The 288358-nt window shown below is 36.3% G+C and overlaps 2 long non-coding RNA genes and 1 pseudogene across 3 annotated transcripts; 1 reads left to right on the forward strand and 2 right to left on the reverse strand.

Annotated features, from left to right (window-relative positions):
* Positions 1-36070: 36070 nt before the first annotated feature.
* LOC103106666 (uncharacterized) lies at positions 36071-162176 on the reverse strand. 2 transcript variants are annotated; one of them, XR_467494.3, is made up of 5 exons: positions 161566-162176; positions 160303-160455; positions 44918-45025; positions 39948-40028; positions 36071-37217 (listed from the first exon to the last, which is right to left on the reverse strand). It is a non-coding gene; the product is annotated as an uncharacterized LOC103106666 (long non-coding RNA). The 2 variants fall into 2 exon arrangements; XR_467493.3 differs by lacking the exons at positions 160303-160455; positions 161566-162176 and adding an exon at positions 46462-46815.
* A 58590-nt stretch (positions 162177-220766) lies between these two features.
* On the forward strand, positions 220767-223075 carry LOC130458956 (EF-hand domain-containing protein D1-like; annotated as a pseudogene).
* A 37103-nt stretch (positions 223076-260178) lies between these two features.
* On the reverse strand, positions 260179-283287 carry LOC103106878 (uncharacterized). Its single transcript, XR_001629934.2, has 4 exons — positions 283227-283287; positions 282087-282178; positions 267871-267952; positions 260179-260262 (listed from the first exon to the last, which is right to left on the reverse strand). It is a non-coding gene; the product is annotated as an uncharacterized LOC103106878 (long non-coding RNA).
* Positions 283288-288358: the final 5071 nt, after the last annotated feature.

Genomic DNA, 288358 nt, shown 5'->3' on the forward strand with positions numbered 1-288358 from the left:
ACTTTGCAATTTAAAATAATAATAATTTTTCAGAAGGAACTGGACAGAAAAGAGAAAGGATTCTGAAATGGGAGAGGTGGGTAGAATTTCAATGACAAATGATGCCTTCGTAAAAACTTCTCTGCCTAGCTTTCAAAACTCACTAAAATCTGGCTATAATCTTCATATCTAAGCCTTATCTTGAACTATCTCAATCTCAATGTAAAAACTTTACTAAGCTAAAATTATGCTAAGCATTTAAAAATAATATATGGGAATGCTCTATAAACATATGTACATTGGGTACATGTATTTATATACACATATATATATATGTGCATACACATACATCCACATATAAATATGTATATACTTTCCCTACTCTATGCTTTTATTCATGTGACATTACACATACACACACTCACTTTAACCCCACATTCCCTGCTTCCAAAGTACATGTAATTTCTTTTCCAGTCTCTTCTTCACTCTTTTCTGTCTATCTAAACACAATAAATTTTTCCAGGCTCAGCATAAAGCCTTTGTAAAGTCTTCCCTAACTGACCTAGTCCACACTGACATTCCTTTTTTTCTGTATTTCTGTGGCATTACTTTTCCATCTACTCATTTGGCAATGATTACCCTTTCCCTTATATTGTTGCCTTTTTCTTTCCCAAGCCTCCCTATTATCCTCCTCCCCTGTCATAGTACAATGTCTTAAAACATCTGATGATCAAATGAAAGTCAATGGTTATGAATAAATATGACCTTTCCAACACTTGATGTATGAAATATTGTGGTACTGTTAGTACCTGATCAAACTACAAATTCATATAGCCACTTTATACTGTTCCCAAACCACAACATATTCTTTGGTAATATCTCCATCTCCTTGTCATATCCTGTAAAATGAAAAAAGTTGGACCAGATTATTTCTGACATTATATGTTTTATCATTCTATGACTTTATGATTTTTATATAATGACTGGATCATTAAACAATATTAACTTTTCAACCTACAGATGATTATAAGACTATTCATGAGAAAAAGAACATAGCATTTGAAGATTCTCACCTTAATAGCATGATCCTACTCTGAAGAGATAAAAAAAAATACCCATAAACTACGATGTTCTCTAGTTTCATGTACTACAAAAAGGAAGTTCTTAAATATATTAGAAGATATTTTTCACATTATAGCAATGTTTGCTTTAAGAGTAATAAAAGTTTTCATTAAGGTGGACATCTGCTAGATATTGTTTTTGTTTGTTTGTTTTTACAGAACTTTACTCATAAGATTTAAAGGTTTTTTTTTCCCTCCAATAGACAAGAATGATATAGCTGTAATTCAATACTTATGCATGCATGTGTGTAGTTATGGTTGGCTCGGTGGGTTGTTCTATTATAATCACTGGGCTAACAAAAGGCTTCTATATTTTTATTACTGAATTATACTCATTTTGATTACTAAATAACTTTTTATTAAATTTTATCACCCAAATAATCCTTTTATGATGACATACTCCTAGCATAAATTTCATTTATAATTTACTCTATCTTACTTATTTTTGTGTAAGTTCATCATTATACTGAAGTTTTTAATGAAATTAAAAATAGAAGTATGTCTTACAGATGAATGTAAGCTCCTTGAGAGCAGGTACTATTTTGTTTTTTCTTTTATCTCCAGTGCCCAACATGGTTCTTTGGCATTATAATAAACAATAGATTATTAATATTTGTTGAATTGAATGAGTATATTAATGAATACATAGTCATCAATTTCAATATTTTACTGTATCCATAATATTATGAATGTAGGCACTCCCTCCTTTGGCATCAAATGCAATCAATCTAGGCCTTCTTACCCTGTATGCCTCTTGCCTTTGTTCTTCACCAGATTCTTGAAAGAAGACTCTTGGAATGTTGGAGTCCTTCCTCTCCATCTTTTTTATTTCATGGCACTGGTAGAACAATATGGCAAAATGTATCTTTAAGTCCATGTATCTTTAATTCCTAATTCTTATCTAAAAATCCATCAGCTTCCTTTACCAGTTATATATTTCCTCAATCAAAGCCTTTATACCACTTCCTAAGCTTAAGTCATCACTGAAAATAGGCTATACCCAACCTATGCTCACCAAGAATATCATCATTTCCTTCTGGATAAACTATAAAGGTTTGAAAAGAAATTCTGCATATTTGTAAATGATGAGAGTATCAGAAAAAGTGCAGAGGTACAGAGAAGTAGTTTAGAATAATTACAGTTTTAAGAAAGAGAAAAAGAATAGATTTGAATATGCAAATAGATATGGATATGCACATTTAAATAAATATGGAATTCTTTATAGGCTATGTCACAACAAGTCCATTGCTATCAAGTAAAAAAAAAAAGTTAATTCAGTGAAGACCAAAGAAATGTCAAGTAAATTGCTTAGTCTAGACAAAAAGAGTAAATTTAGTCAATTGGATTGATACAGTGATTATTTCCTGATATAGTACATGTATATTCATATGTATATATTTATAAACATACACGTATGTGTTTCAATGGCTTTGCAACCAATAATATACTATATTTACTGCTGATTTACAGACCAGACAATTTAAATGACTAGTCTTTATTTGCATTAAATTAAATGATTGCTTAATTTAATTGAGGAAATGGACACATTGTTTTCATAAACCATAAATAGCTTAAAAATAATAACCATACCCTCCTTTTAAAAATATTTTTGTTTTCTCTCTAAAAGAGTTCATATATAGTTAAGAATTTAAAAAAAAACACATTTTTTTCTGACTATAGCCTGAAATGATCAAAATCCTAGCTAGTATGGTAATGAGGAGGTCTGATAGAAGTGATCTCTCAGCCTAAGGTATGCTATGGTCTGGTGGCGCTATCATTATGTATGTAATTATATCAAATCATCATTAATCACCAATTATAATAGATGAGAAGGTAGAAGTTAATGATCCGAGTCATAAGAAGAACAGAAAAGATTTATGTGACATTTAGCTGCTGATAGAATTGGTCCATACTTTAGAAATTCCAGTGAATTTCAAGTCTAGGTTTCAAAAACTGGAACATCTTAATATATTTATTTTATATGTATGATATAGAACTATATGTATACATATAAATATGTTTAAATACAAATGCATGTATGCATGCATACTGTAACCATGAAAATGTGGTTTCTAAGACTGTGAATTGCCAAAACTGTAAAAGTTTCGGCCAAACTGTAAAGATAATTTTTAGTGTCTTGATTTAAAATCTAAAATTAAGTGGTCACCATGGGAAAATTCCCAAATATGAAAATACCCAAGTCAGCTGGGTTTTATGGAGATTTTAATTAATACAAATGAAGGAATTAAGGGAAGGAGAGAGAGAAAGAGAAAGATAAAATAGTAGAAAGGGCCTAGGCCAAATGGCCTATGCCTGAGCCTAAGGGAGAGTGAGTCAGTCTTTATCACTCACCACAAGATTATCTCAAGAAAGCTCTAGTCCTCCACTGAACTCCTGAATTACTGAACTGAGTTCAGAGCTCCAATTCAGCTTCCAAACTGAACTAACTCCAAACTGAAATGAATTCTCCTTTTAAAGAAAATTTTCTCTTATGTCACCTCCCCTAAATTTTCACATCTACCAATCACAGTAGACCCTTTTTCCCAGAACTGCCCATTCCTAGTTCTTATCTTCTTTTGTACTCACCTTCTCTGGTTAGATAAAAACTTCACACCTCTTTTGTTAAGCTTGCCTTTTGTAAGTTGCTTGACCTTTTAGTGATTAATTTAACCTTTATAGGTACTTAACACCCTTTTGTATTAGATCTAAAAATAGACGTAGCTTAAGGTTTTAGCTTTACTATAAGGTATGAGTTGGGGACTTTCATTGTTCAATCAGGAGTTTGCAACTTTATCTTCCCCTAAGACACTGTCTGAGCAGGGTGGAGTAATTTTAAAAGTTCTCAATACATTCCTGATTAAGTATCTCCATTTTTACAATAGGGGAATAGCTTTAAAAAAAGATTTAGATCTTTTAAGGTACAATCTGAGCAGTTTTTAAGATTCACAATACTTACATGTAAGGACTTATATCATAGGGGAGGAGGGAAAGTAAGAAAAAAATTAAAATAAAATAGTAAGATTCATTCATCAAGCTTACTATGAGCCAGGTGCTGTGCTAAGTGCTAGAAGTACCAAAAGAAGCAGAAAGATAATCCTTGTTTTCAAAGAGATTACATTCTAGAGAAAGAAGGTGACATATCAAAGGGAGCTGAAAGGTGGAGGGAGCAGTAAGACAGTATGGGAATAAGGGTACATAGTAGAGAAAGACCTATGGGGGATGAGTCAGCAGGGAAGTTTGGAGAGTGACAAAGACCTCTTTGGTCCTGGTCTCTTCCTTAAATCAGAAGTTCTAGGATGAATCAGCCAATCAAAAGATGAGGTCTCAGGAGCACAGAGTACTTCCATTGTGTGGCTTAGTCTAAGAGTGGAGTAAGATTCCAGAGAGAAGTTTCTCTGGCATAGAAGGAAAAGTCCAATGAAAATGAGTCAGCAGTGCAGCTGGGAGAGGAATTGATGCATACAAATCAACATTAAATTATGCTACTGATGAGATGGAATTCATGTTGAGAGTGCAAAAACAATTTCATCATCAGAATAACAGAACAGAATAAGAAAATGAAAAGACAACATTGTCAAAATGGACCACCGAATTGTTCTGATGAGGAACCATCTAGTTATGATTACTAATTAATTATGTGCAACTAAGAAGAGTCTTTAATATATGTCTTTTATATAGGTAGACCTTTTATATAGGTTATTTGCATGAATTTCATTTTATATATTAGACTGCTCAGCAGAACTTCTATAAAGTGAATCATACTTTAATTTTACCAGGGGAATTTCTATTTAAAAGAATCTTAAGGGGAATATGGATTTCAATGCAGATTTCAAAAGAAAAAAGGATATACACAAATTATTCTAATACAAAATTTTAAAATGCAAAGGAAAAGTAAAATGTACTCTCTAGTTTCTGATGCAGATAGGTTCATTCTTGATGAGGGATGCTTAAGAAGGTTTCATAGAAGAAGTACTAGTAGAGTCTTGAAAAATGGGTTGGAGTTCAACAAGTAAAACTTGTTTTAGTCCTCAGAAAGAGTGTGTCATGAGCTTTCCATGAAAACTCAATTCTCATCCAAAGAATACTTTTCCCTAAATTTCTTAAAAATAAATTTTTACATCTCACTACAATTTTTTCCTTTTAACTATTTATTTGTTGTATTTAAATACCCAGTTAACTACCTTCTTTCCCCATAAGAGAAGATAACATTTGACAAGAAGATATATGTTTGTTTGGTTCTACTTTATCCATAATTTCATGTAGGTCTTTTCACACTTTTCCAAAATTAACCTCTTGTCATTTCTTATGGAGCAGTAGTATTCCATTACAATCATATATCACAACTTGTTTAGTCATTCCCCAACTGATAGACAACCCTTCAATGCCCAGTACTTTGCAACAACAAAGAGAGTCCATATAGGTGTTCCTAAGGGAATCTTTTCAAGAAAAAAAAATCTAGATTAACATTGGGGAGCAGGGAGAAGACATTAGAATATTATTCACCATGTTGTTTAAAACAAAGATAGAATTATATTTCTTACATAGAAATATATTTCTTATAAGAAATTCAAATCCCTACCAAAAAAAATTTGATTTAATTAAACATTTATTAAATGCTTAAATTTTAGATAAGACAGACTCCCTAACCTTGTAGAGGTTACCTTGTAGATTGTCTACTATTGAGATTTAACATAAACAGAAATACCTGAGACATAAAATAATACTTGTTAAACACATTAGAATGCTCTCCAGACCAGTCATTATATGGTTGAATACACTTCTTCCAACACCATCAACTGTGTTGTGTTTCTTCTATTTCCCATTTGGTAAAGACCCCATTCCCTATCCTCTAAGCCAACAAATAAAACTGCTTGTATTGCTCTAATGAATTTATCATTTTTAGTTATAAATAAATTTTATTGATATATTTTCGGAATACTAGTTTCCCAAATCCCCTTCCTCCCAGATGATACTATGCAATAGTATTTTTAAGATCCAAAAAATAAAGAGGAAAAATTCAACATAACTGATCAATACATTGAAAAAGAAAAATATGTGCTATGTACAACACTTGTGGACCTCCCATCTCTGGGAGATGACCCCTTTCTGCAAAGGTCCATCCTGGAATGGGATGGGATGAGAGTATCTTTTCCTATCTGTTCTTTTATGTCAGGCTTATTCTTTATTATTTTGAAATTTTCACTTATGATTTGCATGTAGATATTTGTTCTTTCTGTTTATATGCAGCAGTCATGTATTTTTGTGGCTTTTATTTTGGTTCTCTTTGTCAATGCAGGATCCTGTAACAGCCTCCAATTCATTTGCTTGCCTCCAGTATCTCTCCTCCCCAGTCTATTTTCCACATATCAACCAAAATAATTTTCCTCATATAACATATGTGTGGTTGCACCACACCAACATTAAAGTTGACTGGAGAAAGAAGGGCATGGCTAGAATTCTTCTGTGATATGGCTCAACTCATCTCCAAGGCTTTTTCAGAGAGTAGAAGGGCCAATATTTGCTGAGAACTATAAGGCTATAGCATTGCCATGGCTTGGTAACATTTATCTTCAGGCAGAATATAGGACTAAAATTATATGTCTCTACTACACCTCAAATATTTGTAATCTAGGAGTACAATTATAAATCCACCATAAGTCACTTTCCTTGATCATTCTGAGGGAAGATAGGATTTAGTTTACATTCATCAGTTTTGCTAACTCCTACCAAATGCTGGTTACTCAAAATATCATTTTGAATAGGTAGTAATCCTCTTTATCAAAGCAAGCAATAAACAGAAATAAGGAAACAATACAGATTAGAAAAACCAAAGAACACACAAGGGTAATTGTACTCTTCCCTTGGGAGCTACATAATTTCTCAATTCAAACCAAGAGAAATGATTAACTTACTGAAGTCTACTCCCAGAAGTCTGTAGTCATGCAACTACTGGATATCAAGGGGCATGTTGGAGTCTGGCTCTCTACATACTGAAGTTGTGTGGACTCCTAGTAACCATTTAAAAGTCCAAATTTCCCTTTCAAGTCTCCCTTTTTTGAAGTCCTCCAATTATCCAAAGTAAATCCCTTCTTGTTTGGTCAGGTATACAATTTAAGAACTAAACATTTTTAGCCAATCAGGAGTTATAACTCTTAAGGTGTTTATACAGGGTACCATCCAATAAGAAATAGAAGTTATTATATTATTTCCCTGATCAAAAACTTTCAGTGCCTACCTACTAATCAAGAATAAAATATAGAGACTCCTCAGCCTGACATTTAAGATTTTTTAAAATCTGACTCCCATCTACCATTTTAGTTCTACTTCGAGCTATTTCCCTTTGGTAAACTCTGAGTTCTAACTAAAAGCTATACTTAGAGTTCTACAAGCTCTCTGAATTTGGTATGTCATCTCTTCCTCTGTGCATTCCTATAAACTGTCCACCATGCCTGGAGTTTACATTTTGTCAACTAAGCCACTTTGAAGCCCTCTCTACCACAATAGCATGAGGGAAGGAACTGTTAGGGAAGCAATAGGTAAAGCAAAGCAGAAAGCAAATGACTGTTCCTCAGTTGTAAAATGGTCAAAAGATATAAGCAAGCAGTTCTCATGTAAAAAAATTGGAACTATTTTTAGTCACGAAAAAATTCTCCAACTCACTATTAATTAGAGAAATTCAAATTAAAACAACTCTGAGGCACCACATCACATTTATCAGGTTGGCTAAATTTTTTTTAAAAAGGAAAATGATAAATGTTGGAGGGGATGTTGGGAAAATGGGATATGAATACCCTGTTGATGGACCTGTGAATTGATACAATCATTCTGGATAGCAATTTGGAATCACGCCCAAAGAACTATCAAATTATATATGCTCTTTGACCCAGCAATACCACTACTAGGCCAGTATCCCAAAGAGAATAAGAATAGGGGTAAAGGGCCTACTTGTATAAAAACATTTATAGTGTCCCTTTTTCTGTTGGCAAAGATTGGAAACTAAAGAGATGTCCATCAAGTAGGGGATAGCTAAACAAGTTGTGGTATAAAATTGTAATGGAATACTATTGTGTCATAAGAAATTATGATGCTTTTAGAAACAAAATCCTGGAAAGCCTTATATTTTTAATATAAAGTGAAGTGAGAAGAACCAGGAGAATATTATACACAGCAACAGCAATCCAGTACAATGATCAACTGTGAATGGCAACTATTATCAGCAATACAAGAATGCAGGACAGCTCCAATGGACTCATGATGAAAAAAACTATCCACTGCCATTGAAGGAATTAATGGAATCCCAGTGCAGATTGAAATATACCATTTTTCACTTTATTTCCTTCATGAGTTTTTTTCCTTATATAAGTAACATGTGTCTTCTTTCACAACATGGCAAACATGGAAAAATGAAATTAAATGTTAGCACATGTATTACCTGCTGTCTCAGGGAGAGAAGAAGAAAGGAAGGGAGAGAAAGAACGTGTTTTGCAAAATGTCAGAAAATTATTATTAAAAGTTGGATCTAAATGTAATCTGGAAAAGAATAATATAAAAAATGATTAAAAAAACTAAAGCAAATAATTGGCTCCTCTTCTCTTTTTTTTTAGAAGTGATTAGGTGAAGCAGCAGATTGAGAAATAGACTTAGATTCAGGAAGATCTGACTTCAAAACTAGCCTCAGATATTTATTAGCCATATGACTCTTGGCAAGGCATTTAACCTCTGTTCACTTCACTTTTCTCAACTGTAAAAATGGGATAATAACAGTACCTCACATGGTTGTTGTGAAGATCAAAAGTGATATTTGAAAAAATACTTAGCAGAGTGCTGGCACATAGTAAATACTATATATAAGTGTTTATTACCATCTTTTTCTCTTTCTCCAATTACCTTAATCATGAGAGGGTATGGTGATGAACAGAAATAATTCATATAAGGTACAATGGGGCTAGACTAACACTATCTTTATTTTCTGTCTTGCTTTGTAGAAAAGTATACATTTAAAGACAGAGAAAAGTTTTAGTCACATTGGAAACTTTGAGAAGCTAGCAGAAAAAAAGTCATCTTGTAGGTGTATTTATATTTTTCTACTCTAATTTATTTATAAAGCCATATTGTTATCATTCATTGGTAGCATGTGAAATTTTTTAAATTAGTGTGAAAATTAATTTCTCAAAAAGCTGAAAAAATGTTTTTAACTCCTAATTTTTTGTTCTTATTCCTGTATTCAAAGCAAATATATTGAGCTCTTCTCTATGGAAAATGCTGAAATTGGTTCACAACATATTAATAAGGGTTATAATATGATTTGGGTCTCATTCCTTGTACACCAATTTCCTTCTTTCTCCTCTGTGCTATTGCATTTGTGGCTCTCACACTTGAAATCCATCCTGTCCTCATGTACACATCTTAAAATCCTTCCCTTCACCTCTTAAAAGCTCCTTTCACAATTTATCTTTGGTGCTACCTTCCATATAAGGACTTTCATAGGATCATAGTTTTAGAGCTGGAAGAGACCTTGGAAATTACATAATTCAATTATTTACGAGATGAAGAATTGAAGTGCAGAGAGCTAAGTAATTTGTCTAGTCACACAGGTAATAAGAGTAGCATGTAGAACTTGAACTCAGATCTCCTTCACCTGGAGTCCTACATTACCTACTACACCGTACAGACCAAATTTTTCCATTTCTCTCCCTCTTTGAAATCACTTTGTATAACTTTGTATTTAGGTACCTGTATTTAAGTCACATTGCCAGTAAACTAGAAGCTCTTGATAAAAGAAACTGTTTCCTGTTTTATCTTTGTTATCTCCTTTGCCCAGCACAGTGTCTTTCAATATACATGCTTGTTGAACTGAATTAAAAAACAAAAGAAGGGAACAAAGGGGGCAGAAATGCAATTAGGGGAGGGAAAAATATTTTGAAGGAACTTAATGCTGGTTTTTAATAATGTGTATGTTAAATAAAACAACAGGAAGAGAAATTACAATTGTGACTTTTTAATAGTAAGCACATATTCCTAATTACATGTATGCATATGCATACATGTGTTTATATTATATATATCATATTATATAGCTAGATGGTTTAATGATAAAGTGTCAAGAAGATCTGAATCCTACATCAGACACCTTACTAGCCATGTGACCCAACGTAAGTCATTTCATCTCTCTCAGCCTCAGTTTCCTCATCTGAAAAAACAGGGAGAATGATAACCCCTACCTGCCAGAGTTGTGAGGATAAAATTAGATAACTAAAGTGCTTTGCAAACCTTAAAGTGATATGTAATTGCTAGCTATTGTTGTCTAGCCTTATCCCAGTTAGAGAAATGTATATTGCAAAGACTCTACTAAATGTATCCAAAATTATTCTTCCTTTCTATCCCACTTAAGAATCCTTAATAAAGCAAGATAGTGACAACCCAAATCAGAGCTTTTGAAAAATCCATTTAAAATCTTCAGATTCTTTTTGACTAACGTCAGTCACATTATTGTGATCATCTTTATCTTCTTTCTCTTCTTTTTTCCTTTGACTACTTTTTCTGCCCTTTTTTCTTCTTAAATTTCTTAGGAACAAAATCTGAATGGCAGAACAAAGTCAAGAGCACACCTGCTGAGGAACTTATATATGCAAAAGAAATGAGGCTAATCAGAAATGTTCCCAGACATATTATATACACTTGTGGTAAACTTGAGATTTGTCCTTTTACCTTAGCTGAGTGATCCTCCCTTCTGGTCTGTTAGTGTCCAGGGAAATTTGCATAATTGGATAATTTGCAGAACTATCCAAATTCTAAAATAAATGACAGCAGAGGAAAAGGGAAAATGTTGAAAAAATGAATAGATTTGAATGGGAATGAATATTGAGTGGATAAGGCAGTCTATAAAATATTCTGTTTTAAAGTAAGGGCTATTTATAGTATAAGAAAGCATTGCTTTGTGCTTAAGATATTGTCTTGGACAGAGCTGTAGTGCTTCTTCCTTATCCCACCATCATCATGGGTAACCATTACAAAGTAGTGATGGTGTTAATCTACATGTCCCCCACCAGCACTCAGGTAGAGGGGAATAGAAGAAAAATGAAGTTGTTCTTGGCTTAACCTATATTTAATTTTACTCCCAATTGCATTTTCTGAGCAAATACAAAGTGCTCAGAATCACAACATGTTAAAGATAAAGAAAAATAGAGAGATCTTAAGAGTCAGAAAGTGGGGAGGAGTTTTAGGTCATTCCCCTCACATTTTACAGATAAGGAGACTGAGACTAGAGAAGTGAATAACTTGCCCAGAGTCATATAGCTAGTGTGTGAAGGGGAGTTTAGCCAGGTTCTTCCCTTCACATTAGTAATATCTGTTGCCACTGTTGTTTCTCCTTCTGCTTGGATGGTTCCTTAAAATCTCCATTTCTGGGTAAGCAGTTTTGGCTCAGTAGTTAAGAGCACTGGACCTGAAATCAGAAAGTCCTGTCAAATCCAGCCTAATATACATTTCACTTGTGTGACCTTAGGCAAGTCATTTATCCTCTGTATGCCTAGAAGGCAGGTGGATGGCTTAGGGTGGATGGAGTGCTAAGCCTGGAATCAGGAGGACCTGAATTCAGATCTAGTCTTCAGATACTTCCTAGCTGTATGATCCTGAGCAAGTCACTTAGCCTCTGATTTCCTGACAAAAGAATCCCCTGGATCTCCTGGAGAAGTAAATAGCAAACTGCTCTAATATCCTTGTCAGGAAAACCCCATAAATATCAATAGTCCATGGAGTCACTAAGAGCTGGACACAATTGAATGACTGAACACCACCCTGGCAAACCCTGACATCATTCCTCTCCAGGTGGGTTTCCTGACCCTCTTAAACAAACTTTCTCTACAATCCTCCATAACTTAATCTCTTCCCTCTCTTCCCTTCTTTTCGGTTCCTTTTCTGTGTTGTCTTTCCCCATTAAAGTGTAAGCTTCTTGAGAGCAAGGACAGTCTTTCTCTCTAGTTGTATTCTGTATGTGTATTCTTGATGCTTAGCATAGTATCTGGCGGAAAGTAAGTATTTAATAAATGCTTATTGATAGAATTCTCCCAGATTCCAAGTTCAGCTCTCTGTCCACTAGACCAACTTTCACTTCCCAGATGAGAAAACTAAGGCCAAGGATGGTTGTAGCCAGCTCACTTCAATTCAACAGATGTTTAAAGTTCTGCTATGCTCAAGGCACTGTGCTAGTTGTTGGAAATTTTACAAAATGTTCTTCTCACAATCCCAGCTGTGCGTTTCTTAGAGTAGCAGGCACTGTACTGATTTGATATGTTTAACTTGGAAGATTCTGGAAGACTGTTGTAAAAGAGGGATGCTAGATTTCTGAGGGCAATGTTGTATTTGTGCCTTTGATGATTTGTTGAAGTTCTTTCTCCTCTCTTGCCCTTTATCCTCTCTTCCCTCCTCCTCTTCTCATGTTCCCTCCCAGGGCTTCAGAAACCATACTGGAGTTCTAATAGCAAGTGATCTAGACTGCAGCTGAAGGGGTTTTTTACATTTATTTTTCTGTTGATTGAAGTATAAAGCCATTTAGCCTGGGGGTTGTGGGGGGAGTGATATCAGAAGCTTCACTTTAGTGCCCCTCTGAGATGGTCTACTTTTCCCATATCTATGTTCCATTGATCTGTCCCACTGACTCTTCTGTAGCTCCTAATTCTGAGGGTTTATTTTAACCAAGTTTCCTTTTAAAGAAAGTATGCATGGAATAGTGGCTAAGAGGTCACCTTGGAACCAGAAGGATGTGCGTTCAAGTCTTACTTCTGCTATATAATGGCTCTGTGCTCCTGGGAATGTTCCTTAAGTTCTCAGTACTCTTGGTAAATGAAGACTGTGAATTGCACACAATGCTTCAGCTTGCATCAATAAACATAATTTTCCCTTCTGAGAGCTCTCTAACCCATTGAAACCATGGGTCCAGTCCCTATGCTTATAAATTTTGTTCCTTTAATTCTTATGCAATAAAATGATTTAAGCCCTTTCTCAGCATCATAGAGATACATATTCAGAAGATTAGTCCAATGGCAAAGAACCAGTCTCCAAATAATTTTTTAGATTGAATAGATTTCTCTCCCAATTCAAAAACAAGTTAAAATACTCAAGGTGTCAAGGATTATCCTTTTTTTGATATAGTTGAGATAGCTGAAGAAAAAATCGTAAAACTGAAGAAAGTAGCAGGAAAATTGGAGGAATGAAAAAAGAAAGGGTGTTGACAGGGATAGGAAAAGATGAGCCAAAGAGACAATTAAATCACACATACAGTAATGATGTAAAGGTGCAATCTATTTATTCAAAGAGATCAAGTCTTCTCCCCCCTCAGTGGAGGTTGAACCCCTTGACAAAGATGTCATGGCAACAAGGTTTAGTAGAGGAAAGGGTAGGTTTCCTTTGAGAGGATTTTGATGCAAAGAACAAAGACTGCAAGGGGAATAAGTATACCCTCCTGGTTATCATTATCTTATAACAAAATTCCATTTGCCCTTTGCTAGCTATGTTATATATACCACATAACATATATAAAACATGTTATATGTTGTATGTACTGTTGCTTACTTTAACAACAGTAAATACTGTTGTTAGAGAGCATTTGGATTAGGACCTGAGGTATCAATAAATTTACAGTAAGATAAGATCTATTAAGTAAAATATCCCATGAGCAAAGGAACAGTGTTTATTTACAAGAATAAATATTTAGAGAATATTTTTTAAAAGAGATTAAAAACATCAGCAAAATTGGGAATTTACTAAGAAAATCAAAATGTGAAGGAATCCACTCAATTTAGTCCAGATCAAATTTAGTTTCCTGATAGGAAATGATTTGGAGTTAAGAGATCAATAGCTGTGGAAATCAACCTTGAAGTCTACTACAGATAGAGTATGTCTAAGCAACTTGTACTCATTTTTTAATCTGTACTCTACGACTCATTTAACTTAGTTTACATCAACTCAGGGCTAGATAGCAAAATCATCTATAGAATATAAAGTATGCTCACCTAGCAATATAGCCCTGGAGAAACGTAATGGTTTTAATGAGTAGAAAATCAATTAGGAGTTTTGACACATGGTGATATGCTTAAGCAATTAGATCTATCCCTAGCTAGGAGGTTTTGTTTCTCATGACAATGATATTGACTCTGCTACTTTAGTCCCTCTACTTGGGTTTGTAGCAATACCACTCAGAGCAGCCGCCTGGCTTTTGTTCCACACTCCAGAAAGGAAGTGCTTGGACCATTATAAGAATCTGTGTTCTGACTCAGTAGTATTTATGCTTGTGCGATTTGTCAGTCTTATAGCTACTTCTTCCTGTTTAAATAGAAGAGTGCGTAGGCTTAGGAAGCTCTTTTTTAAATAATTCAATTTATTATTTATTTCTTACATTTTTCTTTTTAAATTTTGAGTTTCAAATTCTCTCTCTTCTTCCTCCTCTCTCCACTATCCTCTGAGAAGGCAAGCAATATGATATCAATTATACACTTTAAGTCATGCAAACATATTTCCATATTGGCCATATTTTTTAAAAGCCAGAAAAATATAGAAAGTATGAAAATCTTAATTCAACTTGCCCTCAGAGTTCATAAATTTTCTCTCTGGAAGTAGACAGCATTTTATCAACATAAGACCTTTATTTTAGGGGTGGTATTTTTTAAGAGTATGAAAGCAGTTCTTATTTACACATGGGAGTGAAGGGAAGCAATAATATAGATGATTCAAAACTCTTAAATTCCAAAAGTATCCTATGTTAATTTTTGACACAGATGTCTCCCTTATGCCTTATTTAGGTTGTGTATTTAAACTGTTATCTTATTTTGGTTATTTTATTTAAGTTTACAATTTTGCTTCACTTTGTCTAGGTTCATGTCAGTTGTGGTGATGGTTGGGAGTCTAAAGAAGAGTTGGGTGGTCGGAGAAACTAATCGTGGGGTGGTAAAAAGAGCTAACTGCTGATTTGAAAATTATTCATGACTAACCCATTTAATGGATAATCCTCAGATTCTAACTAGTCACAGCTATTGTTAGAAGACTATGAATGGGCTGCCCTGTTATTTCCCCAAGATCTCCAGTACCTCACAGATTTTAATATTTCTAAAAAAAAAAAAGATGGTGGAAAGTATGTGGGGGGAGGGACTCCTTAAGCACTAGAATATATAGTAGGGATTATATGAATTGGCTAAATGATTCCCTCATATTATTAGAACCAGAAATACCTCCTAGATTATATTTCTAATACAATACTCTATTACCTACTCACTTGAGTATCTCTGTGTGTGTGTCCTTTCTTATTCTCAAGTAAGAATAAAATAAGAATAGGTTATAAAGCATCTAGGGCAGCTATCTGGTACAGTGAAGTGTTGGGCTTCAGGTCAGGAAAACTCCCAAGTTTCTGAGTTCTTGGGCTCAAATCTGGCCTCAGACACTTCCTAGCTATTAACTCTGGGCGAGTCACTTATCTCTATTGGCCTTAATTTCCTCATCTATTAAATAAGCTTGAGAAGGAAATGGCAAACCACTCTAGTCTCTTTGCCAAGAAAATTCCAAATGGGGTTATGACTAAAACGGCATGACTGAAAATGATTGAACAGCATGAAGCATTTAGAAATTATAAGTATTTTTTCTTAGAATACCAATATCAGTCAGTGCCATGATTTTAAGAAACAGAGAAAAAAATTCACAAATAAATCTGGCTAAAGGTGGTCAGACAGTTTAAAAAAGTGATAGAAAGATACAAGGGTCTTCTGTTACACCTCCCTGATACCTGCTCTCTTTGACTGGTTTGAGGAAATGAAGTATTTTTAAGTAAATACTTCCAGAAGTCAAACTGTCTAGACAATAGTTTGATCCTGATGTGGGATCTGTGGCTATTGGGAGGCTTACTATTATATAATGTTATAGATAAAGGAGAATGGACTACAATCAAAGACAACAGTCTGGATAGAAGAATTCTCACACTTCTATGAGTATATCAATTGCATTCAAGATAGTTAAAGGGCACATTCTACTTGGTGTGATCTCTTCAGTCCTGATGACTTAACCCTGTGCATCCACTTGTCATCAATGGCACTTCCCTTCCCTTACTCATCTTCTAGGGCAAGAGAAAGGACTGAACAGAAACTTTGCATCAGTATTCCTGGAAGAGGTAGTAAATTATTATCCCTGTCTTCCAGAGAAGGAAACAGACTCAGAGAAATGTTCTGTGACCCAATGAAGTCAGTGCATCTAGCAAGTGACAGATTTTCATCTCTAAACAAAAAGAAAGGAGACAGTATAGTATAGTTGAGCTGAAAAGACTTGAGTTCAAATCTAACCTCAGTACAATTCTGGGCAAGTCAATTAACCTCTTGCTGCCTCAATTTTCTCATTTGGAAAATGAGCGTTGTAGGACTTGGTGGCATCTAAAATCCCTTTCAACTCTAAATCCAAGATCCTTTGATCCAAGTCCTTTATCTAGTGCCCTTTGCTTATCAGTTGTCTCAGTTAAATTACCTTCATCCTCAAGGCAGTTTTGGAGTAAGTGTAATATCATTTCACATACTGATCGTGAAAAATACAAAACCTTTCAGTATCATAAACAGGATTAAAATAATACCACAGAGCTACTTTTCCTGTGGAGTTCTTTAAAAAAAATTTTTTTAACAAGCCAAAAAAAAAAGGCACCAATCTCTCCCTAAATCATAATAAAACAATGGCAATTATGAGTGGAAGAGGGGCTTTGGAATAAAGACAAACCAATAAAAAATAGTTCAGAAAATAATTTTCTTTGCTTTTTGTCCCTTTTAGTCATGGTATGAAGTAGAAAAATTGAGACTTAACAATATCCAATACCTGGCTTTAAAAAAAAAAACCCTTTATTTTTATTGCTAACATGTAAATCAAAGCCCAGTCTTTAAAAAAAATTCCTTTTTTAGTTGAGGTCTGCATAATGTCTGCTAAAGCACCCAACTGACATTTATAGTTCTGGAAACAATGCAGAGAGCAGAAAATGAGAGACATAGAAATCAAAATAATTTCATATTAGCCCTGGAGAGTTAATTTGGTATCCTTTCATGAAAGTAGCCCAAGAATATATGGTAAACACTCTAAAAGCAAAGAGGTAAAGTAAAATAAAATTCAAACTCTAGTTGGCAAAAATACAATGAAAAATTCCATTAGGTAGAATATTTTGTGGAAAATAACTATCTTCAAAGTATATGAATTCTGCTGCTCAAATGGAAGTTCCTTCCCTCTTTGGAACCTCTCTCTATGTTTTATGTTGCCCTTCAAGAAATTCTCAGCTCGTTCAAAGCCAGGATGATAAGATATAAAATCTTGACTTTTACTTCTTAGTTATGTGCAAACATTGGGGGTTGATGAATTTAGTCAGGAGATCTGGGCTTGAGTTCCAGCTCTTTAGTTTGATAACACTGGGACGTGGAGTGTAATTTGTTTAATTTCTCAGAACCTTAGTTTCAGTGACAAATTTGGGGTCATTAAAACCACTGAGTGATTTCAGAAAGAACATCTGCTTTTCTGGCTGCTTTTCTTCAGTCAATTCTAATATCAGCATCTGTCAAGTCAAAGTATGTCAGCAAACATTTATTAAGCACACCTACTATGTGCTAAGGATAAATCAGAAATAACATCAAGCGAAGACACCAGCATTAAGGGAGATTGGGAAAGGCTCTTTGCAGAAGGTGGTGTTTTTTTCTAGAACTTGAAGAAAGACAGGAATGTCAAGAGATGGAGATAAGGAGAGAGACAGTTTCAGGCAAAAGGGACCGTCAATGAAAATGCATGTAGTTCAGAGAAATCCATTTGTCTCAGCAAAAGTAGTAATAAACCAGATTATGGATGGTCCCTCCTACCTGCAACAACAGACACTCTTTATATACTTTTTTGTCCCAGTGCATCTAGTTAGGCATCACCTTTAGGTGGTGACAGAACTCACTTAGGACACTGCAATGTTCTAGGGCTTGCTACAATCAATAAAATACCATCTACAAATAGAAGTATATGGAGACCTTCACCATTTATAGGGGATCTCTAGATTGAATTTTGCACTGGATATTCTCCATGGCAGTACCAAAAATCTTTGGCTGGGTGTATTTTTAAAAATTTCTCACCAGATACTAATGCTAAAAGGATTTAAAAAAATAAGTTATTGTTACTAAATCTTTCAAGGAACTTGGCATGTAAGTCCATGAAATTATTTTTAATCATGCATGTGAGACATCTTGTAAAGGAAAGGCCTTAAAAAGGCAGTTTACTCTCTCAAATCAAATACTTGATTATCAACAAATAATAAACAGTGAGATCTTGAATTCTCTATACCTTGGAGTGCTAATGTAAAACATAATTTGCCATGGCCCTCTTTTAACCTTTATCATATGTATACATTTTTATATGCTCATATATTATTTTCATAAAATTGTGTAAAAGTGGGGAATTAGGTATTTGTATTGATATGATTGATAAAATCTCAATGTTCTTTCTGGTAACAAGATTTGAGATTTTTTTCCAAGAACTTGCTTTCCTTCAATCTACCAGATATCTTGATAATCAGTCCCTCAATGCCCTCAGAACTTTGTCTTGCCTATAACAATGACTTTGATCTAGTCCAAATGTTCTTCCCAACTTTATTTTCTTCAGTACAAATTTTACTTCTTCATACTGAAATTCAGGGAGTATGACATCGGAATCCAAATGAAGAGCTCCCATTGTCACCATTCTTATAGAACTTTTCTATTTTTCTCCCATTTTCATTGTACACCCAGCTTCATATTAAATGTTCTGGGTATAATCAGACTTCATTACATTTGCCAAATGTTCTCCTGCCCTGGTTCTAGCTTTCTTATAGGGTGGTTCTAATCATAATTTTCAAGCATCCTTCTCTGTTGGATTTTACCAACAAATTTACATTCTAACCCAGTGTTTCCCTTGGCTGTCATCTCACTCCTCCTGGCAAGAAAGTCAAATGTTTGCTGACTGAGGCATTTTCTAAGCTTGATTTGATCTCTTCCTTGTGGCATTTGATTGACATTGGTCTAAATTCCTTAAGAAAAATTGATCATTTGTGTCAATAGAGTTGTTTTTATTGTTTCCCATTTGGTGCCATCTTTAGCTTCAGTAGGTCGGATTTGTATTATTGGAGTTGAGTTCCATATTTTCTTCTCTTTATTCTCCCTTCTCATTTGGTAATTGATTTCAATTGTGATCTTTGCTCTGACAACCCAGCAATTTCACTGTACTCAGATAGCTAGTTCAGAAATAACACAACAACTGTAATTAGTCATTAACTGTCTCTCGAAATACAATCAGCTTCATTTTTGCGTGAAAGTTTTGGGTGTTCACAATGAACTATTCACTATTCACTATTTTGCTTAAAGGAGATGATGATATATAGGTATCTTCTGTGAATTTCACAGCCAGTGACTGGCCTCTCTTCTTTCTTGGTCCTGTACCATGTTTTCTTATATAATTTGGACTAGGTTTCTCTATGTTGAAATATTTGGGCATACTGAGGTGTGTGGATGTTGTTATCCACCAAAGTATAGCCCAGTCCCCTTTAGTGAAGTAAGGCAGATTTTGCTTTACCACACTAGGGCCAGGGCGCAAACCTGTCTTCCAAAACTTTCTTGGTGTAACAATAACAGATTTATTAGTTAAACAAAAGGGTAAGGAGGGAGGATTTAGGAAGAGGGTGCCCTAATCTCTAAAGTCTCTTACTTCCTTCTTCCCCCCAAGTCTATGGAGAGATGGAGTCTTTATGATGTTGATGCTCCCTGACACTCCCTGCTTCTGGCTAAATATTCCCAACGTTCTCTCTATAATACCTGACTCTAAAATCCTCCCTGGTAGGTTTATATGGATGTTATTATATTTTCCAAGATGGATAAGGGTGCTGAGTTCCCCCCAGCTAGACTGGCCCTGAGGTGAACACCTCAGCCCTCACACCATGGACTCTGGATAATACTTCTTCTTAGTCAGGGTTGATAGTATAAAGATCTTCTTTATGTGTGTTTCTTCTGTGAGAAAAGGTACTCTCAAAGAAATTCAAAAGGTTTCCCTTTTCTCACCAATAGGCTTGGTTAGACAGGCTCAGCAGTGAGAATCGGCTTCTTTCTCTCAGGCTTTAGGACAAGAAGTCCCTGAAGTAATCATTGCACCTTCAATAACTCTTCTTCCTCTCTCACCACATTCCAGAATCCTTGCTCTAGAGTTCCTAGCCTGTGCCCATGCTAGGCTCTGCAAAACCATCTACGACTTTATTTAAACTAACTCTTATTTTCATATTCCCATCTCCATAATGTTCCAACACTTTTCCATTGAAATCACAAAGTATTGAATCATTTGTTGATTTAATTTAGAGGTGCTTTTTTCATTCTTTTAAAATTGTTTCTATCTCCTCTTCCTTTACAATCTATTTAGGAGCATTGATGGCTACTAAATATCTGTTGAATTTGAAACGAATTGTGATATTCTTGCAAATAGTCATCATAAGCATAGCAATACAAGATGAGGATATCCCATAAAACAATGTTTCTTGTTGCCTTTGGAGAAACATTAAACTCAATTCCCCTAACCCTTTATTTGGTTCCAGGTGGAAAACCTGTGGATCTTCCATCCATTAACTGCAACTTTGTTTTCTTCTTGGTTTATTTATCATAAGAATGAAAAGATTCATCCATTCCCAATTGTCCCATAGTATGTCCACTTGCTGGTCACTGAATAATCAGCTTATTTAATGTTTGGAGATGGCCTAAGATTGTGTTTCTTGGCATATTCTGTGCCCTGTTCCCCACTGATTTGTCACCATCATTAAAGAACTATAGAGGACCACATAGGAATGAAGACCATTTATAGTATTCTTTGTTTTATGGGTCACAAGGATCAAAGGATTAGTCTCCAAGGTGCCAGACTACTGGTAATGAGATTCTTCACATTTAGTTATACAGGTCTGTGGAAAGCAGTCATAATCTATTGCTAAACCTGTGTAAAAGGCATTTCTAGCAGGGAAGAACAATCTTCTTGAGCTTTCATTTTACTTGATACAGCCCTTGAAAATCCAGGGTGACTTCCATGACAGAATAAGGCACAGAATTGGACTTGGTTGAGGATAATAATAGTTATTATTATTAATAAGAAAAAATGACAACAACAATTTTAGGAAAATAATAGTAATGGTGATGGTGATGATGCATTTTACCCCTAAAAACTCCATAATACTTAAAGGGTAATTTTTTCTAGATTTTATCATTGATTTGTATGAAAATATTTCCAGGTCACTCCAGTTATTTTAATCCATGAAATTTAAATCACATCTTCCACTCCTAGTAGGCAGGTAGAGAATTATTGAAAGGTATATTTGTTCTTGATGACTTCTTTCCCCAATGAATATTTGAAAATAATGCATTTTTTCTAACAATTCTCCAATGATTTCTGCCTCAGTTAGTTCTAAATTCTTAACAGGATGCATCTCCCAATAATTTAATCCAGCAGGAGTTCTTGCATGTATAGTGTTGATAGTGTTGTGAAAGCATATATCAGTAGCATTGAAATATGCCATCTAAGGAATTAAAGGAAGAAACCGTGCAGTCCCCTATTCTGGTGTATGATTTCTCCACATTTATTTATGCTAATTGCTTGATCACCTATTGTCCCACCATTCTAATTTTATTCATAGGTTTTTGGACTTCCTTTGGGAAATCTAAGACTGCCCCCTCCTCATAGAAAATTCAGACTATCAATTCATTTAATTATTTTTAGTACTGACTTCAGTGAATAAATTATTTTTTCCACTTCTCTACTTCTCATCCTGAATTTGTGGTCTATGAGCATTTGTCTATTTCTGTACTGCTAAACCACTCTGCTGAAAGTAGCATTCCTTGTTTTAATTTTGGGCAAAGCAGATTAATAGTCTATCAGATTTCTTTAAGACATTTTAGTTTCCATTTTTCTCCTCTCCCTTCCAAAATAGATGAGATCTCTACTCTTCTCCCTGTGACCTATAATCCTGCAGCTAGATGTTATAATAGAATGCCTAATTTGGAATCAGGAAGACCTGAGTTCAAATCTGATCTCAAGCACTTACTAGCTTTGTGACACTAGACAAGTCATTTCATCTCTTTCAGTCTTGTTTTAAATGTATGCAAAGTGGGGCTAATCAGCATCCAGTTCTCGGTTTGAATAAATTAGACACTATTTGTAAAATGTTTTGTAAAACTTACGCTACTCTATAAATGCTAGATGTTATTACAACTCCCAACTCAATAAGAAATAGTACATAAAAATGAGAAATAGATTAAATTTATTTTATTCAAACCTTTAACCCTTTTGTTAATATATTATTATCCTACCTGGAACCTTCTGCTTTAGTTTATTCATCCAGTCATGCTATGTGTAGACTGAATCACATCTACCAGACCTTTCTCTCCACTGCTACATTTTTCTTCTCCCATATTTTGAACAGAATTAACCAGTGTTATGCCCTAGTCCTTCAGTGTATTCATAGGTGGCTAAATTTAATTAACTAAATTAATTCACTATAAGATGTTAATGTCAGAGAATGACTTCATACCTTGACTTTTTCAAATGTACATCAGAATTTCAATAGGAGTTCCAATGTCATCATGCATAAGTAATGATAGAATTTGAATCCTAAGAAAGAATTTTGCAAAGTGGCATTCTAACTCTTTACTATAACCTTCTTTCAAGGTGGTTGCTTCCTGTACCATTGCTGAAGCTAGTTAATATCATCCCTTTAACAAGTGGCCCCTAAAAAAGTAATATATAGCCAGATGCTGTATTTGCTGGGTCACAGTTATAATCTGTACTTCCTAGAACATGTAATATAGAGCCCTTACGGGAAGTTACTCCCCCCTACACTGGTGTTTTGATTGAGAGGGAGAGAAGGGGTTGAGAGACTGAGAGGGGAAAAAGGTTGATCTTCCCCTCTCTTCCCTTTGGTGAAGACAACCTCAGTTTGTTTCCCTGAGGGACATAGAATGTCTCCTCAGAGATTTGGTTTGGGAGGCAGAGGTTAAGGACTGGAGGAAAGAGTTTAGAGAAATGACCCACTGTCCCCCTTCTTAGTCTTAGCTGTTGTTGAGAGGCAAGATAGACTTTCCTGCCTCTGGATCCTCCCAATACCCCAACTCCCACTTTCCCTTTGAGATCTGGTTCACTCCCCAACCCCAGTCTTGAGCTTATCCTCCTCTTTGGGGAGAGATATGATTCTCCCTAAATCTTCAGTCCCCTTCTTTAATGTCAGAAAGTAGGCAGATCTGATCTTTATAATAACTCTTTAATGAAGAATCACTAAGGGAAGGAAAAGTAGGAAGGTTAGATAAGGAAAGTGGGTGGCAGGAGTCTCTGAAGACTGGCAGACTGACCCCCCCAAATCTTGTGGGGTCCAGGCTGTAAGCCTTGATCCCTTTTCTGGTCAGCTACTGGTTGTCCCTATTCTTGAGCTAATCAGGTTGTTGCTAAAGTTCAGGACAATTGGAGAGAGAGAGGTGGAAAATATCCTTGGAGAGAATTTCCTCAGTAGATGGCTTTTTTTCAAGGTCCAATCTACTATATTGAGCTGAGTTAAACAGAAAACTTCCAGGGATCCCTAGGAAAGTTGTTGGTGTCCAAAGGGGAACTTCCACCCTTTGAGACCTTCTTGTCAGGCTCTCAGCTGAAGGAATTCGGTTGAAGTGGCAGTTTCTGAGTTCCTCTCAGTCACTGTTCTTTCCCTGGAATTCTGGGTCACTTCCTTTCTGCCCTTCCCCCACATGGGCTGCTTCTTGCTTCACTGGATCTAATTCCTCTCTTTTGCCATTTCTTCTTTTTGAATATTCCTCTCTCTTACAAACATTACATTGAGAAACATTTAGGGATTCTGAAAAAATTATGATAGGGCTAAGTCATTGGGTGTCTGAACCCAATTTGGTACCATTATGGTGACTCTCTATCAGACTACCTAAGAAGAAGAATACTATCCCAGACTGGTTATGAAGCAGGTCAAAACGTCCATGCTAATCAGTATTGGAATTAGGCCCATAAGTGGGTCTTGCACTTCCAACCTAGGAAAGAAAGAGAAAGAGAGAGAAAGAGAGAGAGAGAGAGAGAGAGAGAGAGAGAGAGAGAGAGAGAGAGAGAGAGAGATACAGATAGATAGAGAGATAAACAGAGATAGAGAAATAGAGAAAGAGAAATAGATATATAGGTAGATAGAGATGAACAGAGAGAGAGAGAGAGAGAGAGAGAGAGAGAGAGAGAGAGAGAGAGAGATGAAATTTTTCTTTCACCTATTTATTCCCTAAACAGTATTACCGTAGGGTAAGAAGTATGATAGGAGACATGATAGAAGTAAGAAAGAGAGATCCGAACTCTAGTTATTAAGATAAATTCATTACCAGTTTCCGGATGGTCTTTGTCTATACCTGATACTGATAAAAGGATATTGACAACCTCTCTAAGATAATTGAATAATGACAAATGTTTTGGGATCTGCAATTTGAATGAGTCACCTCATTCTGATATCAATGATTCATGGCCTTTATATATTTTTTCCAAAATTCTTAGAGGCTTTACAGTTTTATCTCCTTTATTCTTGACACATACTTCTTAGTAGGGGATATATTTATAATTTAGGTTAAGAATACATCACATTCATTCTGAAGTTTTATGGTGTAATATAACTGTAATATGAGGGCATGGAGTCTTCCCTCCCTGCTGGGTCAGGACCAGAGTGAGGTAAAGACGGAGTAGAGTCAAGTAGAGAGAGAGAGAGAGAGAGGATGGAGTCTTCCTTCTCATCTCTCCCTGATAAACCTTTCTCTGGTTGCCTTTCCAGACCTTAACTTCTGTTCCCTCAGAGACCTTGACTAAACAAGCTTGATACAGTTAGCTTCTCTCTCCCTGGGGAGAGAGTTATTAAACTGATTTATTCTAAGGGAAAAAGGTAAGGGATATGGCAGGTAGGTTTAGGAACGAGTCAGAAGGGAAGGGGGTGCAAAGGGTCCCTAAAATAACTGAAACTACTTCTCCCAAAAGTCTGGCAACTCAAGCTTTCACAGGAGGAGATGCGTGCTGGTTCAGGGATCCACCCAGTCCTGGTAGCTTCTCAGAGAGGAGAAGAATCTTTCCAACTGTCCAGACCAACTCACTTCATAACTCCTTCCCCAGAATTCTCTCTCCTTGCTGCCCTTCCCATATTCTTGCAGAATTCTCCAGCTTGCTGGATCTGCTTCTCTCTGTTCTGCTGGCAGATTAAGTCCAGTTCCTCTCTTACAATGGTTAGACCCAATGCATAATTATTAATAGTTTGATGTCAGCACAGAAGAAAACTTCCAAGAATCTATTCTAGTCCCTGGTTGTACATAAGAATAGGTGTCATGCTTACCAAATTAGCAAAAGGCATAAAACTAGGAAGTTTCTCAAATACTTTGAATGACAATCAGGATCCAAAAGGATCTCAAGTTATTGCTTCTTAAGTACATCTTGAAATGTTACAAACATTGAACCAAATCTTAATGATAAAGCTAAAGTCTTGCATTTATACCAAAAAAGAATCAATTTCAACATCCTTCCTTTCTTTGCAGAGATGGAGTGCTACAAATAATGCCAGACATTTTCAATGTCGGTTTCATTTATTATTTTCTTTTTTAGTCTTTGTTATGTTGTTATTCAGTTATGGCCCAACTCTTTGTGACCCTTTTTGGGGATCCTCTTGAAAAACTACCAGAGTAGTTTTGCTATTTCTCCAGTTCTTTTTACAGATGAGGAACTGAGGCAAATAGGATTAAATGATTTGCCCAGGATCACATGGCTAGTAATTATCTGAGGGCAGTTTGGGACTCATGAAGATCTCCTGACTTCGGGCCTGGCACTGAACTACCTTCTTGCCCCATCTTTTGTTTTAAGGTAGTGCTAATCTTTGTAGAGAAGGCAAGTAAGGTATACTGTGAATCAGTGACATAAAAACTAGATTAAATATTTTTAAATAATCTTGAAAGTATGAGGTGTGTGAGGCATTTCTAGACAATAGTTCTGAAAAACATCAGTGAGTGGTTGGAATAAGGATATTTTGGAATATTTGGAATGGAACTTTTTGAGATAGACCCTGACCAGAGGATGGTAACCAGAAAGTCAAGGACCTACAGATCATACCTCTTTGATAATCACTTAAAGGAATTAGGGATATTTAGCTCAAAGAAGACAAAACTTAAGGGGATATGATAGTTATTTCAAATAATTGAAGGATGGATCTGTGGAGGTGGGATTTGGTCTTGATCTCCCTGGTCCTATAGAGAAGAGGTAAGAGTATTGAGCAGGGGAAGGTTGGAAAGTATAGATTGATGTGAAGAAAATCTTTTTCTAACAATGGGAACTATTCAAAAGTAGAATGGGCTACCTCAAAAGGCAGTGGTTTGCTCCTCACTAAAATATTTATACAGGGTGTGAGTTGGACTGGATGGGCTCATGTGTCCTTCCAACTCAGAGATTCTCTGATTCTGTGAATTCCTATGGAGCTTCATCTTCCTCTGTTAGGTGGAGGCAATAATTCATGCTCAACCTACTCAACTAAAAGTGTTAAGATGGTACAATAAAAGGATGGAAATGAAAGTATTTTGAAGGTTTACAAGCCTCACATAATAAAATACATTAAACCATTTTGACCTGGGTTAATTTGCTCTTGCTAATGTTTTGTGTGTTTGTTTTAAAGTCATTTTCATACTTTTTTGGTCTCTCTAGCTAGTTTTTAAGCTTCTTAAGGGAAGAGCAGGTCTCAGGTTGTCTAGTCCTTTTGTGGCCCACCATAGTAGGTTCTTCTATGTAACCAGACTAGACATGCATAAAACGTATCTCCTGCCAATGCTGGAGTATATTAAATTCATCTCAGGGGAGGAGAAGGGCACCAAAACCTGTGGGAATATTATGATAATACTGGGCAACTTCCTAATTTTGACTAATTGACCTTGCCTCCGATGACTAGAAAAGATCTTAAGGCATTCTGGGGAGCCTCCTGCACACAACTGAATGATGCTGCCCTTACATGGGAGCTCATTATCCTCTGGAGATAAATTTGACTATAGAATTCTGGAGCCAGGTCTTTTTCTGCCTTCTCTCTTTTCCCTTCCCCTTTCAGCCCCCAGCCCATGATTTTTAAGTTCCAAGAAGAGAATGAAATTTAGTATTTTTGAAGCCATATGTTTCCATGGTTTCACTTTGGGGATGACACTGGAGACCAATGTTAAAGATTTATCTCCAAACCCTATCTTCAGGGCAATATAAGAACTTTATTTGATATCAACGACAGATGTCATTACTAAGGGAAATTTGCAGTTATTTCATCTGCAGAGCTTATTTATGTTCTTAGCAAAGTACATTGAGTTAATTTCAGAGATTTGTTTATTAATGGAGTCAGTTATGACATTTTAAATCTGGTCTTTAGCAAATGATTGCTTCCTAAAAATACAAAGGATTTAACAGAAGTGGGTAGTATGTGTAAATGCACATTCCTGAGGCAACTTAGACATTTTTTATAATATTCTGTAAATATTCCTTATTGAATTATCACAAACTGTGAATAAATACCAAGCTATTGCTATAGTCCCAAAGGTCATGCATTCTTTCATATATATATATATTTCATATATATGTATGTATATATTTTATATATATATATGTATATATATATATATATCTCCATCACCATACCTAGAAACTACTGAGTGTCTAAGTAGTTAGCCTAATAGACTTGAATTAAAGAATTCCTGAGTTCAAATACTGTCTCAGACACTTATTAGCCATTTGACAGTGGACAAGTCACTTAACCTTCTTCAGCCTCAGTTTCTTCACCTATAAGCATCAGGAAATCAGGCAAATTGGTCACTTTAAGAAGGTGATAAATAGGTTCATTTCAGAGGAGAGGAGAGAGCAACAAGATACATAGTTACACCCTTAAGTAAAGATAAAATTGCAAACTGTGTTTGTTAATGGTAATCAAGTCTTAAAGAGGATTCGACTTTTAGCTTTTACTGTAACTATAAATGATCTGGAAATATTATTTAGTCTTTCCTAATTGTCCTCCTATGCTTATGAATATCAAAGAGATCATCTTATCAAACAGAAAAATTTGGTTTTCATAAAAATTGTTCCCCAAAAAGAAAGAACAAATGAAAGTCAAAGCAAGGAAGGCAACCCCTGTCATCTGCCTCTCTTTCCTCTTTCCATTAGTAAAATGCTTTCCAAGCATCCCTGCTATTCAAGAAAGATGAGTTTCTATTTTTTCACAGTAACAAAAGGTAAGAGAATCTTTTCCCTTATTTTCCCTGGAGGCCAAAATTTATAGTTGTATCATTGCTTCCAACAGGCAGAATTCTCTGGAATGCTGGAAAGATAGCCTGGATTCAAATTTTACCTCTGAGACTAACTAGTTATATGACCATGGGCAAATCACTTAAATCTCTGGGCTTCTAGCAACTCTAAGATTTATCTACAGTTATGATCTTGATTGAGTTTCCATATCAACTGTAATTACAAGTCCTTACCATGTTGATATCATGATTTCCAGCACAATGAATTCATTATGCAAATAGAAATCATACCTGAGTCTCAATTAATAAAGAGATTTTCCAGATGAGTAAACACCCTATTAATACATGGGATACCTACTCTGCAACTTATGGTCTTAAAGAGTACATTTACATACATAGTACATACATAGTACATTATAAGGTTAAGTGACTTGGCTAGAGTCACATAGATGATATGTATAGAGGTGGTCCTTCAGTGCAGGTCCTCCTAACTTGGAGACCCATTCTCTGCTACTCTTAGAAGCCTCTCAAGATTCCACGATAATAAAGGAAAACTGGGGAAAGACACAAAGGCTTCTAAATTCCACTCTAGACCATAATAGTTCTAAACCAAGGGTTCTTAAACTTTTTATGATCACAGACCCTTCTGACAACCTGGTAAAGCCAAGGGCACTGCAGAATAGTGTTTTTTAAATCTGTAAAATAAAATACATAGGATTATATTAGATTGAAATACAGTTATAAAAAAATTTAAGTTCACAGGCTCCCAGTTAAGAACTTCAGTTTGAAACAAAGGGCTGAGTGACTATAATTGCTATAAGACTTCACTAATTTAAAATGATAGCCAAGTAGACATAGTTTCATTCCTCATTGCGCCCTGTGAAAAAATCTCGCATCCATGCTTGCTTCCTTTACATTCTCCCACAGAGAATAGGAGTTTTAGAGATGTTTTGCCATAGACTAAACAATGCCCACATCAGGAGACTATTTCAGGTCTTATTCATGTGACCAGAAGAGTATAAAAGAACGGTTTGGGGTGGGGATGCAAATATACATTTATAACTTTTAAACGTTTATTTGGAGCATTACCTGTAGATAGCTACAGGTATGAAAGGAAGTCAGTGGAGAGTTAACTTTAGTTTTATAATAGAAAACCTTTCAAATGAATCCTGTACTTGAACTCAATTCTGTGAGCATCATTATAATTGAAAAAGTCACCTCCTTCCCCTCCAGAGTTACCATCTGAGCGCTTCTCTCCAAACGCCTTGAGCAGCATCTTCAGGCAGTGACAAGGCTATTGGCTTCCCTGGAGCAGACTTCTACCACTGCACGGCCTTTGATCTAACACCAGGAGCCCTATCCAGTGTGAGGCTGCTCTGCTAATCTCTTTCCTCCAACCCCTTCCCTCTCCCCAGCGGCAGGCAGCTCAGAATTGCTTAGAAGCAGCTCCTTTAACTGCCACAGCAACCAGGGAAGATTGTTCTTAATTGCATGGCATTTATTGTTTAGCCTTCCTCCTGGAGGCTCATAATTCTGTGTATTATAAAGCAAAACAGGACAATTCTCAATTCTCTCTCTCTCTGTCTCTCTGTCTCTCTCTGTCTCTCTCTCTCCCTCTCTCCCAACTTCTTCTTTATTCTTTCTCTTTCTCTCTCTTCTTTCTAACTCTCTCTGTCTCTCTCTGTTTCTGTCTCCCTCTCTGTCTCTGTCTCCCCTTCCCTCCTTCAGTCACCTTCTCGCCTCTCTTCTTGCCCCTCTTCCCAGCTGACTGTCTTTCTCTCCCTCCTCTCTGTGTCTGTCTCTGTTTATCTGCCTTCGTCTGTCTGTCTATCTCTCCTTATCCATTTCTGTCTGCCAATCTTTCTCTCCCCGTCTCTGTCTGTCTCTCTTTCTCTCTCTCTCCCCCTCCCCCTCCTCTCTAGAAGAAATCGCCAGGGTGGGGAGGGAGAAAGTTGGCAGAGTGTTTGAAAGAACACTACATGAATAAAACCTGGTTTTGTTCTTGATGACTTTTAAAAATAACATCTAAGAGTAAAACGAATCTCAGCTCTGATTTTTAAAATACATGTTTGGGGGAAACAAAAAGAAAAAATTACTTACCAATTAATTAGCTGCCTGGTGTGATTAAGATGAGTGGGGGAACATTACATGGAGATCTGAAGTAAAAGTCCTTGGAGAAGTCGCTGTGTGCTGTGTAATTAGAGTTAATTAACACGTTTGCTAATTGACTATTATTTAGCACCCCAGCTGCTAAGGAAAAATCCATGGGCCCATTAAATATTAATTAGCACAAGTCTATTGTCTGATGGTGCCAGTGTCTGTATTGATCAGCTTTTGACAAGTCCAGCTTTGTTATCCAGGATAGGGAGTTACAACGCTCCAGTGGGGCTCCCTCGTTAGGAATAACAGGAGGAGAACCTCCTAATAAGCACACCAAGTGTTTGGCTTCCATCAAGTAGTTGCCTTCTGATTATATTAACAACAATATTAGCCACGACGGGGGCATATTAGGATTTTGCAAAGCTGCATACTGCAGGAAGGGATGTGGCTGGTGTTACAGAGAACTTGTAGAGTTTTCTGGGTACTTGGGGAAACCTTTCAATATAAATAACCTGGAAGCCTGTCCTGGATAGGGTGAGAATGGTTGCCTGGGTGTTGAGAGGCTCTTCTTAAGGGCAGTCTCCCTTTAACTGAAGGCATATGTGTGTGCCACAGTCATATTGGTACTTAGAGGACACTCCTGATGGTTACTCAGCATACAGGTGTGCGTAAGGACAGGATGTATACCTAGCACGCAAGGGAGCCATTCTGGGATATGGAGCCCAGGATTCAGTCCTTGCCATCATCCTGCAGCTCAGTTCCTAAGAGCCATGGTTAGACAAGTCTTCTGTGAAAAAGAGTCATCACATCCCCACCTCCTGCCCACCAGGCTGCTCTGGCTCCTGCGGTTGTTGTTGGAAGCTGTGTTTCAGGGCATTTTTAAGTGTGGGTTGGAACGCTGTTCCTTTTAAACCACTTTGGCTTGCCACAAAGAAACCAACTGGGTGTTCCTCTCTCATCCATTCTTCAAACATAGTCAACACAGAAGAGTTGTGTGAGGATAAGACATCCAATGATCCACAATAGTTATGACATTTTAACTCACTGGAAAATCTGGCTAAGAATCACAGACAAAGACAGACAGACAGAGGCAGAGTGGTATCAATGAAACTGGACCGAGAATGAAGAAATAAAACTCAGTGTTTATGGGAGTAGTGTTCAACAAATTCATGACTTAAACACTAGAGAATGAAATCATTATTCAATTTTAAAATTCGGGGGGGGGGGGAGGAAATCAGTCAGTATCATTGGGGAAGATTAGTTAAATCCATATTTTACTTGGTACACTATAATAAAGTCAGCCTGAAGCAATTTACTAAATGATTTTAAGAGACACAAAATTGGAAGGAAAAGGAGTAATATATTTTTCTCATTTGTGGAGAGAAGAAAGTTATCAAATTTTATTTTAAAAATTAGAAAATATTGGAGGCTAAATGACTGATTAGAGAAAGATAAAAGTCTTCTGCACCATAGAAAGCAATTTTTAAAATTTTAAATGGGGGGGGGACCTTGTCTGGGAAAGATTACACCAGAAAAAGATCTGGCATGCAGAATCTCTAAGACCCAGCCTATATTTTTAAAATTTAGATGAATTCCCCAGTGGAAAATGCAGGATTGGAGTTGAGGAGAGGTATTTAGATTAGATATATAGATCTGGTAGTCATTTGTATGAAGAGGATAATTAAAGCATATGGAAATGAATAGAATTTCCTGGGAAGCTCACATGGAAACATTTTCAAATTTCTTAGCAATCAGAGAAATGTAAATCAAAATATTCTTTGAATACAACTATCAAATTAACAAAAATGGCATAAACAGTGAAAAAACTTAAATTTGGTGGGACTTAGGAGAAATGAGCACTCTCTTACATTGTTACCAGGACTCTAAGTAAGTACAAATGTTTTGAAGAGCAAAGGTAGGTTTTTCTGACATGTCCCTAATACAATTAACCTCTTTTTGTGTCTCTAGTCAGTCTGGGATACACCACCTCCTGGTTCCTCTCTAAGCTTCTAGATGCCTCAAGGTCTACACCATTATACTGGTCCCAAGTGGGGTTCTAGGACTTAATATTTTTCTGACTGGGAGCACAATTTTTGCTAATTATACCTGCCATGCAGACTTCCAGATGCTTCCTAGTACATAGAGACATGGTAGTTCAGATACCTGAGAACTAGATTAAAACCTTAAGGGTCAGCCTTGAATTTTCTAATTGTTTGATTTTATCACTAGACTTCACTACTCTTTCTGAATTCATTTCCCAATAGTCTAGCAATTTTTAACCATTCTTACTCTTCCCATTCAATGATATTGACATCCACCCAATTGCTACGAATTAGCCTTGCTTCCTCAAACCTGTCAGTCTGTTCCCTCACTATCATCCATCTCAGCTCCAATGTCTCACTTCCAGCAAGCCCAGGCTTTCCCGTGTCTTCTTTTTTATTGCTTTTTATTTTTATTTTTCCAGATTACATGTAGATAAAATTTTAATAATCATTTTCTGACACTTTGCAATACATGGTCTCTCCCTGTCTCCATTATCGCAGGTAATATGAGATAGGTCATACATGTGCTATCATACAATACATATTTACATGTTCAGCATGTTGTGAAAGAAGGCATATGTCACTTATGCTACAGTAAAATTCATGGAGGAAATAAAGTGAATAAAGGTATACTCCAGTCTGTATTCAGACTCCATCAGTTCCTTCAATGGCAATGTATATCCTTTTTCATCATGAGTCCCTTGGCCCTGTGTCTTCTTGATCTTCTGCTTTTTAGTAAACATACTTTTTTAAATTTTATCTTAGATCACTTCCTTATACTTTCTGTGCTTTGGAACTCACTGAGACCCCTGATGACCCTGACTGCCATTTCCAAATACAGGGTAAATGTACTCTTTGTGGTGGCAAAAAATTGAAAAATGAGAGGATGCCCTTCAATTGTGGAATGCCTGAACAAATTGTGGTATCTGTTGGTGATGGAATACTATTGTGCTAAAAGCAATAATGAATTCCATGTGAATTGGAACGACCTCCAGAAATTGATGCAGAGTGAAAGGAGCAGAAACAGGAGAATATTGTACACAGAGACAGATACACTGTTGCACAATCGAATGGAATGGACTTCTCTACTAGCAGCAATGCAATGATCCAGGACAATTCTGAGGGACTTATGAGAAAGAAAGTTATCCACACCCAGAGAAAGAACTGTGGGAGTAGAAACGCAGAAGAAAAACATTTCCTTGATCACATGGTTCAATGGGGACATTATTGGGGATGTCAACTCTAAATGATCACTGTATTGCAAATATTAATACTATGGAAATAGTTCTCGACCAATGATACATTTAAAACCCAGTGGAATTTCTGGTTTGGCTACAGGAGGGGGGAGGGAAGAGTGGATGGAAAGAATATGAATCATGTAACCATGGGAAAATGTTCAAAATTTAATTAATTAATTAATTGCCAATTAAAAAAAACAAATACAGCCTAAACTTTTACTCACATCCCACAATTTGTTGATCATTGTGTCAGAATACTCCTTGGTATCCACTGCCATGACGAGACTCTAACACCATCACTGAGCAATCTCTCAAAAGTTGAAGTTTACGCAATCCAAATTTACTACACAACCCAGATTCTAGCAGCTATTTATTCCCTAACAGCCTCCAAGACATTCTCCCTATTTTCTCAGTAAGTTCATTATCTTGTCCAGTCTTTCTTTTTCAGTCTAACTCCTTTGCTCATGTTAGGGCACTTCAACCCTGAGGTTCATGTTCTCTCAAATTCCCTTATTTTCCAGTTATTTAATCTCTTATTCAACTGTCATGACCTAGTTCTTCACTCCATCTCACCTACACACAAGGATGATCATCCTTTGATCATACTGTCATCTATAGAAATCAGTCACCTACAGATGTTCCACTTCCACATTCAAGAGAACTCTGAAATTCCTTTATCCCATCACAAACTTATATTTTTCCTATCTTTCCCTATGCCTTACTCTTTCTAGATTGACTATTGACCCCTGCCACCAAACTCTAATCACTTTGTTCTTCAGTTAAAGCAACTAGGGGTTTTCAGCCTGTATGTTGATATTCTCACAAATATCCCAATTTCCCAGGTATTTAATCTAGCATTTAGCTCTAGAAAAGCTAGTCATCACTCCATCTCACCTCTTCACAGAGGTGCTCATCCTTTGACTATTCTGTCACCTACAAGTACTCCACTTCCATGTTTAACAACTCTAAAATTCCTTTATCTCACCATGATCTTATTTTTCTATCTTTCCTTTCCCGTACTTTCCCTAGATAGACCACTGGATCTTTTCATGACCTTGAATCTCTCTGTCCCTCAGTAGGCACCCAGGCCATCATTCTGGCATTGGCTATACTTTTCTATTTTCCTAATCCCAATCCTTTGTGAATTAGTTCAATTCTATATACTATATTATATCCCAACTTCCCTTATTTATTTTCCTATCACTGATCACATCTTGCCAATCCCAGCCCTGACTTTTCCCACCATTTGCTCTCTTTACTTACAAGATGTTAAATAAAATGAGGAGAAACCTTGAAAACGTGTCTCCTTCTACTACAAATGTATATTGTCTAATCAATTAGGTGCTCTGCATCAATGTAATCCTACTTCTCTGACCTAATTTAGGTCCTATTTTATCTACCATATCTCCTTGCAGTTTTTCAAACCTAACATTCATCTACTATATTCAGATGTTAAATAATGAAAGGTAGCCTTTTTTATCCAATTAAATGAAGCATCTTAAGACATATACCTGGCAATAAGTCAGTATTATGCTCCCATTGGTATTTTACTATTTTATACTGGGTTCACTTCTCTAGCAGTATGAATCACTCTTTATTCTAGTCCTTACCTATTCAGGCATTCTCCTTCCCTTTTTATTCTTTCATTTGTATGCCTCCATGCAAAGCCCTGATATCAAATCTATCGTTTAATGGAGTTAATATATATGTATATATGTACATATATATACATTCATCTACAAGGAAATAGCACATCTCATGTACTTCTAAATCCAACATCTAAAACATAAGACCTTATTTTAGCTGGAATCTTTCTCCTGTCTTCAGTCTCACAGTCAAAGCACCCAGAAAGTTATCCAAAAAGCTCATGTCAGTTTGATTTGATAGAACTCAATCCTTTGCAATAGCCATTTGTTCAAGGTCCCCAGAATTCCTGGTTGGGAAAGGAATCCTTGCCTGGAGCAGTGTTCAAAACACAACATAATAATATTTCTTGGCTCTGGACACAGACTTCTGATCTTGTATCTTCTTTTAGAAACATATCAATCTGGAAAGCAAAGCAGCCTAGTGGCAGAAATCGCACAAGGAAACAAAGATTAAGAAGGCTATCAGTCTGGCTCATATCTAATAGAAGGCACAGGATAATAAACACTTTCTGATGCCTTTATTGTTTCCCTATCCATTAACATTCATATGTGTGTGTGTGATTCTCTCTCTCTCTCTCTCTCTCTCTCTCTATATATATATATATATATATATATATATATATATATATATATATATATATATATATGTATATATTGCTCTTACAACAAATAGGCAGTTGCTTGATATTCCTGCAGGAAAACAATTAGAGTTCCCATTTTGTTCACTGAGTAATTATAATAAAAGGAAAATTGTAACCTCATGTAAGAATTCTGTGTAATCCAGTAGAGTTGCCAGGATGGGACAAGATGGTAGTGGGGTTGGGAAAGTATCTCTTAGAATAATACATCCTTGCAGATATATGTATATAAATATATGCCTAAATTTTTACTTTGCTTGATTGATTTCCTCCCATTTGGCCACTGTGGTTCCATGTATACAGTCTTCTTTCTCCTAGGCTATAATTTCTCACAGTGCTCTGTGTTATTTATTCACAAGACAGCATCAGAAAGGCATCTGTATCATTCTACCCATGAAGTTTTCTTTATCCTCTTCATGTTTGAATATATGCAGGGAGCAAGTCATCATTATTCTTGCAATAACCTTTTCATCAAACAGATAATCAGATAAATATTTCAGTGAAGCGGAATGAGAAAAGAAGTGTTTAGTTACTTTCAGCCCGAAGGCTGTAGCAAGGAAAACAGGAAGACAAAATCAATTCCAATGAGTGCTGGGCTGAGGACCTCCCCAAACCCAAATGATTGGGCAGCTGAACTGTAGGGAGTCGTTCTCTGCACCTTATTACAGGAATGGCCATTAATGTTTAATACCTGCTGGAGGAGAGAGTAGCTTTTGTGTTTGGAGGGAGCAGGACTGGGGGAGGGAGAGAAAGAAGGAGCTGTATTGTCTTCTTTTTACGGGAGCTTCAGGGCACAAGTGACATTTTTATTCCATTTTCTGCTGCTCTACAGCTGCTTCCTTAAAGGCAAAGAGAGCAGGCTGATTTTTCCATCTGCTTTATACCTCTGATCTTCTGCCTTGCCAAATTAATTTTCAAACAAATAAAAATATTTTGATTGTAAATCCTTGTTTATAATATTCCTCTGGGGAGGGTGTAATCGGCCTTATAATGTCAGGCAAGCAATCAGTTTAGCCACAGTTGGAGAGCTGCAATCTGGACTGGCATAATTTCTTCTCTAGTTCCTTTTCTTTGTTGTTGGGGTTTTTCTTCCCTTTTTTTCCTGGCTCTTTTTATTCCTTTCTTTCAATTCCTCCTCTCCACAAAAATGTTACCTAGTGGGTAGAAAGTAGGGGGTAGTAATCATTTTATTCTTGCTCTTTGGAAAGGCCATTGTATTTTTCTTCCTCACATCAGAAAAAGACTATAAATGTATATACTTGTAGTAAAGTACTACCTGTGCAAACTCAGTTTCTACTTTAATAAATGTCGATTTGTATTTTATACACATATTTATAATGCATAATATATCTTTTTTTGGTAACCTACATGTGCCTATATTCCAAACCTTTTTTTGAAGGTTGGTAAATGACCAGTCTCATTCATGATCATTCCAAATGAATTAATCAATCAATAAACATTTGCTAAGCACCTCTAAATGCCAGGTACTGTGCTAAGCAAATACCAGGGTTTACAAAAAAGAGGAACAAGATAGAAACCAGAAGTAACATCCTAAACCCATAAAAATGAAAACATCATTTAATCTCTAATTTGAGTTGAACAAAAATAAATCAATAGACCTTTAAAAATGTACTGGACATATATGTTCTATGTGAATTTTTCTTTGGTAATTTGGAATTTCAAGTTCAATCTCAATTTGTCGGTCAATCAACATTTATTAAGGACTGACTGTGTATCAAGTACAATGCTGTGCACACAAGAAATAAAAACAAAAATGAAATTTTCCCTGTCATCATGAAACTTATATTCTCCTCCTTCTATAGGGACTTACTTATTCTACTTAGCTCAAGTCAGAATTATTAGTTGAAATGATTGTGAATGGTTCCAAATGATTCTCTAAATTTGGAAAGGGTCTACTTTGCTATTTGCATGAGCTACTTTTTCTCTTTTTCCACATGGGACCTCTCTGTAGATAACAGAGATAGAGACTAAATCTAAATCTTGGTTCCCTTGGTATAGGAAATTTTCAGATAAGGAAACTCATCCACAACTGAAGGTCTGAACCTTCCCTGAAATGTTAATATTAGAAAGTTATTTAGCTAGTTATCTAAGTCAGCTAGTTATGTCTTTCTTTCTATCTATCTTTCTATGATCTATTTATCTATCAATCAACCTATCTATCTATCTTTGTCTTCTTATCTATCAATCTGTCTTTCTATCATCTATTTATCTATCAATCAATCTATTTCTGTCTGTCTATTGTGGAAATATGTATATAGTTAATTCCATAAGGTCTTAGGCAAATAGAAAGATCAATAGATATTTCTATTTGACTGACATCATGACATAGAACAATGTGTATTGTTGTATTAAATGTAAATAATTTCTGTAAATAATGTATTAGTTTTAGTTAACGTAGAGTAAGTAGTATTACCACTAAGATTCAAATTTCTTGTAATAGTTTTGTTCAACATTTATTGTACTGAATTTATTGTAAAACCCCAAAACTACCCCTGCCCAAACTTTCCTGCTAAGAATCCTTAGAGTAGATTTAGTAAATTGGTAACTATAATATAAATAAGTGACCTTGGGAAGGTCACAACAAAAAAAGGAGATGATTGTGGAAAGGAAATAAGACTGACAGTTTGTGGGGGAAGGGGCAACTGGGAGTGGCAGTTGGGTTTTGTGACTAGAACTTCCTTCCTGCTAGGAGTGGCAGTTGGGTCTTGTGACTAGCACTTCCTTCCTAGGGTTGGGGGAGAGAGGAGCTTTTTCAGCCCAGTCTGGAGTGGTGTGCCTCTTCTTGGTTCAGCCTGAAGATTCAGGCCCAATTGCTTCTGAATGTTAGAACTGTTCTGGTTTGCTTTCTGTCTACTGCTAAGATTCTGAATTAGACAAAATGAGGACTGATATAGAGTAGACGGGAGTGGGAGAAACCCTCTGCTGGCCTCAACTCTGAAGCTAAGGGGAAAACTCCAATCCCAACTGGTTATTAAACTTTATATTATTTGAATTCGCAGTCAGATAAGTGGACTATCTTTTCTTGTCATAGAGGGAGCTGAACTTCAGTTCATTCCTTCCAGGACAAACAGTCCTTATCGGACCCCTGCTGCTTCCTCTCAGCAGGGAGCATCTCTCTCCTTTGCCTCTCCAAGCAATATTCCCTCTCTCCCCTCTCTCCTCCATACCCTGCTATAAACCTCCCATTATCCTCCTGGTTTTTCCAATTCCCCATTTCCTTTCCCAATAAATATTACACTATCTATCTATCTATCTATCTATCTACCTACCTACCTACCTATTTATTGTTGTTGTTCAGTCATTAAGTAGCTTTAAATTCTTTGGGGGCCTATAGACTTTGTCCATAGGATTTTTGAAGCAAACTTACTGGAGTGGTTTGCCATTTTCTTCCCTAGTGTCTCCTTTTTTTACAAATAAAGAATGAGACAAATGGGGGTTTAGGTGATTTCTCAGAGTCACATAGCGTATAAGGGACTGAGGTCAAATTGGAACATAGATCTTCCTGACTTCAAGTCCTATACTCTATCCAGTGTGCTACCTAGATCCCCTTGTCTACTATACTAATAGGTTAAAAGACTTGCCTGGAGTCACATGATCATGATTAGAAGATAGGTCTTCCTTTCTTTGAGGCCTGTGTAGTCTATAAACTATACTACATTTCCTCCCAATATTTTAACATTGTCAATATTTAACTAATGAAGCTAAAATAAAATTTACAACTGGTTATGGCTCTGACTATTGAAAATAGGACAATAATATACTCAATTTGGCTTAAAGAATCTTTCAAATTCTGCCCACTTTAGATTAGGTCATCTTCATGTATAAATCCCAACAATAATAAAATACAGGCATTTCTTACCTACCTACAGGTTGTGGACTTTTTAAATGTCTCCTAAGTTAATTGTTTGCATTCCAGGCCACCTTCAAAAGTCAAAAATGAGATTCTAAAAAATCAAAAAGGAAAATCACTCAGGAGAGTAATGGAGAGATGCATGGTAGGTTTGAACAGGAAGCAACATATACCAATTTAGAACTTAAAGAAGAACTAGAATAAAAGATGACTCCAAAGAAATGTATGACTGAAAATGAAGATCAGATTGGTGAGATAGAAAGTGTGAGAGATGATCAATAGATAGTCATGTGGCCCAATGATACACTCAAAATTTCAGTAGGAAGAAAGGAAAGTCCCAATATTTGGGCTGATCTGTTATGGTGATAATATAGGTGAACATGGATAAGAGTTAAACAGGTTAAACAAGCAAGGATAAAATTCAATGCGTATCTTTGTAGCAAAAATATACAACAGTGAATTCTTATATCGAATTGACAATTTAAATTTAAAAATTAACATTTATATAGCATATCACACATGTTACAGATAAATGTATAGAGATAAGGTATCCCCATATTAAACAGAGCATTTGGGAGATCTGCCACACCTCATCTTGTATATCATTTCCTCAGCCTTTTATTTAACTTGTGTTCTTATTTGTTTTCGTTCTTCCAAGATCAGAATGATCTAGAGGTATGTTTGGATAATTTAGGTCTCATTAAGAAACATATCTCTTTAGTATTAATTAATTTGTTCCCCCACCCTCGTTTATTGAATGTTAATTATTAAACTAGATAAAACTCATTTCCCATTAGTAATTACTCCATTTTTCTCGATAATTAATTAAATGTCAAAATTACAATATAGAAAATTTATTAACAATGAAATGCATCATAAGGCAAAAGGATATATAATTGCAATATTATTACAAGTATCCTTTCCACATCACAGAGATTAGGGGCACAGTGCCCCTACAATCTGGAAAATACACATAAAATTGCCATAAACACACTTTGCATCCCCAAACCAGTGCATAGATTCACAGTTCTTTTACCACAAATTTAATTTTAAGGAAAAAATTGTGTAGCTTTTAATTGTGTTTTAAAAATTAAAACACTATGTAGGTGATATACATAATAATACATTCATTTTATGCATTTGTGAGTTACTAAACTTTTTAGATATCTCCATATTTCTGACCTTTGTATATTGTCTGCTGGCTTTTGAATACTTTTCACAAATTATAACTTTTTACTTAACTTTCAACAAAAGAAATTATGTATATTTATTATTGAAAAAGATAAAATATGTCAATTTTATATAGTACTATATGTATATTTTATGCATCTTCGAGTTCTTAAACTTTTTCTGTGTCATCTGCTGACCTTTGTGTATTGTCTATGGTTTCACAAAATTCCAAAAAATTCCTATTTAATTTCTTATGTTGACCCATGATATATCAAAACCAAGTTAAGAAAAGTCACATTATAGAAAGGATATCTACATTTATTAAACTTAGTTATGTGAATTTCATAGTCAGAGTCACCCTAAACCTTCAACATAATGGTAAATGACTCTTCTCCCTCACTTGTGTTCTCAATTTTATATCATTCAGTTCATTCTAGATACTGACTAAAGTTTCTTAAGAACCATATTAAAGGCAGATCCAAGATGGCAAGTGGAAGCAAGAGCCCTCAGATCTCTCTGAAAATCTTCTCCTATCATCCTTAAAATAAAGCTTCAAAACTAACACTAGAGTGGAAGAACTAACAAAGGAATAGCATTAACAATTTTCCTGCACAAGACAACTCAGAAAGTAGGAAGAGGTCTCTTTAACTGAGATGAGAGGGGGACACAGCCCTTTGCAAGGCTGTATCAGGTCAGTCTAATAATGACACCTCACCATCCCCCAATGCTACCGGTTCTGAATCTGACTTAGAACATCAGTGAAACTACAAGACCCTGCTTAAGACAATAGCATATCACCCCCACATCCACCCATCAAAGTTCCAGTCCCCAGCACAACCCCTCAGCGCACTCATGAATGCAAGCCTGAAAGTTATCCTAAAGATTCTTCTCCTTTAAGACCTAATTCATTATATGTTGCTTCCTGCTCATACTCCCATAAACCTTTCCATTATCCTATAAGTGATTCTTCTTTTTAATTCTTCAGACTGGTAGTGCAAGCCCACAGTAAGACCTTTAGCTCTGACAGTCTGCCTGGCCTTGAAAACTAATAGCAGATCTTTAGGGAGACTGAATCAACAGTGGGTACCAGATTCCAGAGCTCTCAATCCACAGATCATTGTACCACCTTGGAAGAACTGAAACATGCAGATATCCAGAATTAAATCTGAGGATAGCAGCAAGAAAATACTGAAGTTCAAGAGATGCCTCCTCTAACCTGAGTACAGAGGTATACTTAAAGATAAAAGTAAAAGTCAAGAAAAAGACTGGGAAAGTAAGAACCCCCAAAAAAACAAACCCCTACATGTAACCATGTAAAATGGTTATGTAAACAAGGTAGAACAAGGCAAAAACTAAGAAGGGGACAATGAGATCAAAGCAACTACTTGCAAAACTTCAAAGAGAATTGGGAATTGGTCTCAGGTTCTAGAAGAATTTCAAAAAGAATTTCAAAAATCAAATAAAAAAGTTAAAGGAAAAATGGGAACTGGGATGGAATAAGAGAAGAAAATAACACCTTAAAAATTGACCAAATACTAAAGGTGGCACAAAAATCCAATGAAGAAAATAATTCCTCAAAAACTAGAATTGGCAGATGGAAAAGGAAGTTGAAAAGCTCACTGAAAAAAAATTCCTTAAAAATTATAATTGGTCAAGTGGCAGTTAATGATTTCATGAAACATCAAAACACAATAAAGCAAATTCAAAATAATGAAAAACTAGAAGAAAATATGAAATATTTCATTGGAAATTATAAAATATGAAACATATCTCAAAAACAACTCACCTGAAAAATGGATCCAAATGAGATAATTTGTTATTAGATTATCTGAAAGATGTGATTTTAAAAAGAGTCTCGATACCAAGCAAAACTACCCTGATACTCTCAAAACAGAGAGTAAAATGGAAATTGAAAGAATCCACCAATCACCTCCTCAAAGAGGTCCCCAAAGGAAAATTCCCAGGAATATTATAGTTAATTTCCAGAACTCTCGGATCTAGGAGAAAATACTGGAAGCATCCAGAAAGAAACAATGCAAATATCATGGAGCTATAGTAAGGGTTGCACAGGACATAGCTGCTTCAAATTTAAATGATCAGAGTGCTTGAAAAATGATATTCCAAAAGGCAAAAGAGGTAGGTTTACAACCAAGAATCACCTACACAACAAAACTGAGTATATCCTAACAAGGGGGGGAGGGGGTGGAATAGTCATTTAATGAAATAGAGGATTTCTGAGCCTTCCTGGTAAAAAGACTAGACCTGAAAAGAAAATTTGGTGTTTAAACACAGGTCTCAAGAGAAGCATAAGAAGGCAAACAGGAAACAGAAAACTTAAAGAGATACAATGAAGTCAAACTATTTGCATTGCTATATGGGAAGCTGATCATTGTAACTCTAAAGAATTTTATCATTACTAGAACAGTTAAAAGGAGTATATATAGACAAAGGGTATGTAAATAAGTCAATCATATTGACCTGATATCCAAAAAATAAAAATCAAGGAGGTAAAAAAGAGGATTGTTCTGAGAGAAGAGGAAAGAGAAAAGTAAAGTAAGGTAAATTAACTCATCTGAATAGGCACAAAACTGCTAAACAAGTGGAGGGAAGGATAAGAGTGATAGGCAATTTGGAACTATGCCCAAAGAACTATAAAATTGAACAGATCCCTTGATCCACTAATTGCCCTACTATGTCTATACACCAAAGAGATAAAAAGGGTTATCTATTGGTACAAAAAAGTTTATGGCAGCTCTTTTTGTGATGACAAAGAATTGGGAATTGAAGGAATACCCATCAGTTAGGGAATGGTTGAATAAATTGTGGTATATGACTGTGATGGAATACTACTGCGCTATAAGAAATTATGAGCAGGATGATCTCAGCAAAACCTGGAAAGACCTACATGAACTGATGCAGAGTAAAGTGAACAGAATCAGACAAATGTTCACAGTAACAGCAATATCATATGATAATGAACTGTGAAAGACAGCTATTCTCAACAATACAATGATACAAGACAAATCTGAAAGACTTATAACAAAGAATGCTATTCAATTACAGAAAAAGAACTGATGGAGTCTGAATGCAGATCAAAGCATACTATTTTTCACTTTATTTATGTTTTTATTTTTGGATTTTTATGTGAGAATTCTCTTACAATGTGACTAATAAGGAAATATATCTTTCTTTTTTTTAAACCCTTACCTTCTGTCTTAGAATCAATACTGTGTATTGGTTCCAAGGCAAAAGAGTGGTAAGGGCTAGGCAAAGGGGGTTAAGTGACTTGCCCAGGGTCACACAGCTGGGAAGTGTCTGAGGCCAGATTTGAACCCAGGACCTCCCATCTCTAGGCCTGGCTCTCAATCCACTGACCTACCCAGCTGCCCCCAAGAAATATGTTTTTCAGGATGATACAGGTATAATCCAAATCAAATTGTTTACCATCTCAGGGAGTAAGGAGGGAAGGAAGGGAGAGAGACAATTTAGATTTATAATTTAGGGAAAAGTATGTAAAATGTTGTTATTACATGCAATTGGGGAAATAAAATATTAAACTTTTAAAAATAAATAAAAATTCATGCTCAATTTTAAAAAAGAATCATCTTCCTATTGGTCCTCAAGTTGAGGATTAAATTCAATCTCTTAGGAAATAAGAAGAAAAGTCTCTTTTTGGTCCTCCAGTAATCATAGGTAAAATATTTCCAAAATGAACTATACTTGCCCATTTTTCATGAACTTCATATAATTTCCTTTATAAGTTTAATTTATAACATACCACATAAAATATTTACAAGAAAATATTTTACATACCTTCTCCCTCTCATTCTTCTCTCTTCCAGATTGCTGATAGATCCTCATAGATAAATTATTTTTTCATTTGTTTGTTTTGTTTCTTTTTTAAGTTCCTTCTCCCTGACTCTGTAGGGAGAAAAACATTCATAAATGTTTCTTAAATATCACTTTAAAACAGCCAGAGGAAACTATTTTTCCCAGCATTCCATTAAATTTTTATACTCTTAAAGAGGCACTAATAGTTTCTATAACATCTGAAAAAAAGGTTTTTTGAAATAGAGGTTATACATGTATAAGCTTATTGAATCTTCACATCAATCCTGTAGCATTAATATTTTCATTATGTAACTGAAAAACCTGAAGTTGGAAACAGTTGAGTGTCTCACCTATGATCATATAACTTAAAAGCATCAGAAGTGGGATTCAAATCTAGGTCTTCCTAACTGTAGTGTCATAATTTTAAATATTACTCCACACTACCTTTTGAATAATTTTTAGGTTAATAGCACTGCACACATAGCACTATGTAGAAGCTAGACACCTTGTGTATTGCATTTTATAGGGCAATTTATTCAGAGTTCCAATCTAATCTCTAGAAACAAATCTGCCATTGCTCTAATAGCAGGTATGGAGACTTTCCTGACTCTTGAGGTTAATTAGAGAGGTGGTGGTGTTTGTGACAGCCTATCTGTGTATTGAGGAGGAAGGGAGGATTCTGGCATCAGCACTTCTCCCAATAGCAGCAAATGATTCTCCAACCTGGACAGGAGGTCTGACAAGGGTGAAGGTAAGTCTACAAAAAAGGGCATAGTTATTCTTGTGCCCAAGTTACTTGGTCAATCTTTACATCTCCACAAAGAAAGTAATATTATATATCGGTCATTTGGGCAATATTCTGCATTAAGAAACAACACCTCTCTCTCTCTCTCTCTCTTCTCTCTCTCTCTCTCTCTCTCTCTCTCTCTCTCTCTCTCTCTCTCTCTCTCTCTCTCTCTCTCTCTCTCACACACACACACACACACACACATCCAGTGACACTTGGGTATTAGAAGTACTAAGGATTTTCAGGGTTCTCTCTCTCCATTTTCTACCAACACCCTGCTCAGCTAGAATTACTAGTTATGTCCCTGACCAGTATTGCAGAAAACTCAAGAAGACACCAGGAAGTAAAAAAGCAGATGCAATAGAAACCCAGACATGACTTGTCTTAAACAGAGAGTTGGCATGTGCCAACCGCCATCCCTTGTGTCTCTGAAAAGAGAAAATTTTGCTAGTTTGGGGACTGACTATTACCCCATTCTTATATAACATTGAATTTTATAGGGAATGCTCAGAGATCACTAAAATGAACTAAAAACTAAGATATTATCCATATATATATTTAATTTCTCGTGGTTATTGTGCTGGCATGCTTTTCTCTTAATTGTCTTAAAACAGGTACATATTGTCCCTCTCACTAATGTCCCTTGTGTCCTCTCAGTGACAGACTCAGCTTCACAGCCTCACAGCCCTAACACCTGCTGAAGATTTATGAATGGTGAAGATGCCCAGAGAGAGATTACCATTTTGTAATCCTTCATAGTGAGATCTCTGGTCCTGCATGAGTGCTACCTACATAAAGCCGGCTCCTCATTCCATGCTGAAATCTAATGCCCCGGTTCAAACAAAGAGGAGTTCTATTTAAGCCCAGGTAGTTCAAACGAAAGGCAACCTAATTATAACGTCCATCTTTGTAATGAACCCCCTGTCACCCCGAAAGGGTCTTAGCGCACAAGAACAGTGATAAACAGAGCTCCGTAGCACCGGTAGCTGTGGCAACCGCACTAGCAGCCCACCAAGCAAGCGTTCCTAGCTCCGCTTTTGTTCTGCTCTCCACCCCCAGCCCACTGTAGCTCCTCTTAATGTTAAAGACGCTCAGTAGCTCACATTTGGTGACTTCACTCCAACCGCGATAATTAGCCATTACAATCGTGAAGCAAGAGGAACCTTGCTCCTGGTCTGAAAGGAAACTAAAACAGTGAAATTGAAGAGGATTTGTGTTTCAGTGCAATTTTCATCATCATTACTAGCAGCAATTACTTGTCAAACAGCCTCGGTTCATAGTCCTCTTCTAAAAAATTGGGAAAATATTCCCACCCCCTAAAACTTGCTGATTAAAGTCGACAGTTCTATGGTTTTTAAAAAATATAATAGTCTGGGAGAAAGTGACAGCACCAGAAAGGGGAGCTTGGCCCAGAGCTTATTCTCTTCTTAGGCTCCCCAGTAGCATCCTTCAGCAGTGTGAATGAAGATCTCCACCCTTCAATGTCTGTAGCTCAGGAAAAGACTCATCTTTCCCTTGTACCTTGCTCCTCCACATTGCCCCTGGTGCAGAAATTTCAAGTTATGCTTCTGTGTAAGAGGTTTAACAATGAAACTGTGGCAACACCCTCATGGAGCTGCTTTTGTCAAAATTAACAACACAAAATCTAATTTAAAATGCATATGTTCTGCTGTATATTTTGAATGTTTCCTTTTGTGTCTTAAAATTCTCCATTTCTCTAGGGTTCAGGGACAAGTAGGATGGGTCAGAGGTGAAGGATACGAGGGATGAAATGACACAAAAGAAATAATAATTACCATCCTTGCCTTTGAGAAATATGGCCAATAAGCATTTGTTGAGTATTTCCTATTTTCTGAAGTTTGTATTAGGCACTGTGGGGGATACAAAAGAAGACACAATCCCTTCCTTCTAGTACTGTCTAGTTGAAGGACAAGATGTATGAAGAATTTAGAAGATACAGAAGAAACATTCAAAATACACAGCAAATATGTATACACACATACATCTTGTTCTTCATATATATATTTATTTGTGTTTGTGAAACGGTGAGAGAATGATGTAAAGTAATATATGAATATGTACTCTTGTCAGACAGGCAATGCTACAACGATGTATAAAAAATAAATACTATAGAATTGATTAATCATGGTTATTTTCATAAACCAAGACAACTAAGATAGGCTTTGGAAAAAACCATAGGCATGGGTTAACTGTAAAGAAGAAAAGAAGTGATTTAGGTAGGAACTAGTATTTGAATGAGTCTATGGAATGAAAAAAGATCATGTTGGTCAGGCAGGGTAGTGAGCCAAAGATAGGCTTAACTAGAGCAGTGGGTTTATGTTAAGAAGCAATGTGTGATGTGCTTGCTTCAGCAGCACATATACTAAAATTGGAGTGATACAGAGAAGAAGCAGAAATGTATAATAAAATTACATAGGTAAAATTGATTAAATGAATGACAGGTTGAAGTGTTGGAATTTGGCCTAATAGAAAATAGGAACTATTTTAATTCCTTTAGAAGTGATATGACAAAAAGCAGTGTTTTTTGGTTGGTCAGTCATTTTAGTTGTGTCTGACTCTTCTTGGCCCCATTTGGAGTTTTCTTGACAAAACTACTGGAGTAGTTTGTCATTTCCTTCTCTAGCTCATTTTACAGTTGAAGAAATTGAAGCAAAATAGGATTAAGTGACTTGCCCAAGATTACACAGCTCTATTATAGGCTTAATTTAAACTCATGAAAATGAGTTTTCCTGATTCAAAACCCAGTGCTCTATCTACTGAGCCACCTAGCTGCCCAGCAGAAGCAGTGCTTTGGAAGAATAAGATTACAAGTCATATTTACAAATATATTATAAATAATAAAGAGTGGATCAGAGTGAGGAAAGAATAGTCTGAAGACAGGGAAACACGCAATCATAGGATTATACATCTGGAGCTGGAAGGAACCTAATGGAACATAACCCTAAACAGAAGCCCATGGAAGTTAAGTAACTTGCCCAAAGTCACCCAGGTAGTAAGTGTCACAGGTGGGGTTTAAACTCAGATCATCACTGATTAGAGAAGATACAACCCAAAACAACTTTTAGATATCCCCTCACATCCATCAGTCTGGCTAAAATGACAAAAAGGCAAGATTACCTGGAGAGGGGATATGGGAAGACACTAATGCACTACTGGTGGATCTGTGAATTGATCCAACCGTTTTGGAGAGCAATTCGGAATTATAGCTAGAGATTTACAAAACTGTGTATACCCTTGGACCTAGCAATATTGCTGATTCTGTTTCCCAAAGAGATCAAAGAAAGATGAAAGGAACTCACATATTCCAAAATGTTTATAGCAGCTCTATTTCTTGTGGCAAAGAACTGAGCATTAAGGGGAAATCAGTTGGGGAATGGCTGAACAAGTTGTGGTATATGATTGTGATGGAATACTACTGCACCATAAGAAACTATGAGCAGACTGATTTTTTTTTAAAAGTTGGAGAACTATATGAGATAAAGAACACTGAAATGAGTAGAACCAGGAAACCATTATATGCAGTCACAGAAGTAAATGCTGGAAGAATAAATGGTTAATGTTACCTCCAGAAAGTGAACAGAAAGGCAAAACATGAAATACTTATGTACACATTGGTTTCCCTAAGGATATCTTTTGTGATATGGGAGAGTGGGGAAAGGCTAGGACACTTGTGGATGGGATTTTTTTTATGTAGATAGGAAGAAAAGTAAGCTAAACATATGGAAGATTTGTGATTTTATTTGTGCACTACATTCTTTTCTTGAAATATGGAAATGTTTTTTTTGTTTGGTTTTGTAAAATTTGGATTAAAAATTTAGAAATTTAATTAAATTTTAAAAAGCTCAGATCATTGAGAACTTAAATGTGAGGATTAAAGATCTGAGTTTAAATCAATACCTTTTCACTATATCATGGTGCTTCCACTTATAGCAATTGAGATATAAGGTAATGAAGCTTTGAGGAAAATCTGAAAGATACTATAAAGGAAAAACTAACAGGGTTTAGTGACGATGGTAATTGGAAATGTAATCAAAAGAGAGAATATGGGGAAACCCACATTAAAAAAGCAATTACTATACTGTAAAGTATAGAAACAAATGCAAAACCAATGGCAATTTTCCAACAGTATAAAGATTTGGAGGGAATTATGTGACTGTTGAGCCTGTCTTATTCTTATACAATAAAATTGACATCCTTTAAGGTGCCCATTTTAAACAGTGAATATTTTTAGATGAAAAAATACAGATGTATGACACCAACTGTACAAGTGATGACTAGTATCTCAAAGACTTTAGCAAACTATCATGTGTAAAAGAATTTGGATCAAGTATAAAGGAATATTAGGGCATATAGAGGACACAGTGGATAGAGTGCTGGATCTGAAATCAGCAAAACTCATGTTCCTGAGTCCAAATCTGACATTAGACACTTACTACCTGTGACCACAGACAAGTCACCTTAGTTTCCTCATCTATAAAATGAACTGAAGAAGGAAATTGCAAATGATTCCAGTATCTTTGCCAAGAAAACTCCAAATGGCTTCATAAAGACTCTGACATCACTAAAACTACTGAAGACAAAGGAATATTGAATACGATATTCAACCTATATCTAGTAGATTAGAACTCGTGCCTAGGAGAAATCAAATGCAGTTAACACTTTAAAAGTTCATAATTATACATAACAGTACAACAAAATATAAGAGAATAAAATAATATCTAGATAGTATTAATTAAAAAGCCAATAATTACTTCTCTGTTAAAGAGAGAAAAATAATCTTACCATGCTGTCATAAAGAAAATTAAGAATTTGTACTTATTTTTGCATATGTTTATTCCTTGTCCTGATTTAATCATCCCACATAATATGTTCCATATGTGTATATGTGTGTTTATCCCTGATCTACCAAATAGCATTCCACACCATTAATTTTCTTATAGGCTGGCACTAACACAGACTCATTTTCAGCCCAATAACCCAGACTCATTGACTGCATCCCACCCTACCAAACATTTCAGTCAAAACATTATTATGTGAACTCCTTGTGGTACAGAAGCTAGTACACTGTTGATACTTACATCTTTTGCCAGTTCTGACCATTATGCATGTTCAGTATTGCTTCTGAAAACAGTCATGTCAATGACTGGCTATTTAATTCTTGTGATTTAAATTTCAAACTGTGGAGTGTGACTTTTCTAGTCCAAGAACAGTTAGGTTCACCCAAACTTTGATGGTCGTTAACTTCTTTTACTAATCTGGTGATAGCACCAGGTGATAGCTACAGTAGTATAAAATGTGAGGGAATATTTTACTCACATCCTACATTGACCTGCAGCACTCATCTCCAGAGCTAAATCTTCTTGTCCCTTTCCAAGGCATGTAGTCTTACATGGTTTGGTAAATAAAACACAAATTCAAACCTATTAATAGAAATTCCAACTCAAAAAATTACATAAAATTTGAGGCCAAAACCATAGAGGAAACTGAATGCATTTTACATTGGTCTGGTTTGTTGACTAATATATTTGCCTGTAAAACTGATCATGTGTCTGCTCTCTTGGTCATTCAGAACCCATGGTAATCACTGGGACGTTATTGAATCATTGGGTTAAAATCTTATTGATTTTTATTTTGAAGGAAGGAAGGAAGGAAGGAAGGAAGGAAGGAAGGAAGGAAGGAAGGAAGGAAGGAAGGAAGGAAGGAAGGAAGGAAGGAAGGAAGGAAGGAAGGAAGGAAGGAAGGAAGGAAGGAAGGAAGGAAGGAAGGAAGGAAGGAAGGAAGGAAGGAAGGAAGGAAGGAAGGAAGGAAGGAAGGAAGGAAGGAAGGAAGGAAGGAAGGAAGGAAGGAAGGAAGGGAGGGAGGGAGGGAGGGAGGGAGGGAGGGAGGGAGGGAGGGAGGGAGGAAGAAGGCAAAGGAGAGAGGAGGAGAAATTTTAAGGGTAAACAAGTTTCTATTGGGTTTTGTGATGTTTATAATTGCATCAGAACATCAAGATTATGGAATGGTGATGACTTTGCAATGTTTTAGACTCAAAAGGTCAGCATGCCTTCAATGGTGTCCACATTTTCCTCTATTTTATTGAGGTTGCATCCTAGTATATTCCAAAAGATTGACAGCATATTTCTTGTGCTGGGTAGAAATTTCCCTCATTACCCAATCCTAAAAAGACACTCCTCTTTATCTTGAAACACTATTTAATACTGGACTCTTCCTCCATCTCTTGGAGGAATCCATTCAACCCCGTCACACATATACACATACACACTTTTTAAATTCTATCAATGGAAATATACATTTTCACTACAGAGCTGTATACTTGTTTGCTTTTAGGTTGACTTGGGATTTGGGCATAAAAATAATTATGGATAAAATCAGTCAGGCAAAAAATCAAGCAGTATCATATTGTAAGAAAAAATGGGAAAGAATGACAAAAAGAATAAAGTAGCCCTCAGCAGCATACAAACAGGAACAGGGAAATAGAAAAAAAAAACTAGAGAAACAGTAGTATACAGTAATGTGTGGGTATTTTTTTAAGTCTACTATATGATGATCAATGCAAGGATCCAAGACAACTCCAATATATCCATGAGGAAAAAGGCTACCCCATGCCACATAGAAGAATCTGATGGAGTCTGAATGCAGATTGAAGCACACCATTTCAAACTTTATTTCCGTCGCAATTTTTTTCTTTTCTTGTATAAGTGTTATATCTCCTTTCCTAATATGATGCACATGGAAGTATGAATTGCATGATAGTACATGTATAACCTACATCATAGTACCTGTATCTTGGGGAGGGGAGAAGAGGAAGGGAGAGAATATGGATCTTAAAATGTCTAAAAACAAGTATTAAAAGTTATCTAAATGTGATTGGGAAAACGTGATTTTAAAGTCTACTAAAATAAATATTAATACAAAAAGTTAAATATGACCTCATTGCTATCACTGAGACATCACATTATGCAATTCAAAATTAGAATATGGTGACCAAAAGAGTATGTTCTGTTTTTTTTTTATTAAAAGGGAACAGCAGTATACACTTGTATAATTGTATTTTATATTACATAAATGTAGTATATATTACATTGTAGTATACAACTCTGCATTGTATGAGTTCATTCTTAAAGGCACTCTTAATAGGAAAATTCTCTGCATCAATGGAAATCAGCACTTCCTTTCTAATCTATACAGCCTAGAACAGTGAAAGGTTAAGTGACTTTTCCAGGGTTACTTGATCGATATGTAACAGAGTTAAGATTTTAATTCGGGTCTTCCTCACTTTGAGGTCTGTTCATTATGTGCTGTGTTATACCATATATATGTGTATAGATGATATGCTCATATAAGGAAATCTATAATAAGGTATGATTGAGAAAATTTGACTACAAAGCTATGGAAGCAAAGCCAAAAGCAGTATTATGATAGAAACCATTGCATCTATTATAAAAAGAGACCATAAAATAAATGAATAAAAATAATTTTAAGCTCTTACTATGTGCTTAAGTGTTAAGAAAGGCAATCTTGCCTCCAAGAAGCTTCCATTCTAGTACAATAAAATAATACAGGCAAGGAATGGGTGGCTAGGGAGGAGCATTTTGGTCTTGGAAGTCAGAAGGATAGTGATAATTGGCATATGATTACTGACATAACCTTCCTAAGAATGGTAATATTGAATTGATTATTATTCTCAGACTGTTGGAAAGAAGGGGGAAGATAAAAAAGAAGGGCAGGCATATGATGGCATGGGAGAAAAATGACCAGGAAATAGTATGGGTCTAGATCAAGATAAAAAAAGGTACTCACCAATCTGAAGCCCAAGTTGCCAGGGAATAGATGGTGAATTTAGGAAACAGATCACAAATTTGGCATGGAAGTATTACATAATAAGGATAGAAGACTCAGAACATCCTAGTGTCCACCTGAGTTACACTAAAATCAGAGTATCTATTATTATAAATTATTGATTTTCCTTAATTATAGTTTAATTTTGCAAAATATGGAGGAAGCAGTGAGGAAAATTGTTATCCTGGATGTGAGGCTAACCAATAATGGCGAACTGGTTGTTAAGGTAGAATTGAAGAAAACTTTCAAATAAAGAAAAGTACATACAGCAGATTATGGCAACAAGATTAAAAATAATAGCTAACATTTGCATCATACTTTACACATACTATCTCATTTGAATCTCAACAATTTTGTGGGTAGATGCTATTATTATCCCTATTTTGCTGTTGAGGAAACTGAAGCTAAGAGAAGGTTAATGACTTGCCCAGTGCCACACAGCTAACAAATATCAGAGGCAGGGTTTGAACTGAGGTCTTCCTGATTCCAAGTCCATTGCTTTTGCCATTGTACTATCTGACTTCAGTGTTTTATACCCAAATGGAATAAACTCAAAATGAGAAGAGAGAGAATAGAGCAATGTCATAAATTAATAATATGCTGATTCATTCTTCTAGACAATAATAGGCATGAGAGAAGGAGCTACTTGCATTGGAGGCAGGGTCCAGGGAACCAGTACTGGTCTTCTAGAGAGATCCAAGTTGCCATGAGCAACAACAGAAAGAAAGAATATGAGATGATAAAATCTAAGAAGAAAGGGGCAGTTTGTTAATAATAAAAATAGAGTTGCAGAAAGCAACAAGGAAGGAAAGGGACAAAAGTGGGTTAGATGAATTCATGAAGAGGTACAAGGGAAATAGAGTTTTCATCAAAGGGTAAAGAAACTCTGAATCTCTGGAATTAGGGAAGCAGGAAATGGAGTAGTAAAGCAGTAAACAATGGAGAAAGAATCAGATGCTCAGACCCCTCATCATCTAAAACCCTATAATAATCATGCATGAAGTTAGTACTAGTGCAGTACAGTCAGCATCAATGGCTTATGACTTCCAGCATCACAGTGTTGAGGATGGAGGCTATAAGGAGTCATGGATGTTCTAACTGATGTGCTAATAGGCACATCAAAAATCATAGAGTATATACACAGGCTATATATTCAATCCCATTCTCTGGAGAATCTGAATTTCCATTCACACAAACCTTTTAATGGTTTCAGGGACATTCTAAAACAAGCAAAAATCAGCAAATGTTTCTTAAACATATGCTTAATCGATATGGTGCTAGGTCATGGAGATACCAAGGATGAAAAACAGTCTCTGTTCTTAAGGAGCTCACAATCTAATGAGAGGCAGCATGCCAATTACTATGTACAAACAAGATAATGCATAATAAGTTGAAAATAATAAAGGGATGATCCTTGAATTAAGGGGGATCAGGAAAGGCTTCTAATAGAAGGTAGGATTTTAGTAGGAACTTGATAGAATCCAAGAAAGTTAGGAGGCAGAGAGGAGAAAGAGAATTCCAGGTATGAGGAACAGATGGTAAAAATATATTAAGTCATGAAATAGAATATTTTGCTCAAGTAACATAAAGGTAGTCATTGTCACTGAATTACAGAATGTGTGTAGGAGTGAGTGAACTCTAATAATACTGTAAAAAGCAAGAGAGGGCTGGAATATGAAGATCTTTGAATCCCAACAGAAGATTTTATATTTGATCTTGAAGATGATAGAGAGCCACTGGATTTTATGAAAGTGTTCTAACATGGTTGGTCCTATATGTTAGGAAAATCACTTTGACAACCAAGTGAAGGACAAGCTCAGTTGGGGAGACACTTGTGACCCAAGACTAATCTATTATAATATTACATTATTATAATAATCCAGGTGATAGGGGATCACGGCTTGTACCAGGGTGGTGGTAATGTCAGAGGAGAGGAGAGCATGTATTGGAGGTGTTATAAAAGTAAAAGTGACAGGACTTGGGCAACAGATATAGGAATAAGAGAAATCAAGAATGACACGTGGGTGTCTGTGAGGTCCTCAAAAGAAAAAAAAGTTCAGTATAGGGGCAAAGGTTGATGGAAAAGATAACAACTTCAATTTTGAACATTTTGGCTTAAAGATGTCCCTAGGACATTTAGGTCAAGATGTCCAAAAGGCAGTTGGAGATGTGAGCCTGTATGTTAAAAAAAGATTACAGCTAGATAATCTAATCTGAGAATCATTTGCATAGAGAAATTAATTTAATCCAAAGAAACTGATGGTATCACTTAAGGAAATAGAATAGAAAAAGAAGAAAAGAAGGCATAGGGAAAGAGATCTGGAGGACACCTACTAATAACAGCAATAACCTGGACAAAGAAACAGCAAAGGATAGTGAGAAAGAATGGTTAAACAAGTAGGAGAAGTGGGATGGAGGTGTCATGGATACCTAGAGAGATCAAATTAAATATTTTTGAAGATGAGGGAAACATGCACATATTTTTAGGCAATTGGGAAGCAAACGGTATACAGGAAGAAACAGCAGGTAAATAAGAGATTGGGAATAATAAAGGGTTTTGCTTTATCAAGGAGAAGGAGCCTCTCTACATGTGACATAGGTTTGAAGGAGGGGAGAATGGCAAAAGGCATCTGGATGGTAATGATGAGGCAAAAAGAGAGTTTCTAACAAATGACCTCAATGTTTTAAATTAAATTTTGCGCAAAGTTCTTTTCTTTTTTAATCATTACCTTGTATCTTAGAATCAATACTACATTGGTTCCAAGGCAGTAGAGAGATAGGAGCTTAAACAAATGGGGTTAAGTGACTTCCCCAGGGTTACACAGCTGGGAAGTATCCAAGGTCAGATTTGAACCCAAGGTCTTCTGTGTCCAAGCCTGGCTCTCTATCCACCAAGCAACCAAGCTGCCCTAAGGCAAAATTCTTAGCTGAGAACACTAAGGGAAGGGTAGCCATAAGAGTCTTGAGGAAAAAGAAAAGTAAAAATCAGCAAAATGATAAGAAAGTGAGGTACATATCAAATAATGATACTTATGAAAGACATTCACAGCTTTTCATCATTTAGAAAAGAGAGTGGTGGTCATTAAATGCTACCATAGAATCACTTCAGGTCCAAATGCCCTCATTTCCTTCTTTAACAAGATTGTTACTTTGATAGATAGAGAGATAATGCCAACATAAGTATTTTAGCAACGTATCTGACAAAATGTCTCACAATGTAAATAATCTGGTGGAATGTGAACTACTTTATATGGATGCAGATTTGAAATTGATTGCATGACTTTATTTTAAAAAAGTAAATAATAGGCTATTGCTTTTAAAAGAGGCATAGAGTACACTTGGGATATATCATTGACGCCCATTTCAAGTCTACATTTTCATCAGTGGCTTGATAACCACATTAGTACACACTACAAAGCCAGGAAAGATAGCCAACAAGCATGTCAAAGTCCAAAAAGATCTTCATTGACTAGAATGATGATGGGCCAAATTTAAGTTAAAATTTCTTTAAGCATCAGATAGCTTGGAGATGAGGAAGTTTATGGTAGAAAACAGAAATGGTGAAAAAAGGCTGGAGGGTTTTCAAGTCTAGAAATTCAACATGAGTTAATAGTGTGACATAGCAGGTTTAAAAGGTGAATTGCCAATTAATTTATGGAATTAGTCATTGATTTATTGTGACCTAAACAAAGGCAAAATCTCCCGGGAGAGGAAAGGAGGTTTAGCTGTCCACCCTTGCTTTCAACCCATGAATTCATTATGCCATGCTCATCCAGGGGTCAGTGTGGTTATGAGTAACACATGGTCTTAGTCCTGGTGCTCCCAGAGGAAGAAACTAGGGGTTCCTTTGGGGTGAGATGCTAATGTCCAGGGGATTTTTTTTGTATACTCATCAGGAAAGACCATAAAGGCATGTAGTAGGGAGTAAAACTTGGGAGGGGGACAATAGGATGAGCAGTACAGAGGCAGATAGCCTGGACACAAGAAATGGGGAAGTAGAGAGAAAAGGCAGTAGTGGGGAAAAGAATGGGGAGAGAGAGGGACACAGAGTGTCATCTAACTGCAGATCAGATTTGAAAGCACCTATGCAGTATGGACTCATAGAAGGTAGAGAAGTGTTTAGGGGCAAGAGTTGGAGGTATAATTTTTATAAGATTTTGGTGAAGGGGAATGGATTAACTCCTGTTCATGTCACCATAGGTATAGTTCATTAACATATCCACATGATCTCAAAATTATCAGCAACAATTTAGAGTTAGTTCATTTGTATAATGTTTTACTAGTCTTCTTCTGGTCTTACTTGTGTATCTTTGTAAGCTTATCTGGTTTACACAATATGGGTAATTAGTAGGACGGAGGGTTCATTACATTAAAGCCTATGTCACTTTCCCTAATTTCCCTAATCTTGGTTAATTTATGAGATAATTGTCAGTGGCTCCTGGGCTCTACTAATTTATGAGACCATTTGCAAGGACCCAATATGCTCACTTCATTTATAGGACAGTCTATAAGTGACTTCTAGGTTCCCCTATGCAGTCTTACTTTTTACTATTGTTATTTTACACTAACTATTTATAAATATACTAAATTAGTTAATGGAGAAGATGGTCAAGGGTGCTAGTGAAAGATAAAATTTAAAAAGAAAGGAACTACAATCAGATTATATTTTAATAGAATCAACATATCTATAGCAAGGCAATTTGATAGGGTTATTACCTATACCCCTCCATCATAAAACATCATCAGGAAAATTAAGTTTAGTCTTGGATGCCACATTTTAGAAAACAGAATAATAAACTGGAGGATGTCCACAGCAGACCAATAAAATATTTGGAGAATTGAATATCATGACATGTGAAAAAAAGATTTAAAAGAATAGGCTATGTTTAGATGAGCAAAGCAGAAAGATATCAAAGGATATGAATGACTAGATTTTTTGAAAAGCTGTCATAAGAAGCCAATCAATCAAGTTGGAGCACTTAATATGTGCTTGGCTCTGTCTTGGATACTAAGGAAACAAAGATTCAAAAGAGAACATACCTGGACTCAAGAAGATTGCCTTTTAGAGGTAAAAAATATATCTGAAATAAAAATACATGAATACAAAATTTTGAGGGGAAATTCCAATTCATTGTAACACCATTTGAGGGTTCTCTTGGCAAAGATACTGGATTGGTTTGCCATTTCCTTTTCAAACTCATTTACAGATGAGGAAACAGACAAAACAGGGTTAAATGACTTTTCCAAGATCACAAAGCCAATAATTGTCTGAGACTTGATTTGAACTCAGATCTTTCTGACTCCAGACCTGGCGCTCTATCTACTGAGCTAACTCACTGCTCTATGGAGTATATAAAAGACATTTAATATATCATCTAAACTCAGCTAAACATAACCAATTCCCTTTAGCTCATTCTCATATGTCAGCATATCCAGGCTTTCTATTATGACAGAAAAGGCAAGTTGAAGAATGGTCTTGAAGAGTTTTCAAATCCAAAAGAGGCATTTGCATTTGATTCTATAGATAATAGCCCCTGGCATTTATAAAGTAGTGGGATGGCAGGCATGGTGAAATCTGCACTTTAGGAAAGCAACTTTGGCATCTCTGTCATGAGAAATTTGAGGCATGTTAAACTAATTAAGAAACAATTGCAATAAGATATGAGAGGTGATCAAAGCCTGAAATGGCTTGGTAGAAGCGGGACTACACATTATAATTCTTCAACATGACTCTAAAGAACAGAACTAAAGACAATAGGTAGAAGTTTTACAAAAGTCATATTTTAATTAACATATAAGTAAAAGTTTCCTGATTTTTAAAATTATTTTTTGGTTTATCTTATTAGTTCAAGGAACTCCAAGGGCAAAAATTTCCTCCATTGGTGTAGACTGGGGATTTGTCTTAGAAAATTGTCTGAGGGAAATGGGAAGCTAAATCATATGCTTCTGGTAACAGCTAATGTGGCAGACCCAGGGACTTGAAGTCAGGTCTTCCTATCTCTAAAGCTAACATTTTATCCACAAACCATGACGTCTTCAATTCCAGTTTCCTAACACTCGAGTTGACCAGAAACGGAAAAAGATTCTAAAGGAGTGAGTAATTTACCCAAGACTGAAAGTCTTTAATTTAGTATTAAATAATATGTATTATGAAGCATTTATTCTGTGTTGCAGTGTATAGGGTATTCAGGGAAGACTAGTACCTCTTTTGGGAGGGCTTGTCAAGCCATTTCAGGGATGCTCTCCACCTTTGGTGTCCATCTGACATCTAGCTCTACGAAGCTGTACCACGCATAGTGGTAACTCTCTGGTAAATCATCTTGGCAGGCTATCTAAACTAGGTGGAGAGTGACCAACAGGTGAGTTAAAGGGGTATCTACCTACACATGTGAAAACTTCCCCTAGTGAAAGGAATGGAGAAGAACAATTTGTTCCAACAGTTATGGAGGCAACAGGAGCAGGAGCTATGGAGTGTTTAAAGCTTGGTCAGACATTGAAGATTCTGAACCATCTCTAGTCATCTTGACTTTTGTCTTGCCACTGGACTTGGATTTCTCTGGAAGAGACGATGAGACAGATGACTTTGTAAAACTCTGCCTCACTTAAATCCATATCATTTGAGAGTCAAAAACCATCATTTTGGTACTCTTTGAATACAAAAAATAAAACCAACCAATTTTGCACTGGGTACTGTGCTAGCTACTAGAGATACAAAGAAAAACATGACAATAATTCTCTTTTCTCAGAGAGCTTACATTGAATCAAATAGACATGACTGACTGACCACTTGATAAGAAAATCAGAGAGGAACCCAATATGACTGACTTCCAAGATTCCATCTAATTCTACGGCAGTAACTCCTTGATTCTGTCAATTTAATGGCACTGAATAGAAGAGAAATATAATTATATATATAATTATATATAAATTTTTCTTTTCTTTTTTTAAATTCTGCTCAAAGATCCCAATTTCCAGATCAATTCAATAAATAAAGTTCAAATTCAGTAGGATTTGCTATGAATAAGATACAGGGTAGGTAATGTGCCTGTGAATAATTGAAAGGTGACTTTCATGTGGTAATGCATGTCCAGATGTACAACTTCTCATTTACAGTGACAGCTATACACTGGAGTTGTACTTTGCCATTATCAGATAAAGCACACAGATATCTTTGAGAAAAACAATTCTGTTTTCCTAGGTTTTGATATGGAAATATTTTAATTTGCTTTTTAGCAGCTCTTCATTTCTTGACAATGGAACAGTTAGAAACCTGACTGATTAGATATCCAGGCATTAAGCATTTATAGAAAACCTATGGGGTATCTGGCACTATGTAAAATGTTAGTGAGATAAAGAATTTTTAAGTGACTGCATTGTCCCTTACTTAAAATATTTTATAATATAATGGGCGGCTTATAAATGTAAACAGATAAGTATAATGAAAGATAGAAAATGATGGAGGCAAAGAAAAATAAGTCCGACAAAATATTTTGGAAATCTTTGAGGAAGAGTGTGCTCTTCAATCTAAGGAGATTAACAATGACTTCACAGAGAATCTGGTACCTGAGCTGAACAAGGATTGACGACACTGATTCTGAAAGAAAGAGATGAGGGAGGACATACATCACCGTTAATGTTGACAGTTATTATTGCTATCTTATTGTCCCCCTAGATTATTAATGAGGCACCTATAATGCAGCCATTTGGGAGACAGAGAAATGGTAAACTTCTACTAGAATAAATGGCCTTCCAGACTGAGTAGATAAAGCATAGAAAAGGCTGTTTGTTCAGAGATGGAACAAGACCTTTCTGTGTCATAGGTGGATTTTAACAAGTAGAGCTCAAATTAGAATGCATTTGGAAGGTGGCCATAAAATGTAAATCATGACCTCTAGAGAACTGCAAAGCAGGTCCCTAGAGTGGTTGACCTTAATCTAGAGTGTATATTTTCTGGGAATTTCCTGGTTTGAAAGTCAGCACCAAGGTAACCTTGGACAGACATCAGAGTATTTCTTTGATGGAGAATTGAAGTCCTGTAGTCATTTAAGCTGAGCAAGAGCTATGGACAGTTTCTTCTTCTCCTCTCCCAAGCTGGCTGAGTAGAACACATTTCTATGATCTCTCTACTTCTTATTTTATGGTGGACAGTTCTGAAAAAAGTGAGTATAGCTGTTAGAAGCTAGTAGAAATAGTTCTAAGCCTATCTTTTGCCAAGAGGTTCAGTCCTTAAAAATTTGATTAGTGACAATAGAATACTAATGAATTAAAGTCCAGTGAAATCAATGAGAAGATGTGTGTGTGTGTGTGTGTGTGTGTGTGTGATTAGGGTAAAACATAAAAAAATAGTTTACCTCATTTCCTACTTTGGATAAGCTTCAGGTATTAAGAATTGAAAATTAAAATTCTTTCCAAGTAACCCATCAGCATTTTCATTATTATAGATTTCGAATTAGAATGAACATCAGAAACCACCTACTTTAAACAGTCAGGTCTAGGAAATATATTAGAGAGGCTAAATAAAACATACAATTTTGGAAATGGTCAATAATTGGTTTTATTTTGTTCGACTGTGGTCATTTATTGCAAGAAAAGGTTTCAGAAATGAAAGGAGGGAGAATTGGAATGGGGACTAGTCATCAGAGTACAAATTAAAAAAAGAAAGAAGAGCACCCTAATTAGGCATTTTTAGGAAATGCATAGAATAGAAAACAGGGAACTTCAAGGGAGACACAGACAAGTAGTGCAGCTTTGGAAACAACACATGGAATTTAGTATACATGTTGAAAAATAAGCTATATATTTTGAAAAATAGGCAACAGAGATTCATGGTTTTATGTACAATTCTCTTTTTTAATTCTTTGTGCATGAAAATGTCTGTGGTCCCTAGTATTTATCAAGTTTAAAAAATTGACAAGAAAGTCTATTAGGTATCAACTAGCTTAATTTTCATATTTTACAGAGGAAGAAACCAAGACTCAAAAAGAAAAATTAATTTGTCCGGAATTAAATTGATACTAAGCAGTAGAGTGAACCCTCAAAATTCAGGTCTTCTTATTCTCAGTTCATGGTTCCTTCTCTTTTGTAATCTATAAACAAACTTTGTTTCTCTAGGAAATGTATGCATATTTTATTTGGCTTTTCAATCAGATTAATAGCACTCTGTTGACCAATCATCAGAAATCCCAGGAGATACTACAAGACTGACTGGTAAAGAGAATATTGGGTAACCCTTCTGAACTCCAGCAACAGCCTCGCTAAAAGAAGTCCCATAAGAGACTCGAAGTAAATCTTTCCCAGATCTTGTATGATCTCAGGTTTTTAGAGTTTTTCAATAACTTGATGACTGATTGTGTAATGGGCCTCATCTCCCAGTCCAGCTAAATGAGGTGGTTCAAATGTGTATCTTAATTTCCTGGTATTCTATAAAAAATGAGAAAGGATGCATAGAGCAAAAGAGAGGATATAAAAGATATATTGGGGAATTATATTTCCTCTCCTAAAAGATATGGATCAAATGACTAAAGCATTCTAGTCTTTAGTAAGTATAACTTCTAAAAAATAGAAGGAAGGAACACAGAGGTCAAAATCGACTTTTGAAAAAATGAGTTGAGGCATTTCACTTACCTGCTTCTACATACAGATTAACTGTCTTCATGTATTTGAATGAGGGATGTGATTTCTTTTGAAGAACTGGAAGCAAGGAGGTAAGTTGCAAAGAGACAAATTTAAGCTTACTAAAGAAAAATGTCTTTACAATTAGAACTATCCCAAAGTAGAACTGGCTTCCTTGGGGAAAAGTGTGTTCTCAGTCACTAGAGAGCTCTGCCTGAATCACCATTTATCAGGCACATTATAGAAATATTTTCTTTCAAGTTTGAGTTGGACTAGATGACACTATAACTCTTTCCAACTATGAAGTTCTAAGATATAAAATGCAAAATTTCATAAGAAGCAAGTCTAAGAAAATAGCTAAACAGAAAAAACAAAAAACTTAAGTTGAAGGGTGAGGAGGGATAAAAATAACTGAAAATTATAAAGCAACTAAATATTTTATTTTTACATAGTTCATAATAATTTTGATGTATTAGATAATAATAATGGCTAGCATTCATACAGAATTCTAAGGTTTCCAAAGTGCTTTACAAATATCTCATTTTCTCCTCACAACAACCTTGGGAGATAGATGCTATTACTACCCCCATTTTATAGATAAAGAAATTGAGGTTAACTGCCCAAGGTCAAACAGTTATAAAGACTATGAGGTCAAATTTGGACTCAGATCTTCCTGGACTCAGATCCACCATGCCCCCTAGCTGCATCTACATGGAATTCTTTTTCCAATTCAATTCTGTATATATGTACTTCCCATGCATTGTGCTGGACAGTAGATATGAAAAGATGAAAGATATAATCCCTTATCTTAAGAAGCTTATACTCTAGACAGAAGAGGATAGCTATACAAATAAATTTAATAAAGTTAGAATAGGATCAGTCCATAGGAAGGAAGAGTCCACTAGAGAGAGAAAGGAGATTAGAAAAGGCAGAGGTCACTTAAAACTGGAAGGATTAAGGTAGGTTTCATCAAAGAAGTCTTGAAGGAAAACGGATTTTAACAACCAGAGATAAGAAAGGAGACTGTCCTAGCTATGGTTGACAGCTGGTCCAAATGCAGTAATGCAGAAAAGGGATCAGGACAAAATCAGGGAACTAATAGTCCAGTTTGTCTAAAAGTAGACTTAATGAAGAAAGGATTGTTTCATTTTTAGTAATATCGCCCTATCATGTAACAACCTAAAGTATCTAAAACCTAGTAAACACTTAAATACATGTTAACTAATTAACTGAAAAATTTTGGCAGATTTTTGAACAAGGAGAAATACTTAAGATTTGTCCATTATGAAGATAAACTGAACAGCTTTGTGAAGAATGAATTGGAATAGAGTCTAGAAACAAGGAGACTAGTTATGAAGATATGACTATGCTCTAAAGAAAAAGAAATAAGAAGCTGAATTGAAATGGTAGTAATAAGAATGGAAAGCAAGGGATAGATATGGGAGTCATGCAGAAATATATACTCATAGCCAAATTATTATCTAGTACTCTGTTGACTCAGGATCTTTATTAATTCTATGCTAGCTACACATCAGGTGTCTAAGAACCTGTCTATATAAACAATTTGATTTAAAATATAAAATTCATGGCCCTTATGAAGCATATTGACTTATTAATTAATATTTGGAATAATAGGTAGAGAAGAGGTACTTATTTATTGATTATCTAATTAATGCACATGGTGATTCTTCATCATATTAAGGCACTATCTCTCACTGGTAAGTTGTGAGAACCAGTTATTCATCTTCTTTGTTGTCAAATGCACCATTCCTTGCTAATTTCATATATCACATCTTGGGACAAGGGAGCAACACCATTATTACTCAAAATAATTTCCAAAAAGAAGATCCATTGAGTTCTTCAGAGATGAAATGACTGTCTAAATTTGGATTATTATTAAAATCATGTTAAATTCTATAAAATTTGAGTAATCATTGATGGTTCAGTATATTCCGCCACCCATCCTCCTATTCACAACACTAATTCTCAGACATTCTAGTAATGATGGTGCCAATATTTGTCAAATAACATATTTCATACATTCTTATCCATTTCCAAATAGAAATAGAATTAAAATTTAAAGTTCAATTCATAGTAGAATAGATTAGGTACATATAGTAAATGATCATTGTAAGCTAGTATAATAAATGCAAAGTTTCAAACTTTCAGGACAAGAACTCACTATTTGATCAATATTTCCAGAAAAACTGGAAAACAGTTTGGCAGGAAATAAGTATAGATGAGTATCTCACATATACCAAGGTAAGGTCAAAATGGGGACATGATTTACCCTGTAAGGGTTAAAATAGGGGTTTTGACAAAATAAGAGAGCAGCTTTTAATAATTTAATTTTTATTAGAATATAGTAGAGTTGTAAATTAATATTATCCCTTTAAGCCAGAGAAGAAGAAGAAGAAAAAGAAGAAGAAGAAGAAGAAAGAAGAAGGAGAAGGAGAAGGAGAAGGAGAAGGAGAAGGAGAAGGAGAAGGAGAAGGAGAAGGAGAAGGAGAAGGAGAAGGAGAAGGAGAAGGAGAAGGAGAAGGAGAAGGAGAAGGAGAAGGAGAAGGAGAAGGAGAAGGAGAAGGAGAAGGAGAAGGAGAAGGAGAAGGAGAAGGAGAAGGAGAAGAAGAAAGAAGAAGAAGAAGAAGAAGAAGAAGAAGAAGAAGAAGAAGAAGAAGAAGAAGAAGAAGAAGAAGAAGAAGAAGAAGAAGAAGAAGAAGAAGAAGAAGAAGAAGAAGAAGAAGAAGAAGAAGAAGAAGAAGAAGAAGAAGAAATTTCACAAGTAAAAATTCATTATGGTTTTTATTGTTAACATATTCAAAAGCATGTTGTTTCACTCAAACTTACTTGGCCTTGGTAAAGTGAGTTGATTTGATTTTACTGACATCAATTGCTAAGACTCGCCACCCCCAGTTCATTACTAGAAAGGCAGAAGGACTCGTGCAGAGTGTCTTTCCTCCCCCTCTCCATGATACCTGAAGACATTTTTTCACATCCCCTACCCCATCTGCCTAGCAGCACAATGGGAGAGGGGGGAAGAGGAGGGGAACTCAAAGGCAGCAGAGCTGGAGAGGAGCAGAGTTCTTGGGTCACTCCCCTCCCCCTCTCTACACTCCCTGAGAACATTCATCACTTTACCCACCCCTCCACCCAGCTGCCCAATGGGAATGCTTCTCTCTCTTGTGTGGGGGGATGGGCAGCGCATGCCCAGCACCCTAAGGGATGGAGGAGCATGGTACACTAGTTTCTGGGGGGCAAATGGTCATGGCACTAGGTCTTGGGAGTTGTGTGGGGGCAGAATCTACCACTCCATCTCTAAAAGATTCAGGATCACTGAGCTAGACAATTGGGGTTAAGTGACAACCAGAATCACATAGCTAGGAAGTATCTGAGACCAAATTAGAACCCAGGACCTCCTGACTCCAGATCTGACTGTCTATCTGTTGATCTACCTAGCTGCCCCAAGAAATTACATTTTAAATATAAGCTATCCCTTTTTTACCCATTCAAAAGGAATAGAAGTCTAGACAATCTTAACAAAGGCAGCACAATGAAGTGGGATTAAATGAGAAGTTGGAAGCTAAAAAAAGCTGGAAGAAAAGTTCAAACTTTGACTCTACTACTTATTACTTTGTGAGTTTCTATATTTTCTCTCTAGGCATGTTTGTATAATCAGAAGTCAGTATTCTGCCTTGCACATTTTAGGTCTATATATACTTGGGAGCCAAGGTTTAAGGTAGATTGTTTCTGATATATATTATATCATTATAGATCTTCTATCTATTTCAACATGGCTAAGATGGAAATAGGTTTTGTTGGACTGTACATATATGATCTATATCTATATATCCATAGACAGACAGATAGATAGACAAACTGATAAACAGACAGACCAACAGATAGATAGATAGATAGATAGATAGATAGATAGATAGATAGATAGATAGATAGATAGATAGATAGATGGATGGATGGATGGATGCCAGATATATAAGTAGATTATTGGGGAATAAACCAGTCACATGTGTTCCAAAAAAAATTTTCCCATACTGCTATTATTATTCATTGAGAACTGCCAAGAAAATGATCTTAATGGGCAGATTTTCTTCTTCTTCTTCAATTATTCTTATTGGTATATTTCTCTTTGGGGTTACTTATGATCAAATCATTTTACCATGTCTTCCAACTGGATTTCTCAAATATCTGGTGACTATGAAACAGGTGACACATTAATTTTGCCTATTTTTCTGTTCAAACAGCTCCCATATTTCTTTATGTATAGACATCGGCAAGTATTAACTCATAAATCAGAGATATGAATCAAATATGATCTTCTACCCAAATAGCAACAGAAAACACATCAGAGTGTGATTCATCACTTTTTCCCAATAGCAGTAGCAACATTTTCACAAAGTGTTTATACTGCAGGTTTCTCTCCATTGGGCCTCAACCCTTTGCCCATTTAATGTTTAACTTCATGGAATCTGACCTTTTTAATACAGACTCAGGAGGATCCTCTGAATAATCTCTTCCCTTGCTTTTGGTAAAATCTTTTTTGAAGGACTGTTGTTCAATCATTTCAGGCACATTTATCTCTTCATGATCCCATTTGGGGTTTTCTTGGTAAAGATAGAGGAATGACTTGCCATTTCCTTCTCTGGCTTATTTAAAAAATAATGAAAATGAAGCAAGCAGAGTTAAATGACTTGACCAAGGTCACTCAGCTATAAAGTGTCTGAAGCCAAATTTGAACTCAGGAACATTAGTCTTCCTGACTTCAGGCCTGCAACTCTGTCCACTATCTATGATATGCTAAACACCAAAAGGGACAAACAACTACTACTTTTCTTAGTTACTGGCACAACATCGCAAAGGCATGCATAGAAACAAGTTATTTAAGTGGCAATGCACTCAGTCTTTTCTGAATCCTGACACAACATTTCTGCAGGAAAGGGATGTCAAATAAAAATCCAGCAGTAATAATGATGGCATGGAATGATGATAATTAATCTTTCCTTCCTCAAACCTATAAGTTCCATGTTGGCTCTTTCACATACCCTTTTCTGTGTCTATATCATATAGCCAACTTATTATAAGTTCTCTGAGGGGAGCTATTCTACTTATTGATAGTTTCTCTTATAGTGTGTATTCCAATACTTAATAATATTAATAATATAAATAATAATAATATAGCATTATCTATTACATATAATGTGTAATATAAATAATAAAACAATAAATGTCTGAATTACTTTCAACTAGATTGAACTGAATTAATGGTCTTTATAGAATGGAACCCAGAGAATAAGATGAGAAAAGTTGTCACCAAGATCAAATATCATTTTCCCTGGTCTTGAATGCTATTCAATGATAATCGTGTTATTAAAGTAGATGCTTTACCTATGTCCTACTAAGTCACCTAATTGCCCCCAAGAAATTACATTTTTGGCATAGGCTATCACTTTTTAACCACTTATACAGAATAGAAGCAGTCTAGACAACTCTTAATGAAGGAAGCAAAGTGAAGTGGAATGAGCCCTGGAAGAAAAGTCAGAGGAAATGAGTTCAAATTTTGACTCTGCCACTTATGCCACAATCTCTTTTCCTTTTTATAGGAACTTTTGTTTGTTAATCATCTACACTCAGTGGCATCAAACACAAATAGAACCAAGCAAGAGTTAGGGAAAAAATTTTGATATGTAAAATAAATAATTTTGATTACACTAAATTAAAAAGCTTTCATACAAACACAACCAATGCAACCAAAATTAGAAGAGAAGCAACAAATGGGGGGGGGGGAGAGTTTATAACAAAAACCTCTCACAAAGGTCTAATTACTCAAATATATAAGGAGCTAAATCAATTGTATAAGAAATCAAGCCATTCCCCAATTAATAAATGGGCAAGGGACATAAATAGGCAATTTTCAGATAAAGAAATCAAAACTGTCAATAAGCAGATGAAAAAAACATTCTAAATCTATTATAATCAGAGAAATGCAAATCAAAACAACTCTGAGGTACCTCTTCACACCTATCAGATTGGCTAACATAACAGCAAAGGAAGATAATAAATGTGTGGCAAAGTTGGGACATTAATGCATTGCTGCAGGAGTTGTGAATTGATCCAAACATTCTGGAGGGCAATTTGGAACTATGCCCAAAGGGCGATAAAAGACTGTCTGCCCTTTGATCCAGCCATAGCACTGCTGGGCTTGTACCCCAAAGAGATAATAAGGAAAAAGACTTGTACAAGAATATTCATAGCTGTGCTCTGTGTGGTGGCCAAAAATTGGAAAATGAGGGGATGCCCATCAATTGGGGAATGGCTGAGCAAACTGTGGTATATGTTGGTGATGGAATACTATTGTGCTAAAAGGAATAATGAACTGGAGGAATTCCATGGAGACTGGAACAACCTCCAGGAAGTGATGCAGAGTGAGAGGAGCAGAACCAGGAGAACTGTGTACACAGAGACTGATACACTGTTGCACAATCGAACATAATGGACTCCTCTACTAGCAGCAATGCAATGATCCAGGACAATTCTGAGGTACTTAGGAGAAAGAATAGCCACATCCAGAGGAAAAACTGTGGGAGCAGAAACACAGAAGGAAAAAAAACCTGCTTGATCACATGGTTTGATGGGGATATAATTGGGGATGTAGACTCTAAACGATCACCCTAGTGCAAATATCAATAATATGGAAATAGATCTTGAACACGGGAGGGTAGTTGGAAGAGGGGAAAGAAAGAACATGAATCATGTAACCATGAGAAAATTTTCTTAATCAATTAAATGACATTTTAAAAAATAGTTATAATAATTATGGAAAATAATTATGAACAATTATATTTTAAATTATGGAATAAAAACATAAAAAGAAACATAAAATAGGCCACATGTTGATTTTAAAAAGACATATTATCTTGATGTTGAATTGAATTTTCACTTATTTTGCTAAACATTTTTCAATTACTTCTCATGTGTTTCAGGCTACACTAGGGAGTTTTTTGCAGACCATGTGTTGCTGTATATGGTGAGTTTGACATCTTTTGTGGAGCTTTAAGGCTCCTAATATAGACTTCTTGGCTGTCATATTTAACTTTTTTAATCCAACCAAAATTGTCTCTATACATTTTATATCCTGACACAAATGGAGCAAAATACTTGCTCACATCCTGTAGACTCTGGATATGGATCCAGGAAAAAATACTCCAAGGCCAAAACTACCAAGTGCTTTTTAAACTGTAATATGTCATATAAACATGAGAAATGATAATGTAATTTTCTGTCTTCTGTGTAGGCATGTGTAGGCATCAAGAGACATTAGAATGAATGACCAGAAAAGGCTATTGAATACATCTTGGCAGGTGTATACTGGAGACAGCTTGAACTAACTCAAGAGTCAACTGACTAATCAAATAAAGTTAAATTTTCACCCTAGAAAACAGCAAATGCCATAAATCAGGGTTTGGTTTGTTGTTTTGTTGATTTCTAAATTTTAAAAATTGCTGGAAAATGCCAAAAAGTATGAATTGTATACATTTTTTAATAAGCAGTTCTTAGCACACTGCCACAACTGACTGTATTTTGATATAAGTCTAGAGAGGAAATTGACTAGATCTGTGGGGTCAAACTCAAATAGAAATGGGGGACATGGCACCATAAATAGAATCCTGACTGGCCATTTATTGACTTAGGAAACCACATATTAAGATTTTCTATGTTTTGTTATATTTTTATTTATTTAAAAATATTTTCTAGTTAGATGTGGCAATTAAAAACTTCAAGAAACTGGTTTCTGCATAAGAACATCAATTCATTGATTAGGCCAGCATTAGCTAATAAATTGATGGTCTCTCTCAATATTCACTTAATAATCAAAGACAGGAAAGTTCCCTCACATAGATTTACAAAGAAAATATGGGAGCCTATTATTCAGTCCTCCCTAAATATCTCTGATTGACAAATAGTTAATGATGGTCTGTCCAGACTCTTAGTTCTGACCTCACCCCAAAAGGGGATGGTTTGTAATCATATAGTAAGCAGGAAAAACCTTATCCATTCATCAGATTTTATAGGGGGAAACATTCTTTGGAGTTTCTAAGAACAAAGGAATGAGTACAGAGGTCAAAGAACTATCTGGAGTCTCTAATTTAGAACTCAAGGCATAGAAATAATTCAGTATATATTTTTAATTTGATGTATATTAAAATAAAGTCTTTTAACATTTTTATTTAGACTGGCTTAAACTTGGGAGTATTTGGAAATGGAGTCCTCCTGCCACTTGACTGACACCTCAGGACTAGGTGCTTCACAACATCTTTTTGTTTTTCTAAGACCCTTTTCTAGCTGTGATTGTACCATTATGGGAAAGATACAAGGAGGGGAACAACAGAACATAGAAGAGGGCTGGGAAGTATTAGATGACTGAGAATTTTTGATATCTGATATTTCTTAAGCTGTGGGTGTGTTTATATACACCATGGTATAAAAATATTATATATAGATATACATATATATATACTTATGTGTAAATATATCACATAGTATGGTTGTTAATTTGGCAACTTCTGAACAAGATAAGAAAATAATTTTTTAAAAGGCAGGAAGTTGTTTCCAGGAATCAAAAATTAATCAATCAATAAATAAATATGCATTGAATGATCGTTGTATTGTTAGCATTATTCTTGAGGACATGGAGGATTTTAAAACTTAATTATTTGTGTATGGTTCATCTCCCTTCCTTAAAGACAAGGATCATGTTTAATATTACTTCCTTGTTTCCATGGAACCTAGAATAATACGTTATACTTAGGAGATATTCAAAAGATATTTGTTGATTGATAAAACATCCCAAAGTATTAAATAAGGAGTCCATTAAAAATTAACTACCTAAAACATTTTTGTTTGTTTCCAGAGTTATAAAGATATAAGGAAGTGATGACACCTTCAAAGCATTCCTATAGTGGAATGGAAAATTGAATCTGTGGGGTCATCAAAACTAGAAATGAAGACATGACCATACTCAAATATGGTCCTTGACAAATGTTAAAGCTGTTTAGCCCTGTTTGCGCAGAGATGGAAGGCTTGCTATAAACAAGATGAGCCCAAGCAAAGATAGTTTGAAAATCCCAGGGAAAGTGGTACAGAGACAGTCAGGTGCCAGTAGTAGAAGCCAAAGGTAAGTAAAGGGTGCTACAGTCCTGAATTGACTCTAGGATCAACTATAATAGTAACCAGTTGGAGTCATGTCTACTTTGACAATCCATTTAAGTCATGGATTAAAGTCAAGCACCTAAATTTGCTTGCATCATAGCATTGCATGGACTTTGTAAATTTATCCACTTTCCTCTTCCTCCTTTACCCCAGGGATTATCACTTTGTGATGAATTGATGCCGCTTACTCTTTTGGAGTTTCCTGTTCTTTTAAAGATTTGTTTGTTTATTATCTGTAATTTTAATATAGAATTCATCTAAAATTAACTGATTTTATTTATTTCTGAATTGGGTGTTGTAATAAATGAAAATAAGAATTATAAATATAAAATTAATAAAATATTATGGTCACGGTATAAAATCAGCTTTCAAGTCAGGAGTATAGTAGTAGCTCTTAACAATGTAATTTTAATAAAATGGGAGATATGTGAAAAATGGAAATGAAGGAAGGGGACAGAAAAACCTCACCTAACTAGAAAAATACCTAAGCTGAAATGAGAGAGAAGAGACACAGAGACAGAGAGAGAACTTTTATCCTCTGTGCCCTTATGTACACATGCAAATATTGGGGGCAAGGTAGGACAAACTTGGGCAGTGGTTTCTATCATCACAGTCTTTACTATACAGGAATGAGCAAGCGGGGAGGAAATAGTGGGTAGTGGAGACGTTTATCATAGGTACTGAAAGCAGAGATAAAAATCTCTTTTCAGTGTCTAGGTAAAGAAAAATCAATTATTCTCAAAACTAGTGCTACCAAGTTTACTGCATATGGGGAATATTTGGTATAATTAGCTTCCTGAAATATCAAGGAGGACAAAATTGAGTCTCTGAAACTAAGTTTTTAGTCTGGATTTTAAAAAGTAAAACGAAAATGATGGCAAACCCAGAACATTTTAGAACATTACTATCCCAAAGAAAATATATATTCCTTTCTTTATTGTGGCAAAAACCTGAGTTGACATCCCCAAAAGGGTTTCTCATGATAACAAATCACTATATTCCAAACTCTCAAAGTCAAAGCAGTATGTTACATACTTTTTTTTTTAAAAAAAAATCATAGGTCTTCACATTTGTTTTACCCTCATTCCTCTGCTTAAGCACTGACAAAGAAAAATAGGTCTTCCGATTTGGTTTCATAAGCTCCCTATGGTTTAAATCTCTAACTTAAGATTCCTACAAAGATTATTAAAAACAAGAGATAGCAAAAGAAGATGTAATTATCTCCTTACAGACTTAAATTCAGCTAGAACTGAAAGTAAAGAATAGAAATGAGACTTTTTTAAAGAATGGAAATGAGACTTTTATAACAAACATCACCATCTTCATCATCATTATTGCTAATATTTACATAGTAAATTATGATTTATAAAGTACTCCATATATATTATCTCATTTGACATTTAGAACAACCATTGAAGATAGATGGTATTATTATCCTCATTTTAAAGATGAAGAAACTGAGGCAGGAAAAATTTAATTAACTAAGCAAAAGTCAAACAGCTGAAAAATGTCTGAGGCAGAATTTGAACTTGGGACTTTCTGCCTCTTAAGTATAATTCCTTGTTCACAATTCCAAAATAACTAAGTATTCCAAAATATCAGCAGAGAAATTATTAGAATTTTTTTCACTTCACTTAAAAAAAAAAAACAATTGAGAGTAGAGGTGACCAAAAGTGATTCAAAATCCACATCCTGTAAGTGGAAACAGTTCACATCATATAGAGAAGCAAAGTGAGGGTGAAGATAAAAGCAATGGAGAGAAAACCATTCCTCCCTCTCATTCTTTATCCCATACTAACCTATGATCCTATTCCAATTCCCTCTTCCAGGGCACATATTCTCCTCTACCAACTGACCCCTACATTGATCCATTGGGATTATGAGGTATGAGGACCTGGGATGGTAATCACCAAAGGCAAAAACCATTTCTAACAATGTATACCAATTCTACTAATACTAGAGGCAAATCCTCAGCTACTCTCACCTAGTTATGGTTCTGTAGTATTATTTGGGAGCAAGGTGTGCCAGGGCTTGGAGTAGGAAGAGAGCTATATGTGATTTTTAAAAGAAATGAGGGGTAAAGCTTATCCTTGATATCTATGGAGGAATTTACCAGTTTTGTGAAGGAATTTACCAATATTTATGAAGGATTTATGATGGAATATACCAATAAGATTTTGTCTTAAAAGATCTTTATACACTAAAGTAACATCTGATGTTAAATTTATGATCATAGGAAAATGAATTATTTATGTCAAAGCTGTAACCTGCAGTTACAAGAAGCTCAAAGTGTTCCATATTCTTCAAGTGTTACCAAGGGCACCCCCTTCCTATCTGCTGGAAACATGACTGGCATCATAAATATGCCCCTAATTCTGTGAAGGAAAAAATGGAACTGTTTACCAGTACAAGAGGCATATATTATCAATTGCCAGTTATTGATAAGCAGCCATTTCCATGCCACATAGCTCTTCAAAATTATAAAACTATCAAGCCATATATCTAAAAGAACCAACAAGCTTTAGATTCTGAGAATCAAGATGCTGACTTCCTTTAAGACTTTGAAACCATTGCAGAATTGCTCTACAACTCAGTTTCCTCAGATGTGAAATGGAGGAAATGACAATCCTCCACAATTTAATCTGTAAAATAGGTGTGAGAATTATGTTTGTCCAGCTCTTTGAACTGGACTTAAGAAGAGGATAGATGGGAAAGACTCTTCCTTCTCCTCCATTCCTAACCCCATTCCCCAGAATACAATGAATCTGAAACGAATAGACAGATGTGCTACAGAATGGAAGAAGTTGAAAAACTGTAGATCTCAGGTCCACAGTAAGTCAGCAAGTCAGTATGGAGTATGGGATTCCCAATTCATAATTCATTAGAGAAGAAGAAAAGACACTGAAAGTAGAAAAATTACTTTAAAAAAACAAACAAAATAACTGGGATGGTAGAGGGAATGTTAATCCCAGGTGCCTAGGTATGTACCAGGCTTATTTTTTCTAATATAGATCAAATCTTTGGTGCAGGCAAAAATCTTGAATAGGACCTACAAAAAGAGTGCCTGTAGTGTTAGCTGCCTTCTTCTGCTCTTTTGACTGGAGTGGGGAGAAACATCCTGCCTTGTAAAAGAGACTGTTGAAGAGAATGATCAGCCTAATATTCATTTTTTTAAATACAAAATTTTAGTGCCTCAAAAAATGAATTTTCATATACATAAAATTGAACATGCAAATTTTCCCATTAATAACCTCCAGTAAATAAGATTGAAAGGATGCATTAGCCAAAGAATTGGACATAACTGGCAAAGAAAACATTATAAATTTAGAAAGATTATGTCAGTTATCTCAATTTTGGGTGTCACATGAACAAAAGGAAAGATGTCTACCCTATCTATAATTCAGGAAAAACAAATAAGAATCTGAGAATAGAATAAAATAGCTCTCAAAGGGGAAAAGGAAATAATAGCTTTTATCTAGTCAGCTAGTCAGCCTTGAATGGTCAGTGAAGTGAACTTTCCCTTCATCTCACCTTTTTTCTCCACTTCTGCTAATTTTGTGCCTGGATCTATTAAAGGTTTTTCCCTAAAGGCTAGACTAACAAATAAAAGCTGTAGTTCCTTCTCCTGATTGGACCAGTGAACTAAACCGTGCAAGGTGGTTTTCCCAGGATGAGCACTATTGATCTGTTTGATCTACGTCTATGAAAAGAAATGCAGCTGAATGCCCAATGAGAAGACTTGGCTTCTCCAAGCATTTCCATGTCCATAAGGTCCTTCCAGCATCACTTGATATCTGTCCAATGCCTGAAACTGACCTTAGAAGTCCTAAATCAGGGGTCCCCAAACTTTTTACACAGGGAGCCAGTTCACTGTCCCTTAAACCATTGGAGGGCCGGACTATAAAAAAACTATGAACAAATCCCTATGCTCACTGCACATATCTTATTTTAAAGTTTAAAAAAATGGGAACAAATATAATATTTAAAATAAAGAACAAGTAAATTTAAATCAACAAACTGAGCAGTATTTCAATGGCAACTATGGGCCTGCTTTTGGCTAATGAGATGGTCAGTGTCCAGTTCCATATTTGTCACTGCTAGCCATAACAAGTGATGCAACTGTGCCTCAGTTAGTCTAGATCTGGTTGGAGATTTCAGATGTTTCATTCTGGAAAAAATCTGTTCACAGACATAAGTGCTGCCAAAGATGGTTGCCATTTTGAGGGCATGGTTCCTGAGATTAGGGTATGTCTCATGCATCCTGTGCTCCTCTCACTGACCACTAATGAAAGAGGTGCCCCTTCCAGAAGTGTGGTGGGGGCTCGATAAATAACCTCAGGGGGCCACACATGGCCCAGGGGCCATAGTTTGGGGACCCTGCCCTAAGGGGATGCTGAAGCATAACCGGGACTTACAAATAGGGTTTTCCTTTGGGGATAATAGAAAGTTGACCAGAAAGAATATACACAAATTGGAAGCCCAGAAACAGTGGAAGGGGAGACAAATCCCCAGGGGAGTAATCATCACCATTCTTTCACACCTCTCCCAACATGTATCACATTCTTCTGATCTCTGGAAAGACTGACTCTGGCACCAGCTTTTGACTTTTATTTTGATAAATGTTTTAGGTCCTCTATGATATGCCAGAGAAACCTGATTCCTTAGCATATCAAATACCAAATGTCTACCTTCAGAAGGAATGTTTAGGTCAGAGTATCCAGATGAAAAGTTTGAGGTAGAATATTCAGTGCTTCTGTTAATTCAATATATGTCCTTTCCTTAATTTACCCCTCTCTCATACAAAGCATAAAAGGGGGGGGGGGGAAGCCTCAGGACTAAAAATCACAAACTTATAGTCATGTATAAAAGTAAATTATTATTACTTGGAAAGCACATATAGGAAGGAATTACCTTAAGGTCAAATGCTAAAGGCATTCTTGAATGAATTATGAGCATTTTAATGAAATCATTCTGCACAGCAGTGTGATTTAGAAATTTGGACAGCATTTTTAAGCTCATTGCAATTAATTATTTCTAGCTATTTTAAGTGAAGGGGGGGCATTGTGTTTAAGGCATTATGAAAGGCAGATGTCTAGAAAGAATTCTGTTATCTCCAAGAATCTGCTGAAAAACGGAATTTTTCAGATAAAATTTTGGTAACTATGAAAAGTTTTTGCATTATCCTGTAAAATAGGCCACTCACAAAGTATTATGACTTTATAATTTCAAAAATTATAAAAGTTATCTTTTAAAACTCTAAAAAGTCATTTGCTTTCAGGATTCGGACAGCTCAGAACTTTGACCTTGAATAGAGATCAATGGCACACCAATATAAAATACCATCATAGTGAGATCTCATCTTTCCTATAGAATATGGTGCTGATGTTGACATTTTCTATGCATTTTATTTATTATTGAAAGTCAGTTTTCCTACTTTGGAAGAGAACAGTTTGTATGTCATTACATCCTATGGCTTTGCCATTCTTATAACTTTGAATGGGATGCTCACTTGCTAGAAAGATGAAACAATCCAGGTTTATGAAGTCTGGTAAATTCTCTACATTTCAAGTTATAATGTTCCAGAAAGGTTCTTGTAGTGTAGTAGTCAAGCTGGGCAGTGCTGGGGGTGAATCCATTCTTATATCCTATGGTGCCATGGAACTATGTAAGCCAGACTCACATCTGGCTTCTTATAGCTCTCATTTGTTGGCTAGCTCAGTTGGTTAAAGCATGGTGCTAATAAGACCAAGGTCATGGGTTCAGTCCCTGGGTGGGCCAGTTGGCTTAAATTTGTTCCATGGCTAGAGGCTAAACCTTTAACCCTAGCCAGCTGTCTTACACATGTGTGCTATTGGTCATAACAGGGGCCTGAAGAGAGAGTATGACTATCACAACACAGAGAAATTGCAATCCTTGGAGAAACAATCCAGGTTTAATAGATAATTAGGCAGAGAATTTTTCAAAATAGTGTTCAAAAGAAAAAAGGCAAACTATTAAGAGCCATGTGAAAAATACACCAAATAAGTAATAATAACTTAAATGAAAACAAATTTAAGAATCTCTCAAATTTCACTTCACACCCTTAAGTTGTGAAATATGATGAAGGATTAAAATTTAAAACTTAGGAAGAACTTTAGGAAAACAAGTTCACTAATCAGCTGTTGATAGAGTCATAAAATGGTCCAATCATTCTGGAAAACAGTAAGGAATTATTTAAGAAAAGTAACTAAGTTGTTTATACCCATTGAGATCTCTACTAAACATTTACCCCCTCCAAGAGGTTAGAAACAAAGAAAAAGGTTCTATACTTACCAAAATATTAATAGCAGTATTTTTGTGGTAGCAAGAAACCAGTAACAATGCATGCTATTATTTGGAGAACAAATTGCAGAAATCAAATAGAACTGAGAAATAAAAAATTCAAAGTTCATGGAAACTTGGAGAATTTTGTGTTGAACTAATACAAAATGAACAGAATCTATAGATGAATATGAGCAACCATTATAATATAAAAAGAAACAACACTAAAATCCATGAGAATTCAGAACTATGAAAAGACTAATCAACTTTAGAAGACTAATGATAAGAAAATACTTTACACCCTTCATAGAGAGGGGGTAAACTATAAATGTACAATGAGACCTCTTCTACAAGGAATAATCAAGGTGTCATTTTGGCTTAATCTGCTTCTTCATTACTAGAGAATAAAGATGGTATTGGAAGTTGACAATGATATAAAAAGTAGCAAAAAAAAGTTTAAAAAGAAACAATTTAAAGTTTATGCCTTAATGACAATAAACTATGATCATCATTTTCTTCTGCAATTGTATATTATACTTTCATATATTTTTAAACCTTTACTTTCTGTTTTAATATCAATTCTAAGAAAGAAGAGTGGCATAGGCTAGGCAATTGGGATTATGTGACTTGCCCAGAGTCACACAGCTAGAAAATATCTAAGACCAGACTGAAGCCCAAGTCCTCTTGACTCTATTCTATCCATTGACATTCTATCCAATGTGCAACTTACCTGCCCTTACATGTTATTTTAACATGTTTTTTTCATTTCTAACTCATTTCTTGCCAATAGCAGTCTTAGAGAATTCCTAATTAAATCCATAATAAAATTTGTTAATAGCTCATCATAGTAAAATGGCTCCCAAAAAGCTATAGAAAAGAAATATAAGCTTTGCTCATGACAAAAAGTCACTTTTTAAAATAAATCTTCTCTTGTCATACACTGACTAAGGGGCTAGCTACATTTTAAAAGAAATGTCTATTCAGGCAATTCTACACTTCAACACACCTTGTCATATTTTTACCTGGGTTCTCAGGAACATACCAGTTATTTTTCAAGTAATAACAAGGGGCTCACTCATTAACTGAGAACATTTGAGTCACCGATCTGAAGGAACTTCTCCATCAAGCTGCTCCTAGAGCAGATCAGTTCCTGGAGACAGACAGTTGAACCTACTATTTTCAATAAGGGCTTATTCAATTTGAGTCAAGAGCTGAGTGAGAAATTGAACCTGGCCTGGGTCCACAGGAAGACGGCTGCTTCTGCTGAAAAAATGCAAGGTCTCTAAAATGACTTCAATTCACCAAGCCAAGTGCCAAGTTTTCATTTAAATATGATTTGTTTCTTTTACTTTAACCTCTAGAGAATGAATGGCTCCATAATCCATCAACTTATGCTACACATGGAAAGAAAGGAAAGTATTCCCCCTAGAAACTAAACAATGTCACCCTTTAATTTGACCGAGATGACAGGCAGGGACTGAGGGCATCCTCCCTACTCTGAAGTGGATTTGGGCTTGTTTCACTGCTTTTAGAAGGTCTGGTGTTAACACAGGAACAACATTTTTAATCAAGTTAACAAACAAGAGTGTTTCTGCCATAGACGCATATGGAGAATAAGTGTCTTTTCTTCTTGTTACTTGTCTCTAATATATATATACATGCATACGCTCAGAAACAGGACTAACACTAAGGAAATTTAGAGTATGCAAAATGTATTTTTACCATAGATAGGTCTCTCTATATTTTTGCTCTTTTTACCTCCTTTACTTCCCTCCATTTTCCCTTCCCCTAATGAACCCAATGACTTGCTGTGGGCTTTACTCAATCTTTGGCCAGAGTAATCCAAGAAAAGAATCTGATATCAAATTGTTTATACCACAGAGTGGCATTAATGTAGGACTTTAATAAAGAATGCTTATTATCAAAAGGAGGGGGAATATTGACTCTTTTTGTGTTTTTTCTAATTAGGAGACTTTATTCACTATTAAAGGAATTTCAATCACCATGAAGTTATATGAGAGAGAACAACAGGGCTTACTCTGAAATCACATCAAGTAGCTTCCTCCAATGAGGTATGATAGCTGTCTTTGAATGTTTGAAGGAAGAAATATGGGACTCTCTGTTATTGATATGGCATGTGACCTTGGCAAGTTGCTTAACCTCTTGGGTCTCAGTTTCCTGGTGTAAAGAAATTCTGATAATTTGGAATTACCTCTCTCAGAAAGTCTTAGAGTTTAGTCAGTAGTATTTACCATATTTAGCTTGAAAAGATAAGGACTCTGTTCATAAGCTTAGTGGATAAAACCTAGTCTAAAGGAGAAGATAGAGAGGGGAAAGTATATTTAGGAGATAGATCTAGTTCACACCAGAGTTATTAACATGAGGCATTTGGAGTATAATATTTAGTTCAAGATGCCACAGTTTAAAAAGGACATTGATGAACTCTAGAGTAGGCAGAGAAGGGCAAGCAAAAGAATGAAGGGCTTTAGTTTTATTGGTTGAAAGAACTAGACATATTTTTAGCCTGAAAAAGAGGAGACTGGGTGGGGACATGATTACTTAAAGAAAGTATTAGAAAAGTTGTCATGGAGAAAAGAATTATATTCTCCATTTTGTCCCAGAGGACAGAACCAGAAACACTGGGGAGAAGTTGCAAAGAAGCAAATTTCAGCTTGATGCAAAACTTCTGAATAATTAAAACTATTCCATTAGTGGAATGGACAGACACAGGGGTATAGCGTTCACTCTTGTAACAGGTTTAGAAATCTTAAGGCTGAGACTGGATGAAAACTTGTTCGATAGATCATAAGTTTTGGACTAGATGGCCCCTTAGGTCCTTTTTGGTTGCTAACATTCTAGTACTTCTGAGTAATGTCTCTCAGTTGCATCGTAGGTCGTGAAGAAATGTTAATGGTAGGAGGTACTTCCTCTAGATTTATCTGGTATGAGTGGTGTCAGTATTCTGGATAGAAGGTACAATTGTAGTAGTACTAAAAAGACAAGCAGATTGGAGTCTGGGTTCCTGGGAAGAAGCCATGGGAAGTAGCACTAGGGAACAGATTTTGAAATGTTAGGGAAATAAAAGAGTTAAAGGGGAGATGATAAAACCAACAAATTGTTTCTAAAAGTATTGAAGATGGAGGAAATGGATAGTTTGGAAGTGAAGCTCCCTTCAGAGACTCCTAGAACCCTTTTATATGCCGTTTTAAAATAGGAGAATTGAAGGGAGATCTCTAGAGGACTGGCCTAGAGTTAACATTTTTATTAATGACTTGGATAAAAGTAAAACTGGCATACTTATTAGATTTTTGTACAACACCAAAGTAGGTGGTTATTGCTATCATGATGGATATGAAAATTAAGATTTAAAAAAATATCAGTGATTTAGAGAAAAAGCAGAAAACTAAACAGATGAATTCTAATACAGCTAAGTCAAAAGACCTGTACTCAAATGAAAATATCAACTATACAAGAACAGGATTTAGAATGGAGTGGTTTGGCTAGGGAAAAAATAAAACTAATGCAATCTAAGGCTACTTTAGTTAAAATAGTTAAAATAGGACAGAGGTTAGACTGGGCCTAGTATATAGTATTTCATTCTGGGTACCTCATTTTTAAAACATATTGAGAAAATTTAACATATCTGTAGGTAAGTGATCAGAATGGTGAAAAATACCTAAAAGCATATCATAAGAGAAATAATTCTAGGAACAAGGAAGCATCCAGAAAATGGCAAACAGAATAGTAAAGTTCCTTTAATCCATACTAAAATAAGGATTTGATTGGTTGAAGTAACTGGAGATGTTTAAATGGGGATATGGTAGCTTTATTTAAGTGTTAGACATCTGTCTTACTGGAAAGGGATTAGATTATCCTCAAAAAGGGAAAACTTGTGCCACAAGAGTAGCCTTCTCATTTGAAGGACTATCTTATGAAAGAAAGGTTATACATTGTATATCCCCAAAGTAAGATCAATGACTTGAACTTAGTGGGAAGACAGTTCAGTAAAGAAAAGAATTTCAGAATAATCAGAACTGATTAAAAGAAACAAAATGAACTGCTTTGGGATATAATAAAGCTCCTAGTCCTGGGCAGAAGTGCTAGATGATCTAACAATAATATTGTAGGGAAATGTCTGTATTTATTGTGTAGGCATTGTCTACATGTAGACCTGAGATGATGACCTCTAAGATCACTTTCAACTTGAGTCTATATCAGTGAAATGCCTTATATACTATAACTAAGGTATCTAAGAAAGTGGAAGAGTAAATGTTACTTCTGTCTCATATTTAATATTTTCTATTACAACTCTTACCATATTACTCCATTATCAGAAAAACTTAAGTGGTTTCCTATTCTCTGGTAAGTAAATATGCAAACATCTCTGTTTTTCTCATAATTTATTTTCAGTTACCCTTCCAAGCTTATTTAAAATCATTGCCCCTCATGCACTATTTCCTAGATAATTTATTTAAATTGTTCTTCTTCATATATGATGGTCCACTGCCTACTTCCCTGTATGTGCTCAGATTGATCCCCAAGCCAGGGATGCTTTTCAAGCACATATGCATATTGGAATACTACCTCATATCAAGGCTCAGTCTAGGGGCTAATTTCTATACACACCCTTTCCTAATCCCCAGGTTAGGGGTATCCTCCCTATTCCCCTTCAATTATTTCATGTTTACTGTATACATATTTTGTATACATGCTATCTGTACAGTACAGTAGAGTCTTCATATTTTCAATACCTTATACATAATATTTTTTTTAAGTTTGCTGATTGAATGAACATGTGATTTCCAGACTAATGGAGTCTAAAATATGTTTCAAAATTCCTAATTTGGTTTTTATTCAGACATACCATATAGAAGTTTTTATGGATAAAAAGAAAGACTTTTCTTAAGCAAAGAAATATTTTCAATTAAAATAAATATTTTCAAGTTTTCTCTTGAAAATCTTTGCAAGGCAACCTAACATATGGCTGAAGAATTTCGTCTTAGTTTAAAAAAGGTTATTTTGGGGAATAGCCTTGTTGAGCAGTTTATTATCAGTAGTAATAAGGGCACAAAAACTAGTTAAACAAGGACCATATATGATCCAAAACTTTCATGTTAGTGTTGATGACAAATGAACAATTGGAAAATAGGAGGTAGAATTCATAACTATGTTCTTGGCAAACCCTTCTTACTAAAATGTTACCTCCTTAAGAGCAGAAAAAATGTCTGGTCACGTTGGGTGCCAGATAGGATAGAGTGTTAGATTTTTGATTCAGAAAGTCCTGAGTTTGAATCCTGGACAAACTCCTGTCTCCTTATAATTAGAGCACCTACATCACAGTGTTATTGTGAGGATCAAATGAAATGAGAGAGAGGGGTGGGTAAGTAGGAAGGTAGGTAGGTAGGCAGACAGACAGACAGAAAGATAGATTAGATAATAGATAGACAGACAGACAGATAGACAGATAGGAAGGTAGATAGGTAGGTAAGATATAAAGCTTTTTGAATCCTAGAAGTATTTTTAGTTATCATTGTGTTTCTCAGGGCCTTGCACATTCCTACTATTTGAAATATTTTTACTGATTGGAGCATTAAGAAACCATGAAATGGATAAAAAATCAGCAACTAGAAGAAAAGGGAGCAAATATAAGAGACAGAAAACTTCTAGCATGGGGCCTCAGACCCCTTAAAAAACAATAAATGATCAATACATTATACGCATGCTTCTAAGTCCAGCCTGATTGTTTGTTGTTATAGCTTTGCCCTTGAAGGATGTGGTGGGGGACAGAGTGCTTCACTGCTGTCATGGCTCAGAAGGAAGACGGCTTTCTTAACTGAGTTCTGCTTTTTATTTTCTTCTGTCAAGAAGCCCATTTCATGAAGACATAATTACTTCATTCAAAGGATTACGTGACCTGTACACACACACACATGCATACACATGCATACATGCACTCATGCACACACATATACAAATATCATATAAACAGGAAAAAATGGCACACTCCCACATGAACACTAAAGAAAATGTGCGAATCCCTTATGTTGCTCCTGCAGTCATCCATAAGGACAATTTTGTATTATCATCATCATCATTTTTTTTGCCAAGCAGTCTGGAGTCAGTAAGAAGTTATGTCACTAGGAGAAAACATGAGGGACAAAAGTTTGCCCTCCCTGAGTCCCAGAACTCAGAAGCTGAGCTCCGTCCAAAAGCTACCAGTGAATGTAGCCCACTAATAAGCTTCGTCCTTTTCCTTTTCTTCTCCTTCCTAACTTGGATTGTGCTTGAAGGTGGCATCTATGCAGTGGCAGTGCATGCACAGGGCTCTGACATGATGAGGGGCTCTGACATGGCTCCTGCATCACCATCAGCAATCTTTAGAGTGCTTTTACTGAGAGGCAAGAGGTCACAGGAAGCCCTGGAAGGACCTTACTCTTGAACTACCCTTGAGAATGGGAGTTAACAATAGAGCCAAGCCTTTCGTAGAGAGCACACTTGCTTTCCCATAAGACTGTGGACCCAGAGCTTCTTCCCCAAATGCACTAAGAAGAAATTATTGGGATGAAAAGTCTTATCCAAGAGGAACAAGAAACTTCTAGGAGATGGCTGGAAAAAAGATGACTTGATACGATGGTGAGCTGCAATGGCAAGAAGGATTCATATCCAGAAGTGTTCTTGTTTTTGTTCAGTCCTTTCAGTCTTGACCTACTCTTCAGGACCTCAGTCAGGGTTTTCATGGCAGAAATATTGGAGTATTTTCCACCCCTTTTTAAGCTCAATATAATATATTGATCACTTATTAGTTATTCAGAAGTCCAAGACTCCATGCTAGATGAGCTATAGGAAGAAACAGAGGCAAATGGGGTTAAGTGACTTTCCCAGGGTCACATACCTAATAAGTATCAAAAGAGGCCAGCTATGTGACTCAGTGGATTGAGACCCAGGTCCAGAGATGGGAGATACTGGGTTCAAATCTTGTCTCAGACAATTCCTAGCTGTGTGACCCTGAGCGAGTCACTTAACCCCCATAGCCAATCCTTGCCACTCATCTTGGAACCTTGGAACCAATATACAAAACTGCCTCTAAGACAGAAGGTAAAGGTTTTTTTTTTTTAAAAAAATAAGGTGTCTGAGCTCATTGCACTGCCTTGCTGCTTTACCTGAAAGACAACCAGGGTGAAGAAAGTTCCCTCAATCACCAGGGAGGATTATCAAGGGGATCCAATCCTTATGTGCCTTCTTTCCCCACCACCCACAAAGGCAATGCCAAGGCCACTTGGTTTCTGCCAAAAAGAGGGGAGGAAGTGGCAACAAAAACATGACCTCTCACCATTCCCTTTTTTATTTGCTATACATCCCTTAAATAATTTACTTTGAATTGAGATATTTGGGCAGCCTCGAATGTTTGACTACCCTGGGGGGAGAGAGAAAAGGAGCAAAATTATGATGTTTCCAGAGATACCTTTGGAAGTAATATATAAAATAATAATTATAAGTTATAAAGAATTTCCATGTTTGAATTTTCTGTGCTAATGGGGGCCACGAATGCCAAGGTACTCAAGGCCCTCCAATAATGTGACTTTGCTCACCTTCCCAACTTATTTCCTATCACTTTCCTTCCCAGATTGTGTTCCAGTCAACTATTTCTTGAATTTTACATTTCAATTTCTGTTCCTGTATGTTCACATAAGCTGTCCTCCATGCCTAAAATATCCCTTCCTGCATACTCTGTCTTGAAAATTCTTTATCTTCCTTCAAGATTCAGCTAAGGCATCATCTACTCTGTGAAGTCTTCCCTAATTACCCAACATAAGGGCTTCTTAACCTTTTCTGTGTGCCACAGATTACTTTAAAACCTATGGACTCCTCAGAATAAAGTTCTTAAACATATAAAATAAAATACCTAAGATTACAAAATAAAACAACAATATTCAGAGAAAGTTAACAAAAAAATGTGTAAGTCCATGGACTCTAGGTTAAGAACCCCTGGTTGCTAATATTCTTTTCACCTTCATATTCTCTTTTATTATCTGTATAATTTGTCTATACCCCTCCCCATGTAGAAAATAAACTCCTTGAAGGCAAGAACTTTTTTCTCTTTGTGCCCTTTTTTTCATGAAGTGGGTATTTAACAAAAGTTCATTAAATGAATAACAGTTTACTTTTATTCCATGCTTTACAATTTTAAAAAACACTTCATTTGATCTCATTTGATCTTGTTCACAATAATTCCGTGAAGTAAATAGTCCAGTGGGTAGATTGCTGGTGCACTAGATAGAGTGTATTCAGTTTTGTGAGTTCCAGCTTCAGAATTTTACTGACTGTGTGACCCTAAGCAAGTCACTTAACCTTGTTTGCTTTAGTTTCCTCAACTGCAAAATGACCTGGAGACGGAAATAGCAAACCATTCCAATATCTCTGTGAAGAAAACTTCAGTTGGGGTCATGGAGAATCAGACAACACCAAAAACTGACTTAACAACAAATAGTACAAGGCATCATTCTCATTCTACCTAAGAAGAAATGGAAGCCTAAAAGAAGTCATTAGACTAGTGCCAATGTTCAGATTTAACCCATAGTAGCTAATAGAAATATGTGGGATAGTTATTATGTAAAGTGCAAAAAAAGAAGGGAAAAGGGAAGTCGACATGCAGTGAGCTTATTGACTTCTACACACACACACACACACCACTGAGAATTTAGTTTTCAGCATTATTCTTATCATTACAGCTATCACACTGTGTGTATATATATGTATATACACACATACATATATATATATATACACATATACATACATGCATTCCTACTACAGGTCTAGGAGCTAGTTAAAATTGTTATAAATTCATTTTTAAAAGGATGATTTTATTCTGTGCATGCCCCTGAGTTTCTGCTGCCAAGAATAAGGAAATAATCCCCTATTCTATTAGTAAGCAGTCAGTCTCTTTGGGGGATTAAAATATGGAGTGACAGAATTTTTTGTATCCTAAAACCAAGTTGGGACTAATATCATTATATTTGCCATTACTTTTATAGACAAGTTAATATATACAGAAGAAATTTTCTTGCTTGTTTTTTGTTGATCACATTTTCTGACTTTTTTTATCATATCTAACCAAAAGTTTAACATCTCAATATATAACACTACAGTGAGTAAGTAGAAAATGAAAATTTGGGGGGATTTGAAGGAGTAGGTATGAGGAATACTTTTTGTTTGGTAATCTGTGGTACTTAGATCTTTGGGATTTTTGTTTGTTCACCTTTTGACCCTTCCATTTCCAGATACTTTTCTTTGGCTTAAAAAAAAAAGCTTGACAAAAATCTGGACAATTATGATATGATGGATGATGGATGTATTGATTCAAATGGCAAAGACTTAGATTTTGAATCCTCGTTTTAATTACATTAGCTGTAGGACCCTGGGCAAGTCACTTACCTCTTTAAACTTCAGTTTCCTCATTGATGACCCTTCAGGCCCTTCCAGCTCTAAATCCTTATGTTACAAGGGTGATTTCATTCTGTGTGTGCCCCTGACCTTCTGTTGCCAAGAATAAGGCGACAATTCCCTATTCTATTAGTAAGCAGACAATCTCTTTGAGGAATTAGAATTTGGAGTGACCAAGTTGTATACAACACCTAACTTCTAAGACATTGGCTCCTTTCCTCCTCATCATCATCATTGCCATAAACATCACTTATATTTAGATAGCACTTTAAGGTTTGCAAAGAGCTTCTACATTCTTATCTCATTTGATCACAACCAACTTATGTGTGAGGCTATTGGTATCCCCATTTTATAAATGAGAAAGCTGAGGCTGAAAGAGATTAAGTGACTTGTGCAGGATCACACAACTAAATATCTGAGGCAGGATTTCAACTCAAGCCTTCTCAACTCCAAGCTACTACATTCTACTACACCACTCAGTTGATATTTTATATCAATTGAGACAATGCTATGTAGCACAGAATTCCACTTGGCTGGTCTTTTATTGATGGACTTACAAGCCTATTTATGTATCACATTACACCTTGAGTTGTTACTAGTTTCCTCCTTTCCCTAAAATCATTGTGTTAGAAGGATCTTCCAGAAATCATCTTATTCTTTCTGCTGCCCATAGGCAATTTCCACCTAAACTACATTAGGAATCTCTTACTTTAATAATGTCTATCACATCAAGTAAAACTCCAGAACTCCAGTGCTTTGGTGATCTTGTCAAAATTCATATTCCCCCCTTTCTCCCCACCATGAAGATTTCAATTTATTCATACCTCACCCATCCCCTGGAACTGTTGTTCACGTCCTCCCATAAGTTTATTGCAGAGGAATCATGTAGTGTACCATGTATTTCTCTAATGTTCTCTTATAAAGCCATGAAGAGAACAATTGAGCCAGAAGATTGTCCATCAGTTATCTGTCAAAACCATCTTTTATTTTTTTCAATTATGCAATACTTTGATGACATGTCGAGTCAAAAACCACTGGAGTTTAGGGAGTATGACTTAATGTGATTATACAAAAATAAAATAGAAGAACCCTAGAGGAGTTTAGGTGAAAACTATTTACAGATAGCATAAAGGATAAGACAACTTCTGGAAGATCTAACAATAATTTTGGGAAAATGGGAAATTTGCTTTTCCTGTGTTGTTCATTCCTTATTTGCAAGTCTACAGTGATCTACTGAGTTGGGTATGGGGCTTAGAGATTTAACTATGATTTTTTTTAAACTACGGCATTCTGCCTGAGCCGCAGCTTTCCCTGTAGTCTTACAAGAACCCCTTTCCACAAAACCTAAGAAAGGGAACTGTCAGAATCTTTTTTTTACTTTCTTTATTCCCAAAGCCTGACAACAGTTAGCAAAATGGTGTTAAGGAGAGGTCAACTCCTACACTAACGGCAGAATTACCTCCTTTTTCAATGTGACTTTCAGACAATAAGGTTATCATTTAGTATCTGTCTGAGAGCCTTTGGGTATTTAACCTTTAGGCATTCAACTTATTACATTTCTAGAAGCATTAAGTCTTTATGTGGATAAGAATAATATCTGCACTGGTCCCCATAATGATAAAATTATAAGAGCCATCAATCCCTCTGCTTCAGGGCATTAGCTAATCACTGGCTAGGGCAGGAAGGAAATGTCCGCCCCATAGTATAGTAAATGCTGTGATAGCAGGTGTGTTCTGGGGAGGTTTACAACTTCCTCTGAAACATCTGGATTTAGCGGCTCCTGGACTGAGAAAAGGGAGCAAAGTAATCTATTCCACTGTGGCAAACCCACAATTCCTTTTGGCCCCCAATGCCTTAAGTGTATTTTGTGTTTCTTATATTTATTTCCTTCTAAATTCAGACCAACATATATAACCTAAGTTTTAAAAATTACTTTTGTCGTCATAAAACCGGCCTTTTCCCCATCCAGTGGACATCTCCTATCATAAGCAATAGGAGAGGTTAATGTCACATGTGATCACAGTAAATACTCTCTGAAATTGCTTCTGTGAAGCATCCACATACTTGCTATAGTTTGATTTACAGCATAGACTGAAAATAACAAATGTAATTACTTTGGAATCAACATAATATGAGGCCAGATTGACAACATTCCTTTAGCTTGAGAAGAACTTATTGTGAATGAGAACCAACTGTCTGTCTCTCATCATGTGCATTTGGTCAGCTCTTAGAAGTGATGACAGACATGGCTCTTTTGGAAAATATTTTAAAGTCACATAACTGTAATGGCCATTTTCCCTCTAGCATCTTTAATATCTATTATGAATCATGGAAAACACATGTAATCTAACTTAGATAATTTAGCAATCCTCAATTATCTGACTCCACTGCGCTAGTCTTCCTTCTTTCCTAGAGATTTTGTGTTATTTCTTTAAAAGAAAATTAAAGAACTATAAGTCCTTATTCCAGAAGGGAAAACAAATTAAATTTATGATTTCATTCTTAAAATATCAAATATTATAAGTATGGGCAATACATTCATCCTGCACACCTGTGCAACCTGGCATTAGGAAATGAAAATCAGTCTCCATCCTATATACATGCCTACATTTTAACTATACATAGAAATATGTAGGATTATATATATATGATACCATAATAGTAACATTTGACTTCAACCTCATATAACCTAAATATTAAGATATCTCTTAGCAGTAGACAACCAATATCCCTGTTTGTGACAAATAACTGTTTCTGAGGGAAGTAGCTGTTTTTCGTGAATTAGTCAATCAAGATGCATGCCTTGGGTGGACAAAAATAGGCAATGAGCTGGCTCTGGAATTGAAGGTGGCGCTATAGGGCTGGAATGCATCTGGAAAATGGCGCATCATTTCTTTGACCTCAAACTACCTCAGTGCAAACATATAAATCCATGTTTTTAATTCTATTATATCAAATATTGAAATGATCCAAAGAGCAATGGAAAGAGGCATGGTGAGTTTAAGTAGATTGCATCTTACTGCCTGTGATGATTGACATACCAGAAGTGGAAGAGGTGTAAAATACATAATAAAGGATATATATGGCCAAATAAAAGGAGAGGCGCTAGTCATGAAGAAAGAACGAGGGAAAATTTCAGATGAGGAGGATGACAAAAGCAACAGCTGACTTTTGTAAAACACTTTAAGCTGTACAAAGTGCCTTACAAACATTTTTTAAATTGGTTCATCCCAACAATGCTGAGATAAGTACTTCGTCCATTTTACAAATGAAGAAACAAATTTAGAAAGAATAAACATTTCCGTTTCTGTCACATAACTAATAAGTGCCAGAGGTAGGAGACCTACATCTCTCTTGACTTTAGTATGCTCTTTTGCTGAACAAAATAGGTTAAAAAAAAACTAGAGGAATAATATTTACACTGACTACTAGAGGAAAGACATTAATATCCTGGGTAGATTTTCAATTGAGAATTTCCAGAAAGGTATGAACAGTAATTGTACAGGATGAACAGTTATTGATAAGTTATGATCTGCACTAGTAGAAGGAGTACCATGTAGATGATCTCATGATAGTGAATACAATTAATTGAAAATAAAATGAAAGAATAGCATAAATTTGCCAAATAATTTAAGAAGTCCTCCTTGACAGATATGGGAGGTCCTGGGTTTTAATGTGGCCTCAGACACTTCCTAACTGTGTGAACCTGGGCAAGTCACTTAGCCCCAATTGCTTATCCCTTATCACTCTTCTGCCTTAGAACCAATACATAGTATTGATTCTAAGATGGAAGGTAAGGGTTTAAAAAAAAGAAAAGAAGAAATCCTCCTTGATAACTTTTAGCATAGAATGTCCATAATGGATATCATCTTGTTTTCTTTCAAACCACTCAGCTTCCATATCTCCTCCAAATCACCATCTTTCTTTATAAAGGATCTAATCCATGGATAGCTAGTCATATACAATGTTCATAGATTAGACCTATACAAAGTAATCTACCAATTTACCACTGGAGCAGACCCTGCCAAAGTTCAACAGATAAATCATTTTAACTTCCTACATTCTTAGTAAGCTAAGAGTACTACCATTTGGGAGGTGCCTCAGGCTTCAAAATAAATAAAACAATGAATCCATTTTGCAGACATGAATTTAAAAGTACAGAAGGCTTCAGGACTTAATTAGAGAAAATAGGCACACTATGTGCAAATAGGAAGAGTTCAAAAACACGAACCTGAAAAAATACATGATAAAAAATACCATATTGAAATATCATCAATCTCATGTTTGTGGCTGTTTTAACAACTGAATTGGATTAATTGAACATCTGACCTCATTGACTAGAGAAATTAGTCATTTAGAAAGCTGAAATAAAAATAGCCTCACTGAAAAAATTTTGGTTGAACAGAAAAACATTTAGATGAGTCCTAATCTTGGCAGGCTATTTTCTAAAGAAAAGATTACATTAGATTAGATTTTATTAGATTATTAGATTGATTGGAACTTTAAAAAAAAACCATACTTTTTATCATAACTAAAGGACAGGACTTCCAGCTTACTTGAGATATCAACACAGTTAATAACTGGATCAAGAAAGGGAAAGTTTGGGGATTTTAAAGCATGATTAGTTCATAGTTAAATTAGCATAAATTAAATAAAAATCGAATGCAAAATATTTGTACAGAAATGCAATGCTCTTATCTTCTAGGTGCATATACACAGAACAAACATTTAACAAAGTATGAGTCATTTCAGGTCTGATACAATGAAAGATGGGAACTAGTTACAATTCAGAATATTCATTTGTATCAAAACAATTTTAAATTATTTTTAATTTTTTGCTCAATATTGTTAAATACAACCCCTTAGTTTGTAATCTTGGTTCAGACACTAAATTGCTGTGTAACCATGAAAACAACACTCCATCTCTGAATCTCCATTCTTTTGACTTCTAGGAGTAAAGTAGAAGAAGCTATCCATAAGACTGGAGAATTACAATTGGAAAGAGACTTAGAAATCATCTAGTTCAACCCCATCATTTTTCAGATAAAAAATTTGAGGGCCAGAAAGGATAAGTGATTTGTCCAATGTCACCCAGGTAGTAACAGAACTAGGATTTGAACCAAGAACCTCTGACTCCAAGTGCTACTACCACTACACTATGCTGCATCCAAACAGTGAAGCATAATATTTGATGTCAGAAGATATTGAATTTTTCTTCTTTATAATTATCTTTTCTTCACATTTTAATAACATATCTGAAAAAGGGAAACTGTCTTTCTTTCAAGAGGACCAAAAGATGTATTTGGTTGTTCATTTCCCCAAAACACTTTTCCATACATCCCTCCTCTGCCTTCAATAGCCCCAATTAAAGGTTAAGCAAAGAAATGAACTTCGCTGGCTATAAAAGGTAGGGTAATATTATGACTAAGATGCTTAACACATGCTATTGTATGGAAAATATTGAACTAGATACAGGTGTAAGGATTATGATTTTATTTTCCAGAATTCTTTCAAGTCAACGTCACAGTTTTATTGCATGTTAGGCTTTGTGGATTTGATTTTATTTTTAAATAGATGAGGTAAATGTTATGTGAGCTACAGAGTAAAAGAGAAACAGCCATGAATTACATGACCACTATTAAAAAAAAAAAGCTAACCATGATTTTCATTAAATGCCTTGTGAGTTCTTATAACCTCTAGCAATCCCATATTCAAAGGAAACTTGTTGCCCAATCAACTGACTATCTATCCAAGTTGGTAATATCCTATTTTAATTAAAACAAAATTGCATTTAACACACCCAAAAATCAGGAAACAGAAAAATTGAACAATTTTCATAGTGGATGATCTGTGTCCTTATATTCTTAACAGGAACAAATAAAATACATTCTTATTCTAGAAAGAAGATCTGGGATATCTTTAAATATTCTGTGCACATTTATATGTACGAACTGAAAAAAAAATCAAATGAATAGGCCATTAATAATAACAGCTCACATTTCCATAGTGTTTAAGCTTATAAAATGCTCTCTTCTGTTTCCCTGTGAGGAAGAGTGTAAATGTAATAATATCCCCATATTACCAATGAGGAAACAGAAAGCTCACCCTATGATCACATAAATATTAAATGTCAGAGCCTGGATTTGAATACTATTCTCCTGATTTCAGTCTTGAAACTACACCACTTCGTCTCTTGTACTTTGAATATAAAAGAAAATTTTTCTCAAGTAATTAATGTTAAAGTGTTATATTAGGTACTATATGGTTTACACAAAATCTTCAAATGCTATGCTTTCAAAACTTCTATAGATAAAGCATCAAAGAAGTACTCAAGATGTCCCTCACAGAAGAGCATCCCTAAGCTATGCTAGACAATTTTCTATCTGAATAAGATCTTCAGAATTGGAGCTCATAGATAGACAGTTGGAGGGGATCTTATGTATGAACTAGTCTAACTTCTTTATTTTATGGAAGAGGAAATTGAGGCCAGGAGTACTTAAGTGACTCATCTATGCTACATCATTTAACCAACCTCTAAATAGCATTGGTGACCTTATTTACTGTCAGGCTAATCCAGTTCTCTCTTGCTACAATTTAATGCCTTTCCTCTTCACATCTCTTCTGTGGAGATTAAAAAGAAGCAAGTTTCCATCATATGCTTGAAGACACTTAAGTTATTCTTTTGCTATAGGTTAAGAATCCCAGCTACTTTAGCCTTTCTTCCAAAGTCCTATTTTCCAAGCCATTAATCATTTACATTACTTTTCTCTGAACCCTCTCCAACTTCTCTAGTCTGCTTCCTTATTGAAAATGTAAAGTCTAAAACATTTTGAAGTTCTCTTGTAAAGGTCTGATCAATGCAGGAAGAAAAGGAAAGAAAAGGAGACTTGTTTTTGTACTGGCACATGGTAACCAAAAAATAGTAAAAGATTCTTTGTTACATCTATCTTCATATGCCCAAGCCCATACTCCTGGATCAGGTGCATTCCCATGCCAACTTTCATTCCTACTTGGTATAACTTTATTTTGGTCCCTCAGTGTACTCAGTAACACATAACCACCACCACCACCCCATCAAGTTTCATCCTGTTTCTGAGCAAATGTTTGTCTGACTTATCAAGGTCCCTTTGAATTTTAATTCTCTTTAATATGATGTTGGCAAACTCTCCTTAGAGTCATCCATAGACATGATAAGCATATGCTTTATGACTGAAATACTTGAAAAATGTGTGCCTCCTCTAATGCAGATCTCCATCTCAGCTGTGTGGTGATGAATATCCCCTGATCATGAAGAGAATGAATGATTTCCCAACTGCAATCAAAATACAGGTATATCTTCCTCATCATGGGGGTTAAAGTTATGATACCCCCAGTAAGGAAAATCTGAATAAAATTGTTTGGTCTTCCCTTCATACTGGAGAAGTCTGAATTATTTTTTTCTTTTATGTCTTGTTTACAGTATTTTTTGTAAAATTTGGGCTAAGTATTTGCTCATAGGCTATATGTAGGTCATAGTTACAATTATCTCTGCATTTCTAGCCTCCTTTCTTTGCTTTTGGCTTTCTCTTTTTCATAAATGTTTACTTCTTACTAATTTTAACTTTAAAAAAGAAATTGTGTTTATTACATCAAAAGGTAAAATATGCTGATATTACCCAATACTGTATATATATATATATATATATTATGCATTTTGAATTGCTAGGCTTTTTCTGTGTTGTCTGCTGGCCTCCACTTGTCATCTGTGGCTTTTAACAAACTCTCAAAAAATTTCCATTTAATTTCTTTTGCCTGTCTGCAATATATCAAAACCCCAATGGGGAAAGTCATGATGTGGAAGGGGTACCCAGACTTTCTTCTCTTATTCAATCCTGGTTATGGCATTATTTATCTGTAGCTTTGCCCAAATTTCACACATGACTAGTCTGACAGATTGTCCATCCAAATGTGTGCCATTACCTTGACAATATGCATATTTCATCCACTTTTTTTCTTGTGTGAATGGTTAGGCCAATATCTTTCTTTTTTTTTTTTAAAAAAAAGTCCTTATCTTCTGTCTTAGAATCAATACTATATATTGTTCCAAAGCAGAAGAGTGGTAAGAGTTAGGCATTGGGGGTTAAGTGACTCCCATCTCTAGGTCTGACTCTCAATCCACTGAGTCACCCAGCTACCCCTTAGACTAATCCCTTTCATAATGTTGTCTGATGTGAATTTAAAATATTATGTTCATAAATATTCTTTCTTGGTAGTTAATCACTTTTTCCTGAGTGCCTGGATCTTGTTTTATTAACAATTCCACTCCATCATTGTTATAATTGAAGCTAGGACAATAGTAAAAATAAAGGTCAAAAAAAAATGCGAATTACAACTTTTTTTCTTCCTTCTCTTTTTCTTTCACAATTCCACTACTAGGATGATGACACTTTTCCTCTAGTTTTAAAAATTACCAAAATGCAAGGACAAATCAAATACAGAGATATATTTCTCCAAACAATTTGCTTAAGCAATATTTTCCATTAGTAAAATTTTCATTAATATTGTAATTGGGAGGCCAGATTAAATGTGGCTAATAATTCAGTATTATAGTCTGTTCTCATGTATTATTATAAACCCTGATGTAGCACACAAGTGAATAAATAGATCAAATCCTATTCTAATGAATAACCAAATAATGTCTAAACTCTATGGTGTATGTTAATAGATTGAGCCATACATTCAAATTCTGGGAAAGAATAAATATTAAACTTAAAGATTAATAGAGTAAACATTTTTTTTTCTTCAAGAGGGAAGTAGTAGTGAATTACACCATGCAAACTATTTTCCCTAAAGTCATTAACTCTATGAAAAGAGCATTGTGTATCCATCCCAACATGTCTGACAGCCCTAAACTATCCCATTTAAAGAATCAGATTTTCTGTCACTCTGGAAGACAAGTAGCTACTGGCAAAGATTGAAAAATTATGGTTCAAGATTTCCATTTGAGAAAAGAGTCAGAGAAAATGGGTCAGCAGGTAATTCAATATGAGGTATTTTTTATCTAGTTTCTTAAATTTTAGAAGCAAGATGACACAATGGTTTAAAGTTAAGGGCTTGGGGACAAGTAACTCTGGGTTCAAATCACACTTACTAGCTATATGACCCTAGTCAATCAATTACTATGTGTTCTAGGCCATTCCTTAGAACTCATCTGCTATGACATAGACCAAATGTACTCTTAAAAGTTAGCAGTTATTGCAATGAAATACTGTATTAGCCAAGAAGGTAAAGAGAAAAAAATCTCACTAATTCTACCTCTATTCATGTGGAAATTATAACAATTAAGAAAATCTTTCCAAAAAGTTATCTTTACTTTGAAAATACTTTCTGCATTGGAAATACAAGTTGACCATGTAAATAAGAGCACAGGGGTTGTATGGTAGAGGAGATTAAAAACATGCCCCGAAAAAGTCAAATATTTTCAGGCATCCTTAGACACTTGAGAAAGGTCTATTCATCATTCTTAACCATTCATGAAAGAAAATCCCTAAGGGCAACTCATCTACTAGTCTGGTTTGGTTTTCTGTAAGTCTTAAAAATAATAAAAAAGAAATGTTTCTTTATGGAGTATGCTATAATTCTATAGTCTATAACTCAAACTTCACTAATTCTTTCCAACTTTTGTCCACCACCACCAACCCTCTCCATTTAACCTAACTTGGGAGAATAAATGTTTGACAAGAATTATTAAGCAATTGAGAAATTTGGAAAACACTTACAGGATCATAGACATAGAGCTGTAAGGGATTTTAGAATTCATTCATTCATTTATTTTAACTTTCTATTTACAGCTAAGGAAGCTGAAAATGGTGAATGGTTTGTCCAAGGTCATGAAGACTAGAAGGTCCATGTCTTCTTTCCATCTCCCATCGCATATAATTTCCAAGAAATTTGCAAGTAGATTATGTTGAAAAGGGAAAATAAAATAAGTTTGATAAGTATCTACTCTGTGCTCAACATTGTACTAAGCTTTGAGGAGAATAGAGAAAAAGTATATTAACTTGTCCTCAAGATGCTTATTATTTAGTTGGGGGTATAAAACTAATATATTAAAGTACATTAATAGACAATACAAGATAGGATGAAATTAAGTGCCATTTTAAGGCATAAACATCAAATGCTACAATTCAGATGAGATTCAATGAAAGCTTGAACCATCAGAAGAAGCCTCCATTGAATCATTTATTTCAAGCTGGAAATGACTCAGAAACCATCTAGCCTGAACTCATTTTACAGATTAAAAAAAATACAAATCATGGAAATTAAGGGGCTTTCCCAACATTATGCAAGTAAGTGGTAGAGGTAGAATTCAAGAAGGAACAGGCCTCAGTTTTTAATTTTTTTTCTGAATAAGAGACTGTATTTCTTAAAATATACTGGAATTAATCTTAGCTTCAGTATTATGACTCCAGCTTAGCAGTCTAAATTTGGTTTGTAATTTTTAAACTCTAAAAAATTGTGTGTTCCTCCACTGGTAGTTAATTTCAGATGAGACAAGGGTAGCTTACCATAGGAAAAAACACCTGATAGAAAATAATATCTTCTCCCAATGATACTACTTGGTTACAAATAATAGAGCATGGTGATCTCAGAGGTATTGTGATTACAACTGAAAAGGTAAGCAATGGAAAGATACAGAAAAGTTCTAAACACAATGTAAGGAGGATTTTTATGCTCTTAAACAATCAATTATGTGTGAATATGGTAGAATGCAGGAATTCTTATGGGATGAAGAATATCAATACCTCAACAGCCTGGAGCAAGATTCAGAGGTCAACATGGCAAATCTCAACAAAAATGAGGCTAAATTGACCCAACAAATCCAACATCTGCAACGAACAGTATTAGAAATAGAGGATAATTTGGAGAAGGCACCCTCAGAAATGCTCTAGGATATGAAAGCCACCTTGAAAAAGAATGAGGAACTGCTAATTCAAGAACCAGAGGTTGATTCCATTGAATGGATCAACCACCCCATCATTGGTTTAAGAGAAATGCTCTTGACCTTTTATAAAGATATTTCTCTGGAACATGAAACATTCGATCTTTCTCTCATCCTGCCTGAAGATTTTAAAAATGCCAAGAATGGATATATCCCAGAAGACCTGGATGACCAGTAAGAAAGACATGACTATATTGTTTCTGTATTGGGGACTCAGATGGTCACTTCAGGGAAAAAAACCTATTGGGAATTGGATTCTAAGATCAGACAGAGTGGTCAGTGAGAATCTGCAATGATTCAGTCAACACAAATGGGAAAATGTCAATTATCTGAGGATGTAAAAGCCCTGGTAGGATTAAAATCTGGAAATTATTTTATCCTCTGGAATTCAGAAGGTTTTCATGTGAGCTGACCTATACAATCAGTGGGCATTTACATGGATTGTGAAAAGAGTCATCTTATATTCTAAATAATGTCTCAGAAAGATCTCTTCTGTACAATTCCACAAAGGTAGCTTTTCAGGAGTCTATTCATCTTTTCTTCTATCCTTGCCTTTTTAATAAAGGAAGTACCTCTTAATCACTCATTGCCTTTACCAGCAATAATCAAAATCCAGATGTCATTGATGCTAATTATTATGAGAGAGTTTTATTAATTTACTTTCAGTAAATTTGTTTCTCTTGATTTTTGTGTTTGGATGACAAACTTTCTGATTAGTTCTGGTCTTTTATTTACAAATACTTGGAAATCTTCTATTTTGTTGAATGCCCATACTTTCCCCTGGAAGTATATAGTCAATTTTGATGGGTAGGTTATCCTTGGTTGTAGACCTAGTTCTCTTGCCTTTCTGAATATCATATCCCAAGCCTTGCAGTCCTTTAGTGTAGGTGCTGCCAGGTCCTGTGTAATCTTGATTAGCATTCCTTGATATCTGAATTGTCTCTTTCTAGCTTCTTGCAATATCTTCTCCTTACCTTGGAAGCTCTTGAATTTGACAATTACATTCCTGGGGACTGTCTTTTGAGGATTGGTATAGAGGGTGATCTATGGGCTCTTTCAATGTCTATTTTTCCCTCTTGTTCAAGAATTTCAGGACAGTTTTCTTGGATAATTTCTTGTAGTATGATGTCAAAGTTTATGTTTATTTCTGGGTTTTCAGGTAAACCAATGATTCTCATATGGTCTCTTCTAGACTGGTTTTCAGGGTCAGTCATTTTGTCAGTGAGATATTTCATATTTCCTTCTATTTTGTCAGTCTTTTAACTTTGCTTTATTAATTCTTACTGTATTGTGAGATCATTAGCTTCTACTTGCCCAATTTTAGTCTTTAAAGACTGGTTTTCTGCTATGGTTTTTTAATTTTCCTTTTCTGTTTGGTCTATCCTGCTTTTCATTGCTTCCATCAGGTCATTTCTGGTCTCCAATTTGCTTATTATTTCATTGGATTTCTGGAGGTCTTTTTCCAAGGTTGAGATTCTGTCTTTTAAACTTTTATTTTCTTTTTGAACTATTTCCCACTTTTCTTGCCAAGTCTCTCCTATCTTTTTAATTTGGTTCTCAATGTCCAGTCTTATTTCTTGGAGAGCTTGTGACCAATGTCCTTTTTTAAAAAATTTTGTATGTGTTTGCTTGTTTGTCATCCTCTGCTGTCTTCTCTATAGTCTGGATTTTTTCTCTATAAAATTTATCCAGGGCCAATGCCTTTCTCTTGTTCTTTTTGTTGATTGAAGATTGTATTTTTTGGGCATTGCTTGCCATTGCTGGGCTGGTTTTTTCCTTCCCTTCCCAGCCAGAAGTCTGATTGAGGAAGGTAGCCTCTCTGTGTATGTAGCTTTGGAGCATGGTTTTTGCCTGAGGCCATTTTTGGAGTCTCCATAGCTTGTACTGTGTGCTGTCCCTCCCTCTTTGCTCTATCTCAGTACCCAAGGTTCACACTCTTCAGTCTCCTGGTGTCCCAAATATAGCTGCTTTCAGAGATAAGTCCCTGGTGGTCTTAGCTCCCAAGGAGCTAGAGTTGCCCCTCACTCACTCTGATTCTGGCACATGACTCTGACTCTGGTACTGTAGGTGGGGTGGGGAAGGGTTGATCAGATTGTATTTTGGTGGGAGATATTTCACCCCCTTATAGTGTGGAAATGCCCAAATCCCACATATCTTCAATAATGTGCCCTATTGTGGGGTCCCTTTGTTCATCTGAATTTGGATTTTTGGTCCTTATGAGGTAGTCTATATCAGTGGGTGGTGAGAAGAGGAAGAGTCTTGCTTCTACATGGCAGCCATCTTAATCCCTTATATACATTTTTATATGTACATGCTGTCACAGTCCAATAGATATATACTCTATGAGCAATAATGGGACTGTTTCATTTCTGCCAGTATCTCTGTCTCCTGGCAGAGTGCCTGGCATATTAAAGGTACCTAATAAAAGTTTGTTCATTGATCTGATCCAACTTTCAGAACTACAGATAGCTTTAGACTCAAATTAAAATACATCCTTTAAAGTGTGATTATTCCTCATACTCTGTTCTTCCAATTTCTAATTAGCTAACCAACTTACATTTATATAAGCAATTTAAAGTTCATGAAGTGTTTTATATGTTATGTCTATTTGATCCTCACAACAGTCCTGGGAGGTAGATGCCACCAGTATCTTCATTTTACACATGAGAAAACTACAGTAAGGAGAAATTAGGTGACTTTCCAGGGTCGTCCAGTTACTAAGTGTCTGAGGCACATTTGAAATCGGATCTCCTATACTCTAAGTTCAATATTCTATCCACTGAATCGCCAAGTTGTGCCTATGGTCAGAAATCCTCCAGAAGGAGAAAGGTCCATTTTCTGGACTTTCATCTTCAGCTTATCATATAAGTGCAAATGAATCAATATATTTTACATAATATATTTTGCCATCCCTTCTCCTCAAAAACAACTACCAAAAAAAAAGACTAAAAGTTATCAAAATAAACTTCTTTCAGCTCCACTCATTATTTAGTGGCCCTGAACCAAAAGTCCTTATTATCAACAGTCAAATACTCCAAGTCTGTTATGGTCTTATTATAAATCTAAAAATATTATTGGCTTTTCCATCATCTCTCTTGAACTAACTTACTTAGTATTTTGCAAGTGCCTGTGGTCACAGCCATGCAGACAATTCTTTCATAACATCATTAGGATTCCCAGCTTTACATAGCAATTATTTATTCAGTAGTTTAAAATAATTTTTTCTGGACTATTAAAAGGTAGCTTCAGAAAATTGCTATTTTTTCCCACCAGCTATCAAAGAGATCATAGTGACTTTGAAAAAAGGCTCTTCATTATAATCCTCTGAATTTCCTTTTTAGGGAGAGGGAGGGAAAGTTATCTGCAAAAATAGATGCACATATTCCTCTTGTTATCTCTGTATTGCATTCTCAAAAAAATGAAATAGGTTTTTTTTAAAAAAAAAAACAGGAAATACTTTCAAGGAAAAATAACCTTTATTGACCTGAACCAGATGGAGCATAAGCTTTAGGTTTTGTGTCACATTGTTGTTTGGTCATTTCAGTTATTTGACTCTTCATGATCCCATTTGGGGTTTCCCTGGTAAAGATACTAGAGTGGTTTATCATTTCCTTCTCCAACTCATTTTACAGATGAGGAAACTGGAGTAAACAGGATTAAGCTACTTGCCCAGAATTACATAGCTCGAAAGTATCTAAGGCCAGATTTGAACTCAAGATCAATCTTCCTGACTTCAGGCCTGGCATTCTATCTACTATGCCACCTAACTGCCCACAGAAAACACAAGACATATGAAATTAGGGGCCAAGATTAAACATTCCTCAATCATCAAATGAGCTCAGAACTGACCATTTCCTAGGCTTAACTAGGAAGGAGAGAAGATTGAGTTGACTAAAAATGAACATTTTCAGGAAAGGCTTATGGACTCAGTAAATAGCAGTAATTTACTTTGTGGGAAATAGGGTAAGATAGATTTTGGGGGGGCAGAGAAGTGACAAGAGCACATCTAGACAAAAGATAGGTTATTCTGGCAGTGCTAGGAAGAAGAAATTAGAGGATTATAAAAGAGAATAAATAGAAAAAAACCTAGACTAGTTCATTATTCTGAGTAAGTTTAATGAAGGTGCCTTAATGAAGGGAATTCTTCATTTTCTTTGTCTATTTTGAGTTAACATTTTGTTAGCCATCAAGTAAGAGAATTCACAGTCATTTACTTGAAGAAGAGAATTCGCAAGCCTCTTGCTAAAATGAGTGGTAACTCCAGAACTCAAAGTACCCCTACTTAATACTAAGTAAGAGTGTTCAGCAAGTCATTGCTAAAGTGGATGATAACTCAGTCAGAAGAAAGATCTATAACAGATGGAAGAGGATGGATATATGAGATGTGGTAGAAATCAAGCAGACAGAATCTGGAAACTAATTGAATATGAGAGATAAAGAAATGGAATGAGTCCAAGTTAACAAACACAGGAGCCTAGATGAATGGTGGCTCCAAAAATAGAAATAGTGAAGTCAAAAATAGTTTCAATTTAAATGGTCAACTGATAAATTTAGATTTGGGAATGACAAGTTTGAGATACCACTGGGACATCCAGGTACATATATATTCTGGGTACAGAGAAAAATTATGTCATGATGTAGAAGAGAGGTCAGAGAATTTAAGTTATTACAGTGAAAGATGGAATGTATGTGTTGCTTTATATAGCTCATCTAATTTAATTTAACAATAATTTAATATAGGTGTTATAAGCATTATTATTTCTCTCCTTCAGAAAGGTAAAGAAAAACTCAGAGAGATTAAACGATTGGTATTTAACCACATTGGGTAACTTGGGCCAGGAGTCAGGAAGACTTATCTTTCTGAGTTAATCCAGCTTCAGACACTTCCTAGTTGTATGACTCAGGGAAAGTTACTTAACTACGTTTGCCTTAGTTTCCTCATCTGTAAAATGAACTGAAGAAGGAAATGGCAAGCCAGTCCAGTATCTTTGCCAAAGAAAATCCCAAATAGCGTCAACAAAGAGTCAGAAATGACTGAAATGATTGAAGAACATCAACATTTAGTAACACTTAAACTAGTAAGTGTCAGAAGCCAGATTTGAAACTAAATCTCTCTTCTGATTTAAAGTATTGTGTTCTTTCAACTATGCTATTCTGCATTATCTTTATAGAGGAGGCAGATGAAACCATGAATTTCCATGACTTGAGAGCCAAGAATTCAAGAAGGAATTGAATGATTACTTTCTAGGAATGTTGCTGAGGACATCCATTGCTTGGACTAGCTGACTTCTAATATTCCTCCCATGAACTTATAAGAACCAAAGGAGAGAAAAATGGTCAACCACTGTGAAATCAACACAGACTCCTCTTCATGAATTGAAGCATACTATGCCATCATGATGTAAAATTCATTAAGATGTCAAAAAGAAGATCCTATCTTCAGTCATGTAAAGTCCCTTACGACTACAATGTTAAATATTGCATTAAGAAATATTCTGGAAGGAAAAAAGTTGTCCCAGAAAGAAGAAAATTTTCAATAGCTTTAACAGAATATATACCACTTGAATACATATTAAGTAAAATAAGAAACACAAATCTTAAGCTAGTTAGATATAAAACTAAACTTTAACGAAGTGAAACCATATCACTTGGGCATTAATTAGCTCAATAATTCAGCAAATCAAAATAAAATGACCAGGTATAAAGATTGCAGCTGGTCCTTCCTGACTAGCTAGTGCTGAATAAAACTGTGGACTTAAAAAGAGATCTGAGAATAACCTTGAGTGGAAATAATTGCCTCCTACTAGGCAACTTGAAAGTTTGATCCATATACTTTCTCTGTCACTACTTCCATTCTTCCTTGAAATCAATTGAGTGAAAGCCCATTGCTGGATGGTTACAATTTCAGGTTTCTCCACATTTCTAGAAGTATTGGCTCTTTCCTTATTGTTTAAGGGTTTGCTGATAAAAAGCACATGTCTTATCCTCACAAATTTTATGAAGACACAAGAATAATATTTCTTTTTCCTCTTCTCCCCTCCCTTTTCCTTTCTTTTCCTTCACTTCTCCTCTAGTGCAGCACTCTGGGAATTTTTGGCTCTACAAATTTGACCAACAGCTTCACAGTTTCACCAAACATGAATTCTCACATATGTTGTCTCTGTCATATTTTCTCCAAACTAGTTTCTAGTCTTCTAGAAGATAATTGTCCCAAGAGAATGAATACTGACAAATTACTATCATTGGCATTGGTCCATACAATTAACAGTATGTAGAAGTTTCCCAATGCACCCCTCTTCACCTCCAGGAGAATCAGTGAGTATTGCTCAGTGATTATCTTCCAAATTTTATTCAAAAGAGACTACAAAATATGTTTTACAAATGAGAAAGAAAAAATTAGTGCCCAATTTTGAAAAACAACTCATTCCTCACTAAAAGATCTCATTTAGACAATTGAAATAAGCCAGTCACATGGTCAAACCCTAAAAGAATTCAAATCAGGCTTAATAAAAATCTGACAGTGAGCCTAATAGGAATTTAGAATGCTCAACTTTTCTTTTTCTATTAACTCTTATTGGATTTTCACAAAACCATGCCATTTCTTTTGCAAACTTTCTTTTGTCTATTTGGCATCATGAAGATGCCACCTATACTAATGTGAGCATTAAAATAATTTAAACTGAGTAGGAAAGCCACTGTCTTCCACTGATTGATTTCCAGTCCATTACTATAAAACATGGTCATACAGACTGACCCAGTTCTTATTTATAACTTGTTGAAAACTATAAAGTGGGTTGAACATTCAGTTTTCCTTCTCTTTTCAATATCTAGAAAAAGCTAGAGATTGACAGGAGAGTTACCAGCATTCTCTGTTGCTCCGCAGAGCTGTTAACTTCCACCTAAAAACAGGAACAATCCAACATCCATTCCCAAGTACATATCTGATGATTGTAAAAGGATGAAAATAATGTTTTATCTCCATGTCTAACGAGCTCTTGTGATTGCTGATTGAATTTTCAACAAGAACATTCATTCAGGCCAACCAAATGAGAACTGAGTGAGTACTCATGATGTTGGCAAGTACTCGATACTTGCCTCTTGCCAATATAAAATCGTACTGTCACAAAATTGTGCTATATCCGTTCCTAAACCCTTGTTAGAGGATAATGAGCTTTAACACTTTCACACTGGGCAGGTTCAAACCAGCAACCTAAAGGCAAGAAGCTGCTCTGTTCAAAATGTCTGCAGCAGTTTTTAAATACACACTGTGGGGCCATATTTGCACAGTGATATAGCAAAATAGAACAAGTCTTTGGGGACCAAGAGAGGTAGAATTGCCAGCCTATTAATGAAACATTAAACTTGCTTTTGTTATAGATTTCTTGGGGGCTGTCTAAATGATTTCATGCAGGTGTATAAGTGAGAAAGCAGGAATAACAAAAATCATTTTACCAGGGCAAGGGAGTACAAGCTAGACACTTATATATTAAGCTTGACAAGCTGCCAAGTGTTGTAACCTCATTTAGCTTACAGACTACATCTGAGTTGCATTGACAATATGGGGGTGGGGGGTTATAGGAAAGCTTTCTTTTTATCACCCTGGTAGCAAAGAGCAGAACTAAGTTTAACTGTCACTTCTTTCTCTTTACAGCTTCCATCATAAGAAAGAACAATATGTTTTGCTCAAGAGGTCATTTCGAATTGCCTACAGAAGACCATCAGCTGGAATTGAATGTCCCTGAGCGTCAGACTCACCGATACCCCATTCCTTTACCTCTGTGAACACTGGCTCCATAACATTTGTAATGTTTCTTGGAAACAGTCCTTATGACTTTAGCTACATTATCTTCTACAGAACCTTTTCGATAAATTAAACCAAATGGATATTGTTATTTCATGAGATACAACGCACATGAGGAATTCAGAGAGGCACAGGAATGTTCACCTAAACTTATGTAGAGTGAAGAGAGAAACTATATATCAAAGGCGACAATAATGTAATAGAAAAGAACACTAAAATGAAACTGAATACACATGAATGTAATGAGCATACTTTACACACACACATATACACCACTGCCACGTCCACCACCACGATCTGAGAAGAAATGAGGGAATGCACGTTATCCCATGTTAGAGAGGTGAGGAAGTATGAGTAGGGAATGTGGCATACATCAGAGAAGGTAAAAATGGAGCCCAGAGACCACATGTCAACCTTAGTGCTCCTGAGTGTGGTCTGAACCAGATTAAAATGTAATTGCAAAATATTTAACGAAATAAAAAAAAATAAATAGATAATATTACATTTTAAAAGAGAATCAAATATGCAACCCACAATGATCTTTATGTATGTGGTAAGTGGATCTCCCCCACCCCTTTCCTTTTTTTAGTTTCACATCACTATTGAGACCATATACATGGTCAAATGTGATTCATTTTTACTTATCTGTTTTCCTTTCTTATAAAAGAACAAGCCCTGCGTAAGTTGTGTAGGGGAGTACAGTACATCTGGAAATTACTATGAGATAGAAACCAAAGGCACTAATATAATGTTTTAAAATAATAATGAAGACAAAGGCTAAGTTCATAGAGCACCAGACCCAAAGTCAGGAAAATCTGTGTTCAAATCCTAATTCAGACACTTACTAGCTGTGTGAGCCTCTGTTTTACTCAATTTCCTCAACTGTAATATGGAGATAATAATAGTACCTATCTCCCAGTGTTGTTGTGAGATTCAAGTGAGATCATATTTGTGAAAAGCATTTTGCACAGGCACCTGGCACATAATAAGTACTAAATAAATACTTATTACCTTTCCTTCCTTTCCTTTTAATGAGGAGAAAATAAAAGTAAATATATCAATATACTGTAACTTGGATCTTCTGTGGAACTATGTATTCTGGGACTGCTCCAATGTAACATGGTACCTTGAGGAACCTTATTAGGATGAGAGGTAATTCCATCCAAGCTGAAAGGAGAGCCATCAGACTAGGGGAAGAAAAAAAGGTAACAGATTCAGGAGGAGCCATAGAGCACTGCTTTAGAATGATTCCCCCAAATATAGGGCCTTATGTACCTGGTCTTGTGGCCACACAGAGGCCTGCCTTTGGTTCATTTCAGCTCTCTGTACCTTGATATTATAAGTTTTTTAAATGGTAGTAAAGTCTTTCCCTATCTCTGTCACACAGATGTTTCAAGGATTAATGAAACCATGCTTGAAAAGTGTTTTCAGACCATAAAAAAAAGGTTCTGTGAACATATAAGCTATCGTTGGCAACAAACTTTGTATCCTTACTACCACCACCAAAGAGACAGAGACAGAGAGAGACAGAGTCAGAGAAATGAACAAAGAGGCTCAATGAACTCCATCTAAAAATTGTCCTCGAATCATTGAAATACAAGGAAGTCAGTCTCATAGGTCATAATGTTCATCAAAACCCTGACCTCTGCTTCTTTTAAGTTCAGATTATCAGCAGATTCCAATATGACAGCCTGAACTGAAAATTATGGAATAAGCCTTTTTATTAAGGCTCATGGCACATCTCTCACATAGATTCCCAAGTATCAGTGAGGAATGTGAAATAAAGATTGGAATTTTAGATGTTCTGTTTATTTCTATGTTAGGATTCCATTTGAGCTATAATGTTTATCAAGTCCTTTTTTTAAAGGCCAGCATCAGTTTCAAGCAGCCCATGATAACTTTGAACATAATTCATTTTAAGAATTAAATCATTCTTTATGGCATATTATGAGTCTTTTTGTCAGGTAGTTAACTAAACTGGCACCAGTTAACTATGATCTGAACTTTATATTGACAGAGCTGGCAACAGACTGACATTCTTTGTGCTCATTTTGGCTGCCCAATTTGAAAGAAATATGTTCAAAATATGATTTGTCTTGAGCTGACAGCAGTCTTCATCAGGGTGCCAGCCTCTGATGGGGAGCTAGGGGGAAGGGGAAAGGACAGAGCATAAAAGCCTGGCTGGATATGCCTTCCAGTAATTACTTAAACCGATAATTTAATGCCACAACTAAATCTGAGGGGGGAAAACATTTCTTACTCATCCTCATCCTCACCAAGTCATTTCTCCCAGACTCTATATTTGTCTTAACTGGCAAAGTCTAAGTTGAACAATTTTTCGGTTCTGAAATAGCAATAGGGGAGGGGAAGAGGGGGTACTCTTCTCAAGAACTGACACAATAGAGCCCCTGAAATGCAATTATAGGAAAGGCTCTAATACCCAAAGATTTGCAGCTGAATTTTGATCAGCCATTAACTGGTTTTCACTAGGGCTCTTCTAAGAAAGCCCCATACCAACCAGTCACCAGAATAATGACACTGAAGAGCTGATAAAATTGGAAGTGATCTATCAGTTTAATCATGATGCATAAATGCCAATGTCTGTGCAGAAGCAAGAACATATGACCATCAGACCTTGGGATTGTCACATCTTTCTTTGTCCAGTGAAAATGAGATGCAGAGGTATTTCCAGACAGTAGCAGGAGGCTGCATGAAGCATTATTAATGGCATCTTAGACAGGCCAGCCACGCATATTATGAGCAGAAGCCCCCATTTTCAAAGCATGCCATCATGATGGCTGTATATATTAGCGTTTAGATATTTGTTGTCCTCTCTTTTGGCTTCAACTATGATTGTGTTTGTAATGTATCAGCATGTAGGAGATACTCAAAAGACTAGCAAGGCACATTTGAAGTGATTTTTTGTTTAAGAAAAAAAACATTCCTTTTGGTATTTATGGTCACTACAGAAGAAATGGGGAGGGGGAGGGATCTTCCATTGTCTTGAAGCTAAAATTATTCAAAAGCTGGTGTTGATGAGCTAAAATGAAGCAAGTGCTCTTGGGTAGTAAACTGTTCATTCATATGAGATGAATTGTACACTAGGGTACCATTAAGTTTACAAAGAGCAATCTTTCACCAAATGGTATCTTTGGGAGGAGATCAGTCTCTCATCTATATACTGTATTGGTTTGAATATATCACAATGTTCTACCAAAATCTTGTTTTCACAAAACTTGAATGTATCCTATAAACATTCTCCAAATGCATTTTCCTACTCAACATCTAACACTAAAACATGAAATGGGGAACTGCCTGGTGAATTTGCTTGTGGCCATTTCCACCATCCTTTGTTTTTTTGTTTTTTTCAAATTCAACTGCCCAAAGGTGAATCTGATTATTTCATTGGCAGGCCTTCTAATTACTGCAGATCCTGGACAGCAGTTCCCTACATCAGCACCTCCATAATGAATATACATAATCACAAGTCCCATTGACTATCTAAAACAGTTATTTTTTAGGAAATATATTTTATTTTTGAATTTTATCTAATTCTCAATATATATATATATATATATATATATATATATATATATATACACACACACATATATTTCTTCCTTTCAGAGAGACTGAATGTCAGTTTATAGTCAGACCAATTGTCAGCAGAGATGACAATGTTGGATCAATTTGCATATATTAACAGCAATTAAAATACCCTATTTCACAAGTTCACATTTCAGTGCCAACACTAGACCAATCTCTGAAGTATGTGATTTGACCTCATTACATCAGAGCATTCAAGGCCATCCACAATCTGATTCCAGTCTATGTTGATACTCAATGAATAATTAAGCATATACCCATTGTTCATATTTATAAATGTGCATGTAGTAAGACAGTCCTGAGAACCAGAGGTATAGATAAAAATACAGCATAAGCATTATCCTGAAAGACTTTGAAGTATAACAGTGTGGAGGACAAATAAACAAATAATTATAATACAGAAGAGAATAAAATAAATACAAAGGAGAGATCCAAGTAAAGGGTTATAAGGAAAAAGGAATAGGAAAAGATCACTTTCTACCAGGAAGTGGGAAAGATTCACAGAGAAGCCTACCTGAGTTAGGCTCAGAAGCAAAATAGGAGCATATTTCAGGAGGAAGGAAGGAAGGAAGGAAGGAAGGAAGGAAGGAAGGAAGGAAGGAAGGAAGGAAGGAAGGAAGGAAGGAAGGAAGGAAGGAAGGAAGGAAGGAAGGAAGGAAGGAAGGAAGGAAGGAAGGAAGGAAGGAAGGAAGGAAGGAAGGAAGGAAGGAAGGAAGAATGAAACACAGAGTATATAGTTTCAATGGAATGAAATTATTAACTATGTTAAAAGGAATGATATAAGATAAAGGAGAAAGCTTGAAACTAGATTGTAAAATGTCAAATATCTTGAATGCCAAAGACAAAATTTTATAATTTATTTGGAAAGCAATGGAGAGATGCCAAAAGTTTTTGAATAAATGAATTACATAATCATAATGATATATCAGGAAAACCTTGTGATACATCCCATGGATTTGGATGCTCAGCTAGCAAATATAAGAATGAGTCAATGCCAGTGGCCAGTGATGACCTTGAGGCATTATTAATCCTAAATAATACTTACATTTTAATTTTTTAACCAAATCTAAGATTTCATGGAACTTCTCCCTTACAAATACAGATTTTCAACTGGTTCACAACAAATGATCATGAGGCTATAGAAATATTAAATGATTTCCACTTACACACTGGAAGACACATGGGAGTACACAATGGAAGCAGAACTTGAATCTAGGTCTATGTGTATGTTTGTGTATCAGTATGCTACAATTTGATTGTAACTTTTAATGCCTTACCCCAAAAATTGATGTAGACCTAGAAGAGACCTCAAAGGCCATCTGGTCCAACCCCATCATTTTTACAGATGATGGAAATGGGAATTAAGAAAGTTGTGACTTGCCCAGTGTTACAATAAAAGGACATATTTGAACCTGAGTCATTTGAATCTAGAGCTAATGTAGACTGACTTGTCCAGCAGAGGAAAATGAAACAAGCCCTGGGATCCCCTCAAATCAAAACATAGAAATTATTACCTGTTCTTCTTATTTGTGAAGCAAACCCAGCAAACAAAGCAAAAATCTCTTTTGTCTTTTAGAATGATATAATCAGAACCTTTTTTGGCCAATAAAAGAAATGTTTAATGTGCTTAGTTTTCTTTTTTTGTGCAAGTTCCTAAATAAATTTTAAAAGGCATCCCTCCTAACTCTGAGGCACCAGCTTACATTCACCAGACTGGTGAACATGACAAAAAAGGAAAATGATAAAAGTTGGAGAGAATGTGGGAAAAGTGAAATGCTTATTCACTGGTGCTAGAGCTGTGAACTGATACAACCATTCTATAGAGCAATCTGGAACCATCCCCAAAGAGCCAGCAGACTATGCATACCCAATTGGGTGAAGTAAAATACCTCCATCCCATGGCATTCCAATGGTGGGACATAGGTATCGCAGTGTAACATCATATCTAATGGCCTAACACTGGTATATCCTGAAATCCCCTAGCGTCAACATGCTAGAGCCAGCTTAACATCACCATTGATGGGCAGTAATATTTGGTGTTTGAAAAGTCATTGGGGGGGAAGGGAGGTGGTACCAACAGGATTTTTTTAAGGAGAGGGAGGAAGCCCAGTATCTCTCTTGGCTTCCTTATGTGTCACAAGGCTGGCATTTTCTCTCTGCTCTGACTGCTATGGCATGGTCTTAGCCAGCCAAATGGAGAAGGTTTTTGCTCCCTAAATTTCTCCATCTCCAATATCGCTCTTTACTAAAGCTTATAAATCTGGTGATGAGACTCCAGGCCAATTTTATTTATAACACTTTGATCCAGCAATACCACTACTAGGTCTCTATCCCAAAGGATCAGAAATAAAGAGAAAGAACCTACCTATGCAAAATATTTATAGTATATCTTCTAATGGTGGCAAAGATTTGGGAACTGAGGGGATATCCATAAATTAAGGAATGATTAAATAAGTTGTAGTGTATGATTACAATGGAATACTACTGTGCCATAAGAGATGAAAAAGAAGTTGATCACACAAAAACCTGGAAAGATTTATATGAAGTGATACAAAGTGAAGTGAGCAGAACCAAGAAAAGGTTATACACAGTAATGGCAATAATGTTAGGATGTTCAAGTGTGAATGCCTTAACTATTATCAGTAAGGCAAAGATCCAAGGTTATTACAAGGGACTCATGATTAAATAAAGGATATCCATCTACCATAGAAGGGACAGATGGAGTCTGAAATCAGATTGCAACATATCATTTTTCACTTTATTTCCTCTATGAATTTTTTTCTCCAATCAAAGCAAAAAGTGTCTTCTTTCATAACAAGGCAAACATGGAAGCATGCCTTATATTATAATATATGTACAACATATAACAAATTACCTGCTTTCTTGGGGAGTGGGAAGGGGGAGTAGGAGGGAAGGAGAGAACATGGACTATAAAGTATAAGACAACAAGTATTTGAAATTATCAACATATAATCTGGGTCTTGGTGGGTGGATCCAAGACGGCATAGTAGAAACAGGAAAAGCTCAATCCACTCTGAGAATCTTCTCCAACCAACCTTAAAAAAAAAACACTTCAAAATGAATAATGGAATGAAAGAACCAATAAGAGAATTGAATTAAGCAGTTTTCTTGTAGAAAACAACTTGAAAAATAGGCACAGAGGTTCACTAGCACAAGAGGGGAGTGCAGCCTATAGCAAAGTTATCTTCCTGCAACAATCCTTACACCTAAAGTACAAGCACAAGTCAATATCAAGATCCCCCAAACCATATCTACTGCTCCAGATTTTGAACTGGGCTCAAACCAACTTCAAGACCCTGAGAATCTTCCTAAGCTAATAGCAATATAATCCCTATCACATCCTTTAAAGTTCTAAGTCTCATCAGTACAAGCCCAGAGGCTCAACCTCAGCCTATAATGAGGACCTAAAACCCAGCACAAGCAATCTGAAGCATTCATGAACTGTTTATAACCAGACTAAGGCCCAAAGGCCCTGCCCAAGTCCAAGGAAAAAGTAGTCCACAATTTGCCTGGCATGTGCAAGCCCAGAATGAGACACAAAGCCCCTGCCCAAGCCTGAGGCTAAAACCAGCATAGGGTATTTCACAGTGCTTTGAGCTCTGCAAGTCTTCAGCAATCCCAGAGGGTAATTAAATCTGCATTGGGATGTGTTTATTGAAAATCAGGTCATCATACTACATTGGAAGAACTGAAACTTGTAGAAACCCAGAAATGAAGTTATGGTTGGCATCAGAGAGAAACTGAAATTTAAAAGAGTTCTCTCCCTCTACCTTGAGAATAGAACCCTTTAATATAAAAGTAAAAGCCAAGAACAAGGCTGGGGAAATGAGCAAACATTAAAAAAAGCCTACCATAGAAAATTTCTATGGAGGCAAAAAAAGAGCAAGGCACAGATCAGAAGATGAAAATGAGAGCAAAGAGCTACATGCAAAACTTCAACAACAAAAAATATAAATTGGTCTCAATCTCTAGAAGAACTCAAAAAAATTTTAAAAAACAATTAAGAGAGGCAGAGGAAAATGGAAAACAAAAATGAAACCAATGCAAAGCAGAATTTACCAAAAGGAAAAAGAGGTACAAAAATCCAATGGAAAAAAAGAGTTTCTTTAAAAGTAGCATTGTCCAAATGCAAAGGGAGGCTCAAAAGCTCACAGAAGAAAATCATTCCTTAAATATTAAAATTGGGCAGGTAGAAGCTAATGATTTCATGAAACATCAAGAAATAATAAAAGAAATCAAAAGAATGAAAAAGGAGAAGAAAAATGTTGAATATTTCATTGAAAATACAACTGACCTGGAAAGTAGATCCAGGAGAGACAATTTAAGAATTACTGGAGTGTAGAGGTATTTAGGACAAATCAAGCAAGCATGGCTGCTTTGTTCAGCGGGCCTGATTTGTCCTTAGTACTGTAAACCTTAAATTTTCTTAGACTTAAATCTAACAGTACCTCTATACTACAGTACCTGAAAGGCATTAACATATGCACACACACACACACAAAAAATATTAGACATCATATTATAATAAATTATCAAAGAAAAGAGCCATGATATTCTTGGACATGAGGGTAAAATAGAAATTGGAAGAATCCACAGATCACTTCCTGAAATAAATCACCAAATGCCAACTCCCAGGAATACTACAGCTAAATTCAATCAATCCCACACCAAGGAGAAAATCTTACAAGCAGTCAAAAAGGAATAATTCCTATATCAAAGAGCTACCATGAGGATTATATAGTACTTAGCAGCTTCCACATTAAAGGATCAGAAGGCTTGGGATGTGATATTCCAGAAGGAAAAAGTACTAAGTTTACAACATAAAATCACCTACCCAGCAAAAATGAGTTTATTCTTTCAGGAAAGGAAATGGTCATTTAGTAAAATAGTTTTCCAAAAATTCCTGATGAAAAGACTAGGCCTAAACAGAAAGTTTGGTGTTCAAATATAAGATTCAAGAGAAACTTAAAATGTAAATAATAAAGAGGTTTAAGGGATTCATTACAGTCAAACTGTTTTTCCCCCTACATGGAAAGAAGATATTTGTAACACTTAAAACTTTTATTAGTATTAGAACTGTTAGAAGGGGTATACATAGATATAGGATGTAGGAATAAGCTGATTAGGATGACATGAGATGCAAAAAATATCAAGAAGTGAAAAAGATTGCTCTGAAATAAAAGGGAAGAGAGAGGTAGAATGGGATAAATTATCTCACCTAAGAGGCACAAAAAAAAACTATTACAGTAGAGAGGAGGGAGAGGATAATGCCAGGCAATGCTTAAACTTTACTTTCATTGTAACTGGCTCAGAGAGAGAATAAGAACCATACTTATTTGAGTATGCAATACTATCAGCCTAAACAGAAGTAGAAGAGAAATAAGACAAAGAAGGGGGTGAGTGGTAATAAAAAGGAGGGAGAAGTAAGGGGATATGATTAAAAGCAAAACACTTGTGAGGAGGAATAGTAAGGAAAGAGAAAGAACAGAATTAAAGGAGGAAAATAAAATGAAGGGGAATACAAAGCTGCTAATCACTACTTTGAAAGTGAACAGGATGAACTCACCCATAAAACAGAACAGAGAGCAGAATGGCTTAAAAAATGCAATCGTATGATATGTTTTTTACAAGAAACACATTTGAGTCAGGGAGGCACACACAGAGTAAAGGTAAGGACTAAAGCAAAATGTATGGTGTATCTGAAGAAAAAAAAAGCAGGGGTAGAAAATCATGATCTCAGACAAAGCTAAAGGAAAAATAGATATGATTAAAAGAGATAAGGAAGGAAATTGTGTTTTGATTAAAGTTACTTATAAAAAATGAAGTAATAACAATTTTAAACATATATGCACCAAATGGTATAGCCTCCAATTTTTAAAGGAGAAATTAAATGAGTTTCAGGAAGAAATGGGCAGCAAAACTATACTGAAGGGGATGGAGTGGGGGGTTCAACTTTCCCCTCACAGATACAGATAAATTGAACAACAACAAAAACAAAGCAAGAAAGAAGTGAAGGAAGTGAAGGAAATTTTAGAAGAGTTTGAACTAATAGATCTCTAGAAAAAAATGAATGGGAATAGAGAGGAATATACCTTCTTTTCAGTAGTACTTGGAAGCTAATTAAAAATTTACCATGTATTAGGGCATGAAAACTTCACAAACAAAAGCAGAAATAATAAACACATCCTTTTCAGATCATAATGCAATAAAAATTATAATCAATAATGGTCCACAAAAGACAAATCAAAAACTGGAGACTAAATAAAGTACAAAAATGTGATGGGGAAAGAATAAATTATAAAAACAATCAATAATTTCATTACAGAGAATGACAATGAGGAGACAACATATCATAATGTAAGGGATATAGCCAAAGCAGTACATAGGAGACATTTTATATCTCTAAATACTTACAACAATAAAACAGAGGGAAAAGCAGATCAATGAATTGGGCATACAACTAAAAAAAACTAGAAAAAGAACAAATTAAAATCCCCAATTGAAGACTAAATTGAAAAATCCTAAAAATCAAACAGAAATTAATAAAATTGAAAGTAAAAGAACCTTTGAATTAATAAATAAAAATAGGAGTTGGTTTTTTATGAAAGAAAAAAGTAAAAAGGATAGAGCATTGGTTAACTTGATTTAAAAGAAGTCAAATTTAAAAGTCAAATTACCAATTTCAAAAATGAAAAGAGTATATTCACCACCAACAAAGAAGAAATCAAAACAATCATTTGAAGCTATTTTGCCCAATTATATGACAATAAATCTGATCATCTAAATGAAATTAATGAATATTTACAAAAAAAGATAAATTTCCCAGATTAACAAAAGAGGAAATAGGATAATCCCATCTCAGAAAAAGAAATTGAACAAGCCAATATGTACTTCCTAAGAAAAAATCTCCAGGGCCAGTTAGATTCACAAGTGAATTCTATCAAACATTTAAAGAACAATTAATCCCAATATTATGCAAACAATTTGGGAAAATAGGCAAAGAACGAACCCTACCAAATTATTTTTATGACATAAATGTGGTACTAATACCTAAGCCAGGAAGAACAGAACCAGAGAAAGAAAATTATAGGCCAATTTCATTAATGAAAATTGTTTTAAAATTTTTAAATAAAATACTAGCAAGGGGACTGTAGCAATATATCATAAGGATCATTCCCTATGAACAGGTGAATTTTATACCAGGAGTATAGGTCTGGTTTACTATTAGGAAAACTGTCTGCATAATTGACTATATCAATAATCAAACATACAGAAATTGCATGATTATCTCAATAGATGCAGAAAAAGCCTTCAACAAAATGCATCATCCATTCCTATTAAAAGCAGTAGAAAGCATAGGAATGAATGGGCCATTCCTTGAAGTGATCTGTAGTATCTACCTAAAACCATTATCAAGTATCATTTACAATGGGTATAAGTTAAAAGACTTCCCAATAAGGTCAGGGATGAAGTAAGAATATCCATTATCACCTCTTTTATTAATATTCTACTAGAAATGCTCATTTTAGCAATGAGAAAAGAAAAAGAAATTTTAGGAATTGAAGTAGGCAATGAGAAAATTAAACTATCACTCTGCAGATGATATGAAGTTATATTTAGAGAATCCTAGAAAATGAACTAAAAAACTAGTTGAAATAATTAATTTTAGGGGGCAGCTGGGTATCTCAGTAGATTGAGAGCCAGTCCTAGAGAAGGGAGGTCCTAGGTTCAAATCTGGCCTCAGACTCTTCCCAGCTGTGTGACCCTGGGCAAGTCACTTAACCCCCATTGCCTAGCCCTTACCACTCTTCTGCCTTGGAGCCAATACACAGTATTGACTCCAAGATGGAAGGTAAAGGTGTAAAAAAAAGAAAGAAAGAAAGAATTAATTTTAGCAAAGTTGTAGGATACAAAATAAACTCACATAAATCATTAGCCTTTATATATGTTACCAGCAAAGCAGTTCAGCAGGAAGAGATAGAAAGAGAAATTCCACTTAAAGTAACTCCAGATAATATAAAATACCTGGGAATCTACTTGTCAAGATAAACACAGTAATTATGGGAACACAATTACAAAACACTTCTTACACAAATGAAGTCGGATCTATACAACTGGAAAAGTATTAATCACTGAAAGATAGACTGAGTTAGTTTGATGAAAAATGGCAATTCTACATAAATTAATTTACTTAGCGTCATGCCAATCAAGTTAAGGAAAAAATATTTTATATAACTAGAAAAAATAATAACAAAATTCCTATGAGAGAACAAAAGGTCACAAATATAGAGGGAATTAATGAAAAAAAGTGAAGGAAAGTGGCCTAGCAGGACAAGATTTTAAATTTTACTATACAACCACAATCATAAAAACAGTTTGGTACTGCCCAAGAAATAGAATGGAGGATCAATGGAATAGATTGGATACACAATATAGAGGTAAATGACCTAAGCAATCTAGTATTTGATAAACCCAAAGACTGTAGCTTTGAGGATAAGAATTCACTATTTGACAGAAGCTGTTGGGAAAACTATGGTATAAACTAATTATAAGCCAATATCTCACATCCTATGCTAAGATAAAGTCAAAATGGGTAAATGATTTAGATATAAAGAGTGATAGCATAAGTAAATCAGGGAAAATAAAATAGGAGAAAGGAAGAATTTATGACCCAATGAAAGACAGAGAGAATTATAAGATGTAAAATGAATAATTTTGATTATACTAAATTAAAAAGCTTTTGTACAAAGCCAGTATATCCAAGATTAAATGGGAAACAACAAATTTGAGGAAAATTTATGGCAAATCTCTCTAATAAAGGTCAAAATTCTAAAATTTATACAGAATTAAGTCAAATTTATAAGAATACAAGTCATTCATCAACTGACAAATAGTCAAAGGATATGAACAACCAATTTTCAGACAGACTTCAAAGTTATCGATGATGATATTAAAATATTTTAAATCCCTCTTGACTAAAGAAATATAAATTGAAACAATTCTGAGGTACCACATACCTAACAGATAGGCCAATATAATAGTAAAGGACAGGGATAAATTTTGGAGAGGATATGGCAAAATTGGAATACTAATGCATTGTTGGTGGAGTTGTGAACTGACCACTGGTTAGTGGAGTTATTTCTTTCTGGAAGCCAATTTGGGATTATGCCCAAAGGGCTCTAAAACTGCATACCTTGTGATCCACTAATACCATATTTGGGTCTGCATGCCAAAGAGATCATAAATAAAAGGGAAAGGACCTACTTATACAAAATATTTAAAGCACCTCCTCTTATGGTAGCAAAGAATTGGACATTGAGGGGATGCCCATTAATTGGGAATGGCTGAACAAATTCTTGTATATGTTGGTCAAGGAATACTAATGTGCTATAAGAAATGATGAGCAGGATGATTTCAGATGAAGCTGGGATGATCTGTGGGAACTGAAGCGGGGAGAAATAAGCAGAACTAGGAGAACACTGGACACAATAACAACAATATTGTGCAATGATCTATTATGAAATACTTAGCTACTATTACCAATACAATGATCCAGGACAATTTTGAATAACTTGTGTCAAAGAATGCTATCTATCTCCAGAGAAAGAACTGCTGGAGTCAGAATGCAGATCAAAGCATACTATCTTTCACATTAGTTTGTTTACAGTTTTATTTTGGGATTTTGGTTTTATATAAGTATGCTCTTACAAAAATAACCAACCTGGAATTATGTTTTGAATGATGATACATTTATAACCTAGATCAATTGCTTACTGTCTCTGAGATGGAGGGGAGAGGGAGGTAGACAATTTAGATCTTATAACTTCAGAAAACATATGCTGAAAATCATTATTATATGTAATTGCAAAGTAAAATATCTTTGAATTTAAAAAAGATATAATCTTGAAAAAAACAAAAATTCAAAAGAAAAATAGCATCCCTCTTTTCATAAGTCTATCAATCTATGAATCTTAAAAATGTTGTCAATATTAACCATATGTCATATTAACCATATGAGCCATTCCCCAGAATTAAAGATATATTTTTAGTCTTTCCCTATTGAAGAAAGTATGCAAATAAATCAAACATAACTCTACTCATCAAGACAAAAGCTCTTTGTGGAGAATAAGCTCACAAAGAGGTAGAATTATATTTCTAGAGAAAGAAGGGAGAAGTGAGAGTGCAAGTCCTTTGGGAAAGGATGCAGGCCATTAACAAAATGACATGGTTGAGTTCACATTGAACTTGGCAGCTGCTAACATTAATCCAAATACTTACCATAGACCCTGAGGGGGGAGAGGAGAGGGTAGAAGGAGGTAGAGGAGTAAGCGATGGAACTATGTGACATAAAATATACTGACAACTTTGAATTCTGGGGCTAGACAAGCTCTTGGGCTATTCTTCTAGAGTGCAAGTCACAAAACTACCAATGGACAAAGTCGCCAAAGAGGATAACAGAGAGTGCTGAGAAGCAGAAAGTTAAAAGGCTCTGGGTCTGTCTCGTCATTCATTCATCTCTTCCAATAAAATGCCACAAACAAATGCAGGAAGATAAAGCTAAGAAATTGAGGCTTATAAGAGGACATAATATGTGTCCAAAATGTCATGTAGCCATTTCTGCATGGTGCCCATAGAAGGGGATCTGCTGGTGCCCAAAGTAAGTGGCATGTGAAGGGGTAGTATTTTAAGGAAAGACACTTTGATGTTCCCTGTGGAATGCCATAGAAACAGTGACAGCTTCCATCCAATCATGTGGAAAGCAGGTGCAAGTTTCTCAGCTGTAAGTGATCCTCAAAAGTAGTCACTGGGGAGTTGGAGATGAAGAATCTATTCCCATACTCACTTCCACTCACACAGTCAAACCAACTCAGGTAAGGACAAGGATATTTTTGCCCAGCAATCCCACTGCATCTTTTACTATTTAGGCATCCAAAAAGTAGCCCATGGGCCAGTGGATTCCAAGGATCCAGGGTGAAAGATTTTTAACAAAAAGATAACTAGAGTAAATACCTAGAATAAAAAACATCTCTAGATGGAATTGGTTTTAATTATTTGTTTATTAATAATCTAATTAATGATAATTTAATTTGCAATTAAATTCATCACTGACTGCAAGTTGAACATTAATTAACAAAATCCCAGCCCCCCAGAACCCTGGCTTCCTTTATGAATGCAGTTGGCTTATATCAGTAGGGGTAATGGTCCTTTGTTTTAAATTTGGCACTTTATGAACAAATCATTTATGCTACGAGGAAAGCTAATGATATTTCTTGGTTAATTGATGATTCCGAAAGAGTAAAATAAAAGCTTTAGGTACTTAGTAAATGAGATGAATGTAGTCATCAGCCTGTTTGTCTTTGCATACGACTGCAGTAGGATGTATGCTGAGGTTAGGTTTATTCTGTCATCATCGTCATTGTTGTTGATGTTGTAGAGGGTGCTCCTTTACTTGTGTAAGAATATATAGATATATAGACATATTTTTAACTGTATACAATTTATAGGGTGTGACAAAGTTTCCAAAAGACTAGATCAACAAGATATTGGCCATTTCTGCACACAATTTAGTCTTTTGTTTTTGTTTTTTATACAAAGACATCGCAAGATGTAAGAGGTGGAATTTGATTTCAATGTTATCATTAATACAAAAGTCAACAAGAAACAAAGGAAGTAGCAATTGCCCCCTGCCCCAATAACATTATTTGACACTAAGCTATTTGGGGGCTTGAGGAGGAGGACAGAGGAAGGGAATGACTGCCACCAGGAAGCAGAGATTGGCTGGAGAGACATAGGAGTCATGAGATGCCCCTAAGGACTGAGGCCAAGCTTCCCAACCCTGTGCATGCTCAATGGACTGAGGTCAGTCTAATCTTTCAAAGGATATTTCTATATACAGTACATTTCAAGATGCTCAAGGTTACATGGAATGTAACCTGTTTTGGAAAATTCTGCCGGTATCAAGGCATTACCCTCCTACTTTAGACCTGTCTGTTGATCCAACTAACTGAACCTTGTGCTTCAGCCCTACTTTTGCTACTCAGTCTTCTGAACCTAGTGAGTTTAGACATTTATGTACTGCCTCCTGGTACTCCCAGTCTCCACATGGTTTTAATTCAGTTATCAGAAGGGGTTACCTTGACCTCACCAACCTCATGGTTGGAGCAGGTCTTGTGTTTTATCTCTGGAAACTCATTGCACCTCCATCCTGTTCTAACCAGATGACAGTAATTCCCAGTCTTTGGGCATTTTATAAAAGAACTTAAGTTCCCCCTACTTCTGCCCATCACAAGTACTTTCTCCCCATTGAAATGAATTTAACCCCTGCATCTTTCTACTTTGTGGTTTCCCAAATTGCAAATCCCTTCCCTCTAGGAAAGACTCATGTTGCTACTTTAGTAGTTCTTTTATATCAAGTTTGACAGATAAAAGACCCCACCTGAAGTTTTGATCCCACACTTAAACATCTCCTACTATTAGTTAGTGAAACCTTTCTTTAAGGGAGTTCCAATACCTTTCCAAAAATTGATATATATATGTATATATATATGGAAATTTATAGATATATATTATATTTGTATAATTTAATATAATTATAATTTATATAATATTTATACATGACTAGCAAGACATATATAAGGGGATGTGACTAGGAACCTACAAAATAATGGCCTTCCCCTGGCCTTGGTTTTTTTCCTGTTCATTCTTTTCCTGACTCATTCATTTTCTTTTATAAATGTAAAAGAACATTTTCTTTTATATTTTCTAGATATTATAAACCAGGGCACTTTGAAGCTCAGAATTCCCTTGGCAGTTTTCTGGAAATAATCATAGAATCTTAACAGTAGAGTTAGATAGCATCTTAGAGGCAATGAAGTTAAGCCTCTTCATTTTACAGATGAGGACACAGAAACTTGAAAAAAGCAAGTAATTTGCCCAGGAGGGTCACATAACTAGTGAGCATCTGAGGCAGAATTCAAATAAAGGGCTTCCTGAATTAAGGTACAATTCTCTGCCCAATATATTCTATCCAATAACTGTCTCTAAACTATTGCTGACTAGGTACGCTTAGTAAAAACAAAATAAGCAGAAAATCATAAGGAATGTTTAACCATGTTTAAAGTCAGGGGAGGTCTCTAATGGAAATTCTGTCTTTGGTGACCAAAAAGTAAAGGTATAAAAATGGATTTAAACCTGAAAACACTAGTTCCAGGAAGGAAAGAAGAAGAGAGAGAAGAAATAGTAGTAGTAGTAGTCCCTCAGTAACCGAGGATGACGATTGTCTTTGTGCGTTTTCATCTAGGATGAGTGTGCACAAAGACACTTGTGCGTGAAGGAGATTTAAGTGGAAAAGTCGGTGCACAGAGACAGTCCCACTCTCTCGGCGTTGGAAGCCTGGGTCCAGTGGCACGAAACATCATTACACCTGGAGACTTCCTCAGCTGCATTGGATGGCCGTGTTGTCTTTTGTGCTCCAACACGCCCTGAGCACTCCACAGTGCTTTGCTGTGTCGCCATCTCAGCCGTTGAACCTTCTTGTTGGTTTCTTCCGCCTGTTCCGCCGAAGCAGTCTTCACATGCTGGGTGAGCAAAGCCCTGGTTCATCATGGGTCCACAACAACCCGATGGCTACCCTCACAAGGTTTAGCCGGCCTGTCGAAGCCTTTGCCCAGGGTGTGGCCGCTGCCACATGCTAGCAGCTACTGGGAGCCACAAGTGAGAGCTGGGGGTCAGGTGGGGGTCAGAGGCTGGAGAGCTGCCCTAGGAGGGCACGACAAGCCCTCCATACCAGAGATACTACTCCTCCCTGAGCACCCCATACACCCCGAGAGAAGAAAAGAGAGGAGAAAATAGCACTAATTGATCATGTGCCTGCTACTTACCAGGTACTATTCTAGCCAACTCTTTGAAATACATCTTTTCTTCTTAAAAACAAACAATCAAACAACTCTTACTTTCTGTATTAGTATCAGTTCTAAGACAGAAGAGTGGGATAGGCAATTGGGGTTAAGTGAATTGCCCAGGGTCACACAATTAGGAAATGTCTGAGATTAGATTTGAACCCAAGACCTTCTGACTCTAGGCCTGGTGTTCTATCTGCCCCACATATCTGTGATTCAAAGAGTTTAGTGCCTATAGAAAGGACATAACCATTCTAGTTGAGTAGAAATAGTCCTTTTCTTTCCTCTCCTCTTTCATGGTGAAAAGGGCATTTAAAAGTTCTTTTATTATGTTTTCTTTTTTCCCAATATGACTAGTATTGGACTCTGTTTCCTAGAAGAGCCAACTCCACCACCAATCCTCAGCTAAGGATTACAACTAAAGCCAGAAACTGCAAACAGAGAGAAGCTCATAAACCTTATGCTCAGTGGAGCCTGGCAGTCAACAGTGATGACTTGGGAGCCATTGAAGCACCATCAAGTAACTTCTTGAAAGACCAGCAGGAATGCCCAACAAAGACTCCATACCATACAAGCTCATCAATCACTACACTTGCTGAGCCTGTGGGGTCCATAGGATCAGTGGGAGGAGTACAGTGACATCCCCAGAAGTTATTAATGGGACAGAGGCTTTAGGGGTCCTCCATAGAGCCAAGTGGTCTTGTTTCTTCTATGTGTGCCTCCATTTTTGGTGCCATGGCTACATATGTTTGTTCCATGTGTAGTGCTCCATGCACACTTAAAATGATGTGAGAAGAGTATTTGTATTTGTAGGAAAGTGTTCCTAAAGTATATGAAGGAAATGTTTTATTCTAATTTTCTCTAATTATTTTTAAAGCATTCAACTTTTTAAAAAATATTTGTTTACTCGTCTATTTTTTCAGTTACATGTAGAAACAATTTCTGACAATTATTTTCTGACATTTTAGGATTCATATTTTCTCCCCCCACTCCCTTTCTACCTCTCCCCAAGGGAGTAAATAGTCTGATATAGGTTATACCAGTGCTTTCATACTATATAATATATATGTATACATAAATATATATATATATATATAGTTCATGTTGTGATAGAAGACAAATATTACAAATATAACAAAAAACTCAAGAAGGAAAAAAAAGTGGCCAATGGCATACTTTGGTCTTCATTCAGACTCCAACAGTTCCTTCTTTGTAAAAACTTTTGTTTTAAACTAATTGTGTCTTCTGGATGTCTAGCAAGGTAAACATATTTGGTGGGGCATTCACAAGCTATGTTTCTGAGTGGAAACAATCTCACATAGTACCTTAAACCTGCAACAGTCTTTGCTGTGGGGCCTTCTGTGCAAGCTTGGGGATATTTTTGGTGATTCATCAATGGCATATGAGTCTTTCACATTTAAAATGCCTTAAAATAATGAAAAAAATTGTGAATTAATTTGGTTCATAAATGTTTACAATGACCAACAGTTATTTTTGAATCAGAGAAACTGGGACATTTAAATCAATTTGATATATCAAATAGACCAAATGAAATAATAATTGTAAAGTCTTTAGCACAGTGCCTCGCATATACTGAGTACTATTGAATGTTAGCTTTTTAATAATAATGTTGTCATTATTATTATATTATTGCTATCATATTCCAAATTCTAGACATTTCTCAATATGAAACCCCCACTCATAATAACCCAGGCAACACTAAGGTCATAGCCATCTCTTTTCCTCCTCCCCCAACCACCTTTCTGCCTAAGAATAGATGTAAAAGAAAACAATAAATCAGAGCTTTACAATATTGCAAGGGTTCAGAAGAGCTACAAATGGAGAAGCCTTTAACAAGGAGACCAGAATGTAATGGACTTCTCCATTAGTGGCAATGCAGTGATCCTGAATAATTTGGAGGAATCTACGAGAAAAACCACTATCCACATTCAGAGGAAAAATTGTGGAATAGAAACACAGAAGAAAAACAACTGCTTGATGACAGGGGTTGAAGGATTATGGCTGGGGATTTAGACTCTAAATGAACATCCTAATGTAAACACCAACAACATGGAAATAGGTTCTGATCAAGGACACATGTGATACCCAGTGGAATTGCATGTGGGCTATGGGGGAGGGGGTGAGAAATAGAAAATGATTTTTCTAACCAAGGAATAATGTTTGAAATTGATCAAATAAAAAAATGATGTTAAAAAAATCAAAGCCAAAGGTGTTTTAACTGGTGATGGCATAAAAAAAAATGTAACAATGTCAACCTCAACATAATAAACTTTATCATATTTAATATGAAAAAAACAAAAACAAGGAGACCAGAGAGAACATTAATGGCTCCTAGATGTGACTGGAAAATTGTACCCACTCCAGGTCCAGCATATTCTATGATTTTTCCCCAAATACATTCTTCTTAACTTTAAGAATCAATTCCTATATAACATGGAAAATTGAGATGACTGACATTAAATATATCTATTTATTAAAAGTAATATTAAAAAATTGTCTCTCATTCTTTCCCCCAACTCCCTCCATGAAATTACAGCTGACTACTTTGCCTATCCCTCTGCTGGTTTCTGCCTTGACCTCTCTCTATTTCAGTGTAGCAACTCTCTTCTGAATTATTTTGCCTCCCCTCCCCCTTTTTGCTGACCTTTTTGGCCAGCCTTCTCAGCAACACTCTCACTGTCATCCTAGATACTTCACTTTCTTGACCCTTTGCCTTCCCTGACATCCTATCTAATGCCAATAACTCACAATCTGATTTCTTTGCTCCTTTCCAAGGACTGCTGAATGTTCCTTGAAAATACAAAACTGTGCCTTTGGGCCTACTAAAATTCATGCTATGAAACTCTCATTGTTGTTCAAAAATCCTTTTATTCACTTCTTTTTGACATTTTTTGACATTTCATTCCCAAAATAGCTGTTGAAATTTTTCCTTATTGTCCTCAAATGTCTAATTCTGTCCATGCTCCTCTGTCTACTTTTCAGAATATAATCTTTGCTTCTTTCCATTACTGAGAAGCTCAAGACCACCTGACTAAAGCTTTTTTAATTCCTATTCTCTACATCTGAAAATTTCTCTGCCTACTCTCCTCCCACTGATCTTCTCCTTCCCTCCACTGTTGAATGGCTTGCCTACTAAATAGGGCTAACTCCTTTATCTGTGACCTTTATCACTACCACTTGATATAAATATCCTTTTCTAAATCTGGCTAACACATTAATCTGCCTACCCTGTTTCCTTCTTCCCTTTGACGAAATAGCAAGGATCATCTATCCTTAGTGTTTCAATATTAACACTAAAATAATTTGGTCTCTATGCCTACCACTTGTTGCACCTGGCCCACCCACCATCATGGCACCAAGCTCAGGAATATAGGGGAAGAAATTGGGGTTTCTCTTGGTGCTTCATTGATCAATATAACTCTGATTAGTAGTTATGAGTAACAAGTTGGCCTTGTACAACAGTCAAATTATTGTTTTTCCTAGAAACTTGTAATTCCTCTACTTCAAAGCTCCATCGTGAACAGAGATGGCCATTCTTTCTAACTCTTCCCCAATGACCAAATGATATTAATCAATGGTCATGTATGGTTTAACTCTGTTATTATATTAAATTATATTATTTTATATTATATTATTATAAATATTATTATATTATTCTTATTTTAGGCATATGATGTCTGTCCAATCCTGGCTTCTGGGAGTAGGTTCTTCCATACTCTTAATAAGCGCCTTCCTGTCTCTGCAGGCATATCATTGCCTCAGTTCAGAAGGTGGTTACTCCTACCTAAGCCCTGTAAGTCTATCATTCCTATGACCTTGCATGGAATGTGCAATGAGTCTGGCCTATTCCCAGAACTCTAAGGATTCTTCGTACTGGGGGTTGTGTTTCTTAAGATAACATGCTTGCCAAAAAAGTAATATAATGTGGCTAGACAGTTCTAAAGATAAACTGAAGCTAGAAAGGTTATTTCTAAAATTACTAAGACTCCAATCTTTGGACCTGAGCCACCTGTAGTCCATGGCATGCCATTCCTCCCCCATTGTGTCACTTTATTTACCATTACAACTCTCCCTGAAATTCTTCACTTGAAAGCTATCAATTGCCTTATTATTACCATATTTAGTTATCTTTAATCAGTAGTTCTCATTCTCCTTGATGTGAATTTGACTCTCAAAACTTTTTCTTACCTTGACATATAAAAGATATAACTTTCATTAGGTACTCCTATAACCTTTACAATTGTTTCTTCTGTATCTCTTGTACAATTATTCTTCTATTCTTCCCTCAGCCCACTGTTCATCATCTATTCTTCCTTCCCCAAGTTTCAATCTTTAGCCCTCTCTTCTCTGTCTGTACTCCTTCCAAATGAATCTCAGCCATTTCAACAAATTCAACATGTCAATCAAGGTGACATCCAAATCTACATATACAAGCCCTGACTCTCTCTCAAGATCCTGATCAACACTTCCAAGTGCCTTCTAATATCCATCAAGATGTCCATTAATTGATAAATGGCCAAAGGATATGAATAGGCAGTTTTCAAATGAAGAAATGAAAGCTATCAATAATCATATGAAAAAATGTTCTAAATTTCTCTTGATTAGAGAAATGCACATTAAAACAACTCTAAGGTACCACCTCATACCTATTAGATTGGCCAATATGACAGTAAAGGAAAATGATCAATGTTGGAGGGAATGTGGTATAATTGGGACATTAATGCATTGCTGATGGAGATGTAAACTGGTTCAACCATTGTGGAAGGCAATTTGGAATTATGGTCAAAGGGCTATAAAAGAATGTATACCTTTTCATCCAGCCATACCATTTCTAGGTCTGTGTCCCAAAGAGATAAAAAAAATGAGAAAGAACTTGTTTGTACAAAAATATTTATAGTTGCTCTTTTTGTGGTAGCAAAGAATTTGAAAACAATAGGGATGTTCTTCAACTGAAGAATGACCAAACAAATTGTGGTTTATAATGGTGATGGAATACTATTGTACTACAAGGAATGATGAACCAGATGATTTCAGAAAGAAGTAGAAAGACTTATGTGAACATCATGATACAGAGTGAAATAAGAACCAGGAGAACATTGCACACAATAACTACAATGTTGTGGAGTGATCAAATGTGATAAATTTTGCTACTAACAACAATATAATGATCCAGAACAATTCTAAGGACTTTTGAAAAAAAATGTTATCTACCTCCAGAGAAAGAACTGTTTGAATAGGATGCAGATGAAAATATATGATTTATCACTTGTTTATTTGTGTATGCTTGGGGGGTTTGGTTTTATAAGATTATTCACTTACAAAAATGAATAATATGGAAGTAAGTTTCACATGATAATACATATATAACCCAGAATGAATTGTTTTTCAGCTCCAGGGGAGGGGAGTGAAGAAGGGAAACAATGTGAATCATATAATTTCATAAAATTTATGTGGAAATTTATTATTAAAATTAAAAAATTAATTATAAAAATATGTCCCATTAGTACCTCAAACTTGACAAAGCTGAAGTTCAGTCCATCCTCCCAAAACTGACATTCTTCCTAGCAAATTTCCTATTTCTGTGAATGGCACCACCATTTACCTAGTTATATCTTCAAACTCCTCTTTCTCTCTTTCCTCCCTCCTCTTTCTCCTCCTGTCCCACATAAGTTTTCAAATCCAGTTAATTCTACTGTCACAATAATTTTCACAACTATATTCTCCATTCCTTTCCCATAGAAACCTCTGTAGGTAACTCCCCTATATGAAAACTTTTAATGTCTCCCCCTCATCCACCAGAGTGGTTCTCTAACTTTTTTGCAATATTTGACACATATCACTTTTAAAAGACTTCATTGAAATAGTTAACATGACAGCAAAGGAAAGTAATGAATGCTGGAGGGGATGTGGCAAAGTCGGGACATGAATGCATTGCTGGTGGAGTTGTGAACTGATCCAACCATTCTGGAGGGCAATTTGGAACTATGCCCAAAGGGCGATAAAAGACTGTCTGCCCTTTGATCCAGCCATAGCACTGCTAGGCTTGAACCCCAAAGAGATAATAGGAAAAATATATGTACAAAAATATTCATAGCTGCGCTCTTGGTGGTGGCAAAAAATTGGAAAATGAGAGGATGCCCTTCAATTGGGGAATGGCTGAACAAACTGTGGTATATGTTGGTGATGGAATACTATTGTGCTGAAAGGAATAATGAACTGGAGGAATTCCATGGGAATTGGAATGACCTCCAGGAATTGATGCAGAGTAAAAGGAGCAGAACCAGGAGAACATTGTACACAGAGACTGATACACTGTGGTACAATCGATTGTAATGGACTTCTCCATTAATGGCAATGCAGTGAGCCAGAACAACCGGGAGGGATCTACAAGAAAGAACACTATCCACATCCAGAGGAAAAAACTGTGGGAGCAGAAACACCAAAGAAAAACAACTGCTTGATTACATGGGTCGAGGGGATATGGTTGGGGATGTAGACTCTAAATGAACATCTCAGTGCAAACACCAACAACATGGAAATAGGTTCTGATCAAGGACACATGTAAAACCAAGTGGAATTGCACGTCGACTAGGGAAGGGGGAAAGGGGGAGAAAAGAATATGATTCTTGTAACCAAGGAATAATGTTCTAAATTGACTAAATAAATTTTTCAAAAAAAAAAAAGACTTCATTGAAACTTTTGCAGTAAATACATTTAAAATCATTTTTAAAGACCTGCTACTAAGGGCACCAATTAACATAACTGATATTTAAAAGTAAGTTCTTTTTTTTTTTAAACCCTTACCTCCTGTCTTGGAGTCAATACTGTGTGTTGGCTCCAAGGCAGAAGAGTGGTAAGGGCTAGGCAATTGGGGTCAAGTGACTTGCCCAAGGTCACACAGCTGGGAAGTGTCTGAGGCTAGATTTGAACCTAGGACCTCCCATCTCTAGGCCTAGCTCTCAATCCACTGAGCTACCCAGCTGCCCCTAAAAGTAAGTTCTGTTGAATAGTTGAGTGCCACAGACCCACCTTCAAAAAAATCAGAAACTAGGGCATTTCCAGAAGAATGGATCCCAGGGGTCAGTGAAGTAGCTCAGTAAATTGAGTACCAGGCCTAGAGATAGGACATCCTGGGTTCAAATCTAGACTCAGCTGTTCTCAGCTATGTTCAGTATAACTTGCCTAACCCCCATTGCTTAGCTCTTACCCCTCTTCTCCCTTGGAACCAATACACAGTATTGATTCCAAAATGGAAAGAAAGGGTTTAACAAAAAAGAGTGAATCCCATTCATTTCTTTAAAAATTTGCTTTTTAATTTCAAATTCATGGAGTTGGACTTGAAAAAGTAATTCCAAGAACCATAGCTCAGGAGTGATGGTCCTGAAGTCTATGGATTTATGCCAGAGGGCTGTCATTTATTTGCCTTGTGACTTTAAACAAATAATTTCACCTCAATGAGCATTAGGTCTTCATTTGTGAAACGATGATGAAAATAATAATACCTGTATTACTTACTTCACAGGATTGTGATAATTATTGCTTCCTCCCCAACCAAACATTTTTCATGGGACCAATAAGAGATATAGATGGGGATTTATCCCATTTGAATTTAAAATCTTTTTAAGTTTTATAAGATAGAGGCTGGTAATATTTTAAAATTCAAAAGTCAGATTTCTCTTTCACTTAATGAGATTTTTTCTTTCCTGATTTGTACACTGGTCCTAGAATTGAATACTAAAAGGAAAGTGGGCTGGATTACCTTTGGGAATCTGTACAGTATTTTTAATGGCTCCAATCTTCATCCTGAAACAAAAGCCCATGCTGTTAACATCAATAGTGTTTCAGTGATGCGGTACGGATGCAAGTCAGGGAATTCCACAGTTTCTGGAAAAGTAAAGTTATGGGTCATCTAAAGGGCAATGGAGAATACATGGCAGGCAAGAACAGTAATGCATTACCAGTGAAGAATGGTTCAGGAAAAGTGGCATAAAGGATATCATCTGAGGTATACAGGATATTCTAAAAGTCTTAGTTCCATTTTTAAAGTTTAATGCTGGAATAGCTTTTTTTAAAAGTCACAAAGACTTTTGGAACACCCTGTATATGCCTGGAAAAGGAAGTGGATCTTTCACATAATAAGAAGGAAGAGGAATGATGGACAATAATTGTTCTCCACTGATATCTACACACTGTTCAAAGATCTAGAATAAAGACTCCACCTTGTTGAGTGGACACCATCTACAGCAATTATTGGAAATTTCAGCAAAGAGCCATGCTGAACAAGAATTACATTCCTTGCTACAAGAGAGAGAATACTTACATTAATGAAATTACAGATAGATAAGGAGCAAACTGTCTATTCTATACAAAACACAGTGCTATGGATTGGGGCAGAAATAAAATTTTAAAAGACTAACTACTTTGCCTTCTGGGTCTTTATGATTTAGTAGGAGAGATCAAGAAACAAATATAACACAGATTAGAACAAGAAAAATTAATGAGAATGTTGCAGATACTATGAGAATTCAGAGGAAAGAAAATTACCATTTCTGATTGAGAGAGAACAAGATTATTTGAATAGAGAACATGGCAACAAAGCTGAACTTTGAAGGATAAGGTAGAATTTCAAAAGATAGATATAAAAGAGAGGACACACTATATAAGAAATAGGGTGAGTAAAGATATGGAGGTTGAAGAAGACTAAATATGTAACTACAGAAGTGTACCTTGAGATGCTGTTTTTCATACCCTCTAAATTTCAGGGCCCAGGGACAAAGACCCACCAACTCTGCCATAATTATGACTCAGTTTCATGTAGAATAGGTATTTATTTTGTTTAAAACAAATCACTGGTTGTTACAATGTAGGCTCAAAGTCTCCCGTGCAGGGCCATACATAGGAGATATCATTTCTGAACTTTGACAATGACATGAAAAATTTGTGTTCCAACGTCCCTTTGTAGAGATATTTTCCTCTTACAAAGTCACACACTGGAAATAGCATGCATGTAGAGCAAACAAAAAAGCCCTAAGTTTGGTTTGTGACAGGTTAATAAAGGAAGAAAGCATTTATAGCCAGCTGGAAATAAATATACCTGTGACTTTGAAATTGCATTTTTATCTTAATAAAAGAATGCAGGTAGTTTCTTTGTCTTTCATGTTTTTCATTTGCATTCCATTCATCGTGATAGACTAGTAACTAGAGAATTACCAAAATAAAGTGATTAAAGGGAGCTGAGATGGCCTTTTCCACAAAATGTACTAATGCTGACCCATCTTTGACAAGACAATTTTCCTGCTCCAATGTCAGCCTGACTACCTAACCCCCACTGACAATATGCCAACAACTACATGAGCAGATCTTTCCATTCATTGTAGATTGATAAGTCAATCATTAAAAACAAATAAGACAGAATGCTAAGCAAGGCAAATGGTGTCTACATCAGAATGTTCCCTTCCTTGATGCATGGTTTTACTGGATTCTCTCTCTCTCTCTCTCTCTCTCTCTCTCTCTCTCTCTCTCTCTCTCTCTCTCTCTCTCTCTCTCTCTCTCTCTCTCTCTCTCTTTGTCTCTCTCCCTGTCTCTCTCTGTCTCTGTCTGTCTGTCTGTCTGTCTGTCTCTCTCTTTGTCTCTCTCCCTGTCTCTCTCTGTCTCTGTCTGTCTGTCTGTCTGTCTGTCTGTCTGTCTGTCTCTCTCTCTCTCTCTCTCTCTCTCTCTCTCTCTCTCTCTCTCTCTCTCTCTCTCCTGAAGGAAGAGGGCAAAGAATGCTATTGTCAAATTTTGTTAAGACCGATCATCTTTTTATAACTCTTGTCTCCAGGAATGTTTATGTGGTCCAAATACAGCCTTAGATGTAGGCAGGAAAATAGGAGGTGAGAAGAAGAACAGGTAGACTGATAAAATATTCACCCCTTTGCCCAGGAAGGGAAGATTAGTGATTTTAACCCAACTTTTGCTACAATATAATAACAGGTATGATTTTGCTTTTGCCTACTACTTGTTATTTTGTTCAAAATGTGGAGTGTGAAATCATAAAATGTTAGAGCTGGATAAGATCTGAGGTTATCTTCTCTAATCTTCTTGGGTTATAGATGAGGAAATACAGATGAGGAAAAGGTCCAAATGATTGAATTTATTTTCTCAAGGTCATAAAGCAAATTTGTAGCAGGAGCAGGACCTGTCCCCTGACTCCTAGTCCATACTAAACACATTCCCTTTGTTATATACTATAAAATCCTAAATATAGAATAGAATGTTTTTATAAATGGAAGAAAATTGTTTCACATAAAGGAGTTTTTTCACATTTTTTCACATAAAAGACATGATAGGGTAAAGGCCCCTAAAAATAAGAAATATAACCTATGATTTTATAATGGTATTTACAACCAAAAAATGAGCTGACTATTTTTCTTCATTTGTCTCTATGAATGTGCCATATAAACTGTCAATAGTGAAAATTTCATCCAAGTCTATGTGAAGTTTTTCCAATGATCTAAAATGTCATTTGGACTGAATAGGTGTGAAATTCTGAGTGTGCTGCAAGAAAAGATAGTCTTTAAGTTTGAATCCAGAGGTCACATTAAAAATACTTTGGCCTCTTCCAGTCAAGGCAAGGTACATTTGAACATAAAGTTATCAAGAGAAGGCTTTAGATGAATACATTAATGGGTTTATTGACTTCCTAAAATCAAAGCAGAATGAAAACAGAATTAGAGCAATTAACACCTGAACAATGTCAATCGATGTACATCTTTGGAATTATAAAATGGAGTATAACAGATTAAAGGGACCTAACAAACACCTGATGAAAAATATCCATCCTTAAAGGTAGCAATAGAAACACTAACATTTCCCCACCAAAAATGGGAGAAGAGAATTCATAGTAAGTCACAAAGCACATGAATAAACATGTCAAAAACCTACAGAAATGTTTTTGAACCAAGTAACTATAACTTCACTACTCAAAAATAAAGAATAACTAGAATCTATTACTGAATTTCTTGAAAGTAATAGGAAATAGCTTGCTCCAGATCAAGTCTATAGAACAAAGATGCAAGAATCAAATCAAAGAACAAAGGCAGTTATATGTCGTGTAATGACATATTGCATCTAATAGGTTGCTGAATCAGCAGGATTTGTTTGTGGAAAAAGAAGAGTTATGATAATAATTCAGATCTGGGACTTTAACACCAGAATTTAGAGAAGGGTTATCCTTGGGAAGCCCTAGTAAGTAATCATTGTAGACTATGAAACAAAATGGTGGAGATTATAACACACCACGTAGGACTCTAAAAGTTTAGCATCTATCTAATATCTAGCAATATTATAAATCAGAAGCTTGCTAACTCCTCTTGGACCGAAAGACAAAATTCCTATTCAGAATGACTAATTCTGCCTCAGGGTGGCACAATGGATAGAGTACTGGGCCTGAACAACAGGAGGACATGAATTCAAATCTTGCATTGGACACTTACAAGCCATTTGACCCTGGACAAGTCACTTCATTTCCTTCTATAAAATGAAGATAACAATAGCACCTACCTCTCTGAGCTGTGACAATAAAGTGAAGTAATATTTATAAAGTACTTAGCACAGTGTCTCACATATACCAGCCACTTAATAAATACTTTTTCCCTTCCCTTCCCTTTTCCCCATTCTCAAAGGCAGACTCCAAAATATTATGGATAACAACCAATGAACTGTACTTCAACCAGACCATTATCACAAACCAAAAAGTTGTCTACAATAACCTAAACATAACATTGATTCATAAAAAATTAAGAATATTGTAGTGATTTTTCCATCCCATATACTCATAATCTCCAACCTACAGGGAATAAAATCTTTCAAATTATAGAAGTCTAACCAAAGACATAAATATCACGTAGGAACAGGATGAGATACATACTATCCTTTTGGTGTTTCTGCTAGGCAATCATAATGAGAGCGCTTTCAGTGAGTCTGCAGAGGAGGAGCTTATATCCTCAAACTTTTATTGAACAAAAAGCAGCCTGAAGTGCAATAGTCCATTGAGCACAGAATATAAAGAAATAATAGTAAAATAGAAAATTGTCCCGAGACTGTCTCCATGTGAAACACACCAAAAAGAATAAGAATTTAAAAATTATAATAATAGTACTACTAATAATAAATTAATTTGCAGAATGTTTTATATGCTTCAAAATGCTTTCACAGAGTCACAAAAATGACAGAACTTGAGATACATAAGTAGCTATTTAATCTAATCTATAACTAAAAAAAAAAAGCATTTCCTCCACAAAACAGATGACAAGTGAAAATTTAGTGTTTGCTTTAAGACCTCCATAGAGGAGCCCATTTCGCTTTTGATAACCTCTAATTATTAGAAAGTTTTTCCTTCCTTCAAGACTAAATCTGTCTCTGTCTTCTACCCATTGCTCCTAGTTTTGCTATCTGGGAACACTAAATAGATTGTCTAATCTCTTTTCTAATGGGACAGTCTTACAAAAATCCCAGAGAGAGTTATTAAGTCCCCTCTATATTCTTCTCTCTTAGAAGATGATATCCACAGTTTCTTCATGAACTATTATGTGAAATATTCTTGAAACCCTCTTGTCATTCTTGTTGCCTTCCTTAGGGCTCTCTTGAGCTAATCAGTGCTCTTCCTAAATGTAACCAACAGAGCTTAATGTGATCTTATTTGATCTAACCACATCTTCCATCTTTAATGTCTAATCATATTTTGAAGGAGATCTTGGATTACTGAAGGTTGCATCAGTGGGACAAAAGCCTTGGCAGGTCCCATTAAACCAGAAAGATTTTTATAATGTCCATGAGGTATGTTGTAAGGAAATTCCAGGAAATAAAACTCATTCTCCAATATAACCATCATCCAGAGCACCACCAAAACCTTCTCCTAAAGAAGAGGTCTATTCCATTACTTTCCTGAAGATTCATATTCATTCTAAAGCTTAAACAAAATGTATTTATTCATTAATGTAGGAGAAGCATGGGCATGAGGTATAAAATATATGTTCAGTGCACAGAAGGCAGTTTCTCTTTAATTATTCAACAAAAGTGATCATCAGGGAGAGGAATAAAAGAGAAGTAAAATAGGGAATGTTAAAATTTTCTGAAGCATGAAATAAACCCCTAACTAGTTCATCCTATGAAACCCACTTGCTATTTTTTATATTTTTCATATTTTACCTGGATGACTAGAAAATAATCAGAAAGATGATCTAAAGACCTGTGTACCCTTAAGTAAATGGAATTGTAAAAACTCTAAAATTTATCTTGAACTATAAAGTTCATAATAATTCATTTTTACTACAATTTAACTTGCTAAACAATTATTAGGTGCCTTCCATGTTTAAGTTGTTACATATGAGTGTAAGTCACTTCATAAGTATCTGGGATACAGATAATATCCTAAAATAACATGATCTCTCCATTCATAGAGCTCAGTGTTTATTTGGGAGGAAATTATATGAATGAAGATAAGTATGAAACAATGTAGAATGATATAAAGGCAAAGAAAAGATTCAAAGTGTTCTAGGAAAACTTGAACTTATCACATTTAACTAGGGAGGTCGAGGAGGTACCTGAGTTGGGTAATGAAAGAAAAGAAATCTTTCAATAGTTAGAGATGAAGAGGATATACATTCCAGGCATGGGAGACATCCAGCACAAATACACAAAAGCTAAGGACAATTAGATAAGATCAGAGAACTAATAACAGCTCAGTTTGGCTAAAATATAGAATGCATGGAAAGAAATATTGTAAAATGAATACTGAAAAGATAGATTGGAGTTAAACTATATCAGACTTAAATATCATGGTAAGGAGCTTATATTTTATCCTGTAGATAAGAGGAAACTAATGGAGGATTTTAATAAAAGAGTGATGTGATCAGGTCTATGATGAGGAAGAATATGTTAGCAGCTATGAAAAAGTTGAATTAGAAGTAAGAAATTAAGCCTCAAGACTTGAAACAGGAAGTGATGGGGACCAAAACAAGGGCAGTAGCAATGGGAATGGAGAAGAGGAAAATGATGATAGTGAGTTTGACAAAATTTGCTGGATTTGTCAATTGATAGAATATGAGTGGTAAGGATAATCAAAGAAAAGTCAAAGATGATACCAAGTTTTTGAAATATGTGGAACTGGGTAGTAGAGTTCATCAATTAAAATAAGAAAGTTGATAGTAAAATGAAAGTTGAAAGAAAATATGTTTATTGTGGGATATATTGAACTTTCAGTGGCACCAGAGTTATTAAGCAGCTAACATTGTGGAGCTAGTGTTCAGGAGAGAAATTAGAGCAAAAAAATTGATTTAGCAATTATTTACAAAGCAATAATTAACAAACTCCATGGAAACCCCTAAATTCATCAAGGGAGAGAATGGAAAGGAGAAAAAGCTCTGATATAATTTTGAAGGACACCAAATTTTCAGCAAAGGAGTGGAAAAGGAGCTGTCATTGAGTTAGATGTACTAGGAAACAGCAGCATCACAGAAGCCATACAGCAGTAAGGAAGATATAATTGATAATGTTAAATATTGTAGAAAGTTTAAAAGGAATGAATCCTTAGAAAAAGCTATCAGAATATTCATGTTATTAATGATGAAATACATTCCATCATTAAGGTCTCTTTTCTAATCAGAAAGCTACATGTGAATAGGGAGATGAGGAAATTAATTTTAAAAAAAGAAAATGATTAAATTCACATTTCTGGCAAGAAGACTAAGAGGTCATGTCTAAGCCTATCTTCCTTTGATTTCCTCAAAATAGCAATAAATGCACCAAATAAGTATATACACAGAAGGAAAACTATGGTGGGGATACAGATCCTAGGCCTTTCTAAATAGTTGTTTTTAGAGAGACTTATTACACATTGTAATAAGTAAACTATTGTGAACATGAAGAAATAATGGAGAAATGTGTTCCCACAGTGGTGAAAAATGTTATTACTAGTTAGGACAATGGAAAGTATCTGATCAGATTACAATATGTGTTCTTGGGATTTGCCAGATAAAACTATGTCACTGTGCCCTGTTGATTATACCTTCATCAATCCCCAAACTTAGTACTTCCAGATCTCAGCACTATATTTCCCCATCATCATCTTTCAACTCTGTATCATAGTTTATTTTTTTGTTATTGTTTTCTCATCCAAAATGCAAGACAGGATTAGGGGAGATGGAACACAACAATTAGTGCTGTTTTATGTATCCACAATCTGGTTTTCTTCTTGCGTATATAAGTAAGAAAAATGCTTTAGCTAAATAAACCATTGAAATACAGAAATTTACATTAATTTTTCAACTTTAAAATGAGAGAAAGGAAAGAGATCAGACTTCCAGGTAAACATGGCTGCAGTTTAGACACAGGATTCTACCTCTTCTCAGTGCCTACCAATATAGACTACCTGAAAAAAAAATTCATATGAATGAAGGGACTCCACAGTAGGGTGCAGAATTGAAGGTACACAGGATTTGGGCATTTCCACTCTATAAGAGGGTGAAATGGCTTCCACCAAAACATGAACTGATCTACCCTCCCCCACCACACCTACTGAGCCAGCGCCCTAGAAACAGAGCCAGTGTGGGCTAGAATCAGTGAGTGAGTGAGGGGCACCTCTAGGTACTTGGCAGCTGACTAAGAACACCACAGACCTATCCCTGAGGGCAGCTAGACTTGATACCCCTAACAGGCATAAGAGTGCAGACCTTGAGTGAGGAGATAGCATAGAGAAGGTCTGCAAACAGTAGAAGCTCCAGAGACTTGGGAGGTGGCCTCAGGCAAAAATCTTGCTCCTTAGCTCCATACACAGAGAGCATGCCCTCCTCACTCAGACTTATAACTGGAAAGGGAAGGAAAACCACCATAGTGATGGCAAAAGACATCCAGGAAAAACAATTTCCCAACACCAAGAAAAACAAGAAGGTGGCATTGACCCTGGATAATTGTTATGTAGGAAAAATCCAGACTACAGAGGAAATGGCAGAAGAGGACATACAAATAAATGTGTCCAAATCTTCCCCAAAAAATGGAAATTGGTCACAAGCTCTTGAAGAGAGAAAGGAAAGAAATAATGATTTCAGTGGAATTCTCACAAAAAATAATTATTAATAGACAAAGAGTAAATAAAACAATGGACTCAGATTAAGTGTTATAGTAAAGTGCTAGACTGCAGTCAGGAAAAACCTGAATTCAAATCCTGACATAGACATTTCCTAGCTTTATGACGCTGAACAAGTTAGTCTCTTTGTCTGTTTCATTATCTATAACATAGGAGAAATGATAGCATATCTATTGTATACTTGTTGTAAAGAAAAAATGAGAGAAAATTGTAAAGTTTGGCAAACATTAAAGTGCTATATCAATGTTAGCTATTATTATAATTATAAAATATAAATATGCTGGGATAAGATATAAGAATGCAAGTTGAAACCCTTATAAAAAAGATATAATACTGGAATAGCAAATTAAATTAAAATAATTGGTAGATCCCCAAAACAGTTTAGAATTCAATAAAATGAATTAAAGGAAGAAATAGATATGATAATGAGACTGAAAATTAGAGATCTCAAACAATAATTCACTCATACAAGAAAATAAACTAACACAAATGGTGGGGGAAAATCTGACCAAAAAATGGGCCATTAAATAAGAGAAAGACAGATTCAGTACTCACCATTACAGAGATGATACAAAGACTATTAGGAAACAAACCAAAAGTGAAAAGTTGTTGACACACTTAGAATTTATATAAATAAGGCAGGACTCAATGAAAAAATTTTAGCAGCATGGCAATCACAGAATTTCATAAGTTAAAATTTCTCAAAAGTATTAATAAATCAAGCCTATAGGTAATTAGAAGCCATGGGATATAAATACAAAAGAGTTCCAATTTTAATTCATCAAGAAATGTAGTCGCCAAAATCTGAAACTTCTACATTAAAGAAGAAAAAAAATCTTAGAAGCAGTGAAAAAGAAAAGCCTTAAATAGTTCTAAATGGACAGGATGGCTTATCAATGATGCGAAACAGAATAAAAAAGCCTAGAATCTAATATAATAAACCACAAAGGAAATTGATTGTCACCATAAAATAATATATCATACAAAGTTGAGCAAAATCTTCCATTTATTAAAAAAAGATAATCTTTTTTGTGGTATGGAGGAATTCTATCATCTAAATGGGGGAAGAAGAGCTATACACATTCAGGAGAGAGTCCTTAAAGACTTCTTCCTGGATTTGTGCTATTTAACATTTTTATCACTGATATGAAAAAAGGTATAAATGGCATGCTTATCAGATTTATAGATGAGCAAAATCTGCAAGGAATAGCAAACATACTGGATGATATAATCCATATTCAAAAAGATTTCAATAGGCTAGAATGATAAAATAGAACTAATAAGGGAAAATTAAGTTATCATAAATATCAAGTTTTCACTAGGATTCAAAAAATGAACTCTAATAAGTACAAGACAATGTAAGCATGGTTAGATAGCAATTCTCTTAGATATACATATTTATATATCAAGGGGATTTAGTGGACTGTAAGCTGAGCATGAGGCAAGAGTGGGGCTGCATTAAAGGAAGCATCACTTCCTGAAATAAGGAGGTAGTAGTTATGCTACATATTTCAGTTGCATCTGGAATATAAATTAGTTTTAGATAGTAATTTAACCTTGGATTCTTCAGTTAAGAAAGGACATTGAAAATCCAGATAGTATTCAGAGTAAGAAAGTCAAGTTAGTGAAGGGTCTTGAATCCTTGCCATATGAAGAATTATTAAAGGAACAGAGATGTTTTATATATGCATATATAACATCATTTAATATGTACCAACAACAATATATGATTTGTTATAAATATGTAATAAAATAAATATGGTTATGCAAGAGAAACAAATTGTCATATTAACTATGTCCAAAAACTGTTTCTTTCTTTTTTCCCTCTCTCCTCATCTCTCCTACACCTCCCCAAGAAGGCAGATAATATTATATAAATTGTACATATATTATCACATAATACATATGTCCATGATTGTTATGTTGTAAAAGAAGACAACTATTGCTTACACTAGAGAAAAATGTATAGAGTAAATAATGGGAGGAGTGGTATGTTTCAATCTACATTCAAATTCTGTTTCTTCTATAGCGGTGGCTATCCTTTTTTGTCACTAATCTCTTGGAGTTGTCCTGGGCCCTTTCCTTGTTGATAAGAGTTAAATCATTCACATTATTATTGTTACTCTGTACAGTGTTCTCCTGGTTCTGTTCACTTCACTTTGCATCACTTCATCTAAGTCTTTCAAGGGTTTTTGTGACCATCTTGTTGATCATTCTAATGGATTTTTTTAGTTTCTTTTTTCATTCATTCATTTTTGGTTATATTTAAATACCCATTAACTCCCACCCTTCATCTTATACCCTCAGTACAAAATGCATCATTTAACAAAAAGATATATGTATATATACTATGTCTTTCTTATTATTATGAATCAGTTCTTTCTCTTGAGATAGACACATACAAGTCATCTTCATATTATTTCTGTTTCTGTATATAATGTTCTCTTGGTTCTAACTGTTTCATTCTTCATAATTTCATGTAGGGCTTTCCATTTTTCCCTAAAATTAACCTGTTTTTCATTTCTTAAAGCAAAGTCATATTTCATCATAATAATATGCCATAACCTGTTTAATCATTCCCCAATTGATGGCCATCCATTCAATTTTCAGTTCTTTGTTAACACAAAGAGAACTGCTATAAATATTTTAGAACATATAGTCCCATTTTTTCAGATCCTCTTCAACATTTGTCATTTTGTTCTTTTATTATTTTAGCAAATATGATAAGTAAAAAATGATATCTTAAAGCTTTTTTGGTATGCATTTGTCTAATCAACAATGATTTGGGTATTTCTCATATACTTTTATGTAGTTTTGGTTTCTTCATTCAAAAACTGTTCATATCTTTTGACCATTTATCAATTAGGAAATGGGTCATATTCTCCTATATTTTACAAACCTCTCTACATTTTAGATATGAGTCCTCTGTTTAAGAAATTATCTATAAAAAAATATTTCCCAACATACTTCTTTCCTTGTAATATTGAATACATTAGTTTTATTTGTAAAAACCTGTTTAAACTTAATATATTCAAAATTATCCATTTTACATTTCATAAAGCTTTTTATCTCTTGTTTATTCATAAATTCTTCTTCTATTCATAAGTCTGATAGGTAATCTGTTCTTCTAATTTGCTTATTATATCTCCCTATGTGCCAACTAATGTATCCATTTTATTCTTTTCTTGGTAAATGTTCTGAGATACTGGTCTATATCTAGTTTCTGCCATACTGTTTTCCAATTTTACCATTGACTTTTACCAAATAATGAATTCTTATCCAAAAAACTTGAATCTTTTTTTTATCAAACACAAGTTTGTTATAATTTTTTATGACTGTTTTACAACAAAAGCATGTCTGTCTTACTCCACTAATCTACCTTTTTATATCTTAGCCAACATGATACAGTTTCTATAATTACTGTTTTATAATATAGTTCAAAATCTAGTACTGTTAGAACACCTTTCCTTATATTTTTCACTAATTCTTTTTATATTCCTGACTTTCAATCAAATTAATTCTATTATTATTTTTTTTCCAGTTCATGGATAGTGAGTTAAACTTTTGGAGTAAAAAAAGAATATTTAGACTAAAGACTCAAGGAAAACATTTAAGTTGTAGGATCCATGAATTGGTCCAATAGTTCCCTAAAAGCAATTTGGAATAACAGAAGAAAAAATGCTAAATTATTCATACCTTTTATTTCAGCAATTTTATGACTGAATTTATTACTCAAAGAAGTCAACAACATAAAGAAAGAGTCCCCTATTGAAAAACATTCAAAGCAGCTCTTTCTATAATAGTAAAAATAATTGGAAATAAACTATGTACCCAATGATTCAAAAATGATAACTATGGTGTACAAGTAAAGTGAAATATTATTGCATGAAGAGGAATAACAAATATCAAGAATGCAGAGAAATATGAGGTGGGGAGGGGGATTTTGTAAACTGATAAAGAGAGAAGAAAATAGAACCTAGAGATGATGAGACAGTCAGACAGACAGACAGATAGGGAGTACAAGAATATAAATAAAGACAACATTATCTCTTTGGATTGTTGTAAGTATAAAATATGATAATATTTGTAAAAAAAGCTTATTATGTCAAATACAATAAACAATGTTGGTTCTAATTCAATAAAGTTAAAGTATACATCTTTTATGACAAAAGATAGCAAATTTTAAAAATAGAGGGTGACATACTATTGATTACTCAGAAAGTTTAGTTCAGCTCTTTTTTATGAGAAGGGATGCTTTTTCTTGGAAATAGCTGATGTATTAAAGCAACATATATCAAAAAAAGGAAAAGGGCATAAGATAAAGCAATAAAATTTCACTGGTAATCATTAAGAATGCATTTTCAATAAAGCAGTAATGTTAAGAAGCTACATTGCAGGAGGTTGAGAAATGAATGATTGATGGGAAAGCAGAAGCAAATATAGGGAATTCTTTCTAGGAGTTTAACAATTAAGAAGGGATAAACAGGATAATATCTTGGAGATGGATGTTAAAGTCAAAATAAAGCTTTACAAGAATAGGGAAGAGGAGTCAAGATGGCGGCATAGAGGGAGTGAACGTTCAGACCTCTGAAAACCCTTCATTACCAATTTCAAACTAAATGCTCCTAGGAGACTGAAAATCAAACCTAACAATAAGACAGAGCCAAGGAACCTTCCTGCTGGACTTAACTTAAAAGGTTCATCCTCCAAAGCCTGAATTTCAGAACACTTGGGTTTAAGGGGAAGGAAGAAGGAAGGTCCCAGGACCCTTCCCCCACCTAGAGTGCTAAGCCTCCAGTGGTAGCTGGAACCTCTGGTTGGGCAAAGGCCCTGGTCTGGAGGGAGTCCCTTGAAGGCAAAATTGTGCCAGGCTCAGAGCATCCAACACAGACAGTAGGGAAGCAGTTAGAGAAGAAACACAGAGAACAGAGCAGAGAGCAGTTACAGCAGCAGAGACACTCCATATTTCCCCCCATTCCAAAGGTTTTGACCTCAGAGCATACCCAGCAATCCAGCTGGACTTAATCTCATCAAAGCCTCCAGAGGGCAGGGAAGCTTAAGCTACAATACCCCTTCCCCAAAGACTGTAGGGAGAGATTTACTGACAATGCTCCAAGGGTGAAGGCAAAAAGAAAATCCCAAAACCACAAAAAAAATGAGAGGAGCAGGAGCTCAGGCAAATGAAGGGAGTAAAGAAGAGGTAAATAAGAGCAAACAACAGAAAAAGAAAAACTAAATTACAATCAACAGCGTCTATACAGGCAATGAACAAAGAGAAAACAGAACAGAGAAGGAGGAGGGAACACCAAGCAAAAAAATAGAAACTCCAGCAAATTGGATACAGGTTCTGGAAGAACTCAAAATACAATTCAAAACAAAATTAAGAGAGGCTGAAGACAACTGGGAAAAGAACTTAAAAACTAAGATAAGTCATCTAGAAACAGAGGCACTTGAACTAAAATGAGAAAATAGTGTCTTGAAAGCCAAAATCAACCAGCTTGAAAATAAGGCAAAGGAAATGAAAGATGAGGCAAAGGAGATGAAAGATGACCTCCAAAGAAAATCAGACCAGAAGAAGAAGGATGACCAAAAAGCCAGGGATGAAATCCAGTCTTTTAGAACCAGAATACAACTAGAGACAAGCAACTTCCCAAGGCAACAGGACAATATAAACAATACAAAAGAATGAAAAAAATTGAGGAAAATATGAAGCACCTCATTCACAAAACAGAAGATTTAGAAAATTGTTCCAGGAGAGACAAGTTAAGAATTATTGATCTACCAGAAGACCATGACAAAAGAAAAAGGCTGGACATCATACTACAGGAAATTATCCAAGAAAACTTCCCCAATTTCTAGAACAAGAGGGAAAAATGGAGATTGAAAGAATCCACAGATCACCTCCTGTACTTAATCCCCAACTAACAAGACTCAGGAATGTTATAGCCAAATTCAAGAACTATCAGACCAAGAAAAAAATACTTCAAACTGCTAAGAAGAAGACATTCAAATACCATTGAACCACAGTGAGGATAACACAGGATCTGGCTGCATCTACACTGAAGGGCCAAAAGGCATGGAATATGATATTCTGGAAAACAAGGGAACTAGGTCTACAACCAATAATCAAGTACCCAGCAAAACTGACTATATTCTTACAGGGTAAAGTATGGTCATTTAACAAAATAGAAGAATTCCAAGCATTTGTAAAGAAAAGAGCAGACTTGAACAGAAAATTTGATGCCCAAGCACAGACTCAAGAGAATTATCAAAAGAGGGAAAAAAATAAAAACAAAACAAAAACAAACAAAAAAACTTTTTTAAGAGACCCAATAAGTTAAAATGATAGGTATTCCTATAAGAAAAGAGGTCATTGGTAACTCTTTAAAAAATTATTATTTTCACCTGGGCAGCTAGAAAAATTACACTTAGAGGGAATAGTGACAAAAACAGTATAGGATGAAATGCCAAAACATAAATATGTATGCATAAATACACATATATACAGATATATATACACAAATAGAGCTTAAAAAGAGGTTAATACTAAAATAAATGGGAAAAAAAACAAAAGGGGGTAAATTTATATGACACAAAGAAGCTCATGGCAGGACAGGGAAGAACATCAATACATCAGAAGGGTAAAGAGGTTGGAGATAGGAAATACTCAACTCTTACGTGCATTGAAATTCACTCAAAGAGGGAAGAATAATCCAATCCATTGGAGCAGAGAATTGATATGTGCCCTATAGGGAAGCAGAAGGATAACAAATAGACTGGTGGGGAGGGAAGAAGTAGAAGGAAGGGAGAGGGTGAAGGAGTAGTTTAAAAAGACTATAAAGAAAATGAGGGGAGAATAAGAAGGCAGGGTGGTAGAAAGGGAAGTAAAATAAGGGTGGGAATTAGGGGGACTGATTAAAATTATTGGTGTAGAAGGAAATAGTGAAAGAAGAAAAGGAAGGACTAGGAGTAGAAATCAAATTTCTGGGAAATACACAGCTGGTAATCATAACTCTGAATGTGAACAGAATGAACTCACCCATAAAACACAAGCGAACAGCAGATTGGATTAGAATCCAAAACCTTATCATATGTTGTCTACACGAAATACACATGAAGAAGGTAGACACACACAGAGCAAAAGTAAGAGGATGGAGTCAAATCTATTGGACATCAACTAAGAAAAAGAAGGCAGGAGTCACAATCATGATATCTGACAAAGCCAAAGTAAAAATAGATCTAGTTAAAAGAGGTAGGGAAGGTAATTAGAACCTGATAAAAGGCAGTATAGACAATGAGAAAATATCAGTAATCAACATGCATGCACCAAATGGCATAGCATACAGATTTCTAAAGGAGAAACTAGTGGAGCTCAAGGATGAAATAGATAGAAAAACTATTCTAGTGGGTGACCTGAACCTTCCTCTATCAGAACTAGATAAACCAAAAAGTAAATAAGAAAGAGACAAGAGAAGTGAATGAAATCTTAGAAAAAAATAGAGTTAGTAGATAAGTGGAGAAAAATAAATAGGGACAAAAAGGAATACATCTTCTTTTCAGCAGCACATGGTACATTCACAAAGATTGACCATGTATTAGGATATAAAAACATTGCAAACAAGTGCAAAAGAGCAGAAATAATAAATGCAACCTTCTCAGATCACAATGCAATGAAAATAATAATTAGTAAGGGTACATTGAGAGGTAAATCAAAAATTAATTGGAAATTAAACAATATGATTCTCCAAAACCTGTTAGCTAAAGAACAAATCATAGAAACAATTAATTAATTGTTTTTTAGATTAGAAGATTAATAACTTCATTGAAGAAAATGACAATTATGAGACATCCTTTCAAAATCTATGGGATGCAGCCAAAGCAGTACTCAGGGGGAAATTCATATCCTTGAGTTCATATATTAACAAATTAGAGAAGGCAGAGGTCAATGAATTGGGCATGCAAATTAAAAAACTAGAAAGTAAACAAATTTAAAATCCTCAGATGAAGACTAAATTAAAGAGAAATTAATAAAATACAAAGGCAAAGAACTATTGATTTAATAAATAAGACTAGAAGCTGGTACTTTGAAAAAACAAATAAAATGGACAAACTACTGGTCAATCTATATATATATTTTAAAAAAGGAAAAAAGAAAACCAAATCGATAGTATCCAAGATGAAAAAGGAGACCTCACCTCTAATGAAGATGAAATTAAGGCAATCATTAAAAATTATTATACCCAATTATATGGCAATAAATATGGCAATTTAGGTGATATGGATGAATATTTACAAAAATATAAATTCTATAGACTAACAGAGGAAGAAATAGACTACCTAAACAACCCCATATCAGAAAAAGAAATTGAACAAGCCATCCAAGAACTCCCTAAGAAAAAATCCTCAGGTCCAGATGGATTCACAAATGAATTCTATCAAACATTCAAAGAACAACCAATCCCAATATTATACAAATTATTTGACAAAATAAGCAAAGGAGGAGTTCTACCAAATTCCTTTTAGGTTACAAATATGGTACTGATTCCAAAGACAGGCACATCAAAAACAGAGAAAGAAAACTATAGGCCAATCTTCTTAATGAACATAGATACAAAAATCTTAAACAGAATACTAGCAAAAGGACTCCAGCAAGTGATCACAAAGATTATTCACTTGACTGATCTGGTAGGATTCATACCAGGAATGTAAGGATGGTTCAATATTTGGAAAACCATCCACATAATTGACCATATCAACAAGCAAACCAACAAAAATCACATGAGTATCTCAATAGATGCAGAAAAAACCATTGACAAAATACAACACTCGTTCCTGTTGAAAACACTAGAAAGCACAGGAATAGAAGGGCCTTTCCTAAAAATAATAAACAGTATATATCTAAAACAATCATCCAACATCATCTGCAATGGGGATGAACTAGGACTAGAAGCCTTCCCAATAATATCCGGAGTGAAACAAGGAGGCCCATTATCACATCTATTATTTAATATTGTACTATAAACTAGCAGTAGCAATTAGAGAAGAAAAAGAAAAAGAAATTGAAGGTATTTAAAAAGGCAATAAGGAGACCAAACTATCACTCTTTGCAGATGATATCATGGTCTACTTAAAGAACCCCAGAGAATCAACTGAAAAGCTAGTTGAAATAATCAACAACTTTAGCAAAATTGCAGGATACAAAATAAACCCACATAAGTCATCAGCATTTCTATATATCTCCAACACATCTCAACAGCAAGAATTAGAAAGAGAAATTCCATTTAAAATCACCCTAGACAATATAAAATACTTGGGAATCTATCTACTGAGACAATCACAGGAACTATATGAACACAAATACAAAACACTCTCCACACAATTAAAAATAGATCTGAACAATTGGAAAAATATTGACTGCTCAAGGGTAGGACGAGCTAACATAATAAAAATGACAATCCTACCCAAATTAATCTATTTATTTAGTGCCATTCCCATTGAACTACCAAAACAACTTTTTTACTGAATTGGAAAAAAAAACATAACAAAGTTCATTTGGAAGAACAAAAGATCAAGGATATCCAGGGAAATCATGAAAAAAAAATGTGAAGGAAGGAGGAGGATTTGCAGTCCCAGATCTCAAACTATACTATAAAGCAGTAGTCATCAAAACAATTTGGTACTGGCTAAGAGAACAACAGAAGGATCAGAGGAATAGACTTGGGGTAAGTGACCTCAACAAGAATGTCTATGACAAGCCCAAAGATCCCAGCTTTGGGGACCAAAACCCACTATTTGATAAAAACTGCTGCGAAAGTTAGAAGACAATATGGGAGAGATTAGGTTTGGATCAACATCTCACTCCCTACACCAAGATAAAATTCGCAATGGGTGAATGACTTGAATATAAAGAAGGAAACTATAAGCAAATTGGGTGAACACAGAATAGTATACATGTCAGATCTTTGGGAAAGGAAAGACTTTAAAAGCAAGCAAGAGCTAGAAAAAAATCACAAAATGTAAAATCAATAATTTTGATTACATCAAATTAAAAAGTTTTTGTACAAACAAAACCGATGAAACCAAAATTAGAAGGGAAACAACCAATTGGTTATTAATAAGCACATGAAAAAGTGTTCTAAATCTCTTATAATCAGAGAGATGGAAATCAAAACAATTCTGAGGTATCTCCTCACACCTAGCAGATTGGCTAACATGACAGAAATGGAAAGTAATGAATGCTGGAGAGGATGTGGCAAAGTCGGGACATTAACACATTGCTGGTGGAGTTGTGAATTAATCCAACCATTCTCGAGGGCAATTTGGAACTCTGCCCAAAGGGTGCTAAAAGACTATCTGCCCTTTGATCCAGCCATAGTACTGCTGGATTTGTATCCCAAAGAGATAATAAGGAAAAAGACTTGTACAAGAATATTCATAGCTGTGCTCTTTGTGGTGGCAAAAAATTGGAAAATGAGAGGATGCCCTTCAATTGGAATGCCTTAACAAATTGTGGTATATGTTGGTGATGGAATACTATTGTGCTAAAAGGAATAATAAAGTGGAGGAATTCCATGGGAACTGGAATGACCTCCAGGAATTGATGCAGAGTGAAAGGAGCAGAACCAATAGGACATTCTACACAGAGACCAGTACACTGTGGTACAATCAAATGTAATGGACTTCTCCATTAGTGGCAATGCAGTGATCCTGGAGGGATCTATGAGAAAAAACATTATTCACATTCAGAGGAAAAACTGTGGGAGTAGAAACACCAAAGAAAAACAACTGCTTGAATACATGGATTTAGGGGATATGGCTGGGGATATAGACTCTAAATGAACATCCTAATGCCAACACCAACAACATGGAAATAGGTTCTGATCAAAGACCCATGTGATACCCAATGAAATTGTGCATTGGCTGCTGGAAGGGGAGGGAGAGCGTAGGGAGGGAAATAATGTGATTTTTGTAACCAAGGAATAATGTTCTTAATTTACTAAATTAATTAATTTTTAAAAGAATAGGGAAGGTCTAATTAATTTGTAGGCAATCAAGAAGAAAAAATAGTAGAGAGATAAAAGATTAGAGAAAGAAAAGGAAAAGCCCTTTTTTAATATGAAAAGGTATGGGATTAAAGACAGGAGCTGAGTGGTTCACCTTAACAAGGAAAGGGAATAAGTAATCCTCTCACACTGGCATCTAAGAGAAGATGGGTCTTAGAGTTGGAATAGTTTAGAGGTAATAGAACGGTGTAGGGAGGGATTTTTAACTACTTTTGTGTCTTGAACTCCTTTGGCCCTACTGCTATGTAGCCTCCCTTTCTCCTGTAGGAATGGTGACCGAATGCCATTAAAAGATACAAAAAGATGCAAAGAATCAGTTTGTTAGACCATCTATGAATATTTGTCTGGCAATTGGTACTCTAAAGGTGAGGTTCTTCAATAGTCACCAAGAAAGGGAAACACTAACTGCAAAAGCAAGAAAAAACTGTAGCATATACTGATAGTATTATGAGTAAAACCAGAAGACAGATAGCATAGATATGTGGAAAGGTGATTCATAGATTCTCCTTAGGAAGATAAAGAAATGAGTTCACAGGATTAGTTTTACTTTTTTACCCGAAAGCAACAAGAAACATCATTTCATGAACTATTTAGTCATCTTGTATTCGAGATTTAGAGTAAATCAAGAAAGGACTCAATAAGACCCTTCTGAGAGAGGAATTTGTAAAAGTGAGAAATCAGATCCAGTGAAGCAAGGAGCAGCTCACAGCAGAGAGGGGCAAGAAAAAAAAAACAACCCAGGATTCCAGTGAGAGAACAGAAGCTGAGAGAACTCAAAAAACTACCAGCTCACCTCACTCCTTCAGCTGAGAGCTTGAGAAGAGGATCTTCTAAGCTGAGATCCCCCTGGATATCAACTGTTTCCCAGTGAACCCCTGAAATATCTCACTCAGCTTAAAATATAGTGGAGTAGGACTTTGAAGGAAGCCATCTACTAAGAAATCTTCTCCCCAAATATCTATTCTCCACCTCACTCTCCCTAAATTGTCCTGGACTCCATTCCTCAAGCTAGATTAGCTCAGAGTAGGGACCAAGCCGGCAGCTGACCAGAAGAGGGGTCGAGACCAAGAGCCTGTACCCCCAAGATTAGGGAGGTCAATCTGACTTTCAATACGGATTCCTGCCTACCCACTTTCCTCTCCTAATACCTTCATCTCTCCCTTCCCTGAGTGAACCCAAATAAAGTGTCTACTACTTAGATCAGGTCTGCCTAGTTCCTGACACTAAGGAAGGCAGCTGAAGATTTGGGGAGAACCATACCTCTCCCCAAAAGGGAGGTTTAGCTCAATATCTTAGGGATCCAAAATAATTAGATCCAAGGGGCAGTTCTCTCCCCTGAGTAGAGGAGTAACCCCCATTCTTGAAGGGGGGAAGAAAAGTGGCAATTGGTATGCTTGAAGGACCCAGAGAGAGGAAAGTCCATCTGGTCTCTCAACTATAGCTGAGACCAAGAAGGGAAGCTGTGTGCCATTTCATTAAAGCTCTTTCTTCTAGTTCTTAACCTCCACTTCCCAGAATCACTTTCTGAGGAGACATACTCTGTCCCTCAGGGAGACAAAGCGAGGTTACCTTCCCCAAGGGGAAGAGAAGAGAAAAATCAACTTCTTCCCCCTCTCCATTCTCTCAACTGTCTCTCTCCCTCCATTTCCTCTGTGGGTATTAGTATTCCCTTTATGACCATACATTACACCCTCCAAATCAAATCAACATGTATTTTTATATTTGATAACTTCAATACAAAGAAAAGAACAGGTGAGGAAAATGAGAATGATATTGAGAAGCAAGCATTAGTCATTAAAAAAGGAAGGTCAAAGAGTTGAAGAATACAGTAAAGTCTCATGCCTATGCATCATGAATACTTTATTCAAGAAAAGAATCAGAATGTACTAGACATGGTGAGTACTGAATAACGTTACCAAAAAAAATTGATGATATTTGAATAAACAGGAAATGACACACAGCTGACGTGGGAGTCATTCCTAATTGCTAATTTAAGCAGTCTATTTATAATCAGAGCATGAACTTGTCAAAGCAAAAAATCAAAATTGATGCAGTGCTAAAATAAAACAAAGTGAGTGACTGAAAAACAATGTGTTTAGTGCTTTACTGTGTGCAAAGTATTGCATCAAGCACTAGGAAAGCAAATAAAACAGCAAAAGTGTACTTACTTCCAAAGAGCTAATATTCTAATGTAGAAGAGAACACATTAATAAGGGATTTCAGTCACAAATAAGACAAAAGAAGAAGAAAAAGACATGGTCTACAATTTAAATAATGACATTTTGACTTATTTTGTAAAGGTATTTGATGTGGACAAATGGGATATGAGTGGAAGAAAGAATATTAACAATGGTTAAAGTAGTCTTATTCTGAAGTTTAACTTGTAAGACAATTGCAACTGAGACAAAAGAAATTTGTCAGCAGACCTTTGACTCATCTGGTACATGAAGAGATGTGTCATAGAAGGATACTCCTATTTAGAACATAAATTGGTTTGTAAAAATTTATGGAGTAGGATAATAGAAGCTTATGAGCAATAACACTGTTGAAAAAGAGAGAAACCATGGAAGAAAAGGAGACTAAAGAAAGCTTCATGAAAGGCTCAACTAAGCAACATCATCCCAAAGATTTGTAAATGTGGGACCAGAGGAACAAATGAAGCAGAGATGGGAAAGATTGTTATAAAAAATAATTTCCACCATCAAGGACAGTAGAGTCAACATATCTGGATTCTGACATTATTTGCCTCTATGTACTTTACAAGGTAGGTGGTAGCAGCAAAGAAGAAGGCACAGACAGGAAAGGCATCTGGTTACGACAAATAGTACTCAGAGGACGGTCCTGATGGAGGTGACATGATTTTTTCAACACCGAGTGTTTAATTTTTAGTTGTCTAAAGAAAGAAATGGTGTAAAAGAGTTGGAAAGCAAGTCTGAGACCTTACTGTTACTCAAAAATAAAAAGAAACTGAAAAAATCAATAATTATTAACATATACACATGCTTTCATATTGATGAAAAAAGTATCCACATATGTACACATGGAGGACATCTTTGAGAAAGATGTTAGATAAGGATAGGTTTTGGGGGGCAGCTGGGTAGCTCAGTAGATTGAGAGCCAGGCCTAGAGATGGGAGGTCCTACGTTCAAATCCGGCCTCAGACACTCCCCAGCTGTGTGACCCTGGGCAAGTCATTTGACCCCCATTGCCTAGCCCTTACCACTCTTCTACACAGTATTGGCTCCAAGACAGAAGGTAAGGGTTTAAATAAATGAATGAATGAATGAATAAATGAATGAATGAATAAATAAATAAATGAATGAATAAATGAATGAATGAATGAATGAATAAATAAATAAATGAGAAAGAATAAATAGGTTTTTGTAAGAGATATTCCACAGTATACTATTTACACCATTACCTTTATATAAGAAACTGAAAAAAGTAGAGACTGTAAGATCCATTATAATTTTTTTCAGTGAAGATATATTTGATTCCATAGAACAAAATGTCACTTTAAATGCTCTTCTCCAACAATGTGCTTCCAATGCATATGGGAAAATTATACAATCTTCCTTGATCCAAAAAGCTAATTCATGCTAAAGTGTTAAGCCTTTGATGGATTATCTCCTCCTAGTTATCATAGATCACATATTTAGAGCTAGGGAAGATATGAAGTCATATAATCCAAATCATTTTCAAGATGAGATCCAAAGAAAGGAAATGACTGATCCAAGGTCGAATAGGCAACAAAGAGCAGAGCCAATATTCAAACCCAAGTCTTTTGCTACTCAAATACCATGCTGTTCCCACCACATCTCTTAATGGTATTTGCATTTTTAAAGGGGGAAATGAATATTAAGCACTCTCTCTCTTTCACACACACACTCACAAAGAATGAAGTGAAATTTCTGAGAAAATAATTTAGACAAGAAGGTTTTTCTTTTGTGCAGAATTAGAGGATGTCAAAAATCTCCTCATTCAACACCTACCACACAATAGATATCTAACCAATGCTTGTTGATTGATTGAAAACCCTCAATACTGAGGAATTCTACCTTTCCATTTTCCTTTTGGACAGCTCTCATTCTTGGAATTTTTTTTTCTTACTGGAAAAAAAATCTATCTCCTTCAACTTCTACTCTTTGATCTCAGTTCTACCCTCTGGGCCAAGCAGAATAAGTCTAATCCCTCTTTCTACCTTATAGCTCTTCATATTATTCTTCATTGAATGAAACCACCCAGCCACAGGAATGACCACATGTGTTTAGGGTTAGCCTGAGGACTATGAAATTTGCAAATGTGAGTGTGTTTGTGCCCAAGTTGTTCAGTATGAATATCATATGTGCTATGAAAATTAAATAAGGGTCTTTCTTTATATTTCTGGCCTCTCTACCTACTTTGCTATCCATCATCACAACCTTTACAAAAAAAAAACCTTATAGAGTCACAGTACTTTATGCTATTGTCTCTTTTGGTTATGAATCACGAATTCAATATTTATTTTTATCCTTGCCCTTTGTTCAGCCAAGCAACCTATTTCCAAAGCATTATCATTCTTACCAAAATCCAGATTCCATCTCACAGAAAAAAAAATTGGATTATTAACAATAGAAATCTGAAAATTCATTGAAGCCATGAATGCATTTTCCCTACACTATCTGTGCCTCTCACTTAGGGAGGCAGTGCTCACATTTTAAGATTTCACTAAAGGGGATGCCTCGCATATCATTTACTAAATTTACATCAAATACAATATAATGTATCTACAACAGGGTGTCTAAGTATGGAAGTCAGTATTTTAATATAATTGCCCATTTATATTAAAAGCCTCTTATAAAAATCTTTTCACCCTCCTGAAATATCCCCTTTTTCCCCCAAGGAGAATAATAGTCATAATTATAGAGTAGTAACGCATGACAGATAATGTTCTAATTTTAGAAAATTAGCTCTTTCTTAGACTTGCTATAAAACTCTTTTTTCTGGTCTGACTCTAATATCAGTGTCATATGGAATAAGGTATTATTTGACTTCTAAGGGTAAAGAACTACGAAGCAAAGAGCTCACTAAGGCAAAATTGTTATGTGCGCTAAGTTTTGTGACTTCCGCTACTTTAGCTATCAAGATAACTAAATAATGTTTTTGTTCATCCCCAAGCAGTGATTTTTGAAGGGTTTTTTGCCTCTTGAATTAAAAAAATGTATTTATAAAATATTCATCCTCTGGCCTTGGATGTAGCAAACTATAGACTTAAGATATAATTTACTCAGGGGCCCAACATAAAAGAAATATTACACCCAGCCAATTCAAAATCAGTTCTGAAATTTAGGATTTGTTTCTTCAATTTGATAATCTCCAAGGAATGTATAATACAATGGAGAAAGCACTGGCTGAGGATTGGGAGGCAGTTCTGCCATTGGTTCATTGTGTAACCCTGGACAAATGGCATTACCTTCTGGGTCTTAGTTTACTTGTCTGTGAATGAGGGTCACTAGACCATGTCTCTTCTCTATATACATAATAATAATAATATTAATAACAACTAGTATTTGAGGTTTATGAAGTGCTTTACATTATCTCCTTTAAGCTACATGGCAATCCCCTCAGGTGGATATTATAGTAATGATTACTCACATTTTGTGGATGGGGAAACTGAGGACAAAGAGATGAAATGACATGTTAGAATCACATAGCTAATATGTGTTGGAGGGAGGATAAAAACCTTGATCATACCTGACTCCAAACACAGCATCCTTTTTTCTAACACCACATTGCCTCCCATACAAATAAAATCTTTAAGAGCCATTAGAAACTCCAAACTTGATTTGCATGTGGTCTTCCCAAAAGGTAGCAATGTATTTGCCAGAGAATTTTGGTGGAACCCATAAAATACCTGAAACAAAGACTTTTATCTCCCTTCTCTTTCTCCCCTCCTCTTCACCCCAATAGCTTCCTTAAAACCTATAACCTCTCTAGAAATAAATGCTGTTCATTTATTTTTCAGTCATGTTCAACTCTTCGTGATGCCATTTAGAGTTTTCCTGGCAAAGACACTGGAATGATTTGCCATTCTTTCTCCAACTCATTTTACAGATGAGGAAACTGAGGCCAACAGAGTGAAATGACTTGCCCAAGGTTATACAGTTAGCAAGTGTCTGAGACCAGATTTGAACTCACAAAGGGGAGTCTTCCTGACTCCAGATCCAGTACTCTATCTACTGTGCCTCTTAGCTGCCCTAGAAGTAAATGAAGATAGCCCAAATCTTTTAAAGTTCTTACAACTTACCTATGGCCCTTACAATTTATACCATGTACTTTAATATTTCATCATATGTTCCTGAGAAACAATATGGAGGAGTGGATAGCTAAAAGGCCTTGAAGTCAAGAAGTCTTGAACACAAGTCCTACATCTGACACTTACTAGCCATTTGACCCTGTCTGCCAGTCAGTCAATCAACAATCACCAACACCTACTATGTGCCAGACAGTCTGCAAAGTGCTAGGAATACAAAAAGAGTTAAAAGATCATACCTGCCCTCAAGGAACTTACAATCTAAAAGAAAAAATGTCCCACCAATATTTGAATACAGATTATAGATTCAGAGTCCAGCATACTAGCCACTACCCCCATTGAACTGACTCTGGAGAAGTCATTTTCTTTTCCAGCCCCCTAGGAAACCCTCTAAGACTGTAAATTGTAGGGGAAATGCTGGTCTTCAGTTTGCTCATCTGAACATTCCTTTTGCCAGTGAAATAAGAAGACTGATCCCTGTTTCTAAAATATTCTTACATTATCCTCCTGTTTTTTATCTCCATGAAAAGATTATAGCTCCTCTATAGTTGAACTGGGCTTTCATATTCTCTCTCATTTAAACACATAGTAGAGTTTCTATAAGTAGTTGTTAACTACTCCAGGACTGTCAATCTGTGGAAGCTAGAAAAGAGTCAAGTAAAAATATATTTTCAATTTAACATTTTCAAAATCTTGTATTTTCTGAATATCCAACATTTGTAGTGCCTGGAATATTAATTAATATGAATAAATATTGATTGATTAATCAATGCTGTGGAATTTTGTATAATCAAGAAATCACATGAAAGGCACCATAGCCTAACCCCTTCATTTTATCAGTTAAGAAACAGAGGACCAGAAAAGTGAAGTGACTTCCCCTGAGGTCAAACAGCTAGTGAAAGGCAGCAGGTTGTCAGTTGTGCTAGATTTAGAACCCAAGTTCAAATTCTAATTTTCCCACTTTTCAAACCGTGTGATTAAAGTCACTTCTCTTCTGTGGAGCTCAGTTTCCTTGATTGCAAAATGATGAGGTTGAAATTTGTTTTGTTTCTTTTGTCATTTTCAGTTGTGTTCAGGTCTTCTTGACCCCTTTTGGGAGAGAGGGGTCTCTTGGCAAAGGATTTGCAATTTCCTTCTCCAATTCATTTTACAGATGAGGAAACTGAGGTCAGCAGGGTTAAGTGATTGGCTCAGGGTCACACAGATCTGAACACAGGAAGATTAATCTTCCTGACTCCGTGCCCAGTACTAGCTAGTTTCCCCTAGCTACTGGAGTTGAACTAAGAGCCTCAAACTTCCCTCTGTCTTTAAATCTAGGATCCTAGTAACAGAACTTAGTCAGAGCACAGGTCTCTTATCCAAACTTTCTTTCTACTTACTACCTAATGCTAGGAAGAACAATTTCTCCATTTTCTAATACATTCATCTCCGCTGGTCCTAGAACAGGGTGGACCGGCCAAAAGAGAAATATTGCAGGCACTGCCATCTCCATAGCAATGACAGAATGGAAATCACAGAGGCTCTTCTCAGACGAGACTTACAGCATGAAATCTTTGCGTGATTGGCCACTCTCTAGAGACCAGAGCCACCACAGGGCTGAGGAAGAAGGGAGAGTGCGTGCCTAAGGGTCACGTGCCATGATTAACAGCCCTACTGGACGAAGCCGCCGAGCAAAATAGGTTCCATTTCTAAAATCAAGGAACTCTTTAAAAATTATCCACAGGGAATATCCTTGCTCAGAAAACCAAGGCACAACAGGGAACCTCTGTTTCATCCAAGATAAACAAGAGCCAGTGGCAGGCACAAATCATAGACCATGAATCTACCTAACCCAACTGCCTTGTCCCCTGCACTGAGCTTAACCTGGAGGCAGCAACATAAATTTAAAGCTTGAGGGGACCCTGAAAAGCACTGAATCCAATCCTTCACTATACAAATGAACAAACCGAGTCTTAGTAATTAAATGCTAATGAGAGTCTGAGGCATTTGAACTCGGGTCTGCATGACTCCATGTCCAGAATTCTACTTATTGTACTTCCTTGCATGCCTATCAAATCGTCATTAATAAAAGGGCTTCTCCATATCAGAAAAGGGAGTGTGTGTGTGTGTGTGTGTGTGTGTATTGTACAGGGTGTTAAGGGAAGACAAGCACCTCCAGAGTGAGGGTTTAAAGAGCCCTTTTTTAGAGCTGTTTTTCTCTTTTGGGGTCCACTTGCCCCTCAGTTCTCACCTGCCATTCTAAGAAGCTGTAGCATGTAGCAAGAACACCCTGGTGAACCATTTTGGGGGTAACCAACAGGTCTCAGACCCATCGTGGGTTAGGGGGTGTCTACCTGAGACATTTGAAGACTCCCTGTTAGAAGAAGCAGATGAGAACAATTGGTTCCATTGGCCATGAAGGAGCTTCTCTTAGTTGAAGAGACCAAGGTCATCCACTGCATTCTGAGCCATCACCTGACTTTTGTCTTGCTACTTGAATCTAATGACTGGAAAAAAGAGTGAGGCTGAGAACTTTGTATGATTCTGCCTTACTTAAATCCAGTTTATGAGCAAGTCAAAAGATATCATTTGATATCATTTTGGTCCTCTTCCATTAGCAAGGACAGCATCCAACTACAGATATATCCTGGTCCCCTTGCCATTCTTACAATATATAAAAATGTAACGCATGTATATATGTGGGTATGTGTGTGTATGTACATATACATATGTATATGTATGTGTCTATACATTTTTTAACTCAGGGTCCTTGGCAGAGAACCACCAGCCACTTTTTCTCTATTTCCTGCCTCCATTCCTTTGCAGAAGCAATTCCCCAATTCCCCCTCACTTCTACCACTTAGAATCTCTAATTTCATTCAAGACTTAACTCATATATAAACTCCCATGAAAAGTCTTTATTTGATATTAGCCTACTCCCTATGTGCTTATTTAATCTTGTATATATTTTTCTGGAGGCTTCCTGAGGACAGGAATCTATGTATCTCCAGAGCCCAAAAGATTGCTTTAAGCATAGGAGGAAATTAATAAATATTTGTTGGATTGGATTGAAAATTGATTTTGTCCCCCCAGGGATCTCCCCCTTAAAAAACAACAACCTCTTCCTTCCTAGATAGCAACTCCTGAGATATAACTGACAAAACAGACTTGTTTGAGAGGCCCCCAACCCCAAAAAAGCTGCCTTGTAAGGGAAGAATGCAAAATACTCTATTTATAATATAAATAAGAGGATTCACCAAGTCTGCAACTTCCACAGATTCTGGGATTGTGAAGATTAAACAGGCCCAGCTCCCTGTAAACAGACCTCAGATCCTTCCTTCTCATTATTCATTCCAGCCTAAGCTATGGAATGCTACAAGGACCTAGTTAACAGAGGATTGTCCTCCCTTGAATGTGGACCAACATTAAGAAAGGAAAGAATGCTTAAAGGATTTGGTCACATGCTGCAAGCTTTACTGTGGCACTTTGGCCAATTACGGAAATAAACATTCATCTTGGTCTAAATGAATGAGTCAGCGAATTGAAAAGCCATTCAAATGAAGGGGAAATAAAACGCTCTTGCCGGTTTTGTATGTTTGATTATAATATTATCTTACCAGCAGCACCTGTCCCAGCATCTGTTTGTTGTCAGTAAAATAGTCAGATTTGCTCTTGGTATTATTTTTTTTCTGTTCATTTCAGCTGCTCCCCAAAGCTATAAAACCAAAAAAATAAATCAGTTTAAGAGATAAGCTCCGAGTTCAGAATAAGAAGGGAAAGGCAAAGATGAGATAGCAGGGGAAATAGGCACAGAGAAGGAAAGAAACAATAAAAAGCTAGCTAGCTCAGAGAATAAAAGAGGACCCAGGGAGCTTTCAACTTCTAGATCACAAATTCAGATCTGTCCCCTGCTATCGTGTGACTGAAAATGGCCACCACTTGATAACTGCGTGATGGTCAACCCTGTAGTCTGTGGTTAACTCCTAGGCACATCTGAGCAGAACTTTCCCTATTATTCTTGCTGAATTGTGGCCTTTCTACCACTGAATTCAAGTGAATCTACATACTCTACCCACCCCACCCCAAAAAACATCTCTAGTCTCAGGTATCCCCAATAAAAATCAGAGGAGAGAGATCTGACACTGTCCTTTCCATTTTATCTCCCTCTTGAGGTTCTTCCTTCTACAGTTATACTGGTATCTTCATTCTGGGGAAGTCATATATTGAAAACATGCCTGCCTTTTTGAGAATGGATCATGTGTGTTATGTTCTTCCTGGATTTTCAAGCTGACTTCCACTTCCCAAAGTAAAATAACATCTAAACAATCCCTCATTCCTATTGGATTTTGGTGATAATAGACTGTAATACAACAATATGATGTAGCATATGGAGACTGGTTTTGTGTCTAATCCTTCTTTTACATAGCTCCCCTTTCCTTAAGACTCAGTTTCCTACAAGGTATCTTCAAGATTATCTGCCTTTTCATCAAGGTTCATAGCAAATCCCTTTCCTAAGATCATTGACTTAGAGTTGAAAAGAACACAGAGTACTTTTATCTACACCCTCATTTTATCAATGTGTCATTTAATCTCCCTAGTGCAAAATCACACAGTTGGTGCAAAAGTTCTCACATTTTTTAATCTTAGGATCCCTTTATATTCAACGATTATTGAGGACATCCCTAAAGAACTTTTGTTTATTTGGATTATATTTATCCAATTCTTTAAATGTACTAGTATTCTTATGAAAATACTTTTGACCTCACAGACCCCTGAAAGAGTTTGGGGGACCAGAAAGAATCCTCAGAACCACACTTTGAGAGCCTCTGCTTTAATAAATGGAGGACCAGAGTTGGAACCAAGATGACCTGAGATCAAGTACAGCCTTCGATGCATAACTGTGTGACCTTGGGCATAATCTCACAGCTCCCCAAAGTAAGTTCCTCAGACTATTAAATTACAGTTGAATTTCCTATCACCATCTCTGTAGGGATCTCTTTGACCATGAAATCATGGGCCCATACCCTCTCCTCCAAAAAGTATAATATAACATGTATGTTAGTTTATAATTGCTGTTAAGAATAAGAGGTTTCATCTTTACATTAATCCATTAGACCACAACACCACTCTCAAGTTTCTGAGATCAAGAGACCTAGGCACCCAAGAATTCAAACCATAGTGAGAACTCACTAGTCAAAATAAGAATGTGCAGGTGCCAAGCCAAAGATAAAAAAAATACCATGTGTTCTCCATACGGGGTAGCTAGCACTTTGGGAATTCCTATGAAAGTAGAGCCCTGACATTGCTCTGGCCTTTGAAATGCATGAGAAAGAGCCTATACATTCTAACTTCTTTCTATCAGAACCCATATAGAGGCGCCTGGCAACATGGGATTTTTCCAGGGTATCTGACAGATGGGCAACACACTACCCATCTGTCATTTTCAGACCAAAAGGTGCTTTGTTGCAGGACTTCCTGTAATCTACCTCACAGCAGAATTCAAAACAAAAGAAAGCAGAAGCCAGCTCGTGTTTTTCTTCTTCATACTGTGGATCAATCCATGGGATGCTCACTTCTTTTGTGAGCCCCATGATTCAGCACTGAGCTGAAGGTGCCTCAGATTGCTGCAAACCTCCGAGAACCCAAAAGGCTGGAGCAAAGGGAAAACAGTAAATTAATCAGGCTGACTTGCTCCTTGGAGTATTGTTCTCTGGATGCTAAGAAGTAATTAACTTTAGTCTGCCCTAATAAAGTTCCTTGTCAGGGCTGATACAAGCTAAACAAGGTATTACCTCAGTTTTGAGGCTTGTGTAAATAATCATTGAAAGCCATATTTGACATAATGATAGAGCAAAGGCTTTTATAATGAGGGAGCAATACTTGCCTTTTCTAAACTTTGCTGTGCCTAGAAAAAATCTCTGTGGAAAATGTTAAGTGTTTGTCTCCCCAAATGTTGGCCTCCCAGAAGCAGGGTGGATCTCGTGTGCTGTGTTTTGCCTCTCTTCTCAATCAAAGTTATTCTCAACTCCCAGGATGAGAGGTAATTGTGGTGGTGGCCCACCTCCCACTCTGAGTTTGTTGGTCCTTATACTTTTCCCTTTTCTGTTTCATCTCCTTTCTTTCTCACCACAAATATTGATGTAAAGGAACATCCTCTCCCCTTGAGGGCTGCTTTGGAGGGATTTGTAATAAAACTGTCAAGGACAGTAGTCTAGTTTAACATATCTCCCCAGTGTCCTGCTGTGCTTGATACGTCTCCAACCTTGAAATTCCAAAGTCAGATGCTTAAATGACATTTCACAACTGGATACAGCTGCACCCCCCAATGCTAATCTACTGCCAGAAATGTAAGCAACTGCCTTCATAGCTGACTCCACAATGGGGTCTAAAGGTACAAGTGCCCTAACAGGAAATGCCTGAAATGTCTTAGTCTGTCAGGCATAGATAGCTGTGGCTCATTAGGGAAGCTCTGCTTACAGATTTGCCATGGCAACCTCCAGAGATACATATCTCACATAAGTTAGTGACATGGTAACACCACAGTTTGGCTTCTTGCAAGAGGGGCAAGCAGAGGTGAGATCCTCTTATCAAAATAGTCAAGGATGCAATGAGATGGGGTGGTAGGAGAGGGTAGTATTTTCACATGGTAGAAATGACAGTCCCAGAAAAGAGTAGGAAATACAGCCATTTCTGCAAAGCACTCTTTTGTCCCGGGGGGGGGGGGGGGGGCGGGGGGGAAGAAAACTAACTCTCTTGATCTTCTAGAGCCTACCAGTTAATGTTGATAAAAGCCCAAAGATGTTTTACAAGGAATCCAATATACTCTTTGCCATCTAAAATACTTTACCACTTTGAAAAAAAATGATAATAAAGTAATTGTGGTCTTTTGAAAGTATACCATTGTGGAAAGATGGTGCAATAGGGCAAGAAGTTTTCTTGCCTTCCTAATGACTCCCACAAACAAAATTAACTCCACAGAATTGAAGCCAAAGGTGACAAAAAAAAAGACAGAAGTCAGGAGTGATGCTGAATAACCTGGAAAAACTAAGGAGAAAGAATTTCTGACTTCCCTGGCCTTGTCCCACATCCATAGGCCAAGGGGAAAGGAACAGAGCAAACACAGTGTAACCAGCAAGGTAATCCTCAAGGACCAGATTAGTAACCTCACCTTGTTTGCTGAGCTCCTAAGCCTGCATCCCTGAGGATATCACTGGAATCCTCAGGTAGAGGGCCCTGAAAATAGCTGCATCTGTACCAGCATTGACTCTGGAGAACCCTATTGGCCTATAACTGGGTACTGAGGAAGTGGATGCCACCAAGTCTATGGGCTCCAGACCCTGAGGGCAAGAGCTCAAAACTCAGTTCTAGCAAAAGATGGGCTTTGGAGACTCAAGCAACCTAGTCTGGACACCTGCTGTGGGTCTGGTTATAGTAGTAGAAGAGGAGGAGTGAAGAAGCAGTGTGAACCAGTGAGTGTAGTTGCTAAGAACTGAGGTCCCATAAACTATGCTCACTCCCAGGACAGTGGAGTCCCTGGTTGTTGCCACAGAGGGAGGTAAACTAACTGCTTCCAGTAGCACTGGCATAGGCTCTGGTTGGAACCCCTGAGGTCAATCATCACCTGGGGTTTGAGTGGAAATTTGAGGTTATATCAGATCCTGGACTATAAAAAGTAGAATGATTAAATAGGACCCAAGTTAAATACACACACACACACACACACACACACACACACACACACACACACACACGCAAATTCAGAAACTGTTGAGGAACCACATGGTAGTCATGAAAAACTCTGGGTCAGGACATGGCCACATTTTTCAGTCTCTTTTCTCCCATAATTTTTTTAGCATACAAAGTCATAGAGATCATGTTTAACTTCTTCTGTGACCCCATTTGTTCTCTTTCCAACCTCAAATTTATATACTGCAGAACACATCATCATAGACAACTGGAGAATTTAATGGATAGAGCACTTAACTTGAAGTAAAAAAAATTAAGTTCAAATTTACTAGTTGTGTCACCCCAAACAAGTCATTTAACCCATCTGAGTCTCAGTTTCCCTATCTGTAAAATAAGGATACTAATAACACCTATCCCAAAGGGTTCTTGTGGTAATCAAGCACTATACAATATATAAAGTTTTTGTAAACCTTAAAACACTATATAAATTTTATTTTTGAAGATGATGATGATGATGATGATGATGATGATTTTATGAGAGACTGCAATGGACATATTGTAGATAGGGAGCCAACTTGAGAGTCCAGAATACAGGTTGAAGACTTGCCTATGAAACATGCTGGATGTGTAACCCTGGGAAAATGATTCTCAGTGTTCTAGGCAATTTTCTAAGACTACAAGGTAGAAAGGAAGTGCCAATAGGTATTGGTAGAGGAATTTTTCTCATCTAGGAATTTCCTATATCAATGAAATAATAAATCTGTTCCCTAGCCCTATCACTGATATATATATATATATATACATATATGTGTGTGTTTGTGTGCATGAATGCATGTGAGTGCAGGTATATTATGTATGATATACTATCTATGTAACATTAAATAGATAGTATGTAATATATAACATGTAATATGTGTATATCTATATAGTATGGGAAAAGTTAATGTTGAATTGTAATAATTTTCACACACAAAAAAAACTTTTCTTAAACCTCAGGTTTAGAAGGTCAACCAACTTCCAAGTTAAAGTAATTTACTCCCAGACCTCAGGGCATCTCACTGGGTTGGCTTTTGATGCAGGAAGGATGAAGACCTGCTCTTTGTTCATCTGTAAACAAAAACTCTCTTGGGTGATAAAGTCAAGTCTAGGCTCCGTGTGCTAGACATCTGCCATTTTGGACTGCAGCAGTTCAGACATGCGGCACGATGTGTTAGCATTTATCAGGTCTCTTGGCCTCCTTAGGACATTCTCTTTCCTACAATAAAGTAATGAGGGAAGAGTTGACTTCTCTGAGTCCACTTCCTGTGTGGATTTCTATCTTACACCAGGGCTATGACTAGGAGTTTGTCCTGAACAACATGTCTCTTGTGCTTCTTCCTCTAGTAAGTGGTATATAAAGCAGATTGCCACATTGGAATCCCAGATGTTCAACTACAATGAGAGAAGGCATTTGCTTTATTTTTTTTCTCTATTTAATCTAACTTATAAGTCAGGAACTATATGAGAAAAACTAAGACCTAGAAGTGAGCAGTATGAGCGGACAATTCAATAAGTAGAAAAAAAAAGAATAGATGGAACTCTCGGTATCTCTGATTTCATTCAATAAACAGGAAGACTGTACTCAGCATATGAGAGATGCAGGGGAGCAATGTCCTGCAATTTGTCTTCTATCAGATATTCTTCTGGAGCTTCTCTTTCTAAGGATAACCTAATAATTCAAGTCATTTCGGGCAGGTAAGTGACATAGTTGAACTTCAAGCTGGAAAGATTAGGGTTTAAATCTCAGATGCTTAGCTGTGTGACCTTGTTCTGCCTCAGTTTCCTCAACTGTGAAATATGAATAACAATAGCATCAATAGAGTTGTTGGGAGGATCAAATGTAATAATAATTAAAGGACTTAGTATAGACCTGGCATATTAAAGAAGCTTAATAAATATTTATTTACTTCTTTCTTTAAGTCTAGTCATCTTAGTCTTCTTTTGATTCAGCTGCATTTGACTTCAAAAAAAGTTCTCCTAAAGACTCTTTTCTCTTTTGACATCAGTGACACTATTTTCCTAGCTTTCTTCTTCCCTCTTTGCTCCTTTCACCTTCTGTGATTCATCTCCCAAGGCTTGTAGCCTTTGCTATTTTTGCCCCCCTTTTCTTTCAGTACCATCTTCACAATCTCAGCCAATGCTTGGTTTCAGTGATCACCTCTATTCTAGGTACTCCCACATTTTATACATATAGTTTTCATCTCTACCCTACATTTCAGTCACCTAAATTTCAGATAATCATTCTATAAATCTACCTGGATATTTCACCAGCACCTCAAATTTAACATGTCTAATACTCAAATATTTGTCATCTTAAAAAAATTGGTCTCTTCTCTCAATTTTATTAAGTTTATTAATGTAACTATCATCCTCCCTGTCACTCAGGCTAGAACTAATATCTTCAAGTCATCTAAGACTCTTCCCCCTCTCTTACCCTGATATCCAATCATTTGCTAAACTGTCAACTGTGAAGATGGTATTAACTCTCCCCTGCCCATTTTTAGATTTAATCACCAAAGGCATATACACCCCACTTATCCTTAAGTTTCATGTGTGTGAAAGTGAGTGACGAATCAGAAACCAATGACTGCCCCTTGGGTAGTCCTAAGCACAACTATAGCTATAATTGGTCCACATAAAAGAGGAAGGAAGGCACAGGAAGTGAAAAAAGGAAGGATCTTTAAAAGTGGCAAGAACTTCCTGTGACCAGGTCTTTCGCCTGGAATTTGACTTGAAGGAGCTTAGGGACCTCAAAATGCTCTTGAATTTTCCCTTAGGTAGATAGGATTACCATGTGAGTGAGTGATCAAAGGCTGACTCCCTTTCCTGGTTTTTTTTTTTTCTGGAAGTACTAGCCTCCTGAGAATCCTCTCGTCTTGGAGGAGGTCTCATGGCTAAAACCCTTGTTTAACTTACCTCTGGGCCTCTTAAACACTGCCTAGTTCAAACTGGGCTAGAGTAAATATCAAGTCTCCCTGATTTTCTTACTTTCACTCTTTCTCTTTCTGTAGATAATCTACCATTTTTCTGTAAATAATCTACCATTAAAAAAAGGTCATTCTGACTTGAGATATATTAATTTCTGGCAACCACAATCTTAAACTTAGTCCAACCTTTGTATTTTTACCCCTTACATTCTGACCCTTAACCAACCCTAACTCCATCTTTAATGGTTCTCTTTAGTGTTTCTGATAGTATACAAACTCTTTGTTGAGGCCTCCACCTCTGCTGCCTCTTTTCTGCAGAGACTATCCTAGAATCATAGTGATAATAATAGAACCCAAAATTCATATAATTGGTCACATCTTCCATCCCTCATAAATAAGGCATCAACATGAACACAACACTACTTCCTTTCCCCAAACAGACTTTGCATTTTTTGCCTTCCTGTTTTTACTCATATTTCCCTAGAATGTCCTCCTGTCTTTTTCCTTTCACATTCCCATCCTTCAAAGCCCTGCCTATAAGCCTCCTTACCGAGGAAGCCTTCCTTCCCCTTCAGATTTCATCCAATATTTTGGTTTGCAGCCATCTCAGATGCACCATTCTATTATCATATGTCATGCATTATATTTACCTGTGTGGGGGTCTCATCCCCCTCTTAGACTGAGGTAAGGACTATGTCTTATTTAAGCATCATATCTCCCCCACCATGGACCTTAGTGCTATTCACAGAGTAGGTACCTAAAAATATATTTTTTGAAATAAAGTAAAATCTCAGTCATAATGCTTTGAGGTATCACTGAATGAAGTTGTAATGTTATAAAGTCACAACATGCATTATAGTCACTCTGTTTAAAAAATTATTATGCCTTTAATAGCTGCTTCAGTAAGAACAAATTCAATATTAAAATGTTGTGATCTACAGGAAATACCCCTATAGAATGATATATGGTGAGATGCACATAACATAGTATAAAGATTTATTAAAAGCCTTTTGTAATTTTGTATTTTTAACCCTACCCTTAGCTTAGGAAATTAATAGTTCTCAATAACTCCATTACCTTGGAAGGAAGGAAAACATAAACCTGCTCTGGCTATGCTGAGATTTGTCTTTAATATGCTGTTTATTGTAAAACATATATTATACATGAGTGTAATAGAAGCAGATCAGCTCTCACCCAGCCTGTCTTAAGCTTTAAGTGAAAACACCAACTCTTCAGGTGTTTATATATTAAGAAGGGAAGGACCCAAGTATCTGGGAACAGATGATTGACTCGAGTTCTGCATGCCAACTGGACTATAGAAAGTATTATTAATAAAGATCTCTCAGCTGTTTACATTCAAGGCAGGGAAAGAACGGAAATGGTCTCAGAGTCTGGGATATATATTTCTTTACACATTGTTCAAGCAATCTCCTTCAGCTGTCTCTGAGCACAGAGCAGTGTGATAAAACATTGGGTGAACATTTGAAGTGAAACTGAATAATATACATCTTGATCCTTTCATTAAAGAGTCTCAGTTCAACAGGAAAGTCATTTTTACACGTTCTTATTATAATTGAAACTAGATGGACAAGGAATGAACTTGGAATTTAAAAGCTATTATGTTTAAAATTATAGATGTGTGTATGTGTATTTGTATATATGCTATTCTATTAAATAACCAAGCTAGCTATATAGACTATTTGTAGTTAATATTAGCCATGTGGAGCATTTATGGCATATTTATGGCTATAAAAATATACTATGATGATGGCATTGAAAGACAGAACCATGAAGAAAATGGTTGTGGACCAGCTTAGATTGCCAAAAGGGTATTTTCTTAGTAGAGGCTAAATAATATGAGAAAGTTTGAGGAAGGATTTCTCTCTCTGTTCTGAGTTTTCAGCATGAGTAGTCTGGACCATATTTCTGGAAGAAAACATTTGCTCGCCTCATTCCAGCTCCGTGCATTGCTCAGGCTAGTTACAAAACATCAAAATAAAACACATTCCAAGAAGAAAGAATGATCAATAAGTTGTAGAGATTTAGAACTAGAAGGGCAGTGCTCTGGCCATATGATTTCATTTTACAAAACAGAATAGGTGACTTGACTATAGTAAACACAGAGGAGAGAGATTCAAATCCAAGTCTTCTGTCTGCAAATTCTGTGTGCAGAGATGTGTCATTGACTTCCTAAGTCCTTACCTGGGAAATCCCTAGACTAACTGCATGCTAGAAGGGTAATTATATCCACTGTTCTCTTAATATTTCTGATCTGCTACTCTGGCATAATTAGTCACTTTCTGTCGATCAATATATACGAGTCCATTTTTTTTATTTAGAGCATCTTTATAACATTGCAAAAAGTTTTAGTTCTGCCAGGACCAAACCATCTAATGCATAAAAAAATGTGTTGTTCAGTCATTCAGTCATATCCAATTCTTCACGACCCCATGGACTATAGAATACTGTCCATGCGGTTTTTGGCAAAGATACTGAAATGTTTTGCCATTTCCTTCTCCAGAGGATCACCTTTTGTCAGGATTTTCCTCTGTGACCTGTCCATTCTGGGTACCCTTGCATGACTTAGCTCATAGTTTCATGGAGCTACATAATCCCCTCCACCCCACTGAGGCAATGTTGCAGGAGGAAATAGAAAAATTACCTGTGATTCAAAAAAATTTAAGCCAATTGCTTTTCACCCCAATACACTTCATTTTTCTTTACAAAGCAATGAATTCTAGCAACTATCCTGAACAAAATATCTCTTTAAATGCAGACTTTCACTAAACCATTGACAAAAGCATCTTTTAACAAGGCTGCACTGCAGACATTGGTTTTGCTTCTGTGGCCACATGGAGCCAGAAAGGAAGGGTAGGAATAGGCCTTGTAGCTTCTGTTGATCCAGAATCAAACAAAGGAGTTATTTGGTCTTTAACAACAAATACATCCTCTTCTATTCTGACTGTATTAAGTCCACTGAATTGTCTCTCCTGAGAAGAAAAACATGATACAAACAATTAACAGGAGAATAGATTTGATTACATTCATTATAACTTGGCCCACTTAAGACAGGGAGAGTTAACGCTTACATTATGAAATTGAGACCCACTGGATTAACTATTCTGTTTCATTCATGTTGTTACTTTCCTTTGCCGAGATATAAATGGAGAAGCGAGTTTTATGCTATTTGTAAAGCAAGGTTTAAAATATTTGAAAAGAAGAAAAAATAAGAAAAAGTTAACCTGAAACCCCCCCAAAAAAGTTTCTAAATCAACAATTTCAAAGTAGATTAAGAAGGGGGGAAATGGTGAGTGTCATGTCACTATAATCAAATAATTATATTCCATTAGGGCCAATTACTAACCTAGAGATCTTAGTTCTGTTTCACATATGGCACTGCCATTAAAAATAATATATCAATAAAATAGGATATCATAATGAAATTAAGAAAAAATGAAATATAGAAATTTATAATTATGGATATAATGCAAAGCTAAAAAAGCAGAACCATATTTATGTTGAATAGATATGAATGTACTGAGGATAGAACTTATAAATGACTTGTCAGTTCTATGCTAAAATTCATTTTAAAATATAAAGAAAAATACAAGTTTAATTGGTTTTATGATTAAAATTCACAATAAATTTTTAATTGAAATAGAACTAGAGGTACAGAATGACATATATATATTTTCAGACATGTCCAGTACAATACACATTTAGTTTACTTAGTGGTAAATATTTGTTCCAACACAGAAGACTTTTGTTAGAGCTGAGAGAGGTGGCATATTAGAAGAGGTGGCAGGAGTGATTGTAATGTTTAAAAAAAAAGAAAGAAAATTACTAATGAACTCTACAAAAACATACAGAATAAAATAAAAGGAAGTAGATAAATGGATGGAGATGAAGTATAGTGCTGTCAGTGCCTATAAAGTTGATGTACACTTAAAATAAGCTATTCATAATAGATTCATTGTTTCATTTGCAATTCTCTTTTCCTGTCCTTTTTTAAATAGACATATTAATATTTTTGACAAGTGTCAAATTAAAAATTTTTACATTTATTTTTAAAAATTTAATTGGGCCCTGGAGGTCGCATTTCCCCTTTGCTCCCTCTAGTCTTTCTTCACAGATTACTTATTAGTTAGAAAGACTATTAAGCCCAGCTGGCTATCTCTGACCAGTTCCATGTAGCAGGATAATGTTCTTTCCAAAGTGGACTCAGACTTCCATTCATCAAGTGTGGGATTTTCATTTTTCCTTTAACATGAATGACTTCAAGACATCACAATAACAACATTCAAAGAAAAGACTACTTCTAGGGGAAATGGTGGTTCTGTCAGCTCAGACTTATTGAAAATCAAATCAGAATTGTAGCTTGAGTTTCATTTCTGATTTACTCTTCTCAACATTCTTGTCTAGATGACTTCAGGGTTTAATGATCTTGTGTATATTTAGACATTTAAAATGAAAGAATGGTACATATTTAATGCTTCATTCCACATAGCAGTCATTCATGGTACTACCATAACAATGTAGGAAACAAGAGGCTATATCTGTTCTTTACAAAAAAAAATTAATGCTAATAATAATTGAATGGCATTGCAAATAGAGCATTAGGTCACACTTGCCTGTGGGCATCAGCGAGAGGCTCATGAAGATCTGTTTGCCTCTCAGCAAAGACTGGTATGCCACAATCATCAGCGCATATGCCCCAACACTGACCAGCACAGAGGAGACCATCGAGCAGTTCTACTCTGACCTGAGTGCCGTCCTGCACTCAGTGCCCACAAATGACAAGCTGATACTACTGGGAGACTTCAACACCCGCATTGGCCAGGACCATGAAAGATGGAAAGGAGTGCTGGGCAAACACGGCGTGGGCAAAATGAACAACAGCCTACTGCTACTCAGCAAATGCTCAGAGTTTGAACTCACCATCACAAACACTGTGTTCAGAATGGCGAACAAATATAAAACAACATGGATGCACCCAAGATCAAAACAGTGGCATCTCATTGACTACATCATTGTACGCCGGCAAGACATCCAGGATGTACAGATCACCAGAGCCATGAGAGGAGCTGAATGCTGGACAGACCACCGATTGGTTACAGCGACTCTTCAAATGAGCATTGCGCCTCGCCATCCAAAATGTGCCCAGACAGTTTGCGCATTTTACAATGTGAGTCCTCTTAGAGATCCATCTTATTTGCAAACATTCCAGTCCTGCCTGGACGACAAGCTGTCTGCCAAGGGGACCACTCACTGGAAGCTCAACCGAGAAATGGAGCCAGTTCAGAGACGCAGTGAAGGAAACATCAAAGACAGTCCTAGGCCCCAAACAATGCAACCACCAGGACTGGTTCAACGAGAACAACACTGCTATGAAGACCTATTGAGCAAAAAGAACAAAGCCTTTATGGAGTGGCAAAATAACCCAAACTCTGCTCCTAAAAAGGACAGATTCAAGTCTCTCCAAGCCACGGTGCAGTGTGAGATCAGGAAGATGCCAGACCAATGGTGAGAAAAAAAGGCAGAAGAAATCCAGCACTTTGCTGATACAAAAAACTACAAACAATTTTTCAGTGCCCTCAAGACTGTCTATGAGCCATTAAAACCCACCACCACTCCCTTGCTATCCTCTGACAGTAACACTCTCATAAAAGATAAAAAGGGCATCAGCAACAGGTGGAAAGAATACTTCAGCCAGCTTCTTAACTGACCTCTTCAGTCGACCAAAGTGCCCTTGACCAGATCCCCCAAAACCACACCATTGAACAACTTGACATCCCTCCTTCAATAGAGGAAGTCCAAAAAGCCATTAAACAAATGAGTGCAGGCAAGGCACCCAGTAAAGACAGGATCCCAACCGAGGTGTACAAGGCCTTAAATGGAAAGGCGCTCCAGGCATTCCATATAGTGCTGACCAGCATATGAGAAGAGGAAGACATGCCCCCAGAACTCAGAGATGCCTCCATCATAGCCCTATACAAGAACAAAGGCGCACGAGCAGCCTGTGACAACTACAGAGGCATCTCACTACTCTCCACTGCTGGAAAGATCCTCGCCCTTGTTATACTCAACAGACTCCTATCATCTGTTTCAGAGCAGAACCTGCCTGAATCACAATGTGGCTTCTGACCAGATCGTAGCACCATCAACATGGTCTTCATGGTGAGGCAAATGCAGGAAAAATGCCTTGAGCAGAACCTGAGTCTCTACATTGTCTTCATAGACCTGACAAAGGCGTTCGACACAGTGAACAGGGATGCATTGTGGGTGATCCTCAGCAAGCTCGGTTGCCCAGCAAAATTCGTCAAACTGATCCCACTCTTTCATGTCAACATGACAGGGGAAGTCCTATCTGGTGGAGAGACTTCTGATCACTTCAACATCTCCATTGGCATGAAACAAGGCTGTATCCTTGCTCCGGTACTATTCAACCTATACTTTACCCAAGTATTACGACATGCTGTGATGGATCTAGACCTGGGCGTCTACATCAAATACCGACTGGATGGCTCACTTTTTGACCTTCGCCACCTGACTGCAGAAACAAAGACAACAGAGAGACTCATCCTGGAAGCTCTCTTCGCAGATGACTGTGCTCTCATGGCCCACCAAGAAAATCATCTCCAAACCATTGTGGACAGGTTCTCTACAGCACAAAACTGTTTGGCCTGACTATCAGCCTCAGCAAAACAGAGGTGCTGTTCCAACCCACACCAGGGAGGTCAACTAACTAGCTGTGCATTACAATCGATGGCACGCAGCTTTCTAACATCAAAACTTTCAAGTACTTGGGCAGCACCATCGCCAACAACAGGTCCCTAGAACATGAGATCAATGCCAGGATCCAAAAGGCCAGCCAGGCACTCAGGCGGCTGCGCTCCAAAGTCCTCCAACACAGAGGTGTAAGCACTGCGACGAAGCTCAACGTGTACAACGCAGTGGTCCTCAGCTCGCTCCTGTACGGTTGTGAGACATGGACACTGTACCGGAAGCACATGAAACAGCTGGAGCAATTCCACCAATACTCCCTCCGGTCAATCATGAGGATCCGATGGCAGGACCGAATCACCAACCAGGAAGTCCTCAACAGAGCCAACTCCACCAGCATCGAAGTCCTGGTCCTCAAACCCAGCTACGATGGTCTGGACACGTCATCCACATGGACCCACAGCAAAAACCAAGACAGGTATTCTATGGTGAACTCAGCTGGACTCAGGAAATAAGGCCGACCAAAGTGAAGATTCAAGGATCAGCTAAAGTCCAACTTGAAGTGGGCTGGCATGACACCAAAGCAACTAGAACTTGCTGCCTCTGACAGAAGCAGCTGGTGAGTCCACATTCACCATGCCGCCACCACATTTGAGGATGAGCGACGTCGACGTCTTGCCGCTGCGCGTGAAAGCCAACAGCAGGCCACACCCGCACCTCCCGTAACAACTGGCGTCCCAGGCCCCATGTGCCACACACTGTGTGCCTCAGCCTTTGGACTCCAAAGCCACATGAGGGTACATCAATAGATGAGAATGCACAAAGACAATAGTCATTCTCGGTCACCGAGAGACTACCACTATTAGGTCCATTTTAAACCATTTCTTTTTAATAGTGGTATAATCAAAGACTGTGAAGTTAACTAAAGTCGGAGTCCGTAGACATACTTTGCCATACCAACTCTATAACTAATCACATAAGGAAAACAAAACCTCCCTATATCTCCCTTCCCAAAAACTGACTATATTTGAGATACTACCTTGATAGATAAGTCAAAAGAGTACTTCGAGGTTCCATGACTATCAAACCCAATACCAAAATCCTTGTCCCACCTTCCTCTTTCCAGTGATAAGGAAATTTGCTTGAACAGTAGCAAACAGACAGGACCACAACAAGCAACAGTCTGGGGTTCAAAAGAGTTCTGACGAAGAACAGAGGGAAAAAAATCAGGATAAATCTGGACTTGAAACCACATTCCATGCCCCACCTCCTCCCAGAGTCTCAGAGACCCAAGCTATAAAAATCGACTATGTAGCACCAGTGGGGCAGCTCTCGGAGTTGCTAGGACTGGGCTAGAGAAATGAGGAACAGAGAGCATGATAGTCTTGGGAAAAAGACTCACCATCCAGAGAGGGGCCAATTGTGTCCATTCAAAAATCAGTTGGAGCAGAGACCTCAGCTGGTGAACCATGAATTGTCCAGTATTGGAAAAGATTGAGATGCTTTAAATCCAGCTACCAAGGAAACAAGAATCAAAGGAGATAGGTTCAGAAGGTGCATAATAGGGGGAAATAAGGGAGGAAAAGACTAAAATTACTGAATATCTCAGGAAGGAGAAAACTCAAATACCTTGAAAAAAGCAGATAAATCTATTGGGAAAATATTAACAAGAGAAGGAATTACAACCTCCAAATTTAGTGAGTTCAAACATCTATAAATAAACACTTTAAAACAAAGGAAAATTATTTAATACTTGATGAGAAAGAGTACCCCATGGAATGTGAGACTATGAAACTACAACATGCTGTTCCAGAGTAGTTCAAAAGTGAAATAAGAATTATGAGAGTACAATTTATGGCCTGCACAGCAAAAGTAATGGAAAAAATGGAAAAAACTAGAATCTGTGATGGCAAATATCACTAAAGAAACTAATGACAGAATAACAAATTTGGAATGAAAATATATTTAAATGAAAAACAATCTGGAAGAAGAGAAGCAAAAAACAATAACACTAAAATAAATATGATTATTATCTAAGCAAAATATAATGATCTCAAAGAAAGGATGTATAGCAAAAAATCCAAGGATCATAGATTTCCCATTTAAAAATGACAAGACAAAAACATGAATACCATGATGAAAGAAATAATACAAAAGAATTTCTAAAATATAAAACAAAATGGAAAAATGGAAAGAATTCATAGTATCCAAGAAGAAGAAGGAAAAAAAAAGAACAAACACAAGACTTCAGACTCCAAAATATATAATGGTTCACATTAACAATTCAATTCAGAAACAACAAATTCTGCAAGTGATCAAGAAAAAGACCTTCAAATAAAAAGGAAAAGAAATTCAAATAACACAAAGCTCTTCTTCAGTCACCATAAAATGTGGGATGGATTAGAATAATGTTTTTTTAATTTAATTAATTTAGAATATTTTTCCATGGTTACATGATACATGTCCTTTTCCTCCCCTCTTCCCTGCCTCTCCCATAGCCAATGTGCAATTCCACTGGGTTTTACATGTATCATTGATCAAGACCTATTTCCGTATTATTAATATTTGCAATACAGGGATCTTTTAGAGGCTACATGCCCAATCATATCTTCATTGAACCATGTGACCAAGGAAATGTTTTTTCTTCTGTGTTTCTACTCCCACAGTTCTTTCTCTGGGTATGGATAGCGTTCTTTCCCATAAGTTCCTCTGGATTGTCCTGGATCATTGCATTGCTGCTAATAGAGAAGTCCATTATATTCAATTGTGCCACAGTGTATCAGTCTGTGTACATTGTTCTCCTGGTTCTGCTCCTCTCACTCTGCATCACTTCCTGGAGGTTGTTCCAATTCACATGGAATTCCTCCAGTTCATTATTCCTTTGAGCACAATAGTATTCTATCACCAACATATACCACAATTTGTTCAGCCATTTCGGAATCGAAGGGCATCCCCTTCATTTTCCAATTTTTTGCCACCACAAAGAGTGTGGCTATAAATATTCTTGTATAGGTCTTTTCCTTATTATCTCTTTGGGGTATAAACCCAGCAGTGGTATGGCTGAATCAAAAAGTAGGCAGTCATTTACAACCCCTTGGGCATAGTTCCAAATTGCCTTCCAGAATTGTTGAATCAATTCACAACTCCACAAGCAGAGTAGAATAATATGTTTTGAAGAGCAATGGTGTTCAGGATAGAGCCTAGGGGAACCTAACACATGTCTGAGCTTAGCCATGAATAAAAATAAATAAATAAACGAATGTTCAATAGTAAAAATACAATTGAAACATTCTTTAAAAGGAAACCAAAACTAAAAATATTTGTGTCCAGAGAACAGGAATATAGGAAGAATGAATAAATGCAGCAGTCAAGGTCAGCAACAGCAACAGAGTGAAAAACCAGCACATGGATGCTTTCTTTTTTTTAACCCTTAACTTCCATCTTGGAAGCAATGGTTCCAAGGCAGAAAAGTGTAAAGGGCTAGGCAATGGGGGTTAAGTGACTTGCCCAGGGTCACACAACTGGGAAGTATCTGAGGTCAGATTTTAACCTAGGACCTCTCATCTCTAGGCCTGGCTCTCAATCCACTGAGATACCCAGCTGCCCCCCCAAGTGAATTATTTCTAAATGTTTATAAGGAGATAGAAATGATAGTGGGAATTCAGTAGAAGTAACAGGGAAGGGTCAGAAGTATTTTGTACAGAATTTGATATAAAATATGTACATATTTTTAAAAAGCTATAAATATCCAAATTCTTAAAGGAAACATTTGAGCTTTAAGAAGACTGTCAGTAACACAATTTTGACAAAAGACTTCAATATTCATTTATCAGTTTTAGATAAGTTAAGGAGAAAGATAAGCAAGAATAAAAATATAGAACTGAATAAATTCTGGGAAAAAAAACTAGAGTTAAAAGACTTCTGAAATTTTCTAAATGGAAAAAGAGAATATGCATATTACTCAGCACCAAACAGAACTTATAAAAAACTGAATATGCTGGAAATATTGCAAACAAATGTAAAAAGGCAAAAACAGTTAATATTTACTTTATAAACCATTATGTAATAAAAATAGGCATTGGTTAAAGTACCATAAACAAAAAATTCACACCCAAATGGAGATTTAACAATGAAATCTTAAATAACTAGTGAGTTAAAGAACAAATCATAAAACAATTAACAATTATGTAAAAACACTATAATGATGAAATAACCTACCAAAATTTCTGTGATACAAATAAAGTAGTTCCCAGGGGAGGGGAATAATATCCCTAAAAATATATGCTAACATAATAGAAAAAGTAGAAATTAATAAACTGATATGAAGGGGGCAGCTGGGTAGATCAGTGGATTGAGAGCCAGTCCCAGAGACAGGAGGTCCTGGGTTTAGATTTGACCTCACACACTTCCTAGCTATGTGACCCATAGCAAGTCACTTGACCCCCACTGCCTAGCTCTTACCACTCTTCTGCCTTAGAACCCATACTCAGTATTCTAAGAAAGAAGGTAAGGGTTTAAAAAAATAACTGATATGTGTTTTTAAAGACTAGAAAATCAATAAATAAGCAAATTTAAAATGGTTACAAAAGAACAGAAATAAAAAAATTAGAGATAAAATAGTTAATCTAGAACCAATAAAAAGCAATGAAAACTAAAACTGAAAGTTGGTTCTTTGAAAAGACTAATAATTTGATAAACCTTTAGTTAATCTGATAAAAAAAAAGAAGATGGAATTAAATCAATGAAATAACAAACGATCAAGGTGAAATCATAAGAAAACAAAAGTAAAAAAAAATCGGAACACGTTATGTATAGTTATATTCTAACAAAAATTAAAAAACAAAAGAAATAAAGGAATGCCTTCAAATTTTTAAAATATTCAAACTATCAGAAGACCAGATAGAAATATTTTAGGAACCTAACCTTGAAAAAAAAATAGATCCATCTTTAAAATAATCACCCAAAACAAAACAAAAAGCAACACAAATAAACACAAAATTCCTCCTTTTCCTGAGAGATTCATAAAAGAAGCTTATCAAACTTTTAAAGTAAAAGTTGTATCCATATTTCACAAATTATTCTCAAAAACTGCAAGAGAAAGTACTTTACCAGAATCTTTTATTGGACAAATAGAATTCTAACAGCTATACCATTATAGGCAGCTAAGTGGTTCAGTAGATAAAATGTTGGGCCTACAGTCAGGAAGATCTGAGTTCAAATCCTATCTTGGACACTTACTAGTTGTATGGAAATGGACAAGTCACTTAACACATATTATCTCATTTACTTCATCTGTAAAATGAGCTAGAGAATGAAATAACAAATGAGCCTAGTATATTGCCAAAGGAATCTCAAAAGGGATCATAGTCAGAACAACAATACCAGAAAAAGACAAAATATAAAAGGAAAATTATAGGCTAATATTCTTAATGAATGTTGACTCAAAAAAATTAAATACAAACCTGTTAAAAAGTGATTTATCCAAGAAATAATTCATTATGGTCAAATAAGATTTATATCAGAGATGAAAGAATGGTTCAACATTAGGAAAATACCATAATGATTAATCATATTAAAACATTAAATGTCTAAAGCCATATGATTATTTCAATAGATGCCACAAAAAGCCTTTGTCAAAGTACAACACTCTTTTATGCTAAAAAATATTACAAAGTGCAGGCAGAAAGAACCTTTTTTAATATTACAAAAACATCTATCTAGAGTCAAAAGCAAGCATCATATGCAATTGATATATACTAGAACATTTCCTAATTAATGCAGAAATGAAGCAAGGATGTCCTCTTTCCCTACTATTATTTGCTATAATTCCAGAATTGCTATAATAGAAATAAGGTAAAAGAAAGAAATTAAAGCTATAAATATAAGTTAAGAAGAGGTAAAAGTATCCCTATCTAAGGATGATATGATGGTATAACTGGAACATCCCAGGAATCAGTGAATATACTGTGAGATAATTAATAGCTTCAGAGGACTACAAAATACACCCTCAAAAAAATCAAAATCATTTCTACATAACAAAAGAAGTAACAATAGAAAGGGGAATTTTATTCAATAATTAAAAAATGCATTTAGGGCACAACCTACAAAAAAAGTACCTATAGAGATCAATTATAAAGTACTCCTTAAAGAAAGAAAGAACTTTAAAAGCTGGGGAAAGATTTAGTGCTCATGGCTAGGTCATTTATATATAATTAAAATAATCATTTAAATGTTATTCCAAATAAAATTATCAAGAGGACTCTTTAGATCTTGATGAAATAATAATTAAATTCATTTGGAATAACAAAAGATCTAGAATACCAAAGGAAATAATGAAAAGAAATAGAGATGAAAGAGGAATAACACATCTACTTCAAACTATATTATAAAGCAGTAGTCAACAAAACTATTTGGTACTGGATTGGTTTAAAGAGAAATAGACAAAGACACAAAGAAAGAGGCAGAGAGATATGTAAAACAGACTAGACAAGGGAGAATTAAAAAAATTAGAATTTAATAAGCCAGTATTTGGTTAAGTAAAAAACATAAATTGTCTTGGAAAAATCCCTTTTTTGATAACTGAAAGGAAAACAGGAAGGTAGTCAAGCAGGAATTGGTCTTAATCTAACTCCTTATATCATATGCATCATATATACATTATATAACATTCTAAATGGATATATAGCCTTAATATTAATCAGACTAAAAATTTTTTAAAGAAAAGCAGATCATATACCTCTCAGATCTGTAGGATACATATTCTTACCCAAATAATAAATAAAAGCAATTACAGAAGACAAAGCTGATAGCTTTGATACTTAAAATTTAAAAGCTTTTGCATAGACAAAATTAATGCACCCAGGATAAGAAGAGAAGTAGACAAATGAGAAAAAAGTCTTTTTATAAAATTATCTTATAAAAGTTTAGTATCTATGATACATAAACAATTAATAAGCAAATGTAAAATCAATAGCCATTCCCCAAAAGATAGTCAAAGGATATGAACAAGAATTTCTCAACAAAAAAAAAAGAATTACATGGTTGTCATAATCAAATAATGTTTCAAATCATAAGAGAAATATCCATCAAACAACCCTGGAGCTCCGTCTCTTATTCTGAAAATGGGCAAAAATTATTTTTTAAATAGCAATATTCACTGTTCGAGGATTTCTGGAATAATAATCATTAATATATTGTTGGTGAAATTATAAAGTAGTAGTACCATTTTGAAAAGCAATTTGGAATTATGCAAATTAAGTGACTAAAATATCCATACCCTTTGAACCAAAGGCTCCATTACTGAGATTATTACTTTCTCCCCAAGGAAAACATGGATAAGAAATTGCTATACACCAAAAATATGTATAGCAGCAGTTTTGGTGAAAGTAAGGAAGTAGAAAGGAAAAGGGGATAGGAAAAGAATTCCAAATATGTTGAATTGAAAATTATCAATTTCCTTTGCCAATTTTTCTCAACCAAACATTAGTGTAGCCAAGATAGAAAACCATTTAAGAAGTAAAAAGATTTGCTCACTACTTTATCCTACATGAAGACTCATTATGATTAAAATCATTCTGATGGAGAATCTCGGGGGTTTGGAGCAGTGCGGTAAAGAAAAATCTATATTTCCATGAAGCAGTGATTTCTCTAAACACTAGCCAATTAGAAACAAAAATGTAGAAGAGAAAAAAGTAGAGCAAACCTTCTAAGCAGGTAACTCTCTCATTGTCTTCAGTTCCATTATTCAGCTAGAGGATTCAAAAGTTCATAAAATGAGCATGCTGCTTGTTCTTCTCACACAGTATTTTTTTAAAAAGACTCCTGGTTTGATGAAAATCTTGGCATTTTAGAGTTGGAAGGGGTCTTTGAGCTAGTTGTCCAACTTGTACTCCAAATGAAATTCCACTATAAATGTTATCACGTGTCCTCAATGAATCTTCTCTTCTCCAGATTAAATATCCTCAGTTCTTTAAATTTTCTTCAAGTGATGTGAAGACTCCTTATCTTCCTAATCACCCTTCTCTAGACCCTGTTCAATTTACCAATTCTTCCTAAACTATAGTTCATATTCAGAAATGAACATAATCCTTCAGATTGGGCAAAGAAAAAGGAGACTATTTCCTTCTAATTAATAGAAACTTTGCCTTTCTTAATGCAACCCAAGCTCACATTAACTTTTATGGCTGCCATAATATCATATTGCTTAATCATATTAAGCTTGAAGTCTACTAAAATAGTCTAATGGCAGTATTTCTTATGCAATGATGAAAATTCCCAAGGAAATTTAAATTTTATGAGACTTTGTAGAAAGAGCATTAGACTAAGAATCAGGAAACCAAGATTCCAGTTCTCACTCTGCCACCGACTGGAGAAATCATTTAGCTTTGTTGGGATTCAATTTAGCTGAATTAAATTATTTCTAAATTCCTTTCTAACTTTAAAAATTCTGATTCTTCTACATTATGACAACCAAACAATCTATTAGAAACAATACTGTTGTTTTCTATAGCAGACTATAAAATCTAACTATGTAACTATAACTATATAATAACTACAGCTATATGTACATATATGTATAAACTTAGTTTCTACCCCAGGCATCTCAAAGTCAACACATCTCAAAATGTGTTTATCTTCCCCAAACTCATTTCTCCTCTGAGCTTCCTATTTTCTTTCAATAATACCACCAACCTTCTAATCACTTATCTTTAAAAACTCAGCAATATTCTTGACTTCTCAATCTCTCTTCCTTCTCCTCAGTTACCGAATCTTATTTTTCCAAATAACTTACTTCAATCCCTTTTTCACTACTCACATGGCTACCAGGGAGTTCGAGGTAATTCAGGCCTTCATCACCTCTTTTTGGACTATTGAAAAACCCATATAATTAGTCCTCCTGCCTCCATTCTCTCCTCTTTCCAATTTACTTGGCACGCAAAGTCATTTTCACAAATTGAAAATCAGAACATGTTTCTCATCTACTCAAGAACTCCATCGGCTTCTAGTACCTCCACAAGTGAATATAAGCACCTCTTTTTAGTTTATAAAGCCCTTTACAACCTGGTTGCAAGCTATCCTTTCAACCTTATTGCACATTATTTCCCTTATTATACTCTATAGATGAAACAAACTGTCCTTCTTGCTGTTGCTTACATAAAATACTTAATCTCCCATGTTTGTACTTCCATGCAGGCTATTCCCACATGCCTTTTGAGCTCTGCTAGCTCACTTTCTCCTCCTAAATCCTTTGTGTTTTCTTCAAAATTCTACTCAAGTGATACTTTAGAGAGGAAACCCTTCCATATCCCCCTACTACTGATGTTCTAAAAAAAATTACCTTTTATTTATTTCACTTCTATTGATATATGCACAACTCTTTGGGGGCAGGCACTGTTTCATTTTTGTCTTTGTGCTATTAGCTCCTAACATGGTGGCTGGCATTCATATTTATAATTTCCTGTTGGTTGGTCGATGTAAATGTTTACTAGCATGGCAATCATAGGATCAGAGCTCAAGAGTTGATAAAGGGCCTTAGAGATCATCTACACCAAACCCTCCTTAAACAGATGAGGAAGTCTAGTATTCTGTGGAAAGGAAAGCTGAGACTGAGGAACCATCATTTAGAGTTTTTTTTTGGGGGGTGGCAGTTGGAGCAGGAGAAGAGGCTTGTGGAGAGTGAGGCACTAGGACCCATGCGAGATCCCAACCTGTGGTGACAAACTCTTGCTTCCATTTCCCTTGCCCTGAAAAGAGAAGATTCCTGATATCTTTAGATCAATTAAAGAAAGAACAACTACTGCAGCTGAAGGGTGCTGATCCCTTGAACTTCACAGGGTCGCACTGAAGACCTTTCCCATCCCTTGACCTTCCTAAGAAAGACATTTGACATATGATTAGAATAGGATAGTGACAGTGATTAGAGAGGAAGGAGAAAGAGAAGCTGAAGCTGAGCCATTTGGCACAGTTGAACTAGAACAAAGACAACCTGTAGAGTCTCCTATTCCCACAAACCTATCCCCCCCACCTTTTTTATTACTTGAAGTATTAAACAACTTTATATTGAAGAAACTCACAGTCAGATTCAAATCAACGAAGAACAAAGAAAGAGGTGATAGGCTAAGCTAGCCATTTAGCCTTGGCTAATCAACAAAGAGCCAACAGGGACAATCAACCTGTCAGACAAGTGGGACTTCTGGGACTCAAGTACCAGCCAAGCCTTGAGAAAAGTAAACTCCATTACCCCCCAGAAGCCTACTCATTGAGACACTGATCCTGTTTATTCCTGGCCATAACATCAGCTCAGGAATATGTCTCTCTTGGTTGTTGAAGGGTGACAGAAGGAGAAACTTTCACAGATGATGCCTCATCCCCATTGGTTATCTCTCATTTTACCTCATCAGCCCTCCTTTTTCCTTCTGTCCCTTCACCTCCTCCATTCCCTGTTACAACCCTTTCTATATTTTCCTTTACCCAATCCTTACAATTCTAATTTATATACTCTTTCCACCATACCACACTAGAGGGAGGACTGACTTTAGAACTAGGCAAACAAAAAAAACTAATCTACTTTAGATGGTATTTATTTAAGACTGAAAATAAAGGTGAAATGTTTTAAGTTAAATGACGAAGTTTCCAAGAAGCTTGACATTTTGTTCTATTATGATCAAAGATATTCACAGTCATCGAATTATAAAGTATCTAAACAATTACATAATCATAGAAGCTCCAAGTTGTACAGAAAAATGACTCTAAAATCTAAATAGGCCTTAGAGACCAACTAACCCAACCCAATCCTGCTTAGGAAGACTCTCTACAATATAACTATTAAACTATCATAGGCTTTGTTTGAAGACCCCCCAGTTAAGGGGCAACTCATTGCTTTCTAACACATCAAACTCCATTTTGGAGTAGCTCTGATTGTTACAAGGTTCTTCCTTACATCAAGCCTAAATCTTCCTTTCTAAAACTTTTGCTCACAGCACTTAAATCTTCCATGTATGTCCAAGCAGAAAGAGTTTTATCCATCTTCCACATGATGGCACCTTAAAGACTGGAAAATGGCTATTATGCCTTCTCTTCTCCAGCTTCAAGAGAACCAGTTTCTTCCACTAATCATTTACCATCATTTCAAGGTCCCTCATCCACCATCTTGGATGCCCAGCTCTAGATATCATTCATCTTATCAATGTCCTTCTAAAACTTGACAAATAGTACTAAAAACCGTAATCTGGCTATCAAATTTCATTTTCTTAGATTCAGCCCAATTTCTGGCCACTTGAAATTATTTTAGATATTAATTTGGGCACTGAAATGTTTCAACCTTTATTCCTAGGTTTGTGTCATCTGACATTTTGATAAGCATATTATAAAATTTAAATTATATTTCTAATAATAAAAATATAATATTTTATGAAGTTTATTAAGAATTATTAGAAATCAGGAATACAAAATAAAAACCACATGCCCATGGCTGATTAGCCCATTCAAAATCCCCATGCTTACCTTACTTGCTACATCATTGTGATGAAATGGAAGAGAGAGAGGGAGGTGTTACTGCCAGTTAAATACCAATTGTGATCTTGCCAACCTGGGGACTCAGGTGAGATCATAGGGAATTCTGGGAAACACCAAGGACTTCTGGGGATTGAAGTCTGGGGTTCAAAATTTCTATTTATATAATATCATCTATGTTTCCAACCAAGTCATTGATAAGACACTTGGATAAAATTAGGAACTATCCAAGTCCAAGCACATTTCTCTAAAGCCCTCCACTAAAGATTTCCCATAAAAATTGAACTATGATTAAACTTGACATTGAACTAAAATAATGAATCTTTAGGCCCAGCCATTCAAAGAGTTTCTAATCTATTTAACCATACAATTGACTAGTTCATATGGCTTTATCTTTTCTACAATAGCATGAAATACTTTAAAAAATTATTTGCTAAAATCACAATTAACTATGTGATTCTCCTGATGTACCAACGTAGTAACACTCTTAAAAGAAGAGTTAAGATTAGTCTGCCATGATTTGTTCTTGAAATAGCATTACTGGTTCAGTGTGTGACAGAGGCTGGCACTAAAGAAAAAGTGCCAGGCTGAAGTGTGTGGATCTGATCGCCTCAATGGACTGACAGTTGTAAATCCTCATTTACAGTCATTCTTACTGTTTCCTTTTACCAACCCCAAACCATCTCTCCATTACAAGGGTGATCATCCTTTCTTTTCTAGATGTTCACTTATCATCTAGAATTTTGCAAGAAATCAAATTTAAGTCTACAGGTGCATGGAAGGAGTTCAAACTCATTTTGAAGATAACCAAGTGTTCATCCAACCTTTGCTCCAAGGCCTCCAATGAGAGGAAACATACTATTTCCCTAAGCCCTTTGGAATCTACTAGTCTAGGATAACTATACAGACTAGAGCCAAGAAGCAAAATGAAAAGGATTCATAAGATTCATAAAATAGTTTATAATATATCAATTATTTTTTAAATAATCCAAATAATTCTAATGTCTTTAGTTAAAAGTCTGGTATATTTATCAATCCTCATTCTCTTTCTGTACTTCATAAGACTGAATTCCCAGAAGATTTCCCTTAAGTCTGTGAAACATTGAATGATTGCCAAGGCTTAAACATTGTAGTTCAGGATTGCTGGCAAAACAAATGAACTCAGAGTCAACCAAAGAAAGAATTCCCTTATTTCTGACCCTGACACACTCTAATTTGTATGTAAACCAAGCTATTTTTCGAATAATGTCTCCAAATAAGCTATGCTATTATAGCAGTCAGCACCCATAACCATCAATTTCCAGGTTGTCTTAGTTTTTCAAGCATAGAAATGAACATGAGTCTGTATGTGCTTGGAAGTCAGACCAGAATGATTCATTAATATGGTGAGCTTGAAACAATGGGCTTCTAAAAACTAAAACTTTACCTTTCAATATCTTCTTTCCTCTAGGGATTAATTCAGAGCCCAATTCCCTCTAAGCTACTAATTACAGCACTAGTAATAAATGCCTCTTTTTCACTTTGTCAGTTGCAAATCATTGTTTCTGGAGAACTCCAGAGAGTAGGCAAATTCTAAAGAGATGCACAGTCCATAATGTACTGTATAAAGCCCAAGGTGAAAATCGACACTTCTTGTCCTACTTCCCTTGTGTGATTCCACAAAAGGCATAAATGACAACAACCTTCTGTGAATGTGAATGTGTACCAGGTACAAGGACATTCTGCTCTTGAATTATTACCACCAAAGACTCTTTATTAACAGAAACCACTATGAAACATCACAACGTAGCATGTGTTCTTCAGAAAAGCTATGGTTGATCAAAGCTTCATTTTTCTGAACAGACACTCAACCTTCAAATCCTATCCATAAATGGCAGGTTTATTCTTTTATTAAAATGTTTGTTCAACATGAGGATTAACCAAGAAAGATTGCCTGTGTTCCCTCCATGCTTTTGTTTTGCCTTTTCTGGTGATTCTTTCGAGCTAATTTTGGCTATAAAAGGGCCAAAAAATTATTTTGATGTCACAGTCAAATATTGAGTTTTGTGTACGAATCAAAAGGGTTAGAATTGTAATAATGGAATGCCACTGTCAGTTATAGTAATAAACGGCCATTGCACAATCCTTAATTTCCTTCATTCCAAATTAGACTTCAATACAATTCTAATTAACATTTTATTGAAGATATATTGTGTGCTAGTTAATAAAAAGCAAAATAAGTAAATAACTATATTCCTGCCCAAAAGAGGTTTATAATCTATCAAGAGAGGAGATAAACACAAATACAGTCAAAACTTGGTACTCAATGGTTTCAGGACTCGTTGAATGTAGTATTCAACACATTTTAGCCAAAAAAAATTGTTGCGGTTTTCGACATTTGCTTGGCACCTAGCAAGCTTGCCAGAAGTTATTGGCATGAGGATCTTGGGAGGCATATGCCAGCTCCAACCGAAACAAAGTATCACATGTTAGTTCAGGAGCATAAAGAACTCAACACAGAGGAGCCACAGAAACTTCAAAGGGTACAGAAACAGCTAGTGGCAGGAGAGTTTTCTTCAGGTGAGGAGAAGGCTTAGGAGGACATCCCCACTTCATTAATCAGGGAACTGTGTGCAAAATGAGTCAAAGTGGAAAAACTTTGTTGAAAAAAATCACCCAAGCAAAGCTTTAAAAAGCAGAATAGTAAATTTGTTAAATGATCAGATCATTTCCCACTTCAGAGGAATTCTGAAACACAGACAAAAACAAGCATCATCAGATAGGTTTCTTATGAATCTTACACCTGGTGAATCTCAAGCAGAGTTCGGTGGTGATTAAAGGACAGAAAGAGAAAGAGAACTCCAGAAGGACAGTTGCCATTGCCTTCAGGTATTGTGGAAGGGGATTCCTCATCTAGACAATAATATTTCTCCTCCCCAACATTCCCTTAGGCCATGAACTTCTCTCAATACAGAGAAAATTGTTTTTTCATCTAATTATTTTTATTTATGTCTATGTATTATTAATGTATATTTAGTAAAATAAAACTCCACTAATGGATATAATGCCTTATAAAATCTGGGTTTTTGAATGTCTAGAATGGATTAATTCAATTTATATTATTCTTTATGGGAAAAATTCTTTGGGTCCTCAACCTTTTTGATAGTCAACCTGCCTTCTGGAATGGATTAATGATGAGTCACACTGTAATTATAACAGAAGCTAGAATATGATGATTGCATAAAAGAATTACAGTCTACAGCAAGACTCAAGGAAAAGGAATAATATTCTACTATGTGATAAGGAACACATTAATGGAAGAAGTGATCTTAAAGGGGTAGGAAAGCCCATAGGGATCAATTAATACAGACATACACAGAGATGGTAAAATGTGGTACACATTCACATTGAAACAAATAGTCCAATTTAACTGGAGAGAAGATTGCAGAGAGGAGAGAATGATTGCAAGATTAAAGCACATCTCATAGAAAGTACACTCTCATAGAATGTACACTCCTTCCTTGAATGAATTCTGAGTTTTACCTAAAGAAAGAATTATAAGCTTTATTGCAGTACCTTCTTACCTAGAGTGCAAAAGGGTCCACCCAAATAATTCTAATATTTGAGAAGTAGCTCAGTCAAGCCTGATTCTGACTCTACCTGATCCTAACTGCTACAGCAGACTGTCCTCATTCTGAAAGACATCCTTTCTAAGCAGACATTCAAGCTAGCCAAAGCATCCTAGATAGCCCCTACGTACTCGACTGAACTGTCATTGCCTGGAAAGGAACCTGAGTTTGAGAAATCCTTTCAGCAAGCATCTTTGAAAATTATTATTCAACCACAGTGATTAGATAGTCATTTCTAAAAACCCTGCATTGACACACATGGCAATATTGCCATTTCCCTGATGGTTTCCATCCATCGGACCCAGAAAGAACAACTGCTAATTACCTTACCCTGGATTCCCCTAGTAGGTGTAAACTTTCCATATGAGGCATAAGTATTTAGCCCCATGACTCTTGTTAATGCTAATAAACAGAGCTTTAAAGTTAAAATGCTGGCCTTCATAAAAGAACTAGTAAAACAAATGGTTTCAAGATGATCACTCACACATGAGTAATAGACCCCAAACCCTGTATACTTTATCTCCCTTCTCAAACTCTCATCCTGTGCTTCATTCATATTTACAAATAGAAATAAAGCATTTATCCTTCAATCACACCATACCTCAGTTTCCCCATCTCTGAAATTATATTGTGCTTTTGAGCATATATCTGAATGCTGTTGTGAGTTATGACAATGGTGATGATTCCAGAGGAACCTGAGAAGACATGGATGAACTGATCCATAGTGAAGGGAACAGAACCAGGAGAACAATTTATACAATGGACAAAATACTTTTTTTTAAAAAAGAGATCACTTTAAAGTCTTAAGAATTCAGATCAGTGCATGTCCAGCCTTTATTACAGAAAATTGATAATAAAGAATGTTAGTAACCACTAGACATAGGAGAGGTGGGATTTATATGGAGAATGAGACACATTTTTTAAATCATCAATATAGGCATTTGTTTTTTCTGTCTGTGTATATCTGTTAACAAGGGCTTTCTTATGTTGCATTTTATTTGTTTCTGGGGACAGCTTATTTTTCTTATTTGATTTTATTCTTTTTTTCTGGGGTTAGAGAGGCTTTGTTTTGTTTTTAGTTTCATTTTCCCCACCCTGGGAATAGAAAGATATGAAAGAGAGAAAATAAATGTTTATTGATTGAAAGAAAGAAAACTTAGGTTAAAAAATGAAATGGCAAAACATAGCACTGTGAACATATGGTCTACAAACAGTTATGGGATATCTACTAAGGATATTTAAAGGGGCATAAGATAAGGTTCCTTGAGGCAATAATCTTACAGTATAATGATAATCACAAAAAGTCACAGACCCAACAGTAGCCTCAAAAATTAGTTCAATATTCTTATTTTATAGATTAAAAAAAAATTAAGTTCTGGACAAATAAAGCAATTTTCTAAGATAATTTTGAATATAACTGGAAAATAATTGGAACCAAGATAATTGGTTTCCTTTATGTTCCAGTATATTTATTTTATTCATTTAAAATCACTCTTCTAAAATGGGATGGATAGGTTTCATTAGACTGCCAAAAGTCCGTGGCAAAAAAGAGTTAGAGAGTATTACAGAGGAGGTGAAGAACTAGAAGTTGAGGTAAATAAACTGAAAAGATAAAGACATTACAGGCATAGGAAGCATTCTATAGTCATAATACTAATGCTCTGAATCTCCCACTTCCTCCAAATGCCAAGTTCATACTATACAATAAGATCAGCAGCTTTTTTCCATTTGTTCCTGATAGTGGCACATCAGTGATATTGGAAATGTAATTTGATGAGATTTTTCTTAAGTCACGAATTGCTTATAGCTGCACTGCAAATCTTGATTCATTGCCCAAAGCCCAAAGACCTAGAGCATATGTCATTAATTTGAAAATAGGCAGTTCACATATTTGTTTAATGACTTCAGCAGAGCTAGGCAGGAAGATCCAGGTGCATTGGATAACCAAATTACAGACATTACTGCAACACTGCAAAACAGAAGAAAATGAGGCACCAAAACAAAGGCATGATTTAGAATTCATTTCTTCCATCAGCAGGAATGCAAATATCGAATTTACATAAAGGCCACTTTGAGTGATGCTAATCCATGCAAGAATAAATGCAGGCATTATCCCAAGATCTCCATCTTTCATATATCCCAATATCTGAAATGGGAAATCAGAAATGAAATTATTCCAAGGGGAAAATGCTGACAATCTCTTTCATATTGTTGTGTTGATCAGATGTACTGTTTGGATATTAAATAAGGAAGCAGATATAATAACGGAATGAAAACTTGCATGGAGTCTCAGATATTACTATGTTTTTTTCTTAAACTATCTGATGACTTTTAAGCTCATACCACTAGAAGCTGGTCCAAAAGCTAGATAGAATATCCAAGGTCAATTCAAGACTCACATTGATAAAGGAAATTGTACATCAGTTGCTTACCAGACCTCTTGTTTGGGCTATAATGTAATACCAGGTGGGTGAATATCTGTCTCTGTATTTTCTACTTTTATACTCAAGTAAGCATTAGATCATTAAAATCTGGGATGGGAATTAGGCTTATTTATCTTATCTCTAGTAAAAAAAATGAAGAAGAAGAGTGTGGGATAGTGGCTAGTACCACAAAAGTCAAGACGAAAAATCTGGGTTCAAATCCTGCCTCAGGCATTTGCCAGCTGTGTGATTCTGGGCAAGTGATTTGCCCTCTCCGGGCCTTAAATTCCTTATCTGAAAAATGAGGGAGTTTGGTCCAATGACATATAAGGTCTCTTCTAGCTCTAACTCTATGATTCTTTGACAAGAACAGCATTTTGAATGCTCATGTGTAGCCTACAAGGGAAAAAAAAGACTTATTTATATTATGTGCATTATTGCAGTAAATGCATACAACATTGCTAGAATTGTCACTAGAGAATGGATGTGGTGAGCTTCAGAGGTTTTTGATTTGGGTTTTGATTTTCTTTTGCATAATCCACAACTTGCCAACTGGAAAAAATATGGACTGAAATTTAAATTTAAATGTTAAGGATTTCTGTGAATATCAAGATCCATTGGTATGGGACTCTTTTATTTTTTTATTGATGGAGATAAATATCATGCCTTGCATGAAGTGTGGGACAGAGTTGAGAGAGCTCAAGATTTCACTAGTTCCCTTTTGGACTGATTAATATTTAAGTCCTCTTTTACAGTCATTTCTGGTTTCCAGATTTCAAGAAAGAAGATGGAAAGGACAATCCCACTTCAGGTTGCTGAAGGAAAAAAGACTCTAAGAACTCATGGAAGGACCTGGCAGTCTCTCCATCATGTCCCTATCCTCTAGCTTGCTACTCTAGAAATTTCAAAAAAATTTTCCTCAGATGACATCAAAGACAATCTCTTTTGGTTGAGCTGAGCTACCTTGATCCCTGCTTTATTCTGTATTATCCTGTACATATTCTCATATATATATATATATATATATATATATATATATATATATATATATCTTCTCTAATTTCTGTTTTGCTATGTGTGGATAAATGGGTTTCTTTGCTATTTTTAACTGTGTTCATTGTTGAATGATAATTTGGCAGGAAAGGGGTCAAATCTTAGTTATAAAAATTGGGGTTCCCCTTCCCCCCAATAGTCATGACATAGTGATCAGGTTATAATGAAATCTATCATATTATTCAGACTAGCAAGAATTATGGAGCAGGAAGTTAGGGCCAGAGGTTACCATTCTGTTCTCATCAGAGATGGGGGATATGGGGCAAGAAGTCTATCTACCTGCTTTGGTGAAGAGTAGGGAGAGAAGAGGCTAGAAATGTCTACTGTGCCTCCCTCATTCTGGCCCACAATGACACTGGTGATACCTTTTCCTCCTCTAGGAGACCCAACAAAATGTGATTTTTACTTACCCACTAAAAACCACTCTGTACCCAAAGGATGGAAGAGAGGGGGAAAGAGCCTACTTGTACAAAGATATTTGTAGCAGCTCATTTTGTGGTGGAAAATAACTGGAAATTGAAGAGATGTCATCAATTGGGGACTGGATGAACAAGTTATGGTATATGATTGCAATGGAATACTATTGTCCCATAAGAAATGACAAATCGGAAGATTTCAGAAAAAACTAGGAAAACATATGAAGTGATGCAAAGTGAAGTGAGCAGAACATTATACATGATAACAATAACAATGTATAATGATCAACTGTGAATGATTTAACTATCAGCAGCAGCAAAAGGCTCTCCACTGCCATAGAAGGAATTGATGGAGGCCGAACAAAGATTGAAGCATAGAATTCTTCCTTTTATTTCTTTTATGAATATTTCTTTAGCATAAATGATATGTGTCTTCAAGAATCTGAAAATCACAGAAAATATGTATTACATGATAGCACATGTTTTACATGATAGCACACGTACAATCTATATCCCATTTCTGACTCACTGGGAGAGGGAGGAGGGAAGGAGAGAAAATGAATTTTTAAAATGGCAGAAAATGATTCTTAAAAATGCATTGACATATAATCTGTAAAAAAATAAAATTAAAAATAAGATTACTTATAACACTAATGGGAGAAGTAGAAGGAAATAGGAAAGCAAAAGAGTCCATCAGGAGCTTATGAAGTTTTTCAATAAGCACACCTATTGCCTATCAGATTGCCCTCTCCCCTACCCTTGATCCAAGCTATAATCTTATTCCTCCCCACAGAAGTCATGAGATAAAAACATATATATTAGAATCAAATCTAAGCCTAACTGAAGGGGGAGGGAGGGAGGGAGGGAGGGAAGGAAGGAGGGAGAGAGAGAGAGAGAGAGAGAGAGAGAGAGAGAGAGAGAGAGAGGAAGGGAAGGAGGGAGGGAGGGGGGGAGGGAGGGAAAGGAAGGAGGAGAGAAAATTAGAGAAATCTAAAAAGCTGAAAAGAGCATTTGTGAAGGTGAAAAGAGGGAAAGAATATTTTCCCACCTTCCACACAATCTCCCAGGGCCCTAATCACCATGTTGCTGGGTTGGGAAGGAGAGGAAAATACATACATATACCCCTACCACCAAGTGTTTGGACAAAATGGCTCCAGTGGCAGAATGTCTCTACATCCACACTCACTGAAATTCTTCTCTTCAAGGTTAAACTTGGGTTTTGCTTATTCCATGAAAATTTCCTAGTTCTCCAGCTCGAAATAACTAAATATTCCTTTCTCAATTTTTCTTAGAGCTCTTTATCTAGAAATGTTCTTTATTTCATCCTTTTTCTATCTTTATAATAATTACCAAAGTGTAACTAGATTAGGGCATCTGAGACTGCTCCAAATCAAGACACTTAAAGGTTGCTGAATGCATTCCCTAGAGGTACTTCTGCCCCAGCCCCTTGTAGCAGCAGTTGCTGCATTTTTACCAACAGTGTCCTTCCTACTCTACACAGCTTCACCCTAGGTAGTTTCTATCCCTTGGCATATTTACTTTCAGTAAGATAGAAAACTCAGGATGTTGCTGGTTTCTCTGCTTCCTCCTAGCAATATCTCTTGCCCCATTTGGAAATTGCTCTCCCTCTCCTCCAATGAATCCTTAATTCTCCCCAACTTCTGTTATTTGCCCCATATGAAAATATACTTGTTTGTAATATGCCATGCTCCTTCCCCAAATTGTAAGCTACCTTGATGACTGATATTATCATCTTTCATTTGTCTCCCAAAGAATCTAGAATAATGCTTGCATGTACTAAATCTATATTTGTTTTTATTTTAATTTGAGACGGTACATTGTTGTAGTCATTGTTTCCAGAAAATATTGAAGGCAACCTGAGAAATTATTGCAAAGAAATAAAATCTATGTTCTTAGTCAAATACACTTGACAATTTTTCACAGCCCCAATGTTCTTAAAATGTTTTATTTCAGGCAGTCTGGAGGAGTTAACACACAGGAGCCAAGCAAATCAGCATTGAACCTTGTTGTTTGTGTGTTGCTTCTGAAAGCAATATTTGTTTGCATCTTGAGAAGATTGTTTGGGGATTAAATAAGAGCCAATCCACAACTTTAAGCTGTTTTCTCCATGTCTTGTTGACAGGCCCACTGGATGACTGTACGATGCTTGAATTACAAGTGGAGGATTCTGAGGGCATTGAATACATTTCAACAGAGTTTGGCAGTGAAGTTAAAATTGTCTGGTTCCCAGAAGGAAGGAAGAACATCTTATTCTAGGGCAGCCATAGTCACATAGCACAAAGAAATATGCAACAGCTCAAGTCTGCACTCAAAATTTATGATGAGTTGTTGTGCCCTTCATTCTTTATCTTGACCTTCATTTTGTATAAATCGTATCAGGAAATGCCTGAACCCCAAAGAAAAGCCAGTAATGATAGTATCAATCTAATATCAGGGACAGAATTTTGGTGAAGGACCACTGACTTTGAGGTGTGAACAAGTAAATATATAATTTGATCTACATAGAATCAATAATAGGATATTAGAACCGGCTGCAATTTAAGAAATAATCCAGTGAGGTCAACAAGTCAACATGCATTTATTAAGCACCTAATATATGCTAGGCACTGTTCCAAGTGCTGATCATACAAAGAAAGGCCAACAAGTAAAAAACTAAAGAACAGTCCTTATTATCAAAGAGCATTCCTTTCCTTTTACAGATTAGAAATTCAATGATGAGACAAAATGGCTTGACCTAATAAGAGCCAGCTAAATAGTACCAGAATCAGTATTCATATTCAGGTTATTTTCTGTCTCTCAGTTTAGCATCTATATCACCTCATCCTCTTATGGGATGAAGCAAAACCATAAAGTAAAATCAGAAGGCATACATAGCTAATACAGAAAAGTCATCTTATATTGAAAAGAGAATGGATTCCTGTAAGGAATCTATCTATTCTATAAGATGATGTTGCAGAGCAAGTGCCAGGGTTAGAGTTATGGAGACCCAGATTTGAATTCCATCTTTAAAATTTACTTTCTCTCAGCCTCAATTTCCTGATCTGTAAAAAGAAGGCACAATATCTCTATTATGTGCCTTACACAATTCCTAAAAGATAGGGAAAACATGTTACATATTTTGAATACCATTAAGTACTATTACCAATATTAGTTGTGAATTACTTTTGTACTACTAGATTATTCAAATAATTATTTATACCAGATGAACCTGCTTTACTCTGATTATAGAGGATCATATCAATGCAATCTAAAACAGTGGTCTCCGGATCAAATTTTCTATATATGAGTATAGTGCATTTCTCTGTATTGCACAAACTAAATCTTTCTTTGTCATAATAAATATTTGTTGATCTGAATACACTTTTCTGAACCAAAAGAAAAGTTCTAAATAATATAATAATAATTTTTAAACTCTTAACTTCTTTCCTAGAATCAATACTAAGTATCAGTTGCAAGGCAGAAGAGCAGTAAGGGCATGACTTGCCCTAAATCACACAGCTACGGAGGAGATCACATATGAATCCAGGACTTCCCATTTCCAGACTTGGCTCTCTTTCCAATGAGCCATATAACTGCCCCTAGATAATAGAATTTTTGATCCCCTGATCTATCTGGAACCTTTCATGGCATATGACATTCAGAAAAAAACAGTGATTGGCATTTGTATTACTGTTTAGGTCATTATATTTGCTGAAGGGTATGAAATATAATTGTATATTTTATTTATATTATATTATAGATATAGTTGTATATAATTATATACAAAAATGTATAATTTTTAAAGTAGAAAAGTTGTATATGATAACAAATATATCCAGCCTTTTACCAATAGCAAGACAAATCAAAGAATTAGAAACACCATACAAGAGTGAATGTCTACTGGATCTGTTGATTCATTGCTGAACAGTAAAAGCAAGATTACTGACAGTCAATATAATTCAACATTCATTAAACTACTCTACCTACTCCATGCAAAGTATTATGATAGGTTCTAGGAGAGATACAAAATTTAGATTGGGGATAGTCTTTACTATCAGAAGAATAAGAGATAGATAGATCGATAGATCGATAGATAGATAGATAGATAGATAGATAGATAGATAGATAGATAGATAGAAGGATAGAGGGATAGAGGGATGGACCAATGGATAGATAGATGTTCAGAGAGACATAGATAGATAGATAGATAGATAGATAGATAGATAGATAGATAGATAGATGGATAGATGGATGGATGGATGTCTATAATGTCTAGACGGACAGACAGACAGGTACATATTATCTCCCCCACCTTAGACTGCAAATTCCTTGTGGACACTCTTTGAATGCCTCATGCTTAGCAGAGTGACTAGAACATGGTAGATGCTTAACAAATGCTTATTAACTGACAGGCTGGTAGATAGCTTCATCACATAATAAGTACATTAAAAGAAAACAATACAAAGTGCCAAAAGGAGATGTGATGTGATGGAGAGAACTCAAATACTAGATTCAGGAGAAAGGTTAAAATCCTCCTTATACTCCTTCTTAATTGTACATTCTATGGCAAGTCATTTAAACTCTGTTTTTCACTTTCCTCATCAATAAAATGGCGATCTATTAAATACTTATACTATCTACTTCAACAGGCTATGAAGAAAGATCTTTGTGAGCCTTAAGCTGTTATACAGCTGTGGGTATAATATAATGATGGGATCATAATCAGGAATCGAGTTCATTCAGGAAGAGGAAGCATTTGAGTTAGATTTTTAAAAATATTTAAGAAATTTAAGAATTTTAACATTTAACATTTAACATAAATTTAAAATTTAAGAAATTTAACAGGTAGAGGCCAGTAAGCATATTAAAGGCATAGAAAAAAGGGTGTCCTAAGACATGGTAAGAGAATAGCATACACGAAGAAAAATAACAGAGAATAAGGGTTGGGTGGTATTGGATTTTTGGAATATCTCAAATGATAGTAAAAAGAGTTTGAATTTTATTCAGTAACCAATAGTGACCTATTAAAGATTTTGGGGCAGAATCACATGACTAGTATAAGAATCATCTGGAAATAGGATGGAGTTTGGATTGGAAGTTGGAAGACTTTTCTGGATATTATACCAAGCCCTTTAATGGGGTGGTTCCATTGGGAATACATAGGAAAGGGTAGATATAAAAAATGCTGTAAAACTAGGGTTTTTTTATAAACTGACTATATTCATTATTCAAAATGTGGTCCTATTTTTCATATGTAACAGGATAACTGACCAGTAGAAGCCAGTCCAGGAACCATATTTTGCCCATGCCAAGATCTGGTGAGCCATCAGGTGAGCCTCCATTAACATATTCTACATAATTTTTTATTAAAACCAAAATTGGTGTGAAGACTTCTGTAGGAAACAAAGGTCATAAACACATAGTGGCAAAAAAAAAAGAAGGTAGAGTGGCAAGATCACTAGATTAATAATCTCTTTAATTTCCTGAAATTCCTTTAGTCCTTAACTATGTGATGTGTAAGACAGCTAGGTGACACATTGGCTATAATACCAGGTCTGGGGTCAGGAAGATCTGAAGACAAATCTGGTCTCAGACACTGTGTGACTCTGGGAAAGCTAATTAGTCCTCTTTGCCTCAGTTTCTTCATCTATATAATGAGCTGGAGAAGGGAATGGCAAACTCTTACAGTATTTTGTCATGAAAAGTCTAGATGGGGTCAAAAAGAGCCATACTCAACTGAACCACCATCACCAAAACAATAAATGAGGTCTGTAATAAGTCATTCAACCTTGATTTAGATGAGCCTTAGCTTCCTATCTGTAATAATGACTAAGGTATATTTTACTTCTAACATTCTATTCTAATATATGGAATGAAATTTTAAAAAACAGCAAGAAGAAGTAAGAGATAAGAAGCAAGTAAATAAAATTACAATTGAAAATTATTAGCTAATTAGGATTTGGAGACACAAAGCAGTGACATGTCAAGTCATAAAAGGTTTGTCCTTCATAAGTAGGTAAGCCTTATTGGGGAAAGGGCAGTCTCTTGGGTCTGAGAGGGACTATTCAAATGTTATCTTCTCATTTTGATCAATGGAAAGCCAAGATCATGAAAGTTTTGTTGTTGTTGCTGTTCATGATGATGATGATAATATTGTTATTTTCATTTTTTATTGTTGTTGTTGGTGGTGGTGGTGGTATTGTTGTTTGATGATGTTACTGTTGTTGGTGTTGGTATTGTTTTTGTTGTTGTTGATGATGTTATTGTCATTGATGCTATTGGTGGTGATGGTGGTGGTGGGTGTTATTGTTGGTATGATGATAGTGGTGGTAGTAGTGATGCTGGTGGTGGTAGTGGTGATGATGTTCTTGGTGGTGATTTTGATATTGTTCTTATTGGCAGCAATGGTTATGGTGCTGATGATGATGTTATTGTTCATATTGTTGATGTTTTTTCTCTCAGAGTTAGTATAGACTTAGCTTTGGTTCAAATAGCTAATATATCTTTTAATTAGAAAATAAGGGCTAATAAATATAGGATAATATACTAAGTATTATCTTAAAAATTCTTGCTTACAGTTTCTAGTAGGTAAGAATAAAAGGACAAATTGGAAGGTGGTAGTATGTACAGTGAAATGAGCACTTGTTCTAGTCATAAAACTTTGGTTCAAAAGTCCACTGGATGACTTTGAACAAGTCAAATGGGGATGATATATTAGATCATGGTTGTCAAAAATGAGTTACTCCTCCTCAGTGTGCCTGAACCATATTAAAATATAATTAGGAAATATTTAACAAAATAAAATACAATAAAATATAGATAACATCACATTTAAAAACTAAGTCAATTCTCAAGTCACAGGAATACAAATATGGCTCAGTGGCCCCTCATTTCTATCTGATATTCCTGCACTAAATAATCCCTTGAAGTTCAAGTTCTATGTTTTTCTGACATATAATAATCCTGGGACCAGGGTTGGGGAAGCCTTAGGATAGGCAAATTCAAATAAGGAAAAAAGGATTTAGTTTTACAAAAATATTTATAGCAGCTCTTTTTGTGATGGCAAAGAATTAGAAAGTGTGGACACAGTCATCAACTGGGGAATGGCTGAACAAATTTTTGTATCTGACTGTGATGGAATACTATTGTGCTATAAGAAATGATGAGCAGGATGGTTTCAGAAAAAAACTGGACTCACATAAACTGATGCAGAGTGAAGTAAGTGGAACCAGGAGAAACACTGTACACAGTTATAGCAATATTGTACCATGTTCAACTGTCAAAGTCTTAACTATTCTCAGCAATGCAATGATCTAAGACAATTCTGAAGAACTCATGACAAAGAAAACTGGTAGAATTTGAATGCAAATCAAAGCATGTTATTTTTCACTTTCTTTTATTTGTGTTGTTATTTTTAATTCTGGTTTTATATAAGTATTCTCTCATAACAATAACCAATATGAAAATAAACTTTACATGATCATACATGTATGAAGCAGATCAAATTGCTTACCATTTCAGATTAGGGGGAGGAAAGGAGTGGAGGGAGACAATTTGGATCTTATAATTTCAGAAAATGAATATTGAAAATTACTATTGCATGTAATTGGGAAGATAAAATCTTTTTTTAAAGAACTTACAACTGTGTTAGGCAAGATGCCTAGCAAACAGTGCCAGGAATAAAAATAACCTTCTCAGAGCAGCTGGGTATCTCAGTGAATTGAGGGCCAGACCTAGAGATGGGGGGAGGTCCTAGGTTCAAATCTGGCCTCAGATACTTCCCAGCTGTGTGACCCTGGACAAGTCACTTAACCCCCATTGCCTAGCCTTAACCACTCTTCTGCCTTCGAACCAATACACAGTATTGATTCCAAGAGGGAAGGGAAGGGTTTAAAAAAAACTATCTTCTCCAAGCCTTATACAATTCAAAATATCTTCAATACTGCTAAGAAGATGGAGGAAACAATATTCAAGATAAATAAATACATGGCAATATTTCCCCACTCCAACCTGCTCAAGCTTAGTCTACTCAGAGCACTAGTACTGACTTAAGTTGGCAGCCCTCAGTTATCACAAGGGGTAATATGAACTCTGGATCTTACATTTTCTGTGCCAAAACAGAAAGACCATAATGTTCTTGAAGGTCCCTGAGTCTACCATAGATATGGCTCTACCAAAGACCTAGTCAGCATTAAGTAATCCAGGAACAGGAGGTAAGAAGCATCCAACAGTGAAATGGGTCAAAAAGAGGATTCTTACTTTCCCCTTACATACAGGGGCAGCAGAATACTCCCTCAGTGGTAACACACTTGGAATGCTGCGCCTTGACACCAGAAGTGAGGCAGACAAATTACTCCTCTAAACTCTACTAGCTTTACCATGGGCAGCTGTGGCTCAGTGGTTAAAAGTAGTTGGCCTGGCATCAAGATGTGAGTTCAAATCCAACTTTGGATACTTCCTAGCTGTGTGACCCTGAGCAAATAACGTTTAATCTCTTATTTCCTGACAAAAGGCTACACTGGAGAAATAAATAGTCAATCACTCTATTATACTTGCCAAGAAAACCCCAGGGATAGCTGTGCTCCATGGAGTCTTGAAGAGTCAGACATGACTGAATAACTGAAAAGCAAAAGTTCTACTAGCTTTACCCTATCAGCAACTGGTTCTCAGCAGGACTGTAAGAAGGTCTGTCAAAAGTCTGGCTAAAAGTGAAGGTGAGATTTAACAAACACACACATTCAGATAAATACAAGCAAGTCAGTAACCACCTGGCAAACTCATCCTTTATGGGTACAGCAAAGCCCTCCAAAAATTGATCCACCAAGCCAGAGGCATTCTCTGTGAAGCTGGGATATTTTATTTTGGTCCTTGTCCCAACTGGTAAATCTGCTACTCTGTTCATGGGGACTCCTTGAAAAGTCTCTCCATATTTCCTATTTGATCTTCTCCTATTGGGAGCATGCCACCAAGGATAGAATCAGAGCTGGGTTCAAGTCATATCTCAGACATATAATGCCTATACAGCTAAGGACAAGTCACTTCATCTATGTCCCCAGGCAATTCTCTAAAACTCCTTTGAAAAACAATTCTTAGAGGCATGTAGGTGGCTCAGGGGATTGAGAGCCAAGAATAGAGATGAGGGGTCCTAGGTTCAAATTTGACCTCCGATACTTTCTAGCTATGTAAAACTGGCACTTACCCTCCATTGTCTAGCTCTTAGTGTTCTTCTGCCTTGGAACCAATACACAGTATTGATTCTAAAAAGGAAGGTAAGAGTGAAAAATTAAAAACAATTCTTTATCTGCCTTTGTTAAGAGACTTTCCTGGTCCTATACTAAATGAAATCATAAGACCAAACCAAAAGAAAAAAGAATAATGAAATATGATGCAGCCCAGAAGACTATCTTGTTGTATATGACATTGAGAAGGTCACCATAGATAATTCTAGGAAGAATAAGATTTGGCAGAGAGAGAATTAGCTCTAGAATCAGAAGACTTGGATTCAAATCCTGTTTCCTACATTTATGACCTGCATGTCCTTGAGAAGGTCATTAAGCATTCTACGGAATGAATTTTTTTTTCATTCATAAAATGAGGGAATTAGACCAGATGACCTCTGAGGTCCCTTCTAGCTTTTAATCTATAATTGTTACCCTTGGGGGTAGACACATATCAGTACTTCCAGGAGGGGCAGTAGGTCTGCTATGTGTCAGAAACTAAGAGACAAATGGTAAAACCAATACCTGGAGCTAGGATGTCTGTAGTGGACAGGAAAACAAAATACAGGGACCAGTGGGCAAATGACTACTTTCCTGAGTGAGCCAGATTTCCCTAATGGTAGAACTCTATCAGTACTTGCACAGGGACAATCAGAGAAAGAAACTATGGGGTCCCCAATATCTGTTAGGGCCAGAGCCTCTGAGTAAAACAAAAACCATTGCTAAGATGCCTTATAGGCTAGGTCCTCAGGGGTCTAAAACTACTATTCACAGCTCCATGGTCTCTGGAGCCCCCTATTGGATGCCTTAAAGCATGGTTAATATGGCAAAGTGGCTTTCCTCTTCTTTGTTGGGAGTAAATCTATTTGGGGAACAGCATTGTTGTATGCAATCAAAAAAGAATTGATAAATGCCAAGGATTAAGCAAATTCCTGGATAGATGGAAGGATTATTCTCATCTCTGGAGCAAAAGAATCTGAGTTAAGAATAAAGTAAGCAGAAATTGAAAAGTCTAATGGGTTTAGTACCAGAGTCAGTCACATGCTAAAATCCAAGGAACTGAGAAAGGTGGGAAAACCAATAGTTGCTACAGGTATTCAAAGCCAGAAAGTCTATTGTGAATCAGGGAAAAAAATGCAGAGACCAATGGGCAAATGACAACTTATCTGAATTAGCCAGGTTCCTCCAAACATCAATCATTCTTTTGTTTTTTGTTTTTTGTTTTAATCTACTTATTTCCTATTTTACTTATCTACATTTTTTTGCTATCTACATGGCCACCATAGCGCATTAGTGCACATCAGTGGCCATTGGAAGGATTACAAGTGAGAACCTGGAATCATTCATCTAAGGGATTCAGAAATTAAATGTATCCTTAAATAATATAATTTAAAATCAACTGTAACTTCTATATCTTTTTTATCCTCGAACACTATACTACCCTGTCTAGAGGCTTCCAACCATACTTCGCTTCTCATCTATCTTTCCAATTTAGGCTTCTTCTTACCATCTGCCATACCAAATAAAAGCATACTCTCAATTTTCTATCTTCTTGCTCTGAAAATGGAAATTAAGTCAATAATTCCATTGTTACTAGAAAGGGTCTATGAATCAATTCTCCTATGGTTCCACACACCATCTCTGTGATTTCCCGAAGAAAAATACCTCTCCCTGATCAAAACTCTTCTATATGGTGTCTCCCTCTGTTAGAATATAATTTTCTTTTTTGTTACCATTTATTTTATATATAACAATATGTCACACATGATATACATATGATTTGTTAAATATATAATATCCTCATCCAAAAGAAATAAATTCTCATTTTAGCTATGCCTAAAAATCTATATATCATTCTTTTTCCCACCCCTCCCACTCTGCCTACCTCCCCAAGATATTAGGTATTCTGTCTTTGTATTTGTGTCCTAAAACTCAGCTCAATGTTCAGAATATAATAGGTACTTAATAATAAATAATAATAGATTTCATGGGGTGTATGGGATGCTCAGGGAGGAGTAATATCTTTGGTATGGAGGGCTTGTCGTGCCCTCCTAGGGCAGCTCTCCAGCCTCTGATCCTCACCTGACACCCAGCCCTCACTTGTGGCTCCCAGTAGCTGCTAGCATGCGGCAGCGGCCACACCCCGGGCAACGGCTTCGACAGGCCGCTAAACTTTGTGAGGGTAGCCATCGGGTCATCGTCGTCAACCCCTGGTGAACCAGGGCTTTCCTCACCCAGCATGTGAAGACTGCTTCAGCAGAACAGGCGGAAGAAACCAATAAGAAGGTTCAACGGCTGAGATGGCGATGCAGCAAGGCACTGTGGAGTGCTTAGGGCTTGTTGGAGCACAAAAGACAACATGGCCATCCAATGCAGCTGAGGAAGTCTCCAGATGTAACAACTTTTCGTGCCACTGGACCCAGGCTTCCAACACTGAGAGAGTGGGACTGTCTCTGTGCACCGACTTTTCCACTTAAATCTTCATGCACAAGTGTCTTTGTGCACAAAAACACACAAAGACAATCGTCATCCTCAGTTACCGGGAGACTACTACTACTTCTAATAGATTTCATTCATTCTTAAGCTAGACAATTAAAACCTCATTCTTTGATTTTAACTCTGGATTCTGCATCCTGTATTCCCAATCTAATCAGTATTTTTTTCCTTTCTAGAGTCCTGTTTGATTAGAGGGTGCCGTGGCGTATGGAAGGAGTTCTGAACTTGGAATTCTAATCCTTACTCTGATACTTACTAGTTGTGGAACCCTAATCACAACCCTACTGAGCCTATTTCTTCATCTGTAAATGGAGATCATCTTACTTGTACTCCCTACCTCATAGTATGCTCAAAATCATAGCTCATAAGCCATGAGTTTGCTTTTATTAAGCTAAGCACATGTGGTAGTTCAAAGCAAACTGAATAGCAAAATAAATAAGATTTTTGTACATATATACAAACCAGGGACTATACCAGCTATGGAAGAGAGGCACACTTACAGAAAACAAGCATGGTCAAAACTATCCATGCCTTTGATTTTAGACACTTTCAGATTTCCTCTGGTACATCATTGTACTTTTCTTTATATTCACTTCTCTTGGCATTTCTGCTGAGCTGCTCTCTTTTGGTCATAAGCTATTGCCTGGTCACTGCTACTACCATCTTTTAGTGATGAGTTATAATACAACTTTTTTTTCTAAACTGCTGCTTTATTTAAATCTGCAGATATGTAGCTGCAATGTAGTTTCTTCAACATAACTGTTTTCCACTGTTATCAGCTAATCTTCAATTGTACTGTGAAATCTTCCCCATAAGGGTTAGGGTCTACTGATTGTTCCAAGGATTCTCTTTAGCACTAATTTGTGATGCAAACCCCAAACATCTGTACCTAGCCAGCTAGACATTTTTAAATTTGTATTTTGAACTGCTTCTTTCCTGATGCTGTTTCAGAACTTTCCATCTAAATTATTATTTGACTTATCATCTGAAAATTTCTTTTAAATCTAACATATTCCTGTATTGAGAACCTGGGTCCCTTCCAATCATCCTAGGTGGTCCACTTAGCAAAACTACAAAGACTCAGTAGAGCTGGGCTAAAAGCATTTGTTCCTTTCAAACTCCATAAGCCCCCTTTAGGCATGCAAATCAAGTCAGGAACAAAACTGAAAAAAGGCCAGAAGGAACTAGTGTAACTATCTACTTTTGCCATACTTCTTACCAGGAACAAAATCACCCTACTCTCCACACATACAGTGAGAAGAATAACATTTTAGCCAGGATGATATAGGCAAAGATGTATCCTAAAAAAATATGACAGGATAGACTGAATGGGGCCTGATTATCAAGGGTTGTGAAAGACAGACAAAAGAATTTGGCCTTGATGAGATAGAAAAGAGTGACCCATTAAAAGCTTTTAATCAGAAAAATGACATGATGAAAGCAATGTTTAAGGAAGGTTAGTCTGACATCTGTGTGCAAGATGGATTAGAGAGAGAAAGAATGGAATCTGGGAGACTAGCTGTGAGGCTGTTAAAATAGCCCTAAAGTGAGGGTGATGAGGGTTTGAATTGGGGGTTGTAGCAATAGAACCAGAGTGGAAAGAATGTATGTGAGAGGCATTCCAAAGGATGAGCTAACCACATCTGGTGGGCTGACTACCTATGGAAGATGAAGGAAGGGAATGAATCAAAACATCAATGCAAGTTTTCATCCCTAGGTGACTGGAAGAATGGTGGTGCCACTGGCCTTGGAGAGGGGGAGTTGGTACTCTTATTGTTCCCAGTCCTTCTCAGGCTTATCACAAGTGCGTCCTGATGAACTACTGACACTACAAAGGCAATTCATAAATTATCTGCCTGTTTTCTTTGGTGTGTGTTTCAAGAACAAACACAATTGTCAGCATGTATCAGATCCGGAGTGACTGAACACAGGGCCGTTACAACATTTATAACTTACAGTGCTAAAAATATTTCCCATTGAGCCAAAATTAATTCATTATTTTTTTAACTGCATCTAAGCATTCATTGGTGTAAGGAACTTTCAGTGAGGAAACTCCATCCATCGATCCAGATTGGCAGCAATTCTGCAACTTAAGAGTTTCAATTAGTTGTCTAAATGCAATTTTCCTTACAAAATTTTTATTGCTCATAATACAATACTGAGTTTGATACCATCAACCTCCTACTTATCCACTTCTTAGTCGGTAAACTTATAAAATTGAGGCTGCACTCCTGTCTCTCCCAGATTTTCTCTAATACCCCAGAAACCTCTTCACCCTAAAAGTTCACCCCACCTCTAGGCTTCCTGAATTGGACATACTGTCTGCCCCTACGGCCTGGTTCCCATAATCTCCATTTTAAAGGGGAAGCTGAAGTCAGCTTGTCTTCATTCCACTCTAGGCTGTATTCCTGACTCTCCTGGACTTTTTTATATCTATCCATGGCGGGGACCTTTATTTCTTCCTCCACTTCCCCTCCCTCTGCTGGGGTCTTTTGTGAATCTTCTCCCAATAGAATATAAGCTCCATAGCAGCGGAAACAGTTCCTCTGGTTTTATACATATTCCCAACACTTGTCACAATCCTTTGGCAAATAGAAAATAAATAATTGCCCACTGTTAATCATAGAAGACTTACTGATATTATTTTTAAATCACAACTTAGAATCCCCTATACAATGAAGTAGAAGTTTATCTAGAGTACAAATACACCTGAAATATGCTCTATGAAAATCCAGTTTATTGACCCATTCATCTTATAATTCGGGAATCTTCCCATGCTGCTCTCAGTAGTTAGAGTAGTTGGAGAGCAGGCTTTCCTCTGGGTATCACCCCATCTCTTCTTTTACAATGTGTCTCTTTTGGTCTGCTACTCTTCCAAAGTAGCCACTAAGTGCTAAGTTCAAATTCCCTAATTACCCTACATTTAAGTTAACCTTAAATTTGGAGAATATTTCTTTTTGACTGTAAAAAGTTTGGCTTATTTTGAGGTCCCTGACAGCTCCAATATCTCATGTTCTTGATTCTAATGACATTTTATTCTTTGTATTTGTAACCCTCAGGTTATACAATGCTTGACATAAAGTAACCGTTTAATAAAGTCTTAGGAGGAAGGGGGGGGGGGAGTTTGTCTTATAAAGTTGTATACATGGAAATCTAAACAGAAATTATCTCCATAAATCAAACCAACAAACATTTATTAAGCATCTACTATATTCTAGACAAAGACAAAAGTTAAACTGCTCTTGCTTTCAAGGAGCAAGAAATCCATAATATATTAAAGCTGGAAGGGATCTCAGGAATCATCTCCTTTGATATTTCTGTCTCTACAGCCTTGCATACAGTAGGCATTTAATAACTTCATGAATGGATCAATTAATCTAGTTTGAACCCATCATTTTAGAGATGAGAAAACTAAACTCATTGAAAGCTAAATATCTTGCCCAAAGTCACAATAGTTCCAACTCATCATCTTCTGGATTATAGCTCTAGTTAAGAAATTTTTATTTCCTTTTTGATTACCATATCCTTAAATGGCACAAATCTTACAAATCAAAATCAGTGTGACTAGATTCTGGCCACCTGTTTCCCTTCTCACTGATTAGGAACTTTACCCAAAATTTAGTGTCTACATCCTGGGAGGGGGGATGTTTGTTTTTAAACACTTTCCTTAGAATCAATACTAAATATTGATTTCAAGGCAGAACAGCAACAAGGGCCATGCATTTGGATTTAAGTGACTTGCCCAGGGTCACACAGCTAGGTGGCTGAGGGCAGATTTGAACCCAGCACCTCCTGTCTCTAGGACTAGTGCTCTACCACTGAACCACCTATCTGCCCCTATACATTATGTTTTGAAGGAAAATTAGAGGAAACCTAATACCTGATGGCATGTCTAAGTTTCATGTATCTGGAGTTGGTATCTCCAAATGCTGTTGGAAAGGAGCATGGGGTGAAACACCATCTGTGCATATAAGAATCTTTCATTGGAGATAACTCCCTGTTTGGCTTACCTTCAGAGTTCCCTGTTTAGAATTGATTAACCGTGCATTTTGTCCTAGTCTCCTTGCATATCTTCAAACAAAATACACTGATCTCTAGCACTCCCTTTCTTGGTCATTGCCTGCTCAATACCTAGCACTCCCAGTGTGGCAGCTCTGCCCATGGAACTACTGAATATAGACTGGTGTGCCTCTTGCATAAAGTCCTTGTGCATGTGTAGTAGGCTCTTAATAAACGTTTAATGAATGAATGCATGGTTTCCATCATCTGTTCTCTTCCATGGCCAGTGGATCCATTGATTTTAACCAGCTAAACACATTCTGCTTGAACTCCACTCATAGTACCTCTGAAAGGGCTCAAAGGAAAACTACAGTTGCAATCAAACGCATGCTACATAAAAATAAGAGAACATAGGGAAAAATCTTAAAAGTATAAGTAGTCATCCTTTTACTGAAAAGACATTCTGGCAAAGTTTACTATAAAAATGGATTGCTATCAAATAAATCTGTTTCCCTTGGACTCAATTAAACCCTGGAAAACTTCCATTCCCTTTCCTCCTCTCCAGGGGGAAAAAAAAAAGTATCAACAGAACAAATTGAAAACCTCAGAATATAAGAGGTTAAGATAATGGCCAATTCCCTGACCTTCTAAACATTGCAGTACAACGAAGGGAATGTGTCTGTATAGGTTGTCAACACCATTCTGAATTCATTCTTTCTTTTATAGAATTTCTAGCACCTTGTGGCACTCACCCAAAGCTATCTCCCTTCTGTCACTGGCCAACTCACTTCTCTAGATGAGCCTCTTTACATACTTGAAAATTATTGAGGCTCCTCCAAAGACCTTTTGTTTAATTGGGTTACATCCATCTTCATTTACCATATTAGAAGGTAAAATACCTTAATATTATCATGAAAATACTTTTGACCTGCTGATTCCCTGAGGCAGTGTCAAGAATCCTGAAGGAATCCACAGAACACACTCTGAGAACAACTATTCTAGGTCATAAGAATAGCTTTTAATTCCTTGATATCCTTTATCACCAAATTTCAATGAAACTCTTACCCCTCCTTTGATGTCATTGTCTAACAGCTTAGCTATAATAACACACTTTGCCTGGTAGGGTTACCATTTAAAACTATGCATTTCTGTCAAAAAATTGTTTTTTGGATTATAGTCATCCCTCGCTATATCGAGATACACTTATCAAAGCTTTACTGTATCCTGGGTTTTATATATGTATATATATAATTTTGTATACTGGAGTTACACTTTGAGGCACACTATTGGCTGAGGGAATGAAAGGTGACCAATCACAGCACTGCATTCTCTATCCTGGGTGCTGATTGGCTCAGTGACTGTAGGTTAATAAGGGTGAAAAAAGGTTAATAGGAGAGTGGGAAGGGTTTATAATGCCTTAAAATATATATAAATAACAAAAGAAATATAATATCACTACTTCCCAGACCTTTTTCAGGGTTCTCTGGAATGCAACTCCAGTGATAGGTGAGGGTTCGATGTATATAAAAATAATACATTTCCCACTATACAAATTCTGCAAGTTCAAAACTTTGCATAATGGAAATTAGCATTACAAACAATAATATTTTCTTCCTTTAGTATAATACTTCACATTTTATTTTTTTAAGTGTATCTGTATCATCTCCTCTGATCCTCCCAACAGTCCTTTAAGGCAAATAGTAGAGAGGATTCTATCACCATTTTGCAGATGAAAAATCAAGATGAAAATTAAAGCATTCTAAGTGCTTTGTTATTGTTGGTGGTGGTCAATTGTTTCAGTCATAGCCAACTCTTCATGATTCTATTTGGGTTTTTTTTTGGCAGAAGCACTGGAATGGCTTACCATTCTCTCCAGCTTATTGTACAGATAGGGAGAGGCAAACAAGGTTAAGCAACTTGCCTAGGGTTATACAACCAGTAAATGTCTGAGGAGAGATTTGAATTCATGAAGATGAACCTTCTTGGCTTCAAGCTGATCACTCTATCCATTGTATCACCTAGATAACCATTCTAGGTACTTGGGGGTAACAAAACATAGAAAATGAGGCAGTCCCAGCTCTCAGGGAATTTCATCTATTAAATATAGCAGGAAGAAAATTTGTACACAAATATGCAAATACGAAATGAAAATATCACTTCAGGGAAGAGTACTAATAATCAAGGTGAATGAGGGATCAAGAAAGTCCATATGAGATTCTTTTTGGTAAGTAGAAAGCAGTAAGCATCATTAATCACCATTATGTGGAGACTCCTGGTTGATGCAACTCAATTCCATAGTAATGTTCTAGAAATTCATTTAACATAAATGGTCATACAAAAATTAGTATAGTAAAATTATATTAAAGAAATTAAAGTTTCTAATGGGCATGTCAAAAGAATGACCATTGGAGTTTGTTGTTTCTTTTTTTGTTTTTGTTTTATTCTATTTGCTGATATTGTAAAGCAGAAAATATCTTATATGGTGAAATGCAGGGGAAAAAATACAGTCACCATAATCTGACAACATGGTTACCAAATCATTTCACTTCCAATGAAAGTCATGCATTCATTCATTCATCTTAGCTTTGTTCCTCTTTTCCTGATTCAACAGATGCTCCTTAAATATACAGAAAGGAAAAACTTCACCACCAAACTAATGTCAATGGGTGTAGGTGGGGGAATGGTGAGGAGAGAGTGAACATTTTTTAAATCAAGGCCTTACCTCTTTCTGCTCCCAGTAATACTCAAACAGACAAATAGTCATAGCATGAAAAAGGCAGCAAGGAGCCCAGCAAATAAACAAAAAAAAAAAAGAAAAGAAAAAATCAGATGAAGCTGATCCTAGATGTGATTGAGTTCCAGCATGTTAAATGCTCCATATTCAATTGCCAACTCTATGGACTTTTCCAAAATGAATGAAAAGCTGGCCTCAAGTATGTACCTTGGGGGTTAGAAACTCATCTCAGTTTGTGCCCCCTCGAGAGGTTGATGGCAGCATTTAGAATTTATCCAGCTTATCTATCGGCCGGTGAACTGATGCGAAGCCAAGGAGCCCCATCTGGGAAATACTAGCAAGGATGAATATAAGCTTTTCTGGCAGAACTTGGGGTAGTTTGTTACAATTGATGCTAAGGAGGGATATCAGACCATCAAGAATTTGTATATTTGTCTTTCTGGAATATTAGAGGAATGATAAATTGAAGGATAGAAGCATGTAGGAGGCTCTCAGCAAAAAGAGTCATTGTTCATGGTAGGTAGGTGCAATGTCAGCTTGACAATGAAGACTTTATAAAAATAAATCTGGAGGCAGGAGTAGGGGAGTAGGGCTGCCCATGTTGCCTTCCACTGCAGAAATAGAGTAGGCTTTTTTAATGTCAGAAAGAGGAAGGAGATTATCAGGGGATTCAAACCTCTACTAAGTAATGGCAAAAAGAGAGAATTTTTTTAAAGCTTCAGAAGTAGTGAATTCAATCAATCCCCATAGAGATGATAGAAGTCAAAGTCCTAGAAATATAAAAACATTTCCTGTTAGCCCTTGCCAGAGGAGCAGCAGTATGACTTTGGAATCATATCATTCCAAAGATCAAGGGATGGTACAGTGAGGGGGATATTTATATTGAGTTTCTAGATTGATAAGTATCAAATCAATCAAATCAAAAAAAGTGCTATAGAAAGTATCAAATCAAAAAAGTGCTATAAAACTATTCCACAAATAATAATTGATATTTATATCAAATAATTATAACTATTGCTGAACCCAGGATTATTGGGTCTTCTCCCAAATGGGTCCCCTTCAAACCTGTACCAATGCACACAGTTGATCTGGATTCAAATGAGACTTGTCTCTAAGAAGAGGAATTAGGCTCCCTTTTCTCCCACTAAAATTCTGTTCAACTAGTTATACCCCTACCCTGGCCTTGGGATTTTGTCTTTTGTCTAGGCTTTTCCCAAAGAGGAGGGAAACAAAAAATTTAATGTACATATGTTGCTTAGTCATTCAATTGTATCCAGCCCTTTATGACTCTATGCAGTTTTCTTTGCAAATATACTGGAGTGGTTTGCCATTTCCTCCTCTGGTGTGTCCTCATTTTACAGATAAGGAATTGAGGTAAATAGGGGTTAAGTGACTTACCCAGGATCACAGAGCTAGTAAGTGTCTGAGACTGGATTTGAATTCAGAACTTCCTGACTTCAGGTTTGGTACTCTATCCATTGTACCACCTAGCTATCTCTACAATATAAAATATTATATATATATATATATGTATATACATATATATATATATATATTTGACTATTTAAAGGGAAATTTATGATTAATTAAAGTGATCACCATAGACAGTGCTGGAGGTCACAATTTCCCATGAGCATTCTAAGTGTGTCCTTTGGATAAATGTATCCCACATATTATATATTTCACCAGTTTCCCCAAGTGTTGATTTCCTCCCCACAAATATCCAGTTTCAAGGTTTAGATTGTCTGCGACTTGTCTTCATTGTGAGATTTCTCTTGTGTAACTTTTCTGATGAACTTCATTTATTGTCCAAGGTGAAGGCTTGATTTGCGTCTTGGTCATCATTTGATTTCACCCTTGTGTACTTTCTGATATCTCTAAAAATGGCTCTAAAAATATGAACCCTATTTAGTTCTGCCACAATCAGTATGCACGCGCACACACACACACACACACACACACACGCACACAGTTTTATATATATGTATGTGTATATATATATATATGCATATATTCTACACACAAAAGAAAGCTGAACAGAAAATACTTACAAGAGCACTTTGATTGTTATAAGGATTGATGATCTAGAGGCTTTCCATATGAACTGGGAGAACCTCATTGAACTAATGCAAAGTGAAATGAGCAGAACCAGAAGAACATTGTGTAAAGAAAGCAAAACATGATGGGAAAATCTAATGTAATCAACCTTGCAATGCAACAAGCCAGGACACTCTTGAAGGACTTGTGTAAAAGAATGCTATCCACATTGAGAGAAAGAACTATAGTTCTATAGAACTAAAAAACTATAGAGTAGAAATGCAAAAACAAAACATGACATCACTTATCACATGTATATATGGGTATGTCATTTGGAGTCCAAGGTTCAAAAAAATCACTCTATAACAAAAAAAAAAAATGATATGCAAATAGGTATCAAGTGATAGCATTTGTACAACCCAGTGGAATTACTTGTTGGCCCTGGGAGCGGGGAGGGAAAGAAAATGAATCATGGAAACATGGAAAAATATTCTAAAAAATAAATCAATAAAACTTTTTAATAAATAAACATTTTTTAAAATATATAAAAATAAAGTAATCTTTTTTTAAGAGTACATTGATAAGGGCAGCTAGGTTGGCTCAGTGGATTGAAAGCTAGGATTAGAAAAAGCAGATCATGGGTTCAAATTTAACATCAGATACTTTCTAGCTTTGTGATCCTGGACAAGGCACTTAACCTTAATTGCTGCCTTGGAACCAATGCTTAGTGTTGATTCTAAGACAAAAGGTAAAGAGTTTAAAAAATAAAAAAGAAATTTTAAAATAGGATTTAGTAACAACTTGTAAGTCCTGTCATTCTTTGCCAATAGTCAATATTTGAAATTTTTTTGAGAATGTAAAGAAGTTTGCAGGGAATGCTGGATAAATTTCATCTTGACTCAATAGTGCCCCAGATCTACTGACCATCCTAGGCAAGGACTTTGACTCCTCCTCTTGTCAGTCATCTTTAATGAAGAAAACTTCCTTTGCCTCCAATCTTATCCAATAACTTGGACTCTCCAAACTCTCTAACTTAACCAAGTTGCCTCTTAGCCTAAATATATCTTTTTATGATCCATGTTTTGTCACCTACTCAAGAAAGGAAACACAAACTCACTTGAGTCAGAGCTCCAGCTACAACTTGACCAGTAGTCTACTGGAAGCTAGGTTGGAGAGAAAGGGTCTCCACTCCCCACCACAGGCACCATACTGAAAGAGAGTTACACACCATAAAGGAAAAGCGAAGGGAAGAAATCGCCAGAAACTGTCTCTCATTTTTAACCAATAGAGCCCTCGCCCCTTTCCCACCCCCACCCCTTGCTTATCTGGGGAAGAGGGGAGGATAAAGGGAGCCATCAGTGTTCCCTTCATCAACACACCAAGTCCTCTTAGTGCTGAACCTCCACATAGCACGAAGAAACCAAGGAGTTAATCATCACCAAAGCACCCAAGTTTTGATCTAGTACACTGTTGACCAGAATCAGGAAAATTTTGCTCATGGCCTCTTCTACCACCAGATGGATATATAGTACTTTAAATTTTGCAAACTGCTTTACACATATTTTCTAATTTCAGCTCCATTCAAAAGGTTCTACAGATAATTATCATCTCAATTTTGCCAATGAGAAAGAGTGACAGAGAATTTAAGAGGCTTGCCTATCATAACATACCGTGTTTCCGAGGCAGAATTTGAACCCAGGTCTTCCTGATTCCCAGTCTAACACTCTCTTCACTATGTTCCACTGACTCTATAAACTTGCTACCCAGAAATACAACCCAATAAGCATTTATCAAGTGACTACTCTATACAAGATACTAGATCAGATACCGGAGATCCAAAGAAGAAAGAGTACATGCTTACATTCTACTGTCTTGGACTATGGAAATATATAGTGCAGTCCTAGCAGCCTTTAGGACAAGTATTTTTTAACCCTCCTCTCAGCCCTTTTTCTGATACCAATGTATCAGCTTAAAATGAGCCTTAAGGGGGGAACTTTTTTTTTAGGGAAAAAAGTTGCAAAAAGACAACATGCAGCCTGGGCAGGTATAAATGTATATCATGTTTTCAGTTACGAGCAAAAGATTAAGTTTTGTCAAGTTCGCAGCAAATCAAAAATCATGTGTGCAATTACACTGAAAACTCTGCTTAGCTTTCCTGGGGCACATCCATGTTTGCTTGCTTTTTTTTTTTTTTGGCCAAATCCAACATCCTGTTTTTAACAAATATTCTCCCAAAAAAAATTCCTTTAAGGGTTTATTAAAAAGATGGAAAATGTGTCCTGGATACTACTGAAATCCCACCAAACATTTTAATGATCTGAGAGTAAATGGGTTGGGGCCATATGGCTCACATTTCCCTTTAAAGTTCATATGAGTTTAGAAATTAAGGGAAATATGTTTGGCAAAACAAGAAATATTTTTAATGGTTTGGGACATATAAAAATACTAAAATGTAGCTAGATTTTCCTTTTCTGATCTCTCATGTGTTTACTTGTGGTTTCCTGACAGATGCTTCTAACTGAAAATCAGTTTAAAAATAACAAATAAATATCAGAAAGCATGTTATCCTCTTGTTTAAAATCACACCAAAAAAAAATAGCTATAATACAATGTTAGAACAAATCGCTTGAGCTAGTATAGGCTAGGATGCAAAATTACCTTCCTTGATGCATTATATTGAAAGAATGCCTCTTGGTAATATCTAGCAATATTTACCCTGTTCCTTTGTCACAGGAGTCTAAGCCTGTGACAACATGATGTCCTTTTAGAAAGGAGATTCCAACTGTGTATCAAGATGACAATTGGGTTCACAGCTGGCCTTTGTACTAGATGTTTCAGAGAAATTGTTCTTGTATTGAATAAGCTAAATTACTGACAAAGAGGGGGAAATTATATAATTTCATGCAAAATCATGTAATAATATTAGTCAATCCATTCCTAATGTTTTATTAGGAGTTTGTTGGCAAGTATTTTTTTGTTTCATTTTCATTTCAGCTAAGAAAACAAAAACCAATGAATGATAAGCTCAATTCATCTGTTGATGTTTTTTAACCCTACGTAAAAATACAGTATATGTTGAAAGTCAGTGTACTATAGTGTCTAAAAGGCCGGTCCTGGCATAAAGACCCAGGATCAAGTTCAAGTCCTGTCTCTAGTAGGGTGTCCATGGACATGCACAACTTCTCAATGCCATAGGCAACTTTCTAAGATTTTAAGTTACAGATGAGATACACACAAACACATAAATGCATATACATATATGTGTCTGCAAGTATATTTATTTGTATATATCTTTATGTATGTGTGTATATGTAACATATACACCTGTGTACATTGTTATATGCATGTGTATATGCATATTAAAAATATGGATATACAGGTATACAAACACACAATTATGCTTTTATTTGTGGCTTGAGCCCAAAGAAACACAACCAGTGGTATTGATGGTTTGACAGTTAAAATGGTGCCTGAGGGAGACAACATTATATATAGCAACAGAAATATTGTTTGAAAAATGACTTGTATATATGCACCTCCAGAGAAATAACTGATAAATAGAAACAAGTAAGAGATAGACAGAAAGACAGACAGACAGACAGACAGACAGACAGACAGATAGATAGATAGATAGATAGATAGATAGATAGATAGATAGATAGATAGATAGATGATAGATAGATAGATAGATAGATAGATGATAGATAGATAGATAGATATTGTCAAATGAAGCCTTCTCTACTGGGGGAGAGTTAACTGGGTATTTTAATATAACAAATTAATTAATTAGTTTTTTAAAGAATAGAAAGGAGAAAAAAATCACACAAAGCTTAGACTCAAGACTTCTATTCTTGTCCTGATTCTTCCGTTATTTCTCTGACTTTAAATGAATCATTTTCCTTCTTTGTACCTTAGTCCTTAATTGTCCAATGAATTAAAATAGATGTTGAAAATCCCTAAAGTTCTATCTAGCCCTAAGATTTCATGAACATGACTAGTAATCTATAGAAAATGACTTCAAGTAGTATAGGAAAGCTGAATCTAAGCAAAAGTATGAAGTGTATCTTTGATGCCCTATTGCCTCTATTTCAATGCCCATTTTTCCTCCCTTGGGTTTCCTGCTCCTTTACTCAAAGTCTGCCATATGTCTTCTTGTTTTCAAGCTGCCAATAATTCTTTGATAAGTTTCAATGACTAAGGTGTTAATAGATAATAACACAAGGTGGGAGCTCTCGCAAGGATACCTGCATTTTTCAACTTGACAAAGGAAAAAGCCTTCTATACCCAAGAGAATTTACTGGTAGAATGGAAGACAGGAGCGGAAACGAAAAGTCCAGTCTCATAATTATATGATACAAATAGGCAGTTAATTTATCTTTCCTATATCCCTTTCTCTATACTAGGGGAATAGGTAGAAGTAACTAGCAAGGAAAGAGGATCATTGAGGGGAAATGATAATAACGAAAGAGAAGGTAAATAAAAGATGAAAAGAATTATTGATCATTTATTCCTAACCTAATTCACAGGAGTTAGGTGGGCACTCCTGAGATACTTGGTCTGGTAAAAGAGGAAAGCATCAAAATCTTCCACAAAATCACTCTAGTGAATCCTTAATAGGAAACCAACCACCATAATCCAGAAAATCCCCACCTATTATTTCCAGGACAGAATGTCAACTTGGGTACCAAGTCATTTAGTAGATTAAGAGAGAGAAAAGCTGGACTCCTGGCCCTTGGAATTGGCTGAAGTTTGGGCCTCTAGCCTAGAGTACTAACAAGAAGAGAAAGACAATGGTCATTGCCTGGAATATCACTAATTGTGTTGGCACTAATTATAAATGGCCCAGATAGAGATTTTTTACAAAATTACTGAACCTATTGATGATGGTACCCACTAGATCAGCCCTTGCTTTACATCAATTTGTCCCTTTCTCACTGAACTAAGGACCTTGGCAAGGATTTGGTTAATAGGGGCCAATGTTTATTATATAACTTGGTAGACATTTAATGGAGAATGCATTCATCTTGAAATGCAATCCACAAGTATCAAAGAGAATGGAGGATGCATTAACTCACTCTGTAAATTAACAAAAGTATGTGTCACAGTAAATTAGAAATGACTAAACACTCGTTCGTTACCCATTTTAAGCAACATCGCTTAATGATTCTAAATGAAACAGAAAATTAAAATTCTGTGAGATGAAGACAGTAGCAAATTGAAATACTTACTCAGGAATGGTATGAATGCATCCAGAAGCTAACACTTCATATTTATGTAACTACACTAATGAGAGAAATGAGTTGTCATGCATTCTTTTATAATGAGAATGTGATTCATTAAATTTATTTTTAGTTCAAAAGCAGAATCCAAGATATAAATTTAGAAAGGTGGCATTCAGAAAAATGATTCAGCTTATGGACTACATCAGAACATACTGTATCTGTAGGTCATTCCCTTTCTTTCAAATACCAGGCTTATAAAAATTAATGATCATTCAGTAACACAGTTGGGAACATCAGTGCCCTAGTGAAGAGAGAGGTTTATAACTTGTTCATATTGTTGCCAGTACCTGAATTTGTTTGCTTTCTTTTCAAATATTCAACCTATACCCATCACCTCCACCAGCAAGCCTTCCATGACCATTACACCCTACAATAATCTCACTCTCTTCTAAACTAAACATAAATTGGCTCATCTCAACTCCAACATTTACACAATGCCTTTTCTTAGCCCTGAGGAAAAAGAGAACTCAAACTTTGAGGAACTTCTATTTTAATAAGGAATTCACACAAATTGATAAATATGTAGAGGGAGAGACCATTTAGTACTAGAGAGATTAGAAGAGAGATTAAAAGAAGAATGTAAATATTAAAAATATGGAGAACAGCTTGTAGAAAAAATAGAGACAAGAGATGGAATGCTGAGTTTAGGCAAAAGTAGTAGACTAAATGCCTGCCCTTGTAAATCTCAAGGTAAAGAGTTCATACTCATATATACTACAATTTGACATCTATTTCAAGTTCGTGCCTACATACTAAAGGGGTATAGGTTCTACACATGCATATCCATATAATTTCAAGTTCACATCAATGTACATAGCATACTATATTATCTATAAGTTATTAACATCTTCAAATTGATTTTATACATCATCTCTTTGGGTCCAGCAGTTAGGATAGTGTCTGACACATAATAGTAGCTCCTTAATAAACATTTATTGATTGATCTTTACATTAACCTTATAAGGTAGAAGTACTATTATATTTATTTTAAAGATGAAGAGACAGAGGTTCAGAAAGGATATGACTTAGCCAGTGTCACCCAGCTCATAGGTTCCTGAGGCAGGAATTAAACTCAGTTTTCCCCCTTGAAATCCAGAACATTATCTACTACCCCATCATACTGGGAAAACATATAAAGAAGAATAGGTAATATTTCCTATTTGTTTTACATTTCTTAGACTCAAGGTTTGTGATAAAAATCAAACATAAAAGATTATTCTTCATTTACCTCATTTTCATCATGTTGGTTCCCTATAAAAATATCTCAGGGTCTCATTTATGCAGAGAATCCAACAGATTAAAACACAACTCTTGAGCCTGGCATTCAAGTCCTTCCACAACCTATTCCTAAGCCATCAAGCCATTCTGTGACCTATCCCCAAATTGCCTATCCAATTAATTGCCCATTGCTTTCCCCTAGGAACCTACTCATCTAGATAAATTGATCTGTTACTATCTATAACATATGCTGGATTACCTGCAGAGTAATATAACTTGAAGATTTATATATATATATACATATACATATATATACATATATATATAATCCAGTGGCATATATATATATATATATATATATATCTGAAGAGTCAAGAAAAAAGTCTGAATTAAAATGTTATGCACGAAGAATGAAATGAGTATTATGTAGGAGAAAGCTAACTTTAAAGTCAGACTTTGGTTTAAGTTAAGTATCTGACGCATACTGGTTGTGTAACTGGACAATTCACTTATTCCAAGTGCCTCAGAAAATTCTTTAGGGATGTAAGTTGCAGAGAATATTCCGTTCTCACCCAGTCATTGTGAAACCAGAGATGATGTCATATATGGAGCCTCAGGCCAACAAAGTGAAGAAGCACAAAGGAAGGAAATGTAAAAAACAGAAACCCTAAGCATACATTGTTAGGTAAATCATCTGGGATTTCCTTGGCTGGAGTTAAATCTCCAGCTAAAGGTAAGTTGGATCTCCACGATTTCTACCTGCCCCTTAATTGGATCATTGTTGGAAGTAAAACAACCCTTTTTAAAAATTAAGCAGCCTAGGATCCGGTGGGCAAAGGAGCCTGCAGAAGTAGCCAGCCAGATCGTGGGGACTGCGGAGTCCTTGGACCATGCCATCCACAAGCTCGCCCTGAAGCTGCAACGGAGGCTGAGACTGGAGCAGGAGCCCAAGGGAACCCGCTCCAGCCTGGCCCCGCGGTCCGCAGAGTCCAGGAGAGGAGCAGCCCTCCAAGATGCTCAAGGCTAAGGCATGCTCCTAGCTGCTGAACCTGCACCTGGGCTTCCATGAAGGAAAGGCGCGCTCCCCACCCACCAAGATTTCCTAGCCCTACAGTGAGTTTCCCCCGAGTTCAGCCGCTGCCTGATCAAGAACTTGGAGAGCCTCTTCTGACGGCATGACTCTGGGAAGGATGGCTACATCGCCCTGATAGAACTGAAGCTGTTGATGGAGAAGCTGGGGGCCCCCAGACCCAACTAAGGCTAAAGAAAATGATCAGGGAAATAGATGAGGACTCGACAGCAAGCTCAGCTGTTGGGAGTTTTTGCTGATTTTCCGCAAAGCCGCCTCAGAAGAACTAGAGGAAGACAGGCTTCATGTCTCCCGCTAAACTCTCTGAGACGGACATGGCTATGGAAAGCGTGAAAAGTGCAAAGAATTTCTTCGAAGCCAAGGTCCATTGCCCCTCTAGGCCAAGTGTGCTCAGTGACTTGCCTTGATTTCTACCAGCTGTGCCTTACAAGTTGGCCTTAGAGAAATTGCCAGCACCTCGTTCCCAAAGGAGGACCCATTTCTCGTTGAATGTCTAGTGTCTGTGTTGCAGCTCTGATGAACTTTCTTCATAAACTTCCTGTCTTGTGCCCAAAAGACCTGAGGAAACAATAGGGAAGATGGAAGTCAGGAATGGGAAGAGATTCTGTAAAGGGGGGGAATGATTCCCTTTCTTACCCAACCACTGTTCTATTAGCAATAGAAGATTTCCAGTATTTTGCCATTTTCTTGGTGGTTTTTATTTTCCCTCTGTTCCCTCCCTTTTAGTCGAGTCTTTCAAGGAGGAAATAAGGCATGGTCATTTGGCCAAAGATATACCTCTGCCATTCTCCTGTATTCAGACTGATTGCCTTTTTCAAGTGCACTCACTGGAGGTCTATACTTTTGGCTTTAATTTAGATTCTCTAGTTCTTCCATCAACTATCAAAGGCATGGCTAGGCTGTTCAACTATCCTTCCCCTCTTACCAAGTGTTTGAGGCAAGGGAGAGAGCTCTAAGAGACATGGAGTAGACCCCTGAAAGCCCACAGTTGGGAGGGGGAGGCATTTCTAAAATTTCTGATTTTCATCCACTCTACTCATAGAGGTGGTTTTAAATGGATGAAAAGAAGCTCCATGCCAAGGGATTCCCCTTTTATCTCTACATGGTAATATTGTGTCAGATTGCCAGTTTAGATAGGTAGATTCATGCAGGATACCTGAATCTAACCAGAACCCCTGGTCATGGTTCTGGAACTTTTAATGTAGCAACAGGTAGGTATAGACCCAGCTTTCCTGGTTGCCATTCAAAACTCTTTGCCCCAAACCTCACATGTTTACCAAGTATGTAAGATGTTTCTGTCTTTTATTCTCCTTTCCGTGTGGGGCAACTCTTTTCACCCTTGCTAGTTTTTCTTTTTTTGACCTCCTTATGAGGAAAAAAAATCATGCTGTTAAAACTGTGAGCATGGAAGAATAATGAAAAGAAACTAATTTTAATATAGAATGATAAGTACCTTAAGCTTTTTTTTATCAATACACATAATGCTTTAAAGGGTCACTCTTACCAACTCAATATTTATTAAGATACATGGGGATTTTATATCTCTATTTTGTAGCTATTCTTTTTCAAGAAATCAATGTTTTCCAACCTAATTAGTTATCTTTGCCGAATGAACTATGCAAACAAAATTTATTATCTCAAAAAAAAAAAGCAGCCTAGTGCCCAAAAATCAGGATCTTGACAAGAACAAAGTAGTTCTTGACTCCAGGTTCCACAATGAATTGAATTCTCTTCTATTATAATTCAGAATATCATTCAGTTCAGATTTAGATTTCTCAAACCTTGCCTGACTCATTTAAAAAGGAGGAGTTTATATATTCTGACAGAGTTGACATTTCTAACTGCAAGGAAAGGAAGTTTCCTTTAAGCTGAAGAAAGTAAAACCAGGTGTTGCACAGCTGTAGAAATAATGTGTGTGTATAATTATTTATGGAAGTGCCTATGATTTGATTTTCCTAAAATCTCAATGCTTTCTGAAAAAGTTTTTGAAGGAGTTCAAATCATAGAATACTAGAATCACAGAATAATCTTAGAATTGGAAGGAACCTCAAAGGTCTACTAGTTTAATTCCTCTCCAAACCATGAATACAAGCTACATTTCCAGTAAGTGATCATCTTGCCTTTGCCTGGAGACTTTCATTGGCAAGGAACTCAGTACTTCTAGAGGCAATCCCCATTCCATTTGGGGGTGTTTTTCATTATTAGGGAGTTATTCCTTATGTTGAGCCAAAATCTACCTCCCTGTAACTCTATCTGATCTTAGTTCTTCCTTCTAAGATTATGTAGAGTAAATCTAATTCTTCTTCTATATGAGCATCCTTTAAATATTGGAAAACTTCTAGAATTTCCTTCATTCTTCTTTTATTCATGACCAATATCCCCAAGCCATTTTATCAATCTTTAAATGTTATGTCATGACAAATGTCTTGTCATTTAATGAATGTTTGTTGATTGGTTGATTCTTCCTGGCTTTGAGGCCAGTATTCTATTCATTAGAATAGACAACAGTAGCTCCCCCTTATCCACATGGTGGTCACTTTCCATGGCTTCAGTTACCTGCAGTCAACCCTCAGAAGAAGAATTCCAGAAGAAAAAAAAACTGTCTTGGAGGTAGGAAGGTTACCACTGCATGATGAGGAAATGGGCAGACACATTACATACAGATGGAAAACAGGTGGGTGGGCTGGTGGCAGGATGGGCAGAGTGACACAAAGGTCTTCTATCTGAGCAGGATGTCCACCCAAAGCTATGGGCTGCCTGTCACATAACAGTTCTTCTTTCGCTACAAGCGTTTTTTCTTTTAGTGTTTTGGGGGGTTTTTGAGGGGGCAGCAGAGCACCAAAACCAAGGGGCAGGAGCACAGAGAGAGTCTAGTACTACATACTAAAGTTAACACAGGAGCGAAAAGTTAAAAGTGAGAACTATTTGTATAGAGTTTAGAACTATCTCAGGTTCCAGCCAACCATGGTATGGGGAGGGGAGAGTGGAGTGGGATGCTACTTTCTTTTCTTGTACATTCCTAGGGGAGAAACTCTAACCTCTAATACTGCTGGGCCATTGATATTTTCTAATGATGTATGTCATTATGCCACAGCCACCAGACCTGCTCTTTACTAGTCTCCACTGGTTATGGGTTCTCCACCAAACTACTGCACTCAACACATGGTCTCCTGTGGATACTCCTCCATTTCATGTATGACTTTTACCAGATGCAGATCACCTGGTCTCTGCTTATGGCCAATAAACCTCTATATTTCCAAACTTTTGCTTCAGATGAAATTGTGGACTCTGCTAGAGTACTTTCAGTTTAAATCCCTGAATTTCTTGGTTTGGTTTGGTTTACAATTGTTTAGGAATACAGCAGACTTTGCTTGAGCCACAGTAATGCCAATAAAAGCCCTTTCACTGAATGAGTAACCTCTTTTCTCCTTTTGGAGTCTTGAATTTTCATCTTCAGCTTTTTTTTTTTGCCCAAGGTGACAAGCTCTCTACAACAGAGATCAGAAGCAAACCTAGTCATATAAGGAATGCCCTCAGGTCTTTTGAACTGAATTTACACGTCCTTGGGCTTGGGTCTCCATGGATGAGCTCATTCTGGTGTATAGTGAGCATTCCCTATACCTTTGATTTTAATCTCTAGTGGCTAAACCACACCTAATCATTCATGTAGAATTTATTCATGCAACAACTGGCAAAGAAACTCTGGAGTTTAGGGTCCCTGGGTATCTCAACTCCAGAACCTCTTCTATTGTTCCACATAGATAAATGGGTGGGGGAAAGATACAGAGGCAGAATCTAGCCACATTCCCAGCCTTCAGTATATATTTATGGTGAATAAAGCCTAAAGATGCTTTGACTTCATCAGAACCATAAAATCTTAGAACTGAAAGAGACCTTAGAAGTTGTCCAAAAAATGTATTTCTAAGCCATGAATCCCATATAATTTTCAGATTAATTCAATTACTATTTATTAAGCATCTGTTAAATGTAGCAAAGTGGTACAGTGGATAAAACATCAGACCTGGAGTCAATAAGACGTGAATTCAGAACTGATCTCAAACATTTAATAGCTGTGTTACACTGGATAAGTTACTTGAGCCTGTTAGTCTATCTCCTCATCTGTAAAATTACCTGGAGAAATGGCAAAGTACTCCAGTATCTTTGCCAAGAAAACTCCAAATGGGTTCTCAAAAGAGGTGGAAATGACTGAACAACAAATGCAAAGTACTCTGCCAGATACTAGGAATTTAAAAGCGAAAATAAAACAATTCTGCTCTGAAGAAGCTTTCAACCAAAACAAATGTTTATTCAGACTGCATTTAAAGAACTCCAGTGTCATCTGGCCTCAGACACTTCCTAGCTGTGTGACCCTGGGTAAATCACTTAACCCCAATTGCCTAGCCCTTAACTCTCTTCTGCCTTGGAACTAATACATAGTATTAATTCCTAAGAGAGAGGTGGTGTTTTAAAAAAATAAGAACTCCAGTGACAAGGAACTCAGTCCCTTGTCCTTAGTGATACAAACAGAAATAGAGTCCATTTCATATCTTTCCCCTATTCAAAATTCCCCTCTTCCTTGAATTCTTACCTACATCCTCACCATCACTAAGATAAAATAAATAATATCTCCCTCACAAAGGAACAATATTTGTGTGGGAGGGGGGTTGCCTGCATCCTTCTTAATAATAAAGACTTGGGCCTTCCCCCTCAGAAAATCCCTAAAACAAGTGAGATGGATGTTTGCTCCCTTCATCAGATGTAGGAATATCAATAGTGCTAACATATATGTGCTGGAAAAGTTCTCACAGTCTTTTATTTCATTACTGGCTTATTCCAGCACTCCCAGGTGCAGCAGTTCTTTCCTGTCCATGCAAAATTGTAGGGTTCATGCTCTTTGACACTGATGTGTTTTTTAGGCTGAAGCAGAAAACTGCAGCTGCTAAATTCTGGCCAGTCCTATCTGACAACACAGAGATTCCATCCTAACTCTCCACCTGCCATGAGTCCTGATCAAGTTTCTCCTGAAGAGGAGCACTGGCCTCATAGCTACTTGATTTATTTAGAACTCTGCCTTCAAGATTTCTAGTTTTGCTCTCAGCCCACAATCTTGGCCCTCTGATTCATTATATCAAAGATCTAATTCAACACTGCTATATTTAGAGGGTAGGAGAGGGAAGAACAAATTCCTTTTTTATGTAATCTGTCAGCTTTGGAAGCTAAAGTTGTCCTCATTATCCAAATCAAAACTTCTTCATTCCAATATACTGACCAAGATACATCTGTATCGTATGGCCATAATGGTCCCACTTCCTCTAAGAAAAAAGTTTTCAACATGCAACAAGAACCAATTAGGGACTGGAAATTGCTCTAGTTCATCCTATCTATTTCATAACTCAGATAAAATAAAAATTCACAAATAGCATTTTTTCTTTAATGCCACAATAGGAAACATTGCCTTTCAGCATCCATAAGGTACATTTGCAAAATTCAAAGCAGTTGGGAGGATTTTTTTTAAATGACTTCTCTTGGATGTCTGCAGATCTAAATCAGACTACATGTTACAAGGTATCAGGAGCAATTTTCATTTCTCTAAAATATTATTCTTGTCTCCCTGTGATAGTAACAACTGATAGAAACATCACAAATGAAACTGAGACAGATCACAATTTGGAAATGGAAAGCAAACAGGAAAAGCATCTGCTGCATCACTGACTGTCTCCTGCCAAGTTTGTAGATAAGCTTCAGAGGCTGAAAAGCACTTAGAAAAGCAGCCAGGGACTGCAAAAATATTTCCAAATGCCTTTGCCTTTGAGAAGCAATGATAGTTTTTCACAGAGCCCTCAAGGAATCCCATTAATATAAAAGATGTGTTCAAATGCTGCCTGCCTCCATTAATACAGAATCTTGTGGCTTTGACTAATGTAAAAACTCTGAAAATTCTCTCTCTCTCTCTCTCTCTCTCTCTCTCTCTCTCTCTCTCTCTCTCTCTCTCTCTCTCTCTCTCTCTCTCTCTCTCTTTCTCTCTCTCTCTCTCTCTCTCTCTCTCTCCCCCTCTTACTCTTCTCTCTTTCTCTCTCTCTCTCTCTCTCTCTCTCTCTCCCCCTCTTACTCTTTCTCTTCCAAAATATGCTCAAAGTTTGTTCTTTAAGTAAAATGCTATGAGTAGTCAATGAGCCTATTTCTGCAATTATAAATGCCATACCTCTGTAGTTAAAGCTGTTTTTCTGTGCTAAAGATCTCCCTAACCATCAGTGTGTGTACCAGATGGAGCTAGTTGCTTTGACACTATATGTTACCTGTAAGCCATCCAACAGTTTAGAGGAATTAAATTACTCCATCTGTTCTTGCAGCTTGCTCAGAGACTGCCCCTTCTACGTTAACTTTTTTTGTTTGTTAATAAATAATGAAGAGATGCTTTGTAAATTCTAGAACTTGGCTGAATTGTAAGAGCTGAAAAATTCCCCCAGTGCTGACTGAACTAATTGATCAATTGATGAAAATGTATTGAGTGTTCCCATGTGTAGAAAATATGCTAGGCACTGGGAGGCAAGGGTGTGGGGGGGTAAAGGTGGTAGGGGTAACAAAAGACATCCATTTTGACTCCTAAAGAGCTTACAATCTAATTAATAAGAAAAAGACAATGCAAGATAAACATGAAATTATTTTTGAACAACTATTGTAAATCAATAAAAAACAAAATGCTAAAGCATGTGCACAAAAAATTGGCATGTAAATTAAGATATATATTTTACCAAACAGATAATAAATACAAAGGAATTTTAAGAAGAAAGATAACAGTACAAACAGGGTTATTGAGAAAACTTAGGAGGAAAAAGGATCTTGAGCTAAGCTTTTAAGGATAAGTAATTTGGGACAATGGGGAAGTAATGAGTGTTTCAGGAGCAGCAAACAACATGAATGTGGAAACAGAAGAGTAACCATATAGTAATGAAAAGTCATTTACTAAAAAAGAAAAAAAATGTTGGATGCTTAAAGGATAAATAAGACATAGTTTCTACCAGGACTATATCCCAAAGAGATTAAAAATAGAGGAAAAGAATCTATCTGTACAAAAATATTTATGGAAGCTCTTTTTATGTTGGCAAAGAACTGGAAACTGGAGGGATGTCCATCAATTGGGGAATGGCTGAACTAGTTGTGGTATATGCTTGTATTCTATTTTGCCATAAGAATTGATAAACTAGATGAACACAAAAAACCTGAAAGACGTATATGAAGTGATACAAAGTGAAGTGAGTAGTACCAGAAGAACACTGTATCCTGGAGTTCAAGTGCAAATTGAAGCATAACATTCTTCCTATATGTTAAATATAATAATAATTATAATAATAATAAATGATTAAATGTAATATAAATAATACATAAATTTAAATATCCTATTTCTTCCATGAATTTTTCTCCAGTGTAAGTAATATGTGTCTTGTTTCACAAGACAAACATGGAAATATGTATTACATGATAATATATATTACCTGTCTTTTTGGGGAGGGGGGAGTAGTGATGGAGAAAGAGAGACAGAGACAGGCAAAGTCAGAGAGAGAGAGAGAGAGAAAGGGAGGGAGGGAGAGAATGGAAAAGAGAGAGAACGGAAAAGAGAGAGAAAGGGAGTGTGGGGGAGAGAGAGAGAAAGAGAGAAAGGAAGACAGAGACAGAGATGGAGATGGAGACAGAGACGGAGAGATAGAGACAGAGAAGAGTAGCTTCAGTCCAGGAAGAAAAGCAAGCCAGGGAAAGCCAGAAAGAGAGAAAAAAATTTCACCCAGTCAGTCTAACTACAGGAATTCTCTATACCTCATTGTATTTCTCCAGTTCCCAATTCCAAGATATAGGAAAGGCCAGCACAGTGGGCAGCCACAAGCAGTTGGCCCACCAGATAAAATCAGAGAATCAGGAAAGCTCTGATTCCTCCTGAAAGGGGAAAAAAAAAACCCAGTGCCCCTCTTCTGCTGGCTTTTTAAATCTTGTCTAATCCCTTCTACTCCTGATTTCTTACTGACCAAAGTTTCCTTCGGTTCCCGTCTTAGCATACATCTCACCGCCTAGCATTTCTGCTGGTCAAGAACTGCATTGACAAGCTGGTAGCGCCAATAACATGACTCAATGACATTCTTTTAACTGTTTACTAGTTTTTCCTGCCTTCGCTGACTTAAGAGCTTCTCCCACACACATACATGTTCTCTGATTCTTAGATGCTGATAGGGTCAATCAACAAACAAATATGGGCAGTTAATTATTGACCTTTCTAGGCACATACCTCTGTCCAGAAAAGTTTTTTGACCAGAAAATAATTTATCTTTGGACTTCTTCCTTAGAGAAACCAAGTTATCTAAAACTGCTTCGCCATCACTGCTCTAGATCTTTTAATAGAAGGTTGATAACTGTGCCTCCCTTGGTCTGCCCATCCTTTTTTCTTTACTGTTTCCAAATTTCTGACCATACCTGGGTGATCTGATTCATATGACTCTTTATAATTATTATTAGTCATCTGCTACAGACTGTCTAAAGCACTGTGTTTCTCCATTGCTCTTTGGATCACAAAGAATCATTAAATTGTGAGACTTTGGGAATAGTGAGTTTACAACAGGGAGATATTTATATGAAAAAATATGGCTTTTTGCTTTAGGAAGCAACTAGGGATTGATGAGAGCTCTCCAGTGTCCCAAATGCAATCTAGGCCTTCCTCCGGGTCAACTGTAAGTCCTATTCATTGTCTGTTCAAGATTTTGGGAGGTCATGGTCCCCTTTGGGCATCTGAGGCAGCCATAGACCCTTTTCAGAATCATTTTTAAATATATGAAATGAAGCACATAGAATTACATAGAAAACCATTTATATTGAAATATAGTTCTAAAAAAATGTTTTAAGTTCACAAACCCCAGGCTTGCTATTCTAGACAGTAGTTGCTCTACTTCATATGCCATCTCATTTCCCAATCAGCTATACTCCTTGAAAAGGAGCCTCAGAGGCCATCCAGTCCAACCCTCTCAATTTGTAGATGAAGAAACTGTTAGCTAGAGAAATAACACAATTTGTCAAAGGCCACTGAGGTAGTAAGTAGAAAAATCAGGATTTGAACAGAGATCCCCTGAGGTGAAATACAGTTCTCATTTCACGAAATCTTTTGTTAACTGTTGCAGTGTTCTTTCTATCTTTTTTCTACTATTGGCTGATTTCCTGATATGGAGAACAGCCTTAAAGATTTATATTCCTAGATGCCTATGAATAGAATAACAAACAATTAGCCTTGATCTCATATTTGGGTTCCTAACCTTTTCCTAACCCCATGGACCAATTGGGATTTCCAGTCTTGGTCTTCTTTAAACAGCTCTGCTTCTGAGAGCAAGTGGCCCCTATTCAATCATAAAAGGAACCAATGAATTCTGGCTTCTAAGTATCACAGGAATAGCCATAAGGAGGATTCTCAGGGTTGTCATGGTGACAGTCCCTCAAAGCTCTCTGTTCCTGGGTGTGAACTCCAGTGATATACAAAGGCTTAGCTTAGACTTGCAATGTATTCTTTGCACTCAAAATGTCATTTATTAAAATGCTGGAATCTTGAAACTTCATATCAACCCAAAAGACTTCCCTTACCCTGGAAGAAGATCTGATTCCCTCCATATGTCCAAGACAAGATAAATGCAACTGGTGGCATTTAGGTCAAAAATGGCAAGATCTTTCCATCTGAATGGATCCCCAAAAGAAGTAGAGAGCCTATCCTTCACGCTATTGAGAACAAAAGTATTCATGAATTTATAGAAAATGATGGCAAACTTAGATAATTCTTTCTCTAGCTTAATAACTCATTCCTTGACCTGTACTAATAGCTGAGTGTCTGGTAATCAGGAAGGACTGGTTTCAAATTCTATCTCCAACAATTACATATAACCCTGAGTACATCCCTTAACATCTATAAGACTTGAGTATTCTGCTCTGAAAATGAGTGTCCTGGTACCTCCTTCTAAAAGCTTTGGGGCTTAAATGGCATGGTGTTCCTCCAAACTATAAATATCAGCTCCTATTAATATAAAACTACTGAAATCTAAGCCTAAAATCTCACCACTCCTTATCCCCCCCCCCCACTTAATACTTGGGATTCTTGGCTTTGACTCTTATGTATTTCAGTCACCAGGTCCTTCTCCAGCCCATTGGGATCCAGGCAACTGCCCAGGTCCTGAGTTTAACTTGTTTGCACTATACTTAAGACCTCTATCCACACAGGGACTTGTCTCCCCTGTAAGTTCTTGTCACCCTCCACAAAGGAGGGCTCAATCAGCAACAAGCTCCCTGCTCAGGGACCTGGCATTAGTCATAACTCAGAACACTTTAAGAAAGTCAGAGAATAGGGGGCAGCTGGGTGGCTCAGTGGATGGAGAGTCAGGCCTAGAGATGGGAGGTCCTGGGTTTAAATCTGGCCTCAGACACTTCCCAGCTGTGTGACCCTGGGCAAGTCACTTGACTCCCATTGCCTAGCCCTTACACTCTTCTGCCTTGGAGCCAAAACACAGTATTGACTCCAAGAAGGAAGGTAAGGGTTTAAAAAAAAAAAGTCAGAGAATACCTAGCACATATCCTCCACCTAGTAGGTATTCAACAAATGTGATTCAATTTCATATTTCAGACTACTATTTGGCAGGCACCCTTGAACTTGGTGTCTGTGCAAATCACATAACCTCTTTAGGTGTGAGCTTTGTCATCTATAATAATATAAGATAATAATCTATAATTTATAATCAACTACACTAATGTCTCACCAAAGATTTATCCAAAAAGTATGTCCTTTCAGTCCTTTGAAGTTAACACATTTAAAACACAGAAACATTTAAGCAAAATGTTTTACATGCATTACTAATAATTAGATGACTCCTGAGGGTTTTTTTTTCTAGATTCAGACCAATTATTCTATGTAATAAAGTCAGTAACAAAATATCACGTTGAGGAGCTTATATTGGTTGAAGATAATGATGATAAAAATGATGATTCTTATTATTTATTCACTTAATAATCAAATCAACAGAATCATTCAGGTTTCAAGTCCATGGACATGATCTCATTTGCAACATACTCTAAGCAACTGAGCTAAACTCTACTAATGTCCCACAAAAGGTTTGTCCAAAAAATATGTTCTTTCATCCTTCTGGTCTGTTCATGTAGTAGCATCATTCAGCAGCATCACAACTTATTCCATCTCTGGGGTTTGCAAATGTTATATTTCAGCAGGAGAAAAATATTATTTGTTATCTATCTGAGAGTCCCAACCTGAGAAACTTAGCCTACAAACTGTGGTAGAGACATGAAAAGAGAGAAGTTTTGCAGGACAAGTCAAGATGCAAGAACCAAGGCTGGGGACCTGGCTGTCAATCAAGAAGAAGGTTCCAAACGGAATGTTCCCAGGAGAGGCAGTTGGGGGGGCCTGATGAGAGGAGAGGATTTGGGACTTTGATTTCTGTTCTCTCTCTGAGATTTGACTGACCAAGAGTTGGAGGAAAGCCAGGCTGAAGGAGAAACTTTTCTTGGTGGCTGGCTGAAGGAGAGAAGCCTTGAACTGATCTTGCTAGCTTTGTCCCAGGCTGAAGAACCCTTGAGGGGGGCTTCTGAAATTAGGCTGAGAGTCTTTGGTGGCTTTGTGAAGAGGAAAGAAGATTTTAAACAATTGTCCATCTCTCTAACTGTCCTTCTGTCACAGTTGTTACTGGACTGATTTCTCAAACCCTCAAATTCTTATTTTAGATTAGAGACATCCTCATCCCCTTCACCTCAATCCCCATCATGTTTGTTCCCAATAAACCCCTTACATGAGAAAGTAAAAAGAATATCTTTATAGTCCACTCAGGGGGGGAGGGAGGAAGCCAAAAGGCTTCCAGAAGTGGGTGGTTAAGGGAGGGAGTGAGGGAGGAAGAGGGAGGAGGAGGTTAGGAAATAGATTGATCCATCAGCCATCAATAGAGATTATAGGCAAACCCCAGAGCATTCCCCTGTGGCAGTATCCCTCTATCTCTCTAGCAGCATCTCTAGGTATCTCTAAGTATCTCTGAAGAAAGTATTTCTATCTCCATAACTAGTAGCAGTTCTCCAGTCACAGTCAAGTCTGAGTACATTCCAGTTAGATAGTTCAACAACAAATAGTAACACAAATCACCTATTCATACAAAACACTCTGGGCATTCTGATTTCTCAAATTTTATGTTGAAGACGGAATATTTGAAAATTTCATTTTTCATTTTAAAAGAATAGCTTTCATTTACTAAAAAAAAGTTAAATGGGACAGGAAATCCATATTAAAGGGAAAAGTATTGCTCATGTTTATTCTGTAGGAATTCTATGGCACACAGCCTATTGTCGTTAACTAAGACTGAGTCCTAGCATCTTTTGGGTCTAGTTATAAAGGATTATTCTGTAAAGCCTCCCCTGTGAATGCCCTCTATCACTGCTTCCCACAGCTGTATGTTCATCAAGTGCCTTTGTATTTAACACATATAAAGCACAGACACTTAAGCAAAATGTTTTACATGCATTATTAATAAATAATAAATGATGAGCAGATGTTTTCTATTAAAAATTATCATAAACCTTGTAAATCATATTGAACAGCCACATGTGAATGGCTATGCAAACTCTCTATTTAGACAAGTAAAATCAGTAAGCTCTTAGAATCACCTCTTATGTGCCAGGCACTGAGCTTAGCTGTAGGGATAAAGAGACACAAAAACAGTCCCTTCTCTCAAGAAGCTCATACTTGAATGGGAGGGGCAACCTAAAAACAACTGTGTACAGATAAGACAGATAAAAGATGGGTTGTGAATAACCAACAGATGGGAGGCACTACAGTTAAAGAGAATCAGAGAAAAATGCAAAAGGTAGGATTTTAACTGGGGCTTGAAGGAATCCAGATAAGCCAGGAATATGGGGGCATTCCAGGATGATAGGATAGCCAATGAAAATGCCCAAAAGTATTATAATTGGTTATTTATAACATTACTTTCCACATTTATGTCCTAATACATTTGGTACTTGTCCAAAGGTACCCTGATTTAAGGGAGCATAGATACGATAAATTGAAATGACAACTAAAATTTACCTTATGGAATTCAGGATGCTAAATGTCATCTGCAAGATGTATGTGTAGGGTCAATGAAGTTTAGAACTGGAAGAGGTCTAGATTATTTCTACCTTAATTTCCATCTCTTCATCCTTACTATGATCATCTAGATCTTAGAATGTGAAGAGAACCCAGAGGTCATGTAGACCAATCCATACAAAAGAAAGAATCTACTCTACAAGTAGGGATGCATGTGGATATTGGTGAAAGGAACTGGGGATATTTGTCCTGGAACAACAATAATAGTAACCACTATCACAACAATTCACATGGCATCCCTAGCAAGTAGTCATTCAGTCTTTGCATGAAGACCTCCCATGAAAGGACTACTTCCTAAGGAAACCATTCCACTTGTAGGCAACTCTCATTCTTAAGACATCTTTCTTCTTACATCAAGCTTAAAGCTGCCTCTTTATAACTTCTAGTCATTGCTAAATAGAACATCTGAGATCTCTTTCACATGAAAACCCTTCAAATATTCAGACAGCTATCTTATTTCCCTAGAGTCTTCTCTGACTAGTAGGTAGTCTTCTTAATAACAAGAACAGTTAAGTTCAAATCCACCCTCAAATACTTATTAGCAGTGTGACCCTGGACAAGTCTGTTTGCCTCAGTCTCTTCATCTATGAAATTGGGATAACAATAGCATCTACTTCTCAGGATGGCTTTAAGGATCAAATGAGATCACATTTGTAAGGCATTTAGCACAGTACCTAGCAGAGGGGTGGTTCTATATAAATGCTAGTTATTGTTGTGGTTGTGATTATTGTGGTAGTGGTTACTATTATTGTTGTTCCAGGATAAATATTCCCGGTTCCTTCAACCAATATCCACATGGCCTATGCTCAAAGCCCTTTACCATCCTGATCTTTTTTTTTTTTTAATTTTTTTTATTTGGTCATTTCCAAACATTATTCATTGGAAACAAAGATCATTTTCTTTTCTTCCCTCCCCCCCCCCCACCTCTCCCATAACCCACACACAATTCCACTGGGTATCACATGTGTTCTTGATTCAAACCCAATTCCCTGTTGTTGGTATTTGCATTAGAGTGTTCATTTAGAGTCTCTCCTCAATCATATCCCCTCCACCCCTGTAGTCAAGCAGTTGCTTTTCATCGGTGTTTTTACTCCCACAGTTTATCTTCTGCTTGTGGATAGTGTTTTTTAGATCCCTGCAGATTGTTCAGGGACACTGCATTGCCACCAATGGAGAAGTCCATTACCTTCGATTGTACCACAGTGTATCAGTCTCTGTGTACAATGTTTTCCTGGTTCTGCTCCTTTCACTCTGCATCACTTCCTGGAGGTCGTTCCAGTCTCCATGGAATTCCTCTACTTTATTATTCCTTTGAGCACAATAGTATTCCATCACCAACATATACCACAATTTGTTCAGCCACTCCTCAATTGAAGGGCATCCCCTCATTTTCCAATTTTTGGCCACCACAAAGAGCGCAGCTATGAATATTCTTGTACAACTCTTTTTCCTTATTATCTCTTTGGGGTACAAACCCAGCAGTGCTATGGCTGGATCAAAGGGCAGACAGTCTTTTATCGCCCTTTGGGCATAGTTCCAAATTGCCCTCCAGAATGGTTGGATTAATTCACAACTCCACCAGCAATGAATTAGTGTTCCTACTTTGCCACACCCCCTCCAGCATTCATTACTTTCCATAGCTGTTATGTTAGCCAATCTGCTAGATGTGAGGTGATACCTCAGAGTTGTTTTGATTTGCATCTCTCTGACCATCCTGATCTGTTATCTCTGAATGCTCCCCATTTTCTCAGTGTCCTTCCTAAGGCACAGCCCCTATAGCTGAAAACAATATTTTACATATAGTCTGACCACAGTAAAGTAGAATCCAATTTGCTCATTTTATAGGTGAAGAACCAAGGCTCAGAAAGGGGAGGTAATTTACTCAGGGCCACATAGAAAGCTGCCCATCTCACATATCTCTATAATTATATATCTTTTTTCAGAACAGATGGGCAGTCATATATACATCTCATTGAAGAGTGTGCCTAGGCATCTACACACTCATATAAGTCACAGATATGTACAAATGTTTATACTCCCAAACTTCAGGCAAAAGAAATTGTCCATGGGTCTTCAGTGATGTGTCTTGAAAGCATTCTTCTGAAAATGGTAATGTGGCCTCAGATATTTCCTAGATGTGTGACCATGGGCAAGTCATTTAACCCCAATTGACTAGCCCTTACTGCTCTTCTGCCTTGAAACTGATGCCTAGTGTGGATTCTAAGACAGAAGGTATGTGGTTTTTTTAAAAGAAAAGAAAATTATTAGAATAGCTATAACATAACACCAGTGTGTATTAAAAAATCTTATACAAATTTGTCTAAAAAGAAACAAAGTAAAGTTTGTTTGTCTAAGAAATTTGTCTACCAAGAAACAATACAAAGGATGGTATATTTGTATAGCTTTATATGTAGGTAAGATATTATTTTGAATTAAACAGTTAATCAAGAAGCTATTTTTTCTACACAATAAATGAACTGGCTGATGATGATTTTGACATTAGGTAAAGAAACCACAGCCCTTGTGTTTCTCATTTTCCAGAAAGCATTAACCCTTCCCTTCACCCTCACCTCCAACTTGGCAAACTGAGCTACCATTTTGTATTTGTTATGGAATAGTGAGAGAGTGGATCTAGTTCTGAAACTTGTCTTTGAAGAATAGCCCTTCAGTATTTAACAATGCTTTTGTTAACATTCTTTGCAAGTCACTGAAATACCTTCTATGCTGCTGGGCACAAGAGACCTTCTCCAAATAGAATTTTTCTCCTAATTAAAATATGCACAGTCACTGAGGTGAAAGACCCTTCATACACAGTAATTGCTAATTGATATTTTAAATATAAACAATGAAGGCAAGGGCAGAAACCATGCCACCATTGCAAAATAGTCATAGTCTGCATTCAATTAAGGAAGTGCACTATTTAGTGCACATGTAAGACAATATGACTTTCAGGCTGTATTTCTACTCAGTGACAACCAGTTGAAAGGAAGCCAAAGGGTACAATGAGAAGATCACTGGCCTTGGACACAGAAGATCTAATTGTGAATTCTTGCCTAACGCTTACACTTTTTAGCCAGGTTACTTTAGACAGAAAAGTAATTTTGCCTCATTTTCCTTATGAGGAAATGGATATACAATCAGTCAAAAAAACATTTATTGCTTGCTATGTTCAAGTCACTTTGCTAAGTACTAGGAATTAAAAAATAAAATTCCTGACCTCAAAAAGTTTATATATCAAAGAGGGAGATACATAAAAATAAAAGTAATGAATAATATTTATAATATCAATACAAGGTAGTTAAGGGAGAACATTTGTAGTTAGGAGTTTCAGGCTTCTTGTAGAAAGAGGAACCTTAACTTAGTCTTGAAGGAAAACAAAGAATACAAGAGGTGATGATGAAGAGGGAGCATGTTACAGGCATGGGGATAGCCAGTGCAAACTTATGTTTGTGTGTGTGTATTTGTTGTTGTTTTCTCTTTTTTAACCCTCACCTTCCATCTTAGAATCAATGCTAAGTATTGGTTCCAAGGCAGAAGAGTTATTAAGGACTAGGCAATGGGGGTTAAGGTATTTGCCAATGGTCACACAGCTAAGAAGTATCTGAGGATAAATTTGAATCCAAGACTTCCCATCTCCAGTTTGGCTCTCTATCCATTGAGCTACCTAGCTGCCCCATATATATTTTTGTTATTGCTATTGTTTATCCTTTTTTTTCCAGAGAGGACCAATGGTAATCACTTGATTTGCTCATTAATTAGATTTAAATAAGACAGAATTGCACCAAGTCATCAGCCTTTGTCTTTCTTGCAGAGTCATCCAAGTCCAGTGGCAAGACAAAAGTCAGGATGACTGATGAAGTCCCGGATACAGCGAATGACCTTGCCATCCATCTCCGACAACTGACAAAGCTCTAAGAGCTCCACATTGCCTGCTTCAGTCACTTTCATGGGCATTAGAATGAAATCTTTTCCATCACCCATTCCATCAGGGAAGCCTTCACATGCTTGGGGTAGATGCCCCCTCCCCAACTCACTGATGGGTTAGATGCCTGTTGGCTGTAAGACAGAGGCCATGATATACAAAATGGCAAATAAGCTGGTATCACTGGATCTCAGAAGACTCAAAGATAGGAAGTGACCAAGTTGTGAAGAGATTTAAATGCTGGTCACAAGAGCCATGTTTGCTCCTAGAAGCAAAAGAGTCCCACTAGAATTAATTAAATGGAGGAGAAGTGACATGATCTGAAAATAATCGTGTCAGCACGCATCTTCTTAGAAGATGAATTTGAGTTGGGAAGACCTTGGAAAACAGAAACCAAATAGGAGATTATGACAGAGGTCCAGTGAGAGGTAATAAAGGTTTGAAATTCACCCCAATTCAAATGAATGAGAAGTAAAAAAGGCAACTCCATCTGTAAATCCCCTCAAATCATTTCTGAAAAAGTTCTCAGTGCTTCATTCATTCTTGCTCTTTTAGGTATGTTTTAAGCTGAGGAAAAGAAGCCAAGCCTTTAAAGGTCATACTTTACGGTTCATTAATTCCCATTCCACCTTGAAACACTTCCTAAAGGTACTTAATGGGAGGTGTAGAGACCCAAAGGCACGATGCAGTTTTTCTTTTTGTGGCACCCAAGGCATGAATATAAATGAATATAAACATGCTAATAGCCTCAGAGGATCAGCCACGTTCTCTATCACCCATGGCTCAAAATTTGGCCAAAACAACCAAACTAAAAAATCGTTACACAGTGTATCTTGGGATCTTTACTCTATCCACATCAGGCAAAGCTTCAGTCAAGGCTAAACCTTTCAAAGCCTAGACTGAAATATGTATTCAAAGTCAATCTTGTATAAATATAAATTACCTTTAAAGAGAAGAGGGAAAAGGATAAGGGAAGGGAATAAGGATTTATATATCACCTACTATGTGCCAGGTCCTGTGCTAAGCACTTCACAAACAGATTGTTTCATCCACAGAAGAGTCATTCAAGACAGGTGCTGTTATCCCCTTTTTACTATGGACATTGCAATAGGCTTGACCATAATGGGAGATAAAACGGTGAATAAGATGGAGTTCTGGCCTTCAAGGAGTTAGCAGGTGGACTACAACAGTTACATCAATTAAAAAAATAACAATACCATCTAGAATGTGAGAGATCTGAATTAAGTGCCTTTGGGAAATGATTCAGGGTCCTATAGAAGCTAATGAGGCATAAAGAAAGGGCTCAGCGAAGGTTGGTAGATTGAAAATAGAACTGGTCCAAGAGGAGGCCTAGGTTCAAATTCTGCATCTGGTACTATACATTTAACCTTTCCTAAGTCTTGGTCTCAATTTTCTTTCGTGTAAAAGCGATGGACTATGTGACTTCTAAAGTCCTTTCCCACTCTAGATCTATGATCTAACAATTTTATAACGCCTCCAAATCAGAGAACCAAGAAAAGTCTTATTGGAGAGCCACCACTTTTGATGGGTCTTGAAGGATGAATAGGATGGTTAATGTCGAGATTTTACATGTGAGAGATTTTACAACATAAGAAAAAACATGGAGGTGAAAAGGAGAAGAGAATAAGCATTTATAGAATGCCTGCTGGGTGCCAGGCACTATGCTAAATGACGCACAAGTATTATCTCATTAGATCCTTACAACAACTGTGAGAGGTAGGTGCTGTTATCCGCATTTTACAGGTGAGGAAATTGAGGTAAACAGAAATTAATTCATTGGCTTGTGGTCACATAGTTGGTAAGTGTTTGAGACTAGATTTGAACCCTAAGTCCGATGTTAGGAAGAGGAGGAGACCCAGAGGGTACAGTTATGGGAGAAAAAGCAGAAAAAGTAGTTTGTAATTATATTGAATCCCAAACTAAAGTGCTTATACTTAATTCAATAGGGTGCAGAAAGCCATTAAAGATTTTTAAAGAGGGAATTGACATGATCAGAGCTATACTTTAGTAAGATTAATCTGACAAGAGATGAAAGTTTCAGCTAATCCAGATACTCAAATACAGTTGAACAATTAGCCAAAATAGGGGAAAACACGCATGCCTACGTTGTTGGTTAAAGTAACAAGATTTACCATCTGTGTGTTGCTGAATGAAAGATTCTTCTTTTGAAGCAAACTACTAATGCCACTGTGGTCCCCTGGTCCCAAAACAAGACCTGCTGACATCACCATGATCGCCTATAATAAATATGAGCCCTACTTTAGAATTCAAGGCCCTCTATAACAGTGCTGCAGCCTGTCTTTTTATATCCCTATTCTTAAACCCGCCTCTATGGAGCCAAGTAAGTTCTCTCTCCCCTTGGTATTACCATTAACAATACACCTAGGGACTCTCATAAAATCCTCCTTTGGGTCCATGTAATTCATGACTTTTCTTCTTCCCATACAATTCAAAGTCCACATGCCCTTTTGCTCTCATGAAATTCATTAACTGGTTATATAAAATATAATTAACTCGATTTCTCCAACTCTGTATAATACTCAGGGCACACCAGAATAGAATTCAAGGGTAAGATGTACAGCAAAAGCCATTCTCATAATGTTTTTGACAACAAGTCCCACTCAGTGGTTTTATACTTCCAGGTTAAAGCCCTAGAACTAGCGGTGAGAGAGGAAGAAGAAAGTCAGAAAGCCATTCTCGGGCAACTGGCAAATATCCATTTAGGACCAGCCATAGTTAATTCTCAGCATTTTTGTATTTTAAGTTAGATTAAAGACTTATATAATATTTAATCTCATCTCAATACATTTACTCCCACAACTAACATCTTTAAGTGGATTTATTATTTGAAGGCCATCAAGATTAGTGTTTGCAATTAGGGTAATGAAGCGCATACTGAGAGTGAATAATTCAATTTAAGTATTTGCAGAGCATTTCTTTTCTAGTAATAACCAAATTCTTTGTGTGCTTTTTGGTCATTTCTGTCATGTCCAATTCTTTATAATCCCATTATGCTTTTCTTCTCAAAGATACTGGAGCATTTTGCCTTTTCCTTCTCCAGCTTATTTCACATATTTCATAAGAAGTGACTCATCCAGAGTCTGGCCAAGCATCTGAGGCTAGATTTGAACTTTGGAAGGTGTCTTGACTTTAGGCCCAGCACTCTAAGTACTATTGTGCCACTTAGCTCCCAAACAAAATATTACTGATAACCAATTTTAAGTCAAATATTTGTTGTTCCCCTAATAGTTATTAAGCCACATAATAAGATGTTATTCTATAATGTACACTGAACATTGCAGGTACTAGAAGAAAATAGAACTATAAAACACTACTCTATGTATCTCATATTTACCTATTGGTATATATGTTGTCTTCCCCATTGGAATGTGAGTTTCTTGAAGACAGAAACCATTTTTACTTTGTTGTGTTGTCAATGCTTAGCAGCGTCCAGCACAGAGTCAGTGCTCAAAAAACACCTGTGGATTGATTGGCATGTTAATTTCCCTCAAAATTAGAATCTGCTCAGGAAAACAAGACCTATGAAACTGTTAAAAAATATAAGAAAGTAAATGATTAAGTACAACAAAGGCAAAAAGTCTGTAATTGGTTTAAGATTTGGGGGAGAGAGAAATATGTATAGACTAGAATGGTCAGGGAAGGTTTCATGGAGGAAATAGGCCTTAAAAGGGACTTTAAATAATAAGGATGAATTGGAAAGAAAGAAAGAAAGAAAGAAAGAAAGAAAGAAAGAAAGAAAGAAAGAAAGAAAGAAAGAAAGAAAGAAAGAAAGAAAGAAAGAAAGAAAGAAAGAAAGAAAGAAAGAAAGAAAGAAAGAAAGAAAGAAAGAAAGAAAGAAAGAAAGAAAGAAAGAAAGAAAGAAAGAAAGAAAGAAAGAAAGAAAGAAAGAAAGAAAGAAAGAAAGAAAGAAAGAAAGAAAGAAAGAAAGAAAGAAAGAAAGAAAGAAAGAAAGAAAGAAAGAAAGAAAGAAAGGAAGGAAGGAAGGAAGGAAGGAAGGAAGGAAGGAAGGAAGGGAGGGAGGGAGGGAGGGAGGGAGGGAGGAAGGAAGGAAGGAAGGAAGGAAGGAAGGAAGGAAGGAAGGAAGGAAGGAAGGAAGGAAGGAAGGAAGGAAGGAAGGAAGGAAGGAAGGAAGGAAGGAAGGAAGAAAGGAAGGAAGGAAGGGAGGAAGGAAGAGAGGAAGGGAGGAAGGAAGGAAGGAAGGAAGGAAGGAAGGAAGGAAGGAAGGAAGGAAGAAAGGAAGGAAGGAAGGGAGGAAGGAAGAGAGGAAGGGAGGAAGGAAGGAAGGAAGGAAGGAAGGAAGGAAGGAAGGAAGGAAGGAAGGAAGGAAGGAAGGAAGGAAGGAAGGAAGGAAGGAAGGAAGGAAGGAAGGAAGGAAGGAAGGAAGGAAGGAAGGAAGGAAGGAAGGAAGGAAGGAAGGAAGGAAGGAAGGAAGGAAGGAAGGAAGGAAGGAAGGAAGGAAGGAAGGTCAGTTCACATTGCTACTGGGCAGCAAGAGAACATCCAAATGCCAAGAGCATCACAAGGATAATTGTTCTAATGTTTTCAAAGCAAGGAGAAGCCTAGAGAGAGTTAAATTATGAAAGAAGTAGCATGACATAATGAAAATAATTCTGGACTTAGAGTCAGCAATGTGGCAATTCATACCCCATCTCAGACACTCATTTTCTGAGTGACACTGATCCAAGTCATTTAACTTTCTACAGCCTCAGTTTCTTCATTTGTAAAGTGGAGCTAATGTTCACCACAGCTGGCTAGTGTTAAACCTGCAATCAGAAAGCATCATCTTCCTGAGTTCAAATCTGGCCTCAGATACTTACTGTGTGACACTGGGCAAGTTACTTAATTCTGTTTGCCTCAGTTTTCTCACAGATAAAACGTGCTAGAGAAGGAAATGGCAAACCACTCCACTCTCTTTGCCAAGAAAACTCTAAAATGAGGTCATGAGGAGTTAGATGTGACTAAAAAGCAATTCAATGGAATCAAGGTCCAGACCCCCCCCCAACAAAAAAAAATGAAATAAAATGAAAATAATATTTTTCCCACAGGATTGTAGTGAGAATCATACAAGATCTTATGTGTTAAGTCCTTTGGAAACCTTCAAATGGGCCATCCATGAGGAAGTTGAATTAATGTAACTCTAACTTGGAAGACAGTAGGACTAGAGACAAAGATATGGATATCTTTTTGATAAAGGAAACATTGAAGACCAGAGCATAAATAAATTCTTTGAAGGTGACAATGTAAAAAAAAAAAAACAGAGAAAACTATAAGCTGAGCTTTGAAGAACATTCTTAGTATGGTGACAAGGAAAGGGAAAATAATATAAACCTATCCCCAAACCCCAATGTCACCCAGGCAGGTCAGCCTATACCATAAAAAAACAGTTAAATGACACTTACCCTGTGTGTCATGAACAAGATTCCTGGCTTATCCAAACAAACATCAGTTTAATGTTTGGAGGATGCTCTTTTGTTGACTCCAATAATAATGACAGATACATAAAAAAGTAAGGTATTGGTAAAAGCAGAACTTTTTATTAATAAATATAAATATTTCCATTAAGCTCAGACTCTATCTAAAGCTAAATGTGTATGTCTGACCTGGTATTTCAACTCCCTAGAACATACCCAGAGAACTACCAATTTGCTACCATGTCAATCATCTAGTTGTTTCTTAAAATTCAATTCAGGTCATGTCAAGAGGATTCTTAATAAAATTAGGGCATGCATTTCCAAACAAATATTCATTCAGCCACTGAGCCCTGGAAAAGTCTATTTTTAATAGTCTCTTTAAAAACATGCTAAAACATGAAGCTTTTTCTTCCCAGCACAACCAAATATGAAGATGGAAATTCATTTTTTTATTAAAAGAAATACAGCACTTCTCTCAACTCACGCTAATTAGATAAACCAACTTCCTTTTCACCTCAGCTTTGCAGAATTTCTAGTTTCTTTTTAAGCTCAGCCCAAGTGGTGCTCTCTGCACTAGTGGTGGAACTTAAAATCTGGCCCAATTTATAATAGGTGAACCTAAGGAAGAATTGTTTGGTCAGTACAGAGCTTAGGTGAAACATAAACTGTAAAATGCCTGATCAGCAGATCTGCAAATGGGATGAAGCCCACTACAGTTATGGATAGCTCTAATTGTTGGGAAATGGTACTTTATTTTTAGCCCAAATCCATTTCTACCTGACTTCCATCCATTGGCCCTCACTCTGACCTCTAAGCCCAACCAGAATAAATCTAGTCCTTCTTCTGGATAGCCACAGTTTAAATGATATTTCTCTAGAATTTCCCCTTCTCTAAACTACTCATCCCTAGTTCTTTCAATCAAATTTCCTATGGCATGATCTTAAGGCCCTTAGAAAACCTGGCTGCCCTCCTCTGGATACTCTCTAGCTTTTAATTATGATATCCAGAACTAACAATAAAATTTCCCATCAAAAGCACGGTTCAAGTAGAATTATTCGAAAGTCACTCTCTGATTCTAACCCCAATTATGCTAGTTCTTATTCATATAAGCTAGGACCCAGAATCTCTAGCTCTTGGTTTTCCTGAACCAAATTGAATCTTATGGAATTGGCCACGAATCACAAATCCTTATTTTTCCCTCCCCCAGGATTTCCATGGGGCATAGAGTAGGTCCTTAATAAATCACCAACTGGCCATCTCAGAATATAGCTCCTGTCCATGAATCCATAGATTGAGAACGAAGATGCCCACTTCCCAGGTGAGCACTCAAGGTTATAATGCCTATTAAGAATAGGACAGCTTTGATTTTACGTCACAGGATGTATAAATCACAAAGGACTCACTTAATCTCATAATTAATAATATAATTTTCTGTTTATAGTGAATCCCATTCAGAATGTGACTTATGACCCAGTAAAGAAGAGAAGTCCAAAATAGTACAAACTAGGGAGCTGGACAGTTCCGTGGATAGAGTGCTAGGCTAGTCAGGAAGACATGAAAGTCCAGCCTCACACACTTGTGTGTGTGTTCCTGAACAAGTAATTTAATACGTTTGCCATAATCCTCCAGAGAAGGAAATGACAGACTACTCTTGTATCTTAACCAAGAAAACTCCATACACAGTATTGGTATAATAAGGTTCATAGAGTCACAAAAAATTGAATACAGATGAAGGACTAAACAACAAAATAAATTCATCTTTAATTATTGAGAAAAATCATTCATCCTCTTTTCAATGCAAACCCATTTTCAGCATAAACATTTACTGGTATTTCTACATCGCAGCAAGGGCTAGAATACTACTTCCTCCAAAGAACTAATGAGTATCAGAGGGCAATATGCCTCATCACAGGGAGAGCACAAGGCAAGCATGGGTATGTAATGAATAAGGAACTCTGGAAAAGAGCAGGAGCAAAGGAGGAAGACTCTCTTCCCTGTAGCCTCAACAAGTTCATGGGCAATTCCTCAAATAATTCATTTGGTTTAAGGGCAGCATTTAAAAATGTGTGCAGGTCCTCCTTATTTTGAAGGAGGAAACACTCATTTGGATGAATAAGTTTTGATGAATTTAAGAATTTTGTGTCATTAATTTGTCACCACACCTAAAATATGAAGAAATATAAAATCCCCCTTTCTAAAAAGGTAGTATAGTATAGTGGAGAGAGGATGGTCAAAATTGACTAGTAGTAGGTGTTATGTGAATCAAAGAGAATTACTCACAAAATGGAAAATAGCAATCCCTAGCCTAGATTGTCCAAATAAAAAGTTTTTAACTGGAATTGCTTTGGCAGATTAGAGATAAGGTGAAAAGTAAAATTCTTATTCATCAATTCTTCAAATAACATCATATCTTGAATTTTTAGGTATCAGCCTCTCAGGAATGCAGAATAATAATTTTATTATCACTCTTGCTTCTTTTAAATTTTTCTTAATATATATGTGTGAGAAGCTTTTGTGTTTAGCATTTCTTTCCAATGGAAGCAAAGGAGGGCAGCTAGGTGGCTCTAGTGGATTGAGATCCAGGCCTAAAGATGGGAGGTCCTGGGTTCAAATCTGACCTCAGACACTTCCTAACAGTCACTTAATCCCCATTGCCTACCCCTTACCAGTCTTCTGCTTTGGAACCAATACAGAATTGATTCTAAGACAGAAAGCAAGGGTTTTTTTTGAAAATGGAAGAAAAGAAAAACTGTCTCATGTCTTATTTTCAATTTATATTGAGTATCTTCCTATTCACCTCTTTGGAGAGACTATAGATATGAGCCATACCTAAGCTGTAAGGAATTTCCCCCAAAGCTCCTGGAAAATGGATCTAAATCAATTCTTTTGAGGCCAAGCTCTCCTGGAAGTGAATCCTGTCAAATCATTTGCATGGACCCATAGCAGCAGAGTCCCATGGTGAAGGAGTGGGTATGGCATTCCAGTCAGTTGGGTCCAGAAGTAGGTTATAATTGCTGAATCTATATTTCAAGTGGGGATGTATAAGGAAGGAGTCATCACACTTTGCTCTCTACCATTTTTGTAGCTTGAAAATATACAAAAGATTTTCTTGTTCTTCCCAATTAGGGCTAGAAGTACAACAAAGAAATTTGCTAATTGTTCTTTACTGGGCAAAGACATTAGTCAATGGTTGGTCTTTGCTCAAGACAGATACTTGTTCATAGTGACAGATCAAATATAAATATAGATTCCTCAGGGCACATCTCTCTGCTATAATCACCTCACTTAACATTTCATTTCTATATGATTACAAATGCTATAATAAAATGTCAAGTATAATTTGGAAATAAAGATATAAAATATGCACCTGGTGACATTATAGTCTTGATGTGAACTTGCCAGACAGACTTGATTAATGATAAGATAAATTCTGGTATCCCAATTTTATGGATCTTGATACTGTTTGCTAGAGTAAATGAGAAACATGAAAATAGTAAGTGATCCTTATTTATTATTTTGAATGACTGGTTTGTCCGGTGGATGTGTAACAAAAGAAAAAGCATATTGTTTTTCTTAAGCAGATTCACACCAATGAGATAAATCCAGCTTATGAATCAACCACCTCCAAAGTATCTCCTGCTATTTCCCTGCCATCAGACTAAGCATAGGCAAAACTAACAAAGAAGGTAAGAGTTGTAATTCTTTCTAAAAATTCTAACATAATTTGCTTTTAAAAGTTATTGTGGCACTTTGAACAGAATGGCAGCATAAACTTTCTTCATAATACATAGTATTGATTCCAAGATGGAAGGTAAGTGTTTTTTTAAAATAAATAAATAATAAAATAAAAGGACTTCAAAGTAGTTGTGATAATATTCAATACTTTTCTTATCAAGATCCAGACAAAGAATTCCTAAGAAGAGGCATACTTTCAAAATGGTCTGCTCATATCCTGGACAAGTTTAAGAATTTTTTGTTATTGTTTTGTTTTTAAAGTGTCTTTTTCATAATAAGGAAAAATACATGTACAAGAATATTCATAGCTGTGCTCTTTACAGTGGCAAAAACTTGGAAAATGGGGGGATGCCCTTCAATTGGGGAATGGCTGAACAAATTGTGTTTTCCGGTGGTGACGGAATACTATTGTGCTCAAAGGAATAATAAAGTGGAGGAATTCCATGGAGACTGGAACAACCTCCAGGAACTGATGCAGAGCGAGAGGAGCAGAACCAGGAGAACATTGTACACAGAGACTGATACACTGTGGTACAATCAAATGTAATGGACTTCTCCATTAGTGGCAATGCAATGACCCTGAACAACTTGGAGGAATATATGAGAAAAACCGCTATCCACATTCAGAGGAAAAACTGTGGGAGATGAAACACAGAAGAAAAACAACTGCTTGATCACATGGGTCAAGGGGATATGACTGGGGATGTAGACTCTAAATGATCATCCTAGTGCAAACAACATCATTGAAAAAGGTTCTGATCAAAGACACATGCAATACCCAATGAAATGGCCTGTCGGCTATGGGAAGGGTGGGTGGAGGGGAGGGAAGGAAATAATGTGATTATTGTAACCAAGGAATAATGTTCTAAATTGACTAAATAAATTAATTCAAAAAACAAAAATAAATAAATAAAGGGTCTTTTTCACCAGTGGCCTCTGAATCCTCTTCCCACATGCCTCTTCCCTCTTTTGGTTCCTTTCTTTTACCCTTCCCTCTGCCACTCTTCTCCACCTTAAAGCAAGTTCCTGCAGTTCTCCATCTATTCTTTCATTTCCCAGGCTTCCCACCACAAGAACCTCATGCCTCAGGTCTGTCTCCATTGTCTCTATCACCTACTCTATTCCCTCAGAAACCAAAAATTCAAAGCTAAAATGGGAGATAGTCAGAGGATAGTCAAGCTGAGAGGAATATTCTCATTGTTACATTTTAAAACTAAGTCAATATGTAGCAGCAGAGATTTTTATGTATGGATTAGTGACCCAATTTCTATTTAAAAAACCTTAGAATAATTAGAAGTTGCTTTAGTTTGACTCAACTGTCTTAAACAGTTGATGTAAAGGCATGTTTTGTGGGTCTTACCCCAGGCATACCTTGCAAAGCTTGCCTCCAGCATTAAAATTGCTCATTACAGCTCTGTCAATGATGATGATAATCATTCATTCTTTATTTTCCCGAGCAGAATGAGCTTTAAATATTCCATCCTATTCAATAATTAGATTTTTGTTGTTGACCCTGGAACTTAAAGGCCAGTCTCTGCCCACTCTTTGCTCCTTGATCCCTATATAACCTTGGATAAGTCACCTAGCTTTCCTGGGACTTTGGTCACTCCTCGGTGGAATAAAGGGGTCAGACTAGATCACCTCTGAAGTCTGGTTCTTCCAGTTCTAAAGCTATTATCCTTTGGATTGGAAATTTTGAAAGTGTGTTTTCTCTGTGAAGAATAAAATCAATTAGTCTCTGCTTCTTTAATTCCTAAAAATATTATTCCCTATTCTTTTTACAGATTTTTTTTTACAGAGTCTTTTCCAAAGGAAGGAGAAACATGTTTCTTAGTACACTCCCTTAGATATTACATTCAACAAATTTGAACTAGAAGGACAGGTTTGAAACAGCTTATTTCTTTGTATATAGGCCAAGGGAGTTATCATATTCCTTAAAACAAATTTTTAAAAATCATACTTATGTTATTTGGTGCCAGAATTTTTAAATCCTTTAAATTTTTTGAAAGGTTTCCACCAAAGTTTTATGTGAAATGGAAGGTCCCAACATGATAAAAATCCAAGAAATCACTGATTTAATATTTTATTCTTCTCAGTTATGATATTTGTATTTTTCATTTTTTTCATTTTATTTGGGAAACATGATATTTGTATTTTAATAGTAGATTACAGGAAGCAATCAGAGAAATATTTATTGACTTATTACTTTGTCCTCTCTCCTGGGCAAGATACTTCACAAGAATACATAAGAAATACAAGAAATAGCCACTTCCTTCAGGGAGCTTGCAATCTGAACAATGAAGAAAATGATAATACATATGAAGTAATGGCCAACAAAAAAGGACCAAATTACATATAAAATGCTATTAAATGCTAATGGAGTTTAGCAGAGAGCTGCCTCAGTCAAAGAAGGTTTCATGGAGAAGGTGGATCTTAAGTGAAGCCTTGTAAGAGAACTAGGATTTGCAAACTAAAGAGAAAGGAAGGCATTCCAAATGATGAAAACAACAGAAAGGCTACATGTAATATTTTTATAGGAAGGTGAGGAGACACTCTGGACTAAAGTGAAAGGAGCATATTGGTAAATTTTGTTGTTGTTCAGTTCTTTCAGTCATGTCTGAGTCTTGAAGAACCCATAAAGATAAGAAAATGATTGTCCATTTCCTTATCAGGAACTGAGGAACATGGGTAAGTGACTTGCCCAGGGTCATACTGCTAGCTAAGTGTCTGAGGTCAGATTTTAACTGGCCTGGAGCTCTATCCACTACACTGCCTAACTACCCCTATTAGTAAATACCGAGGGGAAAAAAATCAGTATTAATGGTAGGTCAGGTGATATGGCAAGACAACAAAGAAGACATTTTGGACAAAATTATCTTTTCCCAGATAACTGGGAGGAAAATAGGTGAGCAAACCTCTATTCAGCCTTTAAGGGGGTCCTATTGTCATGTCAAAAACCCTAAAAAGGACTATATGGTACCATGTAGAGCAGCCAAATTCTGGTAAAACCCATTCCCACAGATAGGCTGAACCAGATAAAGGCTGACATGCCTCCAAAACATTGGTTAGTTAGGGGGATGTCCAAGCATGTGAAGACCACCCCCAATGGAATGTGTAGATGAGAATAATTTGTTCCAAAGGCCATGAAAGTGGCTAAAGCAAGTGCTGTGACATACTTAGAGCTTGGTCAGATATCAGAGACCCCAATGTTATCCACTTCATCCCATGCCATCTCCCAGCATCCTAACTCTTTTTTTTTTTTCTGTTACTGATGTGGTACCTGGCGCCTTTTATTAGCTTCTCAATCATCATCTGGAAAAAACAAAAGTCTATCTAGAATAACGTCATTAAAAACAGCTCTGGTATAGCACGGTCACTACTATGTATCATAAGCAGGTACAGGATATTTTACATTCACAGAAGTATAATACAGTACTGTCCTACAGCTATAATACTAGAGGATACAATTAAAAAAGGCATTATTTGACTTGATTCTACTTTTCCAGCGCAGAGTGGGCAGGAAGGGTAGTGTGACACAGCTCTGATACAGAAATGCACCTCCTTAGATAGAATTTCCTTTAACTAGCCGCACAGATCTAAGTGCTTGTTGCTCTACATGAATGTTAGCTGAAAACCGTTTAGAAAACCACTGGCTTCATACAAAGATGGCTGAGCAGAGGCAAGAAGGACTTGTTTGACTTATTAATGCCCAGCATCCTAACTCTTGTCTTGCCCCTGAACTTTGATGACTGGAAGAGGAAATGAGGCTGATGACTTTGTGTAACTCTGCCTCACTTAAAACCAATCCAGTTGCAAGTCAAGACATCATCCCCTTGATGTTATTGGTCCTCTACAAAAATGAATAACAAACAACTCCACAACTAATGTATTACTCTAGTGTAAATCCATCATTAATTAGAATGCATTTGGCTACTTTAATTTAATGGCAAACTCTGTTATCATTAGTAATGTTGAATCTAATATTCCCATCAGCAAGAGAAATCACTTATAAATTTATAGCTTTCAGATTTTCTTTTTTTCTTTAAAGACTGGATCTCCCTATTTCACTCTGGCTGGCTAAGAAGTGGCCATTCATACACTCACTACTGATTTACATGGGAGGTTTAACCTTCTCCTCTATGGACTTGAGCTAGTTTGCTTTGCTTTGGGCAACCTCCATTCATAATGGCTCACCATATTAATGCTGAATTTAATGCAAACACTCAGTCTCCTTAGCCCTTGGTAGCTCAGAATTCCTGAGATCAAGGAATTCACCTCTAGAAATTGCCTCCTTGGTGGCTGGGATAGCAGGTGTGTACCACCATTCCTAGCCAAATGAACAAAGGGAGTTCTGCAGACCATCCTTAACGTGATTAATGGAATGTGCCTTTTTAGAGAACAATAATTAGTCTACCATTGTATAACACTGAGTTATAACAGTGTATAACAAAATTGCTAGAAGTCATAAAGGAAATTTCTATCTACACCAATTTAAAAAAACAAGTATTTTCAGCTTAAATAGGACTTTTCCCAAGACACTAGGACTCAAAGCAGCATTTCATCCTCCATCTACAATTTAAAGTCAACATTTCCTGCAAAATTTAAGACTGCAAACAAATTACTGAAAACAACCCAAAGTTGACATTGGCCATGAAAGGAAAATGCTCTGGCTAAAGCTTTTCCTTACATATTAAAAAAATAAAAGTATACTTTACTTTTTCATTATCCTAATCTAGTTTGTTTCATCCTAATTTGGGGAAAACTTTTACATAAAAACACACTTTAGCTCTTAATTACTTATTTTCTATCCATTCTAAAATGTTCAGGAAAATACCTATCACACCTCCAATACTATTAACATCCAACTCCAAATGCTTTCATACAGAGAAGTTTGATTTTATTCAGACAAATCTAAAAATAATAATTATTTATAATAACTTTTTTAGTCCTTTGAGATTAAAAAAATCTGACTATAAGGGATTCAAGAAAGTTAACAATGACAAAATTCTGTATTTCATTTGAAAGCAAAAAAAAGAACTTTTTTCTAGTATATTCTAAGGTTTTATTATAATGGTGAAATTGATTTCCTTCCTTGTAGTTCTTATTTCCTTTATTTATGTATCTTATTGGAAATCAAGATAAATATATACTCATTAAAACATATAGATAAATGCTTTATTCATTATTTTAAATTTTTGACCAGCATATTTAGACCTCAAAATATTAACCTTCATCTTTAGTCTATGTGTATATCTGGGTTATATACATAGCCAAGCACTGCTAAGTAACATAGAATAAACATTCATGCATGCATAAGGTTGTCTTGGGTGCTGTAGAAAATAATTTTATTAAGTCATAGTCCATGCCCTTGAGTAGAACATAGTAAAATGTTATGAAAAATAATGAACCCTATCTACACAGTTAATAAAATCATCTTTGACATTTACAAAATACTTCTCCAAAGCAATCATCTACAGGTTTTCAATTGTTTTAGGGAAATGGTCTAGATTTACATGGCTGTATAATTCCATTACAATTGGTTCCTGCTTGATTAAGAATTCTCCACCACCCCATGTCGAGTATAAGGTATTTTAGATAGTTACATTCATACTCATCTTATTGTACTTAACTTTATTGTGCTTCACTGATACTGCATTATTTTTCTTTACAAATTGAAGGTTTGTAGCAAACCTGAGCAAGTCTATCAGTGCCATTTTTCCAACAGCATGTACTTACTCTCTGTCACATTCGGTAATTCTCCCAATATTTTAAAATTTTCATAATTACTATATTTGCTCTGGTGATCTATGATCAGTGATTTTTAATGTTATCTTTGTAATTGTTCTGGGGTGCCACAAAGTGAATCTAAGACAGCTCTACCAATCAGCCATTTCCTTATCTCTCCCTCTTATCAGGTCTCCCTATTCTCTGAGACATAGCAATATTGAAATTATGCTAATGAGTAAGCACACAATGATCACTAAGTGCTCAACTAAAAGGAAGACTCAATTGATGAAGCAAACTTCATTGTCTTACTTCAAGAAGTAGCCACAGCCACCCCAACATTCAGCAACCACCACCACCATCTTTTAACAGCCATCAGCATTGAAGCAGCAAAAAGATTAAAACTCGATGAAGGTTCAGGCAATGATTAGTACTTTTTTAGCAATAAAGTATTTTGAATTGCCATGTACATTTTTTAGAAATAACCCAGCTGATAGACTATAGTATAAACATAATTTTTATATGCATTGGGAAACCAAAAAACTCATATGACTACTTTATTGTAATATTCACTTTACTGTGGTAGTCTGGAACCAAACCCATCATATCTCTGAGATATTCCTGTATAGTTGTGGAAATACAGGTTAAGTTCCCATCCAGAGTCTTCTCTACCAATAGACCAAGAAGGGACCATAAATCAAATAGCAAAACATTTAGTTGAGACTGAATTCCAAAGTAAATAATCTGGGAAAATCAAGTCATAGAATCATTTTCAGCCTTCAAATACAAAGGGGGTACAATCTCCCACAGACTTCCGCACCAGGGAAAAAGGGAAGACTTCTTGGACAGTTCACACATCAAAGTAAACGAAAGAATGATTTACACCTGGAATATTTATCTCATGGCTCTGTCTCTGCTAATTACTGTGCTTTGCTCCTGCTTCATTCCACCTCCAAAGCTGTCATTTACTCTGGCCATCTGTTGGACTTACAATATTAACTTCATTCTTATCACTTTTTTGTGAGACTTCCCTGGGGAAGCGTACCTAGAGACTAACCAACAGCTCTGTATTAGGCAAATCTTTATACCCAGCTGATTCAAACTGGCTAAGAAGACTTTTTTTCTTTTTTCACACATCCTTGCAACTTAATGTCCCACAGAACTTTCTCCTAGCTGGGTCAGGTAAGTAAATTCTTTCCCTGGCAGCTAGTATCCTCGGCATGCAAATTAATTAAAGTTTTTATTAAGCTTCAAAGACACTTGGCAATCTCACATGCAGGAGAAAGCTGTACAGCCATTATCCTACATTCCTGTCGCCAGGGTAAAGTTAAAGTACTTTCCCTCCTTTTGTGTTGGACTATTCTTTACTTAGCATTCTGTCTATAGCTTTGACTTCACACTCTTTCAAATCATTGGTTGCCTGCATATGGAAAATTAGCGTGTGCTAGAGAAGATGGCTGAAAAATTAGATTCCTGCACAAAAGTACCAGAAAACCCATGGGAGTATTTTTGTAATAGCAAAGAACTAGAAATTACATAGGTGCCCTTGAATTGTAGAATGGCTAAACAAATTGTGATATAGGAATGCTATGGCACCTTTCTATGAAGGAAAAATAACTCAAATAAATATGGGAGGACTTTATGATCTGATCTTTAATGAAATAGGAGAACCAGAAAACATAATGGCACAGGCACAAGGAGATAATTGTGTGTAACCTGAAGTGTGTGGGCATGCCTAGTCCTCCTAACATGGAGATACCCTGAGGAGCTTTTGGAGTATTCCAAAAGTTGTTCCAGTATTCCAGTTGGTGTAGGGGTGACTTCCATTTGGCTGCCCATTTCTTACTCTTTCTGCCTCGGTCTCTCTTTTCTGCTTTGTCCAGAAGGGGAAACTCCCAAATCACCCACCAATGCAGATACCATGAATTGAAAGAATAAGAGGGGAAGAATTTCCTCTCCCTACTCTCCCTCTTTGATGGGGGCTCTGAAATTGGGTCTGGGCATGTTTCTATTCTGTACCATTTGTCCTCTCTTTCAAGTGCTGACAGTAATCACAGCAGAATTGGGAATTGGAGCACTTGGTGATCTTGGAGCCAGAATTCCATTAAAGTTGTTGAAGCCAGTTGGTCCAACAGAGAAGCTCTGAGAAGCAAGCACCCTGCCTAGAATTTGAAGAAGACTTTGGACATGGAACTGGGATTTCTGTGCTCAATGGTTACCCAACTAAGCTATGAACCTAATATTCTTCCTCACCCTAGAAACTATGGTAATATAAGGGAAGAAGATTTTTCCTCCCATGTTTTTGGGGGAGTACAATATTATAAGTGTGAAGATATCTTTAGGTAACCACTGTCCAGATTATTAGTGGCTAAAAGGAACTGGGATACAGGGACCTCAAGATGGTGAGGAACATCATCAGTGAAGTATGGAGCCATTTGCTGAGAGCTCAGACACCCTTTACCACTTTAATGGTACTAGACAACCCTGAGGCAGGGGTGGAATTTAACCTGAATGGCATTCTAGGAAGTGAAGGTAATGGTAGTCAAGGTTACAATAGAAACATAGTAAACAATATTACATATACAAATGAAACAAAAACTGGGGAAAAAGTCAAAATTCTGAATGGCAATAATGATCATGTTGATACCAGAAAGAGGATAATGAAACAAACCACATCCCTCCCAAAAGAGAAAGAAATAATTAGGGATATAGAGACCTATTCTTTGTGGAGGTTGACTTTGCTTAAATATTTTCCTTTTGCACAAGGAAAAAGTCAGTGTGGTGAGAAGAAAATGTAGATGAGGTAGTTAAAATCAAAAATAACTGCTATGTACGAACAAAAAAGGCATCAATATACTTTATTTTTTTAAACCCTTACCTTCCATCTTGAAATCAATACTGTGTATGGCTTCCAAGGCAGAAGAGCAGTAAGGGCTAGGTAATGGGGGTTAAGTGACTTGCTCAGCATCACACAGCTGGGAAGTGTCTGAGATCACATTTGAACCCAGGACCTCTGGACTCTAGGCTTGGCTCTCATTCCACTGAGCTACCCAACTGCCCCTCTATACTTTATTTTTTAAAAGAATGAGACTTCAAAGAAATTAAAATTTTACCTGCTTATCTAAAGCAAACTTGGATACAGTGCCTCTACCTCTATCTCTGTTTTGCCCTTCTTTTGCCAAATTATATTTTCTCATGTAACTGTACCCCAAATTATTGAATCTAAATATTGCAAACAAGTAGGAAAAAGAATCAGTCAGAAATCATCATATAAGGTACAGCAAAATATACAAATATGTGCTGGAATTCTACTTTGTGAGTAACAAATGAGCATACTGTCAAAAAAGAAGTATTAACAATACTATTCCAGGAAGGGATTTGGAGATAACATCTCTGTAATTTTAAGGCATGTGTCCACTATTTAAAGATCCTAGGACCGCAGGGGACCCACCCCTGAAAGCAACTAGGCAGGAAACCCCAGCACAGGAGGGAATGCAGACCTCAGGTGCCCAGAGCCAGGGCACCAACCAGAACCAGGGAGTGAGCAAGGAGTACCTCTAGAGGGATCAAGGGGCACTTCTAGGTCCTTAGGAGCTGACTAGGATGGCCAGAGAACTACCCCTGAAAGCAGCTAGACCCGAAACCCAGGCGAACAGGAGAGCGCAGACCTTGAGTGCCCCTGGGAAGTGCCCCAGGAGTGCCCAGAGAAGGACTGCAGAGATTCGAGAGCTTGTCTAAGGCAAAATCCTTGCTCCTTAACTCCATACACAGAGAATCTGCCCAGCTGACTCAGATTTATGACTAAAGAGGGAAGGGAAAACATCCAGGAAATTTGCTAATTGTGCACAGGAGCCTCAAAATACCTCCAAAAAAAAAAAAAAACACTTACCCTTGAAAATTTTTACAGAGGAAAAACCTATTAATTTAATTTTTAATTTTTTTATTTTTAAAATATTTTTCCATGTTTACATATTTAATTTTCTTTCTCTCCCCTATTTCCTCCCCTCTCAGATCCAATATGCCCTTCTACTGGGTTATACAAATGTTATCACTTATACCTATTTCCATATTATTCATTTTTGCAATAGAGCAATCTTTTAGAACCAAAACCTCCAATCACCTATCCATATAAACGGAGAAGTCATTTGCTTTTCTTCTGTTTCTGTTCCCACAGTTCTTTCTCTAAATGTAGATAGTGTTCTTTCTCATAAGTCACTTGGGATTGTCTTGTATTAGCAAAGTCCATCACATTGTATTGTTCCACAATGTTTCACTTTCTGTGTATAATGTTCTCTTGGTTTTGCTCATTTCACTCTGTATCAGTTCCTGGAGGTTCTTCCAGTTCATATAAAAATCCTCTAGTTCATCAATCCTTATAGCACAATAGTGTTCCATTGCCATCAGATACCACAATTTGTTCAGCCATCCCCCAATTGAGGGACACCTCCTCATTTTTCAATTTTTTGCCATCACAAAGAATGCAGCTATGAATTTTTTGTACAAATATTTTTCATTATTTTCTCTTTAGGGTACAGCCTAGTAGTGATATTTCTGGATCAAAGGCCATGCATTCAAGGTCCTTTAGGCATACTTCCAAATTGCCTTCCAGAATGTTTGGATAAATTCACAACTCTACCAGCAATGCATTAGTGTCCCAATTTTGCCACAACCTCTCCAACATTTATTATCTTGCTTTATTGATATATTAGCTAATCTGCTAGGTATGAGGTGGTACCTCAGCATTGTTTTTGATTTGCATTTCTCCAATTATGAAAGATTGAGAACACTTTTTTCTGTGTTTATTGATAGTTTTTATTTCTTTATCTGAACACTGCCTATTCATATCATTTGTCAATTGGGGAATGGCTTGATTTTTTTGTACAATTGACTTAGCTCCTTATAAATTTGAGAAATTAGACCTTGTTCAGAGGTTTTTGTTATAAAAATTTTTTCCCCATTTGTTGCTTCCCAAAAAGGGAAAGTTGAAAGAGAACTTGATATAGGAAGGGGAGGCAGGAAGGAATGAGACTACAGAAATAGAACAGCAAAATTTCTTGCTACCCCTTCTTAAGGAGGTCAGTTTTGAATTAATGAAGTTCAACTCTACTCACAATAGGAAGCCACCTCCTCAATTTTGTCACTGTTGTTCATTAAATCTATTGTTCTGACTGTAGCTGAATTGGAGAGACCAATTCTTAATTATGCTTCACTTCATTTCAAATATCTAGAAAGTAATAAAGTGGAAATATCTTAATCTTTCATTGAAAAGGATAACTGTCAGCAGGTGCCTAAGAAAAAATTTTCTTTAAAAAGGATAAGGATTGAAAAAAATTAAGTCCTGTCAAAAGAAAAGCTAGAAACTAGGTGGATAGAGCTAACAACTGAGGCAAAATGGCCTTTGAAACTAAGCATCTAAGCATCTATTCCTTTTCTAAATGGTCTTTGGAATTACCATACTCCCATATACAGATATGCATCCTTGTTTAATACAATAAATGTACTTAGAAACAATACTACGTATTGTTTACTATGTATGTATACTATGTGTAATGTATACTAATGTGAGCTTTTACTCTTTCTATCCATATTTCTCCATCTTTATGGAAAATTGATAATGATCTCATTTTAAGCCAACAACAAAAATACCATCAAATTGAATGTATTTTCAAACAATTTTATTTAAATATAAATAGTACTACTCCAAGCTTCATACCTTGGAATGATCTTATGAATAATTTAAAGACTACATACAGAACAAAACAATTACAGAAACAATATCTTCCTCTAATAGCTGTCCTCTCTAATTTCTCTTCAGAGCTTCCTTTAGGGAAGGTGGAACCCCAAACACAGCCATTAATTGGTTGCTGTTTTCAAAATAGAAAATAGAGTAAAAAGCAATGAACTGGGAGTCAAGAGATCTGGATTCTGGATGGGCCCCATGTATTGGCAAATAAATTCTTAAAATATTGTATATTTTCCCCTATTCCCATAGCTACTGCCCAATTGAATCATTATATTAGCATCTTAAGTAATCTTCCTACCACTATAACTCCTACCAAAAAGCCTTGTTCACAGCTCTACCAGACTTACCTTCTTTGTGAAGGATGAAGTTCTTCAATGGTTTAACCAATTAACTTCAAACTCCTTTGCATAGTATCAAGGATTTCCACAACTGCATAATTAATATTCAAGCCAGATTCAGATTTTACCTTTCCACAATAGGTGGATAGCTAGTTAGACAGATACCACATTTATTCATTTCTTATTATATGCTAGACTAAGTACTGGGCATACAAATACAATTAAAAATAAAAGCAAAAAATCTATCCCTACCTTCAGGAGCTTACATCAAAAGAGGGAAAACAATACACATAAGAGTGAGTATACCAGGGATAGGGCAGAAAGGTGCCAATGAGGAGATGCTGTGAAAAAGTCTAGAAAGTCAGAAGTGAAGCCAGGAAAGAAATAATCATGAATGGCCCTAGGCACTTCCTTTTTTGGTGGTCCTGAGTAGGAATTCACCAGTAAGAGAAGGAGATTAAGCAGCCAATTTTCCATTGGTATCTCCAAAATGAGAAGGCAACTAGGGAAGAAATGGAAATACCAGAAACTCAGGAGCAAAACTAAAGTTGCCTTTTTTCACATTCCTAGATAGCATTCATTACCTATCCCAATATGTTCTGTTAGGAACACCCTATAATCACCATAGTCTGCCTGCTGTTTTTTGGATATGTCCCCCAATTTCTTTATTCCATGCTTTTTTGCTCATACTGTTCCGTATGCCCCTCTCTACCTATTAATATATTCCTTATCTTTTTTAGACTCAATTTAAATGCCACTTCTTCATTGAAGGCTTTCCTGATCTCTACAGTCAGTAATGATCTTTCCCATTTTAGATTTCATACATTTCTCAGTACTGTTCAGTATATCATTTGTATTTATGTTTTATCTCTTTTAGATCATATGCTCCATGAGGTCAAGAATTATCTTTTTTATATCTGTAATTCCCTTTGCACTTATTTCATGTAAACATCTATAAAGAGCATGTTAAAGTTCAATTAGATGTTTAACTTGATCCTCTTTGAAAACAAAGGTTCAATGACAACCTATTTAATATGGGGTGGCCACTTTGTCCCTCAAGTTTCTTGATCTATAAAATGAGGGCTTTATACCACATCATCTCTAAAGTCCTTTCTAGTTTTAATATTCTCTGAGTCAATGATGGACAGAGGGCAGATTTTTCCAGTGATCTCCAAGAAAAGACCATTGTGCTCAAGGTTTCTCCCTTTTGTTTCTGGCACCTGACATTGCTACTCTTTTCATATGAATGCTCCAGAGTATCAACCTGGTAGAAGGCACTCTAAATCTGTAGCCACTCAAAACCCTATCTGGTGATCATCCACCAATGTTTACTTCTTTTATTTAAACAATTCATTTGAAGAAAGAATTTAATGAAGCAGCTTAGAAAGAAAAATCACAAATTCCCCCAATATTTTAAGACTAAGGGGGTAATATCCTACAAAACGTATACATCATTAGTAGGAAGATTGGGCATGCAAAGGGGTGATACATGAGGGACATACATGTAGGAAGCATAGGTAGGGCATATGTAAAGAGAGGCAAGTTATGCTTCTGACCCTGCAATGCCATGAATGTCTTCTGGTGATGTCATCATACTGTTCTACCTGGGCCTGCACTCCAATGGAGTTGATATACATTGATATATACATTGATGATGCTGTTCTGTTCGTAGCAGTCAACATGAGGCCAACTGAGACTGAGAAATGTCCAATAGAGACTGTTGTGCTCAGTAGTGGCACACAGTAGGACCACAGTCTTGACTGGGCATTGTTCCCTACTCTCAAGGTTATTATTCATCTCTTCAGGGTCACTTCTGACTATTTAAACTCCAGTGTTTTGGGGGATGCTCCCCACAACAAGAGTTTAAACAGCTCCTTAGTCATAGCCACCATACACAGCTAAGAAAAGTCTGCCAGGTGCTCCAGTCTAAAAGTCTCTCTCTCTCTCTCTCTCTCTCTCTCTCTCACACACACACACACACACACACACACACACACACACCTCTGTATATGTCTGGACAAAAAGATCCAAGTCCTCCCAGTATAGACAGCTCTCTCTAACTTGGGGTTAGATATTCCCAAGACCTTCCCTCTCTGGAATGCAAATGAATTTGAGCCAGAAAAAATAAATAAAGAGCACAAGATCTTTGAATTCTGCCACCACCTAGTCTACATTTCTGCTTTTATCATATATATATATATATATGTCAGCCCCTAAAGTCTGCTGTTTGAAACTCTATTGGCCAGGGCAAAACCTAACAGTCAGCACAGGATTTAGAACTGGAAATGATCTTGGATATTATGTAGTTCAAACTCATTTTACCTTTAAGAGTAAGTCAAAGAGAGGTTAGGGTTTGTCAGAGATTATACAGGTGACAAGTAACCAAGAGCCTGGGTTCTAGCACAGATCCTTCTAATTCTGATTCCATGATCCTAAATCTAGCAATCTGCCCTTATTTCCCCTCTCATGTTGAGAGAACTATTGTTTGAAGAATAACTGTGACTGTCTACCTCCAGAGAAAGGGGGGGGGGGGGAGTGCATTACATGGTTTTAAATATTCCATATATAAATTTAACTTAAAATGTAACAAAATAAAATTCTAATTTGAAAAAATGAAAAAAGTGATGGTATCATCTCTTACCCTCTCAAAATAGCATAATTGAACCATTCATAAGTTTCCCCCTTCCTAATAAAGGACCCACCACAACAGCATACAAACATCTTTATATTTGTAATGTTCTAAGAAAAATCCAAAACTCAAATGGCAGAACAAATTAAACAATGAGGCTGCACATGTTATTCAGTTTATTGGTAAATCCACATTGACACTCAATTTTGTTTGTATTTGCCACATGAATAGTCAAAATATCAACTGTGAAATTTTACCTTTAGCTCACTGATTCATTGAATAAACTATCTGTCTCCAATCTTCCTCAAGTTATAGTCAGCTCAGTACTTTGACACCTGACTTTTGTATTGGTGGTTGGTGAAATAGACTAGGGCCATTAGAAATTATTTCAGTAGATGTATTCATTAATGATGACTGGAAGAGCCTCTATAAATGGGATTGCTAGATGAAAAAAGTCTTTAAAGACATTCAAATGAAAGAAAGCCAGTATAAGCCACTGCAAAAGCCCAACTGTGGGATATTTTATACCATAATAAAATCATTTCAAAAAATTTAATTTTGACATAAAAGCTAACATTTAACAAATATCACTTGATCCCTTAATTCATTCAGTGTATTCTTTCTCTCTCTGTGGTAATTTAAAAGTCACATTTTAACAAAAGCTTGGAGAATCAAATTATATAATAGCTCCTCCAAAAATGTAAAGGTCAGGCTAACATTTGTGAGGGATTTTGTCTTAAACCTCTGTATGGGTAGTCAAGAGAACTAGATACGAGCAGTAAATATTCAGTTCTAGCCACAATGTGTTAAGAACTTGACAAGTCACCTCTACTCTCTATGCTTTAATTTCCTCATCTATAGAATAAAGGAGTTGCCAATATGTAATTGTTGATGCCCATCAAAGATAATTTTTAAAGGTAAAAAATAATGGTGTTGAAGGGGACTTTGGGAAAATTGACACACTAACACATTATTGGTGGCCTTGTGAATTATTCTGCCAATTCTGGGTATAAAAAAATGAAATCATGTAAGAAAATAATTAGAATATTTCTATGCTTTGAAATGGTGATTCTACTACTAGATTAACCCCAAGAATGTCAGTGACAGAAGCAAAGACCTTATATACAGTTAAACATTCATAGCTTCACTCTTTCTTGTTACAGAAACTAGAAACAAAGTAGAGATAGATGTCCATTGATTGAAGAATAGTTAAACAAATTAGAATATAAAATTAGCAGAATATTTTTACAATAAAAATAAATGAATAAAAGTAATTCAGAGAAACTAAGACCTGTATAGTTCCATATTGGCAGCACTCAGAGAGAAGAGTTTTTTTTCTAACTGGGGGAGTGGGGGAGGAAGACTAAAGATTTGTTATAAGTTGGAGTCATATTGGACAGGACAGCCTGGGAACTTTCAAGCACTGTGGATAGAATAAAGGGACCTGGGACGTGGACATTTGAAAGTGAACTGGTAACCCAGATAGACTATAGAATCAAATGTAACCATGAGCATTTAATGATTATAAAGCTCACTGATCCAATTAAAGAGTGATCTTCCTGAATATGCTGGTCACATAGCATTTCTGGGAATGGGGAATTTATCCACTTTTCATTTGCTCCCTTTGAGCTATGAAGCCATGGATCCTGGGAGTCAAATCCCATTTATTCTCAGCTGTTTCCTTCCTCTCTCCATGCAGGGAGAATTTCTAAAATCCAGCATGGTTTATTGTTCTAACCTCCAGGTGTATCCTTTCTATTGCCTCAAACGAAGTGGAGGATGTGACTCAGGGAATGCACAAGGAAGGAGAGATGAGAAGACAAAATGAAGTGATAACTGCCTCTACTACAGAAATCAGTAGGCTCTCATTAGGCAGAAAAGACCCTTTTTCCTTTTGTGCCCCCTTTCCTTTTGCATTCCTCAGAAGATTTGAGTTGTTGCAGGTTGCAGAAGATGCTCTGCTTTTGTCTAACTGAAGCCTAAGAGCTTGTGATGGATATAATTTTGTTTCTGTTTTTTTTTTTAATGGCAAACAGGGATCATCTGTGACTGAAGAGAAGCCTGTTTCTTCTCCTCTGATAAAACTCTTACCTTAGGTATATCCAATACCTTCTCTTCAGTCACAGATGATCCCTGTTTGCCATTAAAAAAAAAAAAAACAGAAACAAAATTATATCCATCACAAGCTCTTAGGCTTCAGTTAGACAAAAGCAGAGCATCTTCTGCAACCTGCCAGGCAGGGTATGAACTCTATTCCAGAAATTTGGGGGGAAAGAGTCCCCACTTTACTGTCTCTTGGCTCTTGTCAGAATTGAGTCTTGTTGGAGCAGATTTCTTTTTATGGCCCCTTCCTCTGGGGTCTCTATAAGGCCAATTTCTTTGGCAGACTAATACAACCATTCTTCATAACTTCATGCTGAATCTGTTTTTGGATCCAGATCTTTTGGTATTTCTTTAGTTTCTGATACTGAATGACCCAAGGGAGTTTATGAGTCTGGAAAAAACTTCTATGTATGCTTGTATTTTTCAATTCCTGGTGAAGACAAAAACTCTTTAATAGTTTATAAGCCAGATTTTCTTTTTTTATAAAAGCAGTTATTTCCATAGTCTATGGGCATGCTTTTACTTGAGATCAGTGTTCATGTGGGGGAAACCTTGAGTAATTCTGTGTTTCAGAAACTGTGCAAGAATGTAATTCTGAGGTAAGATGTTAAAAGAGCTCCCTGGAATCTATCAAGTTACATTTTAGTTTCATTCTATAATATACCTAAGAGCAATTCTATAACTTGTACTTTGGGCTCCCTTAGATTTCCCTCAGGAAAAGCAGGGATTGGAGTCAGGACTTCTCTGAGGGCCTGAACTCTGGCCCCAGAGGAAACCCTCACCCTTATTCTAAAGAATGAGGGAGCAAGAAGAATCTAGGAAGAGGAAGTCCTGAAAGAATTGGAGCTCTCTCACTTCCGAGTTAAACCTTTTCCCTAACTGAAATAGTACATGGAAGACAACACTTCCCACTCCCAGCCCCAGCCCCCAAGGCTTCCCCTCCTCCAGATTGGTGCCCAACAGCTGCAACTACTGCTTCACTTGTATGAAGTCATGCAGAGAGAAGAAAGCAGAACATAATACACAAAGACTACTAGAATGTAAACAAAAATAGCACTAAAAGGCAGCTAATCTCAGATTAATTTCAATGAACAATCTTAGTTCCAGAGAACAGATTGCAAAACACACCTGCCACCTCCCAGCTGAGAAAGGACTATACATTTGTAATGCTGTCACATGAAGTAACTTTTCTGTTGGTTTTGTTCAACTATTTTTCTAAGATAAATAAGAGTTCAATGGGGGGGGGCACAGTATATGAGGAAATTATTGATAATTTTAAAATAGAAGTCATCCTTTCGAAATTGTTTTTAAAAGGACTATACCTTTAAGATCATCTACTTCAACCCTTGCATTTTTAGTAGTTATTTTAAAATTTTGTTCTAGGTCTAACATTATATGAGAATCTGTGAGATAATTTTTGTAACCAAGTCCTTATTATCCATGAAAGATCTTAGACACTATCTATTTGATTTTGTTGATATGGTCCAATAAAAATCAAAGGTTTCTTTTTTGGTTGATGTTTTCTCTTGTAGAGCTGACCAAGTGATTCCTATCTGTAGTAGTGAAGAAGGGGAAAAAGGAGATGAAAGGGAGAGATACAAAGGAGAAGGAAGAAGGAAGAGGAGGAAAAGGAGAAGGAGAAGGAGAAAGAAAAGAAGGAGAAATTTCACAAGTAAAAATTCATTATGATTCTTATTGTAATTTGCTCAGGACACTTAAAGCCTAAGTAATGCTACAGAATAAATCATTTGTTTTTATATAAGCAAATGAGAATTTCAAGCAAAGTTCTTATACATATATAGAACCTGAATTTTTCAAAGTATAATGTAAGATATGATATAATATGATATATAATATAATTAATATATACTTCCTTATATTTTCCTTTAGGTACTTTTTAAATTTGTCAGTTCCCACACAGTTTATAAACTTCTTGTTGTAAGGGTAACAGGATCTTACATTTAAATGTAGAAGGAATATTACAGGTCATAGAAGAGGCCACTAAGCCAAAACCTTCATTTTATATAGATACAGAAATGGAAATCAAAAAAGTTGTGTTATTTCTTTTGTACCTCAATGGTGCTCAACCCACTTACTAGGTAGGCACTCAATAAACACTTATTGGATTGAATAGCCTAGAAATAATGAAAATATAATACAATTACAGTAAATTTTCTTTTTAAAAAAAGATTTCAATATCCAAGTCTTGGTTTAGATATTTTCATTTTACTCCATACTTGGGCCAGTAGGGAAATAAAGCCTTTCCTTTCTCTTTTTTCTCAGTATCTTAATTGGTTATTTGTATTTTCTCCAGATTCTTGCTTCTACTCTTGGTAAGAGATTCTATGATTGCTTCTGTTTTCTAATTCTTGGTGCCCAGGCTTTAATTTAGATCCTACAAAATCAGCCATGGCTTCCAAAATAATGAAGCAATCATGTGATTAACATAAATTCTATGAGTTTAACTATGAAACTTGAAAGAAGGAAGAAATGAATTCTTCTAGTCAGAATAGTAATTGACTTTAGCCATGCACGAATCCTTTGACCTGGTGTGAGCCTGCATTCTTTAGAGCCTCAACAATTGAATAGAACAGGTAGAAGTAATTGCAATTATATGGATTTTCCCATCTTTTCCTTTTAATTTGATATTGATGCTTACCTTTACTTAAATGTGTCGATTGTCTGATTGCAAATAGAAGGATGATTCTGAGATAATCCCCATATCAGTGACCAGTCATATTCTATTAATAAACCAGCAATTATATTTTCTTAATATTATTTAGTGCTTACCATGTCCAGTGCCTATTGACTCTCTTATAATGGATAAAGAACATTCTTGATATATAGGCACAACGATTTTGAAAAGTAGGAGGCAACTAGGTGGCTCAGTGGATTGAGAGCCAGACCTAGATACTGGAGGTCCTAACCTCAAATCTGTCCTCAGACACTTCTAGCTCTGTGACCCTGGGCAAGTCACTTAACCCCCATTGCCTAGCCCTTACCACTCTTCTGCCTTGGCACAGTATTGACTCTAAGATGGAAAGTAAGAGTGTAAAGAAAAGATTCTGAAAAGTCTAAAATCTACTGGCCTCTTTCACTTTGGGATTTGGAATGTATTTTTGGACAGTATTGCTGCCATCTCACTCCCCTCTAACCCATGTCTACCTTGATACTGAAGTAACTGTTACAGGTTATGTTGACTTGGTTTGAGGGATCATGACAAGTTATTCATATTTTTCCTTTTTTTCATATTTTTCTATGTTTGCCATAACCTACAATTGTCTTCATTGTGGTCTCTTTTTCTGTGTAGAAGTTTCCAGAAATCCCCTTCTCCATTCCCTGATAGAATCTCAGTTTACAAATGCTTGAGTGACTGGATATTCTCAGTGTTTAGCTATTTAAAGCCCTCTTGGGTGTGGCTAATTTATTTGCTCAATCAATCATCAAGTTTCCTTGTCAGACTCAATTGGAGAAGAGTTTGAACCTCATAAGAGCATTTGATCTAGACTCATCTTTAGAATTATTTTATGACCATATTATTACTCTGTGATTAAATTCTGGTCCTTTGGAGTCTAAGGGGCAGGGATGGAGCACCCCTTCCCTTATCCTCACACTTATCTTGAGGACTACAAGAAGACATGATCAATTATGTCATGAAGTGGCATATAACCTTGAAGACATATGATGAAACCAGTTCCTCTGTTGCTGGATTTAGAACCTTTGTGCCATGTTTGAATTTCATTACAACTTCCTATAGTCCTTTTTTTTGTTTATTATAAGATAATGATCCATTGAAATATTAAATTGTGTGTCCAATGTAACTTGAAATATAAAGAGAAAAGATTTAATTCACAAAATATTTATAGAGTACTTACTATGTGCCAGGAGGATGCAGACAAAAACAAAGTATTGCCTCAGAGAGATTATATGCTGGCCAATAAGACAATAAAAGAATGTGATAAATTTTGGGCAAAATTGGGACACTAATATTGTTGGTGGAGTTGTGAATTGATCCAACCATTCTGGAGGACAAGTTGGAACTATGCCAAAAGGGCAATAAAATTAAACTGACCCTTTGATACTATAATACCACTACTGGTTCTAACTACAAAAAGATCCTAAAATGGGGAAAGGACCTACTTGTACAAGATATTTATAGCAACTCTTTTTGTGTTGGAAAAGAATTGGAAATTGAGGGGATATCCATCAATGGGGGAATAGCTGAACAAATTGTAGTATATTTTGGTGATGGAATACTATTGCACTATAAGAAACAATGAGCAGGATGATTTCATAAAAAGCTAGAAAGAGGGGGCAGCTGGATGGCTCAGTGGATTGAGAGAGTCAGACCCAGAGATGGGAGATCCTAGGTTTAAATCTGGCCTCAGACACTTCCTAGCTGTGTGACCCTGGGCAAGTCACTTAACCCCCTTTGCCTAGCCCTAACCTCTCTTCTGCCTTAGAACCAATACACAGTATTGATTCTAAGATGGAAAGTAAGAGTTTAAAAAAAAAAAGCTAGAAAGAGCTACATGAACTGATGCAAAGTGAAATAAGTAGAACTAAGAAACACTGTACATAGTAGTAGCAATATTTTATGTTGATCAAGCTATTCTCAGAAATACAATGCTCTGGGACAACTCTGAAGGACTTATGACAAAGAATCTAACTACCTCCAGAAAAAAAAAAACCTGTTGGATTCAGATGCAGAACAAAGTATACTATCTTTCACATTAGGTTATTTATAGTTTTATTTGGGGCATGTGGTTTTATACAAGTATTCTCTTATAACAATGACCAGCATAAAAGTACATTTTGCATGATAATACATATATAATCCAGATCAAATTGATTACCACCACCAAAAGAGGGGAGAAAAGTAGAGAGTGAGATAATTTGGAACTTATAAGTTTGCAAAATGTATGTTGAAAATTATTATTACGTGTAATTGGGAAAATAAAGTATCTGAATAAAAAAAAGATTACATGCTATGATAAACTGCATGAGCATAGAAAAGTGAATGTCAATGAGGTCCCAAAAGCCATTGGTATGGGGTTCTCTTCTCATTAGGGGAAACCAATGCCATCCCTGCCTGAGGGGAAGGGCAGAACTGGAAAGAAGTAAAAGAAGAGTCTCTTTATTTGGATTTCTTCATTTTCCTCAGGTCTCTGTGGTCACTTCAGGTGACTGTGGCTTCCCACTTTGAGAGAGAAAATGGACAATGCCAACCCCACTGCAGGTTGCTGAAAGGAGAATTTAGGCTCTGGGATGAAGCCAACATGAGAAAAAAAAATGCCGTGTCCATCATGTCACTTATCCCCAATATACTACACTAAAGACTTCAAGGAAATTCTCCTTGGGTGAGATATGGGTCTCTTTCTCTTGGCTGAGCTTAGTTCAGCTCTCAAAGGAGGATCTTTTCACTCAGGATTGTCAGGTATGCGTACTCACATGTATTTTTTTTTCTGATCTCTGTTTTGTTATTGATGTGGATAAAATGATTTCGGGGCTATCTGCTGTGTGTGTTAATTCTGAAACTAGTATTTAGTGGAGAAGGAGTTCTTAGGAATTAGATATATCATTTTCCCATATAGGAATATATACATTAGGAAGAAGGCAGAATACTAACAAGAAGAATGAGGAAGGATCTTATAGAATTATACACTTGACCTAAGCCTTAAAGGAAACTAAGACATTCCAAAAGGTGGTGGAAGGAGTATATTCCAGTCATAAAAGATTGTCCATAAAATCAGTAGATGGAGTGCAGTATTTGGGGAAGAGGAAGGAGCCTACTAGTTTAGCTGGGACATAGTCAGTAGGGGGAGTGGGGCTAATGATGTAGATAATATGGCTGAAAAAATAAAGTAGAGCCAGCCTAAAGTACTTCTCATAAAAAATATAGTTTTGTGCTTAATCCTAGATATGATCACGTATGTGTTTTAAGTGCATAAATTTGGTAACTGTAGAAAGGGTAAATTGCAAAGGGAAAGAGCAGGAGCATAGAGACCATCAAGTGGTTATTTTAGTAGTCTAGGCCAGCCTTGGAGAAGATATGACCCACCTGCAGAGCCGGCACTTGCAGACCTGCTCTGTTCCCCCTCTTCCCAACGCCTGAGGACATTTGTGTATGCTCTGCTCCTCTGTCCAGCCACTCAAAGCAAGCACGTCCTCCCTCATCTCTCTCTGGTAATGCAGGGGGCTCACCGACAGCTTGAACTAGGAAAAGGTTCACCAAGGCTGGTCTCAGCTCTAAGGGCTAAAAGTAGGAATGGTACCCATGCAAACAGATTAAGGGGGAAAAGAATAAGCTTGACTCTATGTGTTTAAGATTTTTATGCCTGGGGGACATCCAAACAGTGATGTCCAGTAGGCAGTTTGTGATTCATGACTAAAGTTCAAGAGACAAATCAAGGTTGTTAATACAAATTTTGACATCACTTGCATTGTGGTAAATTATCCAAAAGAGCTGATGAAATCAAGAAAATGTAGAGAGAGAAAAAAAAATAAAAAACTCAACATACAAAGAGGACAACACTGATTCCAAGCCCAGTGCTCTATCCACTACACCACAATGTTGTTTAACTGGTGACTTCAATGGCAATAGTTTCCACTTGAAGTGGTGGTCTTGGAATCAAGAAGAACCGAGCACAAATCCAGTTTCAAACACTTAACAGATATGTGGATATGCAAACTTGGTTAAGTCAATTAACTTCTCTCAGCCTCAGTTTCCCCATCTGTATGAGATTCATATATTTAAAAGACATGGCTAAGTGGTGAGTGTAAAATGAGTATTTATAATTTTCTAACTTTTTTCTGGTAGATGAAAACCTTTTACTTCTTGATGGTCATAGCAATAACTTTAGTTTGTAGAAGGATGAGTTGGATTTGAATTCAGACTATGACTGATTAATATATTATCATGCAGGGACAGCTAGGTGTCTCAGTGAATGGAGAGCCTGGCCTAGAAACAGAAGGTCCTGGATTCAAATCTGGTCTCAGACATATCCTAGCTGTATGACTCTAGGCAAGTCACTTAAGTCTAATTGTCTAGCCCCTATTGCTCTACTGCCTTGGAACCAATACTAACTATTGATGCTAAGATGGAAGGTAAGGGTTATTTTTAAAATGCTATGATACATTACTGAATCTGCCCAGTACCACTATTTGTCTGTTTTCCCTTTATGGAAAAAAAACATGCTGTGTTGAGCTTTTAACAAACCCTATGAAAAGAAATATGCAAACATTAAGAAAAAACTGAAAAAATTCTTATAAAATTAAAGAAATCAAGTCCTTTGCTTTGATATTTGAAAAGAAGGAAGTCAAATATTTTTTCAAAATGCCTTTCCTGAAAAGGTAATGATAACATAAAGCAAATTATACTGGTATTTAAAATGGCGTGTTCTGAAGATTCTGAAAGCAATTTTGTCTGTTAAAGAGAGTATGGTTTGATAAATATGGTACCACTTACATATGTAATATAATGTATTGGAAGAGCTTTTGCAGTCATTCAGAGCAGCAAATAATTTCTCAGGAGACTACAGAAACCTAACAAGGAAGTAATCCTCAGTTATCGACACTATGCTGAAAGTGTTGGAATTTCATTGTCCATCAATAAAAGACAAAACTGAGAAATTATCTTGTGTAAGGCTACCTGCTGGCATGTGCACACATGCATACACACACAAACTGTTTGGTGGAGAACTCTACTTTAAGAGAGAAATATCAAAAAGAACAAAGGAAGAATTTAACCAAACAACTCGGGGTGCATAAATGCATTCAGACCACAACTCACTGAAATAGTTGAGATACTCCTTCCTCAAGTCTTGTATTAGCATCTTAAATCAAATTCATTAATCCTAAAACTTTTCCTGAAATTTAATATCACCTACCAATATCTGATATGCATGTACCATTGAAAGAACACTAAACCAAAAAAAAAAAAAACAACCCTGTTATTGATGTTTGTTTGCTTCAGTAACATGTGATTCTTTGTGAACCCATTTGGGATTTTCTTGACAGAGATACTAGAGTGATTTGCCATTTCCTTCTCTGTCTCATTTTAAAGATAGAGAAACTGAGGCAAACAAGTTTAAATAACTCATCCATTTAGTAATTATCTGACACCAGATTTGAACTCAGGAAGATGAGTCTTCCCAACTTTAGGCCCAGCACTTTATCCACTGTGCCACCTAACTGCCCAAGAAAAAAATCACTCATATAAATTCAACAAATATTTGTTCAACACCAACTGATGTGTAAGTTGCTGTGCTCTACTAGATATAAGGAGTAGAAACAGAAATAAAACATGGTTCCTGTGCTTATACATGCCACATACACATGAAAAAGATCTAAGATAAAGGGAAATTTTTTTTGCCCATGGAACAAGCATTCCAGGAGGACAGGGAGAAATTAGGATGAATCTTTGGAGTGGGAGAATTTGTGGAGATAGGAATAAGGAATCTGTTGAGTGGGATTTGGATGATACTCTACAGGAGTTCGGATTCCCTGGGATTTGAAAAATGTGACCAGGTATAAAAAGGTTCATTATTGAATGCTTGCTTGTATGATAAGAGAAAATTTTTTTGTTTTTATTTTTTAAGGCGTAGATAACCTGTTGGTAGCCACATAAATATGCATGTTAAGATTCCATGGGGGTTTTTTTCCTTATGACTTCAGCACTAGCTTTTGTTCATTCAGCTGCACTCACTGATCAACCTTCAAAAAATAGGTAAATCAGGACAACCTGAAATTGAAGGGAGGATTGTTCTTCTTTACACTGGAGACTCTCCACGTACCAACTCAGAGATTGGGCTGGCAATAAGTTGTAGAAAATGGTACAGATGGAAGTTGTGGCTTCAAGGGAGATGGAAAATACCCAGCCACCTAAAAGTCTTTCCTCAGGGACACCCTTCACCTAATGCTTTTATGATCTAAGGTCTTCTTGCCTGTACTGTAGAGAGAATTGCCTCACCTAGGATATGAATTATGAATGACCAGATCTTAGATGAATAGTGAAAGTAAATACAAAAAAGTCAAGGTCCCCTCAACACTTCCCAAACAGGGCATGAATCTCTGAGGCTAGAGAGTTCCTACTACTCTACCAACCTTCTCTAGGACCTATATAAAAGTCACAGGGCAAGTTATTGTCAGCAATGTACTTTGAGACTGGAGTTCTCTTTCTTAAAGAGAAAAAAGGTTCTTCTGATGTCATTCCTTAAAATGTGCCACTCCTCTCTGAAAGTATTCTTGAATGTCCAAGTATACTAGTAGACCGGGGGCATATTCCAGAATTAAGGGCAGTCTTCCAAGAGTAAATTGGCCAGGCGCAATCTGTTTCACACTTATGATTGGTCTTGAGGCAACTCGGCATCTGCACACATTTCAGACTCTCCTCAGTTTCTGATTCAGATTCTTAATGTCAATGGGAAAACTATGAAGGGCAGCTTCTCGCAATTAAACTAAATATGAGAATCAGTTAGTGAGTCTGAAAGGTAGCATTTATCCCAGGATAGTAATTTGTACAGATTGGGTACTAACAAATATCCTGAGAATTACCTCAATACAAGTATTGTTCTCATAGATCTGAGGTACAGGTCAAGGAAACAAAGCTTGTGCTGAAGTTATAAAGAAAAAAAAAAAACATGGAATGTTTAGCATGCATATTTATTAGGCTAACAACAAATACCTATGCTTTATTTTTTAAACTCTTAATTTCTGTCTTAATTCTATGTATTGATCCCAAGGAAGAAGAATAGTAAGTGTTAGGTAATGGAGGTTAAGTCACACAGCTAGGGAGTATCTGAAGCCAAATTTGGACCCAGGTCCTCTCAATCTCCAGACCTAGCTCTCTACCTACTGAGCCACCTAGCTGCCCCTATCTATGCTTTAAAGAAAGCTATTCACTCTTATCATGCAAACAATAAGGATTAACTTAAAGCATACTGAAAGCAAATATTCCTTCTATGTAGGAAGTCTCCCAACATGAGAGTTGGACTTGCAATTTCAGTATAAATTAGTAATAAATATAAAGGATAATAATAAGATGTCCTGGTCCATCACAACATAACTTTTACAGTCAAGTCCAGAGACATTTAGCAGGTACCAATTATGTGCAAGGCACTGTGCTAAACACTAGAAATACAAAGGAAAGCAAAAACTATCTCTGTCTTCAAGGAGTTCACATTCTAATGAAGGAGACCACATACAAATAACTGTCTACATCATATATAATAATAGAATATAAGACATATATTGGGTAAATTAGAAGTCGTCTCAGAGGTAACATAGTAGTGGGGCAGGAGGAGTTGAGGTGAGACCTTGTATAGAAGGTAAGATCTGAGCTGAGTCTTGAAGAGAGTCAGGGGAAGACAAGAACTAGAGACAAGGAGAAAGAATATTCCGCATATGAGCAGCAGCCCCTGAAAAGGAATGTGGTCAAGAGATGGACTATTGGGTTCAAGGAAAGTCAGCAATATCCAGTGCTAGCACATAAAGAGAACTATAAAAAAGTGGAAAAGGAAGAAGCATCCAGCTGGAAAGGACTTTAAAAGCCAAGCAAATGATATTATATTTGATCACAGAGGCAATAGGGAGCCATTGGAATTTATTGAGAAAGGAAGTAACATGATCAGGTCATGTTGGCAACAGAAAGGAGGATAGGTGAAAGTGGAAAGAGTCTTGAAGCAGTAAGACCAGCCAGTAGGCTATTGCAATAGTCCTAACATGGACTGATAAGAGCCTGCAGCCTAGTGGCAGTTATGTCAGGGAAGATAAGGGAGCAATTTGAGAGATACTGCAGAGGTGAAAATGATAGCATTTGGCAACAGATTTGGAAGATAAAAAAGAGTGAGAAAGCAGTTTGTGAGCCTGGGGAAATGCAAAGATGGTGATACCCTTGACAACGATGAGGAAGTTTGGAAAGAGAAGGGTGGGCTGTGGGGTGAGATAATGAGTTTCATTTAGGGCACGGTGACTGTTAGAGGTCTTTGTAAGTGGTCGATATTCATACACCAATAATTAAAGTACCTTGAACTCTCAAGTGGTTCGTTGAGGAGAATCAGTAGAGGCATGGTGCAGATATCTCTGATGTTGATCTTGTCTTCTCCTTCTAATATTACCTGTGTCTCAGGACATTCATATGCATCCATGAAGTCATGAAGTCAAAACAAGGTTTTGAATAGTGAAAATAAACTATCCAGGACACTTGAAAGCCAACATTCTGGTGACAAATCTCTTCAATTTTAGCTATGTAGCTTATCCCAGCCATACATGGAATCTATTTCCTGGCTTATCCCTACAGCTTTTCTCTCTAAAGTACTTGGGCATATCCTTTGAGGAACTATGTTTACCTTCCTGGCACGTCGAAACAATGGAATAAGACTTATATTGGTAAAATGTAAGCTCCTTGAGTTTGGGGACTATTCATTTTTGTCTTTATATCATCATGCTTTACAGAGTGCCTGACACATAGCAGGTGTTCAATAAATGCATTGCTTGATCAATTAATTTATTAATGGATTGACTTCAGTAAAGAAAAGGATACATGGTAACAAAACAATTCCTTGGATCTCCAGCTCTTTGGTTTCCCATATCATCCATTTACCTACCATATATATTTCACAGAATAAAGAGTATATAACTTGCAGCACACAAACTACTGGAGTGATTTTTCATGAAAGAAAGAAATAGAAAAAGAGACAGAAGTTAAGAATGGAAAAAGGCACCAACCACTAAGTAGCAGCATCCTAGGTTATTGTAAAAGGAGAAAAGTATATGTTCATATTTTCATGTATTCCATTTAGTTTAGAGTTCCCTTCAGAAGACTCAGTTGGCAGCTTTCTGTGGGAAGCATAGCTGCCAGCACTAAGCCATGATGGCTACTCTCTTCTCCTAAGTTCAAACCATACTCCATGCTTCTCTGATTTTCTATCTTATTATACAACCAAACCATTGAGAGGACCATACTCTACTGTTGCACAAACCCTGGGCAGTGAGAAGATGCTACCCCTGCAAGAATGAGAGCATGTAAGGACACTGTGAGCTTTCACAACAGCATGCTTTTCTAGCAGAAAGAAGAAGAATGGGCCTGATTAAAGCTTTTCACCCATCTTTCCCATCTTTAGAACTCTGAGGCTCCCTTCCTCTTGACTCATCTCCTCAAAAATACATTCATGGCATTTTAGGTGAGAAATTCCAATCTGCATCTACAGGAATAGCTTTCATTCCTACGAATAATGATGACTTTTGTGCAATAAAATAGTTTAGCATGCTAAATGACTCAAAAGTCAAATCAGAGGCAATGCAGGATTTCTAATGGATCCCTTTATAGATGCCTAACATCGCAAAAAGTTCATGAGAAATATTTGCGTCAGAACTTTTGTTTCTATCCTTGGCTGATAATGATAATTCCATTTTATTTATTTATTCACTCATTTAACCACTCATTCCAAAGTTGCATATGTTGCCTGAATGATGAATGTCTGGTGCCAATACCATTATCTAAGTATGGGAATGGGAACTAGCTTCTCTGATATACAGATCATAGATTTAGAGTTGGAAGAGAACTTCTCTGCATAAAGACTAAATATCTCATTTTACAGATAAGAAACTTGGGTCAAAAGAGGTTAAGTGGCACAGCCAAGGCATGTCTGAGGTAGAATTTTAACCCAGATATTCCTGAATTCAAGTCCATCATAAACCACTGTACTATACTGACTCTTGACAATTCAAAGTGTTTGTATATATACATCTGATATACTAGTGTTTCGTCATTTATTGTCAATATTATTACAGGCCACTTAATACACATCATAAGACATGATCTAGGTCAACAAAGATACCTGGGAATATCCTGAAACACACTACACTGGCAATATTAGAAGAAGACATTAGACTGACATCAAAGATACCTACACCATGAACCTCCCAGCCTCTACTTATCTTCCCCAACAAATGTCTTTCTAACTCTGTACATATACTGACCACATGAAGGAAGAAATTTTGTAATCACATAATTATAACCCATTTCCAATATCACCAGAGAAAATCATTCTAGGTCCCAATTGGAATCTTCTCAATAATCAATATGCTCAGCAGTAGTTAGGTGGCTCAGTGGATTGAGAGCCAGACTTAGAGACAGAAGATTCTGGGTTCAAATCTGACCTCAGACATTTCCTAGCTATATGATCCTGGGAAGTCATTTAAATCTCATTGCCAAGCCCTTACACTATTCTGCATTGGAACCAATACACAGCATTGATTCTAAGACAGAAGGTAAAGATTTTGTTTTGTTTTTCTAAATCAATATGCTCTATGGCACATGATCCTACCTTGGGGTTCCCCGGGGAATATCAAAGTTTTGTTCATGTCTAACATACTTTTCTGTTATTAGCACTTTGGTTAATAAAACATAGACTATAGTACAGTGTGTTGTTTTTTTAATCCAACAAAATATACAAGGAACTCACACTTTATTCTTGTTGTTGATCAGTAGTTTCAGTTGAATCTGGTTCTTTGTGACCCCCTTTCAGGGTTTTCTTGACAAAAATACTGGAGTGGTTGCCATTTACTTCTCCAGCTCATTTTACAAATTAGGAAACTAAGGTAAGCAGAGTTAAAGGACTTGCCCAGGGTCACACAGGTAGTAACTGCCTGAGGTCAGATTTGAACTCAGGTCTTCCTGACTCCAGACCTGGTACTCTCTATCTACTATGCCACCTAGCTACTCTTATTTGACCCTATAGACAGTCATTAAAAAATTTCCTATCTGGTGGCCCACCAGATATTTCAAACTATAATTCTAAGTTAGAGTTTAAGCCACCACGTGGAAATAGAACTTGAAGTTGCTCAAATATTAAGTAATCCACCCCTATAGCAGCCCCCATAATACTCAGTTACCTAGGTAGCTACTCCAGATTTATGGCACCTTGCAGGTAAGGTCTCCTAAGTGGGGAAAGAACTCGATGCCACCAAAGATCTGTTTCTCTCTCACTCTTGTCAGTGACTAACTCATGGTACCAATGAAATACAGAATCCAGATTTGTTTCCCTAATTTAGGCTCTATGAATTATTGCTCCTTGATAATTGCTCCTTCATTCCCAGATTATGGCAGAAACCCTTTCCACTCTTGTCAGGCATTCACTGCTTCTATAAACTGGCTTCCAATCTGATCATTCAATTGACATCTTTCTCTCCAAAATTATCAGCGACTTCTTCATTGCCAAATTTCATGGACTTTTTTCAGTCCTTATACTTCCTGACCTCTCTTCACATTTTTTGTACTTTAATCTCCATCTGATCTTTGATATTCTCTTCTCTCAACAGAGGATGGTTTATATTTGATCCTAGAGGGCATTGGGAGCCACTGGAGTTTATTGAGTAGGAGAGTGCTCATATTACACCAAATGGAGACTAGTATAAAGATGAAGTTATTCACCTCAAGAGACAGTAGATATAGGGGCCCCTCTCTCTTTGCCTTCCCACCATATTTAAGAGTTTTTAAGAGTTCCTTAGTATGATCACTCAGAAAACAACCTTCCAAAGGGATTAAATTTCCAACATATTGGAAAGAGGAAAGATATAACCAACAGGGCATCACACTAAAGGTATAAGATTGAAGCCTTATTATTTGGTAACAAGAATTGTTGATCTTGCCAGCCCCATTATTTCCATGACTTGCTTAAGCATGGAATTGCTTATTCAGCATCATCCCCAAAGTATATTTGCCTTCCAAAGAGAGTGTAACAAGGTTAATAGGATTTTGAGGGATTTATATTTGGGTATTTGTTCCTAAGGTCCTATGAATCTTTCATGTCTTATATATTTTATGTAGTAGATGAAATAACCGTGGTCCCACATCCAATACCCATATTCAATCAATCAACATGTATTCCATTTATTAAACAACTACTTTGTGTCAAGTATTGTGCTAGAATCTAGGGATACAAATTAAATAATAATTTATTTGTAAACATTAATTTAGTTATAAATAGATTTATGTATGGTATATTATAACAATCATATAATCTAAAATATAAATATATTTAAAGCATTTATAAAAATAAAATGTTTCTCTAACCTAAAGGAGATCACTATCTATCAAATCATATAACTATCAAATTGGGCAAATTCTATCAAAATTGTACATTGGGCAATTGAGAGTCTATTTGATACCCTATTATAAAAATTTGGGAAAACCCAGGCATCCCTCCTATCTAAGTTTTACTTTGGAGATTTTCCTGAAAAGGACAATAAGTGAAATAGAGAAAATAAACATTTTGGAGTCAGGTTCCCAAGATTAGTTTCAATTTATTTGAGCCAAGAGTCCTTGGGAGGCCCCAAATGTTATGCATACAAAAGGCTAAACTCTAGCCAGGGGAGAAAATGGTACAAAAGACTTGGCTTCAGAAAGGATGCAAATGATTAATAAATAATATGCCAATGAGTTTTTGAAGAAAAGAGACATTCTAAACAAGTAATTTTATTGCTAAGAGGGTTCTTTCCACCAAGGCAAATGGGGACTCATTATTAATTTGTGTTCTTAAAGAGTTGCCTGTGACAGATGAGATTTTAAGATAATTTGGCCATAATCACAAAAATAAAGTCTATCAGAGGCAGGACTTGAACCTAGGGTCTTCTTGACTTTAACTTTCCAAACTACACTATGCCATCTCTCTTACTGATTGATGATACAAGGTAGACTCTCATGAAACACATATAGAATACCTTATTTTTAATTATATTATTAGCAGCTTTATTTCTTTTCAATAAATAGAATTTTTAAATTTTTAAATAACATGGTCCTGTTTCTGCCTAATCCTGGGGCAGAAGGCAGGAGTTGCAGTGTTTCTTCTCCTTTCCAAAAGTGATAGGGAGTGTCAGTTGTAGAAAAACCTTTTGACTCCACCTTTAACAGTGCCAACAGTGAAAAATACATAGCTGCTTAAAAAGCAAAGTCAATGAAAGAGAAGAGAACAAACAAAAAGGAATAAAAAGAGAAATTTTACGAAGTCCTAAAAATGTAATAATGAACATGAGCATATGAGACAACTTATTGAGTAACCACAACACAGTGTGGTTATGGTGGTAGGTACAGCCTATCAAAGAGGAGAAAGAGGACAAGAAAAGAGAGGAATAGCTAGCCTTGGGACAGCACTTCTGGTTCTGCACAGCACTTTACATATGTTATCTCATTTGATCCTCCCTATGTGATAGGTGCTATTAGTGTCTTCAATTTATAGATGAGAAACTGAGGCTGAGAAGAAGGTAACTTGCCCAGGGTCCCACAACTACTCTCTGAAGAAAAAAAAAATTGACTCAATTCTTCCTGACCCCACCACCCTCTATCCATTGTACCATCTAGAAGCTATCAAAGAAAAATAAGAGAAACTTCTTCCCTCGAGGATTTTATATTCTTTTGAGGAATAAAAGATACATGATCAAAGATTTAGAGAAGAAAGGGACAACAAAGATCCTCTAGTCCAAATCTCTTATTTTATAGATGAAGAAAAAGTGACTTAACCAGGTCACACAAGTAATTGAATCTTGAGATAAGATTCAAATCCAAGTCTTCCTGACTCCAAGTCCATTACTATATCCACTATACCATGCTGCTTCTGCATATAAACATGAAAGACAAAAACTAGAAAACAATGTTAAATGAATATTAGAGACATTAAGTGACAGCAGAGTCTAAAAGAGAGAGACATGAGAAGTCAGTTAGGCAACAAGCATTTATTGTATGTCCCTGGTGAGTAAGACAAGGCAGACTCTATCATTTGGCATTTTTAATACCAGGGCATATCAATGCCATAATAATGCACTAATGTGCAAATGCAAGCCCTATGCACATTTATAAACAGGACTATTTTCTCATACCTGGACTTTGAGTTATATACTGGAATCCGTTGTCAGTCATCTCTTTTAATAGGTGGAATAGTGGTGATATGGATAATACAAAAATTAAGGATCTAGAAAGAATTAAAGACTCCAATTAAAAAAAATTCTCTCTCTCTCTCTCTCACACACACACACACACACACACACACACACACACACACAGACACACACACAGTCTTCTATCTCTCCTTCCTCCTTCATTGCCTAATTCCAATGATTTACTAAATTGGGCCCTTTCAATAGCCCAGGACTCAGCTAGAAGGGGTGGTAAAGGGAATAAGGAAGATGGAGGGAGAGAGAAGGAAAGGGGTTGAGAGAGTAAAGAGATTGTTCTTCCCCTCTCTTCCTTTTGGAAGGAGGTAGCCAAGTCCTTTCTCCTTGAAAGAGGGAGTATATCTCCTCAGAGAATGGTTCTGGGAGATGGAGGACAAGAGACTAGAGGGGGAGGCCTTAGTAAGAATGCCCCCTCCTTGAGGTACAATCTATTCTTGAGAGGCAAGATGAATTCCTATGTTTCTGGTTTCCTCAGGGACACCAACTGTTTGTTCCCTTGAGGACCTTGGGGCTACCCCACTACCAAGGAGAGATGTCAGTTTCTTAGGGCTGGCAGTTTTTGATCACTGGGATCCAAAGGTTAACCCCCCTTTTTGGGGAAAGGTATGACCCTCCCCAATCTTCAGTCCCCTTTACTATTGTTAGAAACTGTCCTGGACCTAAATCTAAAGTAACAAATGATTTATTTGGGTACAAACAGGGAAGGAGTGGTAAGGGTGTCAAGCTGGAAAAGGGTGAACAGGAAGCCCTACAAATTGTCCCCTCTGGCAAATTGGCCCTCCAATGTCTGGGGGCTCCCTCTTTTTGCCAGCTGCCTGTTGGTCCCTATTTCTGAGTTAACTACTTAAATACAGGAGTCCAGGAATAGATAAGGGAGAGAGATGGAGAGTGAGATCTTTGAAAGGGATCTCTGTGGATAGCTTTCTTCAAAGTCCCAGTTCAAAATATTCACTACTGGCTTTTGATTGTAGTTATTTAAAGTTGAATGAGAGGTATCCAGGGGTTTAGAAAGAGACAGTTAATCTCCAGAGAGACACAGACTTCTTCCCAACCTTGGATATCTACCTCTTTCCATAGGCTCCCAACTGGAAGTGAGTGAGTGGCCAGTTGGAGTTCTCTAAGCTTCTGGTTCTCTCCTGGAATTTTCAGTTTTTTCTTCTTGCTCCTCCCCCTCTCTCTCTGCAGCTGATCTCTGTCAGAGACTGCTCTCTTGCTCAAATTGGATTGTCTCTCCTCCTACCTTACAGTGGATGTAGGAGAATAATCTATCATCAGTTTTCTAGAATTGACAATAAAACTAACAGCATCTGAGTTTCCCATTCCCATCCTAAATGGAATGTTTGTTATTGGGAAAAACCGAGGTAGGTTTTGTTGCTTAAATTTCACATTTAAAGATTTTTCAAGCAGTGATTTGACCGATATGCAAGCTGCATATATCAACAAAGAACAAATGAAATGTTTTCTATTTTTCTACCCAAAAGGGCTATGAAATCTCAAAGGAGCTTTAAAATAAGAAACCAAGTGAACAGAATGAATTAGCAAAACGGAGTCACAAAATATAGATTTTCCAGGGATTTTACTCAGGTCTCCCAAGCTTAAAAAAAAATCTATAAATGTGATTTTCCTCCAGGCTTTCATTTATTATATCCTTGCAATAGTAAATACTCTGCACACATATCTGAACACCAGTCTGCTAACTCTTGGCTGACCTATATATCTAGTCAATTCAGGATCAAGATAGCCTAGAACTGGGCTGCCCTCAACCTTTGTTTATGATGAATTGTTATCCAGCAAAGTCAAGGCACTAAAGATAGGATTTCACAATCGGGATTTTCTACATTGATGTTTAGGAAGAAAATGTTAGTGTCAGTGTGGATTTGTTCCTAGATAAACTGAGTCAACACTTTGTAGTGTCACTGTTTAATCCCTTCTACCACTGAAGTTTTATGTTTAGGATTGCACTAAGACCAATTCAGTGCCTTGGAAGGTATTCAGCCCATCAGAGTGGAACGAGGAGGGCTTATGGAATTCCTCAACTTTGCTACTACAAGGCCTGAGGTCTTTAAATGGGGCTCTTCATCCAGAATGTGATTAAATTGATTGGTTGACAACAATACTATTCATTTCACAATTTTTATGTCCTGGCTACTGAGTATGAATACAAGAACCTCTGGAATAGGATAAGCAAATTTATGGGAGAAAAAAACTCACATACATCAGCACTGTAAATAGACTCTGAGAAGATGGGGTCTGGTTTTGATTTTTTTAAATAGATCTATAGTATTATTCTTGTCTTTTGGCAAACTCCTATGATTATAATGATGTCTTCTTTGAGTCATTAATTTATCTGTGGGTTTATAGGTGACCTTTGAGACCAATCCAAGATTAACATGATGTGTTGTATGTTGGATACAGATATTCTAAGAGCACAGATTTTACCCTTTAGTGCTTCACTAAACTCATTTTTCACTAAACTCATTTTACTGTCTTTACAATCTTTGAAAATGCTTGTGTCCTTTACTAGATTGCCCCATTGGAGATATGCAAAAACTAAAGGATTTTGCCAACACAAAGAACTCCTAGTGTGGGAATTCTCTCTACCAAAACAAATCACAACCCAACTATTATTTCCAATACATTTATTAAATACCTATTGTATATATAAAAAAAGCACTGAGATAAAAAGACAAAATAAAAAAGGGGGGGAAGGTCCCTTTGAGAGACAATAAAAAGAAAGAAAATTATGTCCCTAAATGAATACCAATACATTTATTTATTAAATAAAATATTATCAAAGAACCCACAATATCCTGTTTATAAAATTATATACTATGATGAGGTTGGATTTATACCAGAAAAAATAAAGTTGATTCAACATAAGGGCAATTATAAATATGATTGTCCATATTAATATCAAAAAATGAAGACTACATGATTATACCAACCAATGCTGGAAAACATGTGTTGTGTTTTGCTTTGTTGTGGTGCTTTTGGTTTGTTTTTTTTTTAACTCAATAGCCATTCCTATTTTTTTAACACTAAAAAGTATAGGAATTAAAGGACCTTTCCTTATTGATCTAATGCCATGAGCAAAGAGCAAAGATATATAATAGATAATAGATAATAGATAAAGGCAAAGGATTTTTCTAATACTTTCAATATTTTCTAATACTCAGTAACAAAGCAAGAATGCATTTAATTACTAATATTATGCTAGAGAAATTAGCTATGGGAACAAGATATAAACAAAAAAATTGAAGGAATAAGCACAGGTAAAGAGGAAACATTAGAGGTTCAGTGTCTTACCCACTGACACACAACTAGTAAATGTCAGATTGAGATTTTAAATCCAATTCTTCCTCCCAGTCCAGCATTCTAACCATTATACAATACTACCTCCTTTTGTCACAATAATTCTAAGTCTCCAGAATCAATGACTCACAAAATCTGAGTTAAAAAGGATCTTCTGCATACACACACACACACACACACACACACACACACACATATATATATAATCTTTTTCAGATCTAAACTGATATCCCTTCTAATACATCACCTCAGATAGATGGTCACCCAGTCCCTACATTAAGATTTCCAATGACATTATTGACATATCTCTCTATTCACAATTAGAACCCATCAATGCTGAGAGTCATCAGACCACAACGCCTTGACAGAGTCATGCCTGGTAGCTGGGGAGACCACAGAGTGGTCCTTGGAGAGATGTGATTGCCCACCCAATCCCCCTTTACATGACCTCTTTCATCAATGCCCCTTACCTATGAATTGACATGATTATTATTCCCCCTAGTCTCAAAAGAAATAATGCAAGAGCAAAACACATGTACTCTAATTCCCTAAAAAAAACACCAAAAGATCAGACCCTTAAACCCAATCCCAAAAAGACTATCATGGGTTAACTTTTACTTAGGTACATAATTCCCAGCAAAACCACAGCTACAGGCCAAGCCCAAAAATGTCCCCTCTCATAGAAACTTATTCTCATGAAGTCAGCACACAAATCAATCATATAGGCCCAAGAAATAAGTACAACTGCATCAAGCTTCAGTATGCCTCAGTGACTCAATCACACAAATCAGTAACTCAGGAACTCCCTAGTAAAAACCCTGAGAAATGACCAGTCTAAATTTGAATTGTGATATGATTGTTGAATTGTCTTTTAAGAACTGTTGATTAATTATTCCATTTTATTAAAAGTAATAAGTAACTTTCCTTGATTGTTTGTAAGCTCAAAACTTCTCACAGGGTAATGAGAAAATTAAGTCACTTGTGACGAAATCATTTATCTTGTATGCTATTATCACAATATAAGAATATAGAATATTAATCAAGTGATTTGATTAAAATGATCAAAAGAATTAAATTAAGATTAAAAGATTAAAAGAAAATGATCTTTGTCTCCAATGAATAATATTTGGAAATGATCAAATAAAAAATTGTTTTAAAAAAAAGTTAATGTATCACTTTTCCAATTATCTCTCTTTGAACATGTGTGTAATCTGCATGCCAAGAAAATGGGTATAAAAATAAAAACCAAGCCTGGGAATGGCAGCGCAGCTGTCAGATGCAAAGCAGTCCCATGGCCCTAATGATTAAGCTGTCTTCCATTTGTTATTTATTTTGACTGATCGTTCGCCACCTGTTGGGAACCCTGGAGTCAAGAGTGAGGCTGGACCCGCCCGTGGCACATCAATAGGCTTTCACTCTCTATTTTTTAAATACACATTGTCACTGAACTGGCATAGTAGAACATGCCTTAGGAGTCTAGTTTAAGACTTTAGAGAAACATGAGGAAATATTCTACCCATCTGAATTTGCAAATCCAGCCTTTGACCCTAGTGGGAAATTGGTTGTTTCAAGGTCATAATATGAAATTTAAAACCAAATAATGATCTAAGAAAAAATGTGAACTCAGCTCTGAGACTGAAAAACATAAAGTAAATAATACATAATAGAAGGATAACTCAGATGTATCAAGCAGCCCCTGAGGATGGATATGATGCTCACCTGACAACTGGCCTATGAAACATTGGCAGGTACTGACTGCCCTTCTGAACTTCCCTACTTCCTTTACTCTCAAGTCCACACCCTGTTAAACTGTCCCAGCAAATGGGCTAAGCCAGGTTGAGGATAACTGGTGTGCCTTAAACTCATACCCCAGGTATAGGAAGACATCCTTTGATAGAATGGGCAGATAAGAACTATTTTCAATGGCCATGGAAATGGCAGAAAAGGCACAAGGGAGTCCTTAGAGCTTGGCTAGCTTTTGAAGAAGTCATCAACATGCATCCTGGGCCATCATCAATGATCTGACTTTTCTCTTGCCACTAGACTTCCATGAATCTGGAAGAGAGTGAGGCTACTGACTTTGTGCAACAATATTTTACTTAAATCCAATTTATGCACAAGTCAGAAGATAGCTTAGTGGTGTCATTTTGTTCCTCTTTGAGTATGAACCTTCTTCTCATCCAGGCTTTAAACCTGGGTCTTACCTTTGACTCTTCACTCACCCCAAATATCCAATCTATTGCCAAATCTTGTAATTTCTACCCTTACAACAGTATTTACAACATTACAACAAATATTAATCTATATTTTTCCTCCATTTCTCTCCATTCGTTCCATCACAACCTTAATTGAAGCCCTCATCACCTCTCACCTAAAGTAATATAATAGCCTCCTAATTGGTATTTCAACCTCAACTCTGTCTCTACTTTAACCCATCCTTCACTCAGCTTCCCATGTGATTTTCCTAAAGTGTAGGTCTACCCATGTCACACACATAATGCCCACCTCCTACCCCCCTGATTGATGAGCTCTCCTGGTACCCTATCACCCCCAGAATAAAATATAAATTCTTCTGTTTGGCATTCAAAACTCTTCATATGTAATCTGTCTCCTTTCTACTTTTCATTTATTCTTGCATTTTACTCCAAGACATTTGTGATCTAAGAAGTGACTTCCTTACAGTTCCTGGGTCAACCCAATCTATCTCCTGTCTTTGTGCCAATGACATCTTGGATGATGCCTTGACTTGCTCATGAATTAGATTTAAGTGAGGCAGAGTTCCACAAAATCAGTATCCTTATTCTTTCTTCTAGAGTCATAGAAGTTGTAGCAGTTAAAAATTAGTTTCTCTGCTAGAAGCATTATATTTTTAGAGGTTTATTAAA

Source organism: Monodelphis domestica, chromosome 4, assembly GCF_027887165.1.
Source record: "Monodelphis domestica isolate mMonDom1 chromosome 4, mMonDom1.pri, whole genome shotgun sequence".
In the NCBI taxonomy this organism is placed as follows: domain Eukaryota; kingdom Metazoa; phylum Chordata; class Mammalia; order Didelphimorphia; family Didelphidae; genus Monodelphis; species Monodelphis domestica.